The sequence below is a fragment of the Homo sapiens genome, chromosome 20 (assembly GCF_000001405.40).
Source record: "Homo sapiens chromosome 20, GRCh38.p14 Primary Assembly".
Lineage (NCBI taxonomy): Eukaryota > Metazoa > Chordata > Mammalia > Primates > Hominidae > Homo > Homo sapiens.
The window spans coordinates 31,960,279-32,186,273 of NC_000020.11; the positions used below are offsets into that span (position 1 = coordinate 31,960,279).

The 225,995-nt window shown below is 48.3% G+C and overlaps 4 protein-coding genes and 3 pseudogenes across 17 annotated transcripts, besides 47 other annotated features; 6 read left to right on the forward strand and 1 right to left on the reverse strand.

The window, feature by feature from the left end:
* The first annotated feature begins 7,872 nt into the window (after nucleotides 1-7,872).
* XKR7 (XK related 7) lies at nucleotides 7,873-43,109 on the forward strand. The gene is made up of 3 exons (NM_001011718.2): nucleotides 7,873-8,481; nucleotides 34,790-34,992; nucleotides 36,227-43,109. Exons 1-3 carry the CDS (start codon nucleotides 7,898-7,900, stop codon nucleotides 37,177-37,179), a joined length of 1,740 nt encoding a protein of 579 aa, NP_001011718.1. The 5' UTR covers nucleotides 7,873-7,897; the 3' UTR covers nucleotides 37,180-43,109.
* Nucleotides 8,146-8,323: a silencer, noted in NCBI's record as "fragment chr20:30556227-30556404 (GRCh37/hg19 assembly coordinates)". NCBI's record gives its function as "represses an EF-1alpha promoter that drives an FKBP-Casp9 reporter gene in an ReSE screen in both phorbol 12-myristate 13-acetate-treated (for megakaryocytic differentiation) and untreated K562 erythroleukemia cells {active_cell/tissue: K562 | K562(+PMA)}" and the evidence as "EXISTENCE:reporter gene assay evidence [ECO:0000049][PMID:32094911]".
* Nucleotides 11,798-12,299: an enhancer, noted in NCBI's record as "H3K27ac hESC enhancer chr20:30559879-30560380 (GRCh37/hg19 assembly coordinates)". NCBI's record gives its function as "activates a minimal SCP1, AML or CMV promoter by ChIP-STARR-seq in naive H9 embryonic stem cells {active_cell/tissue: H9 hESC(naive)}" and the evidence as "EXISTENCE:reporter gene assay evidence [ECO:0000049][PMID:30033119]".
* Nucleotides 11,888-12,182: a silencer, noted in NCBI's record as "tiled region #5767; HepG2 Repressive non-DNase unmatched - State 22:ReprW, and K562 Repressive DNase matched - State 19:H4K20". NCBI's record gives its function as "represses a minimal TATA promoter and a strong SV40 promoter by Sharpr-MPRA in HepG2 and K562 cells {active_cell/tissue: HepG2 | K562}" and the evidence as "EXISTENCE:reporter gene assay evidence [ECO:0000049][PMID:27701403]".
* Nucleotides 12,300-12,799: an enhancer, noted in NCBI's record as "H3K27ac hESC enhancer chr20:30560381-30560880 (GRCh37/hg19 assembly coordinates)". NCBI's record gives its function as "activates a minimal SCP1, AML or CMV promoter by ChIP-STARR-seq in naive H9 embryonic stem cells {active_cell/tissue: H9 hESC(naive)}" and the evidence as "EXISTENCE:reporter gene assay evidence [ECO:0000049][PMID:30033119]".
* Nucleotides 15,962-16,463: an enhancer, noted in NCBI's record as "H3K27ac hESC enhancer chr20:30564043-30564544 (GRCh37/hg19 assembly coordinates)". NCBI's record gives its function as "activates a minimal SCP1, AML or CMV promoter by ChIP-STARR-seq in primed H9 embryonic stem cells {active_cell/tissue: H9 hESC(primed)}" and the evidence as "EXISTENCE:reporter gene assay evidence [ECO:0000049][PMID:30033119]".
* Nucleotides 27,739-27,939: a silencer, noted in NCBI's record as "peak4187 fragment used in MPRA reporter construct". NCBI's record gives its function as "represses an SCP1 promoter by STARR-seq MPRAs in K562 erythroleukemia cells {active_cell/tissue: K562}" and the evidence as "EXISTENCE:reporter gene assay evidence [ECO:0000049][PMID:32103011]".
* Nucleotides 27,739-28,643: a biological region, named in NCBI's record as "H3K27ac hESC enhancer GRCh37_chr20:30575890-30576724".
* Nucleotides 27,809-28,643: an enhancer, noted in NCBI's record as "H3K27ac hESC enhancer chr20:30575890-30576724 (GRCh37/hg19 assembly coordinates)". NCBI's record gives its function as "activates a minimal SCP1, AML or CMV promoter by ChIP-STARR-seq in primed H9 embryonic stem cells {active_cell/tissue: H9 hESC(primed)}" and the evidence as "EXISTENCE:reporter gene assay evidence [ECO:0000049][PMID:30033119]".
* Nucleotides 28,644-29,477: an enhancer, noted in NCBI's record as "H3K27ac hESC enhancer chr20:30576725-30577558 (GRCh37/hg19 assembly coordinates)". NCBI's record gives its function as "activates a minimal SCP1, AML or CMV promoter by ChIP-STARR-seq in naive H9 embryonic stem cells {active_cell/tissue: H9 hESC(naive)}" and the evidence as "EXISTENCE:reporter gene assay evidence [ECO:0000049][PMID:30033119]".
* RNA5SP481 (RNA, 5S ribosomal pseudogene 481) lies at nucleotides 48,073-48,194 on the forward strand (annotated as a pseudogene).
* Nucleotides 49,982-50,509: an enhancer, noted in NCBI's record as "H3K27ac-H3K4me1 hESC enhancer chr20:30598063-30598590 (GRCh37/hg19 assembly coordinates)". NCBI's record gives its function as "activates a minimal SCP1, AML or CMV promoter by ChIP-STARR-seq in naive H9 embryonic stem cells {active_cell/tissue: H9 hESC(naive)}" and the evidence as "EXISTENCE:reporter gene assay evidence [ECO:0000049][PMID:30033119]".
* CCM2L (CCM2 like scaffold protein) lies at nucleotides 50,160-71,902 on the forward strand. Of its 5 annotated transcripts, XM_011528568.4 has the most exons (11): nucleotides 50,160-50,206; nucleotides 53,654-53,803; nucleotides 54,626-54,793; nucleotides 57,522-57,605; nucleotides 57,701-57,884; nucleotides 58,665-59,131; nucleotides 62,382-62,517; nucleotides 65,578-65,641; nucleotides 68,717-68,846; nucleotides 69,422-69,560; nucleotides 70,645-71,902. In XM_011528568.4, exons 2-11 carry the CDS (start codon nucleotides 53,798-53,800, stop codon nucleotides 71,034-71,036), a joined length of 1,770 nt encoding a protein of 589 aa, XP_011526870.1. In that variant the 5' UTR covers nucleotides 50,160-50,206; nucleotides 53,654-53,797; the 3' UTR covers nucleotides 71,037-71,902. The 5 variants fall into 5 exon arrangements, with proteins under 5 accessions (XP_011526870.1, XP_011526868.1, NP_001352621.1 ...); XM_011528566.3 differs by lacking the exon at nucleotides 53,654-53,803; NM_001365692.1 differs by lacking the exon at nucleotides 53,654-53,803 and having other exon boundaries at nucleotides 70,723-71,902.
* Nucleotides 51,420-52,011: an enhancer, noted in NCBI's record as "H3K4me1 hESC enhancer chr20:30599501-30600092 (GRCh37/hg19 assembly coordinates)". NCBI's record gives its function as "activates a minimal SCP1, AML or CMV promoter by ChIP-STARR-seq in naive H9 embryonic stem cells {active_cell/tissue: H9 hESC(naive)}" and the evidence as "EXISTENCE:reporter gene assay evidence [ECO:0000049][PMID:30033119]".
* Nucleotides 58,482-58,611: a silencer, noted in NCBI's record as "silent region_12771". NCBI's record gives its function as "represses an Ori minimal core promoter by ATAC-STARR-seq in GM12878 lymphoblastoid cells {active_cell/tissue: GM12878}" and the evidence as "EXISTENCE:reporter gene assay evidence [ECO:0000049][PMID:35858748]".
* Nucleotides 63,706-64,207: an enhancer, noted in NCBI's record as "NANOG hESC enhancer chr20:30611787-30612288 (GRCh37/hg19 assembly coordinates)". NCBI's record gives its function as "activates a minimal SCP1, AML or CMV promoter by ChIP-STARR-seq in naive H9 embryonic stem cells {active_cell/tissue: H9 hESC(naive)}" and the evidence as "EXISTENCE:reporter gene assay evidence [ECO:0000049][PMID:30033119]".
* Nucleotides 70,933-71,460: an enhancer, noted in NCBI's record as "H3K27ac-H3K4me1 hESC enhancer chr20:30619014-30619541 (GRCh37/hg19 assembly coordinates)". NCBI's record gives its function as "activates a minimal SCP1, AML or CMV promoter by ChIP-STARR-seq in naive H9 embryonic stem cells {active_cell/tissue: H9 hESC(naive)}" and the evidence as "EXISTENCE:reporter gene assay evidence [ECO:0000049][PMID:30033119]".
* Nucleotides 71,122-71,171: a silencer, noted in NCBI's record as "silent region_12772". NCBI's record gives its function as "represses an Ori minimal core promoter by ATAC-STARR-seq in GM12878 lymphoblastoid cells {active_cell/tissue: GM12878}" and the evidence as "EXISTENCE:reporter gene assay evidence [ECO:0000049][PMID:35858748]".
* Nucleotides 74,875-75,054: an enhancer, noted in NCBI's record as "active region_17705". NCBI's record gives its function as "activates an Ori minimal core promoter by ATAC-STARR-seq in GM12878 lymphoblastoid cells {active_cell/tissue: GM12878}" and the evidence as "EXISTENCE:reporter gene assay evidence [ECO:0000049][PMID:35858748]".
* Nucleotides 77,820-77,889: an enhancer, noted in NCBI's record as "active region_17706". NCBI's record gives its function as "activates an Ori minimal core promoter by ATAC-STARR-seq in GM12878 lymphoblastoid cells {active_cell/tissue: GM12878}" and the evidence as "EXISTENCE:reporter gene assay evidence [ECO:0000049][PMID:35858748]".
* Nucleotides 80,233-80,412: a silencer, noted in NCBI's record as "silent region_12773". NCBI's record gives its function as "represses an Ori minimal core promoter by ATAC-STARR-seq in GM12878 lymphoblastoid cells {active_cell/tissue: GM12878}" and the evidence as "EXISTENCE:reporter gene assay evidence [ECO:0000049][PMID:35858748]".
* RNA5SP482 (RNA, 5S ribosomal pseudogene 482) lies at nucleotides 90,310-90,427 on the forward strand (annotated as a pseudogene).
* Nucleotides 91,964-141,578, forward strand: HCK (HCK proto-oncogene, Src family tyrosine kinase). 6 transcript variants are annotated; one of them, NM_001172132.3, is made up of 14 exons: nucleotides 91,964-92,208; nucleotides 93,938-94,003; nucleotides 111,384-111,504; nucleotides 113,041-113,083; nucleotides 113,438-113,540; nucleotides 114,345-114,443; nucleotides 119,496-119,599; nucleotides 123,616-123,765; nucleotides 124,113-124,265; nucleotides 126,350-126,529; nucleotides 128,290-128,366; nucleotides 133,585-133,738; nucleotides 138,726-138,857; nucleotides 141,039-141,578. In NM_001172132.3, coding segments are annotated over exons 2-14 (1,521 nt in total). In that variant the 5' UTR covers nucleotides 91,964-92,208; nucleotides 93,938-94,001; the 3' UTR covers nucleotides 141,242-141,578. The 6 variants fall into 4 exon arrangements, with proteins under 6 accessions (NP_001165603.1, NP_001165604.1, NP_002101.2 ...); NM_001172133.3 differs by lacking the exon at nucleotides 93,938-94,003 and adding an exon at nucleotides 109,410-109,473; NM_002110.5 differs by lacking the exon at nucleotides 93,938-94,003.
* Nucleotides 92,324-92,383: a silencer, noted in NCBI's record as "silent region_12774". NCBI's record gives its function as "represses an Ori minimal core promoter by ATAC-STARR-seq in GM12878 lymphoblastoid cells {active_cell/tissue: GM12878}" and the evidence as "EXISTENCE:reporter gene assay evidence [ECO:0000049][PMID:35858748]".
* Nucleotides 93,437-93,636: a silencer, noted in NCBI's record as "fragment chr20:30641518-30641717 (GRCh37/hg19 assembly coordinates)". NCBI's record gives its function as "represses an EF-1alpha promoter that drives an FKBP-Casp9 reporter gene in an ReSE screen in phorbol 12-myristate 13-acetate-treated (for megakaryocytic differentiation) K562 erythroleukemia cells {active_cell/tissue: K562(+PMA)}" and the evidence as "EXISTENCE:reporter gene assay evidence [ECO:0000049][PMID:32094911]".
* Nucleotides 97,491-97,580: an enhancer, noted in NCBI's record as "active region_17707". NCBI's record gives its function as "activates an Ori minimal core promoter by ATAC-STARR-seq in GM12878 lymphoblastoid cells {active_cell/tissue: GM12878}" and the evidence as "EXISTENCE:reporter gene assay evidence [ECO:0000049][PMID:35858748]".
* Nucleotides 102,291-102,360: an enhancer, noted in NCBI's record as "active region_17708". NCBI's record gives its function as "activates an Ori minimal core promoter by ATAC-STARR-seq in GM12878 lymphoblastoid cells {active_cell/tissue: GM12878}" and the evidence as "EXISTENCE:reporter gene assay evidence [ECO:0000049][PMID:35858748]".
* Nucleotides 104,290-104,369: an enhancer, noted in NCBI's record as "active region_17709". NCBI's record gives its function as "activates an Ori minimal core promoter by ATAC-STARR-seq in GM12878 lymphoblastoid cells {active_cell/tissue: GM12878}" and the evidence as "EXISTENCE:reporter gene assay evidence [ECO:0000049][PMID:35858748]".
* Nucleotides 104,630-104,679: a silencer, noted in NCBI's record as "silent region_12775". NCBI's record gives its function as "represses an Ori minimal core promoter by ATAC-STARR-seq in GM12878 lymphoblastoid cells {active_cell/tissue: GM12878}" and the evidence as "EXISTENCE:reporter gene assay evidence [ECO:0000049][PMID:35858748]".
* Nucleotides 107,388-107,437: a silencer, noted in NCBI's record as "silent region_12776". NCBI's record gives its function as "represses an Ori minimal core promoter by ATAC-STARR-seq in GM12878 lymphoblastoid cells {active_cell/tissue: GM12878}" and the evidence as "EXISTENCE:reporter gene assay evidence [ECO:0000049][PMID:35858748]".
* Nucleotides 111,394-111,894: an enhancer, noted in NCBI's record as "H3K4me1 hESC enhancer chr20:30659475-30659975 (GRCh37/hg19 assembly coordinates)". NCBI's record gives its function as "activates a minimal SCP1, AML or CMV promoter by ChIP-STARR-seq in naive H9 embryonic stem cells {active_cell/tissue: H9 hESC(naive)}" and the evidence as "EXISTENCE:reporter gene assay evidence [ECO:0000049][PMID:30033119]".
* Nucleotides 117,024-117,224: a silencer, noted in NCBI's record as "peak4189 fragment used in MPRA reporter construct". NCBI's record gives its function as "represses an SCP1 promoter by STARR-seq MPRAs in K562 erythroleukemia cells {active_cell/tissue: K562}" and the evidence as "EXISTENCE:reporter gene assay evidence [ECO:0000049][PMID:32103011]".
* Nucleotides 124,130-124,629: an enhancer, noted in NCBI's record as "H3K4me1 hESC enhancer chr20:30672211-30672710 (GRCh37/hg19 assembly coordinates)". NCBI's record gives its function as "activates a minimal SCP1, AML or CMV promoter by ChIP-STARR-seq in primed H9 embryonic stem cells {active_cell/tissue: H9 hESC(primed)}" and the evidence as "EXISTENCE:reporter gene assay evidence [ECO:0000049][PMID:30033119]".
* Nucleotides 130,745-131,540: an enhancer, noted in NCBI's record as "H3K27ac-H3K4me1 hESC enhancer chr20:30678826-30679621 (GRCh37/hg19 assembly coordinates)". NCBI's record gives its function as "activates a minimal SCP1, AML or CMV promoter by ChIP-STARR-seq in naive H9 embryonic stem cells {active_cell/tissue: H9 hESC(naive)}" and the evidence as "EXISTENCE:reporter gene assay evidence [ECO:0000049][PMID:30033119]".
* Nucleotides 140,666-141,167: an enhancer, noted in NCBI's record as "H3K4me1 hESC enhancer chr20:30688747-30689248 (GRCh37/hg19 assembly coordinates)". NCBI's record gives its function as "activates a minimal SCP1, AML or CMV promoter by ChIP-STARR-seq in primed H9 embryonic stem cells {active_cell/tissue: H9 hESC(primed)}" and the evidence as "EXISTENCE:reporter gene assay evidence [ECO:0000049][PMID:30033119]".
* Nucleotides 148,753-149,952: an enhancer, noted in NCBI's record as "MED14-independent group 3 enhancer chr20:30696834-30698033 (GRCh37/hg19 assembly coordinates)". NCBI's record gives its function as "activates an origin of replication core promoter dependent on BRD2, BRD4, P300/CBP and CDK7 cofactors, and independent of MED14, by STARR-seq in HCT116 cells {active_cell/tissue: HCT116}" and the evidence as "EXISTENCE:reporter gene assay evidence [ECO:0000049][PMID:35650434]".
* Nucleotides 148,753-150,442: a biological region, named in NCBI's record as "MED14-independent group 3 enhancer GRCh37_chr20:30696834-30698033".
* Nucleotides 148,955-149,699: an enhancer, noted in NCBI's record as "NANOG-H3K27ac-H3K4me1 hESC enhancer chr20:30697036-30697780 (GRCh37/hg19 assembly coordinates)". NCBI's record gives its function as "activates a minimal SCP1, AML or CMV promoter by ChIP-STARR-seq in naive and primed H9 embryonic stem cells {active_cell/tissue: H9 hESC(naive and primed)}" and the evidence as "EXISTENCE:reporter gene assay evidence [ECO:0000049][PMID:30033119]".
* Nucleotides 149,357-149,536: an enhancer, noted in NCBI's record as "active region_17710". NCBI's record gives its function as "activates an Ori minimal core promoter by ATAC-STARR-seq in GM12878 lymphoblastoid cells {active_cell/tissue: GM12878}" and the evidence as "EXISTENCE:reporter gene assay evidence [ECO:0000049][PMID:35858748]".
* Nucleotides 149,436-206,978, forward strand: TM9SF4 (transmembrane 9 superfamily member 4). 5 transcript variants are annotated; one of them, NM_001363731.2, is made up of 18 exons: nucleotides 149,436-149,761; nucleotides 172,735-172,848; nucleotides 175,796-175,895; nucleotides 181,219-181,387; nucleotides 181,488-181,617; nucleotides 182,704-182,827; nucleotides 184,813-184,931; nucleotides 185,034-185,145; nucleotides 186,507-186,577; nucleotides 189,356-189,488; nucleotides 190,344-190,425; nucleotides 190,522-190,597; nucleotides 194,825-194,908; nucleotides 197,516-197,691; nucleotides 198,173-198,236; nucleotides 199,714-199,833; nucleotides 200,998-201,087; nucleotides 205,017-206,978. In NM_001363731.2, the coding sequence occupies exons 2-18, from the start codon at nucleotides 172,771-172,773 to the stop codon at nucleotides 205,164-205,166; spliced, it is 1,878 nt and encodes a 625-aa protein (NP_001350660.1). In that variant the 5' UTR covers nucleotides 149,436-149,761; nucleotides 172,735-172,770; the 3' UTR covers nucleotides 205,167-206,978. The 5 variants fall into 5 exon arrangements, with proteins under 5 accessions (NP_001350660.1, NP_055557.2, XP_016883644.1 ...); NM_014742.4 differs by having other exon boundaries at nucleotides 149,436-149,477; XM_017028155.2 differs by lacking the exon at nucleotides 194,825-194,908.
* Nucleotides 149,700-150,442: an enhancer, noted in NCBI's record as "NANOG-H3K27ac-H3K4me1 hESC enhancer chr20:30697781-30698523 (GRCh37/hg19 assembly coordinates)". NCBI's record gives its function as "activates a minimal SCP1, AML or CMV promoter by ChIP-STARR-seq in primed H9 embryonic stem cells {active_cell/tissue: H9 hESC(primed)}" and the evidence as "EXISTENCE:reporter gene assay evidence [ECO:0000049][PMID:30033119]".
* Nucleotides 160,860-161,753: an enhancer, noted in NCBI's record as "NANOG-H3K27ac hESC enhancer chr20:30708941-30709834 (GRCh37/hg19 assembly coordinates)". NCBI's record gives its function as "activates a minimal SCP1, AML or CMV promoter by ChIP-STARR-seq in naive H9 embryonic stem cells {active_cell/tissue: H9 hESC(naive)}" and the evidence as "EXISTENCE:reporter gene assay evidence [ECO:0000049][PMID:30033119]".
* Nucleotides 173,004-173,163: an enhancer, noted in NCBI's record as "active region_17711". NCBI's record gives its function as "activates an Ori minimal core promoter by ATAC-STARR-seq in GM12878 lymphoblastoid cells {active_cell/tissue: GM12878}" and the evidence as "EXISTENCE:reporter gene assay evidence [ECO:0000049][PMID:35858748]".
* Nucleotides 188,952-189,843: an enhancer, noted in NCBI's record as "H3K27ac-H3K4me1 hESC enhancer chr20:30737033-30737924 (GRCh37/hg19 assembly coordinates)". NCBI's record gives its function as "activates a minimal SCP1, AML or CMV promoter by ChIP-STARR-seq in naive H9 embryonic stem cells {active_cell/tissue: H9 hESC(naive)}" and the evidence as "EXISTENCE:reporter gene assay evidence [ECO:0000049][PMID:30033119]".
* Nucleotides 192,568-192,862: a silencer, noted in NCBI's record as "tiled region #10464; K562 Repressive non-DNase unmatched - State 17:Gen3'". NCBI's record gives its function as "represses a minimal TATA promoter and a strong SV40 promoter by Sharpr-MPRA in K562 cells {active_cell/tissue: K562}" and the evidence as "EXISTENCE:reporter gene assay evidence [ECO:0000049][PMID:27701403]".
* Nucleotides 192,568-192,862: an enhancer, noted in NCBI's record as "tiled region #10464; HepG2 Activating DNase matched - State 5:Enh". NCBI's record gives its function as "activates a minimal TATA promoter and a strong SV40 promoter by Sharpr-MPRA in HepG2 cells {active_cell/tissue: HepG2}" and the evidence as "EXISTENCE:reporter gene assay evidence [ECO:0000049][PMID:27701403]".
* Nucleotides 199,116-200,007: an enhancer, noted in NCBI's record as "H3K27ac-H3K4me1 hESC enhancer chr20:30747197-30748088 (GRCh37/hg19 assembly coordinates)". NCBI's record gives its function as "activates a minimal SCP1, AML or CMV promoter by ChIP-STARR-seq in naive and primed H9 embryonic stem cells {active_cell/tissue: H9 hESC(naive and primed)}" and the evidence as "EXISTENCE:reporter gene assay evidence [ECO:0000049][PMID:30033119]".
* Nucleotides 204,902-205,402: an enhancer, noted in NCBI's record as "H3K4me1 hESC enhancer chr20:30752983-30753483 (GRCh37/hg19 assembly coordinates)". NCBI's record gives its function as "activates a minimal SCP1, AML or CMV promoter by ChIP-STARR-seq in naive H9 embryonic stem cells {active_cell/tissue: H9 hESC(naive)}" and the evidence as "EXISTENCE:reporter gene assay evidence [ECO:0000049][PMID:30033119]".
* Nucleotides 208,268-208,562: an enhancer, noted in NCBI's record as "tiled region #8915; K562 Activating DNase unmatched - State 8:EnhW". NCBI's record gives its function as "activates a minimal TATA promoter and a strong SV40 promoter by Sharpr-MPRA in K562 cells {active_cell/tissue: K562}" and the evidence as "EXISTENCE:reporter gene assay evidence [ECO:0000049][PMID:27701403]".
* Nucleotides 210,020-210,500, reverse strand: RSL24D1P6 (ribosomal L24 domain containing 1 pseudogene 6; annotated as a pseudogene).
* Nucleotides 214,802-215,403: an enhancer, noted in NCBI's record as "H3K27ac-H3K4me1 hESC enhancer chr20:30762883-30763484 (GRCh37/hg19 assembly coordinates)". NCBI's record gives its function as "activates a minimal SCP1, AML or CMV promoter by ChIP-STARR-seq in primed H9 embryonic stem cells {active_cell/tissue: H9 hESC(primed)}" and the evidence as "EXISTENCE:reporter gene assay evidence [ECO:0000049][PMID:30033119]".
* Nucleotides 215,404-216,003: an enhancer, noted in NCBI's record as "H3K27ac-H3K4me1 hESC enhancer chr20:30763485-30764084 (GRCh37/hg19 assembly coordinates)". NCBI's record gives its function as "activates a minimal SCP1, AML or CMV promoter by ChIP-STARR-seq in primed H9 embryonic stem cells {active_cell/tissue: H9 hESC(primed)}" and the evidence as "EXISTENCE:reporter gene assay evidence [ECO:0000049][PMID:30033119]".
* Nucleotides 220,178-220,358: a silencer, noted in NCBI's record as "fragment chr20:30768259-30768439 (GRCh37/hg19 assembly coordinates)". NCBI's record gives its function as "represses an EF-1alpha promoter that drives an FKBP-Casp9 reporter gene in an ReSE screen in HepG2 liver carcinoma cells {active_cell/tissue: HepG2}" and the evidence as "EXISTENCE:reporter gene assay evidence [ECO:0000049][PMID:32094911]".
* Nucleotides 221,779-222,279: an enhancer, noted in NCBI's record as "H3K27ac hESC enhancer chr20:30769860-30770360 (GRCh37/hg19 assembly coordinates)". NCBI's record gives its function as "activates a minimal SCP1, AML or CMV promoter by ChIP-STARR-seq in naive H9 embryonic stem cells {active_cell/tissue: H9 hESC(naive)}" and the evidence as "EXISTENCE:reporter gene assay evidence [ECO:0000049][PMID:30033119]".

The window sequence follows — 225,995 nt, forward strand, 5'->3', positions numbered from 1 at the left end:
AGTCAAGACTCCCCCTCTCTTGGGTGGGCACAGGCAGCTCCACCCATCTGGAAAGTTAATGTGGGCCTCACTTATTCCCTCAGGTCAATGGCTATTAGTACCTGCACTCGGCCAGGCCCTGGGATCCAGTGGTACATAGGACAGGCCCAGTCCTGGACCTCACAGGCTTTCAGCCATGGGGACAAGATTGACACCATGCATGCACCCTCCTAATTGTGATAATGCTTGAATGAAAAGCTCAGAGTCCAGTGAAATTATATAGAGGGCGATCCTACCCTAAATCAGGGATGGAGATGGAGGAGGCTTTCTTGAGAAAGTGATATTTAAGCAAGATTTAAGGATGAGTAGAAATGAACTAAGCAAATGGAGAGGCTATGGGTGGTGGGGGGTTGGGGCGGGGGTAGAGAAAGTGCTTCTGCCAGAGGGAACTGCAAGTGCAAAGGCACTGTGGCAGGAGGGAGCCAGGGGAAGACCAGTGTGTCTGGAGTCCAAGGAGAACAGAAAAAAAGGGGAAGAGAGGCTGTAAAGATAGACAGAAAGCCCTGGTCAACAAAGTAAAACTGGAAAATGGACTCGTTCACTCAATAAATAATTATTGGATGCCCACTATTAGCCAGAAGCTGTGCTATAGCAGTGAACATGACAAAGTCCCTGTCCCCACGGAGCTCCCTGGGGACAGAGAAAGAATAGCTAACCTTTATAGAGGCCCTACTATGTGCCAGGAACTGTGCTGAGCACTTTGCATGCACTATTTGCATGCACTATTTCATTTCATCCTCACCACCACCCTATGAAGCAGGATACCCATTTTATTGAAGAGGAAACTGAGGCTTAGCAAGGTGTAGTGATTTACCCACCTTGAGGAGTCTTGAGGACTTATTGCAGGCCATTTAAAAAGGCCTTTTACAAGCACCCTCACTCAATGCTGGTGTATGGAGGATAACTTGGTACAGCCCCTATAGAGGGCAACTATCAAAATTATAAAACACACATGCTGTTCAATCAGCAAGTCTATCACTAGAAATTTCTTCTACAGATATCCAAAGTGGTGTGTCCACAAAGTCATTCACTGAAGTATTGTTGTAAAGGGCTGGAGAAAACCTAGCTGCCCGTGATTTAGGGGAATGATGAAGTGGATTGTGGTGTATGCATGCAATGGAATGTTGCCATACCATGAAAGAATAAGGGCCCCTCTATGCACTGATAGGAAGCAGTCTCCAAAAATGCTGTTATGTGGGGAAAACAAAGTATAGGACTGTATATAATTATGCTATCATTTGTTTTAAAATGGTGGTGGTAGGTATACAAATAGGAAGATGAGAGAGAGAAGAGACAGGCAGAGAGGGAGAGAGGGAGAGAGACAGACTCAAGAAACTAATAGCATTGATTGCCACTGGGAAGGGGAGCTGGTGGCTGGAGGATAGGGTAGGAGAGACACTTTTCAGTGTGTCCCTTTTGTACCTTTGAGTTTTTAAGCATGTGAATATATTGACCATTCACTAGATAAATAAATACAATTATGTTTATTGAAAGGACTTTCTGACTCTATGGGTAAGAAAGAGGCATTGGGATGAAGAAGACATCCCAGGCTTGTTGAGTTGAAGATGTCTTAGTGATTCCCTTTTTTCCGAATGAGGAAACTGAGGCCTACAGAGGCGAGGTGAATTGCTCAAGATCACCTGTGCAGGTAATGGCAGAACTAGGACTGGCTATTACCTGAATTGTAGTGCGGTGCCCTTTTCTGTCACACTGAGCATCTGCTATATGCTGGGCCCCACTAAGTGCTGAGGATACAGTGGTGAACAAGATAGGCATGACTGCTGCCTTCATGGAACTCACATTTTAGGCAAGAAACAAATAAATATGTATTATAATATCAGGTAGTGATCAATGCTATCAGTGAAAAATAAGGCAAGTGAAAGGATAGAGAATGTAGGGGAATGGGAGAAATGATCGAGAAAAATCCCTCTGAAGAGGCAACATTTTAGAAAGGAGAAAGATGGAGCCTTGTGAATACCTGGGAGCACAGCAGGAACAAAAGCCCCATGGAAGGAAGAAGGTTGGCTTGTTAAAGGAGACAGTGTGGCTGGAACAGAGTGAGCAAGGGAAAGACAGTGGGAGATGAGGTCAGAGAAAGGGCCAGGAGACAGAATGTACACAGGGCTGAGGACTTTGGCTCAAAGTGAGGCAGGAAGCAGTCGGAGGTTCTAAGCAGATGTGGGATCTGATGAGATTTCCCTTTTTAAAAGGCCCCTCTGGTTGAAGGTGGAGATTGAACATGAGGAGAGGAAAGAGGGGCTGCAGGGAACCCAGTGAGCAGGCAGGGGCAGTCCAGTTGTCCTGGAGAGAGGTGACAAGCCTGGGGCAGTGTGGTGGGGAGCAGAGATTGGTGTCCCCATCTGTCCAATATGGGAGTTGAACAAGATGTTCCTTTAGGGCCTTTGCAGCTTTGGGATTTGGTAATTTGGTGAACGACCTCAGAACATATCAACTAGGTGAGCCAGCCACACTGTTTTTCTTTTCTCACAATCTCCAGGTTTCTCCCCTTGGGTTCTGGGTCTGAACAGACCCAGTGATCTGAGGCTTAGATCGGGGACTCCTGCCCACCCCTCCCTGCCAGCCTGCTCCTGTCCCCACCTCCCAGGGACAGATGGGTGGGCGGCAGGAGCAGCTGGGCCTTGATGCCTGCAGGGCCCTGGGGGAGGGAATTATCTAAGAGTTCATAACCCTGCTCTGCCTTCCAGATCTTGAGTTAAAAGCCCCACATGTCACAGCTCCAAGGGGCATGGGTTGGAGGGTGGCAAAAGAGGGGTAGGGCAAGATGCTTTTCAGTCCTGTAGCTGCCCACAGGGGTTCAGTAACCTGGGGTGCTGAGGACTCCAGGAAGCTATTAGGGCTGAGGCTGAAAGCTGGTTACCCTCAGGCTGCGTCTAACCTGCTGGCTTTTTTATTTGGCCTGAAAAGTGTTTGAGAAAAGTTGGAGCCAATGCTTAAAAATCAAGGAACTTTACAGTAAAATCCAGATTTCTGACTTCTCTTGAATAATTAAAAAATCTGACCAGACTGACCACCCATTCCCAATTACAACACCCCACAGGAGCTGAGTAGCAGCTGTCCCTATTATTATTTTATTTTATTAATAAGTAAATACATGCACATGATTCCAAAAAGAAATCATAAATTGGCATGTATCATGAAGTCTCCCTCCCATCCTTGTCTGCCCTTCTCCCCAGTTCCCCATTCAGTAATCTCTTTATTTTCTCATGTAAATTTCCAAAGTTTCTTTATGCATATATAAACACATAAAAATATAGATTATTATTCCCCTTTTCACCTAGCTTCATTCCCTATTCTCTGCCTTGCTTTTCCCTGAGGAGGTCTTTCTGTATTAGGACATAGGGAGCTTGCTGCTACACGCCATCGCATTGTCAGAAGTCTCATGATTTATTTAGCTGGTCTCCCACTGATGGGCATTTGGGTCATTCCCACTATTTGCTTTTATAAACAATGCTGTATCAGTGTTCTCATGCATAGTTTGCACAGGTGCAAATATTTTAGTCGGAACTAAAGGAAGATTATTAGGAGCTGGTTCAAGCAGAGGGTGCAGTAGGCAAGAGCTGAACCCTCAGCAGGATCCCAAAGCAAGGCTAAGCAAGGAAACGTGATGAGGTCTGTTTGTAAAAGTGATTCCTGGCAAGGCACAGTGGTTCACGCTTGTAATCCCAGCACTTTGGGAGGCCAAGGCAGGAGGATTGCTTGAGCTCAGGAGTTTGAGACCAGACCGGGCAACAAAGCGAAATTCGTCTTTACAAAAAAATGTTAAAGACTAGCTGGACATGGTGGTATGTGCCTATAGTCCCAGCTACTCAGGAGGCTGAGGTGGGAGTCCAAGAGTTTGAGGCTACAGTGAGCTATGATTGCGCCACTGCACTCCAGCCTAGGCAACAATAAAGAGTGATTCCCAACAAAGGTCAGGGATGTGGGGGACTAGGGAAAGGCTCCCAGATTGGCTCCTGCCGCTTGCAAAAATATGGGACTTCTTTCTGGGCCTCAGAGTCCCTGCCTGTAAAATGAGAGAGGGGCTTGGAGAGCTGGATGAAATCCCAAAGGACTTTTCCAGTTCTGACCAGCTGTGGCCACCTTCTGTCTCCACACCAGACAGACTCAGCCTCTTCTCAGCCCTTGAACTTGCCTCGCTCCATCCTATTGCAGAGTGCTTGCCCAAACTGATCCCACCCTGGCCCCCACCACTGGAACATCACCTCTGTGCACTCCTATTGGTTTTTGTCTGAATTGCTGAACTGGCAGGCCACTCGGAACACACCAGCCCAAACCCCTTCAGGGTAGAGTCCCCTGTACAATACCCCAGACAGGTGGGTCACCCTCATACCTGATCCACACTTCAAATCCTTCTCCTTGTCACTCCCCTAAGTCACCTGAACTTTTAGCATAGAGTTCTTGAATGCCAACTCTGCTACTTCCTAACAAATGGCCTTGTGACAGTACCTCCCTGAATTTCAATTTCTACCTGAAAAATGGCTGGTTTGAGGATAACATGTGATGGTATTAGTAAAGTTCTTAGCACAGCTCCTGACACACAGAAAGGCTTAATAATTCCATAAGTCACTGCCCTTGTCTGAATAAGTTACCTTGTTTATAAAATGGAGAGAACTTATAGAACCTATTCTTTTTTTTTTTTTTTTTTTGCGATGGTATCTCACTCTGTCACCCATGCTGGAATGCAGAAACATGATCATGGCTCACTACAGCCTCAACTTCCTGGGCTCCAGTGATCCTCCCATCTCAGCCTCTCTGATAGCTGGGACTACAGGTGCATGCCACCACACTCGGCTAATTTTTGTATATTTTGTAAAGATGGGGCCATATTGCCCAGGCTGTTCTCAAACTCCTGGGCTTGAACAATCCATCCACCTCCGCTTCGTAAAGTGCTGGGCTACAGGCATGAGCCACCATGTCCAGCCTCAGAATTTATAGGGGTGATCACTCACTCACTTATTCATTCATTCATTCATTCACTTAATGATTTTTGTAGAATACCTACTGAGTGCCCAGCATAGCACTGGGCACAAGGAGATTTGGTGGTGAAGAAAATAGATGAATTGTTCCAACCCTCATGGAGCTCCCAGGCAATTCCGAACAGGCAAACATACAAAGATAAATTGCCAGTGTGCTGATATGAAGAAGGAAAAAACAAAGATATTATGGAAGCTCATAACAGGGTTGTGTCAGGGAAACTTCTCTGTGAGATAAGGATCAGGGCATGGCTGGGTGGGAAAGCCAGGAGGGTTTCCTGAAGGAGACATCACCCTAGTCTAATAATTAGCTTTAATTATCCTCACCACAGCCCTAGAAGGAAGGCACTGGTTATCTCTCATTTTACTTTTCTCTGAAGTTAAGAGAAATTAAGTGACTTGCCCAAGGTGATGGAGCTAGGAAGGGATGAATGGGTTTTTGTTTTGTTTTGTTTTGTTTTTGTTTTTGTTTTTTGAGATGGAGTATCACTCTGTTGCCCAGGCTGGAGTGCAGTGGTCTGATCTCGGCTCACTGCAACCTCCGCTTCCCAGGTTCAAGCAATTCTCCTGCCTCAGCCTCCCAAGTATCTGGGACTACAGGTGTGCACAACCATGACCGGCTAATTTTTGTATTTTTAGTAGAGACGGGGTTTCACTATGTTGGCCAGGCTGGTCTCGAACTCCTGACCTCGTGATCCACCCGCCTCGGCCTCCCAAAGTGCTGGGATTACAGGTGTGAGCCACCGTGCCTGGCTGATGCATGGGTTTTAAACCCAGATTTCCTGGCTGTGGAGTCTCCGACCTAAAAACCTGTCTTCTGCTGCCTCTTTGAATAGGCAAATCCTGGGATATAGAGCATCATGGGAAGTAGAGAGGCTGCCTTCACTTGGATGGGGCCCAGAAGTGGGACTCTAACTTTGCCGTATCCTATCCAGACACCAGTGAAAAGGAAGAGATCCAGACACATCCAAGAACTGACTGAGGACCCTCAGGGTGGCTGGGGCCAGAGTTTCTCTCCTGCCCGCTACCATCCAGGGCTCTGTGCACTTCATTAGTCTCCCTGCCTAGGGTTGTGGGAGAGAAAGAAAAATCAGAGATATTCCTTTCTAAATTACACTGGGATTCAGACCTTCCAGCCCGACCCACAAACACCCTTGCTCACTAAACATGCCTGTCAATAGGCAACTGTCAGCCTTGAATCCATCCTGGAAAACTCCCTTAATCCCTAACTCTTTCCCCTCTGTTTTCAGCCTTGGGCAACAGCTGGTACCCCAACCTCCTAAGCATGCTGAGACCAAAACAGTCCCTGGGCATGAAAAGGATGCCAGGCTGCAGGACTGCAGTTGGCTTCTCCTTCCTGACCCAGGGCAGCTCTCTCCTTTCATCCTCTCTTCCCTGCCACTCTGAGGCAGGTTGGTTCTCCCACTTCCCTTCCTCAGCTCCTCTTTCTTCAACCCCTACCCTTTGCCCCTCCTCTCTCCCTCCCCTTGAAGGGTAGCAAAGCCTATTCTGGAGCCAGATGATGGGCATGAATTTGGCTGTAGCTACTAATTGTGTCACCCTGAACAAATTAATTTCTCTGTGACTTAGTTTCTGCATCTGTAAAATGGGAGGAAAAAAGGAGCTACCTCACAAATTGTGAGGGTAGAATGAGTTAGTAATTGTAGTGTTTTGGACAGTGCCAGGCAAAGAGACACTACTATATGGATGTTTGTATAATAAATGCCTGGATACATCCAATCTGATCAAAGGCAGAGATGGGAAATGAGCTTGGGGTATCCAGGATGTGTGGGAACTCCACCCCCTCTCATAGGTTACTGCTATAATCTCCTTCTGGTCTCACCAGCCCCAGGCTGCTTCCTTGTGATCGCTTCTCTACTCTGGCTGCTGGGTCTTCTTTCTAAATCCTGATGTGACCACATAACTCCCCTGCTCAAATACTGCAGTGGTTCCCCATTGCCTGCTGGATAAAGGCCACCTTCTGGCCCCTTAGGATCTCATCCTCAGAACTCTGCAGCCCTATCTTCCCCATCTTTCTCCTCCCCTGGATCTGAGATCCAGACTTGCTTGAAGATATGCCCTCCAGTCTCAGGCCTCCAGGCCTTTGCACTTGCTCTTTCCTCCACCCGGTGTTTCCTCCCATCCCTTTCCTCTTGATGTTGGATGTTGTCCCCTTCCCTCCCCCTACTCTACTAGGGCTGTAGCCAGATGAAGGCAGTCCCCGAGAGAGGGAAAGCGGAGAGTAAGGAAGAGACAGCAACTCAGAGCTGCAGCTTTCTCAGCTTCAAAACGAAGACAATAAGAAAAGGGGACCCCTCAAGATCAAAGGAGGGGATGGAACAATATGTGAGCACTCAGGAAACTGGAAATGAGCGTTAGCATGGAGTGACTGCTAAAGGGTTACTGGGGGGCCCGCCCAAGTCCCCCAGCTCCTTTCTTCCAAGTCCCCCACCCACCCCCCCGTCAGACCCAGGCCACTGGAGGTGAACACAGGAGAAAAACGAAGTGGAGAGAATGGGAAGGGGGAGGCGATAAACAAAAAAGAAGGAAGTGCAGTCCGAGGGGAGATGAGAGACAGAAAGCATGGGGTTGGAGCCCCGCGCCTCCGAGGAAGGAGGGAGAGGGTGACCTGGGGTGCGCCCCGCCTCCCCTGCTTCCGCATTCCCGGGGGCTGCCCCCCCTTCGGCCGCAGCTCAGGCGGGTGGGGGCGGGGCGGGGCGGCGCCGAGGAGAATGAATAATTGAAGTGGAGGGGAGGAGGAAGAAGAGGAGAAGGAGGAAGAGGAGCCGCCCGCGCAGGGTCCTCCCCACGCCGCACCCCCCTCCGCCGCCCGGAAGTCGCTCCCCGCCTCCCTCTCCGCCAACATGGCCGCGAAGTCGGATGGAGCGGCGGCCTCGGCCAGCCCGGACCCGGAGGGGGCTGCCGGTGGAGCCCGGGGCAGTGCCGGCGGGCGCGGGGAGGCGGCGGCGGCGGCCGGGCCCCCGGGGGTCGTCGGGGCGGGCGGCCCGGGGCCGCGCTACGAGCTGCGGGACTGCTGCTGGGTGCTGTGCGCGCTGCTCGTGTTCTTCTCCGACGGTGCCACGGACCTGTGGCTGGCGGCCTCCTACTACCTGCAGAATCAACACACCTACTTCAGCCTCACCTTGCTGTTCGTGCTCCTGCCCTCGCTGGTCGTGCAGTTACTGAGCTTCCGCTGGTTCGTCTACGACTACTCGGAGCCCGCAGGGTCCCCGGGACCCGCCGTCAGCACCAAGGACAGCGTAGCCGGCGGAGCCGCCATCAGCACCAAGGACAGCGCCGGCGCCTTCCGGACCAAAGAAGGCAGCCCCGAGCCGGGTCCCCAGCCTGCGCCCTCCTCGGCCAGCGCCTACCGCCGCCGCTGCTGCCGCCTCTGCATCTGGCTGCTGCAGACCCTCGTCCACCTCCTGCAGCTCGGCCAGGTCTGGAGGTAGGAGAAGCGCAGGTGGAGGGACCTGAGCCCGAGGAGTGGGGGTGGCGAAGGGCTACCTGACGTCCCAGCCCTGATCTGACCTTTCCGGGCTACCCTCCTGTCCTGACCTCCCCCCCTCCCCACCCCATTGCAGCTCTAATTTCTTCTCAGTCGGCTTCTCCCTGACCTCTGCCCCCAAGCCCTGACCAACCCCAGTGCCATCCGGTCTGACCTGGCCTTCGAGAGGGGAGGGGATGGTTCAAGAAAGGAGAGAAAGAGATCCTCAGGGGTGTGCGTGAGTGGGGAGGACCCGGGGCTCATGAAGATAAATGTGAAGCTTAAAACAGGACCACAGGGCCCTATTCTGCCATAACCCACTCCTCTCTGCCTGAGTGCCAAGCCTGGGCTCAGGAAAGATCTCAGAAGTCCTTTCCTGCTCGCAAAGATCCTCAGTTCAGAATTGCAGCTCATTCACAACCTGCAAGGAGAGTCACAGAATTTGAGACAGCTAAATGAATATCCCGCCTAAACTTCTTGGACTTTTTGGAGAAAGATATGCTGGACCCAACTGGGGAGCCCTCAGGCTCCTTCTACTTCCTATGACCCCCTCTCCCCCAGCTAAGGGTCCTCCCCTTCCAACAGGGCCAAGGGGATTTGGAATCTTGAATCTGAGATTAGATGGCCACTGGCTGCCCTTTAATCCCGAACTGGTAAGGCAAAACTGAGGCTTTGTTCAAGCTGCCCACTTTCAGTCTTCTTCCTCTGCCAGAACTGAGGGTGCCTGCTGCACTGAGTTAAGTGGAGAGAGGAGGAATTCTAAACCTAGGGCTCCTCTTGAATCTGAATTGCTATTTAGTAGCTTAGGCCCTTCTGTGCTCTAACAGAATGAACTTGCTTACTATATGATCTTAGGCAAGCCGCCCTCCTCCTTCCAAGCCTCAGTTTCCTCTTCTGTGAAATGAGGGAGAATCCCTACTCCTCTTATCTCATTGTCTTATCATTGCATTATTCTTACCTGTTGGGATGGTCAGGTGAGAGGTCTGCATGAGGGCCCTGCAGACTGTAACATTTTAAGAGTGTGGGGAAAGCATGGAAAAAGTCACTCTAGAGATATAAAGGGTGATTACTGCTGTTGTTATATTTATTCTGCTACTTGTTAACACATTCTGCCTAACTCAGAAGATTCAGTTTGGGGCTGAGGGTTGAAAACAGGACTCCTAGGGTTTGTCCCAGCTGCTCACTTGCTGTGTCACTCTTGTTGTGTTGTCGAATCTCTCTGCCTTTGTTTCCCTATCTATTCCTGCCAAGATGATGTGTATATTCCACTTAGCTTATCCTGGAGGAAAAGGGGGCGGAGCTCTATCCACACAAGGTGGTGTTATTATTATTAGCGTGACACATAAAAATATTCATGTCTACATCCAGGAACTAATCTGCATTTATCATTCTGTGCCCGAGTGGACAGATGGTGAAAGATATTTTTAGATTCTGAAATGGTAACTTCCTATTCTTGGTAGGAAGCTTCATCCCCCTTTTCCTTCAGCCTAAAGTGGGCCAGATGCCCCTCGACTCACTGGCTATCCCCCCATTCAGAATCCACTTACAAGAAACTAATACTTCTCTTCTTTGTTAAGCATAAACTGAGTTTCCCTCAAATAGGGCAAAAATGGCCATGGGTGTGGGGTCCCAGGGGAGTAGCTAGAATTGCTAAGGATCCCCTCAGCTCTATGGTTTCTTGGATATGGATAAAAGGACTAGCTATTTCTACTATCTCCCATTTGCAAAATGAGGAGGCTGGGATGAGATAAGTTTGTAGGGATAACAATCTAATAGCTCTTAGGTTGAATGTGGCTTGTGGAAGTGTTTTGTGTGGCTTGCATAGTATTTTAAAAACCCAGAGTCGTAGCTTCCCTTTAAAAAAATTGGATCTAGCAGTATCAATCCTGTAACAATTTAGAAAGAGTCTATGTGCTCTAATTTGTCCATCTTTCCCTTTGATCATATCTGTACTATTTCACTTAGACATGAAAGCCCTAATTTACAGTTCTATAACAATTATTTTATTAAACACTGACTTTGTGCCAAGCCTACTGGTTGCCTTTTTACCTGCTTTATTTCCTGTACCCCTTCTAATCATCCTGTCATGTGGTTAGCATTATAATTTCTACTTGACAGATGAGGGAATGGAGGCTCAGAGAGGGGGCATCCTTGTCCAAGGTCACACAGCTAGGAACTTGAAGAGCTGAGACTCCAGGCTCTCTGCCTTTAAAGCCTGAGTTCAATTTATCCACCTTGTAATTCTGCCACTAAAGTGTCCCTCAAGCTTAAAGAAGTATGAATCTGAGATTCCAAGATTCCAGTATGATAGAAAGTCAGGGCTTCTGTTGCACTGAGATAAGAATGTGAAAAGAGGGGCAGGGAGTTGAACTATGTGGGTGAGGACGGGAACAGTGTGTATTGTGGGGAAAAGGCTGGATTCGGGGGTGGTCTGGTCAGGAGGCTGACATCTTTATCCTAGTTTGTAACTATAGTTTGCTGGGTGACCTTGGGCAAGGCTCTTTCCATCTTTGGGTCTCGGTTTCCCTGTGTGTGAAATGAGATTCAATGTGATGACCTTAAGAGTTTCCCATTCCTGAAATTCTGACTCTGGGTCTATTGCCAAAGCAAAAGCCTCTGGGCCCTTGCCCCCAAAATCTTTGGATTCTAAAATGGCTAAGGGCCTGGATAAATGGAGGGAAAACCCAGAGAAGGTATAGAGAAGCTGCAGGGGCTGGCATTCCTAGAAATTAAGCAATGTTGGCCCAGCACATTTGCTTACCACGTGAGATGTTCCCACAGATGTTCTGAGTGGTGGGGCCTGGGGTAATGAAGAGGGAGATGTGTGATTGAGTCCTCCAGAATCACACCTGGGAGGCTAGGCAGTCACTCACCTCCTGATCCCATTTCCTCAATTCTGAATAAAATAATTATAATCATGAAGATATTTTTCAACCTCTTAGACTTGTAAAATCCTGAATTAAAAATTCAAATGCTTTGAGGACCCAGGCAGGTAACAGACCATAAGACCATAAGATACAAGGGGTGTCAGACAAGAGGACATTCAGGGGCAAGTAGTGTCCGAGGAAAAGGGAAGCTCCAGCTGATCATGCCATGAGAAATCGTGGACCCAGTCTTGATTTCTCAAGAGAAATGGGAAATTGGGATTTTTCCGTGAACTCTCCAAAATTTAACTACTAATTAAAATGTTTAAAAATAGTGTCAACCAAAGGAAACATATTTATTAGCCTGTCTTCTTTGTAACCTCTGGTTTAGCTCTTCAAATTGATAAGGTCTTTTCACACAGAAGATTTTATTACTAATTTAAACATAAAATGAAGCTCTGAAGAGAGAGAGGAGGAGAAAGCATACACAGACACTGCACACCTACCGTGTCCCCACAGGCCCTGTGTGAGTGTTTCAGGCATGTGATCTCATGTTACTCTGAAACCCTCCCCCCTGGTGACTATTGATATACCCATTTATCAGATAAGGAACCTTGTCCAAAAGTCACCCACTGAGGAAGTGAGGAAAGGTGATCAGTCCCAAACCTAGCTCTATCTTTTACACCACACACTGGCTACTTTGGGACATGCCAGAACAATATCTTTGTGCACAGAGAGATTGAACTCTGAGGGAACAGCAAACAGATCCTCTGGCGGGGCACGAAGCTGGCTGTGGCCTGGACACCAACCTGCAACTTCATCCCTCCCTTCCCTTTAAACTCTCTGAGCTGTTAAACTGCCCAGGGTTCTTAAGCTAATTAAAGTCCTAACCCTGTCCCCTCTGACCCTGTAGGCAGCAGAGCAGTAAGCCATGAATCCTGCTTTTCCTAATCTTGAGCTCAGTGGGCCCCAGCTTCACCCAGATAAGCATGGTTTGCTAAGCCAATTAGTGGGAGACGATCTGACATGGGATTCCTGCCAGGCTTTCGGGATCTGGGAACCCCAAAATGGGGAGAAAATTAGGCAATTGGGATTTAGGGGCCCTCCCTCTAATGCCCTCTCTATGCATAGGCCCAGACACTGCACTCTATGTCACCTAAGAAGCCCTGCATGACAGAGAAGTTCTGGAATGAGTTAGTGACCTATTGGAAGGAAATGTCAGGCTCTGGATTTCCCCTCTGGGAAACTACATTCTTGGCATAACGGTTGAGAGGGTTGAGAGCACGGACTCTAGATTCAAGTGTCCTCAGTTTAAATCCAGACTTTACTACTTCTTATATGTGACCTTGACAAGGCAAATAATCTCTCATCCGTTGTAAACTAGGGACCAAAATTGTACCCACCCGCCTCTTAGGTTGTTTCAAGGTTTAATGAGATAATGTGTAAGGGTTCAGCAAAGGGCTCATTCCATCGTTAAATGCTCAGAAACTGCTGGCAATGATTAGTGCATTAGCTTGGGCTTTGCTCCCTGTGGAACAAAGCTTTGTTCACGGAGCACATGGCAGGACAGCAAGGGGGTCCTGAAGTCCCTTGAAGCCATAATGACATGGCAGTCATTCATTTAATCTGCAGTCATTCATTCAGCAGACATTTATTAAGCACCTGCTGTATACCAGGCACTGTTCTAAGTGCTGGGAATAGAGTGGTGAACAAGACAAAGTCCTTGCCCTCTTGGAGCTCAATAGCCTAATGAAGGAACCAATAAGAAAATAAACTATGATATATATTATATGGGATATATAATACCTGGGCCAGATCGTGATAAGTGCTATGGGGAAAAAAATGAAACAGGGCAGGGAGCTACTGGAGTGCCAGGGAGAGGTGTGGCTCTTTGAGATAGGGTGGTCAGGGTGGACCTCTCCAAGGAGGTGGCATGTGGGCAAAGGGCTGCACGAGGTGAGGACAAGCTGTGTAGAGGTCTTGGGGAGGGTTTTGCAGGCAAAGGAAAAGGGAAGGGCAAGGAGAAGGCCTGTGTGGCAGAAATAGAGTGAGGGGAGCATGTTTGGAGATGCTGGTGGACAGATTGGCAGGGGCGAGGTCATGCAGGGCCTCAGAGGCCATGGCAAGGACTAGGGCTTTTACTCTTCATGACACGGGGAGCCCAGGATAATTTGGCCAGAGAAGGAACATGATCTTGACTTGTGTTTTGCAATGTCCACTCTGGCTGCTGGGTGGGGAATAGACTGGAGGGGCCGGGCACAGTGGCTCACGCTTGTAATCCCAGCACTTTGGGAGGCCGAGGCAGGCGGATCACGAGGTCAAGAGATCGAGACCATCCTGGCCAACATGGTGAAAGCCGGTCTCTACTAAAAATACAAAAATTAGCTGGGCATGGTGGTGCGCACCTGTAATCCCAGCTACTCGGGAGGCGGAGGCAGGAGAATCGCTTGAACCTGGCAGGTGGAGGTTGCAGTGAGCCGAGAGTGAGCCACTGCACTCCAGCCTGGGTGACAGAGCAAGACTCCATCTCAAGAGAAAAAGCATAAAAAAGAGAGAGAATAGACTGGAGGGAGGCAGAGTAAGCCTGGAGATGCATGAGGAGGCTGCTACAAAGATGCAGGAGAGAGACAATGGAGACTGGATCAAACTGTAGCAACAGGGATGGGGGTCTGCTTCAGGCTGAGCTAATGCGACCTCTTTCCTTCTTTGGTCCTCAGTCTCTCCACTGGGGCCAGAGTTAATGGTTCAGCATCCACTCTCTGGAATCAGCCATATCCTGCACCTGCCACTTTCTGTGATTTGGGGCAAGTGGCATGACTTGTCTGTGCCTTGATTTTCTCATCTGCTAAATGGACACTCTAATAATAGCACCTATCGCATGGTGCTTGAGGTAGTAGAAAATTAAATAATGTTTAGTGTTCAGCACAGTGCCTGGAACATAGGAAGTTCTCAACAATGATAATTAGACATTGTTATTTGTAAAACAGGTCAGGGGTTGGATTCCATCATTTTCAAACTGTGTTTTATAGCCCTGTCTCCATCATTTTAACCCAAGTATCTCTGAATGTCTCTTTTATGACATGTCTAAGATTTTGTTTTGAATAATCTGTCCTACAGCTGACACTTGATTACAGTCCCCTGAACTCAGTGACCATCCATGAGGTTCCTCCCTGCTCTGCCTTTGTAGGGTTGTTCCAGTTTGGGCCTCACCACTCACCTCCTGGGAGACCCCTCTCCAGGAGGCTCTCCACCCCCACCCTGCCTCCTCCCCTTGCCCATCCAGCTGCCATGGACCATTAGAGCTGCTCCTAACAGACACAGCGGCGGCGGTTGGGCCCAGCGTCCCCTGTTTGATCTATAAAGACCACACAGGAGAAGCTCTGGGGAGTGGGAGGGCGGAGGGCTGCCAGGAAATGGCTTTGAACCCAGCATCTGGGGCGCAGGTCCCTGGGGAGAGGAGGGAGGATGGTTGGGATCTTCTCTGGCCTCTCTGTTCACCACCCTGCCTTTGTTAGGGCATCCAAATTCCTCCCCTGGGAAATCCTATCAGCCTCCGGTTATCACCCCCAACCCCCAATCCCGCCTCCACCTGCAGGCAGAGCGATGGCTCCCCTATGTCCCTAGAGCAAGTCCCTGTGCTTTAGCCTGGCTTTGAGGCCCTTTGCCCCCTGATCTTTTGTCTTTCCTCCCTGCTCTACCCACATGACAACCTGCTCCCCACCCCCTTGCTCTCCATTGCCTGCAGTCCTTCCTCCAGCAACACCCAACACCAGTTTCCAGTCTCCTCCCAGTGAAATTCTGCACGTCCTTCCAGGCTGAGCTCAAATGCCACCTCTTCTAAGAAGCTTTCTCTGAACAAATCCCACACATGCTACCCTCTGCCCCCCAGAAACCACCTCCCACTCACTCAACCAGGCAAAAGTCATTGTTCTAAAGTGGAAAATGTTTGGCTGTTTTGTCTGTTGATCAAAAAGCTATACATTCTTGTTGAAACCTCAGGCAATATAGAAAAGGCATAAAGAGATTCCCCTCTGCTCATTATCTCTTGGGGCGGGAGGGGTGGGGTCAGGGGAGATTTCCACTTATTAAGTAGATATTTCTTGCATTGCTTGAAGATTTTGCCTCTGGTTTTCAGTTAGCTAAAAAAATGCATGTATAGATTTGTCTATTTTTTAAAAATCAGTATAAAAATGAAATTTATTATACTTACTGTTTATTAAGACTTAGATTCGATCATTTCTCTTGACAATCCTGCCAGGTAGAGACTGCGAGGATGAAGAAGAGAACTGTAGACCCAAAACCCTGGCTCTGCCACATATGAGCTGTGTGGCTTTGAGCAAGTCACTTAACCTTTCTGGACCTCAGCTTTCTCATCTGTGAAATGGGCATCATAACAATCCCTACCCAGGTCTCCATTGTGAAGGCTGATTCAATTAATATATATGTGCTCTGCACAGTACTCAGCACATAGTGGTGCTCAGTTAGTGTTTGCTAGCATTATTGGCCCCATTTTACAGATGTGGAAATTGAGGCACAGAGAAGAGTGGCCTTCCAATTCATAAGGAGCAAAGCTAGGGTTTGAAGCCATGAGGTCAGGCTCCCAAACCCACATGTGGAACCACCAAACTATACTGTCTTCTGCTAGTTAAGTGTATTCTTACAAACAATCAATCATGTATTGTTTAGAGAAGCAGAAGAAAAAATATCAGAAAAGTATTTTTATTTTTTTTTATTTTTTTTGAGACAGAGTCTCGCTCTGTCTCCCAGGCTGGAGTGCAGTGGCTCGATCTCGGCTCACTGCAACCTCTGCCTCCCCGGTTCAAGCGATTCTCCTGCCTCAGCCTCCCGAGTAGCTGGGATTACATGTGCCCACCCCCACACCCAGCTAATTTTTGTATTTTTAGTAGAAACGGGGTTTCACCATATTGGCCAGACTGGTCTCGAACTTCTGACCTCAGGCGATCCACCTGCCTCGGCCTCCCAAAGTGCTGGGATTACAGGCGTGAGCCACCACACCAGGCCAGAAAAGTATTTTTAAATTTGTATTTTAATGTAAAGTCCCCACTGTTAACATTCTGGGTTCTTCCCCTCAGACTTCCTCCCCAGGCACAATTACTCATTCCTTTTTACCCCACAGCACTGATCACATTTTGTTGTGATCATCTACCCACCTGGCTGGCTTTCCCGCTGGATCACAAACCCCTGGGGAGTTGAGGCTTTGTTGCTTTTTCTTTCTGTCTCCCATGGTGACTAGCACAGATTAGATCCTCTGTTACTGTTGGTGGTCTTGCACCCAGCCAGCTCTAGTGAGGTCTATGGTGGGTTCTTGCAACATGAAGCCAGTTGAAGCTGGCATTTGGCAGGGTGCTGAATGTGCGAGCTTTCTGCAGTTGTGGACACAGCACTGAGGTCTGTTAGGCCTACATCCACAGCCTTTAAAACTGTCCACGGCCTAAGGCTAAGGAAAGAGGAGGTAGTAGGAACAACCCTGGGTTGGGTTCCCAGAATGATACAGTTGTGGCTGACTTAGGAGATGGAGGAAGTCAAGTTCCTTGTATGCAGTAGGTACTCAATAAATGTTGGTGTGAACTGGATTGAACCTTTGAGATCAGAATCTTGGACAAGTCACTTCGCACCTAGGGTTCAGTTACTCCATCTGTAAAGTAACTTCAGAATTCTGGTGAGTTTTCCTAGGACTTGGACAAGAAAGCAGAGTAGCTGAGAGCTTGGGGCACCAGCGCAGATCAAGGAGCCATGACATCCTAGTTGCGTGACCCTGGGGAAGTTGCTCCACCAGCCACAGCTCCTGTCTCATCTGTGAAATGGGGATAGTGATAGTATCCACATCTTAAGGTTTTTATAAGGATGTCTTGAGATAATGTAAATGCACAGGGCTTGTCACATAGTATATGCCCAGAAAACATCTACTACAATGACTATTATTATTGGCCCAAGTCACAGCCCATCCTACTTGCTTAGTAACAAGATGGGGTTAGGACAGGGGCATAAGGGGTCCTAACTCTCACCCACTGACCCCCTATCGAGGAAGGAGAGTTGTTCTATGGCTCCAGAGATACTGTGAGGGCAGATGCGAACTCAAAGTAAAGGGAGGCACAGTCTTTGGAATAGAAGCAAGAACACACTGTCAATCAGGCTGTTCCCGAGGGTGTGAACTCCACATCAGCAGAGGTGTCCAGATGGAAGTGGCTAACTTTGGCAGGGATGCTGTATCAGGGACTCTTGCTTCAGTCTGGAGGATAAACTAGATGATCTCTAAAGCCCCTTAGTTCTGTGTCTGTAGCTCTATCCTTGGGACTTTATGATACTCGCTTCCATGATGTTTAACCACCAGACCACAGGTTGCAAATCAGTGGCCTATGGGCAAATCCAGCCTCAAGAGTGTTGGTTTGGTCCGCAAAGGACTTTTTTCTCCTACTTTTTTTTTTTATTTTTTTTGCTTTTTGAGATGGTCACGCTCTGTTGCCTAGGCTGAAGTGCAGTGGCACGATCTCAGTTCACTCTAGCCTCCGCCTCCCAGACTCAAGCGATCCTCCTGCCTCAGCCTCCTGAGTAGCTAGGACTACAGGTACACACCACCATGCCCAGCTAATTTTAAGACAATTTTTTTGTAGGGGCAGGGTCTCACTATATTGCCCAGGCTGGTCTTGAACTCCTGGGCTCAAGTGTTCCTCCTGCCTTGGCCTCCCAAAGTGCTGGGATTGCAGGCGTGAGCCACTGTGCTGGTTCTTCTCTTACTTTTTATTAAAACCTTTTATTGCAGAAAAATTTAAACACTTGAAAAAGTTGAGGAAATGGGATAATGATCCCCTACCACCTCTCTTCAACAATTATTGATTCCTGGCCAACCTTGTTTTATCTAGGGCAGCACCATCCAGTAGAACTTTCTGCAGTCATGAAAATGTCCTATATCTGCACTATCCAATATAGTAGCCACTATAGAGCACTTGGCATGTGGCCGGTATGACTGAGGAACTAAATTTTAAACTCTTTACTTGTAATTATTTACTTGTAATTAATCAAAATCTAAATAATCATACATGGCAAGCATTGAACATGTAGGTGTTAGAGAGCATAGTTGCAGGCCCCACCCCATTTCCTTCCCTTCCGTGTTATTTTCAAGCAAATTTCAAACATCTCTAAAAAGATAGACTTCAAAAACATCGCTAAGTTGCTGGGCATGGTGGCTCATGCCTGTAATCCCAGCACTTTGGGAGGCCGAGGTGGGAAGATCACTTGAGGTCAGGAGTTCAAGACCAGCCTGGCCAACATGGTGAAACCCTGTCTCTACTAAAAATACAAAAATTAGCTGGGCATGGTGGCACACGCCTGTAGTCCCAGCTACTCAGGAGGCTGAGGCAGGAGAATTGCTTGAACCTGGGAGGCGGAGGTTGCAGTGAGCTGAGATCACACCACTGTACTCCAGCCTGGGCGACAGAGTGAGACTCTGTCTCAAAAAAAAAAAAAAATTGTTAAAATATGTAATACTGCTATCACACCTACAAAATGGAATTATGATTTCTTTTTTTCTTTTCTTTTTCTTTTTTTTTTAAAGAGAAGGTTTCACTCTGCCACCCAGGCAAGAATGCAGTGCCACAGTCATGGCTTACTGAAGCCTGGAACTCTTGGGCTCAAGAGATCCTCCCACCTTGGCCTCCCAAAGTGCTGGGATCACAGGCATAAGCCACTACACCAGCCTAATTTCTTAAAAATTCATATGGTATTTCTTTAATTTATTGTGAACATTTCCAAATTGAGATTTTCCCCTTGTTTTTCTTTTTGCATAAATATCCTAATATCCACCTATTCTTGAAAAATTGAAACTCCAGCCATGTTGGGCTCATATTCTCCCAGGGCATCAGTTGGCTGGAACTGACAGGTGGCTGCCTCTGTAGACAGGCCACATAGTTCCCCAGTCCCTCATAATGATAGCAGCTGAGCCCCTTTAAGCATTGGCATTTGAGACCCTGGCTACCATGTAGAATCTCACACCCAGACTAGGGGCAGATACAAGTGATGTTTTCTCCCTGCCTTGGTCCCGTGATACCTTCAGATGCCATCGGGAGGATGGAATCTAACCCCCTCCCCCACTGGCTTATGACATACCAAATCCACATGAGGATATCAAGCAAAGAGAGAAAGGGGGAACAAAAGGCCTTGGGCTAGAGTATGGGGTCCTGGGTTTTAGTCTCTTCTCTGCACCCATTTCACAGATGGGGAAACTGAGGTCCAGAGAGGAGAGGAGAGCTGGCTGCATTCATACAGTGAGGGATGTGGGAGGCCAGAACCTAGTCCCCAAATGCTTTGCTGAAGAGGGGCTGCCCATTCCTCTGCTGTGCAAAAGAGGGACGCTGGCTGGGAGCTGATGAGGGTGAGTGGGATGGGAGAGGGTCTCAGCTTCTCAGTTAGGGCCTAAAATTAGTGGCTGGGAAATGTTTGGCTTTAGCCCAGAAAAAAAAAAAAAAAAAAAAGAGGTGCTGTGACTCTGTAGGGGGCTGCTAAGGAGGAGGGAGACAGCCCAGCTCCAGCTCCCAGCACCACATGAAATGGGAGCCAAACGTGTAAAATCACATTCTTTACTGACATTTATGACTCATTTGGCTGACAACCCCAGGAAGGTCCTATTTTGTATTCTTGCAGGAGCACTCAACGTTAAGGGGTAGGCAGATGGGGAGGGGGCCTCAGGGCCATCCCCCCAACCCCCCGCAAAAGTTTCTGGGCTTCATTGCAGGTGAGGAGGCTATATAGCTGGGAACCCAATGTTTCCTAGAGAACCCATAGACCAGATTTGGGTTCCCATGCCCCACGGTGAAATGGGGGAGTTGGCCAGCCCTGGTTTGGGATGCAACTCTGATGCTTTCTGGCCATGTGACCTTGGGCAAGTCATTTCTCTAATGGCTCTAGACTCTATTCCCCTGTGTCCGGGCCATCCTTACCTCTCACCTGGCAACTGGTCTCCTGTCTTTCACTCTTGCCCTCCTGCAATCTGTTCCCCACAGCCAGGATGCTTCCTCTGACATGCAGAAGTGGTATCTAATCTTGTCACTTTCCTGTTTAAAACCTTCCTGTGGCTCTCCATCACTCTTAAGATAAAGACCAGGCCGGGCATGATGGTTCACACCTGTAATCCCAGCACTTTGGGAGGCCAAGGCAGGAGAATTGCCTGAGCTCAGGAGTTCGAGACCAGCCTGGGCAACGTAGAGAGACCTTATCTCTACTAAAAATTTAAAAAAATATATCCTGGCATGGTGGTATATGCCTATGTTCCCAGCTACTCAGGGGGCTGAGGTGGGAGGATTGCTTGAGCCCAGGAGGTCGAGGCCGCAATGAGCTGTGCTCTCATCACTGCACTCCAGCCTGGGTAACAGAGTGAGACCCTGTCTCAAAAAAAAAAAAAAAAAATGGCCAGGTGCTGTGGCTCATGCCTGTAATCCTAGCACTTTGGGAGGCACAGGGAGGTGATCACTTGAGGTCAGGAGTTTGAGAATAGCCCCATCAACATGGTGAAACCCTGTCTCTACAAAAAAAAAAAAAATACAAAAATCAGCTGGGTGCAGTTGCCCACGCCTGAAGTCCCAGCTACTTGGGATGCCCCTGAGGCAGAAGAATCACTTGAACCCAGAGGGCAGGGGTTGCGGCGAGCTGAGATGGCGCCACTGCACTCCAGCTTGGGCAACAGAGCAAGACCCTGTCTCAAAAACAACAACAACAATAAAAAAGATAAAGACCAGCCAGTCACAGTGGCTCACGCCTGTAATCCCAGCCCTTTGGGAGGCTGAGATGGGTGGATCACCTGAGGTCAGGATTTTGAGATCAGCCTGGCCAACATGGCAAAACCCCGTCTCTACTAAAAATACAAAAATTAGCCAGGTGTGGTGGCATGTATCTGTAATCCCAGCTACTCGGGAGGCTGAGGCAGGAGAATCGCCTGAACCTGGGAGGTAGAGGTTGCAGTGAGCCGAAATCGTGCCACTGCACTGCAGCCTGGGCAACAGAGTGAGACTCTGTCTAAAAACAAACAAACCAACAAACAAACAAAGAAAAAACAAAAGATAAAGGCCAAATACCATGGTTCACGTCTCCACTTCGTGTCGTGCTTTCTTCCCTTTCTTCTCCCTCCTTCTCTGACGGCAGCCATTCTGACCACTTACTGCTCCCTCCCACTTCAGGACTTTTGCCTATGTTGTTTCCTCAGCCAGAGGCTACCTTCCCTGCCTCCTTTACCTGGTTAACTCCTATGTCTGCTTCAGATCGTGGCTCAGTAGTCACCTCCTCTAGAAAGCCTTCCCTGACTGCCACACCCTTCCCAAGCTGGGCCTGGCTGTCCTCCAATAGCACTGCCATCCACAGTGCTGAAGCAGGGACCTCTGTTTGGAGCATTTCTGGAGCCCATGGAACATGCTTGTTGTTACATGTTTACTTGATGATTTAGTTAATCTTCAGGTCCCCATTAAACTGAGTTCCACCAGTGGGTTGGGTCTGTCTTGCACACCATTGTGTCCACGAGCCATTTTAGCACAGTTTGGGGTACATAGAAGGTACTCAAAAGTGCTTGGTGGACTGGGCATGGTGGCTCATGCATGTAATCCCAGTAGTTTGGGAGGCTGAGGTGGGTGGATCACCTGAGGTCAGGAGTTCGAGACCAGCCTGGCTGACATGGCGAAACCCTGTCTCTACTAAAAATACACAAATCAGCTGGGGTGTGGTGGCGCATGCCTGTAATCCCAGCTACTCGGGAGGCTGAGGCAAGAGAATCACTTGAATCCAGGAGGTGGAGGTTGCAGTGAGCTGAGATCGAGCCACTACACTCCAGCCCAGGCGACAGAGAGACTCTGTCTCAAAAAAAAAAAAAAAAAAGGCTTGGTGAATAAATGTCAAATGAACCTTCCCTTTTCTGACACTAAGTTTCCTCATCTGGAAAATGGAGATTATGTCCATGAACCTCACAGGACCACAGTGAAGATTTTAGCGAAGTACATATAAAAGGTATTTGATGAGTGGTAGTTATTTTCTGGGGGGCAGGCAGAGACCCCAAAGAATACTTGCCCTGTGAACCTGTCCCAAAGGTGCTTTCTGACCCAGTGTCCCTCGGGGACAGGTTCAACGAGCACCAGGGGAAAGCCAGCCTAGAAGTGGGTCTCAGCTGTGCCAGAAACCAAACTTCCTTCTTACTGATGGGGCCTCTGATTCAAAAAGCTCCTTGAAACCTTCCATTGATCAAGTGCCCAACACTGAGCTGGGCGTTTTACACACATTACTACTTTCTGATTTCACAGCCACCCTGTAAATGGGTATTGGGCTGATGGGTCCAGAGACGGGAGGCAACTTGTCTGGGGCTACATAGTCAGTAAGAGATGGAGCTAGGATCTGAGCCCAGGCCTGACTCTTTCACCTGGGTTCTTTCCCTCTGTTCTTGGCCACTTTTACTTAAGAAGTTTACAAAGCAGAGTTTATAAAGTATAATCACTCTCTTCATTCATTCACTCACTCAACAAATGACTGTACATTAACGATGTGCCAGGCACTGGGCATGTAGCAGAGGACACCATAAACATGGTCCCCACTCTCATGGAGCCTGCAGTGCTAGGGGAAAGACAGGCAATAAATATGTAAACAAGTAAATGAGATGGTTTCAGGTTGTGATGTGTGTTACTTAAAAAAACAGGGTAACATGACAGAAAGTGACCAGAGAGGCTGCAGAAGTGCTTTGCGGGGTTACAGGCAGTGGTGAGGGGGATGGCTGGGAAAGCTCTCTGAAGAGGTGACATTGAGCTGAGATGGGAGAATGAGAGTTTGACAGGCGTTAGTGAGGACCTTTCTAGGCAGAGGCCCTGGGGTTGGAGTGAGCTTGGTGTGTTCAGGAAGCAGGAGCTGGAGCATGGGAGAGAGGGAGGGTGGTGGGAGAGGGTCCCCGGGAGGGACAAAGGTTGTGTCCTCCTGGACCTCAAGGGTCATGGTGAAGAGTTAATTTTAAAAGTAGTGGGGGCCGGGCACGGTGGCTTATGCCTGTAATCCTAGCAGTTTGGGAGGCCGAGGCAGGCGGATCACCTGAGGTCAGGAGTTCGAGACCATCCTGGCCAATAGGGCAAAACCCTGTCTCTACTAAAAATACAAAAATTAGCCAGGCATGGTGGCAGGCACTTGTAATCCCAGCTACTTGGAAGGCTGAGGCAGGGAGAATTGCTTGAACCCAGGAGGCAGAGGTTGCAGTGAGCCAAGATCGTGCTATTGCACTCCAGCCTGGGTGACAGAGCAAGACTCTGTCTCAATAAATAAATAAATAAATAAATAAATAAATAGCGGGGAGTGGACAGGCACAGTGGTTCACTCCCAGCACTTGGGAGGCCGAGTCAAGTGGATCCCTTGAGGTCAAGAGTTTGAGACCAGCCTGACCAACATGGTGAAACCCTGTCTCTACTAAAAAACAAAAATTAGCCAGGCGTGGTGGCGCACACCCGTAATCCCATCTACTTGGGAGGCTGAGGCACGAAAATCACCTGAACCCGGGACGTGGAGGTTGCAGTGAGCCAAGATCATGCCACTGCATTCCAGCCTGGGTGACAAGAGTGAGACTCCATTTCAAAAAAAAAAACAAGTAGTGGGGAGTGGCCTGCCCTTACCTAGGAGTTTACAAGATCCCCCTGCTGTTGTGTGAAGACAAGGCTTGAAGAGGGCAAGGATGGAAGCAAGCACCCCAGGGAAGCTGCCGGAATGAGGTGGCTTGGACCAGGGTGTTGACACCAGGGTAGAGAGAAGGACTTGGGTTCAGGACATAGCTGTGGAACATTAATGTTATCAGAGTTGGATGGGTGGGGAGGGGCTTGATGAACATCCCTTGGTGTAGACAAGAATCAGTTACTTGGGCTTGGGCCCATTTTATAGAAGAAGATTGAGGCCCATCGAGGAGCTGGGCTTTCCTGGAATCACCTTGGTCTCCTGACTCTTCACTTACTATTGTTGCCTGTCTCCCAGTTTTCTCTAAACCCATATAATCCCAAGTGAAACCTGAGGTCCATTGTGTCTTACCGGGGTCCTATCAGGATCCTGCTGGGCAGCCGTACTGCACACCTTCCAGGCGAGGGAAGCTGCCACGTAGGCAGCCGAGGCAACAGGGGAATCCCGTGGGATGAGACTTGTCCTTCCTCATCCCTGCTCTGGCTCAGGAGGCCATGAAGAGCCAGGGCTGAGTCCTAGATCTGGCACTAACTTGCTGTGTGACTTGGGACGAGTCCTGGTCCCTTTCTAGGTCTGTTTCTCATCTGTGAAATAAGGATAATGGTAGTCCCTGCTTCGAAGATTTGTTAAGAGGGATGGATACGTTCATATGTATAAAAAGTCTCAGCACAGCCTGTCATCCAGCTGGGACTCAGTAAGTGTGAGCTGTTATCCTTATTAGTAACCACTGCACACTGTCCCCCTGCAGACCTACAGACTAACTATGGGCTCAGCTGGGGGGATGTCCTACCCCTGCCCATCAGTCCTGGCTCTCCCATCTGCCTCCCAGCCCCACCCTGTTCACTCTGTAGGGATCTGCAGACCCTGGCCCGCATTGAGACTAGGGAGCTAGCCAGCATGAGGGTGGTTCCTGGATGGAGAGGCAGCGGGGGAGCCACTGGAAGCTGCTGTGTGTTTGGCCCAGAACTGTGAGGGGGAGTGGGGAGGGGCGAGAACACACACTCGGAAATGCTGAGACCGACAGATGGAGGAGCTGAGGATGTGAGAGACACAGACAGACAGAGAGAGACCCAGAGTCAGGGAGAGGAGGAGCAGGCAGGGGAGGATGGCCAGAAAACTGGCAGTCACACCAAGCCACGAGCTGAGCAACAAATCAGCAGATGGACCAAGCAGTCGAGGGACTAAAAGACACAGACAGACAGACCACCAAGTGGACCTAGCATCCAAGACACAGACAGACCACCGAACAGATCCAGTATCCAAAGCACAGACAGACAGACCACCAAGCAGACCCAGCATCCAAGACACAGACAGACCACCAAGTGGACCCAGCATCCAAGACACAGACAGACAGACTACCAAGCAGACCCAGCATCCAAGACACAGACAGACAGGCAGACTACCAAGCAGACCCAGCATCCAAGACACAGACAGACAGACAGACAGACAGACAGACTACCAAGCAGACCCAGCATCCAAAACACAGACAGACCACCAAGCGGACCCAGCATCCAGACACAGACAGACAGACAGACAGACAGACTACCAAGCAGACCCAGCATCCAAAACACAGACAGACCACCAAGCGGACCCAGCATCCAGACACAGACAGACAGACAGACAGACAGACTACCAAGCAGACCCAGCATCCAAGACACAGACAGACAGACAGACAGACTACCAAGCAGACCCAGCATCCAAGACACAGACAGACAGACCACCAAGCAGACCAAGCATCCAAGACACAGACAGACCACCAAACAGATCCAGCATCCAAGGCACAGACAGACAGACAGACAGACCACCAAGCACACCCAGCATCCAAGACACAGACAGACAGACAGACCACTAAACAGATCCAGTATCCAAGGCACAGACAGACAGACCACCAAGCAGACCCAGCATCCAAGACACAGACAGACAGACCACCAAGCAGACCCAGCATCTGAGACACAGACAGACAGACCACCAAACAGATCCAACATCCAAGACACAGACAGACAGACCACCAAGCAGACCAAGCATCCAAGACACAGACAGACCACCAAACAGATCCAGCATCCAAGGCACAGACAGACAGACAGACCACCAAGCACACCCAGCATCCAAGACACAGACAGACAGACAGACCACTAAACAGATCCAGTATCCAAGGCACAGACAGACAGACCACCAAGCAGACCCAGCATCCAAGACACAGACAGACAGACCACCAAGCAGACCCAGCATCTGAGACACAGACAGACAGACCACCAAACAGATCCAACATCCAAGACACAGACAGACAGACCACCAAACAGACCAAGCATCCAAGACACAGACAGACAGACCACCAAACGGATCCAGTATCCAAGGCACAGACAGACCACCAAGTAGACCCAGCATCCAAGACACAGACAGACCACCAAGCAGACCCAGCATCCAAGACACAGACAGACAGACAGACAGAGAGACAACCAAGCAGACCCAGCATCCAAGACACAGACAGACAGACCACCAAACAGATCCAGTATCCAAGACACAGACAGACAGACAGACAGACCACCAAGCCGACCCAGCATCCAAGACACAGACAAACAGACGACCAAGCAGACCCAGCATCCAAGGCACAGCAGACAGACAGACCGCTAAACAGATCCAGTATCCAAGGCACAGACAGACAGACCACCAAGCAGACCCAGCATCCAAGACACAGACAGACAGACCACCAAACAGATCCAGTATCCAAGGCACAGACAGACCACCAAGTAGACCCAGCATCCAAGACACAGACAGACAGACCACCAAACAGACCCAGCATCCAAGACACAGACAACAGACCTCAAAGCGGGCCCAGTATCAAGACACAGACACACAGACCTCCAAGAGGACCCAGTATTAAGACACAGACAGACAAACAGACCACCAAGCAGACCCAGCATCCAAGACACAGACAGACAGACCACCAAACAGATCCAGTATCCAAGGCACAGACAGACCACCAAGCAGACCCAGCATCCAAGACACAGACAGACAGACCACCAAGCAGACCCAGTATCCAAGGCACAGACAGACCACCAAGTAGACCCAGCATCCAAGACACAGACAGACAGACCACCAAGCAGACCCAGTATCCAAGGCACAGACAGTCCACCAAGTAGACCCAGCATCCAAGACACAGACAGACAGACCACCAAACAGACCCAGCATCCAAGACACAGACAGACAGACCACAAAGCGGCCCCAGTATCAAGACACAGACACACAGACCTCCAAGAGGACCCAGTATTAAGACACAGACAGACAGACAGACCACCAAACAGATCCAGCATTCAAGACACAGAGAGACAGATCACCAAGTGGACCCAGTATCAAGACAGACAGAAAAGCAGACCTCGTATTCACAGGATAGACAGGCTGTCTGGCATCCAGGGGACAGAGACTGAAGCTCCTGGCCTCTAAGGGCAGGCAGACAGGCTGACCCAGGATCACAGGGTCAGACCAATAGGACATAGTATCTGAGAGACTATGTGACCCACAGTCCAAGGGACAGGATTCCAGGATTTTGGAACTGAGCCAGGGACTGAGCCAGGATTCCAGGGCGAGACTGACTGACTAACAGACTCCTGACAGAAATGCAGGAATGGTAAATAGGCTAGCCCTGCATTCAAGGGACAGACACAATAGACAGGCTGATCTGAGCCACAGACAGAGACAATGACTCAGGATCTGAGGTCAAAGGGATGGGTCCAGGCTTGGGCCCAGGTTTGACTGTCTGAATGGACTGAGGTGCAGGCCAGAAACTCTGACCTAGAACCAGAGACTTGGGGTGACTCAGGAACGAAGAACAGGAGAGAGATGGGGTGATGCAGACGTTGCCAGAAGCTTCCTGGCTTCTCAAGAACATGGGATCCCCTCGTCCTTTTCCCCTCCTGCCCATTAGAGAGCAGCCCCCAAACTCTGGGGGACTGGGGGACACTGGAAATTTCCCGTGAGGAGGGTAGGATGGGCCTGGGGAGAAGGGAATGAGCTCCTATTCATTTCTCGATCCTGCCACCTGTTCACAGAGGCAGTGGGGTTCAGAAGAGACAGGTTTTTGGGTCCCTGACAGGAGGGATTTCATACTCTAGCTTCTACTCTTCTCTCTAGGTGTGGCCTTTTTGCTCCCACTTGTACACTTTTGAGATGTACACTCATCTGCTCTTCCAGTTTCTTCCCGGACAAGCTTCTTCTCTGAGCACAAGACTGGGGGTCAGTAAGTTAGATTCCAAATAGACTGAGGGCCTCTGTTTCCTCATCTATGAAATGGGGACAGCAGAAGTTGCGTGTTAGGTTAACAGCATGGACTACAGTGTCTGGCTCACTTCAGGCTTCACGCAGTTCAAGCCTGAGAGCTGTTAGAGAAAGTGAGGCCTAACTGGGCTAGAGGGGCATCAGAGAGGGCTTCCTGTAGGAAGAAGGTCAAGAATGAGTCAGCGAGGGCAGGAGGAGCCTGTGAGGTGTCCTGGCTCTTTGCAACTTCAAGCAGAGAAACCCCAGAGCCCTGTAAGGTCAGGAGGGAGATGCACACAGATACTCACATGTATTCATTCAGCAAATAGTCAGTGCCTACTCAATAATGCATCAGTGCCTATTCTACAGGCACTGATGCTGGGGACACAGGGGTGATCAAGACAGACGAGATCCCTGCCCTCATGGATTCACAGTGGGAGAATGGAAAATAAATAAATAAACGGTGATTTCATAGTGTAGGTTAAGATGAAAATAAGACAGGGGGTGTGGTAGACTAGAGTGAGTTGGCAAGGGTGGCCTGGGAGGCCTCTCTGAGAAGGTGTGAGCTGATGAGGAGCCAGCCATGGGAGGATCTGGGAAAGGGGTATTCCAGGCAGAGCAAGTGCAGACGTCCTGAGCCAGGGACAAGTCTGGCTGAGTTTTAGGACACCCCCCCCCCAGCGCATCTGGAGTGTCAGGAACAAGTGGGACAGTGGTTTGAGATGAGGTGAGAGAAACAGGCAGGGCCAGATGGTTTAGGGCCTGCACGCCGAGGGGAGAAGCGTGGGTTTTATTCCAAGTGTGATGGGAGGCCCTTGGAAGGCTTTGAGAAGGGGAATGACATGATCTGACAGGTTTTAAAAATATCCTGCTGGTTGCCATGTGGAGAATGGACTGTAGGGAGGCAGGAGTGGATGCGGGCAGCCACACAGAAGGCTGACGTGGTCACCCAGGCAAGATGACTGTGGCCTGCACAGGTGGTAGCAGAGGAGACATGGACAGACTGGGGATTTTGTTGTTTTTTAGTGATGGACTCTCACCCTGTCACCCAGGCTGGAGTGCAGTGGTGCAGTCATGGCTGACTGCAGCCTCGAACTCCTGGACTCAAGTGATCTTCCCACCTCAGCCTCCTGAGTAGCTGGGACTACAGGCACACGCCACCACATCGGCCAATTTTTAAATGTTTTGTAGAGATGGGGTTTCTCTGTGATGCCCAGGCTGGTCTTGAACTCCTGGGCTCAAGTGATCCTCCCGCCTTGGCCTCCCAAAATGTTGGGATTCCAGGCATGAGCCGCCACACCTGGCCTGGGGATAATTTTGGAGAAGATCAGATGTACACCACCCCCAATCTGGATTCCCTTCCCTGAGGTGTGGTGTTCTTCCCTTGGGTGAAGATCAGCTTCTTTCAACTTCATTTCAAATAGAGTGGGATGTGGGATAGGGTGGACTTCCTAGAGGAGGTTTCAAGAGAGGTTGCCTGGTGGTGAGGAGGAGCCAGCGGCCCCTGCCCAGTGTATGCTACTCCCTCTATGGACACCCTTTATAGTTTATAAACTATTTTTAAATTCATTGCGTGTGTGTGTGTGTGTGTGTGTGTGTGTGTGTGTGGAAACAGGGACTCACTGTGTTGCCCAGACTGGTCTCAAACTCCCCGGTTCAAGAGATCCACCTACCTCGGCCTCCCAAAGTGTTGGGATTACAGGTGTGAGCCACTGCACCCTGCCCCATCACACTCATTTAATGCTCACAACAAGGAGGAAAATAAAGCTCAGAGAAGTGGAGAGACTACCCAAGGTCACACAGCAGGTCTGGGACAGGGCTGGGAATCAAACCCACATGCCAGCCATTGCTACCTTTCCTCCCTCATCCTTACCCCAGTGGCTATGTGTAAGCAGAATGGCAAGTGCCATTCCCATTTTAGAGAAGGGAAACTGAGGGCCAGGGAAATTAGGTTGCATGTCCTGGGCAGGACTGTTTTAAGACCTTTGTGGGCACCACATCTATCAAGCATATTAAAATGCAGCTACATCAAACATCCCATGTAAATTATATATGACTAGATAAAAGCCAAATTGTAGTTGACTGGCTGACATCATGTTCTGTTTTGCACACATTTAATTAAACATTTATTAATTTTGATTCTGTAGTTTTTCCCTGTGTTTTGGAGCCAATTTTTTTTTTTCAGGCTTCAAACATTTCCCTAGGCCCATGAAAATCTCACAGGCCCTTGGCAGAGAGCTTTTCGTGCTGGCTGGAAGGAACAGCCACAGTTTTGCTCCTGTTGCCAAAAGGGGCAGAGCGAGGCAGAACCCAGGCCTTTTATCCCCAGACCACAGTGTGGTCTTTCCACACTCCCCACTGACCCCACATTCCTGGTACTCAGAGCCCTCCTCTCTTCTCTTCCTCCATCCCTGCTCCTGCCCACTGTGGCCCTGGGCTGTGTGAGCCCTTTGTCTGTGGTTAGCTAGGAGCTGGCAGAGGAGGGGGCAGGAGTGGGCAGGGAGGTGGGCAGGTGGCCCGTCAGGTAGTGATGGATGCTGGCCAGGGGCCAGGGCCTCTCTCATGCTGACCCGGGCCCGGAAACAGATGGTCTTCCAGCCTGAGAGAAACTTCCAGGGTGTCACCTTCCCCCAACTCCCCAGGCCCCTTCACATTGGACCAGCTGGTCTCTCCTTCCTAGTCAAAGCCAGAGCCATGGGAAGGGGAAGGGAATGTGGCGGCAGTGGGGATGGAGGCTAGGAAAGACGGCCTGTGTTCTAGGCCCTCAGAAGTTCTAAGGGCCATCTTGGTTTCTCCCCCAGCCCCCACCTCTGGCCATCTCCAGATCTCTCTCTGCCCTTCCTGTATCCCATGCCTTAGCTCAGCCCTGTAATTTCAGACCTGGACCAAACCCCATCCTCTCCTGGCTTTCCTCCAAGCCAGCCTCCACAGCAAGCTTTCTAAGCCACTGAGCCAAGCTCATCACCCCTGATTCTGGGATGGCATTCAGATAGAGAATAAAATCTGAACTCTTCAGTCCAGAATTTCATGCCCTTCACAATTCTAGTCTCCTTATGTCCCTGCCCATTAAAACCCCTTGTCCAGGCCCAGCAAACCTCTGGCCATTCCCCTAAAATGCCAAATTCTTTCAGGCCTCTGAGCCTTTGCTTCAGCTGATTCTCCCACCTGGAATGACCTTCCATCTCTTGTGTGCCTTCAGATGCCAACCCATGCTTTAAAACTGAGATCAGGCCAGGCGTGGTGGCCCACACCTGTTATCCCAGCACTTTGGGAGGCTGAGGCGGGTGGATCACCTAAGGTCAGGAGTTTGAGACAAGCCTGACCAACATGGAGAAACCCCGTCTCTACTAAAAATACAAAATTAGCCAGGCATGATGGCGTATGCCTGTAATCCCAGCTACTCGGGAGGCTGAGGCAGGAGAATCGCTTGAACTCTGGAAGCGGAGGTTGTGGTGAGCCGAGATCACACCACTGCACTCCAGCCTGGGCAACAAGAGCGAAACTCTGTCTCAAAACAAAACAAAACAAAACAAAAACAAAAACAAACAAAAAAACTGAGATCAAATGTTTCTTCCTTCCAAGGCATCTTATAGCATTATTTCACTTCCTATCTTGTCTCTCTTCCATGGGACTGGGAGATACATATGGGCACACAGCCTGGCACAGAGCAGGTGGTCAGAATCCACCTGCTACATGAATGAATCATTCTGGCTGCAGGGATCCTTATGTGTGGGGTAAGCAGGAGTCCAGAAAATGGAAGATACAGGGAGACAAATTTCTGCTTATCAGAAGAAATACAATCCAGACCTGGAGCTGCTCAGAAGCTGAGGTCCCTGTCCTGGGGAGCGTGTGAGCAGTGAGTGTAGATGCAGCAGGCTGAGGTCCCTGTCCTGGGCAGCGTGTGAGCAGTGGGTATAGATACACCAGGCTGGAAATGACTGAAGGAATTCCAGCATGGCACAGGAGAGTTGGACAGAGGGGGCTTTGCATTTCCAGAGTCAGCTTCTGAGGGAACAGCCCCCTTACCCATCCTGGCTGCCAATCCTGTCATGTGTTATGTTGATGGTGTGTTTATGCCATAGACTGATGCCAGGATGACCCAGGGATGGGGAGGAGGGTCCTAAATGGGATGTTCCTGGCCTCATTTTGCAGAGAGAGTCCCAGAATATTCACTCTGAAAGGATCTCCAGAGTCATCAAACTCATCCCTTTCATTGGCAGATGGAGAAACTGAGGCTTTGAGAGGGCCACACAGCTGGTAAGACCAGTATACTCATTTGAGGAAATTTGGTATCAGCTGGCCCCACATCCAGGGAGAACTGTGACTTCCTCCCTTGGGCTGTGAATAGAGTGAGTCCCCTGGTTCCCAAACAACATCCTGGAAATGCCAGCGCTTCACCCTGGGAATAGACCCCAAATCTCTGGCTCCCCAGTTTCAGATCCAGGCAGCGGGGTCAGAGAATCTGTGTAAGGGTTCCCCCTCCACACACACACACACACACACACACACATACACATACACACACACACCACCCCCAGTTTCCTGGGAAAGCCACTTTTGGAAGAGTCCTCTGGTTTGCAGCAAAGAGTGTGCCTGCCCCGTGAATCAGAGAGTTTGGGGAGCCGGCGGGAGTAGGGGGCGCTGGGAAGGTGGCAGGGTCTGTAGCTGCAGGAGTAGAGCTTCTGGGCAAGGAACCAGGGCAGAAGGGAAATCAGACCCAGAGATCTGTGTGGAGAGTTCCCCTCTCACCCTACATGGGCACTGTACTTCATAGTGTGCAAAGTTTCTTTTCATTCATTTAATCCTCACCGCCACTTTGGGAGGGATTAACTAGGGCTCAGAGAGGGTCTTGCTCAAGATCACACAGTAAATTAGAAGCAAAGTGGGATTGATCTCAGGACTTCAGAGTCCCTTCTATACCCCCTATAGGGTTACTAGAGTTCCATTCAGTTCAACAAGCCTGCAGTCGTGTTTCATTCATTCAGCCCATATAGATTAAGCACACTTTCATTCATTCAGCCCATATAGATTAAGCACCTACTGTGTGCTAAGAACTGAGGATGCAGCACTTAGCAAGCCAGCCTAGTCATTCTCCAGGTACTCACAGCATGGGGGAGATGTGCACATAACCAGGCAGTTACAACCCACTGTGACAAGTGCTAGCTAGATTAGACGGAAGCCTGGGAGAGGCCCTTACCCTAGGTGGAAGGTGGTCAGCGGAAGCTTTATGGACAAAATTGTGTTCAAAAGCTGAGCCTTGGAAGAAAAGCAAGAGTCATCCCGGGTTGGGGCCGGGATGGGGTTAGGGGATAGGGCAGGGTGTTTTAGGGAGAGGAAACAATAGGTACAATTCCTCAGCAAGGAGGGAGAACATTGTGAGCTCTGGCTCTGTGACCTGTGCAGAGTGGCCAAGAAGAGCCGGAGTTTGTTGGGAGAAGTGGCATGAGAGGAAGCAGCAGTTTCAGATGCCAAGGAAAAGTGTCTGTGAGCACCTTCCTTGCACCCTGGGGTGAGAGCTGGGCACTGAGCTGTGAGGATCTCACCTCATCTGGGCACTGAGAAGGGAACAGGCCAGGGAGCTGCTGGTGGCAACAGAACCGGGGCTGGCACCAGGCAGTAGGGACTGTTCCTGGAAGGAACCTATGTGAGCAAAACTTTTTATGGTTTACAGTCAGAGGCAGTGTTGTCTAATGGTTAGAGTGCCGGCCCTGAGGCCAGAATGGCTGGGTTTGTGTCCTGGTTCTACTGCTTCCTAGCTGTGTGACCTTGGATAAATGACATATCTCTCTGGGTCTCAGTTTGCTCACCTACAAAATGGGAATTGGGCCGTGTGCGGTGGCTCATGCTTGTATTCCTAGCACCCTGGGAGGCCAAAGCAGGATGATCACTTGAGATGAGGCCAGGAGTTCAAGACCAGCCTGGGCAACATAGCCAGAAAAAAATTTAAAAATTAGCCTGGTGTAGTGGTACATGCCTGCAGTCCCAGCTACTTAGGAGGCTGAGTCGGGAAGATTCCTTGAGCCCAGGAGTTTGAAGTTGCTGTGAGCTAAGATCGCACCACTGCACTCCAGCCTGGGTGACAGAATGAGACCCCATCTCTAAAATAAAACAAAGTAAGGGTCGGGTAACAGGGCTATTGTAAGCTCAGCGCACTCCAAGGTGTCAGTAACCCTCCAAAGAAAGCACGCCCCAACCGTTATAGGAATAAGGGCGATACCGCTGTTGTATTAAAGGCTTTATTTACTTAGTGCCAGTCCTCTCTCTAAGCTAATGAGTCCATTCAGTGCTCCTCAACAGCAGCCTCATAAGGTGATCCTTTCGAAATGCCCATTTCACAGCTGAGGAAACAGGCTCAGCGTAGGGAGTGACTTGCCCCCTGCGCCTGTGGGCGGCTCGGGGCTGGTGCGACAGAGCGAGAGGAACCAGCGCGCGGGAGCCTGAGCACCGCGTCCTTCCCGCAGGTACCTGCGCGCCCTGTACCTGGGGCTGCAGAGCCGCTGGCGCGGGGAGCGGCTGCGGCGCCACTTCTACTGGCAGATGCTGTTCGAGAGCGCCGACGTGAGCATGCTGCGCTTGCTGGAGACCTTCCTGCGCAGCGCGCCGCAGCTAGTGCTGCAGCTCAGCCTGCTGGTGCACCGCGGTGGCGCGCCCGACCTGCTGCCGGGTGAGCCCGCCCCTTCACCCTCTGCGCCTGGGACCACCCCACCGGGCCTTTCTCCCTGCTTCAGGCTCCCTGGGGATGCCCTGTGGGCTTCCCCACCCCAGCTCAGGGCTCACTCAGTCAGGGTTTAGGGAGGCCTGCCCCTTCTACCCTCACCACCCTCCAGGCCTCTCGAGACCCCCGCGTCCCCTTCGATGGCCCACTTATACTCAGAGTGAGGAGGGACCTGGCCCCTCCACTCCCTCGACACCCATCAGCCCCCCTGGGCGCTCCTGCCCTCCTCCCTTCCCCGTTGCCAGAGCCAACCAAACCCCATCTCCCACCCAAACACCTTAGACCCTCTGGGGAATCCCCTGCCCACTTCCTTCCCCAACCTGATCCCAGCCTGCATCTCCTGGGGACCCCCTGCCTCATAGACCTGGCCAATCACCATCAGTTTCCAGAGAGCCTACCCCTTCACTGGGGGGCCCCGGGGGGCCCTCCCAGGCCTAGTCCTGGCACCCATCCCCTCCTCCTCCCTACAGGCCCTGTTAATTTCCCACCTTGCCCCTTCCATAATGACAGAGCCCCTCAATATCAGAGAAAAACCGCATCCCCCTGTCTCCCTGAAGCACTCCGTGCTCTCCCAACCTAGTCCCTGCCCAACCCATCCTCAGTGTCCCAAAAGACTATCACCACCCCTCATGGCCCTGGGGACCCCTTGCCCAGTTACGGGGTCCCAATCACAACGCTTCCCACCTTGGGTCTCCCCATCCCCGCCCCTCAGCTCTGCTCAGCTCAGCTCTAGATATTCCTCTCCATGCCCGGCCTCCTCCTGGTGGCCCACGACTTCTAATGGCCCCCTCCTGGCAGCTCCACACCCTAATCATGACCTCCTCTTCACCTCCTCTTCCACTCCCAGAGTCCCGGACCCTCATTTCCCACCCTCCCACCAAGACCCCTGAATCCTAACAGCCCCACACCAGAGTCCTAGATGGAGGCCAAACCCCCATCTTCGTCTCCCTTTATGCTCCCACCCTACAGAAGTACCCAGTCCCGTGCACCCTCACCACACCTCTTCATGGCTCTTGAAGCTCCCCACCTCCCAGACCTTCCCCACACCCCTGCTGATCCACAGCTCCTTTCCTCACGCCTCTTCAAAACCCAGCTCCTGACCCAGAACCCTCCGCCTCTCCCCAGACCCCAACCCGAGCCCGCCCCTAACCCAGCCCACCCCGCCCCTGCCCTGTCTCCACAGCCCTCTCCACCTCCGCCTCCCTCGTGTCTCTGGCCTGGACGCTGGCCTCCTACCAGAAGGTGCTGCGGGACTCGCGGGACGACAAGCGGCCGCTGTCCTACAAGGGCGCCGTGGCACAGGTGCTGTGGCACCTGTTCAGCATTGCCGCCCGCGGCCTGGCCTTCGCGCTCTTCGCCAGCGTCTACAAGCTCTATTTTGGCATCTTCATCGTGGCCCACTGGTGCGTCATGACCTTCTGGGTCATCCAAGGGGAGACGGACTTCTGCATGTCCAAGTGGGAGGAGATCATCTACAACATGGTCGTGGGCATCATCTACATCTTCTGCTGGTTCAACGTCAAGGAGGGCCGCAGCCGCCGCCGCATGACCCTCTACCACTGCATCGTCCTGCTGGAGAACGCCGCGCTCACCGGCTTCTGGTACTCCAGCCGCAACTTCTCAACCGACTTCTACTCGCTCATCATGGTCTGCGTAGTGGCCTCCAGCTTTGCGCTGGGCATATTCTTCATGTGTGTCTACTACTGTCTCCTGCACCCCAATGGGCCCATGCTGGGTCCCCAGGCACCTGGTTGCATCTTCCGTAAGGCCTCAGAGCCCTGTGGCCCACCCGCTGACGCCATCACGAGTCCCCCCAGGTCCCTGCCAAGGACTACAGGTGCTGAGCGGGATGGGGCCTCGGCGGGAGAGCGTGCAGGGACCCCCACCCCACCTGTCTTCCAGGTGCGGCCTGGCTTGCCTCCCACACCAGTGGCCCGCACCTTGCGGACAGAGGGGCCTGTCATCCGGATTGACTTGCCTCGCAAGAAGTACCCGGCCTGGGATGCTCATTTTATTGACCGCCGGCTCCGGAAGACCATCCTGGCACTGGAGTACTCCTCACCTGCCACGCCCCGGTTGCAGTACCGGAGTGTGGGGACTTCCCAGGAGCTGCTGGAGTATGAGACCACAGTGTAGGCTACAGTGTCCCAGCACAAAAGGGACAGGCTTGGCTGATCCCACATCCGCCGCAGTGTTGTGCCCCGAATTTCAGGGCCACCAGGCTAAGGGGGAGTGGATCTGTTGGTCCAAGGGTAGAGTGGCCCCACTCTTGGGTTCTTTCAGGGGAGGGGGCAGCCTTGCGGAGGCCCCAGCCCTGGGCCCCGTTTTCAGCCTTGTGGCCCATTCCCTAAATTCCCCTGACCCAGGGCCTGGGGAATCATCTGGTGCTACACTTTTCGAGCTGCCCTGCTTTCATGGGGCCTCCACACCTCTCCCCTGCCTGGCGTTGCCCATGTGTTGCCCCTGCTGGACTTGCCAGAGAAAGGGCACTGTCTGGGGTCCATGACCTAGACCCTGTGCTCCTCAGGGGTTGTGGAGAGTGGGCTGCCTCTATGGTGGGAAAAGATCTCTGAGAAGGATGGAGGTGGCCGTGGAAGGGATGGGGTGAGGTTGGAGCATTGTGTGGACAGGGATGGCGTGGCTCCTGTAGCATCTGAGGCCTGGAGCCAGGGCAAGAGGGAGCTGAAGAAGGGAGTTGGGGTGGGGCAGGGTGTTGGGGTGGGGGGCTGGCAGTGCTGGAGATGGATAGGAGAAAGAACTGGGGGGGGGGTCTAGGCTGGCAGAAGCATGGAGGGGTGGAAGACTTGGGGGAGGGGAACCTGCAATCCAGAGCATAGCGAACAAGAATGAACTCCTTAGGAGACGTCTCTTGTTGTGTTGTGGGCTCTGTGAAGGATGAAGTTCCACACACCTCAGGTGAAATGTTTGAAGGAGCCATTTTTTGTTCTAGATGTGCACCTGGAACGTGGCTTCTAGATACAGGTCTTCAACACAGCAGATAAGATGTCTGGAAAGATCTCTGGGCTCAAGTGCAGGTGAGGTTTTAGCACAGTTATCAGAGGAACTGATCCAGAAGCAGGCTTAGTTCTAGATTGAGTTCTAGAGTGCTAGGCTGATAAAATGTCCCAGGGAGCCACTCTGATCTGTGTATTCTGTTGTGAGGAGGAGGACACTGGAGGCCTGCTGCTCTGCTGTGGGGGATTCTAGCACCTGTCACAGTGGTGGGGGAGAAGAGGTTCTAGAGCCCAGCGTGAATGGAATTTTCTAGGAATGGGTGCTCTCATTCTAGACTTCTGGGGCTCATGGGAGCTCTAGGCCCCTGTTACCTTGGTCCATAGCCATCTTTCTAAAAGGAAATTGTCCTCAGAACCCCTGAGACATTTCAGCTGCCAACTGGTTCCCAGCTGGAAAAAAAAATAGCTCTGGGGACGTGACATGAATCCTGGCTCTCAGCCACTCTGCAAATGGGGCTCCCTGGAGCGGCATCTGGGAAACTGACTTGTTTTGCCTTAGATCTGATGACTCCCCAGGACCTGTGGTCTATTCCCATGGCCTGAACATCCTGGAGTGCCCAGGGGACTCACCCAGGGCCCCTCCTCCCACCTAGGACAGCCAGTGCTGGATTGAGGGGGCGTATGGGAGAGGGGAAGTAGGCAGTTCCATGGGGTGAGGAGACAGAGCCTCTAGCAGAGCTGGGAACCCAACCCACCCCCCACCCCCCCACACACACACTCCCACAGCAACTTAGGTGTGATTGGTGGGAGAGGACAGCAGCGGATGTTAAGGACAGATGCCAACCTGATCCTGGAGTGAGGTGGGCCATGAGAATCCTAGACTATGCAAATTAGAGGGATGCTTAGCCCTCCCTGGTTCAGCCTCTCTTGGGTTACAGATGGGAAACTGAGGCCCAGAGTGGCAGCCACTCTCTCAAGGTCCCAGACTCTGGGCTGCCCATCAAAAGGTGATGGGTAATGATGAATTGCTGGGGATGCAGGGTAACCCCAAAGGCAGGGAGGGCCAGACTGCCCACATACACACAAGCACAAGCACAACCATGATACGGGTCACCCTCCCCACCAGCACACAGGCCGAGATGGTGTACGCATCATCCCTCCTGCCAACACAGCAAGAGTGCTTTTCCTTCTTTCTGCTGCTAAGCACCCTCAGGAACGAGGCCTCGAGGGTGACGGGAGGTGGGAGAAGCCCAAGGCTGACCCAGGCCCACTCTGTTGGGTTCATCCATCCTCCAAATCCATCTTTGGAGGCTGAATTCACACACAAAGCCGTTGTGAGATGGGAGCTCTGAAGATGCGGACCCAGACCCAGAAACAGACTGTTTCTCCAGGGCCAACTTTGTGCCAGGAATTTTCACCCCATGTCGTTTCACTTACACTCTCCTCTGGTCACGACGTCCCTGCAAGAGAGGTATTATCAACCCATCTTACAGACGAGGAAACTGAGGCCCAGAGATGTAGCATGAGGGTCACCCTTGGCAAGTTATTCTCCTCCCCAGTATCCCAGAATGGCCCATCTGGCTGCTGCCTTCTAGAGGAAAAGTCCTAGCTGGGGTCCTTTACACTCCAGGAGACTCCCAAGGGGCAGGGATGTGCTGGCAGGGCTTGGCATGGTCTGAGGCTCGCAGGGAAGCCATGGCTACATTTTTGGATTTTACTCCACCCCCACTCCCCACCTCTTCTCAACCCCACACACCCTTCCCTCAGGGCTTCTGCCTGCAGGGACATCTGGGCACAGGAATGGCCACAGTCAAAGGGCCCAGGGAGAGGGCTGCAGGCACCTCCTCCTGCTTCTCACCCTCAGAAGAGTCTCAGCCCTTAAAGGACTCTCCACCCAGGAGCTCGGGACCAGGCCTGAGGCCCCCTGCTCCACTGGCTTGTCCCTTCATTTCACTGGGATAGAGGAGTCAGATGAGGGAGGGGTCCATCCCCTTGGAGCTGTTTTGTTTTTCTTTCTGTGACACAATCTACCTCAGCCAGTCTCTCCCCTAGCAGAACTGACCCCCCTGGTCCTCTGCCTCCTGTCCCCTGACCCCCACCCCAGTCTGGATGTTCAGTCCTTCCCTGTCCTTCCCACCCTGCCAGGGTCCTTGCAGCCCAGAGGGTCCCTGAGGGTTCCTTAAGCCACCTGCCCTCCACATCCATTAGACAGGAGAAAGTGAGACCCAGAGAGGACCAAGGACTCACCAAAGGCCACACAGGAAGTCAGTGGCAGTTAGGATTTCCCTGGGGATGAGAGGTAGTTGGGTGTGTCTTAATTTTGCCAGGAACAGAAGAGAACAGGATGCTTTGGGTACCAAATATGGCAGGCCCTGCCCTCAGTTACCTCTAACCCCAGGAGACCAGTGTCCCCATCTCCAGGGCAGACTTCTGTCTACCTGTTTTCTTAGAACTGACCCCCACGCTGTTGACTGTGTTCCCCAAACCTCTGCAGGCACCACACACACCCACATCACGGCGCCTCCTGGCACTGATGTGCCATGTGCCTTGTAACTGTCACCCCAGCTGAACAGCACAGACCTCCCCACTCCCCCACACAGGGCTCCCCAATGAGGGAGCCTTGCTTGATCCCCTCCTGTCATCTGCCTCATTCTTGTGTCTCCCCCAAATCTGCCTTACCCCCAGCCAGCTCCCTGCTACACCTGTGTCCCACAGAGGCATGTCACCCATGAGAGTCGGGAAAGACAGAGGGCAGGGAAGGTGAGGCCTGGGGAAAGTCCAGGCCTCTGGATAAGGGCTGAGGGAGCTGGGAATATCCAGGGAAGGTCTCGCTTGCAGTCAACACCCTCCTAAGTACTCGAGTTCTGCAGGTTCTTCCCTTGGAATTAATCTGGACCTGGAGTCCACAGAAGCCTCAGACAATAGGGAGAAGGTTTTCTGGGACGAAGGCTGCATGGGATGCAAACTCAAATGCCTCGAGATAATGAAACTAAGAGTAATGGAGACAATAGGGAGTGTTGGGGACTCTGGCAGACAGGAGAGTGAGTGTGTGCCCTGCCTGTAGGTACTAAAATTCAAATGTTTGGGAAACTGCTGGCCACTCATATTTGGCCCACGTGCCACCAGTTTGAGACTTACGGTTCAAAATGTTGAGAAGGTTCTGGAGTGTCCTGCCAAGTGGAAACCCCTCAGCGGAAGTCAGGGACAGAGGCTGTGGCTCCCTCTGAGACTTTGCTAGTCCAACCCTAAATCCCCATCACCTGGCTATCTGAGAACTGAGCCCACTGCCCTCTCAGCTGAAAAGGGAAATCTGGGGGGTCCACAGGGTCCCTGGTTTGGGAATCATCTGATAAGGGCTACAGGCCCCTCCAGTGCCTCATGGGGTTAGAGGCTGCTGGAGTCTTCTCCAGCTTGGGGGCCCCTGGTTAGGAGGAATCTACATTGGGTTGCAGGGGAGTCCAGGTGCAGGATGTGGACTGAAAGCCAGGACCCAAGAGTCCCATTCTGTGCTGGCCCCTGCCACCTTTGGCACCTGTCTCCCTCCCAGTTCAAGCTGTGGTGGGGCCTGCAGTAGAGGTTGGTAGGGGGAGCTGTAGTTTCTATATTAAAGTGCTTTGCAGTGTCTCAATGGAAGGGAACAAGTGGGTGTCAAGCCGCATGGGCAGTAGTAGGGTTGGGGTTTGAGCCCCCTTCCCAACCATAGAGGCTTCTGAGACCTGGGGCTGGGGAGGAAAGGAGCTTCAATGTGCCATTCTGGTTGGGGAGAGGATAGGACATTTCTGGGTCCTTGGCTGCTGCCGGTAGAGGTATGGGGAGGAAAAACTCTAGAGTGGGAGATGTGGAAGTGGAAAAGGAAGGCCCTGTCCAGGCCTGGCCTGGTTTCTGGAGACAGAAAACTCCCCAGGGGACAGAGAGGTTACCCCCTTGTGCTTAGCTTCTGCCACCCTTCCCTTCTCTGGAGGAGAAGGCTGCCCTCTCCTCAGCAACCCTGGCCTTTATTCTATGCATAACCACTGCAAGGGCACCCCTGGCCAGGCTGAATGGGTGGGGGTCCCAGGGCACCTGCAATAATCTCAGAATGGAGGGTATCCTGGGACAAAGAGGGGGTACAGAAGGTGCCAGGGGGGAAAAGGTGATTCCTCCATCTCTCTCTCACCCAAATCCCCCCAGATCGAATCTGACCCTTTTCCCTGGTCTCCATTGTGCTAAACCACCGAACTTGGAGGAGCCTCATATAAACATAGCCCCCAGCCCCACTGGCTTTCCGAACCCATCATGAAATAGCTGGAAGGTATCTGAACCGTTCCCATAGCTCCCTCATTATTTTCTTCCCTGAGGATCCTGTGGTTTAGGAGATTTTTCTCCCAAACCAGCCTCATTTCTTGAAGAAGAATTCATTTTCCCATATTAAATTAACTCAAGCTGAGCTTCTGATTGCAGATAAATGTTTCTAAGGCCTCAAGTCAACTTCTAGGGCTTGAAGGTGGGGGAATATATGTATTTTATTGAGTTGCTTAATACAAAATTCTCAAAAGCACTTGTGGGCACTCATTCCTGCCTTCACAGGCCCTCAGGGTCTGGGACCCCACGTTGGGAATCAATGGTTTAGACATCCAGCATCCTATTTTACTGAAGGGGCAAGCCCAGAGATGGGAGATGGCCAGCCCAAGGTCACACAGCAAGTTGGTGGCAGGGTGAGACCAGAACCCGGTTCTTTTGAGGGTCCCACCAGAATATCCCCAGCCCTGATCCTCCCCTCCATGCCCCTGGAACTCTAGGAATCACTAGCCATGCCTGAGGGGCTAATCTCCCTCTGTCAGCACAATTCCGAGTGATTCTTCCCCTCCCTGTCGTCTCTTCCTCCCTAACGGGCCCTCACCCCTGTCCTCTTCTGTTTCCTTTTCCTGGTCCCACCTCCTGGTATTTACTACATCTGTGCCATCCCTCATCCCCCTGACCCCCATTCACCCTCCGAGCTTCCCCCAGGAGGGGGAGGGGGAGGGGGCCCCGAGCTGGGGCCTCTTTACTGAGACTCTTTTGTACACCACAAACTTTTTGTATATTTTTAATTTTGCTGCGACATGAGATATTAAAAGTCATTTCAGTACGTGCTGCTTGTGTCCTATTGTTTTGGCTGTTCTGGGCCAGGGGAAGGAGATGAGGAAGGAGGGATAGGTAGGGTACCACTTGCCACAATCTCTGTGGCTCAAGAGAGAAAGGCCTTTGGCTGGGAGAGGGTGGGACATTACACAACATCTCCTGTTTATTGGGCAGCATTTCAATCAATCAACCAGAATCCTCAGGCCAAAAGTTCTACAGATTATCTCCAAACTCATTTTACAGATAAAGTGGGTGGGGGGAGATAAAGGGTGGGGATACTTGTCAGAGATCACAGAATGAGTCTATGACAAAATCAGGGCCCAGACTGAAGTTCCTAACTCCACTACAGCCAATACTTATTGAGAACCTACTGGGTGCCAGGCAGTTCTTGGCATAGTGAACAAGAAAGATATAAAACAGGCAAGGTCCCTGCCCTCAAGGAGCTTACATCCTATCCTAGGGGGTATTGCCTCTAAGAGGGCCTCTGTCTCCAGGGCTTCCATCCTAATCCAGTGGTTCTCAAACTTCAAAGTGCATGAGAATCACTTGGAGAAGAGGGGATATGTTTTAAATGCATATTTCTGCCTCCATAATCAGGGAATAGGTAGAACATGCCTGGAAATCTGCATTTTTAAAGTTCTTCAGGTGTGTTTAAAGAACATGCCTGGGAATCCTGCATTCTGGTGCAAGCGGATCTGAGGACCTGGACCTTGCAGATCTTTTCTTTTCTTTTTTTTTTTTTTCCAGAGACGAGTCTCACTCTGTCACCTAGGCTAGATTGCAGTGATGCAATCATAGCTCACTGCAGCCTTGTACTCCTGGGCTCAAGCAATCCTTTCGCCTAAGCCTCCAGAGTAGCTGGGACTGCAGGCACATGCCACCATGCCCAGCTAATTTTTAAAACATTGTTATAGAAATGAGGGTCTCCCTGTGTTGCCCAGGCTGGTCTCGAACTCGTAGTCTCAAGCAATCCTCCAGCCTTGGCCTCCCGAAGTGGTGGGATTACAGATGTGAGCCACTGCACCCAGCCAAGGACCACTACTTTAAAGTACCCTCCATAAACCTGATCATGGCATTTCCTTGCTTTAGAACCTCCCATGGTTCCCCAGTGCCTTCAGGATAAAGGTCAAACTCTTCTGCCAAACTCTGACTTTTGGAAACTGGGCCTAAAACCATCTTGAGTCTCATCTCTGACATAACCCACCTGGCCCCCATAGCCTCTCCATACCACCCATTTTCCTGTTTCCATAAGACTCTCCTGATTGCCATCCAACAGGCTTTCTCGGCCATGCTTTCATGCAGGTGGAGCCCCAGTTTTTCAAGGGTCCCCCTCCAAAGTGCCCAGGGAATGTAACCCTGACCTGGCCCCAGGAGACAAATCATGATTGACCAAAGACAGTGGTTTCCAAACTGTGGTCTCCAGAATAGTAGCACCAGGGAACTTGTTATAAATGCAGATTCTCAGGCCTCAGATCTATTAAATCAGCCACCATGTGAATGGGGCACAGCAATCTGTTTGACAGGCCTTCTGGGTGATTCTGATGCATGCCTACATTTGAGGACAATTGGTCTAAGATAATTCCCCTGACCAGGGATTGATGGGGGCAGGGGCATGTGACCCAATTCTGGTGAGGTAGGGACTGCTAAGTGTCCACCAGTATCCATGTTCCTCCTTTTCTATAAAGAGTTTTTAGCTAGGCACATAGCCACTCAGAATAAAAGACTACATTTCCCAGCCTCCTTTGCAGCTAGGCTCAGCTATGAACCAAGTTCTGGCCAAGAAGAAATTTGTGCTACTTACATCACTTTAAAGAGACAGATCATGTTCTCTGCTTTGTTAACCCTGCTGGCTGGACTGCAGCTGGGTGGAGAGAGCCATCTTGCAGTTGATAGCAGAACCACTGCTTGGTGGAACAAAATAGGAGACTTCAAGGTCCAGGACCCAGGGAGCTACCACACCCACCCTTGACTGTTACCTGAAGAAGAGAGAAACTCTCCTGTTTAGGTCCGTTATTCGGTCTTTGACACAGCCAAATATGTCCTGGCAAATGCATCTGGCCCCTGGCTTCTTAAGGGAAATCTTTTGAAGATTCCCGGGAAAGGTTTTTCTCCATGAAAGAAAGACACACAAGAAGGGGAAACCCTTGGCCTTATCTCGGGATGGTATCATGTGCCGCTCCCAAGGCCACTGCAGCCATCTTGCCAGGTTCGTGAGTCTGCTCAGGCTGCCATAACAAAATACCACAGACCGGGCAGCTTAAACAACAGAAATTTATTTCCTGACAGTTCTGGAGGCTGGAAGTCCAAGATCAAGGCATTGGCAGAGTTGGTTTTGTTACAGGAAAGGGCTCCCCATCCAGACCCCGAGAGACGGTTCTTGTATCTCACGCGAGAAGGAATTCAGGGCGGGTCCGTACAGTACAGGGAAAGCAAGTTTATTAAGAAAGTAGAGGAATAAAAGAACGGCTACTCCATATGCAGAGCAGCCCAAAGGCTGCTAGTTGCCCATTTTTATGGTTATTTCTTGATTATATGCTAAACAAGGGGTGGATTATTCATGCCTCCCCCTTTTAGACCATATAGGGTAACTTCCTGATGTTGCCATGGCATTTGTAAACTGTCATGGTGCTGGTGGGAGTGTAGCAGTGAGGATGACCAGAGGTCAGTCTCATGGCCATCTTGGTTTTGGTGGGATTTAGCCGGCTTCTTTACTGCAACTGTTTTATCAGCAAGGTCTTTATGACCTGTATCTTGTGCTGACCTCTGTCTCATCCTGCGACTTAGAATGCCTTAACTGTCTGGAAATGCAGCCCAGTAGGTCTCAGCCTCATTCTACCTAGCTTCTATTCAAGATGGAGTTGCTCTGGTTCAAACACTTCTGACAGTTTCTCCTGAGGCCTCTCTCCATGGCTTGCAGATGGCCGTCTTCCCACTGTGTTCTCACATGGCCTTTCCCTGTACACAAGTGACCCTGCTGTCTCGGTGTGTCCAAATTTCCTCTTTTCTTTCCTTTTTTTATTTTTATTGGAGTTGGAGTCTCACTCTGTCACTCAGTCTGGAGTGCAGTGGCGTGATCCCAGCTCACTGCAACCTCTGCCTCCCAGGTTCAAGTGATTCTCCTGCCTCAGCCTCCTGAGTAGCTGGGATTACAGGTGCGTGCCACCACACCCAGCTAATTTTGTATATTTAGTAGAGATGGGGTTTCACCATGTTAGCCAGGCTGATCTCGAACTCCAACCTCAGGTGATCTGCGTGCCTTGGTCTCCCAAAGTGCTGAGATTACAGGTGCAAATTTCCTCTTCATATAAGGACACCAGGGAGATTGGATTAAGGCCCACCCTAACTGCCTCATTTTAACTTCATCACCTCTTTAAAGACCCTATCTTCATATACTATTACATTCTGAGGTACTGGGGGTTAGGGCTTCAACAAATAAATTGGAGCGACACAATAACACCAGCAAAGTAAAAAATATAAAGGAATTTGATGCCAGTGTTGAGCTGCTCAAATAACCTGAAAACCCTCATTATTGGACTTGTTTTAAGAGAGAATAAATGTTCCTTCTTGTCTAAGCCACCTTTGGCGGGGTTGTCTGTTCCTTGCAGGCAGAACTCTGGCACTGTGTTTGCTCAAGCTGTTCCCTCTGCCCAGAGTAACTTTCCTTCCATTCACCCTTCAAGGTTTGGCTTGAATGCCACCGGCCTGGGGAATGGCTCCTGATTCTGCCTTTCCCAAACAAGTCGCTGGCCTGATACCAGAGTTCTTGGCTTGTGTGTCTTTGTCTCTAACCAGATCATGGTCAGCATGTGCACTGACCACCTGCTGCTAATATCCCCACTCCTGCCCATGGCAGGCATTGATAATCAATCCCTTCTTCCTGCTGGGAGTAGATCCGGTTTTTATAATCCTCTACGCAGCCCTCCAGGCAGCCCCTGCCAATCAACTGGAGGTGGTTCAAAAGAGATGAATCCTATCTGCCACAATTGTTAAGTCTTTGAGAGCAGGGACTTTGTTTTGCTCATCTCTTCTTTGATTCACAAGCTAATTTTAATAATATGTTATCATTGTGCACTTCTGTTCCCATTCAATCCCTGCAGCAGCCTTCCAAGGCAGGTACTGCCATTATCCTGCTTTTGACACGTGAGGGCTCTGAGGCGCTAAGAGATGAGGTAATGTGTTCAAGGTCATATACATTTGAGCCTATATCCACCATCTCCAACCACTTCCGCTGACATTTACTAAGCACTTCATCTGTTATGGCTCTGCAGGGAGCACTGCAGGGAATACAGAGATAGTTTTCTAATTTTAGTGGCATGCAAAACACTTATTGTCCTATTTGAGATTCCCAGCAGTTCAGTGATGTTTGGAGCTAGTCCAGGAATAATATAAGCTTCCATTTTATAGACAGGGAAATTGAGGCCCAGAGAGAGGAAAAGGCTTGCAAAAGCCAGTCATGGAGATGCCAGAGCAAGAGACCACATGTCTCATGCCCGGCTGCTGCTCCAAGGGTGGGAATTCTGGGCTGGCTCAAGGGGTTAAGTTGGAGCTTTCACATCCAGAGCAGAGTCAGGAATTGGCTAGCACACCCTGGCCTCTTCCTGTTCGCCTGGCAGGCTGAGTGGAGATCTCACTTCCTGAGCTGGGGGGTGACCCGGCAGGATGCAGGGGAGCAGGAGGGAGTGGCTGTGAGAGCCAGCACTAAGCAACCTGGGCCATTTCCCCTCCAAGGGAGGGGAAGGAAGAGGAAGGGCTAGTGGCTAGGAGTCTCCTGTAGCTCTCACACCCAGAAGCGCGTTGGGGAGCTCTGACCCTCCCTTCAGGGCACTGATCTTGAACACCAGGCTTTCAGAAAAAGCCTTTCAGTAGAATCCAGTGCATTGGTACTTTACAGTTTCTAACTGCTCTTCCATCCATGGCCTGTGTCTTTCTGGCCACAGCTCTGATGAGCAGAGCAGGGCTTTGGGAAATTATTATTCCCATTGGAAAGATAAGAAAGCTGACCGATCTCGTCTGATCTCGGAAGCTAAGCAGGGTCGGGCCTGGTTAGTACTTGGATGGGAGATAAGAAAGCTGACGCCAAGAGAGGTTACAATGAGCAACCTGGACCAGGTCATATACAGCAAATCAGTTCCAGAGCTTAGGTCTCCAGAACCCAGGTGTCTTGGCAAGGTGTGGATGGGCCACACAGAACCTTTCCATCTGTCCTGGGTGGGGCATGCAGAATGCATAGGTCCTAGAGGTAAGGAACGCTAGGCTCAGATCCAGACCAGCCAGAAATCCCAGGTCCTCCTCTTACTCACTGTGTGACCTCCTTGAACCAGGCTCTGAACTTCAGCCTCAGTTTCAAAAATCTGTATAATAGGTACTATCATGGTACTCAACACTGTGAGTAAGTTAAAATATGTAAAGTGTTCAGCACAGAGCCACAAAGGGGACCTTGCCTCCCTAATATACTCCCAAGAGAGCAAAACAGCTCAAGACCCTATGAACATGGTCAGAATAAAAATGGAGTCACTAATGTTAAGAAAACCTTGACAAATAGAGCTGGGGAAGGCCATAGAGGGTTTTCATGCTTGCATAACAAATAAGACTGATAACAAAACAGATAACAACAAGACTGATAACAAAAAAGACTACAAAAATCACAACCTTGCACAAAGGCCATTGAAACCTTGCACAAAAAATACTTCCGCAAGGACATCTGCCCAGCAACTGCCTGTCCAACTTTAGACTGGCATCACCCTTGCTATTGATCTTTGCAATCAAGAATAATTATTTCAGAAACAATAATGTAATCCTTATTTTTTTCCTTTAAAAATCTTTGTCTTCCCCCCACCTCCCTGAAAATGCACATCGCTTACTATGGCATATGGGTAATTCCCACTGCAATGCTTAATTCCTAAGTGAAACATCTTTTATTTTAGAGAGCCTCTGTTTGTTCTTTAATTTGACAACCACTAAGCAGGTAAACAGTTAATGTTTACTGAGCACTTATTTTTTTTCAGTTTTTTTTTTTTTTTTTTTTTTTTTTGAGATGGAGTCTCAGCCAGTCACCAAGGCTGGAGTGTAATGGCTGGATCTCAGCTCACTGCAACCTCCACCACCCAGGTTCAAGCGCTTCTCCTGCCTCAGCCTCCAGAGTAGCTGGGATTACAGGCATGTGCCACCGCACCCGGCTGATTTTTGTATTTTTAGTAGAGACAAGGTTTCACCATGTTGGCGAGGCTGGTCTCGAACTCCTCACCTCAGGTGATCTGCCTGCCTCAGCCTCTCAAAGTGCTGGGATTACAGGTGTGAGCCACCACGCCCAGCCTTACTGAGTACTTAATATGTGCCAGAAGTTCTTCTAGGTGCATTTAATCCCCGCAAGGTCACTATGAGGTTAAACTAGTATTATGCTCATTTTAAAGACGGGAAAACTGAGGCACTGGTGGTTAAGGGACTTCCCAAAGGTCATAACCCTAGTAAGTGCCAAAGCCAGGATTCGAATTCAAGCAGCCTATCTTCAAAGCCCACGCATACTGCCTCCCTTAATAGTAATGATTAATTTTTTAAAATCATAACTTGCTTGGCTACAATACTCTCTATAAGGCACTTTCCATCCACCTTTTCATTTCTCACCACAGCAGCCTAGGGAGGGAGGCAGTGTTGACTCCCAACTTATAGAGAGGAGGGGGAAACAGGCTGTGACAGGGGGAACTGACTTGCCTTGCCAAGGTCACACAACAAGGTCAGTGGCAGAAGTAGGGCTGGAACTTGGAATTTTCCAAACCAGGACTTCAAATGTGGGGGGCCCTTTCCCAGCCTTGGCCAATTCCCAAGCTCCCCCAATAACCCGCCTTCTGGCTAGAGGCCTTGAGCCTCCCTCCTCAGGTCAGCTCTGCCTGGGCTTCCACCCTTCAGCTGCAGGGTCCCAAGGCTGTGTCCTCCACACCCCCTGCCCTCCCCATCAGATGGGAGGGGCAGGAACTCCAGGGCTGGTGGAGTTTCCGACCAGGCAGGAAAAAGAACAAAGGAACTGGATGTGGGGGTGGAAGGGATGGCCAGGAGGGTGGCAGGAGTAGAGGGGACATTTCACCATGGAATATGAAGTCAAGAAAGGGAAGAAGGTAGGTGGGAGGTTGGGAGGGACGAAGGGAGAGGAATGTCCCCAAAGCTGGGGAAGGGGGCAAACTGGGGCGGGGTGGGGGGTCGGTAGCGAGGGGCATAAGTGGAGCCTTTCTTCTCATTTGGAAGTAACTTCCTTCCCACTCTTGGACAGCCAGACAGTCAGGCTCTAAACTCCCTGTTTCTCCACTCTCAGTGGCCTCTGGCATCCCTAACGTGGACAGACAGGGACCTTCTCAGGAAACCTGGCCAGACGGACTCAGTTTGGGAGATTCTCCACACCTGCTTCCCTGGTGTTCCCCGCAGCTCCCTCCTGCAGCCTCTCAGACAGACGGACAGACAGACACCCAGCAGATCCATTCTCCTGCTCGTCACTGCCCCAAACAGAAGGACTCAGCCAGGGCAATTCCGATAGGATGTTGCCTACACAGGCTTGAGTCTCCCACCTGCCCCCTGCCCCTCCCACCTTTCTACAAGGGCGTATGTAAGGCGTCAGCCAGAAGCCATTCCCCTCACCCCTTCTGACTCTGAAGTTTTCTAGTATGCTTCTCTGGGTGTCTCACCTGGTTGTCTTTGGAGTTCAGGGAGGCGCTCTGATTTTAACTTCCATCTTACCCCCATTTCCACCCTCCCCTCTACCCCACCCCCACCAGAAACATATGTCCGGGCTGTTCTAAAAGGTGCCCACATGAATCACAGAGGGCTCAGAAGGGAGCCAAGACATACGTGCATGTTTTCTCTTAGTTTGTTCTTTTAATAGACATTTATTGAGTGCCTATTATGCACCAGGTATTTCTTTTTTTAAAGCAATAAATAAGTTAATGTAAAATTGCATAGAAGGGCCGGGTGCAGTGGCTCACACCTGTAATTCTAGCACTTTGGGAGGCCGAGGCGGGTGGATCACCTGAGGTCAGGGGTTCGAGACCAGCCAGGCCAACATGGCGAAACCCTGTCTCTACTAAAAATACAAAAATTAACTGGGCATGGTGGCACATGCCTGTAATCCCAGCTACTAAGGAGGCTGAAGCTTGAACCTAGGAGGCAGAGGTTGCAGTGAGCCAAGATCGCGCCACTGCACTCCAGCCTGGGTGACAGAGTGAGACTCTGTCTAAAATAAATAAATAAATACATAAATAAAAATTTTTTAAAAATCATAGGAGGTCCCATACTCAGTGCTGGAGGAAACTGATCAGTTTGAGTCGAGAACTGACGGGTGGAAGGAAAGTGGGTAGGGAAGAGTGTTTGAGGCAGAGGAACAGCATGTGCAAAACCCCACAGTGGGAAGTCACATAGCAAGCCAGAGGGACTGAAGGAGGACTGTGTAGTGGGGGCCCAGGGGACAAGAATGAGGCAGATGGGGCTGGACAGGTGGGCAGAGCTGAGCCATTCAGGGCCACCAACAAAAATACTTACCCCTCCCCACCCCTAATACACACACATACGCAAGACAAAGTCCCAGCTCCATAGCCGGCATTCAAGATATGTTCGTCTCATAATCTAGCCACGGCAGACTGACTGCACACAGCTTCTCCAGGCTCACCCTCATCCAGCCTTTGAGGCATCCAGAATTTTGCACATGCTGTGCCCTCTGCTTGGCATGCTTTCTCCCAGATAGTTTCTTCTCATTCCTTAAAGTTGCTACATACCCCATCCTGGCTCCATGATATGGGTTCTAACATAAGCTGAGTACCCATAAGAATCACCTGAGGGCTCATTAAAACACAGATCACTGGGTCTTACCCCCAGTTTCTGGGCCAATAGGCCTGGGATGGGGTTCAAGAAATTGCATTTCTGGCCAGGCACAGTGACTCACGCCTGTAATCGCAACACTTTGGGAGGCTGAGGCAGGAGGATTGCATGAGCCTAGGAGTTCAAGACCAGACTGGGCAACATAGTAAGACCCCATCTCTTTAAAAAATATATATTAGCTAGGTGTGGTGGTGGTGCATGCCTGTGGTCCTAGCTACTGTGAGGCAGAGGTGGGAGGATCGCTGAGTCAGAAAGAATTTGCAATTCTAATAACCCACAGGTTATGCTGATGGCTGTGGGGCCACACTTTGAGAACCACCGGTTTAGATCCTGGCTACTCAAAGCGTGGTGCACAGACCAGTAGTATCAGCACCAGATGGGAGCTTGGTAGAAATGCACAGTCTCAAGCTCCAACCCAACTGTACTGAATCAAAACTCCAGGGCAGATAAAGTTGGAAACTCACTAGTCTAGGTCATTTATCACAAGCCCTGGAGGCAAGGATAGGATCCAGGTCTCCACTGAATCCTCAGCACCCAGCAGAGTCCAGCCATACAGGTGTAAATGTTTACTGAATGAATGAGTAAATGAACAGATGTATTTGTGGACTTGTGTTCTGTTTACCTGGAAAGAACGTGAGCTCCTTGCAGGCAGGGAGGTTGTCTTACTCACATTTGCCTTGTTACACAGTTAAGTAATCACACCACACATTCACTCAGTGGTTTTCAGCTGAGCTGCCTTTTGAAATTACCTAAGAAGGCTTAAAAAAATCTTAATGGACCGAGCTCATTAACCCCAATGGCTCACACCTGTAATCCCAGCACTTTGGGAGGCCAAGGCAGGAGAATCATTTGAGCTCAGGAGTTCAAGCCAGCCCAGGCAACGCAGTGAGACCTCATCTCTACTAAAAATTTAAAAAATTAGCAGGGCATGGTAGCACACACCTGTAGTCCCAATTACTTGGAAGGCTGAGGCAGAGGGATCGCTTGAACCTAAGAGATCAAGGCTGCAGTGAGCTATGATTGTGCCACTGCACTTCAATCTGGGCAACAGAGCAACATCCTATCTCAAAAAAATTAAAAAATAAAAAATTTTATGCCTGGGTCTCAGTCCCAGAATTTCTTATTCAGTTGGTTGGGAGTGTAACCTGAACATCTGAAGTTTTAAAAGCTCCCCCCGTAGTTCGTGTGTGTGTGGAGTGGGGGGGTGGGGGTTGTTTGTTTTGTTCCTTCGACAAGGTCTTACTCTGTCACCCAGGCTGGAGTACGGTGTTGCAATCGCAGCTCACAGCAGCCTCGACCTCCCAGGCTCAGGTGATCCTCCCACCTTGGCCTCCCAAGTAGCTGGGATTACAGGTACATACCACCACACCCGGCTAATTTTTTTTTTTTGGCATATTTTTTGTAGAGACAGTTTCACCATGTTGTCAAGGCTGGTCTCAAACTCCTGGGCTCCAGCTCTCCTCCTGCCTCAGCCTCCCAAAGTGCTAGGATTACAGGCGTAAACCACCACGCCTGGCCTTCCCCAGGTAGTACTAAAGGATAGCCAGGGCTGGGAGCGACTGCTCTAAATGCAGTCTCACACTTGAGCATGTATCAGAAGCACCTGGTGGGCTTGTTAAGCCCTAATTGCTGGGCCCTACTCCCAGAGTTTCTAATTTAGTGGGTCTGGGATGGGGCCTGATAATCTGCATTTCTCTCAGTTCCTAGGTGGTGCTGCTGGTCCAGGAATCTCATGTTGAGAAATGCTGTTCTAGATGGAACTCAAACTTTCTTTTGAGATTCAGATGGCTGGTCTGGGCTGAGCCCCAGAATTTACACCTTTAACCTTGATCCAGGCCATTTTTATGCAGGTGCCTCTGGATTCTACTTAAATGTACTTATTAATAATTTATAACTTTTAGGAAAGCACAGAGAATAGCCTAAGAAATAGCTATGCACCCACCACCACTCCACCACATTGAATCCTAATCTATATTATATATATTTATGTATATGATTTATATATATGTGTGTACATATATATATATATATTTTTTTTTTTTTTTTGAGACAGAGTCTTGTTCTGTTGCCCAGGCTGGAGTGCAATGGCTCCATCTTGGCTCACTGCAACCTCTGCCTCTGCCTCCTGGGTTCAAGTGATTCTCCTGACTCAGCCTCCCGAGTAGCTGGGATTACAGGCTCCTGGCACAACGCCTGACAAATTTTTGTAATTTTAGTAGAGTCAGGGTTTCACCATGTTGGCCAGGCTAGTCTCCAACTCCTGACCTCAAGTGATCCACCCGCCTTGGCCTCCCAAAGTGCTGGGATTACAGGTATGAGCCACCACGCCTGGCCTTGAATCCTAACATTTTTCTGTATTTGCCCCAGCCTAGACTCATTCCTCAAACCTGTTTGGCAGGAGCTACACTGTCACCTGGGTGTTTAGAAAGAAGGTCGTTGGATCCAGAATGCCCAAGGTGAACTACTGGTTCCACCACTACTAGCTGGTGACTTTATCAGTTAGTTCCTCTCTAGGGTTTACTTTCTCCATCTGTAAAATGGGACTTACAGAGGTACCCCTTCTGCAGAGTTTTGGTGAGAATTAAATTAGGTAATGTAAGTAAAAGTGAGCATAGTAAGAGTTCAATAAAAGCAGCCACTGTTATCACTCTCATTCCTCCTCTCCTCCCCAGGGCTTTGTATCCCCCATCCGAAGGCTGGTGTTCCCCAAGGCCGGGCGCCGGGCAGCCTGTAGGAGCAGCGTGAGCCGCCGGCCCCTGCACTCGATGCCCCTTTATCCCCCCGACTACCTCATCGACCCCCAGATTCTGCTGTGTGACTACCTGGAGAAAGAGGTCAAGGTGCGTGCAGGATGAGAAGGGGTGGGAAAACCTTGGGGTGAGGAGACCTTCACTTCTCCTTGACACCAAGTTCTGATCAGCCGTATCTCACACAGGGGAAGTTGTGGCTCATTGGAAAGAGGCCTGGGTTCATGTCAGCCTTGCCCCCACCTTCAGCAAGTGACCTCCATCTGCTGAGCCTCCTCAGTGTTCCCATCTCAACATGAGGCTCAAAACCTACCCCCAGTGGAGAGTGGATGGGAGAGTGTTCTGTGCGTGGAAAAGTCCTATCTTTTGTCAACTGACATAACAGAAAGGGAGACTCACTAAAAGAAAATGATGTTTACTCAGGAATAGGCATTGCAATGGGAATATGCGTGCCATAGTAAACTGTGTATTCAGGAGGTAAAGGAAGGCAAAGGTTTTTAAAGGAAAAGTGAGGAGGATTACATAATTGTTTTGAGATAATTATACCTGGCTGCAAGGATCAATAACAAGGATGGCACCATTTCCAAGTTGGATGAGCAGTTGCTGTCCTTGCAGGAATATGTGTGTGTGTGTAAGGTTGTGATGGCCTTTGTGCAAAGTTGTAGTTTTTACAGTCTTTTTGATAGTTCTTGTTATCAGGCGTTCATGCATGAGAATCCTCCCTCCTATTTGTCAGGGCTTTTAACACAAGTGACTCCATTCTGATTGACAACTTTGACATTTCCCATGAGATTTTACTGCAGTGACCTTGCTGTTACTCGGACAGCGTCCAGATTAACAGCAAAACACAAAGGACTTCCACCACTTAGGAGCTGTACTTCTTTTTTTTTTTTTTTGAGACAGAGTCTCATTCTGTCTCCCAGGCTGGAGTGCAGTGGCACGATCTTGGCTCACTGTAACCTCCGCCTCCCGGGCTCAAACAATTCTCCTGCCTCAGCCTCCTTAATAGCTGGGACTACCGGCACGCACCACCACACGCAGCTAATTTTTTTGTATTTTTAATGGAGCTGGGGTTTCACTATGTTGGTCAGGCTGGTCTCAAACCCCTGACCTCAGGTGATCCGCCCACCTTGGCCTCCCAAAGTGCTGGGATTACAGGTGTGAGCCACCACACCTGGCATGAACACCATGAAGAGGAAATGATGGATCTTCATTTAGCCTAAAAAGATTGATATGGGGGTAGGGTTGTCTGAACTGGCAAACAATAAGCCACCTAGTAAAATCTGAATTTCAGATAAGCAATGAATACTTTCTTAGCATAATTATGTCCCAAATATTGCAAGGGACTAAAAATACTAAACAACTTAAAAATTATTGTTGATCAACGGCCAGGCACGGTGGCTCACACCTGTAATCCCAGCACTTTAGGAGGCCGAGGCGGGTGAATCACGAGATCAGGAGTTCAAGACCAGCCTGGCCATCTTTTAGTAGAGATGGTGAAACCCGTCTCTACTAAAAATACAAAAAATTAGCTGGGTGTGGTGGTGGGTGCCTGTAATCCCAGCTACTGGGGAGGCTGAGGCAGGACAATCGCTTGAACCTGGGAGGCAGAGGCTGCGGTGAGCCGAGCTCACACTGCTGCACTCCAGCCCGGGCGACAGTGCGAGACTCCAGCCCCCCCACGCCCGCCAAAAATTGTTGTTTTCAAGTTCAAATTTAACTGGCATCCTATATTTTATCTGGCAACCCTATATGGAGGGAAAAACTAACAAATAAATCTGCTTAAAAATTGAGGGCTGAAATTTGATAAAGAATAAAAAGAAGAGAAAATGTTTGATTGGTGGATTCACCTAGAGGAATAGAACTAAAAATAATTTTTTAAAAGTTGGCCAGGCATGGTGGCTCACACCTGTAATCCCAGCACTTTGGGAGGCTGAGGCAGGCTGATTACTTGAGGTCAGGAGTTTGAGGGCAGCCTGGCCAACATGGTGAAACCCCGTCTCTACTAAAAATACAAAAATTAGCTGGACGTGGTGGCACGTGCCTGTAATCCCAGCTACTCAGGAGGCTGAGGCAGGAGAATCGCTTGAACCCGGGAGGCAGAGCTTGCAGTGAGCTGATATCTTGCCATTGAACCCCAGCCTGAGTGACACTGAGACTATCTCAAAAAAAAGTTAACTATTATATTGAGTAACATTTAAGTGCTAACATTAGGATATAAGAGTAAAGGAAAAATTTGTTGATTTAGTGCATCATTTTTCCTGACAAAATGGTATACTAATTTGATCCAACATTCTTCCCTTTCCATTTGACTTCTGCAACAAGACCATAAGGAAGGCAAGTGATTTGCAATTCCTTTGACAATGATGCTTGGGGTAGAGAGAGCCACTCAGGCCAGAGGAAATTTACAGGTGGTCAGTTCTTTCAAGCTGTTATAATAACTTTTGCTTCCCTATGGAATCTTATAGCTAGATGACTATGTGTTAAGGCAATATAAGCCAGCAGTTGAGAGTGTGGGCTCTGGCATGTGGATCCCAGTTTGATCCTCTCTAGCTATCTAATCCTGGGCAAGTTCTTTAGTTAGCCACACCCTGCCTTGGTTTTTCTCATCCTTAAAGCAAGGGTGAATGAGTGAATATATAGAGAGCGCTCAGAACTTTGCCTAGCTTCTATTAAGGGCTCAGTAAAAGTTATTATCAGGTATATTAATTCATGTATTTCTATCTCAATCTATCCGCACTGCATCAATGAGAAGGCCAGGGTTCTTCAAGGTTTCAGGGTGACATCTCTGTGTCCTTCTCTCACCCCGATTTCCATCCAGTTCCTGGGCCACCTTACCTGGGTGACTTCCTCACTGAACCCCTCCAGTCGGGACGAGCTCCTGCAGCTGCTAGACACCGCCAGGGTGAGACTCTGGGGAGGGAGGAGGGCAGGATCTCGCTCCCTTCTCCCTCTTCTACCTGCGGACCTCGGGAACTCGAGATCTGCCCCTCCCTGCAGCAGCTGAAGGAGCTGCCGCTGAAGACCACGGCGGAGCAGGACAGCATCCTGAGCCTGTCTGCCCGCTGCCTGCTGCTCACCTGGCGCGACAATGAAGAGCTCATTCTGCGAATCCCTACGCACGAGATCGCCGCCGCCTCCTACCTGCAGGACGACGCGCTGCACCTGCTAGTGCTCAAGACCGGTGCGGCGGGAGGGGGCGGGGGCGGGGGAGGGGCGGGGGCGGGGGCGGGGGAGGGGCGGGGGCGGGGGCGGGGCAGGGGCAGGGGCAGGGGCCGGAGGTGTGCGGATGGAGAAGGAGAGGGACCTGCGGCGGGGGCAGAGGAGATGGAAAAGGTCTGACCATACTACCCTGAGACTAGGGGCAGGCCGAAGAGGCTCTGGGAAAGCAGACAGGGCCTGAGGTTGAGGATGAAGGTGGGTGGCCTGAGCCACTACACTGAGGCCAGGTGGTGGAGCACTAAGAGGGTGGAGAAGCCCAAGACCTAGGCCAGGGCTGGATCCGCAGTTACCACCCGGCTCTGAGGCTAGAGTGGACCCTTGGGCTGGGGGCGGGGCCTGATTCCAGGGGCGGGGCTGAGGAGAGGCGGGAAGTCAGAATCCAAGGGGGCGGTCCCTGAAACCCGGGACTGGGTCCCCAGTTAAGGCTCCCTTGGGAGGGGACAGCCTGACCACCACCCTCTGTTCAGAGGGCAGGTCTGAGGCCAGGGGCGCAGGCGTCGTGGGGAGCGTGGAAGCCACCTGGCCAGACCACCGAGAGGCCAGGGGTGGAGACTGAGGCCGGGGGCGGGCCCGAAAGTGTGGAAGCGGAGTGGGCGGGGAACCGCCGCGCTACTTTAAAGCCGGGGGCGAGGCGGCGGTGGAACCCCAGAGCCGCGAGGTCAGGTGGCCAGCCGGCCTCGGCGGGGCGGGGGGGTCTCTGAGTCCCGATCCCCGCGGCTGACGGTCCCCCGGACTCTCCTAGGTCTGGGTGTGGACCCGGTGCCGGCCGGCGTGGATGCCAGCCCAGGCGGCGCAGGACGCGACCCCGGCCCGCCAGGCGGGGCGCCCGAGAAGCGGCGGGTGGGCACCGCGGAGCGGCGCCACACCATCTGCAGCCTGGACTGGCGGATGGGGTGGGGTGGGGGCGCCGCGGAGGCCCGGGCCGGGGGAGGCGGCGGCGGCAGCTTGGAGCGCCAGCGCGCCGGGGCGCGGGCGTCGGGCAGCTGGGAGCGACGGCAGACGTTCAGCGGCAGCTGGGAGCGGCGGCACGGAGGCGGCGGCGGCGGCGGCGGCGCGGGAAAGCCGGGCGGTAGCTGGGAGCGGAGGCAGGCGGGCAGCGGCGGGGGAGGCAGCTGGGAGCGGCGCCACCCCGGCCCCAACCCGCTCGACCCGCAGGACCCCAGCCCCGACGCCTACTGCAACCTGGTCATCCTGGCTGTAGCCAACAGGGTGAGCCCGAGGGCAGCCTGCTCCCAAAGCCCGGCTTCGGGAACGCTGCTTCCCCGCCCCCACCTTGCCCCCGCCCCACCCACCAGGTTCCTAGGATCTGCCCCTGCCTTCTCCCTGCACCTGCCCCACCTAATGGCTCCTAAACTCCGGACCTGGACACCTCCAGGGCATCTCCCCTTGACTCCCTCAATGGGATGAACTCTCAAAATGGCCAAAACAAACTAGATCTAACCTCCAGCCCGTTCCTTCTCCAACGTTGTCAGTGTTGGCCCCACCACAGTAACATTCACGAGGACACTAATCACCAGCGTGAATCTAGGGCCAGCTCATGCCAGACACAGGGCTGCATCAACTCATTTAATTCTCACAGCAACCTCTGGAGGCAAATATTACAACTACTGTATTCCCATTCTATAGAAAAGGAAACCGAGATCCATAGGTGAAGTAACATAGGCAAGGTCACACAGGAAGCACGTGGTGGTTTTAAGATTCAAATCCAGTAAGTTCAGAGCCAGTACTCTTGGTAACTAAGATGGCCACCCAAGAGAGAAGCCTTCCTGCCATTCTTCCTTCCCCCTCCGTCTTCCCCTCTGCCTCCCCCATCCTCTTCATTCACCCTTGCTTTTATTCACCCGACCATGTTTCTTGAGTGCCAGCTCTGGGCTAGGCAATGGGCTAGGTGCTATGGATACAGACGTGAAAAAGACATCTGGTGTCCACCCTTAGGGAGCTCACAGGCGAGCAGACACCTTCAAGTTCTGAGCATTCTAAGCTTTTCCTCTGATCTTGGACCACCAGATCCCTCCGTATAAAAACAGTGGTGAATGAAACAGACATAGTTCCTGTCTAGATGGTGAGGCAGATAATAACCAGTAAACTCAGACACCACAGCTGTCTCTCTCCCCTTGAAACACTTCCTCACTTGGCTTCCAGCTCTCCACCTTTTCCAGGCTTTTCTCCTACCAAGCTGGTTCCTCCTCTTCTTCAGAAGTTGGAGTGCCCCAGACTTTGTCCTTGATCTTCTTCTCTCCTCCATCTATCCTTCATCTACCCATTTCTAGGTGATCTGCATCTGAAGATCTAACGACTGTTTCAAACCCAACACATCCAAAACTGAGCTCCAACCTCCTCCCCCAAAACCTGCCACTCCCTTGGTTTCCCTGTCACAATTAATAGCAGCTGTGTCCTTACATTGGTCAGGCCAAAACCTTGCTGTGGGCCTTGGCTGGCTCTCACGCTCTCTCTTTCTCACACACACCCCATATCCACTCTGTCAATAAATCCTGTTGGCTCTTATTTTTAAAACATAACCAAGCCTGTAATCCCAGCACTTTGGGAGGCTGAGGCGGGTGGATCACCTGAGTTGAGGAGTTAAGACCAGCCTGGCCAACATGGTGAAACCCGTCTCTACGAAAAATACAAAAATTAGCCAGGCATAGCGGCGGGTGCCTGTAATCTCAGCTACTTGGGAGGCTGAAGCACGAGAATCCCTTGAACCCAGGAGGTAGACCGCACCACTGCACTCCAGCCTGAGCAATAGAGCAAGACTCCGTCTCAAAACAAAACAAAAAAACATCAAAATCCATTTACTTCTCCCCACCCTCCCCCTGTACCCACCCAGGTCCATGCCCCATTTTCTCTCACCTGAATCATGTGGTCATCCTCTGACTGGTTCAGCCCTTGCTGACAGTCTCTTTCCCCACACAGTCAGAGTGGTCCCGTTAACATGAAAGCCACATCATGTCACTACTCCACATCTTCCAGTGGCTTCCCATTTCACTCCAAGTAAAAGCTAACATCCTTACAATTGCTTACAAGGCCATTTGTACTCCAGCCACCATGCCCACTTCCTCTGTGGCTGGAAATAGGATTCCAGACAAAGCTAACAGTCATCCCACTGGACTGTGAGGGCTTTGCGGTACTGAACCTGGCCCAGTGTCGGCCACATAATAGGACTAAGTTGGAATTTGTGGAGTGAGTAAATAAGTGTAATCCCAACACTTTGGGAGGCTGAGGCAGGGAGATCACTAGAGCCCAGGAGTTCCAGACCAGCCTGGGCAACATGGCAAAACACCGTCTCTACTAAAAATACAAAAAATTATCTGGGCGTGGTGGTGTGTGCCTGTCATGCAGCTACTCAGGAGGCTGAGGTGGGAGGATCACCTGAGCTCAGGAGGTTGAGGCTGCAGTGAGCCATGATTGTGCCACTGGGCGACCGGAGTGTGACTCTATCTCAAAAAAAAAAAGTTGCTTTCCAGGGTTGTCTGAGCATCTGGCTTCTTATCTGAGTCATCCTGGTCCTAAGAAGGATATAGGAGTTAGAGTAAAAAACAACCTGGGTGCTGGTACTAATGCCATGAACCTGCTGTGTGAGCCTAGGCAAGGCACTTAACCACTCTAAGTCTCAGCATCTTTGTCTGTCCATTTTGTAGGTCTATGGTAAGGATCACCTGGTTTAATTATTAGGACACACCTACTATCCCCAAATGCCTATCCTGGGTTACGTTTTAATTTATTCTTTGGGCTTTTTTATTTTTATTTTTTGTATCCAACCATCCATTGTCTTGGGCCTTTTTACAGACACAACATAGAGAAAAGGTTCATGAAGACAGTGTCTTCATCAATTACTGGTTTTCTGTGTGTCTTGCTTAAGGCATAAAGAGGTAAATTCAAGAACTAAATACCTATTCACATTTGTAGTCTCAAAAAAGTTTTACCCAAGAACTTAAACTCCTTCCTTCTATCAGAGATTGAATTTTATTTATCCTGTTTCCATTTTCACACTGAATGCTAGGAAGCTCATATCTAAATATGGCTTCCAGTATTAGTAACTATATTGAGCCTAAAATTTTGATACATTTAATCATCCCTTCTCCTACTAGGTGTTAGGAGAACTGGATTCTAATCCTGACTAATCACTTCCCCTCACTGGGCCTCCGTTTCCATATCTATACATTAAACTAAATTAGGACTTATCTTAGAAGGGCATCAGGAAGGCTGATGAATCCTCCACAAATCTGGGGTACATTTTTCATGGCACAAGAGTTAGAGTTGTCACTGAATTCTATAAAGGGGTTCTAAGATCCAGAGAGTAGCCATCGAATTTTGATGGAAAAATTCTTGAAAGCCAATTTAAAGGGCTCTATAGGTGTGTATCTTTGTGCGCATCTTCACACACTGTTTTAGGAAGCAGGGTAACATCTTGGTCATTGGTGAGGACCTGAGCTCTCTCTCCTCCTCCCTGGGCCAGGACGCTGCAGAGGAGTCCTGCGCACTCATCTGTCAGGTCTTCCAGATCATCTACGGGGACCAGAGTATTGAGTGTGTGGACCGGGCTGGCTACCACTACACATCCACACCTGAACGGCCATGGCTCTGCAGCCGCAGTGAGTACCAGAACTCCTGGCCTCCCCTCCTGTGAAACATCCCAAAAAGGCCAGGGGAGGGAAGATGTCCCAGGACTTGGGCTGATGAAGGTATTTAGGGCTCCTGATCTCTGCCATAATTACAGTGTACCCCACAATTGTAGGTGAAATGTCAATTTTCTTTTTCTTTTTCTTTTCTTTTTTCTTTTTTGAGACAGAGTCTCCCTCTGTTCCCCAGGCTGGAGTACAGTGATGCCATCTCGGCTCACTGCAACCTCCACCTCCTGGGTTCAAGCAATTCTCTGCCTCAGTCTCCCGAGTAGCTGGGATTACAGGCATGTGCCACCACACCCAGCTAATTTTTTTTTTGTATTTTTATTAGAGACGGGGTTTCACCGTCTTGACCAGGCTGGTCTTGAACTCCTGACCTCATGATCCACCCGCCTCAGCCTCCCAAAGTGCCGGGATTACAGGCGTGAGCCACTGCACCCAGCCATCAGTTTTCATGATGATCTCAAACTTAGCTTCTTCAAAGATGTTTGGATTGTCAAATTCAGAACAAGCCCCCTAGAGCTGAACTCTTCTCTCTCCCTTTTGTTTTTGTGTCCCTATATTGCAGCAACCTAAGCACATGTATTGTCTGCTTACTGAGCCATTGGTCCCACTAGGACCCTAACACAAAACCAAGATTTCCAGATGGGTGCTTGGATGCACTCAAGGACTAGAAGGAGAATGAGACTAATAGAGACATTTGTTGAGCACCAGTTGTGTGCCAAGCACCGTACCAATGTGCCATGTCCTCATAGCAACCTTGCCTGTCCTCTTTGTCACTGTATCCCCTGTGCCTAGCACGAGACTGGGTACATCAGATACTCATGAAGTATTTTTCTGAATGGATGAAAGAACTCTCTGAGGCCTTAGGATTCCCATTTTTTCGTTTGGTTGGTTTTTGTTGTTGTTGTTGTTTGTTTGTTTGAGACGGAGTCTCACTCTGTCGCCTGAGCTGGAGTGCAGTGGCACGATCTCGGCTCATTGCAACCTCTGCCTCCCGGTTCAAGTGATTCTCCTGCTTCAGCCTCCTGAGTAGCTGGGACTACAGGCATGCGCCACTACGCCCAGCTAATTTTTGTATTTTTAGTAGAGACGGGGTTTCACCATGTTAGTTGGCCAGTGTGGTCTTGATCTCTTGACCTCGTGATCTGCCTGCCTCAGCCTCCCAAAGTGCTGGGATTACAGGTATGAGCCACCGCGCCTGGCCACGATTCCAGTTTTACAGATGAGGACATTAAGGCTCAGATTAGTCAATAAATTACTCAAGGTCACACAGCTGGTAAGTGGCAGAGTCAGGATTCAAATCCAGGTCTGTCTGATTCTGAAGCTTCTATCAGCAACAACCTTATTCCCCATGCTGCCTTCAGGCCAGTGGGTGAATTCCCCAGCCATTGTCTCCCACAGCATGGTACCAGCAGCAGAGTGCTCGTTCTTTTCTTCAGAAGACCCTCGCATCTGTGGGAGCTGTGCTTGTTGGGAGGCTGGGTTAGTTCAACTCTCACAAGGATGATAGGCAAATAAATGAGATAATTCAACAAATATTTCAACAAATTCATTCATTTAGCAAATATTTATTGAGCACCTAGTGGGTCAGATCCAGTGCTAATCAGTAGGTTATTCTGGTGAGCAAAACCAGAGGTGGCCTGTCTTCATGAAGTTTACTTAGTGGAGGCAGGCTGACAGTGATTAAATAAGTACACAAATAAATACACAACCACAGGTTGGGCACAGTGGCTCACACCTGTAATCCCAGCACTTTGGGAGGCCAAGGCAGGTGGATCACCTGAGGTCAGGAGTTCGAGACTAGCCTGGCCAACATGGTGAAAACCCATCTCTACTAAAAATACAAAAATTAGCTGGGCATGGTAGCAGGCACCTGTAATCCCAACTACTCGGGAGGCTGAGGCAGGAGAATCACTCGAACCTGGGAGGTGGAGGTTGTAGTGAGCAGAGATCACACCACTGCACTCCAGCCTGGGCGACAACAGCGAAACTCTGCCTCAAAATAAATAAATAACCACAGACTGTGCTGGGAGAATGTATAATGAGGAACTGGCCCCACCTGGAGGGTAAGGAAGCAACACTGATCAGAGATCAGAAATGGTAGGGCTAATAACCAGCTAAATGAGACAACAGGACTAGGAAGAGCGCAAGCTCTCCGTACTTGGTGTTTCTTTGCTCTGAAGGTTTTCAGATCCTTCCCCTTCACAAGTTTCTTCCTCTCTTTCTTCTTCTTTCTTTCTTTCTTTCTTTCTTTCTCTCTTTCTTTTCTTTTCTTTTCCTTCCCCTTCCCCTTTCTTTCTTTCTTTTCTTTTCCTTCCCCTTCCCCTTTCTTTCTTTCTTTCCTTTCTTTTTTCCTTTCCTTTCCTCTTTTTCTTTCTTTCTTTTTTCCTTTCCTTTCCTTTCCTCTTTCTTTCTTTCTTTTTCTTTTCTTTTCTTTTTCTTTTCTTTTATTTATTTTTTTTCAGGGTCTGGCTCTGTCACCCAGCCTGGACTGTAGTGGTACAATCACGGCTCTCTGCAGCCTCGACCTCCCAGGCCCAAGCAGTCCTTCTATGTCAGCCTCTCAAGTAGCCGGGACCACAGGCATGCACCACCGCACCCAGCTAATTTTTTTGTTATTGTAGAAATAAGGTCGCTCTATGTTGTCCAGGCTGGTCTTGAAGCCTGGGCTCAAGCAGTCCTCCTGCCTTGGCCTCCCAAAGTGCTGGGATTACAGGCGTGAGCCACAAATTTTTTTTTCTTTTTTTTTGTCTTGCCTGAAACACACAGTTTACAAAATATTCCCTCACATGTTTCCTCATCTGCTGTTCCCAAGGCTCCTATGAGGTAGGTGGGGGGTGGTATTGTCCCCACATCGGGGAAGTTGAGGATCAGGAGAGGGGAGGGGAGTTCCCCAGGGTCTGTTGTGTGTTGGTGTCAGAGGCAGGACTAGACTTCAGGCTGAGACTGAGGGTGGGGCCTCAGGGAGCAGGGGATGCTGATCCCTGCTTTGCTGCCTCTGACAGTCCCTCTGTCTGCTGGTCCCAGGTGAGAGCTGCCACACAGATGGGACGTATGCCTATGATGCCGACTTCAGCTGCTGCAGCTCCTTGTGAGTACAGCCCCTGTCAGGGACTCCACCCTGCTCCCCTACCCCTGCACAAACAGGGTGACTAGAGAGGGTAGGAGAAGGTGACCCAACCTTGATGTGTGCTGAGACACTGGGCACTAAGAGGGGGAGGTAAACTGAGCTCCCTGACTCTGGAAACCCACAGGATCCAGACCCTTGAGAGACCCAGGAGACACCAGAACTCAGATGTGGGTCCACACAGTCCTGTGGTTCTCTCCCAGTCATCCAGGCACAGTGGTCTGCAGAAACCAAAATCATAGCTACATGCCAAAAAAATTATCTTGGCTTAATTTTGGTTCCATGTAATAGAAAATCCCCAAAAAGAGTATCTTAAGCAAGATAGAACTTTTTTTTCTTATATTTGACATAAAATAGAGCAGCAATTCAACATTTCATGGTTGTTAGGAGCTCAGGCTTCTCTTTTCCTTCCCTACCCTCTTCAGGACTTGCAGCCATCCTCAAGGTCACCTCATGGACCGAGATGGTGGTTGTAGCTCCAGCCATCACAGTAGCATGCTAAGGGGCCTCTTTAAAGAGTTTTGCCAGATTCCCACCTGATGACTTCTGCTTATATCTCATAGGCCAGAACTTGGTCACATAGCCATCACTAGCTGCAAGCAAAGCTGGAAAATTTAGGATTAAAAAAATATATTTCAGGCTAGATGCGGTGGCTCGCACCTGTAATCCCAACAGTTTGGGAGGCTGAGGCAGGTGGATCGCTTGAGCCTGGGAGTTCCAAACCATCCTGGGCAACATGGCGAAACCCCATCTCCACCAAAAATACAAAAATTAGCCAGGTATGGTGGCGCACACCTGTGGTCCCAGCTACTTGGGAGGCTGAGGCAGGAGAATGGCGTGAACCCAGGAGGCGGAGCTTACAGTGAGCTGAGATTGCGCCACTGCACTCCAGCCTGGGCGACAGAGCGAGACTCTATCTCAAAAAAAAAAAAAAAGAAAAATTCAGGCCAGTCATGGTGGCTCACGCCTGTAATCCCAACACTTTGGGAGGGCAACGCAGGAGGATCACTTGAGCCCACAAGTTTGAGACCAGTCTGGGCAACATAGGGAGACCCTGTCTCTATTGAAATAAATAAATAAACAAATAAATAAATAAAATTTTAAACAATTCAGTTGGGAACATTACCCAGGGTTCTGTTTAGGGTGACCAGCCATCCCAGTTTGCTCAGGAATGAGGGGTTCCCCCGGATATGGGATTTTCAGTGCTAAAACCAAGAAAGTCCTGGGTTACTGGTTGATCACCTAGTTATATTACTAAGGGCTTCAGTTTGGCATGTAGCAGTCTCTGCCAGTGATATATGTCTTATTGTTTCTTTCCTTTTTAGTGGCAATAGATTTGCCTTCCTCATACTGTATGCCCTTAGGCTAGTCTTTAAACAACCAGATATCTACTGAAGAGATAAAATAGTGATAATAGCGTTTGAACATTGAACTTGCTATGTACTAAGTGCTGTTCTATAAAGCACTTTATTTTTTCATCAACATAGTAACATTACAGCAGCTACTGTTTATTGCTTATAGCCCATAATTCTAAGTGTTCTACAAATATTAACTCCTCTAATTCTCATGATGACACTAATTATTATTATCCCATTATACAGATGGAAAAATTGAGAAATAGAGAAATTAAGTTTAGTTTTCCCAAGGTCAAGCACCTAGTAAGTTGTAAGTATGGGATTTGAACAGAAGAAGGCTGGCTCCAGAATCCAGTCCTTTAACCACAAAGCTACACGGCTTCTTTGTAGGTAATAATGGAGGATGGTTCTGGAACAATTTAGAGACAAGGAGGCAGGAGCCTAAGGTTGAGTTTTTATTAAGCAATATTTCTTGAGTACCTCCTATGTGCCAGGCACTCTGCTGTGTGCTGGGGATACAGATGGACACAAGACAGAGGGCAAAACCTGGGCCTGGCACATAGTAGGTGTTCAACAAATGAAGAAAACCAAAGTCCCTGCTCTTGTCAAGTTTACAGTCTAGGATAGGAGGCAATGAAATCGCAATTTAACAGTAACAATCATTAATGGTAATAAGTACTAAAGGGAGGCTCAGGGTGCTATAAGAGAGGCAGAGGGGGACCGCAACTCAGCTGGAGAGTCAGGAGGGCCTCTCAGAGGTGATGGCACATGAACTGAGGCTTGGAGGATGAAAGGGGGAAGAGTGTTCCAGGTAGAGGGAACAGCAAATGTAAGAATCCTGAACTAACCAGGCGTGGTGGCTCACGCCTGTAATCCCAGCATTTTGGGAGGCTGAGGTGGGCAGATTGCTTGAGGTGAGGCATTTGAGAGCAGCCTGGACAAACATGGTGAAACCCTGTCTCTACTAAAAATACAAAAATTGGCTGGGTGGCACATGCTTGTAGTCCCAGCTACTCAGGAGGCTGAGGCATGAAAATTGCTTGAACCCGGGAGGCGGAGGCTGCAGTGAGCCAAGACCGCACCACTGCACTCCAGCCTCAGTGACAGAGCAAGAATCTGTCTCAAAAAAAAAAAAAAAAAATTTTGAACAGGATAGAGCTTAGTGGGTTTGAGGGGCAGCAGGTGGCCACTGTGGCTGTGGCAAATGGTGTGAGGGAGAGAGTGGTCAGAGAGGATGCTTGGGGGTACCTGGAAAGGCCATGCATGTCACAGGTAGGCCATGGACTGAGGGAGCATGTTCGACAGAGGTTCTAACCCAACCTAGGGGAATTAGGGAACACTCTCCTGAGGAGATGACATTTAAGATCACGGGATGAGTAAGAGTTAGCTGTGCAAAAGGGAGGGGAAAGGAGGCAATCCAGGCAGAGGGACCAGCAGGTGCAAACACCCAGAGGTGAGGAGATAGTAGAGGAAGAAGGAGAAGGGGGGTGGGGGGCGCGAAGCACAAAGAGCAAAGGCAAAGGCAAGCACAGTGACAGATGAGACTTGAGAGGTGCCAGGGGCCAGGGTATGCGAGGCCTTGGAGGCCAGCATGCAGTCTAGGATGAGGCCTCCTACCTTCAGCCTGCCTGAGGGCCAGGAGCTGGAGGGAGGCGAGTGAAGGCCCTTCTTCCCGTGCCTGCAGTAATGGCTCCCAGGACACCTTTGAAGCATGTTACAGCGGCACGTCCACACCTTCTTTCCATGGCTCCCACTGCAGCGGCAGCGACCACAGCAGTCTGGGCTTGGAGCAGTTACAGGATTACATGGTCACGGTGAGCTGGGGCCGGTGGTGGGAATGGCACAAGCAAAAGCCTGGAGGCTGGAGTAAACATTTTGGGAATGGCACATTGCCCTGGACATAACCTAAGCAGAAGACATCAGAGGTCAGAGCAGGAAATGAGGTTAGGAGAGTAAACTGAGGCCAGCTTGTGAAAGGCCTTAACTAATGTCAGCTGGCATTAATTGAGTGCCTGCTGTATACCAGGCACCATTCTAAGCACCTTTCATGCATTATTTCTTTTAATCTTTTCAACAACCCCAAGAAGAAAATACCATCATTATCCTCACTTTGCAGATGAGAAAAGCAAGCATCATGGAGGTTGTCACCTACCCAAGATCACAGAGCTGATCCAGTGAAGGGGTCAAGATTTGCACTCAGGCAGCTTGAGTCCACATCCTATTCTTAAATGCAGCCTAAGGGATCTAGATGTCCTCTGAATAGCCCATGGGAAGGTTTTCAGAGGAGAGCTGGACCAAACATGCCCTTAGGGAAGGCTCTGGGCCTTTCAGGCAGGGGTTGGGTGGCGCTGCTTCCTGGGATTGATCTCGAATGGTGTCCCCCACATAGTTGCGGAGTAAGCTGGGGCCCCTCGAGATCCAGCAGTTTGCGATGCTGCTGCGGGAGTACCGGCTGGGGCTGCCCATCCAGGACTATTGCACAGGCCTGCTGAAGCTCTACGGAGACCGGCGCAAGTTCCTCCTCCTTGGTGAGCCCCCGCTGTACCCCCAGAGGTCAGCTAGGGCCCCTGCTTGGTCCATGCCATCCCAGTCAGGCACCAGGCTGCAAATGTTTTCTCCTTATCTTTCAGCCTCTGATGAAACCCAGATCATGAGATTCACAGGGCAGATGAGGAGCCCAAAGTGCAGAGTAGGGAAAGGACTTGTCAGAGCTGGGAGACACTGTTGATAAGAAGAACTAAGCAGTGGTGTGGCCATTTCATCCTCACAGCAAAGCTGCGAGAGGGACTGATTCTTCCCATCTTACCCCACACGGAAGCTGAGGCTCAGAAAGGCTAAGGAACATGTCCAAGGTCACACAGCTAGTAAGGAGGGCTAATAATAACAGGAGGAATAATACGAATAAGCTGACATGTGCTTGGCAGTTACCCTGTGCCAAGCATCATCTCATTAAATGCCCCCAGTTCTGAGAAGTAGATACTATTAATGGTCCCCATTTTGCAGGTGAGGAAACTGAGACTCAGAGTTACAAAGTAAAGGACTGAGGTCACATAGCTAGTAAGTAGGAATGGAAATAAAACAAACTGTTTACAGAGTGCTCAGTATGTGCTGAGTACCTTGTTATTTAATCCTCACATCCCTACCCAGAGAACAGGTGCAATTATCTGTTTTACAGGTGAGGAAAATGAGGTTCAACATAATTAATCAATGGGAATATAATGATGGTACTAATAATAACAAAAATAGGCCTGGCGAGGTGGCTCACACCTGTAATCCCAGCACTTTGGGAGGCTGAAGCTGGCGGATCACCTGAGGTCAGGAGTTCAAGACCAGCCTGGCCAACATGAAACCCTGTCTCTACTAAAAATACAAAAATTAGCAGGGCGTGGTGGTGTGCGCCTGTAATCCCAGCTACTTGGGAGGCTGAGGCATGAGAATCTCTTGAACCCGGGAGGCAGAGGCTATAATAATAATAATAAAAGTACAGTAATCTAGTATGTAGTGAGCATTCACTGTGTGCTGAGCGCTGTGTCGTTATTCGCTGGCTCAGACAGTTAAGGACCTTGGGCAAGGCCACACAGCCAGTGAGTGACAGCAGGGATTTGCACCCAGATCTGCAGAGAGGACGCTTCCCCTGTGGAAGGGAAAGGGAACGTGTCCTGGGGACTCACCATGCCCCTCGGCTCGCAGGGATGCGGCCCTTCATCCCGGACCAGGACATCGGCTACTTCGAGGGCTTCCTGGAGGGCGTGGGCATCCGCGAGGGCGGCATCCTCACTGACAGCTTCGGCCGCATCAAGCGCAGCATGAGCTCCACGTCGGCCTCCGCAGTGCGCAGCTACGATGGCGCGGCGCAGCGGCCCGAGGCACAGGCCTTCCACCGGCTGCTGGCTGACATCACGCACGACATCGAGGCGCTGGCCCCCGATGACGACGACGACGACGAGGATGAGCCCCGGGGCTCCAGGGGCGGGAGCGACGCCGCAGAAGACAACTACCTGTAGCCACCGCCCCTGCGGACGGCGTGGCTCAGCAGCCCACCTCTGAGTCTCAGCTTTGCTTCGGGGACCCTATCCCCAGGGCCCCCCCATCACACCTGGCGGGGCCGGGGGGTCTTCACTCCAGGGTCTCGCTCCCTGCCCTTGGGGCCCGGGGCCATGCAGTACCTGGAGTGTCCTGCAGGGGGAAAGCGAAGCCGGGCCCTGAAGTCCGGGGCAGTCACCCGGGGCTCCTGGGCCGCTCTGCCGGGCTGGGGCTGAGCAGCGATCCTGCTTTGTCCCAGAAGTCCAGAGGGATCAGCCCCAGAACACACCCTCCTCCCCGGGACGCCGCAGCTTTCTGGAGGCTGAGGAAGGCATGAAGAGTGGGCTCCACCTGCTGGCCGACTGAGAAAAGAATTTCCAGAACTCGGTCCTATTTTACAGATTGAGAAACTATGGTTCAAGAAGAGAGGACGGGGCTTGAGGGAATCTCCTGATTCTCCTTATATGACCTCAAACTGACCATACTAAACAGTGTAGAAGGTCTTTTTAAGGCTCTAAATGTCAGGGTCTCCCATCCCCTGATGCCTGACTTGTACAGTCAGTGTGGAGTAGACGGTTTCCTCCACCCAGGGTTGACTCAGGGGGATGATCTGGGTCCCATTCTGGTCTTAAGACCCCAAACAAGGGTTTTTTCAGCTCCAGGATCTGGAGCCTCTATCTGGTTAGTGTCGTAACCTCTGTGTGCCTCCCGTTACCCCATCTGTCCAGTGAGCTCAGCCCCCATCCACCTAACAGGGTGGCCACAGGGATTACTGAGGGTTAAGACCTTAGAACTGGGTCTAGCACCCGATAAGAGCTCAATAAATGTTGTTCCTTTCCACATCAAACATTTTATGACTCAGTTTACCTTTCTTGCCTTGTAATAAGCAAAAGATGTCTGGGTGCATCCTACCCCAACTGAAGTGGTGGTGAGCTATTCAGAAGATCCTCAGGGGAGTTCACTGTTTGGGAAGAAGAAACAGTACTTGTTCCCTTGCAGCCTTGTTACAGCCTAGCTCTGTGCTCAAGTCACAAACAAGAAATAGCCAAGACTCCACAGGCAGCTATCTGGGAGTCTGGGGTAGTCAAAGAAATGGGAAGGAAAGGTTGGAGAGGTAGAGAAGTCAGGATAAGGACAGCATTCAGCACAGCCTGAGTAAAGGCTGGAAAGCTAAAAGGGATGAGGCCTGAGAGGAGGCCAGAGACTCACATAGGAGATCCAAAATGTGTTTGTAAAACCTTGCAAAGGCTTCCATGGCCAGACACATTGTACACACCATAAAATAGGCACTGTTAGCAATTTTCAAAAAAATGTTATTAGGACTCCAGGTCCAAAGAGTTCCATAATTCATACTTGGTTTGTGGTAAATGATCATCCCATCATCACTGGTCCATGTAGGGCCCTTCTGATGTTTTATTTTACCCTCTCCTGATCCACATGTTCCCCACACTCCTTTTCCCTCTTTACTATGAGCGCCTAACCCTATGTGCTGATATATGTCCCTGGACCTAAACTACACAGTGCTTTGTGTGTGTGTTTGTATAAATGATATTACATAAGAATTTCACTCTATTCCTTCTCTCACTCTGTAATGTTTTTCTATTTAAAAAGAAAACTAAGAAAATTTTTAGAGACAGGTTTTTGCTCTGTCACCCAGGCTGGACTGCAATGGTGCAGTGACAGCTCACTGCAAGAACTCCTGGGCTTAAGTGATCCTCCTGCCTCGCCCTCCCAAAGTGCTGGGATTAAAGGCATGAACCACCAAGCCCAGCCACCCTATAATGTTTTAAATACCTACATATGTGCTGTTGAAAAATCTCACTGTTGCATCCAACTGCTGCAAAATATTTCGAGTTGAGCATCCGCTGTTTTCTTTATCCATCTCCCCAGAGATGAACACCCAGGTTGCTTCCAACTCCCTCTTACCACAAACAACACTGTGATTGATGAACATTTTTGTACATGAAACTTATGGGCCTATGTGAGCATTTCTTTGGGCTCTAAATCCAAGAGTGGAATTACTAGATCACAGGGCAGGTTTTGAATTTCATTAACTTCTTCCAGAATGGCTTTCACCAACGGTGAGTGAAGGATGCTGTTTCCCGACATCTTCATCAGATTTTTCATCATCTGATTTTGTAACTTTGCATTCAGTGTGGGTGTAAGGTGGCAAGTTGTTTTAATTTGCATTTCTCTGTTAATCCTGAAATTTATAACTTCCTTCTATACTAGTCAGCCATTTGAGCTTTCCTTTCTGTGACTTCCTTGTTCATATCTTTTGTTCATTTCCTACTGGGCTTCCTGTCTTTTTCTCATTGATTTGCAAGAGTAGTTTATAAATTTTAGATATTAATCCCTTTTGGATGTTGATGTTCCAGGTATATTCACCTAATATATTTGCCTTCTGTCAAGTTTATCTGTGACAGTACTCAAACTTCAGCAGGCATCAGAATGTCCTGGAAGGCTTGCTAAAACACAGATGTCTGAGCCCCACTCCTAGAGATTCTCCATAAGAGAAGGGGAAGGGCCTGAAAATTTGCTTTTTCTTTTTTGGGGGGACAGAGTCTTGCTCTGTCACCCAGGCTGGTGTGCAGTGACGCAATCTCAGCTCACTGCAACCTCTGTGCCTCAGCCTGCTGAGTAGCTGGGATTACAGGCATGCGCCACCATGCCTGTCTAATTTTTGTATTTTTAGTAGAGATTGGGTTTCACCATGTTGGCCAGGCTGGTCTCAAACTCCTGACCTCAGGTATCTGCCCTCCTCGGCCATCCAAAGTGCTGGGATTACAGGCATGAGCCATCGTGCCTGGCCAATAATTTGCATTTCTAACAAGTACCCAGGTGATGCTGATGGTCCAGGGACCGCTCTGAGAACAACTGATTTGTGATGGCTTCCATTGGGCAAACTTGTTCTATTGAGCAAATTCCTTAATTTTGAGGTTGTCGATTTTATTTATTTTCATTTTCTGGATGAAGGAACTGGAGTTCAAGAGGTGAAGTGAATACCCCAAGGTCACACAGTGAGCTGGGCTTTGGACTCATGTCTGGCTAACCCAGAGCCCATGTCCCTAGCCTCTCTACTGTCCTGTCTCTGAGACTTTGGGATGTAGTGGCCGTAGCCTGAGGCATTCCGACCTGAGGCTACAGGGAGCCTTAGTAAGTTCCTGAGCAAGGCAGCCGGAGAGGGAACAGTTGGTTGGGTAGGGACAGGGGCCAAAGATATAGGAGTCTCTCTTAAAGGCCTTGGGGCTTTCCAAGAAAAGCTCAAAAACTGCCGAAAATCCTAGCCACAGCACAGTGACAGGGCTGCTGAGAGGCACTGGGACAGACAGTTCTTACCCCACAGCTCCAGGGATGGGGTAATTTCCCTCACACCCCAAGGAAGTCCCCACCCGCTCCGGAACTACCCTCTTACCAAAGCCATGTAACCCCTTAGTTCCTGGGGTCCAAAGGGCACTGTCTGGGGCAACCCAGGCACTGAGTCTGGAGACTCTGGCCACACTTCCTCCTGTAGCATCCAGAGACCCTGCCAGGAATTGCTTCCCTTGTTGGTTCAGTTCCTGACATCACAAGAGGGGAAAACCCCCTAGGGGTGGGATAGCTGGTTCCCAAGGACTTCTAGGGGTAGTGCAAGTATGGAACTTCCCCACCAGCTGGATCCCCTGGGGACGGTCTTGGCCCAAACGTGAGTGGTAAAATTGTCTCCAGCTGCCGTAGATGGACGCCTCTCCCAAGGTGGGGCCCTGAAACTTCCTACCCACTCCCCACTTCCACTGGCAGCTCCCAGCAGTCCTTCCCAACTATGTGCTCAGGAGCAGGAGTCCTGGGGCCACTGTCATTCAGCCGCCAAGCATTTAGAGGGCACTTGCTCTGTGCCAGGCATTGCACAAGACACTAGAGGGAGATACAGCACAGTCTGCCCACTGAGGGGCACACTGATGGGGAAAACAGTTCCCAGATAATCATAGCACAAAGTTCTCAATTGTAAAGTCAAAGAGTGAGACACCAGCTCTTTCTGGGGAAGCTGGAAAAGGTTTCACAGGGGAGGTGAGCCATGAGCGAGAGCTTGAAGGACAAGGTTTTTGGTGGGTGAACAATAGAAGAGAGAGCCCTCCAGATGGGGACCCAGCACAAGCAAAGGCAGGGGAGCTTGAAGGAGCATGGCGTGCTCTAGGACTGGCAACCGGTTAGCACTCGTGCAGCACTTAGGCTCCCTGGCCAGAGGGTCGGAGGGTTTTTAATCCGAGCTCTGCCATCTGCTTGTTCGGTGACCTTGGGAAAGCCCCTAAAATGTCCCTGGGTCTTGGTTTCCTCATCTGTAAAGTGGGGTTGATAATAGCCTCACCCTCGTAGATCCCATAGATTGTCATGAGTCTTAAGATATTTCACGTAAAAGTATATGTAGAAAGTGCTCAATTAGTGACCATTGTGATAGCTGGAGGAACACGGAGTGTGTGAGGTGGGGGACGAGGTGGGTGGGTAGGAGTTGCAGGAGAGGAAACCAGAGAAGTGGATAGATTAGAAGCCCTTGAAGGGCAGGCTAGGAAGCATAGGCAATGGGAGGCTATCTAATGTTTGTTGTTGTTATTGTTGTTTTTGTTATCGTTGTTTGAGGCGGGTTCTCACTCTGTCACCCAGCTGGAGTGCAGTGGAACAATCAAAGCTCACTGCAGCCTCCAGCTCCTGGGCTCAAGCCATTCTCAGCCTTCAAAGTAGCAGAATTACAGGTGTGCGCCACCAGGCCTGGCTATTTCTAAATTTTTTTTGTAGAGACGTGCTCTCTTTATGTTGCCCAGGATGGTCTTGAACTCCTGAGCTCAAGGGATCCACCCGCCTGAGCCTCCCAAAGTGCTGAGATTACAGGCGTGAACAAAGGTGCCCCACCTGGGAACAAGCCAGGGGACCTGCATTTTCTTGAAGCGAATCAAGCTGCTGGAGAGGAGGATCAATAGGAAAACAGAGGAGCGTCTGGAAGCAGGGAAGTGGGGAGGAGGCTGGAACCAGGACCACATGAGAGATGGTAAGACCTGACTGAGCTGGGGTAAGAGGAAGGAAGAGGAGAGAGTAGGTTCAAAGAGGAAAGAAGAGAAAGAGAACTCTGCCTACCCCCACCCCCACTCAGAAATAGTAGCCCCTCACATTCTTTGACCAAATTCATTCGTTCATTCATTCATTCATTCCACAACCATTTATTTAGCATTTAAACCCTGGCCTCTTGGAGTTTACATTCTAGGAGTTTATATTACTATTAAATGTTACTAGGAGCTTCCAGATGCAGTAACGACCCAATCAGGTCTAAATGGCCAGAAATTGATGGCCCTCTTGGTGGGTCCTCCCACTTGACTTGTTGCTTATCCTCAGGTATTTCAGAGCAGGGGCAGAGGGGTCTTAAAGCCAGGCCAGCCTGTTCTGCCCACTTCCTACCTTGGGGAGTTCACTGTCTCCTATGGCAGCCCCTTCTATCCAATGCAAGAGCTAACATCCACCTCCTTGTCCCCCCACTCCCTGCCCGCCGTCCCCAGGGCCCCCCACCTGGCTTCTAACATCACCTTTAAGAGCCCTACACGGTATCCCTGATGCCTCAGCCACTGGGCAGCCCTGCAGCAACGTGCAGAAAATGATGCAATCTGCAGAAACTTCTCAACTTCTCATTTATATCTAAAAGCAGACTGTTCTCAAAAAAAATATTTTCAAAGCCTATCATGCAGACAAAGGGGGAGTGCGTTTGATGTGTAAAGACCTACAAGTAAATAAGACCAACAGCCTAATAGAAAAATAGGCAAATTATTTATACAGACAGTTCACAGAAAATACAAACGACTCTAAAACGTGTGACAAGATGTTCAACCTCACTCATAAGATAAATGCAAATTAACACAACACCGAGCAACCATTTTTCAATTAAGAGATTGGCAAAGTTTGGAAAAGTGTGATCACTCACTATGTGGGTGTAGGTGTGAGGAAACAGACACTCTCACACATTCCTGGTGGGAGAGCAAGTTGGTATAAACCCTACTGAGCAATATCTACCAGGATGCAGGAGCCCTTTGATGCAACAATTCCACTGCCAAGAATTTCTCCGGCATTTATACCCACACGAGTGGAAACCAATGTGCAAGGAAAGTCATTGCAGCTTTGTCTCTAATAACAAGAGTTTGGAAATAAACCAAATGTTCAGTGATAGGGGTCTGGTTAAATGAACTGTGGCTCATGCAGGCAATAAAATACCATGCAGCCATAAATAAGAACTAGGTAGCTCTGTGCACCGATACAGAATTATTTCCAAGATAGAGTAAGTGAAAAAAAAAAAAAAAAGCAAAGTACAGAACAATGCACTTTGAATAGTGCTGTATTTTTGTTTAAGGAGGCGGGAAATGTCTTTTAAGTATAGAATAGTTCTGGAAGGTACACAAAACAAGTTATAGTTGTGCTTCTGAGCTGGAGGAGTGTGTGGCTATAGAATAAAGAGGGAAGGAGACTTTCTCTGCATGATGTGTCCTAAATGTTATGTCATGAATATGAATTACAGCAGAGCAATTTTTTCAAAAACCACTATTCCAGTATTGTGGTATTTACTGAACTCTATAGACACTATCTGTTTCCATATCTGTCTGACCCCTCCAACCCCACGCCTACTCTCAACACTCACGCTTACACACACACACACACATGCACACACACACACACACGCACACACACACACACACACAGAATCTTGGAAAGGGAGGCTGGTTCTGACTCATTCCTACATTCCCTGGAGCTCAGCACAGCACCAAGCACAGAGCCTCCTGCCAACAATCATATGAGTGAACTATCTTGGAAACAGATCCCCCAGCCCCAGTCCAGCCTTCAGATGACTTCTCATCAGGCGTTGACTGCAGCCTCATAAGAGATCCCAAGCCAAAACCACTAAGCTAAGTTAGTTCCACATTTCTGACCTACAGAAACTGTGTGAGATAATAAATGTTGGCCAGGTGCAGTGGCTCACACTTGTAATCCCAGCAGTTTGCGAGGCTAAGGTGGGAGGATTGCCTGAGGCCAGGAGTTCCCGACCAGCCTGGGCGACATAGTGAGACCCTGTCTTTATTTTTTTTAATAGTTACAATTTTTTAAATCTCAATCCTGCTTCTTCTGTATAATTACACAGTTTTAAGTTGCTAAATTTTGGGTAATCTGTTACACGGCAGTATATAACTAATACAATCACCAAAGGTTTGTTTTTGTTTTTGTTTGTTGTTGTTTTGTTTTTTTGTCATTGTTGTTGTTTTGTTTTTGTTTTTGAGACCATCTCGTGCTGTCATCCAGGCTGGAGTGCAATGGGGTGAACACAACTCACTGTTACCTCGACCTCCTGGGCTCAAGCAATCCTCCTGCCTTAGCCACCCATGTAGATGGGACAATAGGCATGCATCACCATGCTTGGCTAATTTTTAAATTATTATTATTATTTTTGTACAGATGGGGTCTCACTTTGTTGTGTAGGTCGGTCTCAAACTCCTGGGCTCAAGCAATCCTCCCACCTCAGACTCCCAAAGTGCTAGGATTACAGGTGTGAGCCACCCTGCCCAGGCACAATCAATAAGCCTTTATTAAGCATTTGATGTGTATCAATTCCATGGTGATTGCAAAAGAAGAAGACATGGTCCTGCCCTTAGGGGAGCAAGCCACCTGCACATTCATTCCTAGACTCATTCCTTACTTCAACCAACATTATTGAGCATTTACTATATACCTGGCTCTGTGCTTAGTGTTGACCCATAGGATGTCAGCAATTAAAATACACCATAGAGGCCTGTAGTCCCAGCTACTTGGGAGGCTGGGGTGGGAGGATCACCTGAAATCAGGAGTTCAAGGCCAGCCTGGGCAGCATAGCGAGACCTGCTCTCAAAAACAAAAATGTGTGTGTGTATATATATATATATATAGTAGGACAAGAGGGAACTTTCTAGAGTGATAAAAATGTATCTCCTAATGGGGTTTAAGTTACATAAATATATATGCATTTGTAAAAACTCAGCAAATGAACACGTAATCTTTTGCCCTTTGCCTGTAAATTTACATTAAAAGAAAATTACTGTAAACAAATATTGAAATTGAACTCCAGTTAATAATATGTGTGTTGAGGTAATTTCTTTAAAATGCATCTTAAAAGATGAATTGATAGACAGATAGATGAACAAACATGGTTAAAGCAAGTAAAATGTCAATGGTAGAATGTAAGTGGTGAGAGTAGGTATTTTGTCGCCAAAGTCTTTAAATTTTGCTGTGTATTTGGACATTTTCATAATAAAATGTTCAGAAGGAGCAACACTTGATAACCATATATTCCAATTCCCTCATTTATTATCATTATTTTAGTTCCATAAATAAAAACAATGCATTCTAGTTAAGAAAGAAAAAAACAGCGAGAGAAACATCACACACCAGGGCCTGTTGGGGGATGGGGGGAAAGGGGAGGGAGAGCATTAGGACAAATACCTAATGCATGTGGGGCTTAAAACCTAGATGACAGGTTGATGGGTGCAGCAAACCACCACGGCACATGTATACCTATGCAACAAACCTGCACGTTCTGCAAATGTATCCCAGAATTTAAAGTAAAAAGAAAGAAAGAAAAAAAAAAACATAGAAAAACACTTCCCCACCACCAATTCCAATGTTCCTTTCCTCTTCAGTGACAACCTCTGCTTCTTGTTGGCTGTTTAGCTTCCAGACTTTTATCTACGCATTTACATACATGTAGAGGTAAACACAAAACCATGTTATTATTTTAAAAAGGAATGTACTCTGCGATTCTGAAAGAATGTCTTGGGGATCTCTCCATGTTAATTCATGCACATCACCCCAGTTTCAAATTGCTGAGTAAGGATGTGTCTTCCTCTTTGAGATTCAGGCTCAGAGAAGAGTTTGTCAGACACACACAGCAAGTTAGAAGAGCTGGGACTCCAACCTACTCTCCTAGTCCCAGGCCTGGGCGCACCCTGCTTGAGCATGTCCACCACTGAATGAGGGGCAGGGCCACGCCCAGGCCCTTTTTTTCTGCAGAATACAGTGGGCAGGTCCAGCCCTGCCCCTGGGAGAAGACCAGCCTGGGCTTGGGTGCACCGGACCCAGGAGGAAGTCCACAAAGCGCTTCCTCTTTTCTTAGCCTCCAGAGACACTGGGGGAAGAGAAGGGGGTGTTGTGAAACTGAACAGTCCCCCAACCCCCCTGGGGGGACCCGTCAGCTGGGGGTGGCCATGCAGCTGGGGGCAGAAAAACAATTTCATGGACTCCCCCAGCACTGCCCCCGCCCCACCCCCGTCCCCACCCAGTCTCACCCCGCCCCTGAGCAGGAGGTCTGCTGCCTCTAGGATGGTACTTGGGGTAGGTAAGCTTGGAAGGCATCCATAGGCCAGCCTTGTACAGTCTTGCCCGAGTCCTACATGAGCTGGCCCCAGTGCCTATCAGCTGCTGCCGCCACTTCCAGCCTCCTCTTCCAAATATGGTATCTGCCTGGGGCTTCAGGCACCAACAACATGGAAATGTTTGCAGTTCCTCAAACAGGTCAGACTGTTTCCCTCTCAAGCCTTTGTCAGGTTGTCCCTTCTGTCTGGAACACCCTTTGCCCTGATCTTCCTCTGGCATCCATTAAGCCTCAACTCATGTCACTTTTTTTTTTTTTTAAGGCAGGTCTCACTCCATTGCCCAGTCTGGAGTGCAGTGGCGCGATCTCAGCTCACTGCAACCTCTGCCTGCAGGATTCAAGCAATTCTCCTGCCTCAGCTTCCCGAGTAACTGGGATTACAGGTGCCCGCCATCACGCCTGGCTAATTTTTAGTAGAGACAGGATTTCGCCATGTTGTCCAGGCTAGTCTCTAACTCCTGATGTCAGGTGATCCACCCACTTCGGCCTCCCAAAGTGCTGGGATTACAGGCATGAGCCACTGTGCCTGGCCCATATCACCTTTTTCAAGAAGTCCTTGCTGCACTCAGTGTCCTTCCTACTTGGTCCTACAATATCATGGGCCTATCTCTCTCTCTCTCTCTAGCAGCATTTTCCACTCTGTATCTAAGTTATTGGTTAAATGATTGTCTCCATAATTGGATTGAAAGTTGCTTGAGGGCCAAAACGCTCTCATCCATTTTTGTGCTCCCAGACCTTGGCAGAAATGCACATGGTAGGCCCTTAATCGTATTAATGGAATTAATCAAAGAACGAAGGGTTTAGATGCCAGCACTGTCACTATCACTCACTGGCTGTTCCTAAACTCTGAGCTTCAGTTTCTTCCTCTGTAAAATGGGCATGTGAATAGTATCTGCACGGAATTTGCAATATAGTAGAGGAGACAGAGAATCAACAGGTGAACATACAAATATGTAACATAGTGCCTGGTGGCGACAAATTCTCTGGAGAAAAATAAGGCCGAGTGGGAGTTAAAGAAGACTGGAGGAGGGAGGAGCTTTCTAAGGGGGTCAGGGACCCCCTAGGGGCTGTTGGGCGTTTCTCAAGGGTTAGTCTCCTCTGATTTTCATTTGACCTTTTTGGGAAAGGTGGGGAGCAGTGAGCTCCTGCCTGGGAGGGTGTAGCTATGAAATAAACGCTGGCTACTTTACAAATAAAAGGGGAAATGGTTGAGCTCTGAAATAATGATTGTGGCTCTCTTTCCCATCCTTCAACATGTTTTGAATATAGAACAATCAACAGTGATCCCAAAGAATTTGAAATATGAAATGCAAATGCCCTCTGGAAATAGGAAAATACATTTTTGAAAGAGCCAACCTCTGACCCACTGTAAAGCGAAGCTTACATTGTGTTCTAGCTCCTGCCCTCCTTCCAGGACAGAGCCCTGGGTCCCTTTCTGCATTCTGCATCTCTCTCTATACTCCTCAACTTCCTGGGCACGATTACTGCATTTTGTGTAACGGTTACAAACACAGCTGTCAGAGGCACACTGGAGGCATGTCCATGTGGGTTCTTCAAATCCCAGCTCTGGCACTTATTGGCTGTGTGACCTTGGGCAATTGCCTTTACCTGTCTGAGCAACCCTTTTATAGTCATCCCTATTTATAAGACAGAAAATGAGATAATGTAAGTGAGGGCAACCACCTGGTGCAGGAGGTACTCTTATTCTACTATGCAGGGGAGGAAACGGGCAGAGAGAACCTGCCCAAAGTCACAGCTAGCGAGAGGCGGTCAGTCCAGCCTCTGTGCCTTTGCTCCCACGCTCTTCCACCCCTGGCCCCAGAGTCAAGTGCACACTCAGAACACCTTTCTTGACTTTTCATCCTCTAAAAATCCCAGCCAGCATCAATTCTATCTCATCCATGAAGTCTCTGATTGTATTTTCAGTTGACTTTACTTGATTTTGTATAGCTAATACATTTAAATAGTTCAACATTCAAGAGTACAAAAGATACTATGCAGTTCCCCTCCCTGGAAGAAACCACTGGGGCTGTTTGCTATGTGTGCCCTTCTTCACTTGGCCCAGCCATATGCTAGTGTGTTTGTTCTATTATTCTGCACAAATAGTGAAATACAATAGAAGCTGTTGGACGCCTCAATTTCTTCCCTATTTACAGCTATATTTTTGCATTGTTCTCTATTAGTACATAAGGGGCTTCCTCCTTCTTTTGTAAAAAGCATTTTTATTGAATTATAAATTTACGTACTATACAATTCACCTGTTTAACTTTTACAATGCAATGGTTTTTAGTATGTTCAAATGTTGTGCAACTGTCACCACAATCAATTTTAGAACATTTTCATTACCCACCCACCAAAACCACCCTGTACCTATTAGCAGTCACTTCTTATTTCTCCTCAGCTCCCAGCCCAATGCAACCAATAATCTCCTTTCTTTTTCTTTTAAGTAGAGATGGAGGTCTCAGCATGATGCCCAAGCTGGTCTTGAACTCCTGGGTTCAAGTGATCCTCCTACCTCAGCCTCCAGAGTGGCTGGGACTACAGGCATATGCCACTGTGCCCAACCTCTTTTCTGTTTCTATAGATTTGCCTGTTCTGGACCTTTCATATAAATTGAATTTTATAATATGTGGTATTTTATGATCAGCTGTTTTCATTTAGCATAATGTTTTCAAGGTCCGTCCATATCATAGCCTGTATCAGTACTTCATACCTCTTTATTGCCAAATAATATTTCATTGGGTGGATATGCCACATTTATCCATTGAGGGACATTGAAGTTGTTTCCACTGTTTGGCTGTTATGAATAATGCTGGTATGAAGATTTTATGTACAGATCTTTGTGTAGACATATATTTTCAGATTTCTTGGGTATATACCTGGGCGTGGGATTGCTGGGTCATAAGGTAATTCTATGTGTAACTTTTTGATGAACTGCCAGACTGTTTCCCAAAGCAGCTGCTCCTTTTACATTTCCACCATCATTGTATGAGGTGGAATCTCTCCATATTCTCAGCAACAATTGTTATTATCTGTCTTTTTAAATTATAGCAGTTCTAATGGATGTGAAGTGGAATCTCATTGTGGAATTGATTTGCATTTCTCTAATAACTAATGATATTAAGCACCTTTCCATGTGCTTATTGGCCATTTGTATAGCTTCTTTGGAGAACTATCTATTCAGATCTCTTGCCCACTTTTAAGTTGTGGATTTTTAAATTATTGAGCCATCCTATGTATATATTCAGGACCCCAGTCCCTTTTCAGATCTGTGATTTGCAAATATTTCCTCCCATTCTGTGGGTTGTCTTTACATTTTCAGGATAGTATCACTTGCAGCACAAGTTTTCAATTTCAGTGAAGTCCAATTTATCTATTTTTTCCTTTTGTCACTTGTATCACATCTAAGAAGAATTTGCCTAGCCCAAGGTCATGAAAATTTACTTCTGTGTTTTCTTCTAAGAGTTTTACAGCATGGGTAACATAGCGAAACCCCTTCTCTACCAAAAATACAAAAAATTAGCCGGAGTGGTGGTGTGCGCCTGTGATCCCAACTGCTCAGGAGGCTGAGGTGGGAGGATCACTTGAGCCTGGGAAGTGGAGGTTGTAGTGGCCAAGATCGCGCCACTGCACTCCAACTGGGTGACAAAGTGAAACCCCATCACACACACACACACACACACACACACACACACACACACAAAGAGTTTTATAGTTTTTGTTCATACACTTAGATCTACGATCCATTTTGGGATCCAACTTCATTCTTTTGCACGTGAATATTGAGTTGTTCTAGCACCATTTGTTGAAAATACTGTTTTCTTCCATTATTGAATTGTTTTGGCACTCTTTTTGAAAATCAATTGGCCTTAAATGTGAGGGTTCATTTCTCAACTCTCAATTCTGTCCCATTGACCTATATTTCTATTCTTATGCCAATACCACACTGTCTTGATTACTGTAACTTTGTAGTAAGTTTTGGAAATCAGGAAGTGTTAGTTCTGCAACTTTGTTGTTCTTTTCAAGATTATTTTGGCTGTTCTAGGTCCCTTGCATTTCCATATGAATTTTAGGACCAACTTGTTTATTCCTGCCACCCCCCCCCAAAAAAAAGGCAACTGGGGTTTTGATAGGGATAGTATTGATCAGTTTGGGGAGTACTATCATCAACACTATTAAGTTTTCCAATCCATGAACATGAGATGTCTCTCTCAACCCATGGGATGATTTTATTTAGGTCTTAAGTTTCTTTCAAGGATGTTTTCTTGCTTTCAGAGTATATTGTACTACTTTTGTTAAATTTATTCCTAAGTATTTTATTCTTCTGGTGATATTATAAATAAAATTGTTTTCTTAATTTCATGTTCAGATTGTTTATTACTAGTGTATAGAGATACATTTTTTTTTAAATACAGTGTTTCGCTCTTGTGGCCCAGGCTGGAGTGCAATGGCGCAATCTCGGCTCACTGCAACCTCCACCTCCCGGGTTCAAGTGATTCTCCTGCCTCAGCCTCCTGAGTAGCTGGGATTACAGGCGCCCGCCACCACACCCAGCTAATTTTTGTACTTTTAGTAAAGACAGGGTTTCACCACCGTGCCCAGGTACAGTTGGTTGTTATATATCCTTATTATTTTTGACAACTGCTTAGTATTCAATTATTTTATTAAGATTTATTTTCCCACGTCCCAAATCATGGGCATTTAGGTTATTTTCTGTCTTTTCCTAGTAAAAGAAGTGCTGCGATGATTCTCCTGTACATACTATGAATTCTTTTAGGCATTCTGATGTTTTCTCTCTCTGAGCTCCTTTAGTCGTCAGCTGCTACCACTCTGACCCAAGCTCCCATCATCTTGCCCTTGGATGACTCTCTCCCTGCTCACTGGTTTCCCTCCTTTCCCTTTGCCCCTCCAATTCATTCTCTACCCAGCAGCCAGACAGATCCTGTGAAAAGATAAGCCAGTTTGGCTCACTCCTCTGTTCAAAACCCTCCAACAGGGCTGGGCACAGTGGTTCACACCTGTAATCCCAGCACTTTTGGGAGGCTGAGGCAGGTGGACCACCTGAGGTCAGGAGTTCGAGACCAGCCTGGCTAACATGGCAAAACCCCATCTCTAGTAAAAATACAAAAATTAGCCAAGCGTGGTGGCGGGCGCCTGTAGTCCCAGATACCTGGGAGGCTGAGGCAGGAGAATCACTTAAACCTAGGCGGTGGAGGTTGCAGTGAGCCGAGATCGTGCCACTGTACACCCTGGGCGACAGAGTGAGACTCTGTCTCAAAACAAACAAACAAAACCCTCCAACAGCTCCCATCTTGTGTCAATTAAAATTTAATATCGATACCAAGATGTCTGTGGCCTTCACAATATGACCCCACTTACTACCTCTCCAACACTGTCTCCACCACTCTTGTCTGCACCCTCTGTGTTCCAGCCACAATGGGCTCTTTGTATTCCCTAAACACACCACGTGCTGTTGCCTCTCAGGACCTTTGCTGTTACTGGTGCTTCTGCTTGGAACACAATTCCTCCAGATTATCACATGACTTATCTCTCCAATTCAAAAGGTCTTGCTCACATGCCACCTCCTCAGAGAAGCCTTCTCTGACCACCCTGTCTCAAGTTACACCATCGCTCCTCTCCATCCCACTACCTCTCCCCTTGACCTCCCTAGTTTTCTTATAACCCATATCATTCCCAAACATGGGATGAGTTTTCAGTATCTGTTTATTATCCATCTTCCCCTCAATAATGTAAATTCTAAGCACATAGGAAGGAATTAATTTTGTTTATTACTGTATCCTCAGCATCAATAATAGCACATGGCACATAGTAGGTGCTCCATAAATATTTGTTGAGTGAATGAATTATCATGCCACTCCCCTGTTTATAACCATCCAATAGCGTCCCATGTATGTTAGAATAAAACCTATGCTCCTCACAGAGGCCTGCAAGGTCCTGAGTGGCCTGGCCAATTTCATGGACCTCACCTTGGGTCTCCCTCCTCTGCTAGACACAATGGGGTTCTTCAGACACACAAAGCACCTACTTTCCTTGAGGCTTTTGTGTATTGTATTGGTTATCAAGATTGCATAATAAACTACCCCGAAGCTTAAAGGCTTGAAACAATAAGAATTTATTGGCAGGGCACGGTTTCTCATGCCTGTAATCCCAGCACTTTGGGAGGCTGAGGTCGGTGGATTACCTGAGGTCAGGAGTTCGAGACCAGTCTGGCCAACATGGTGAAACCCTGTCTCTACTAAAAATACAAAAACTAGCCAGGTGTGGTGTCAGGCACCTGTAATCCCAGCTACTCGGGAGGCTGAGGCAGGAGAATCACTTGAACCTGGGAGGCGGAGGTCACAGTGAGCTGAGATTGCGCCTCTGCACTCCAGCCTGGGCAACAGAGTGAGAATCTGTCTCCAAAAAAAAAAAAAAAAAAAAAAAAAGATATTACCTGTTCTGGGGAGGCTTCCCTACCTTCCCCTGTTAACCTGTCAAAGCCCCTGCATGGAGCCCCACCCCTTGATAGTGCTTGTTGCAAAATTCCAACCTGCCCTTATTGGTGCAACCATTTGTCCAATGCCCTCCAGTAAGTGGAAAATGCCATGAGGCCAGGGATTTCGGCTCCCTCATTCTCTGTTGTGTTCCCTAACACTCAAGACTCATTACCCAGTATGTGCCCATTATTATGTTTGTTGACCAAATGAGAGAATCAGAGACATCAAATGGCTTGCTCAAGGCTACACGTCTAGAGGTGGAAGGAGCACTAGAATCTGGGCCTTGTTACTCCTGATCTAGAATTGGCCTCCTGCCCCAGGACTCACTTGGTTCTCCAGACTTCAGTCACAGCAAAGTCCACCCTCATTTCAGAGTTCCTTTTATTCCATGTTGAAAAGGGTCCACTACCCACAGGGCAATGTCTCCTTTTTAAAGTCATATGCTCCTTCTTTTATCTTTGGAACAAGGCAGAGTGACAAAGGTGATTTCCAAATTATACTTGAATCAGTGCCTAAGCAGCAGTTTGAAATCTTAATGATTAGGCTGTACTAATGAAATTGACCATCTATATATAGCAAACCTAAGCACTTTACTTATATTTCATTCTCAAAATGACCCACTGAGGTAAGTAGTAGTATTATTCCGACTTGACAGATGAGGAAACTGAGACTCAAAGAGGTGACAATCAAGTCACCTCTTTGTACAACATTACCCAGTTGATAACAGCAGTGCCAGGTTTGAACTCTAGTTGGACTCCTACGATGGAGCATTTAGCACCAGTCTTTTGTTTTTGTTTTTGTTTTTGTTTTTGTTTTTTTTTGAGGAGTTTTGCTTTGTCCCCCAGGCTGGAGTACAGTGGTACGATCTCGGCTGTCTGCAGCCTCCGTCTCCCAGGTTCAAGCAATTCTCCTGCCTCAGCCTCCCAAGTAGCTGGGATTACAGGCACCCACTACCACACCCGGCTAATTTTTGTATTTTTAGTAGAGACGGAGTTTCACCATGTTGGCCAGGCTGGTCTCGAACTCCTGACCTCAGGTGATCTGCCCACCTTGGCCTCCCAATGTCCTGGGATTACAGGTGTAAGCCACCACACCTGGCCCTTAGCACCACTTTTGTGGTCAGCTATAGTCTCCATGACAATGAATGAATGAATAATTGAGTAGACAAAATGTTTGCCACCCCCAAAGACTGGTAAGGGGGTGTTTTAGAATACAATTTGTAATTGTATAAATGTTATTTGGTGCAAATATGGGTTAGATGGGAACTTTTTTTAATTGAAAAGAATGATAATGCCAAATGTTGGCAAGGATGTGGAGCAATTGGAAATCATAAATCACTGGAGGGAATGCAAAATGGTGTAACCACTTCAAAAACCAATTTAGACCAGGCACAAAGGCTCACACCTGTAATCCCAGCACTTTGGGAGGCTGAGGCAGGCAGATGGCTTGAGCACAGGAGTTCAAGACCAGCCTGGGCAACACGGTGAGACTGTATCTCTACAAAAAAAAAAAAAATAAGCTGGGCATGGTGGTGTACCTGTAGTCCCAGCTACTCAGAGGCTGAGGTGGGAGGATCACTTGAGCTCAGGAGACAGAGGTTAAAATGAGCCAAGATCTCGCCATTGCACTCCAGCCTGGGTGACAGAGCAAGACCCTGCCTCAAAAAAAAAAAAAAAAGAAAAACAATTCAGCAATTTATTGCAAGTTAGACACACACTTGCTATATGACCCAGCAATTCCAATCCTAAGTATTTACCCGAGAGAAATAAAAATATGCCTACACAAAAACTTGTACATAAATATTTATAGCAGCTTTATTTATATAGCCCCAAATTGAAAACAACCCAAATGTCTCTCAACAAATAAATGGATAAACAAATAGTGTTACATCTATACTATGGAATACTACTCAGCAGTAAAAATGAACGAACTACTGGAACATGCAACAACATGGAAAATCTCTGAGTAAAAGAAGACAAACACAAAAGAAACATACTGTATGACTGCATTTATGAGAAATTCTAGAAAAGACAAAGCTAATGTATAATGGCAAAAAGCCAATTGGTGCTTACCTAAGGCTACCTAAGTGTGGGAGGAGTTGACTGCAATAGGACATAAGGGAACTTTTTGGGGTGATAGAAATGTTCTATATCTTGATTGGGGTGGTGGTTACACAGGTATATATATTTGCCAAAACTCATCAAGCTGAATATTTATGATGGTAGATTTTATTCACGAAATTATGTCACGATAAAGTTGACAGAAGCTTTGGGAACATACACAAGGATTTCAATTACAGCATTACTGTCAGGACAAAACATTTGGGAAACTGTCCATGAACAGGAACATGTGTCAGCTCTCTGGCTCTTTACTATCAGAATGGCAAACTTTTGAAAGGAGATGTAGCTGATGCTAATGCGGACCCTCCGATGCCCCCTGGGCCTTAAGTAAGAGCTGCACTTCTCTTCCTGGAGACCCTCTGGTGGCTGAAGCATGCACCAGGGAGGCCAAAATGCTGGAAGGTCAGTACCCCTGGAGTACCCCTCATCCGGTGTCCAACAGGAGTTGGTGTGTAAATGCCCCAGCTCCCTCGCCTGACAGGTGGAGTAACCCTGAAGTGGGTATATCTCCAGAGATCCCTGCAGAATTGAACTCCAGTTGCCCACAATGGTAACTGGCTTCATGATATTCCTTTTTACTGGCTTCCCTCCCTTCCCTGTCTCATCCACCTACTCCCCTACCAGTGTCTTCTGCATCTCCTAAATAAACTATTTTCACTTGGATCCATGTCCAGGGTCTGCTTCTGGGGAACTCAAATTAAGACCAGTGGATAATACCAAGGGTTGGTAAAGATAAGGGGAAATGATGGGAGAAAGAGTGGGGCAGTGGCGATTCTGCAAACACCTGTCATTCTTGGCAAAGCAAGTACTTAACAAAATTCTAATGTAGGACGATAAGGGGACGTGTATGAGGATGTCCACTGTGGCACTATTTACACTAGTGGGAAATTGTGTGCAATCTAGGTGTCCATGACTAGGAGAATGGATAAATAAAATGTGAAGGATGTAAACAGTGACTACACGTACAGCCGCTACCTTTGGCAACATGGCTGGATATTAACAACAGTGATGGGGGTGGCGGGAGGGAATGTACAAAAGTGAATAAGTAACATTAAACATACATTCAGAACATTATCTGTTTTTATAAAAAGCACATACAGACTAGGTGCAATGACTCACACCTATAATCCCAGTACTTTGGGAGGCCAAGGCAGGAGGTTCAGTTGAGCCCCGGAGTTCAAGACTAGCCTGGGCAATACAGCAAGACCCCATCTCTATTTTTTTTTAAGTTGTCTATGCCATACCACACCGAACACATCTGATCTTGTCTGATCTTGGAAGCTAAGCAGGATCAAGCCTGGTTAGTACTTGGATGGGAGACCCCCTCAAAATAGTTAGCACTGTAGGCTAAAGAGAAGGAAAAAAGGCCCATACAGGTACATATACCAAAAACATAAGAGTAGGGTCATTGTCTTTCTCATTCATGGTTCTTCCCCCCTTCCCCACCAGGGGACATTTTACAAATGTCTGGAGACATTTTGTTGTCACAACTAGGGAGGAGGATGCTATAGACAACTAGTGGGTAGAGCCCAGGAATGCTGTTAAACATCCTATCATTCACAGGACAGTCCCCCGCAACAAAGAATTACCTGGCCCAAATGTCAATAGTGCCAAATTTAAGAACCCCTGCATTCCCCAGCCCCCAGGACAGCTTTGCTGAATGAATTATGAATGAATGAATGAAGAAATGACTGTGGTCCTGATCAGCTGGTAGCAACGGGAATAGAGAGACGCGGTAGAATTCTTGTAGTTTTGGAGATTTTGGAGGTGTGTTACACAGCATTTAGGGTGATAGCCCCTGTCTTTTCCAGGAGAGGGTGTGTTCTGCCCTTGCCTGGAGCTGGGCACAATCCCATCCACTTGGGGCCTCAGTCACCCTCCAGCCCGACTCCTCCCCTCCCCCGACCACCTCCCCCAGCTTGGGAGTCCTCTGAGCTGCCAGGAAGCCAGGGTGGTTCCTTCGGGCAGGGAACTTTGCATGGCCATGGTGGTTCCTTCGAGAGAGGAACTTTGCATGGTGTCTGAATGGAGCAGGCCTGCGGAAGAGAAACCGCTGACCACAGACCTGCCTGGAAGTCTCGGGCCGCGGAGTTGGGGAGGGCCGGGCCAGAAGGGAGGGGTCGGAGTGGTGGGGAAAAGAGATCACGATGCTTCCGGGGTAGGGTAAGGCCTTTCCAGGGTGGGTTGGAATCTTTGAAGACTGTGGCAGGAATCCCTTGATAGGTGGGGTTAGGATCTCTGAAGGGCAGGGTTGGAATCTTTGGACCGGCGGTATAGACCCCTGGGTATTAAAACTCTTAGGCGGCGGGAGGTTAGATCGCGCAGGAGCAGGAGCGGTATTGGAACCCTGGGGTTTGTGTTCTAAATCTTAGGGCAGGGTTAGAATCCACTGAAGTGAGAGTTCGGATCCTTCCACTGGGCAGATTAGAATCTTTGGGGGCAAGTTGAGTTTAAAAATCCTTCAGAGGTGGGATTAAAAATCCTTTGGCGGGGCGGGGTTAGTATCTTGGGAGCCTTGGAGCGGGTGCTGGGGTTCTTAGACGGGCGGGTTCGAATCCCTAGGAGTGGGATTTGGGATCCTTTGGAGACTGGGGTAGGACGCTGGGCGGTGGGATGGGGAGGTGTTAGGGAAAGTGGAGCGGAAGGGATGGGGGTTCGCATCCTTGGTGGACGCGTTAGAAGCCTCCTATGGATGGTGCTAATATTTTTTTTCTCTTCGTGGAGGGTTTGGGATCCTTCTTGCAGGAGACGGAGGTTATGACCCTCGGGGAGCCGGTTAGGATCCTGGGGTGGCGTCTGAATCTTCGGGGAGGTGTTAGGACACTTGGGGCGGAGTTAGCCTCGCTCAGGGCGCGGCTAAGGCGCCCAGATGGCCTGCGGGCGCCACCACGTCCCTGGTCCCAGCTCGGGAGCACATCAGAGGCTTAGAGGCGAGTGGGAAGGGACTCAGACAGTGCAGGACGAGAAACGCCCGCGGCACCAAAGCCCCTCAGAGCGTCGCCCCCGCCTCTAGTTCTAGAAAGTCAGTTTCCCGGCACTGGCACCCCGGAACCTCAGGGGCTGCCGAGCTGGGGGGGCGCTCAAGCTGCGAGGATCCGGGCTGCCCGCGAGACGAGGAGCGGGCGCCCAGGTGAGTGCCGCGCACAGGGGACCGGGAATACCCGGCCCGCGAGGGGTCCCAGGAGGCGGAGGGAGCCCAGGAGCCTGGGGAGGGCTGGCTACGGGTGCGGCTGGGGGCAGCGAGGGGAGACGGAACGTCGGGGGAGCCGCGGGTAGCCCGGGGGATGAGGGGTCGACAGCGAGTGGAGGGTGCCCTAGGGAGGGGCGGCACTGTTGCGGACTGCTGGATTCCCGGGGAAGGGGACGCTCGGGCCCGTGCAGTGACTTTATCCACCACTTCTCTGGGCCGTCCAGGTTCCCCTTCTTGGGGGGGGGCGGGGATTTTTTTTTTAATTTAAAAAAGAAAAAGAAGGAAGGGATGGGGCTTCACAGAACCCGGGAAGGGGAAGGCCCTTACGGTTCCCGGTGGGGGCCGGGTCACGCCGGGTTGGCAGCCAGCTTGGGGAAGGGGGTAGTTGGGCGGAGGCGTGACGTGCGAGCCACACCCAGGCCGGCTGCAGCTGGTCGGCTCTCTGCCCCTCCTCCCACAACAGGTCTAGGTCAAACCCCCAAACCTCCTGGCCCCAGACCACACTGCATGCATGCCCTGTCTCTTTCCTCCTTGGACGAATTCTCCGCCTCCGAATTCGTTTCCTCATCTGTAAAACGGGGCTATGAAGTCTTTCTTGCAAGGATGCAGGAAATTGGAGTATGCGAGAGGTGGTGCGTGTGAGAGACAGGCTAGTGGGTAGCGGAGGGGGCTTCTAGGGGCAAACTGCCTGTTGGGGCTGGGGTAGAGGATTTGGCCTTTCTTTGCCTCTGTTTTCACAACTGCAGGATGGGGAGAGTAATAGTACCTCCTTCACAGGGTTGTTTAGAGGATTAATTGGGTACTGAAGGGGCCGGGCAGGGTGGCACACGCCTGTAATCTCAGCTTTTTGGGAGGCCGAGGCAGGTGGATCTCTTGAGGTCTAGAGTTTGAGACCAGCCTGGCCAACATGGTGAAACCCCGTCTCTACTAAAAGTACAAAAATTAGCCGGGCGTAGTAGCACACACCTTTAATCCCAGCTACTCGGGAGGCTGAGGCACGAGAATCACTTGAACCTGGGAGGTGGAGGTTGCGGTGAGCCGAGATCGCGCCACTGCACTCCAGCCTGGGCGACAGAGAGAGACTCTGTCTCAAAAAAAAAAAAAAAAAAAAAAAAGTTACTGAAGGAAAGCTTTGAGAATGCTGTCTGACAGTACACAGGCTTAATGTATGTTAACATTGCCCTAGCTAGACATATGGCCCCGTGTTCTCAGACTTTAGCCTACATCAGCATCACCTGGACTGCTTGTGAAAACAGATTGCTGGGCCGAATCCTAGAGTTTCTGATTCAGTAGCTCTGTGCAGGACAATGAGAACTTCCATCCCCGGTGATGCTGCTGCTGCTGATCCAAGGAGGACACTTTGAGAACCACTGGGGTAGCCTATGCCTGGCACAGAGAAAGGCCTCAATGCCTATCAGTTGCCTTATCCCATGGTTTTCTCTTTATGGTCCTTTTTTTTTTAGGGGAGGGGGTGACAGGTTAAAATACAGAAAAGTGAAGATAATAATATATTAGATGTCCCGAGAATCCACCATCCAGAATTAACAAATAATAGCATTTTGTTGTGTTTGTTTTGAGATTTTAAAAAATTAATTTACTAAAAGTAACAGAAAAAATTGAAGTCTCCCCACCTTGTATCACTCTCAGTCCTGTTTCTCTCCCTCCCCAGGGGCAACCGCTGTCATGAGTTACAGTCCTTCCAGGATGTGCCTCTGAAAATGGATTGCATATAAATGTACGCATAAACAACACGTAGGATTGTTTTGTGTGCTTTAAAAATGCTATCTATGCAGTGGTTCATGCCTGTAATCCCAGCTACTCGGGAGGCTGAGGCAGGAGAATCGCTTGAACCCGGGGAAGCAGAAGTCGCAGTGAGCCGAGATCGCGCCATTGCACTCCAGCCTGGACAACAAAAGCGAAACTCCACCTAAAAAAAAAAAAAAAAAAAAAAAAAAAAAAAAAAAAAAAAAAAAAAAAAGCCCGGACGCGGGGGCTCACGCCTGTAATCCCAGCACTTTGGGAGGCTGAGCCGGGCGGATCACGAGGTCAGGAGATCGAGACCATCCTGGCTAACACGGGGAAACCCCGTCTCTACTAAAAATACAAAAAATTAGCCGGGCATGGTGGCGGGCGCCTGTAGTCCCAGCTACTGGGGAGGCTGAGGCAGGAGAATGGCGTGAACCCTGGAGGTGGAGCTTGCAGTGAGCCGAGATCGTGCCACTGCACTCTAGCCTGGGCCACAGAGCGAGACTCCGTCTCAAAACAAAACAAAACAAAAAACTATCTAATTGTGAGACTTTTCTGCAATTCTGACAATGGGGATAGCAGAGGAGCATATTTGCCCCATCTTATCATTAAGTTGTCAAAATCTACCCAGGATGAGAAATAGAAAATAGAGGCCTCATTCATTCCTTCCAGCTGCTGTGGAGTATCCCAGCAGGTAACGACTCTACAGTATTTCTCTTTCCCCTGTGGATAAATACTCAAGTTGTTCCTAGGCGTTCACTACAACGAACAATATTGACAGGAGCATCCTGGATGTGTAGCTTTCGGCCCATGTACAGGTGGTTCTTGAGGAAAACACCAAAAGGCTGGATGGCTCCCCAGAGAGGGCACCTGTCACACTCCCCTTTGTGTGAGAGGAGTACTGTAGCCCAGAAGGGTCACCAGGGACTCTGGGGCAGAGAAGAGAGAAGAATGTTGCTCTGCTGATCTCCCAGCCGTCTCTGGATCAATGGCCTTTCTTTCAGGCCTCATGTTCTCTGCTGTAAGGCACTTCACTTGCCTTACTCACTATGCCTGGCACTTAATAAGTGTTCAAGAAAATGGAAGCATGAACCTTTTGAGGGAACAATAACCAATATTTTCATGTATCTTTATGTAGTCTTTTCTATGCACTTTTAAATTAACATAATTAGTATAATGCTACACATAGATTATTTTTATCCTATTTATTTGCTTAGTATTACATTGTAGCATTTTCCAGGTCATTAAAATGTTCTTAAATTTTTAGTGGCTGCATAATATTCCACTGTTTGCCTGTATTATAATTTGCTTAACCTTTCTAGCAGAGCAATCTTTTATATAGTTCAAAATTTTTAGAAATATTTTAATCGAGGTGAAATTCACATAACTTTATAAAATTAACTATATGATTTTTAAAGCGAACAATTCAGTGGTATTTGGTATATTCACAATGTTGTACAAACACTACCTGTCAGTAGCTCCTAAACATTTCCATCACCCCTGAAAAAGGAAACTTTGTACCCATTAAGCAATTACCCCCCATTCCCCCGGCCCCTGGCAACCACCAATCTGCTTTTTGCCTCTACGGACTAATTTATTCAGGATATTTAACATAAATAGAAGCATACTATGTGACTTTCTGTGTCTAGCTTCTTCCACTTAACATAATGTTTTCCAAGGTTCATCCACATGGTGGCAACTATTAGTACTTTATTCCCTTTGTGGCCAAATAATATTCCATTGTATGGATATTCCACAGTTTATTTACCCATTTATCCACAGATGGAAATTCAGGTTGTTTCCACATTTTGACCATTGAAAATAATACTGCTATGAGCATGCATGTGCATACATGTATTTGTTTGAGCACCTGTTTTCAATTCCTTTGGGTATATACCTGAAGTAGAGTTACTGGGTCATATAAAAGTTCTATCTCTGTGGCCGGGTGCGGTGGCTCACGCCTGTAATCCCAGCACTCTGGGAGGCTGAGGCGGGCGGATCACGAGGTCAGGAGATGGAGATCATCCCGGTTAACACGGTGAAACCTCGTCTCTACTAAAAAAATACAAAAAAATTAGCCGGGCATTGTGGTGGGCGCCTGTAGTCCCAGCTACTCGGGAGGCTGAGGCAGGAGAATGGCATGAACCCGGGAGGCGGAGCTTGCAGTGAGCCGAGATCGAGCCACTGCACTCTAGCCTGGGCGACAGAGCGAGACTCCTTCTCAGAAAAAAAAAAAACAGTAGTTCTATCTTTAACTTTTTGAGGAACTGCTATGCTGTTTTCCACCATTTTACATTCCCACCGTAATATACAAGGGTTTCAATTGGCTTCACATCCTTGCCAATGCCTACTATGTTTATATTTTATTAGTATTATTATTACCATTCTAATGGGTACAGAAAGCACGAATCTTAATCTCATTCAAACCAGGCTGCCCTCTGAGGGCTCTTACCTCAGAAAGTAAGGAGAAAGTTGTCTACATTCTAAGGACTAGCCAGGGCTTGGACTTTAAACTCTTCTAGAAAGTAAATTCTACAAGAGCACAAACATGTTTGTCCTATAAACCACTGTATCTTCTAACACCTGGCACCTGGCACATAGTAGGGCCTCAAAAAAACACTGATGGGACAAACGCAATGAATGTTGGACAACCTCCTCCCTCCCTTGCCTGAGATATTTCAGCTGCCCTCCCCGAACACCCCTCCACCCGCAGCGATTATTTTTAATTAGTTGCTAACATTTAAACTCAGGAGAGCTCACATAATCTGGATTTCTGTCTCCTAAAACATTAGAAGAGTTAGCAGCCCTGAGACTAGAACCCACGACTCCAGTGCTCTTCAGACAACCTCAGTGGAGCTGGGGGCTGCCCTGGGGGCTACACCTGGGCTGTCCAGCTTGCACAGCCCTTGCCAGGCCCACTTTCCTCATCCGCAGAACCCTCCACATCCCTATAGTCATTTGAGTTTTCAAACCCCACCCTTCGGGTCATGACAAGGCTTCCTTTTTTATAGAAAAGGAACATGAAGGGCTGGGTGCGGTGGCTCACCCTGTAATCCCAGCACTTTGGGAGGCCGAGACAGGCAGATCATCTGAGCTCAGGAGTTCGAGACCAGCCTGGGTAACATGGCAAAACCCTGTCTCTACAAAAAGTACAAAAATTAGCTGGGTGTGGTGGCACATGGCTGTAGTACCAGCTACTCAGGAGGCTGAGGTGGGAGGATCGTCTGAGCACAGAAGGTGAAGGTTGCAGTGATCTGAGACTGCACCACTGTACTCCAGCCTGGGTGACAGAGCAAGACCCTGTCTCATAAAAAGAAAAGAAAAGGAATGTGAAGCCTAGAGAGGGTAATTGACTTTCCCAAAGTCACACAGCAAGTTAGTAGCACAATCTCTCTCAGCCTCTTTCTTTCTTACATCTTTTTGTTGTTGTTTATTTTTCTTTTTTTATACCACAAGTCATCAAGCAATCACTTCTGCCTTTCTAAACAAACCCCACCACATGCACCAACCACATGTTGGTCCCCACCCCATTTCTCCAGTTTCCTCCCCCACAGGACTGGGAGTTTGAAGGTACTTTCAGAGGCGTGGGTAATGATGCAGAAGCAGCCTGTGCTTAAGTGTAAATGTGCCCTGGTCTTGGCCCCGGCTGTGGTCCCACATGCTGCATCCTCTGGATGGCACTGCGCTAGGACGTGCGCTCCTGACTCTCCCTTCGAGTCACCTCCCTGAGTTCCAGGCATCACCCTGAAATCCTTTGGCCCAGGAGATGTAAGTGCAGCCAAGAGAACAGGAATCCCAGCCTCATCTCTACCATAGAAATGAAGAACAGTGGGTACAGTACAGTAGACGACCCCGAGTCTGAGTGCCAGCTCTGCCAAAGACAGGTTGTGATGCACTAGGCAAATCTCTTCCCTTTCTGAGCCTCAGTTCCCAAATCCAAAAAAAAAATGGAACTGAGGCTGGGCACGGTGGCTCACACCTGTAATCCCAGCACTTTGGGAGGACAAAGCAGGTGGATCACCTGAGGTCAGGAGTTCAAGACCAGCCTGGCCAACATGGTGAAACCCCGTCTCTACTAAAAATGCAAAAATTAGCCGGGCGTGGTGGCGGGCGCCTGTAATTTCAGCTACTTGGGAAGCCGAGGCAGGAGAATTGCTGGAACCCGGGAGGCACGGTTGCAGTGAGCCAAGGTCTTGCCACTGCACTCCAGCCTGGGCTGACAACAGCAAGACTCTGTCAAAAAAAAAAAAAAGGGGGAGAACTGAGGAGGATACTACTCATGATTCCTGCAGCACAATTCCTTTTATGTCAAAACACACACACACACACACACACACACACACACACATACACACACTAGTCCATCATGGCGTATATGTCTTAGTTTGAGTTTCTCCAGAAGCAGACCCTAGGCAAGGTTTCAAATGCAAATAGTTTGAGAGCTGATTCCAGAGACCCTCCTAGGGGAGTAAGGAAGTGAGGCAGGGAACAGGAGGTAGTCATTAAAGGTGTCTTCTAAGCCCAGTTACCACTGCGGGCACCTGGAGCTCAATCCCACTGAGGAGCTCTGGGAGCCAGGGTAGAACAGGCTTGAGAGGTGAGGGAACCGGGGTATTTGTCCACCCTGTTCTCGCTCCTGTCTTTTGTTGAAAACTACTCCTGGGGATGTGATAATTCTCTAGCACTTTCGGCTTGCCAAGCCCATGGGCAGAGCAGGCACCAATAGCCACAGAGAAATCTCTCAGACAAAGAGATGAAGGTGCCGGCAGCTGGAAGTCCAGCCAGAATGTGCAGAAATGGTAAAGGGCAGAGTGATAGAGGCAGGGCACTGACAGCCTCTGCTTCAACATACATGTGTGTAAATGCAGAGGCAGAGGCTGAGGCCAAATGCTGGCAGAGGATATCTGGGTGGGGAAAGAGGTGGCCATGGAGGGCTTATAGAATGAGTAATCCAAGAGTGTCTTAAATGTATCTGTAATGTTTTAATCTTCCTTCCTTCCTTCCCTCCCTCCCTCCTTTCTTTTCTTTTCTTTCTTCTTTCCCTTCTTTCCTTCCCCCCTTCTCCTCCTCCTCTTCCTCCTCCTCCACTTTCTTCTTCTCTTCCTTCCTTTCTTCTTTCTCTCTCTCTCTTTCTTTCTTTTTTCTTTCTTTCTTTCTTTCTTCTTTCCCTTCCTCCTCCTCCTCCTTCTTCTTCTTTCTTGCTTCTCTCTCTCTCTCTCTTTTTTTTTTCTTTTTCTTTTTGAGACAGGGTCTCGCTCTGTCTCCCAGGCTGGAGTGCAGTGATGCTATCATGGCTCATGCAGCCCCAACCTCCTGCGCTCAAGCGATCCTCCCACCTCAGCCTCCTGAGTAGCTGGGATCACAGGCACATGCCACCACACCCAGCTAATAAAAAAAAATTCTGGTAGAAATGGGGTCTTGCCATGTTGCCCAGGCTGGTCTTAAATTCCTCGGCTCAAACGATCCTCCTGTCTTGACCTCTCAAAGTGCTGGTATTACAGATGTGAGCCACCATACCTGGCCTCTAATGGTTTAATTTTTAACAAGAAGGATGCACTAATGTTTTACTAGGTGGTAAAAGGTCATTTTAAAAATAAAATACATACCCTTCAAAAAATAAAAGAAACTGAGACCTGGAGCTTTGTCAATTATAAAAAAAATGTAAAAGGATCAGCGCCTGTGTTACTGAGGCTTTGAGGATTCCATTTGTGGAGGACAGGTTTGGGGGCAGCTGATCTCTCAGTACCACGGCAGGTTAAAGTGAAAAGTGGCCCTGGTGGTGAACTGGCCACCATGTCCTGTCTGGAGGGGGAAACTTCCACTCAGCGGCAGCCAAGGAAAGACTGCTCCTCTCCCAGCAGAAGCGAGCAAATGTGCATCACCCTTCTCAGTTTAAACATATATTTATAGCTATTGGTTTTCTTTTTGTTTGTTTGTTTTTGTTTTGAGACAGGATCTCACTCTGTTGCCCAGGCTGGAGTGCAGTGGGGCAATCTTGGCTCACTGCAACCTCTGCCTCTTGAGTTCAAGCAATTCTCCTGCCTTAGCCTCCCAAGTAGCTGGGATTACAGGCACCCACTACCACGCCCAGCTAATTTTTGTATTTTTGGTTGAGACAGGGTTTCACCATGTTGGCCAGGCTTGTCTCAAACTCCTGACATCAGGTGATCCGCCTGCTGACCTCAGGTGATCCGCCTGCCTCAGCTTCCCAAAGTGCTGGGATTGCAGGCATGAGCCATTGCACCTGGCCTATTTATAGCTATTGTTTAGACGGGAAATCTGGGGGCATCCAGCAGACTAAATGGGGACCTTACTGTCATATCTCATATCCTATTGGTCAGATGGATAATAAACAAATCAACAGGTAATACATTAGGTGCATTAGTCCAGGTCCTTTTTTATTTTTTCTTTTCTTTTTCATACTTAACTTCAGCATACCCTGAGATAGTTCAAGTCCTTTGAGAAGCAGACTCCCATAGCATTAAATGTGCAAGAAATTTATTGGAGGAAATGGCTATGAGAGAAAATGGGAAGAAACCAGGAGAGGACAGGAGAGCCATCAGATAGTGGGGTACCTCTGTCCACTAATGAAAAAGAAAAGGAAGGAAGAAAGGAAGGAAGAAGAAAGGAATAAAAGGAGGACGTGTCTTGGACTGCCATGCCGTATTTTTTTTTTGTAGTTGTTGTTCTGTTTTATTTTGTTTTTTTTGAGACAGAGTCTTGCTCTGTTGCCCAGGCTGGAGTGCAGTGGCGCAGTCTTGGCTCACTGCAACCTCCGCCTCCCGGGTTCAAGCAATTCTCCTTCCTCAGCCTCCTGAGTAGCTAGGATTACAAGCATGCGCCACCACGCCCAGCTAATTTTTGTATTTTTAGTAGAGACGGGGTTTCACCATGTTGGCCAGGCTGGTCTTGAACTCCTGACCTTGTGATTCGCCCGCCTTGGCCTCCCAAAGTGCTGGGATTACAGGCGTGAGCCACTGCGCCCAGCTGCCGTGCCATTCTAAGGAAAGTTTGTCAAGGCTGTTAAGGAGCCCTTGGCCAAAGTCTCTTGACAGAGGTCCCCCAGACATGGGTGGGCTTCGGTCTCCCTGCCACACTCAGTCATTGGCTGGGAGCAGCCCATGAGAGCAGTGATGGACTTCAGAGCACAGCAGCTGAGCCGCTGATCAATTTCTCCAGTCGTACTCCTGCAGTTGGAGATCTGAGAGGTGCATCCTCATGGCCACCACGTTTAAGAGGTGGTTAGGGGCATGAAGACTAGCTGGGAACAGGCTAGACAGTGATGGGAGTTGGGGGGCAGAGGATCCTGTCTTTGCCAGGGTGATGAGGGAAGGTTGCTCTGAGAAGGTACAATCATTAGAGAGACTGAAGGAAGTGATGGAGCCTTTCTGGGTGAAGAATATTCCAGAAACAGAACATGCAATGCCCCAGAGGTATAAGCACAGTTGGTGAGTTGAAGAAGAGCAAGGAGGGCTCCAGTGGAATGATCAAGGGAGAGTTAGAAGGAGACAGATCTGAGAGGCTGAGGAGGGGATCAGATTGTGGAGGTCTTACCCACCTTGGAGAGGACTTGGGCTTTTACTCCAAGTGAGACGGAAACCCTGGGTGGGGGTTGAGCAGAGAAGGAATGCGATCTGACTTACCTTTTTTTTTTTTTTTTTTTTTGAGACGGACTCTCACTCTGTTGCCCAGGCTGGACTGCAGTGGTGCGACCTCGGCTCCCTGCAACCTCTGACTCTGGGGTTCAAGCGATTCTCCTGCCTCAGCCTCCTAAGTAGCTGGGATTACAGGCATGCGCCACCATGCCCGCCTAATTTTTGTATTTTTAGTAGAGATGGGGTTTCACCATGTTGGTCAGGCTGGTCTCCAACTCCTGACCTCAGGTGATCTGCCCGCTTCAGCCTCCCAAAGTGCTGGGATTACAGGTGTGAGCCACCATGCCCAGGATGACTTACATTTTTAAAGGCTCACTTATTTGTAAGAGGCAGAATGCAGATTCAAACCCAGCTCTATCTGACTTCAAATCTCATGCTCTATTTTCAAACTGCCCTGCCTCCTGCCTGCCTTAGAGATAAAATCATTCCAAGAAGGTTCACAGTTGCTCTGGAATTCTGAAATTGACCAAGTGTCCCAAGAGTAACATTGAACATGCTATGAGTTTTATATGTGGTTGAATAAGTGTTTGGAACACAGGCATCTCAGAGCCAGCCCTATGGCTCAGCCAGGCAAATGATCAAAGCCCTGAGTTCTCCTTTAGTGTGTTGCTCTGTCGCTCGCCATCGTGTGAGCCAGGGCCCACGCAGCCTCTTGGGGTTGTTACTCCACCTGTCCAATGAAGATTTTGATCTCCCAAGTTTCCTCCTGTTTGCAAAATCAAAGTTTTGAGCTCTATGAGAAAGAAGCTGAGGCTCAGTAAAGGGAAGACGTGAGAAGTCAGGAGTGACCCCTAACTGTCTATTAGGGACAGTAGTCACTCGGGGATAAAGACAGTTCATTCAGAAGACAGTCAGGGAACCCGAGGAGAGGGAGCTGCTGGGCTCTGCACCCCCAAGGCACTGCTCAGGGAATTGGCTCCTGTTGAGGAAATACTTTTTCCCCACCCCCATTGCTGAGCTGTTCTGAGAAGGGAAAGTTCCTGTAACTGAACAGCCTTAAGCCCTGGGCCCCCAGCGGTCTGCCTTCTTGAGAGTTCTGTTTGGGTTCCTCATTCTCCCCTTCCCCTTCATCGCCCACAGCCTCTGGGGCTGACCTCAGTGGATGATGACAGGCAGGAGAGCTGAGTGCCAGTTTGACCTACCACTGACTAGCCGGGGGACCCACTCTCCCATGGGCTTCCATTTCCCTATCTGAAAAATAACTTCATAATTCTGGTCTGTTGACTTCAGCCAAGTATGATGAGGTCCATAGAGAGTAGAACATAATATATCCATTACACGAATGTGTATGGGGGGCCTATTAGATACCAGGTGCTTCTTTTTTTGAAACATTCTTGCTCTGTAACCCAGGCTGGAGTGCAGTGGCATGACTACAACTCATTGTAGCCTCAACCTCCCAGGCTCAAGTGATCCTCCCACCTCAGCCTCCCAAGTAGCTGGGAATACAGGCACATGCCGCCATGCCTGGCTAATTTTTTTGGGTAGAGACAGGGTCTCGATATGTTGTCAGGACCAGCCTTGTACTCCTGGGCTCAAAGCAATCCTCCCACCTCAGCCTCCAAAAGTGCTGGGATTACAGGCATGAGCCCCTGCACCCAGTCTCTATAACCAGGTCCTTTTAAGGCATGGCTTCAGTGCCATCAGCTTAATGAGGTCCATATTCCTCCCATCCTCACCTACTCTAATAGGTCTAGTACCATCTTACCTTCTCTTCTACCAAAACCTGGTATCAGGGAGGTCTTTGCCATCAGCCATTTGCACTTGAGTGCAAATCACAATCCCTTATAAGAATTCCCTCTGCACTGGGCAAGACTCTTTGATGTTTAAAGGGAAATAAATCCAACTCAAAACTGGCTCAAGCAGAAGAAGGAGGTTACTGGAAAATCCCTGAGATATCAGCTTCAGGCGAGGCTTAATCCAAGGCTGAGAGTCTGCATTTCTCTATTTCTTGGGTTTGCCTTGCTGCTGCAGGCCTTTTTTTCCAGCTAGAAACCAAGGGCTGGCTCTCGTTGGCCAGAATTGAATCACATGCCCATCTCTACTTCTTTTTTTTTTTTTTTTTTTTTTTTTTTTTGAGATAGAGTCTCTCTCTGTCACCCAGGCTGGAGTGCAATGGCGCAATCTCGGCTCACTGCAACCTCCACCTCCCAGGTTCAAGCAATTCTCCAGCCTCAGCCTCCCAAGTAGCTGGGATTACAGATGCCTGCCACCAAGCCCGGCTAATTTTTTGTATTTTTAATAGAGATGGGGTTTCACCATGTTGGACAAACTCCTGACCTCTGGTGATCCACCTGCCTCTGCCTCCCAAAGTGCTGGGATTACAGGCATGAGCCACCGCGCCCATCCACCCATCTCTGCTTCTATTACTGCAACTCTCATTGGCTTGATTTGGTCACAGATCCACCTCTACAGCCAGGGGTTGGAGTCAACTCTATCCCAATCCATAAACTGAGACTAGGGGCGGAGTAATTCCCAAAGGAAAATTGGAGAACTGTTGTTAGAAGAAGGGGGGAATGGATTCTATGCAGGAAAGAGCTGCAGCTTCTTCTTTCAGAGAACTTCTAATCCAACATCTCATTTCACATTTGGAGAAACTGAGGCTCAGAGACAAGTTGAGACTTGCCTAACATCACACAATGAGCTTATAGCAGAGATGGGACCACAATCCAGGGCTTCACACCCTCAGCCCTTGCAGGTTTCTGCTTAAGCATAGAAGCTCCCAGAAAACCATCTCCAGCCCACTGGATGGATGCTCAGGCAGGCCCCGGCCTCTCCCCCTTGAGCTTGACTCTGAGAGCACAGGCCGAGTCTCTGAGTTTTCCACAGCCAGCATGGTAACCCTGGGAAGCAGCCAGGCACAAGCAAGCTGACCTCTCTCATTTCACTCAGCAGAGGCTGAGGCGGTGAGGAGCAGGTTTCAGGTTCCCAGGGACGGCAGTGGCCCGAGGAAGTATCTTTACCAGGGATCAGCAGTTTTGAGTGGGTGTGCAACCAGGCAGACTGCTTCTGCTCTCAGAGCGTGCTTTTGAAGCACATTAGATGAGAAATGCGTATGCAGAAGTTTTATACAGTCCTTCACATCCCTAGTCACATAGGACCTCAGGCCAAGCCTGAGAAGCAAGGCCTCCTATTTAGCAGGAAAGAAAAATAAGGCTCAGAGAGGGCAAATGACTTGCTCAAGGTCACATACCCAGTCAGTGGCAGAACTGCTATCCAAACTCAAGTATTCTGACTCCCAAGTTCAGCCTTCATTCTGCTACATTGGTGGATCTCAAATTTTAGTGTATATACTAATTTCCTGTAGAATTGTTAGAACTACAGATTCCAGGACCTCACTCCCAGATACTGGTTCATTCAATCCAGAGTGTGACCCAAGAATATGCAAGAATCAGTGGAGACTTTTTGAGTTCAAATGGCAGAAACCCAACTCAAATTGGCTTAAGCAAAATTGATAATTTATTTGCTCGTGGACTGGAAAAATCCTGAGGTGTATAGGCCTCAGGCATAGCTGGATCCAGGTGCTCAATTTATCTTCAGGAATTACTTTATCTCCATACCTCAGCTCTGTTGTCCTCTCTGGTGGCTTCACTCTAAAGCAGCTTTTACCTTGATGATGTTGAGGTGGCCTCCAAGAACTCCAGGTTCCTACATCTCAACAATCCTTATAGAAAGAGGGTGCTTTTTCCCTAATTTTTGCAGCAAAATCCCAGGGCAGACTGCCTCAGTGAGGAGGACGTATATGCCTACAACTGAACCAATCTCTGTAGCCAGGGGGCCAGAGGATATGGGATTCTCTGATTGGCCAGGCCTGTGTCAAGTTGCCAATTCCTGAAGGCAAGGGTGGGATCGGCCCCACCAAACTTCATGCACTAAGTGGGAGAAAGCTGGTTCTCCAAAGGAAAATCCAGGTACTGTTATCTGAAGAGGGACAGATGCTGAGGAGGCAGGAGCAAAAGAGGTTCTCTAGCCTTCTTGGCTAGAATGTTCACATGAATCGCCTGGGAACCTTGTTAAAATGCACATTCTGATTTGGGAAGTGGGGACTGAGATTCTGCATTTCTTACAGCTCCCCTGTGAGGTTGAGGCTGCTGGTTCTCACGCTAGCCACACTCTGAGCACCATATTGCATTTCTAAACTCACTCAAACCACTTTGTCACAAGGCACTCTGCAGAGAGGCCCTGGGCTACATAAACCTCTTTCTTCCACCATTCTCTCCCCACCTTCACCCCATCCCCTGTTCCCAAACTCACCCGAATAATATCAGCACCATCTGTTTGGGAACCACTCACCAACATACTATAGATTCTGCTGACAAATCACAGTTGAAGAAATTGTCCATTGTGCCCTCCAGTGACTTTTTTTTTTTTTTTTTTTTTTTTTTTTGACAGAGTCTTGCTCTGTTTCCCAGGCTGGAGTGCAGTGGCACGATCTTGGCTCACTGCAACCTCTGCTTCCCGGGTTCAAGCGATTCTCCTACCTCAGCCTCCCAAGTAGCTGGGATTACAGGTGTGCGCCGCCACACCTGGCTAATTTTTTCTGTTTTCGGTAGAGTCAGGGTTTCATCATATTGGCCAGGCTTGTCTCGAACTCCTGACCTCAAGTGATCCACCCACATCAGCCTCCTAAAGTGCTAGGATTACAGGCATGAGCCACTGCACCCAGCCCCAGTGACCTTTTTATGAGGAGCCACAGAACAAATTCTCTTTTGAATTTATACTCAAAAAATATTTGTTTCTGTCAACAGACAATTTGTTGTGCTTCCTGGGATCTTATGGTGATGTTGTACAAGTTTCCATTTTTATCTTGGCTACTAGGAAGCTCAGAGATAAATCTAGTACTCAATGGTAGTAGCAGTCCCACCCTGGGCTTCTGGTTCAATAATCTTTCCCTTCTATATGGTGTAGAGTAACCCTTTTTGAGTCTTGCAGTGCTCTGTGTATGGTTTAATATTATAAGCTCCTTCAAATCCTTTTTGGAAGTCGGTTCTTCTTTGGAGTATTCTTGACTTTCCCCCAATCTTTATCTATTCAGATCCTCCCTGTTCTTCAAAACCCAACTCATTATCTTGCTGCTCAATTATTATTGTAAACAGGTTGCTTTTTATACGAACTTACTAACATACACGTAGGCACATAAATTCATTTTAGAAGAGTGGTTTGATGTACATGTTTGCAGTTTGCATTTTTCACCCAATAAGTATTTTAGCAATCTTTGCATGGCCCCTCCTATGTTTACCACTCCCTAGTAGCTTATTTTTCTTTCATTCTTAAAACTGTGGTAAAATATGCATAACAAATTTTCCATCCTAATCATTTGCAAGTGTACACTTCAGTGGTATTCAATCCATTCAGCATGTTGTGCAACCCTCACCACCATCCATCTCCATAACTCATTTCATCTGAAACTCTACACCCATTGAACACCACTAACTCCTCACTTCCCCTTCCCCCAGCCCCTGGCAACCACCATTCTACTTTTTGTATCTCCTAATAGCTTCTTAGTATGTGGCTTCGGAATGTAATTGTGTGTCCAGTCTCCCCTTCTCAACTCGGTCATAGAGCAGGAATGTCCTGATGCTTTTACTTTTTTTTTTTTTTTTTTTTTGCCCCGTCTTATGGTGCTCAGACACTTTTACTTCCTACTACATAAAGTATGGCACGCCAGGCATGCAGCCATTCACTCACTGTGCATGACACTCCTACTGTGTGCCAGGAGACACTGGGCTAAGCACTGAGGAACGCAGGTGTGAGCACCAGCCTTTCCTGTGCTGCAGTGATGGGAGCATTCTGTCTCTGCATGTTTGCATATGGTGGCTCTGAGCCACAGACGGCTGTTGAGCACAGATGGAGTCATAGCTGAGATGTGCTCTAACAGTAAAATCCACACTGAGATGTGAAGGCTTAGTACAAAAAAAAATGTAAAGTATCTCATTCATAATTTTTATATTTATTATATGTTAATAATTTTGATATATTGGGTAAAATAAATACATCTTAAAATTAATTCACTTGTTTCTTTTTACTTTAAGAAACCTGGATGTAAAAATTTTTTTAAAAATGAAAAATAGGCCAGGCGCAGTGGCTCACACCTGAAATCCCAGTACTTTGGGAGGCCAAGGAGGACGGATCACCTGAGGTTGGGAGTTCAAGACCAGCCTGACCAACGTGGTGAAACCCTGTCTCTACTAAAAAATACAAAAATTAGCCAGGCGTAGTGGCACATGCCTGTAATCCCAGCTACTCAGGAGGCTGAGACAGGAGAATCACTTGAACCCTGGAGGCAGAGGTTGCGGTGAGTGGAGATGGCACCACCGTACTCCAGCCTGGGCAACAAGAGCAAAACTCCATCTCAAAAAAATAAATAAGTAAATGAAAATTAAAAAAAAATAAAAACTAAAAATAAATTTAAAAGGAAAATAAAAATAAAGTAAAATGAAAATAATTTTTTTTTAAAAAAGGAAAAAATAAAATAAAATAAAATTTCAATTTTAATTTTTAAAAACCTGGCTGTAGAAAACTTTAACTTATATTTGTGGCTCACATGACATTTCTGGGCCTAGTGACCATGAACATGGACATTTCTGATGCCCAGTCCACACCAGGCAGCAGACATGGTTCTCTCATTTAGGGAGACAATCACATTTTACACAAATTTGACTCCTGCCAGTGTATCACTTTCAGAAAAATCACACTTTCAGCTGGGCATGGTGGCTCATATCCCAGCACTTTGGGAGGCCAAGGTAGCAGGATCACTTGAGGTCAGGAGTTCAAGACCAGCCTGAGCAACATTGTGAGACCTGCCCCCCCTCTCTGCCCCCTGTCTCTACAGAATATAAATTTTAAAAGATTAGCCAGGCATGGTAGTTTGTAACTGTAGTCCCAGCTACTAAGGAGGCTGAGGTGGGAGGATCACTTGATCCTGGGAGGTCGAGGTTGCAGTAAGCTATGATTACACCACTGCACTCCAGCCTGGGTGACAGAGCGAGACTGTCTCTGAGAAAACAAATCACACTTTATTGTGCAAAAATGGAACTCATGGGAATTCCCTATTTTAAAAAAAGCGAACTTCTCCAGTGTTGCAGTATCTCTAGGCTTGTGGGCCAGAGGAATTGCAAACTGTGCTTGCTTCATGATCCGGGGCAGTGTCACGTCTGCCAGTAAACAGAAATAGTTGTGGTTAATGTTTCTGCAGCGCTTACTGCATGCTGGGCACTTTTACACTCATCAACTTGCTCAGTGCTCACCACCACCCTATGAGGTAGAACCCTTGCCACCCTTTCTCAGAGATGGCCTTGGATTGTGAATGAACACAGGTCTTCTGAGACCCCTCCCTCGGGACCCTGTGGCCATCTTGAATATGTACATTGATCACGTAAGTGAAGCATACAAGGTGCTCAACGCGCATGGATTGGAAATCACAAGACTCACAGCTGCAGATCAGTGGGTGCCCAGAGAGGTAGAGTGAGCTGCCCTACCTCACACAGTGCTGCTCTTCCCAGAACATCTTTATGCTGACCAAAACACACGAAATGTGATATAATTTTATGTCATATATGTCACACAAGATGCCCGTTTAATTTCCCAGAACTGTAATACACATTTATCTCAAAGAGAGATGCTGGTTTCAGTTTTAAATGCATGCAAGTACATTATAAATCTGTGCTTAATTATGATAATTTTTCAAATTAATGATCCAGCACTCCAAGAGTCTGAATGTGTTCCTTATTTTATTTCCAAAAGACAAACAAAGCAAAACCGCTCAAGTCTTGAGGTGGCAAATCTTTCCCAGTTCCCACCAGAAGAGGTAAATCCTTGTAAATAAAAGGAATCTTTTTTCATTTTTAAAAGTAACTCATCTAAGCCTAGGAGTTTGGGGTTTTTTTCCTTAAACCACAAATACATGTTTATTTTAACAAGATAAGTATAACTGAGTTCTAACTGCTTTAGAAGAAAATGGCAATTGTGCAGAGATGAGAAAAGCAAGCACTTCCTTATGTGGTTGTCACAGCCTGCCTTCTCAGCAAATGTGTGTGCACATTTTGAGAAAAGAAATGAAACATTTCTTCCACTTTTACAATTATGTTTTGACTCTACTTGGAGTAAATGTGTTTTGTTTAAGCATCCTTAAATTAATTCAATACAGCAGCAAAGTCTGCAAGCTCTACCTCCAAAATGTCCCCCAAACCTGTCCAATGCTTACCTCCTCTCTGCCCCCACACTACCCTGGGCCACCATCATCTCATACCTGAACAATTTTGGCAGATTTCTCACAGGGTTCCCTCCCCTGCTCCCCACTGTCCACGCCTCACTCAGCCACCGGTGGGATTATTTAAAGTGCAAATTGAATCCCATCATTCTCCTGCCAGAAACTTTCCATCATCCTTAGAATAAAATCCAAAGTCCTTACTGGCCCTACAGGATATGGTGGCCTTGTCACAACCACCCTCTTCCCTGCCCATGAGCTTCAGCTACACTCTCCTGCTTTCAGTGCCTCCAACTTCTCTCTAAGCACATGCCAGCCTCAGGGCCTTTGCATTTGCTGTTCCCTCTGCCTGGAACACTCTTCCCTCAGAGTGTCCCCTCACTGGCTCCTTTGTGTCATTTAGACCGCAGGTTCTGTATCCCTTTCTCTGACAGGCCTTCCCCAAATGCCCTGCCTAAAAGAGCCAGACCTGTTGTTCCCCACAGCATCCTCTCTTATTGTCCTCACACTTTTCATTAACTCAATTTGCCCTGTTATTTATTTGTTGGCCTGTTTATTGTCTCTGTCTCCCATTCGGCTGCAGTTGAGGTCCTGAGGGCGTGAACTTGCTTCTCTTCTTCACAGTTTAGAAAAGTGCCCAGTAAATCTTGGCTGTGTAAATGGATGAATGAATTACCAAACAACTCAGAGAGAGACAGAGAGAAAGAGAGGAGGAAGAGGAAGAGGAAGAAGACGAAGAAAGAGGAGGAGGAGGGAGGACAGAGGAGGGGGAAGGAGGAGGAGGGGAAGGAGGAGGAGGGGGAAGGAAGAGGAGGGGGAGCAGGAAGGAAGGGAGGGAGGGAGGGAGGGAAGGAGTTATAAGCAATTTATAAATTGATACCAGTAATACGGTGCCTTGACAAACTAGATTGTTTGAGCCATGTTATGTGACCTCATCTTGTTATTTAATATAAAAATGGCAATTTATCATCTGATAATACTGCAGTTTTTCTGTAGTGTTTGCTCTGAGCCTGACACTGCACTGAGTATTTCCCCACTGTAGGTCATATTATTGTCCCCATTTTGCCGATGAAGACCTGAGAGGTGGGTAGGGGCAGGAAAGTGGTCAGTGAGGTGCTGGTGGGGTGGAGGGGCCAAGGATCAGCTGAGGCTTTCTGACCTGAGAGCTGGCAGTGCCCACCCAACAGCTCTACCTGTTACATTTCTGTTATCCTCATGCCATCCTCTGAATAAACATCCATCACGCTGGTCCTTGGTACCCACGACAATGACAGCTTGTCAGCCCTGGGCCAGTGCTGTGGCACGTGGACATGGGGAAGCCCAGAGGTGGCAAGGATGGAGTGGGTTCCATGTGGGGAGGATAAGGGTGCATGGAGCTGGCAGGGGAGTTAAGACCGGGAAGGCCAGTGGGAGCCAGCCCGGGGGCAGGGGACCTGGAATGCCAGCATCAGAAGACTTCCCCGCATGAGGCTCTTGGTAACTGGGGCTCACCTCCCTTCTGTCTGCTGCAGGATGGGGTGCATGAAGTCCAAGTTCCTCCAGGTCGGAGGCAATACATTCTCAAAAACTGAAACCAGCGCCAGCCCACACTGTCCTGTGTACGTGCCGGATCCCACATCCACCATCAAGCCGGTGAGTAGGGGAGGTCCCAGTTTCCCTGGGGGCTGACGGATGCTGCCCCAACATTGCCCTAACAGCCTCCTGTCTTCCCAAGGTTGGGCAGGGTGAGCTTGGGGTGAAAGGGAGCTGACTGGCCACCAACAGTGTCCTGACTCGACTCTCCGGGACGCAGCGCCAGCCAGCATGCATAGGGGCAAAGAAGTCATCTCTCTTTCCTGCAGCCCAGGCTTGGCCCCTCAGCCTGAGCTCCACCAAACAGGTGTGAGTGAGCATCTCAGGCCTCCGGCCTGGGCAGAAGCAAAAGCAGTGCTGAGAAACGAGTGAACAGTAATGATAGCAGCTGAAGTGACAATGTAATGGTAGTATCAGCAGCATTGCAAAAATACAGTAACAATTGTCATACTAATAGTACCAACCATAATTGCGTGAGTATAAGACCAAGAGTAGCAGCAGGAACAACAGCAAGAGTTGTAAAAAGAGAAGCAGTCATGCTAGGAGAGGTATTTACCAACTTCTTTTATGTTTATACAAAGCTGACTATGAACCCAGCACTGTTGTAAGCCTTTACGGTTATTAACACCCTAATCCTCACAATAATCCTATTGTGTGACACACAAATACATTCTTCTTGAAAATAAAAACACAGGCCAGGTGCAGTGGCTCACACTTGTACTCCCAGCATTTTGGGAGGCTGAGGCAGGAGGATTACTTGAGCCCAGGAGTTCGAACTGCATGAGCTATGATCACGCCACTGCACTCCAGCCTGGGCAATACAGGGAGACCCTGTCTCTTTAAAAAAAAAAAAAAAAAAAAAAAAAAAGAGCTGCTTAGAATGCCATAGTTTAGGTGTCACTTCCCCCTTGCATGGACACTTAGATTGTTTCACATACATAACAGAGCCTTTATTTATGGAATATAAATCACTGGTGGGCCTGTGATTTCTCCAAACTTAGTCGGAAAACACTGATCTGGACCGACCCCTTCACTGTGTGTTGAGGGGAGGGGTCAAGCAGCATCCCCCGGTACATCCAAGACCGAAGGCCGAGGTCACAGCTCAAGAAACCTGGATCCTGGCTGGGCACAGTGGCTCACTCCTGTAATCCCAGCACTTTGGGAGGTCAGGAGTTCTAGACCAGCCGGGCCAACATGGTGAAACCCCATCTCTACTAAAAATACAAAATTAGCCAGGCATGGTGGCATGCGCCTGTAATCCCAGCTACTTGGGAGGCTGAGGCAGGAGAATCACTTGAACCCGAGAGGTGGAGGTTTCGGTGAGCTGAGATCACGCCACTGCACTCCAGCCTGGGTGACAGAGTGAGATTCCATCTCAAACAACAGCAACAACAAAAAATCTGGACCATTTTGTTTGCTGGCTCTGCCCCTAATGTGCCGTGTGGTGCCAGGCATGTCCCCTGCCGTATGTGGGCCTCCTCCCACGACATGCAGGGCTAGGGTAAGATGCTCTTGGGTGTCCTTCTCAACACAGACCTTCCACGGGTCCCCACACATTGGTCAGATTCATTCTCTTCTCTCATTTCTTCCCCACAGGGGCCTAATAGCCACAACAGCAACACACCAGGAATCAGGGAGGGTAAGTATCTACGAGCAGATGCAGTGGAGTCATGTGTCCTGCAGAGGACTCCGCTAGGTTCTCCCTTAGCTTGAGGCATAAATCCCAAACAGTCAAACCCCTGTCGAGAATCCCCAAAATTTCCTCTGAAGTGCTTTGCGCAGGCTATTGTGTTTCTAGAACGCTGTTTAGTAACATGAACAAAACATATTTAGCTTTAAACTTGAGAATCACACCCAGCATGGTGAGACGCCTACTTATACTTGGAACCACATATCGATGGGTGCGGAGCTGTTCCAGGTGCCGGGTGAGGGTCACCAAGGGCTGTGGATGCACTTAGACGAAACCTCACCCTCTGTGTGTCTCCCTTCCCAGCAGGCTCTGAGGACATCATCGTGGTTGCCCTGTATGATTACGAGGCCATTCACCACGAAGACCTCAGCTTCCAGAAGGGGGACCAGATGGTGGTCCTAGAGGAGTGAGTCCCCATCCCACTCCCCCTAAGACAGACCTGCCTCCTCTACTCAACTATGTGCTCTTTTGTGCTTCCATAAAGAACCTGATAGATGGGCTATCTTATCCTGGGTATAAATGTCTAATGAGAAGCTAATCACAATAGTGGAGGAAGGGTTTGCTGTCAACCTGGATGAAGGGGATTGTGCACTTACTGAGAGTGCACGTCCAGCCTGAGATGAACAGGTGACGCTTTCTCAGGGAAGCCTTTCTAGGGCTCCTGCGATTAAGCCACCGGCTTTACCTGTGGACCAGGCCCCATCGAGTCGACCTTGCATTTGGAAATCCTTGGATCTCTGAGTTTGCCACCTCGGATCTCCTACAGCCTTCACCATCATGGGTATAGTGTCCAGGATGTGCTGAAGCCCGAGAACGGGAGTGGTCATGCCTGGTCGGACTCCCAAGCCCACTCTCCCCTATTCTCAGCCCCAGCTGAACCATTCTGAGTCTCTATAGGCACAGGACCCTGCCATGGGTATAGCTAATAAGACCAAAGCTGCAAGTCCAGGGAAAAGGAGTGGAGCCAGAGACCCAGGGCTCTGGGCTGTGGACAGGGAGATTCCAGACCCTCAGATGCACAGCAGGAACTGTTGTAAGGATCCCTACCCTAATCATGGCCACATGCTGGGGCTGACATAGTCACAGCCCTGTCCTTCACCCTACTGGCTTTCTGGAGGCAGGGAGTTTTCTAGGTCAAGGCTGGGGAGCTTGAGGAGACTGGAGAATGATCCTTCTGTCCCTAACACCTTTACTCCCTCATGTCCCTCAGATCCGGGGAGTGGTGGAAGGCTCGATCCCTGGCCACCCGGAAGGAGGGCTACATCCCAAGCAACTATGTCGCCCGCGTTGACTCTCTGGAGACAGAGGAGTAAGTATCCTATTTCCTACCTTCCAGAAAGAGGCATGAGCAAAGCCAGCCTTGTTTGCAACTCAGGACGTCTGCACACACTGTACCACTGCCTGGCACATACTCTTCCCAGGGCTCTGGGCTTGGCTGGCTCCTTCTCTTCCTTCAGGTTTCATCCTTCCAGTCAGGGAAGAGAGGCTAAAGTGGGTCCCAGCTGTGACTCTGTCTTGTGGAAACCTGTTTTAATCCCTTCTGAACATGTTTTACTAGCAAAACGACCTGGTTTCTTTGGTTGGTTACACGTGCATTCTCTGCCTGCCCTGCAAGGAAGAGAGCTGGTGAGAGCGGGGACTTTGTCTGCTTCTGCATCCTCGGCACAGGCTGGCATGCAGTCAGTGCTCAATAAATATTGTTGAATGAAGCACACGGTCTTGCCAAGGAGGGTTTCTGGAGAGGTGAGACAGCTCACACCTGGCCAGTCGTCCCTCATTTGTTGTTTTGTTTTGTTTTGAGACAGGGTCTCACTCTGTTGCCCAGGCTGGAATGCAGTAGCACCATCACAGCTCACTTCAGCCTCAGCCTCCCTGGGCTCAGTTGATCCTCCCACCTCAGCCTCCCAAGTAGCTGGGACTACAAGTGCGCATCACCATGCCCAGCTAATTTTTTTCTTTTTTGTATTTTTGGTAGAGAGGGGGTCTCTCTGTGTTGCCCAGGCTGGTCTCAAACTCCTGGGCTCAAGTGATCTTCTCGCCTCAGCCTCCCAAAATGCTGGGATTATAGGCCTGAACCACTGCACCTGGCCCATCCCTCATTTGATTCATTCGACAAGCACATGCTCATGACTCTTCAAGCCCTGTGCCAGCCTAAGGGGCTGTGGAAACAAATAAGATATATCCCTACCCTCAAGGAGCTCTCCATAACCCATCGTTCTTGGCTGTGGGTTCTTCTTGTGTCTAGCTTGACTCTAAAAATATACTTCAGTCATCCATCCATCCATCCATCCATTCATCCATCCATCCATCCATCCATCCATCCATCCATCATCCAACAGATACCTGTTGATTCCCTATTCCAGGGTTAGAAGATGACTTAGATGGGGCTCCCTGCTGGAGATGTTCTCTGTATGGTGGATGAGGTTGATGAGTAAAAAGATGACTACATTGTGGGGTGGCAATACATCCCATTAAAAACCAGCCAATCAAAAGTTGACAAATGACAGTCCCCATTGTTTTGTCTCTTCTGCCTCCTCTTTCTAGCTAGATGGTATTATGGGTTTGGGATGCTTGCCTGTTAAAAATGAAAACGCTTAGGCTTTTCCCATTATAAAGCCACCTCCTTCTGGCTGGGCATGGTGGCTCACACCTGTAATCCCAGCACTTCGGGAGGCCAAGGCACGCAGATCACCTGAGGTCAGGAGTTCGAGACCAGCCTGACCAACAAGGTGTAACCCCATCTCTACTAAAAATACAAAAAAAATTAGCTGGGTGTGGTGGTGCGTGCCTGTAGTCCCAGCTACTCGGGAGGCTGAGGCAGGAGAATCACTTGACTCCAGGGGGCAGAGGTTGCAGTGAGCTGAAATATCATGCCACTGCACTCCAGCCTGGGGGACAAGAGCGATACTCTGTCAAAAAAAAACAATTATGTCACCCCTTCTTAGTGATCATGGAACTGGGGGCTCTTAGCTGTTTCTCTCTCCTTCTTCCAGGCTTTGCCCTGGGTCATCCCATGCTCTGTTTCTCCACTCCAGGGTCTGAACACTTACAGAATCCCTGGGTCACCTCATGTAGTCCTTGCAGCAACCATGGAGGAGGCGTGGCTGGCATTATTTCTCAAAGGCAACATAATTGCTAAGTGGAAAACGCAGGGTGTAGACAACATGAATGGGGGGTTATCATTTGCAGACAAAGGCAAAATAACCTAGATGGGGGGTTCTCAGACATGAGCAGCAACAGCATCACCTGGATTGCCGGCTAACAAGTGCTTTCTGGGCTCCACTGTCAGATTCCGAATGTGCATTTCTAACAGGTTCTTGGGTGAGGCAGCTGCTGCTGCTGCTGCTCCAGGGACCCAGCTTGGGAACCACTGATCTAAATACGCATATCTGGCCAGGTGTGGTGGCTCACACCTGTAATCCCAGCACTTTGGGAAGCCGAGGGAGGTGGAACACTTGAGGTCAGGAGTTCAAGACCAGCCTGGCCTACATGGTGATACCCTGCCTCTACTAAAAATACAAAAATTAGCCAGGTGTGATGGCGGGCTCCTGTAATCCCAGCTACTCAGAGGCTGAGGCACGAGATTTGCTTGATCTGGGAGGCAGAGGTTGCAGTGAGCCGAGATCACGCCACTGCACTCCAGCCTGGACAACAGAGCGAGACTCTATCTCAAAAAATAATAATAAAAATAACAAATGAATACACATATGTGTCCTTTCAGGGCACTCAGGGGTCCTTGTGTCTGAATCAAGAAACTGCTAACAGAGGTTGCCTCTGGGGAGCACAACTGGGACCTTGGGAATCAGGGCGGGATGGAATCTTGGTTTCTCTCATTCTCCCTTGAAATAGGCAATACTTTCAAATGTTTCAAAATGCAAATGTGGGGAAGCATGCAGAAGAGTGAAAAGTCTTCTTCCCACCCTGTCCCCAACCAGCCACTTCCCCTCCCCAGAAGCAACCAGTTTCTCGTGAGTCCTCCCAGATGCTTCCTCCTTATATAAGAAAAGACATCTCTTCCCGCTTATCTCACACAAGTGGTAGATACCACACACACTGTTCCATGCCTCTCGTTCAGACCTTCCATGCAGCACCTTGTTCCTGTTTTGTTTTGTTTTGTTTTGTTTTGTTTTTTAGGTGGAGTTTCTCTCTTGTTGCCCAGGCTGGAGTGCAATGGTGTGATCTCGGCTCACTGCAACCTCCGCCTCCCGGGTTCAAGCGATTCTCCTGCCTCAGCCTCCCAAGTAGCTGGGATTACAGGCATGCGCCACCATACCTAGCTAATTTTGTATTTTTAATAGAGACAGGGTTTCTCCATGTTGGTCAGGCTGGTCTCGAACTCCTGAACTCGTGATCCTCCTGCCTTGGCCTCCCAAAGTGCTGGGATTACAGGCGTGAGCCACTGCTCCCGGACACCTCCTTCCTTTTTATACCACAGGGCGTCTGTCCTGTAGATGTCCTACCGTCCATTTAACCTCTGCCCTATACAGTGGTCACTTAAGTTGTTTCCAGTCATGTACTGAAGCGAATCTCCTGGTGTATATGTCATTTCTCCCTTGTGCAAGGTCTATGGGATAACTTCCTAGGACCAGAATTGTCAGGGAGACAGTTGGTTTTTTTTGTTTGTTTGTTTGTTTGTTTTTGAGACAGAGTCTCGCTCTGTTGCCCAGGCTGGAGTGCAGTGGCGTGATCTCGGCTCACTGCAAGCTCCACCTCCCAGGTTCACACCATTCTCCTGCCTCAGCCTCCCGAGTAGCTGGGACTACAGGCTCCTGCCACCATGCTCGGCTAATTTTTTTTTTTTTTTTTGTATTTTTAGTCGAGACGGGGTTTCACCATGTTAGCCAGGATGGTCTCGAACTCCTGACCTCGTGATCCACCCGCCTCGGCCTCCCAAAGTGCTGGGATTACAGGTGTGAGCCACCGCGCCCAGCCGGGGGAGACAGTTCTTAGTCTTACATAGTTGAATATTTTACCATGGCACAAGTCACTTTACAACATGAAAGCAAAGAAGGTAGATGAGCAACATAGCATGGTGATTCAGAGCTTGGGTTCTGGAGTTAGACTGCCTAGCTTCAAATCCTGCCTCTACAACTTCCCAGCTGTGTGACTCTAGGCAAGTCACTTGCCCTCTCTGTTCCTCAATTTCATCATCCATAAAATGGGGCCAGGAGCAGTGGCTCATACCTGTAATCCCATCACTTTGGGAGGCCAAGGTGGATGGATCACCTGAGTTCAGGAGTTCGAGACCAGCCTGGCCAACATGGTAAAACCCCGTCTCTACTAAAAATACAAAAATTAGCTAGGTGTAGTGGTGGGTGCCTGTAATCCCAGCTGCTTGGGAGGCTGAGGCAAAATAATTGCTTGAACCCGAGAAGCAGAGGTTTCAGTGAGCCCAGATCACACCACTGCACTCCAGCCTGGGTGACAGAGCAAGACTCAGTCTCAAAAAAAAAAAAAAAAAAAAAAAGGGGGGGAATGATAAAGGTGACAACTCCATAGAGCTGTTGGGTGGATAGCAAGATAGATGTTAACTTCCTCCCCAGTTGATAACAGAGGAACCAAAGGCCCAAAGAGGAAGGCAACTTGCTCAAAGTCACACTGCAGGTTTGTGGCAGAGCCAAGGCAGGCTGAGGTCAGGTCTGGGGCTTTTTTCCAACTGCTCCTCACCCCAGTGAAGGTGGGAATGGATTCCACTGCTGCTGCTTGAACTTTTCCACCCAAATATCTCAATATTCAGGAAGAATGAAGAAAATGTCCCAGGATATAATCCTAAGTATAAAATTCTTTCCAATCTCACATTGTAGCTTAGAAGTTCAGGCCAACTTTATATTCAACTCCATATATGCGGAGGAGGATTGGTTGTAAAGCTAACAAAACTCAGGCCCTTCACAGGCTTCCAAGGTCCCAAGAAGGATCTTCCCCGTGGTCTTGTATGCTTGTGAAACCTGCAAAAGTAAGACTTTGACCACAGCTGGTTAAGACTGCTGTCTGTTTCCACTCTGTCTTCCTGTCCATCTCCCTGTCCCTCACAGCGAGCAGCACTGAAATGACCTATCAGCTTTTTGCACTTGTTAATGCTGTATTATTTTTCTTAAAGGAAGTTCCCCCACTCCAAATTGCATAGGCTTCAGTCTCAGCAAACAGGATTCACTTCGGGTAAAATGTCTATTTTGATATCAAAAGAATGGCTCCTTTACCTTCTCTCCCCCAAAAAATCTTTGAGTAAAACTGATGCTGCAGGAAGCCAGACCCTCTGTATCCTGACATTCCCCTGGGACCTGCATGGCCACAGGCATCCTGTGTAGGCCGGACAGGACTGCATGACCCCAGGTTCACATTTGTCCCCTCCCTTTTCCATCAGGTGGTTTTTCAAGGGCATCAGCCGGAAGGACGCAGAGCGCCAACTGCTGGCTCCCGGCAACATGCTGGGCTCCTTCATGATCCGGGATAGCGAGACCACTAAAGGTGACACCAGCCCTCCCCACCTTGTCCTCCCTGCCGAGGTGCCCCAGCTGGGGCTGGCCACCACCCTTTCCTTGGAAAATGCCCTGGGAAAGGCTGAAAAACCCAACCAGGTGCTGTGGCTGCCAGGTTTCTCCTGCTCTTGGCCACCTGAGCTGGGGAGGGTTGAGGCTCTGTGCCTGGCTCTGCCCTTCTTATCCACCATAGCTGCCAGCTTAGGTCAGTGGAACTAGTGCCAGGTGGCTTAGGCCCTGAAAACAAAGAAACATCCAGCTGAAGCTTGATCTTCACTGACTTGTTTTTTCATTTGTTTTGGTTCTTGTTTTGTTTTGTTCTGTTTTTTGAGATGGAGTCTCACTCTGTCGCCAGGCTGGAGTGCAGTGGTGCGATCTCGGCTCACTGCAACCTCCACCTCCCAGGTTTGAGCGATTCTCCTGCCTCAGCCTTCCAAGTAGCTGGGATTACAAGTGCTCGCCACCATGCCCAGCTAATTTTTGTATTTTTAGTAGAGACAGGGTTTCACCATGTTGGCCAGTATGGTCTCGATCTCCTGACCTTGCGATCCACCCCTCTTGCCCTCCCAAAGTGCTGAGATTACAGGCGTGAGCCACTGCGCCTGGCCTGTTTTGTTTTGTTTGAGACAGGGTCTCACTCTGTTGCCCAGGCTGGTATGCAGTGGCACAATCTCAGCTCACTGCAACTTCTGCCTCCTGGGCTCAAATGATTCTCCCATCTCAGTCTCCCGAGTAGCTGGGACTACAGGTACGTGCCACCATGCTGACTAATCTTTTCTTTCTGTTTTTCTTTCTTTCTTTTTAGTAGAGATGGGGTTTTGCCATGTTGCCTAGGCTGGCCTCGAACTTCTGGACTCAAGCAATCTGCCTACCTCAGCCTTCCAAAGTGTCAGGACTACAAAGTGTCAGGATTGTTTTTGTTTTGGTTTTTTTAAATACCCGTAACAGACCAAGTAGGGGAGGCCAACACAGGAGGATCACTTAAGCCCAAAAGTTCGAGACCAGCCTGGGCAACATAGTGAGACCCCATCTGTATGAAAAATTTTAAAAATTAGCCAAGCATGGTGGTGCACATCTGTACTCCCTGATACTCAGAAGGGTGAGGCCAGATGATCTCTTGAGTCCAGGAGTTCAAGGCTGCAGCGAGCCATAATGGAGCCACTAGACTCCAGCCTGGGCAACAGAGCAAGACCCCATCTCTAAAAAAATAAAACAAAATACCCATTACAATAGATCTTATCCACAAGCCTCATTCCTCCTTTCCTCCCTCCATAAGGAAATGAGGTAGGATGAGGTCGCCAGAAGAGACTCAAGCCAGCCTTCTCTGGGACTCTGCTGAAAATGCTCCTTGGAAGCTTTTGGAAGTTTTAATGTCAGGTGACCAGCTTCCTGGAATTTCTGTGCTGCAAGGGTGGATTCATGCTGATTGGGTGCATGGATGGCAAGAACAGGCCTGGAAAACATCGCGTAGCTCAAACTGGCATCGATTGAGGCTCATTGCCTCAAAGGAATGAACATCAGTAGGATTCTTATGATTTCAGATTTCATGTGCTAAGTGCACCTTTACTAATACATTTAGGTTCACAACTGCTTGACTCAAATAAGCCAAGTATATTGTATAATATGTGACCTCACGGTACCCTGAAGCAAACAGATTTGGGGACATTGATTAAAGGCATGTTCCTCATGTGGCCTTCTACTTGACCCTCAGCTATCTGAATTGGCGAAGCTTTCATGTGGCTAGGATAATGCTACCCACAATCAGTGTGGCAGCTCAGTGAATGCCTGGGCTTTGTCTCTTCCCACCCAACGAGCCCCATTCAAGCCCCCAGGGGGAAGAAAAGGAGATAAAAAGACAAAGCTGTGCACAGCCCAGCGCTTCTCCTCTCTAGCTGTGCCCAGGACAGCTTTTGGCTTGGGCTGGTCCATCCTGCAGACAAGGGCAGAGAAATCAAAGAAACCATCACAGATCTGTGGGGCAGGAAAATGAGCCTGGTCCAGCTTTCACAGCTCTCTGAGATGGGGCATGTTGGGAATTTTAGCCGATTTAATAAAAGTTGCAGCATGAGACCTGTGAATCCCACCCTGCTGCTTCCTGGATCCTGCCACACCCCATCCAGCAGCAACCAAGCCAGTCTCGCCCCTGACTGGGACAGAGTGGCTGAGAGGGGCTCTGGAGCCAGCTGCCTGGATTTGAATCCCAGCTGTGCCACTTACCAGCTGTGTGACTGTAGGTGAGTTATTTCACCTCTCTGGGCTTCAGTTTCCTCATCCGTAAATGAGGATGATGATATTATAAAACCCTTACCCCATGAGGTTATTCATTCATTAAATAAATAATATTATAATTTATATAGTTATAATTCATTATAATGAATATTATTCTTATTCATTCATTGTTCATCTACGCAGAGTGCTTTGAACTTGCCTGGCATGTACGGTAAGCTATTATTCATTCAACAGTATAAACTGGCCAGGTGAGGTGACTCAAGCCTGTAATCCCAGCAGTTTGGGAGGCTGAGGCATGTGGATCACCTGAGCTCAGGAGTTGGAGACCAGCCTGGCCAGCATGGTGAAACTCCATCTCTACTAAAAATACAAAAATTAGCCGGGCGTAGTGGCGGGCGTCTGTAATCCCAGCTACTCAGGAGGCTGAGGTAGGAGAATTGCTTGAACCTGGGAGGCAGAGATTGCAGTGAGCCAAGATTGCGCCACTGCACTCCAGCCTGGATGACACAGCGAGACTCTGACACACACACACAAAAAATAAAGTTTAAACTTCCCAAATCCTATGACATTGTACTATTATCATGGTAAAGAACACTGAGACAGAGGGACTAATAACTTGCCCAAGGGCACACAGCTCACAAATAGCAAAACGGTGGTCATGAGCTGAAAGACTTATGTGTTTCTGCTCTATGTGATAATATAGGGTGGTGCAAAAGTAATTTCAGTTTTTTCCACTACTTTTGAAGGCAAAAACTGCAATTACTTTTGCACCAGCCTAATATGTATGTTAGGTTCCCATTGCTGCTGTAACAAATTAATACAAACTTAGTGGCTTAAAACAACACCCGTCTATTCTCTAACAGTTCTGGGGATCAGTAGTCTGACCTCACTGGGCTCAAGATGTCAGCAGGGCTGGTTCCTTCTGGAGGCTTCAGGGGAGAATTCATTTTCTTGCCTTTTTTAGTTTCCAGAGGCTACAGCATTCCTTGGCTCATAGTCCCTTCCTGACATCTGTCCAAGCTCTTGTTTCCATCTTCACCTCTTCCACTTTGACCTTCCTACCTCCTTCTAACAAGAACTCAAGGGATTACACTGGGGCTACCTGGATCATCTGGAATAATCTCCCCGTCTCCAGATCCTTAACTTAATCACATCTCTAAAGTACCTTTTACCATGTAAGGTAACATATTCCCAGGTTCCAGGGTTTAGGGCATGACTATCTTGAGGGACCACTATTCAGCCTACCACAGCATGTTCACATTTCAATAACTGGACTGGATTTCTGGGTTTTTTTCCAGAAAAGTCATAGCCTGAGTTTTTATGAAAAAGTAAAAAGTATACTATGGTCTCTTGGCTTTTTGTAGGGTAGATGATAGAAAGATGGAACAATAGATCAGAAATAATGAAGATGATGATGATGATAGCCAACATTTGCAGAGTGTTCAGCTTCCAAGTAGTTTACAGGCATTACTTCTTTTAGCCGTCAGGCAATAGGATCAGGTAGGGAGGCGTGAGAACTATTCCCATTTTACAGATGAGAAAACTGAGGCATAGAGAGGTGACATAGTCACATGGCCAAGGTCTCACGGGTGGATGTGGTAGAGCCTGGATGAGAGCCCAGGATGCCTGGCTCCCACAGCCCACTCAGACCCTCGGGCACTTCTGCCCAGGTGTCAGGACGGTGCCAGCGGTAGCCTTACAGGGTGTCAGAGTGCTAATGCAAGGTGGCAGGCCTCCAAGATGCCATTCTGAGGGGTTTCTCTTTGGTCAATTCAGGAAGCTACTCTTTGTCCGTGCGAGACTACGACCCTCGGCAGGGAGATACCGTGAAACATTACAAGATCCGGACCCTGGACAACGGGGGCTTCTACATATCCCCCCGAAGCACCTTCAGCACTCTGCAGGAGCTGGTGGACCACTACAAGAGTGAGTCCCACCCCAGGGGTGACATCCCCACCACGATGGGCCCACAGACTCCTAGTCACGGATGCACTGTGGCCCCTGAGACCTGCTGTGTCCTTCTTGGCCATCCCCTAGACAGATAGTTGCTTTGGATGCTTCTGAAGGCTTAGGACTGTTGAGCAGGAGGGTGAGGTGGCCAAGATGTAGAGGTGGCACCCCGTCACACTCTGCTTGCTTGGGAATGTCTCTGATGGTGGCAACCAGGTGGAACACTGGAGAGATCCAGTGGACCAGGTAGGGCGGCCTCCAAGGAGCAACCTCTGGCTGGCTCGGTGCTTGTTGCTCTCAATTGACCAGGGACTCTGTTCCAGAGGGGAACGACGGGCTCTGCCAGAAACTGTCGGTGCCCTGCATGTCTTCCAAGCCCCAGAAGCCTTGGGAGAAAGATGCCTGGGAGATCCCTCGGGAATCCCTCAAGCTGGAGAAGAAACTTGGAGCTGGGCAGTTTGGGGAAGTCTGGATGGGTAAGGACCCAGGGCCACAGCCCACAGGGCCAGAGGGTGGAGGGGAGAGGGAGGCCACTTGCTTCCAGGAACACCTTATGGCAAAGCGGGAATGCTACCCAAGGCAGAGGGGGAGATTTAAATAATAGCCATAAAGAAGCAGTTCCCTGATAGCAAACCAAATTGTCTTGCTGTGCAAACACTGATTTGCCTTTGAGACCAGTCCTGTAGTGGTCAAAAACTTCCTTCTGGGAAGCAGGTGTCATGGATGAGGAATCCCTCCCTCATACGGAGTGGGGACTGCCTAACAGTTTGGGATTGAGATAACCAGAGACCTTTTCAGATGATGAAAATTAAGAATGGGGAAATGCAGCTTGGAGATTTCCAGGCAACTGATGAACAGGTTATTCTGAGCACCTGCTGTGTGCCCAGCACTGTTAGGGTCTTGTGGGAAAATCAGAAAGGCACATCTCACACCTGCTGATTTTCCCCAAGAACTTAAGAACAACACTGCCTGCTTTGCAGGGCTGTGGGGTAGATGCAGTGCCAGCCCAGTGTGGGGCAGCCTGCTGTGTTAATACGTTCCAAATGGGAGCGTTCCAAATGGGAGCGAAGACAACTTACAGGGATGCAAACAACTCAGCCAGATAAAATAAGTTTAAAATCCATGTATTTCGACTGTATTTATTGCGATTCTGCTGCATGCAAGGCCGGGCACAGTGGCTCACGCCTGTAATCCCAGCACTTTGGGAGGCCGAGGCAAGTGGATCAATCAAGGTCAGCAGTTCGAGAAAAACCTGGATAGTATAGTGAAATCCCGTCTCTACGAAAAAATACAACAATTAGCCAGGCGTGGTGGTGGGAGCCTGTAATCCCACCTACTCGGGAGGCTAAGGCAGGAGAATCGTTTGAACCCAGGAGGTGGAAGTTGCAGGGAACCGAGATCGCACCACTGCACTCCAGCCTGGGAGACAGAGTGAGACTCTGTCTAAAAAATAATAATAAAATTAAAAAGAATTTGACAAAAAAGAAAATATGGAGAGGAAGGTAAGACAGATCTGAGTGGTGAGATTTGAAAGCCAAAAATATCATATAAGACGCTAGACTCCTACTACAGGAAGCCCACGGTTCTGGATTGGAGCTTCCTGGAAGCCAAGGCAAAATGGAAACCCAAGCAATTATAAAATTGACAAGACCCACCAAATGAAGCAGGGTGGGGTGAGGGGAGGGAACAGCATGTGCCAAATCCCTGTGGTGGGAGGTGAGTTGGGTGCTTGAGGGACTGAGTGACCTGCAGGGTGACTGGCACATAAAAGGCAAGGGGAGTTTAGTGGCTGATGAGGCTAGAGGGGTGGACGAGGCTGGGTCATGTAGGGCCTGGGGGTCATAGTAAGTCTGGCATTTATTTAAGAGCAGTGTTAAGATTAAAGTGGGCGGTGTATGTGTGTGACATAACCTGAGTAGTGTTTTAAAGCTATTTTTATTTGTTTGGGTTTTTTGTTTGTTTGTTTGTTTGAGACAGAGTCTCGCTCTGTCACCCAGGCTGGAGTGCAGTGGCTCAATCTTGGCTCACTGCAAGCTCCGTCTCCTGGGTTCACACCATTCTCCTGCCTCAGCCTCCCCAGTAGCTGGGACTACAGGCGCCCACAACTGCGCCTGGCTAATTTTTTGTATTTTTAGTAGAGACGGGGTTTCACCGTGTTAGCCAGGATGGTCTCGATCTCCTGACCTTGTGATCCGCCCACCTCGGCCCCCCAAAGTGCTGAGATTACAGGCGTGAGCCACTTAGAGCTATTTTTAAATCCTTGCAACAGCACTTCAAAGGCAAAGCTTACCATTTCCACTTTACAGATGAGGAAGCTGAGGAAGCCACGGCTCAGAGACGTTAAGCCACTTGCCCTAGTGTGCACAGCTGGGAAGTGGTGAACCCGCCTTTCAACCCACAGTTGTCTGAGGCCTAAGCCCATGATTTCGCTTCCCTCTCTGAGAGTTGAGATGAGCAGGAAAGACTTTCTGGAGGAGGCGGGTCTGCAGCTGGGCCTTCTAGGGTGGTACGGGAGACCAGTGGGCTCTGACCACCTTCCCTGCTCTCTATCCCCCTCCAGCCACCTACAACAAGCACACCAAGGTGGCAGTGAAGACGATGAAGCCAGGGAGCATGTCGGTGGAGGCCTTCCTGGCAGAGGCCAACGTGATGAAAACTCTGCAGCATGACAAGCTGGTCAAACTTCATGCGGTGGTCACCAAGGAGCCCATCTACATCATCACGGAGTTCATGGCCAAAGGTGCTGCGTGCTGGGGCTGGGGGTGCAGGCTGTGGCCTATACTGGTCAATTGCGGGCCCAAGGGTGGCTTGGACATGGTTCTTGCCCTTGAGATGGCCCCAATCTGGCCAGGAGCTCTTCCAACAAGTACTCATTGAGAATCTAATGTGGAACAATCCAGCCCTCCTGGTTAGTGGGGTGAAATCATGTTAAGGGGTCACCAAGGGGAAGGGAGAACAAGGGGCTACCAGGAGAAGGGAATGGGGCCAGAATACTCCTGGGCAATGGGAGAAGGGGCTTATGGTTCACAGTGAGCCTTAGAGGCCAGGGTGTGGCATGGGTGGTGGGGGTGCCACTCTCCCGCATCAGCCACCTTCCCTGTACTTGCCAAAGCCCTGGGAGAGGGAGCTGGCAAAGCAGCAGTTCTGCCCCCACCCCCGCCCTGCCACAACTCAGGATTTCTTGGGGAATTTTTTTAGGCCACTGTTTCACAACCATTTTCAACCCCTGCCATTTTTTGTTTGTTTGTTTTTTAGGGACAGGAACTTGCTCTGTTACTCAGGCTGGAGTGCAGAGGTGCAATCATAACTCCTGGGCTCAAGTGATCCTCCCACCCCAGCCCCCCGAGTGGCTGGGACCACAGGCCCATGCCACCACACTCAGCTAATTTTATTTATTTATTTACATATTTATTTTTAGAGACAGGGTTGCCCTCTGCCTACCCAGGCTGGAGTGCAGTGGCGTGATCATAGTTCACTGTAGCCTCAAACTCTCAGGCTCCAGGATCCTCCCGACTTAGTCTCCCCAGTAGCTGGCACTACAGGCATGCACTACCACACCCAGCTAATTTCTAAAAAAATTTTTTTTTTTTTTGAGACAGAGTCTCACTCTGTTTCCCAGGCTGGAGTGCAGTGGCACAATCTCGGCTCAATGCAAGCTCCACCTACCAGGTTCACGCCATTCTCCTGCCTCAGCCTCCCAAGTAGCTGGGACTACAGGTGCCTGCCACCATGCCTGGCCAATTTTTTTGTATTTTTAGTAGAGACGGTGTTTCACCGTGTTAGCCAGGATGGTCTCAATCTCCTGACCTTGTGATCCGCCCGCCTCAGCCTCCCACCATGCTGGAATTACAGGCGTGAGCAACTGCGCCCAGCTTCTAAAATTTTTTTCTAGAGACAAGGTCTCGCCATCTTGCCCCAGCTGGTCTCAAACTCCTGGGTTCAACTGATCCTCCCAAAGCTTTGGGATTATAGGCATGAACCACTGAGCCTGGCCTAACATATATATTTGTAAATTTCTTCTATAGATGGGGTCTTGCGATGTTGCCCAGGCTGGTCTCAAACTCTTGGCCTCAGGTGATCCTCTCACCTCGGTCTCCTAAAGTGTTGGAATTACAGGAGTGAGCCTCGTGCCTAGCCACTCTGCCCATTTTTTGATAAACAGAATCATCTCATGCAATCCCATTTAGTGCGATTTGAAACCTCAAGCCTTTTTCATTTTAACTATGCAATTATGCCAGTCCTGTGAAGGCATGATCCCAGCCATCCAGGCTCAGGGGCTGTCTCAGTCACAGAATCCATCTAGCAATCAAAAAGTCACTTCACTAAAACTCAATTCTCTTTCTCAAACACTAGGAATTGCAAACAAATATTCGTATTTAAATCTACTACTATGAAAAATCTTCACCACACACTAAAGTACTAGATTGGTGCAAAAGTAATTGTGGTTTTTGCCATTAAATAGTAAAAGTAGTAAATGTTCCTCCCCTCTCCCCCATATAGGAAGCTTGCTGGACTTTCTGAAAAGTGATGAGGGCAGCAAGCAGCCATTGCCAAAACTCATTGACTTCTCAGCCCAGGTGAGAGCCTAACGAGGAAACGGGGAAGGGAAACAGGAATTCGATTTTTTTACTTGCCAAATATTTACTGACCACATACTATGATGATAGCAGTAATAATAATGGGTAAAATGTATTGAGAGCTCAGTATAAAACTATGTTTTTTGCATATATTTTATTATACATGTACTCATTCATTTAATCATCCTATAAGCTTTATAGGCTGGGATTTTTGTTATCTATTTTGGTATAACAAACCATCCAAGTCCTAGTAGCTTGAAACAACAGCAATTGTTATTTCTCATGATCCTGTGGGTTGCCTGGGTTCAGCTGGGTGGTTCTTCTGCTCGTCATGGTAAAGTGAGGTGCAGATGTTGGCACTTGCCCAGGCTAGAATGTCCAAGACATGGCTCAGCCTCCAGGGTCTCTCCACATAGCCCCTCACCACCCAATCACCCAGCCTGAGCTTCTTCACGGCGCAGCAGCTGGGTTCCAAGACAGAGCTGGACCAGGGGCCAAGCCTTCATGAGCAGGCTCTCATTAAGCCTCTGCCTGCATCAGGCTTGCTAATGGCCCATTGGCCAAGTCACATAGCCATGCCCAGAATCAGTGTGGGAGGGGACTGACCAAGGACACAAATCCCAGGGACCCCCTCAATGTAACAGTCTGGCCACAGAGTAGGTAATTATCATCCCATTTTACAGAATAGGAAATTGAAGCATAGAGCAGAAGTAAAGTACAGATGTGGAAACTGAGCCCCAGTGTGGTTAAGTGGCTTGCACAAGTTACTGTGCTAATTATGGGGGATATAGCAGTGAACAAAATGAAAATGTTCCTGTCCTAATAGAGTTCACAATCCAGGTGGGAAGATGAGTATTAAATAACCAAATCTCTTAGAGACCATGACCCAAGTGGTCCTGGCTGAGTCAAAAGAGCACAGTATCTAACAAAGTAAATAATGTTCACAAATCGCAAAAACACTGCTGAAAACCTAATTTTCTTTCTCATGTTCCCCACGCCCCTTGCAGCTCCTCTCACCCCCAGCCTAAGCAGTTTTTTCACTTCTGTCCTCTCTCATGCTCTCTCTGATGTCTGGGAAAACAGAGTGTAAGGACGGGGTGGTATTAGAGTGCATAGCTAGAGCATTTAGCCTGGTCCAGGAGCAATCAGAGAATGCTTCCTGGAGGAAGTGGCCTCTAGGCCGAGCCTGAAGGATGAATAGAAGTTCAGTAGATGAAGAGAAAAGGTAAAGGTCTTTTAGACAAAAGAAACAGCCTGTGCAAAAGTAGGTGAAGGAGTTCAGCCTACTCAGCAGGAGCCCAGGGATAGTGGGAGTTGAGTGAGACCCTGCCTGGGCCTCAGCTGGGCCTGCTGGAGATGCCAAGGGCAGGGCTCATTTGAGTATGCAAATTCAGGGGCCCAGAGGACACCACAAAGTGTAACAAAAGACTCTACTTTCAGAGCCTGGAATGCCAGAGGCATATGGAAATGTGTTTTCACTCCTATGGGCCAGGTCCTCTGGGAGACAATAGACTGGTCTGTTGCTAAATTATCATCTTCAAACTAGCAGAAGCCCTGCTGGGCAGCAGTCACCGACCAGGGCAAGAGCCACTCTGCCCGTTTCACAGAGGGGAAAACAAACCAAGGGAGGAAAAGAGGTTCTGGGCCTTCATCTGTCCAGAAGCAGAGGTAGATTCAGAGCCCAGGGACAGAAAGGAGCCCACCTGGGGCTTTGGTCTTCACCTCCAGACTCAGAGAGGCAGCTTGGAGCAGCAGGTGGAGAACTGGACCACACATGTGGGGTTTCTGTAGTCACAGCTTTGTGGGTGACATGAAATGTTATTCAGTAGCTGCATATATACAAACAGGTCAAAACAGAGCTGCTCTGACTGAAGCAGGGTGGGGGGCTTATCTGTGGCCTTTCTTTTGTCTCCCCCACCCCCATATAACCTTGAGGCATCCATAGGATTCAGTTGGAAGAGCTCTACAGGTCCTTCCAGCTCTGATGCTGTGACTCCCTGATACTCTTTGGAAGCAAACCCAAGGGTGCCCAACCTCATGGCACCCTATCTGGGGGTCATGAAATCTCACCGCCTTTATCAACCCGCAGTGCTTACACCTGGGCCCAATAAACCTACTCGTTATTCATTCAGTCAGCAGACCCTGGAGAAGCAACACTATTAGCATCTGGGCTTAGGAGTCACACAGAGTTTTGTTTTGATCTCAGCTCTGCCTGTGTAGCCTCAAGCAAGTTGCTTAACCTCTCTGAGTGCCACTTTCCCCCACTGGGAGCACTGGGAGCCACTCTTTAAATAAATACTTAACTATGTGCCAAACACTCTACTAAGCCCTTGATGTAGGCTTAGGGGATTCATCTTCACATGACCCCTTGGAACCAGGTGCTATTACAGAGAAGAAAAGTGAGGTACAGAGAGATGACACAACTTGCTTGACATCACAGAGCTGCAGCGCTCAAGCTGAGTTGGTCCAGCTCCAGAGCCATTTAGCTATTACCCTCTGCTGTCTCCTAAGTGGGGTGTCATCCCTGCCCCATCGAGCTCCTGTGAAAATCAGTAGCATATGAGCATCTGCCAGTGAGCATCAAACAGTGGTAACTACCAGCATTAGTCCTTGCTCCAGAAGAAAAGCAAGGCAAAAAAGCTGGGCCAAGTAACAGGTAAGTGCGTGGACCCCAAGCAGCGCTTTTGGAGCTCCAGCCCTGGCTCCGCAACTTGCAAGCTGTGTAAGCTGGGGCCACTTACCTATTTCTCTGGGCTTCAGTTTTCTTATCTGTGGAAATGGGGCTGATAACAAAAGTGCCTCCTCCAAAGCACATGGTAAATGTCACATAAGTGTTTAAGTATCATCTTATAAATAAGCTATGATGCCTTCCATTAGCATCATAACTTTTGTTAACTGTTCATCTAAGGACTCATAAATTTCCCACACTCCCAGGGCCAAGATGCTGTCTCACTCCACCCTGGCAACCTCATCCCCATTTCGTCCCCACCCCCCACTATTCTAAACAAAATCAGAGTCTCTTCCAAGTTTTTACTGAAAAATTTGGGTCTCTGGGTCTCCCTTGGGCATGACAGCTCAGGCCTGTAATCCCAGCACTTTGGGAAGCTGAAGCAGGAGGATCCTTTAAGCCCAGCCTGGGCCACATAGTGGGACCTCTTCTCTATTAAAAAAAAAAAAAATTCTTTTTAAATTTAATCTGGCATAGTGGCATGCACCTATAGTACCAGCTGCTTGGGAAGCTGAGGTGGGAAGACTGCTTGAGCCCAGGAGGCACAGGTTGCAGTAAGCTGTGATCCCACCACTGTACTCCGTGACAGAGCAAGGCCCTGTCTCAAAAGAAAAAAAAAAAGAAGAAAGAAAAGAAAAAAGCAAAGCATGGGTCTCCATTCTAACTGCCTCGGGTGCCCCCTGCTGTCCACCCCTTGCAAGTGCGCCACCCACTTGCCTCAGACCTTGAGAAGCCGGCCGGTGGTGCTTTGATTGTTCTGTCTAGTCAGACGCCCTCACTTCCAGAATAATTTCATCAGACTGCACCCAGCTGCAGTCTGCCGGAGCACTGGAGTGCTGGGTTATTTAGAGGCAGCAGGATGCACTGGATTGGGAGTCCTCAGACTGGTTTGAGCCTGACATTCAGAATTTTCCTGGTGGTGTGATCTGGAACAAGTGGTTCCATGTCTGTAAAACAGAGATTATGATCATTCCTGCCTCAAAGAGCTCAAGCCCAGTTTGTAAACCAAAAGTGCTGCTTTCTGGGCATCTGAGGGTTCATCTTCAACCGCTTTTGTCCAAACCCTTGTAAGTAAAAATGTCTGCAAGATATAATCCCTGTGTTTTCATCAGAGGCTTCTAGGGCTCCTGGTGTGAATAAGAATCCTCCACGCAGTCTGTTAGTCACTCAGCAGCCATGGTGATCTTTAAATGTACATCAGAACATGTCACGCTCCTGCTCGAAGGCCTCTAATATCTCCCCAACACGCTCAGAATAAAATCCACCCTCCTCTCCTGACCTACAAGGCAGTTCATGATTGGCGGCCTCCCTCTCAACTTCAACTCTCCCCACTCTCTCTGTGGCATCTTCTGCTGGCCACACTGACCTCTGTGCTGTTCCATGAACACCCAAGCTCTTACCTACCTCCACGCCTTTGCATCTCATGTTCTCTCTGCCTAGAATATTCTTATGCGACACACTTATTATTATCATCATTCAGATCTTTGCTAAAATCTCACCCCCTCAAAGCAGGTTTCCCTGAACGCCCAATCCAAAAAAGCTCTCTACAGGTCATATTTTGTTACTTTGTTTTATCTTTTTTTTCTTTTTGAGACAGAGTCTTGCTCTGTCGCCCAGGCTGGAGGACAGTGGCACGATCTCGGCTCACTGCAGCCTCTGCCTCCTGGGTCCAAGCAATTCTCGTGCCTCAACCTCCTGAGCAGATGGGATTACAGGCGTGCACCACCATGCTCATCTTCTTTTTGTATTTTTAGTAGAGACGGGGTTTCGCCATGTTGGCCAGGCTGGTCTCGAACTCCTGGCCTCAAGTGATCCGCCCACCTCGGCCTCCCAAAGTGCTGGGATTACAAGTGTAAGCCACCATGCCCGGCCTGTTTTATCTTTTCTTTATGGTACTTACCACCTGCAGGGGCTTTGCCGGGCTCATCACCTGTTCAAGCAACATGTCTGGCACCCACAAGACACTCAGTGGATTTCTGTTGAGTAAATAAGTGAATTTTCCCTACCCAGGCTGGGGCATGAGGAAGATATGAGAGGTATAGCAGAATATGACATGAACCTGGGTTGTCCCCAGAAAGAGAGTTGAAGGTGAAAGCTCTTCATAGTATCCTAGGGTTCGTGTGTGTGTGTGTGTGTGTGTGTGTGTGTGTGCATGTGCACGTGTGTGTGTATGTGTGTTCCTGGAAGAATAGGTCCTGGAGAAATAGTCCCATTGCTTTTTCCCTGAGAACATTTCAAAGTGCTCTCTGGAAGTCTTGGAATTCTAGAGAATCCCCCAAACTGGCCCAGGCCTCCTTAGGGATCCCCCTAACCTGAATGGGTTGATGGAGGAATGCCACCCTGAGCCCTGGGGCCCTCCCGACACAAAAGGGAGGGCTGGTGCAGACATTTCGCATTTTCTTCACTTGAACACCTCTCTGCTGCTTTTGGGTGGGGCCATCTTGGCGTAGGCCAGGTCTGAGGACAAAGGTGTCTCTGTTTGGGGTGCAGATTGCAGAAGGCATGGCCTTCATCGAGCAGAGGAACTACATCCACCGAGACCTCCGAGCTGCCAACATCTTGGTCTCTGCATCCCTGGTGTGTAAGATTGCTGACTTTGGCCTGGCCCGGGTCATTGAGGACAACGAGTACACGGCTCGGGAAGGTAGGGAACGCTGCCAAGCAGCCCCACGTTGCCCATTTGGATGCTTGTGAGTGTTGAGAGTTGATACTTGTGAGAGCGATTGGTAAAATGCAAGGGACTGCCCCAGTACTAGCTGTGCATTCTTGAGCTTGGTGGATCCTTCTGGATAATGTCCTGAACTTCAGAGTCTCACTCAGAGATTTTGAGGAGATTTTAGATCAGATTGAGAAGTACTGATAGATTTTAGAGGGAGTGGGCAAATATATGTCGAAATTAAGGGTAAGAGCAGCTTTGTGCATAACAGACAAAAATGGGGAGGGTATCCAAATGTCCATAGCAGGAGGATGGATTGTGGTATATTCACACAATATAATACCACGCAGTGATGAAAAAGCACAAACTGGCCAGGCTCAGTGGCTCACGCCTGTAATCCCAGCACTTTAGGAGGCCAAGACTGGAGGACTGCTTGAGCCCAGAAGCTCAAGACCAGCCTGGGCAACACAGGAAGACCTAGTCTCTACAAAAATTTAAGAAATTAGCCAGGCATGGTGGCACATGCCTGTATGCCTGTAGTTGTGGCTACTCAGGAGGTTAGGGTGAGAGGATCACTTGAGTCTAGGAAGCTGAAGCTGCAGTAAGCCATGATCATGCCACTGCACCCAGCCTGGTGGACAGAGCAAGATCTTGTCAAAAGAAAAGAAAAGAAAAGAAAAGAAAGAAAGAAAGAAAGAAAGAAAGAAAGAAAGAAAGAAAGAAAGAAAGAAAGAAGGAAAGAAAGAAAGAGAGAGAAAGAGAAAGAAAGAAAGAAAGAAAGAAAGAAAGAAAGAAAGAAAGAAAGAAAGAAAGAAAGAAAGAAAAGAAAGAAAGAGGCACAAGCCAATGCTAAATGCACCAAAATGGGTAACTCTCACAGGTATAATATCAAAATGAAAGAAATTAGACCAAAAAAAAAGAGTAGATGCCACTTGGTTTCGTTTTTGTGAAATTCTAAAAGAGACAAAACATGTAATTGGACATTCATGGCAGCATTCTTCCTAATAGCCAAAAAATGGAAACAACACTCTTTAATGTCCATCAATTGATGAACAGACGAACAAAATGTGATATATCCATACAATGGAATATTATTTGGCCATAAAATGGAATGAAGTACTACGCCAGGCTAGAACACAGATGACCCTTAAAAACATTTTGTTAAAGGAAAGCCAACATGAAGACCACATGTTGTATAATTCCCCTTCTATGAAATGTCCAGAAGAGGCAATCTTTTTTTTTTCTTTGAGATGGAGTCTTGCTGTCACCCAGGCTAGAGTGCAGTGGCTCAATCTCAGCTCACTGCAACCTCTGCCTCCCAGGTTCAAGCGATTCTTGTGCCTCAGCCTTCTGAGTAGCTGGGATTACAGGCGCACACCACCATACCCAGCTAATTTTTGTATTTTTAGTAGATAACAGGGTTTCACCATGTTGGCCAGGCTGAACTCAAACTCCTGACCTCAAGTGATCCGCCCGCCTTGGCCTCCCAAACTGCTGGGATTACAGGTGTGAGCCACCATGCCCGGCCCAGAACAGACAAATCTAAAGAGACAGAAAGTAGATTATTGGTGCCTACAGCTGGTGGTGGGGAGTTGGGAGAAATGAGGAGTGACTTCTGTGGGTTTTTTGCAGGGAAATGTGATGAAAGTATTCTAAAATCCACAACTTTGTAAATATTCTGAAAGCCACGGAATTATACACTTTAAATGGGTGAAATGTATGGTCTGTGAATTCTATCTCGATAAAGCTGTTAAAGAAAGAAACAGGCAAAATTTATTTATAGCACTAGAGGTCAGAATTGCAGTCACCTTTAGTTTCTGTTAGCCTAATATTTATTTATTTATTTATTTATTTATTTATTTATTTATTTATTTATTTTGAGACGGAGTCTCGCTCTGCTGCCCAGGCTGGAGTGCATTGGCGCCATCTCAGCTCACTGCAAACTCCACCTCCTGGGTTTAAGTGATTGTCCTGCCTCAGCCTCCCAAGCAGCTGGGATTACAAGCATGTGCCATCATGCCCAGCTAGTTTTTGTATTTTTAGTAGAGACAGGGTTTCACCATGTTGGCCAGGCTGGTCTCGAACTGATGACCTCAAGTGATTCACCCACCTGGGCCTCCCGAAGTGCTGGGATTACAGATGCGAGCCACTGTGCCAGTCCTATTTATTTTTTTAAAGAGACGGGTGCGGCCGGGCACAGTGGCTCACACCTGTAATACCAGCACTTTGGGAGGCCAAGGCAGGCGGATCACAAGGTCAGGAGTTTGAGACCAGCCTGGCCAATATGGTGAAACCCTGTCTCTACTAAAGATACAAAAATTAGCTGGGCGTGGTGGCAGGTGCCTGTAGTCCCAGCTACTCGGGAGGCTGAGGCAGGAGAATCATTTGAACCCGGGAGGCAGAGGTTGCAGCAATGAGCCGAGATTGTGCCATTGCACTCCAGCCTGGGTGATAGAGCGAGACTCCGTCTCAAAAAAAAAAAAAAAAAAAAAAGATAGGTGCTTGCTCTGTTGCCCAGGCTGTAGTGGAGGGGTGAGATCATAGCTCACTGTAGCCTCCAACTCTTGGGCTCAAGCAATCTTCCAGCCTCAGCCTCCTGAGTACCTGAAACTACAGATACGTGCTACCATGCCCAGCTAATTTTTTAATTATTTGTAGAGATAGTGTCTCACTGTGTTGCCCAGGCTGGTCTCAAACTCCTGGACTTACGTGATCCTCCTGCCTCAGGCTCTGAAAGTGCTAGGATTACAGGCATGAGCCACTATGCACAGGCTGCAGTCACCTTAAGTAAGGGGGTATTAACTGGAAGGACGCAGAAAGGAGCGTTCTGAAATGCTGAAAATGTTCTACAGCCCAATCTGATGGTGATTACAAGGGTATATATATATATATAAAGCTGCAGCAAAATGGATATTAAAGATTTGTGCATATTATTTCATGTACGTTATAACTCGATTAAAAAAAATTTAGACCGGGCACAGTGGCTCATGACTATAATCCTAGCACTTTGGGAGGCCAAAATGGGCAGATTGCTTGAGCCCAGGAGTTCAAGACCAGCCTGGGCAATATAGCAAGACCCCATCTCTACAAAAAATTTAAAAATAAGTCAGGCGTGGTGGTGTGAGCCTGTGGTCCCTGCTACTCAGGAGGCTGAGGCGGGAGAATCGCTTGAGCCCAGGAGGTTGAGGCTGCAGTGAGCCAAGATCATGTCACTGCACTCCAGCCTGTGTAACAGAGCAAGACTTTGTCTCAAAAAAGTAAATAAATAGGGCCGGGCACGTTGGCTCATGCCTGTAATTCCAGCACTTTGGGAGGCTGAGGTGGGAGGATCACGAGGTCAGGAGATCGAGACCATCCTGGCTAACACGGTGAAACCCCATCTCTACTAAAAATACAAAAAATTAGCCAGGCGTGGTGGCGGGCACCTGTAGTCCCAGCTACTTGGGAGACTGAGGCAGGAGAATGGCGTGAAAGCCGGGAGGCGGAACTTGCAGTGAGCTGAGATGACACCACTGCACTCCAGCCTGGGCAAACAGAGCGAGACCCTGTCTCAAAACATAAATAAATAAATAAATAAATAAATGTAATGACTAAAGGAATAAAAGTAGAATGTATAATTTCTAAACCAGAAGAAGATAAGCAGGAAATCAAGAAAAGTCTGTAGATCCAAAGGAGGAAGGGAGAAAACATATACACACACACACACTCTCACACACACAAACACACACATAGAACATTTTCAAAACTTGACCATGTACTCAGTCATAAAGCAGGTCTCAACAAATTCCAAAGAACATATATTCTATAGACCATGTTCACCAACCATGATATAATTAAACTAAACACTTTTTAAAAAAGGATAACTATGCCAGGTGCGGTGGCTCACACCTATAATCCCAGTGCTTTAGGAGGCCAAGATGGGAGGATCACTTGAGCCCAGGAGTTTTGAGAACAGGCTGGGTAACATAATAAAACACTGTCTCTACAAATTTTTCTATTTTTTTATATTTTATTTTATTTTATTTTATTTTATTTTTGAGACGGAGTCTGACTCTATCATCCAGGCTGGAGTGCAGTGGTGTGATCTCGGTTCACTGCAACCTCCATCCCCTGGGTTCAAGTGATTCTCCTGTCTCAGCCTGTAGCTGGAACTACAGGCACCTGCCACCATGCCCAGCTAATTTTGTATTTTTAGTAGAGATGGAGTTGGCCAGGCTGGTCTCGAATTCCTGACCTCAGGTGATCCTCCTCCTTGGTCTCCCAAAGTGCTGGGATTACAGGCACAAGCCACCATACCTGGCCAAAAAAATTTTTTTAATTAGCTTGGCATAATGGGGCACACCTGTAACCCCAGGGGCTTGAGAGGCTGAGGCAGGAGGATAGCTTGAGGTCAGGAGTTCGAGGCTTCAGTGAACTATGATTGTGCCACTGCGCTCCAGCCTGGGCACTCTGTCTCTAAAAGAAAAAAAAAATGAAAAGGCTAACTAAACCCATGTCAGACTAGGTGGGAGGAAGGGCGGGTAAAGGGAGAGACACATAGTGACTGGTGGGAACCTCATGGGCTGAGAGCCAGAATCCTCCCTTTTCCCATCGCCCAGGATGAGAGGACTGAGGCATCAGCTGCAACCTGGACTCAAGGCCCCCTGAAGTCCTTCTGTCCCCAAAGACCTGTGACCTCTGGGATTCCACTCTTCGGAGTTGCAGTTAACTGGGGTATCAGCTGAATCAACGAGGAGGATTCTAGAGTGAACTTCCACACCATACCCCAGGCCCCTAAGCCCACTCCTCCTTGTTTAGCCATCTGTCCTCAGGATGGATGTCCCTTGCTTCCACAGGGAGGCCACGTATCAGGGAAATTGCAGGTCTGCAGGGGCAGATGTTGGCAGCTCTTGCCCTTGCCTGTTCCCCCACCTTAGCAGAGCCAACCCTCACTACTCCCCAGCCTTCCCCGACTCTGCTCTGTTCAACCCTGCAGGGGCCAAGTTCCCCATCAAGTGGACAGCTCCTGAAGCCATCAACTTTGGCTCCTTCACCATCAAGTCAGACGTCTGGTCCTTTGGTATCCTGCTGATGGAGATCGTCACCTACGGCCGGATCCCTTACCCAGGTAGGGAAGGGGCATCAGCTCAGGGCTGCTACCAGGGCCCAGTCTGGCAATGGGCTCATCTCAACAACATGTCCATTCAAACTGAGTTCTTGATCCTCACCCCCAACCTTCCCTCACCTTTCCTGTCTTAGTTAAAGGCACCTCCATCCATCTAATGTCTTAAGCCTGAAATCTGGGGGCTTCCTTGGCCCTTCCTTCTCTCTCACTCCTATGACTTTTTTTTTTTTTTTTTTTTTTTTTGAGACGGAGTCTCCCTCTGTCACCCAGGCTGGAGTGCAGTGACGTGATCTCGGCTCACTGCAACCTCCGCCTCCCAGGTTCAAGCGATTCTCCTGCCTCAGCCTCCTGAGTAACTGGGATTACAAGCATCCACCACCATGCCTGGCTAATTTTTGTATTTTTAGTAGAGACGGGGTTTCACCATGTTGGCCAGGCTGGTCTCGAACTGCTGACCTTAGGTGATGCGCCTGCCTCGGCCTCCCAAAGTGCTGGGATTACAGGCGTGAGCCACTGTGCCTGGCCTCACCCCTATGACATCTGAGCAGTCACAGGGTTTTGGCCACTCGACTCCAAAACATATCCCAAGTCTCACCACTTTGAACCCCACAGTCTCCACTGCATCCAGGCCAGCGTCATCTCCCATAGATGGTGCAGCGGCATCCTCATCAGTCTTACTGCTTTCTCCCTCCTCGTCCTACAGCCTATTCTCCACTTGCAGCCAGAAGGATAATTCTAAACTTTAAATCAGATCTTGTCCTTTCTCCACCTTTTTTTTTTTTTTTAAGACAAGGTCTCACTCTGTCACTGAGGCTGTAGTGCAGTGGTGTAATCATAGCTCATGGCAGCCTCGACTTCCTAGGCTCAAATGATCCTCCCGCTTCAGCCTCCCGAGTATCTGGGACCATAGGCACATGCCACCATGTCTGGCTATTTTTTATTTTTTTAATTTTTTTGTAGAGACTTGGTCTCACTACGTTGTGCAGCCTGGTCTCTAACTTCCAGGCTCAAACGATCCTCCAGCCTTGGCCTCCCAAAATGCTGGGATTACAGACACACACCACCATGCCCAGCTAATTCTTTAAATTTTTTGAGAGACAAGGTATTGCTATGTTGCCGGGCTGGTGATTTCCATTTTTAAGCGATGCTTTCAGCATGGAGAGTGAATGGGAGGGAAAGGGAACAGGGTGGCAGCCAGTGAGGAGGCCACAGCAGTGGCCCAGGCAGAGGTGATGATGGTCTGGACAGGGTGGTGGCATTCGTGACTGGCATACGTTGATGAACTGGTGCTACGTTTCAAAAGGAGAAAAGATCTGACTTGCTGACTTAGGAGGTGAGAGAGAGAGAATAAAGGATGATTACCCTGGCTTTGCACCACAGGGTGGGTAATGGTCTAGGGATAGAAATTGGAGAGCTCTGTTTTAGCTCTGCTAAATTTGAGTTGACTTAAATATAGAGACATCCAAGTAAAGGAAGCACTTGAGTTCATGAGTTTGGAGTTTGAGACTAATAATATAAAATTGGGGATCACAGACATTGAATGGCTATTCTTATGAATAGCTAATAGAAACTTGAACTGAACAAAAAAATGGTCCCACCCATAGGTTAACATTGAATCTGGCCACCTGAATGTTTTGTCTTGAGGGTGCACTAGTCAAAACCAGGCAACACACAATAGACGCTGAATCCATTAGGATGTGTTCCACAGCAAGCAACAAAATAACAGACAAAGAGTAACTGAAATAGAAGCAATCTATTACTCCCAATCTTCCATTGGTGACTGGTTAGTTCAGCAACTCAGCAGCTGTCAGGACTCTGGGTTCCTGTCTCTATGATGGTCTTCTCCATGTTGTCAGCTCCAAGTATCATAAGTATCTCACAGTGTTCAAAGGAAGAGATGAAGGGTGCGTTCTCCAAAGACTCTCCTCTAAGCGGGAGGAAAAACCTTTCCATCACTTTCCCAGCAGACCTCCCCATCAGCTCCCATTGGCCCAAACTGGGTCCCAGGCCCATGTCCTAGCTGCAAGTGAAGCTGAGGGTGGAAGTCTGTCTTTCACAGTGGAAGGGGCTCAGCTTGCAAGGTGAGGTGGGGAGTGATGCCTGCTGGGGAGGCCACAGGGCCTGCCACCCCTGGGCTCTCATTTCCCAACTGCTTCCGTTTCTAATTCCACGGCTCCTTTTCAGGGATGTCAAACCCTGAAGTGATCCGAGCTCTGGAGCGTGGATACCGGATGCCTCGCCCAGAGAACTGCCCAGAGGAGCTCTACAACATCATGATGCGCTGCTGGAAAAACCGTCCGGAGGAGCGGCCGACCTTCGAATACATCCAGAGTGTGCTGGATGACTTCTACACGGCCACAGAGAGCCAGTACCAACAGCAGCCATGATAGGGAGGACCAGGGCAGGGCCAGGGGGTGCCCAGGTGGTGGCTGCAAGGTGGCTCCAGCACCATCCGCCAGGGCCCACACCCCCTTCCTACTCCCAGACACCCACCCTCGCTTCAGCCACAGTTTCCTCATCTGTCCAGTGGGTAGGTTGGACTGGAAAATCTCTTTTTGACTCTTGCAATCCACAATCTGACATTCTCAGGAAGCCCCCAAGTTGATATTTCTATTTCCTGGAATGGTTGGATTTTAGTTACAGCTGTGATTTGGAAGGGAAACTTTCAAAATAGTGAAATGAATATTTAAATAAAAGATATAAATGCCAAAGTCTTTACCAAAACGTTGGTTTTCCTGTCCTTCCAATTCCTGAATATCTATTTGCCTTCTTGCTGTATGACAAGTCAGAAATGGTGAAGGACTCTCCCGGGGACCAGAAATACAAAGACAAGTGGGGTTCAGACTGGGTGCTGTGGCTCCCACCTATAATACCAGTGCTTTGGGAGACCGAGGAGCGGGGGATTGCTTGAGCCCAGGAGGTCGAGGCCACAGTGAGCTATGATCGTGCCACTGCACTCTAGCCTGAGCGACACAGTGAGACCCTGTTTAAAAAAAAAAAAAAAAGATGAAGAAGAAGAAAGAAAGGAAAGGAAAGAAAATTGGGGTTCAATGCTTGAGGTTTTCTAACTGCCCTAAAATAGTTACTGGCTATATTAGTTTCCTCTTGCTCCTGTAACAAATTACCACATATCTGGTAGCTTAAGACAACAAAACTGCATAACATTACTTGGCCGGGCATAATGGCTCATGCCTATAGTTCCAGCATTTTGGGAGACTGAGGTGGGTGATCACTTGAGATCAGGAGTTCGAGACCAGCCTGGCCAACATGGTGAAACCCCGTCTCTACTAAAAATACAAAAATTAGCCAGGCATGGTGGTGGGCGCCTGTAATCCTAGCTACTGGAGAGGATGAGGCAGGAGAATTGCTTGAACCCGGGAGGTGGAGGTTGCAGTGAGCCGAGATTGTACCACTGCACTCCAGCCTGGGCAAGACAGCGAGACCCTGTCTCAATACATACATACATACATACATACATGTATAACCTTACTGTTCCAGAAAAGCAAGACCCTGTCTCAATCAATCAATCAATCAATCAGTCAATACATGTATAACCTTACTGTTCCAGAAGTCAGAGGGACTGAAATGGGTTGGCAGGGCTGCATTCTTTTTGGAGGCTCTAGGGGATAATTTGTTTCCTTGCCTTTCCCAGTTTCTAGAGGCTGCTCCTATTCCTTCACTCATCAGCCCCTTTCGTTCATTACTCCAAACTTTGCTTTCATCTTCATATCTCCTCTGAGTCTTCTTCCCCTCTTTTATTTGTAAGAACTCCTTGGACCCACCTGGATAATTCAGAATAATCTTCTCATCTCAGGATTCTTAATCACCTTTGCAAAGTCCCTTTTGCCATGTGAGGTAACATTTTCACACGCTCTGAGGGTTAGGACATGAACATCTTTCGACGGGGGGCACTTTTCTGCCTTCTCCACTGGTATCCAGATGCTGGATGGGTTTTGCCTCCAAGGAGATGGGTCTTCCAGGATGACAGGAATGGTTTCTCATGATCTGGGACCCTGACTTTCCTGTTAGGCCACATTGCTATAAGAGCTGGTCAGTTTACAGCTCCCCAGAGCTGGGGGCTGCCTGCAGACCTGACGTTTCCCATGGGTCAAGCAGCCATCATACTTGTCGAAGTGGTATTTGCCATTGCAGGAATCCTGGTCTGGAGATATGGCTGCTGAGAGGTGTCTAGTACCCTACAGGGGAAGCTCTCAGTGGAGGGGTGGGAGACCTGCGTAGGAAGCAGAGAAGACGAAGCAGTGCGGGCTTCCTGAATGTTGCCTCAGCTGAAAGACCCTGGCAGCTAGTTTTTATCATAGAGAGAAAGACAAAAGAGGTGGACAATGGGTGAAAACGAAACACCACCTTTCTATATTATTGCATCCCCTGAAGGTTGTACATCACATCACCCCCCAGGGTCCCATGGAATCCTATACTAACTTGATTCTGTACTTCTGAGTAGGGTGGGGTTCTAACCTTAGGAACTGAATATAAGAACAGTGGAAAATAAAGCTAGCAGTGTTTCAATTTACCTAGTTGGTAATTTCTTTCTTGCTTTCTAGTTTGGGGTATGGCTTGGGTACATGAAAGCAGAGCCCAGGGTCTTCTGATGGAAATGTTCCCTTATGATTTGTGATAATAATCCAATGGGAGGAGTACATTTCCCTGCTCCATCAGTGTTGAGCTTGACCGTGAGACTTGCTTTAGCCAATGGGATGTTAGCAGATGTGATGCAAGCAGAGGCTTGAAACGTGCTTGTGGGGCTGGGCTTGCCTTCCAGTCTTTTGCCCTGAAAAGAACATGGTCCGAGGAAGATGAGTGACAGATGGAGCAGACCTAGACCAACCTGCAGGCCTGAGCCCAGCCTAGATCAACTGAGCTCCATCTGACCTGTGGACATGTGAGAGAGAAATAGATGCTTTTGTGTTCTGGGGTTGTTTTGTTACATAAAAGTATGACAGCCACAGCAACTGAGGCACGATCTCAGGAGTTGGAGCCTATTGCTTATGAACAAGGTTAAGAGATCAATTTCTGCTTCTTACTCTTTCAATTTATACCGCCCAAACCAACACTGATTTGTCTCTCTGGTCACCGAAAAGACAGGTAAAAACATGGGGATAGATACAACACCAAAAGCATGATCCACAAAAGAAAAAAAAGATAAACTGTACCTCTTTAAAATTAAAAACTCTGCTCTGCCAAAGACACTATTAAGAAAATAGAAACATGGCCAAGCGTGGTGGCTCACGCCTGCAATCCCAGAACTTTGGGAGGTCGAGGTGGGTGAATCACCAGAGGTCAGGAATTCGAGACCAGCCTGGCCAACATGGTAAAACCCTGTCTCAACTAAAAATACAAAAATTAGCCAGGCATGGTGGCGGGCGCCTGTAATCCCAGCTACTCGGGAGGCTGAGGCAGGAGAATTGCTTGAACCCAGGAGGCGGAGGTTGCAATGAGCCAAGATCACACCATTGCACTCCAGTCTGGGTGACAAGAGCAAACCTCTGTCTTAAAAAAAAAAAAAAAGAAAAAGAAAAAAGAAAAGAAAAGAAAAGAAAAATGTGATTCCCAAGCTTGTAGAAAATATTTGCAAAAGATATCTCTGATGAAGGACTGGTATCTGCAATATATAAAGAACTCTTAAAACCCAACAATTAAAAAAAACCGTATCTGCTAAAATAGCTGAGATTCAAAACACTGATGACACCAGATGCTGAGGAGGATGTGGAGCAACAGGAACTCTCATTCATTGCTGGTGGGAATGCACAACGGTACAGCCACTTTGGAAGGCATCTGGCAGTTTATTACCAAACTAAGCATAACCTACTACACAATCCAGCAATTGTGCTCCCATATGAGTTGAAAACTTACGTCTACACACACTCACAAAAATGGCACATGGATATTTACAGCAGCTTTATTCATAAATGCCAAAACTTGGAAACAATTAAGATGTCCTTCAATAGGTGAATGGATAAACAACTTGTGGTATATTCACATAATGGGATATTATTCAGCACTAAGAAAAAAGAGTTGACCAGGTGCAGGTGCAGTGGCTCACACCTATAATCCCAGCACTTTGGGAGGCTAAGGTGGGAGGATTGTTTGAGCCCAGAAGTTTGAGACCAGCTTGGGCAACAAGTGGGACCCCCCCCCCCACCATATCTACAAAGAGTTAAACATTTAGCTGGTTGTGGTGGCATGCAACTGTGGTCCCAGCTACACAGGAGGCTGAGGCAGGAGAAACACTTGAGCCCAGGAGATTGAGGTTGCAGTGAGCCGTGATTGTACCACTGCACTCCAGCCTGGGCAAGAGAGTGAGACCCTGTCTCAAAAAATAAATAAATAAATAATATTGGCCAGGCACGGTGGTTCACGTCTGCAATCCCAACACTCTGGGAGGCCAAGGCAGGTGGATCACTTGAGCCCAAGAGTTTGAGACCAGCCTGGGCAAGATGGTGAAACCCCATCTCTACAAAAAATACAAATATTGGCCGGGCATGGTGGCAGGTGCCTGCAGTCCTAGCTACTCAGGAGGCTGAGGTAGGAGACCTACCCAGGAGGTCTAGGCTGCAGTGAGCCGTGATTGTGCCACTGCACTCCAGCCTGGGTGATAGAATGAGACCCTGTCTCAAAATAAATAAATAGCGGGGCACAGTGGCTCACGCTTATAATCCCAGCACTTTTGGAGGCTGAGATGGGTGGCTCACTTGAGGCCAGGAATTTGATAACAGCCTGGCCATCATGGCGAAACCCTTTCTCTACTAAAAATACAAAAAGATTAGCCGGGCTTGGTGGCAAACACCTGTAGCCCCAGCTACTGGGGAGGCTGAGGCAAAAGAATCACTTGAACCTGGGAGGCAGAGGTTGCAGTGAGCTGAGATTGCACCACTGCGCTCCAGCCTGGGCGACAGAGTGAAACTCTGTCTCAAAAAGAAAATTCAAAAATAAATAAATAGGCCGGGAGTGGTGGCTCACGCCCGTAATCCCAGCACTTCGGGAAGCCGAAGCGGGTGGATCACCTGAGGTCAACAGTTGCAGACCAGCCTGGCCAACATGGTGAAACCCCGTCTCTACTAAAAACACAAAAATTAGCCTGGCTTGGTGGCGGGCACCTGTAATCCCAGCTACTCGGGAGACTGAGACAGGAGAATCGCTTGAACCTGGAAGGCGGAGGTTGCTGTGAGCCAAGATCATGCCACTGCACTCCAGCCTGGACAACAAAAAGCAAAACTCCATCTCAAATAAATAATAAATAGATAAATAAACCTTTTAAAAAGTTATATATAATATTATATATATTTTATATTTATAAATATATAGTTATATACTTATATTAAACATAGATTATAGTTTACAGCTGCTGTGTTTCTATATCTTAGCTATTATGAATAGTGCTGCAATAAATACGGGGGTGCAGACATTGATTTCATTTCCTTTTGGATATATACTCAGAAGTGGGATTGCTGCATTATATGGTAGTTCCATTTTTAATTTTAATTTTGATGAACATTCATACTGTTTTCCATAGTGACCGTACCAATTTATGCAAGAGTTCCCTTTTCTCCACATCCTTGCCAATACTTATTATGTGTCGTTTTGATAATAATGGTTCTAAGAGGTGTGAAATGATTGCTCATTGTGGTTTCGATTTACATTTCCCTGATGATTAAGGATGTTGAGCACCTTTCCATTTACCTGCTGGCCATTTGTCTGTTTCCTGAGAAATGTCTGCTTAGATCTCTTGCCCATTTTTAAACCAGGTTATTTGGGATTTTTTGCTATTGAGTTATTTAAGCTCCTTATATATTTTGGATATTAACCCCTTATCAGATCGTTTTTGATTTGTAAATATTTTCCTCAGCTCTGGAGGTCACCTTTTTACTCTGTTGTTTCTTTTGCTGTGCAGAGCTTTTTAGTTTGATGCAATCCCACCTGTCTATTTTTGCTTTCGTTTCCTGTGCTTTTGGTGTCATATCCAAAAAATCATTGCCCAAGCCAATGTCAAGTTTTCCCTATGTCTTCATCTAGTAGCTTTACAGTTTCTGGCCCTATAAGTCTTTAATCCATTTTGAATTGATTTTGTATATAGTGTGAGATAAAGGTCCAATTTCATTCTTTTGCATGTGGATATTCATTTTTAGGGATGACGAAAATGTTCTGGAGACGGATGACGGTAATGATTGACAACTTTGTGAATGTAGTTGATTTCACTGATTTGTGCACTTAAAAATGATTAAAATAGTCAATATTTAGTTATGCATATTTTACAACAATGAAAAATATTTAGGCCGGGTCCAGTGGCTCACACCTGTAATCCCAGCCCTTTGGGAGGCCAAGGCAGGCAGATCACTCGAGGTCAGGAGTTCTAGACCAACCTGGCCAACATGGCGAAACCCCATCTCTACTAAAAATACAAAAACTCAGCCGGGCTTGGTGGCATGCACCTGTAATCCCAGCTACTCAGGAGGCTGAGGCAAGATAATTGTTCGAATCCGGGAGTCAGAGGTTACAGTGAACTGAGATTGCGCCACTGCACTCCAGCCTCGGCAACAGAGTGAGACTCCATCTCAAAAAAAATTTTTTTCAGAAAAAAAAGAGAAACTTGCCCATGTTATGGAGCTAATGAGTGGTGGAAATGCGTTCTGAACCCAGGCAGTCTAGTTCTAGGATTCTGGCATATGTCACCAAAAGAGATTGGGATATGAAAGGCCTTTAGGGAAAAATACAAAGCATGAGAAAAAAAATGGAAATACTAAAAAATAATAGGCCATTTATGGAGCTTTGCTCCTTATCAGTTATCTTTCTTCAGGCAGCTAGAAATGGTGGGAAACACTCAGGATCGAAGCTCTAGGAAAACTGGTTCCAAGTCTGGAAACTATGAGACTGCAGCAAATTCCCCCTAGTCTCTCAAGCTTCCTCCTCCTTGGGGTTAATAGCCAATCTGCCAATCTTCAGGATGGTTGTGCAGGTCACAAGAGTTAATGGGTGTGTGTTTCAATGATCTATTACTGAAATGATCTATAATAAACCACCCCACTCTAAAGCTGGGCTTAGCTGGGCAGTTCTTTTGGTCCACATGGTGTTCATGAGGTTATTCATGTAGCTGCATTCAGCTAGTAGCTCAGTGGGGGTTGGAATGTCCAAGATGACTTCAGTTACATATTATAGTGCTTAGCTGTAGTTTCTAGAATGTCTTGAGGAGTTGGCTGGGCCTCCCTCTCTCTCCAGGTGCCTTTCCAGCAGAGTAGCTACACTTCTTTATAACCAAGAAGGTAGAATCAGACGTTTTCAATCCTCTTAAGGCCTAGGCTCAGTACTGGCAGAATCACTTGTAGCACATCCTATTGGTCAAAGCAACCAACATGACCAGCCAGATTCAACAGGAGGTAAAACAGAGTCTATCTCTTGAGGAGAGAAACCGTATGCTCATCATGCAAGGACGGACAGAACTACGTGGCAGCCATCTTTGCAGAAAATCCACCACAGTGGTGCCCATAGGTGGGGATCAGAGTTCAACTGTCCCTTGCCCCCTAGAATTAGATAAAAAGAGTCTAATGAACTGTTAGCATAATGCTAAGTGCTGCAGCACACAAAATGCTCGGCAAGTGCTGATGATTATTATTAATCATTATTATTCTTTTAATAGCTTTTTTAAAACAGTCTAAGATAGCACTGGTACTGTATTCAGTTTAAAGTGATATACATGGGTCAAATGAACTTTGAGTTCTTTCCCAACCTTAATACCATGATTCTTTGAGTCTCTTTTTCACAGATTTGGAAACTGAGGCTTAGGAAGATTGCGTGACTTGTCTGGAGTCACACACTAAGCTAGTGCATGACGTCCACATTCAGAGATATCTCCCTCCACTGAATATGCTGGTTTTCACTCGTTCATTTAAAAAATAATGTATTGGGCATCTACCACAAGCCCAAAGGAGTATACATAAACATATACTGACAATTATTTATTGAATACATCCTATGTAATACTGTGTCACTGAATCCTCATCACAAGCCTATGATGAACCAACCCCCTTCCCATTTCACAGATGGGAATGAGGAAGAGCAAGGTAAAAAACGAACAAACAAAAAAACAGGGTCCACCCTCATGGGGATTACAGTCTACTAAAGAGGATATAGGATAGTCAAACAAATACTTAAAATCAAACAAATACTTAAATATATAATTACAAATTATTCTTGGAGTCGTACTGCTCTTGGAGCCCCAGTGCCCACCCTTTCCCTCAAATCAAGGTCTCAGGTAACCCTGGCAATGGGTCTTCCTGCCAGTAGTAAAGATGGCGCTGAGAGCACGAGCGCACTTTCGCACACCCCCATTACCCACAATGCAGCGGGAATAAGGGAGGCTCAGTTTCTGCCAGGAGCTAATATGGCTTCCTTAGTTACACCGTTCTCTCTCTTCACCTAATCAGCGACCTTACTTTCCCAGACCAGACTGTCGAGCAGGAGCTAAGACTCCTTTTCCCCTCTGCTGACCGCCACTACAGGAGCGGTTGAAGCCAGACGACCACCTTGTGGAGTTAAACTCCGTAACCAGGGAGCACCACTTCCGCTGACGTCATTACGGCGACACGTGGATCCAAGATGGCGACGGCGATGGTGAGTGAAGGAGACTCCGGGAGCGGGAGCTGGAGCGGGGCCCTCCGGGGTATCCCAGGATCTTCCAGCACCCCATGCCTGGCCCTGAGCCACCTCCGGGACCCCTGACTCAGGCCTGAGGGCTACCTCTGACTGGGCTTGTCTTCCCCGAAATCCACCTCCCTGGCCCTGCCCCTGCACTCAGGCTTGTGAAGGCCCCGAGTTTTGGGGGAGGCGCCGTTTCGGAGGAAGACCTCGGCTGCTGCCTTCGCCGGTTCCCATTCTACTTTTGGTCTCCGCCCACTGTGAGCCCCATTTTCCATTTCTCACCTCCCTGTCCTGACCCCTCTGAAGACCCCCTCCCGTTATTCTCATCCTTGCTCCTCCCCGTCACGTCCAGACCCTGCTCTCCCCGCCTCCCCACCATCATAACCAGTCCGCAGATGTGACCTCTCCTCTGACCACCCTCCCAGCCCAAGCGCTGCCTCAGATCCTTTTCAGAGCCCTGTCCTCACTTACACTCATAGCTGTCCCCATCGCGCACCCCCTTGACTGCCGCTACCCCAGAGCTTGCCTTCACCTACCCCACCCCCATCTTTCATCCCTAGAGGCTTCCCTGCCCTTCCTGTCTTCTCTCAGTCAACTCCCTGCCCCTCTCTTAGGGACCTTTTACCCTGTTGGTTCTCAAACTTTACTGTGCATAAGAATCTCGAGGTGTGTAGGGGGAGGCATGCTAAAAATGCAGTTTCCTGAGCAGCCCCACTCCCAGAGATTCTAATTCCATAGGGCTAGGTGATGCCCAGGAATCTGCCCTTTTATAAGCACTCTAGTGATTATATAGTGGAGGTGGTCTGTGAACTACGTTTTGAAAAACACTAATAGCCCCACCTCACTGCTCTCCTTCCCATTCCCCAACATGGCCACACAGCTCGTTAGGGATGAAGGCTCTTTATTATGAAGCTATATGTTGGGATGAAGTCTGTGTGTGGATGAGGGTGGAGGTAAAATAGCCATGCTTGGAAGTTGGGTCAGAGCTTGCGGGCTCCTGGTGCAGAACCTTGGAAGTAAATCTTTGAAGGACTGGCCCTTTTTCTAAAAGTTTAGTTCAAATTCTGCTTGTCAAGAGACCAGAACTAAAATTGAAGTCACTTAGTCCAGAATGATTTCCTGGGTCTTCCTGCATACTGCCTCCTCAGCAGATAATTTCGTCCGGGGAGTGAATGACAAGGAAGACTCAGAGAAAAGGAAATGACATTTGACTTTAGCAAAGGAAGATTCTGGCTTAAATAATTTGGTGTTGGTTTTCTCCAAACAGGGATATATTATTGACTGGTAGCAATTTTCCCTCCTTCTCTTAGCTGACTGAGAACTTACCTTTGTTTAATGAGGGATTCCTTATTTAGAACTTCAGAGGTCAGGTAAAAAGATTTCATGGCCTTACCTGGTTTCTGTGGTTTCAGACTTCAGGCTGAACCACGAGTGGGGCAAATCCTCAAAGTAGTATGTTGAAACCTACATATATGTATATATATTCTGGTACCACATTCAGAACAGAGATAGTGTAAGAACTTAAAAGGAAATCACACCCTCTCTTGCTATAAGGAAAACATTGAGTAAAGTGGTATTTACGGCACTGCACTGGGAAATCCCTGCCTTGTTCAGAGATTTTTAAGAGGTTATAAGCTAGCAATACATATATGTGGTACACATCTATTTAGTCAACAAATATTTGAGTACCAATTCTGTTCCAGGAACTAGGGATGTAGTTGTGAATTACAGGGTCAAGGTCCCTACACTTGTGGAGCCTTTCTGGTTTGAGGAGACAGGCAGTGAACAAGTAAATACGTGAACAAAATAATGTCACCAGTAGATGCTGTGAGGACAGCAAAATGAAGTGATAGTGATTAGGGGTGACTGGGTGACACAACTACTTTGGATTGAGTGGTCAGAAAGAAGTCTTCTCAGAGGAGGTGACTTGAGTTAAAACATAATTAACAAGAAGGAACCAGCCATGCAAAGAATGTTCCAAGCAAAGGAAATGGCAAGTGTAAGGGGCCGATGTGGAAGGGAGCTTGGTGTTTTTGAGGAACACACAGAAGGCTGGAGGGGCCGAAGCATGATGAGGGTTGGGGTAGGAGAGAATGATACAAGATGAAACTGGAGGGAAGCAAGAGCAACTGTTTTGAGAAGCATGCCTGGAAATGGGAAGGACTGCGGTCTACATTTTGTTGTCTGTGGATTGCATTTTGAAATAGTGTTGTATTAGGCTGCTTCCCCTTCCCATCCCCTTCAGGACAGTACTTGAAGGGAGCCAGCTTGTTCTCAGTTGGCACAGAGGCTGTGGAAAGGAGTTTGGATTTTAGTCTAAGCACAGTGGAAGGGACAGTGATTTTTGCCCAGCACAGTGACTCACACCTGTAATCCCAGCACTCTGGGAGACCAAAGCTGGGAGATCGCTTGAGCTCAGGAGTTTGAGACCAGCTTGGACAACATGGCAAACCCCTCTACAAAAAAAATACAAAAAGAAAAAATTAGCTGGGCTTGGTGGTGTGCACCTGTAGTACCAGCTACTTGCGGGGCTGAGGTGGGAGGATCACTTGAACCTCAGTGAGCCCTGATCACTGCACTGCACTCCAGCTTTGGCAACAGAGCGAGACCCTGTCTTAAGAAACAACAACAGGCCGGGAGCAGTGGCTCATGCCTGTAATCTCAGAATTTTGGGAGGCTGAAGCAGGCAAATCACTTGAGGCCAGGAGTTCAACACCAGCCTGGCCAACATGGCGAAACCCTGTCTTCTAAAAATACAAAAATTAGCAGGGTGTGGTGGCACACACCTGTAATCCCAGCTACTCGGGAGGCTGAGGCACAAGAATCGCTTGAACCCGGGAGGCGGAGGCTACAGTGAGCCAAGATCGTGTCACTGCACTGCAGCCTGGGTGACAGAGTGAGACCCTATCTCAAAAAAAAAAAAAAAACAAAAAACAAAACACACCACCACCAACAAAACCCTGCAAGTACGGTGATTTAGTGTTTGTTGTGCCACCTGGGAGTGTTGTACTGAAAACAGTAACTGATTTAAAGAAACTGAGTATGTAACATATGCAGTGACCCACAGAGGCCAGTTTAAAGGGTGCATATGGAGAAACTTCATATCTGGTGCAATAGTGAAAAGGTGTGGAAGCAAATTTATTACAGGGGTATGTGATGAAGGGGCAAAGTGGAGTCACAGGCTTGAGTTTGGTCTGTGTCAGCACTTCATTACACGGAAGTCAGAATAGTCCCCACACCCTCATACACACCCTCATTTCATAACCATTGGGGCGAGGGGGTGCGGTAGACCTACTTTGGAGTGTATGGGTCTCTGAGGTGAGTCATACAGCCAAAGAGGAACTGAACTAGTGGATCCAGTGGCCGTGGGAATAGCTGGGTTGCTGGTTTGTCCTTTGTTTTGAAAGTTAGGGTTGTGGGTGCAAGTGCGGTGGCATGTGAGCTTTTCCCTTTCTCTCTTTCCTTGGTGAATGGCTCTTCTTCCCCAAGGGTTGAGCCGCCAGCTCCCAGAACAATGTCAGTATGGAGGGTGTTTCCTGAACCCGCAGGGCAAGACTTCTCCCTCCATAGAAGATAGCTGGTGTAAACTGAAGTTCTCTTTGATTTTCCTGTCTTCTTCCATCCTTAGATTTAGACTACTCTGTAAAGTTACAGGATACAGTGTTGATCTAGCTAGGTCTGAATTGAGATGCGGGCTCATGTCTCACTCTTTATGGAAAACGGTTCTTGGGAATATTATTTCATTGAAACTTGGGAAATGTCCATTGAGTACATTTCTAGATGTGTCAGGAGTCTAGAAACTTCAGTTTGGAGAATAAAACTCTACTTCCCTCACATCATTGTTCATACTGTTTTGGTTTTTATTATAATCTTCTTTATGGATATAATTCATATGCCATAAAATTCACCCCTTTAAAGTATATAATTTAGTGGGTTTTAGTGTTTTTATAGGTTGTGCATACACTAAATGTGATGGTTATCACCATTGTGTAATTCGGAACATTTCATCACCCCAAAAAGAGAGTCACTCCCTACTCTTCCCTCCCCACAGCCCTAGGCAACTACTAATTTACCTTCTGTCCCTATAGATTTGCCTATTCTGGACATTTTATACAAAGATAATTATATAATATGTGATCTTTTGTGTCTGGCTTCTTAGCATAATGTTTTCAAAGTTTGTTTATGTTGTATCATGTATCAGTAGTGCCGCATCCCTTTTTATGGCTGAATCTTCCCTTGTATGGATGTACCACAGCTTGTTTATCACTCATCAGTTGATGGATATTGGGATTGTTTTCACTTTTTGGTTGTTAGGTATAATGCTGCTGTGAACATTCAGGTGTAAGTTCTTGTGTGAACATACATTCAGTTTCCATGGGTGTATGGAAGTGTATTCCTGCATCAGTTCACACTGTTTTGAGGTTACTTGGGTTTGAGCCACTCCAGAAACAGGAATGGAATAAATGACATCAAGATTCCTTTGTGCTAATGGAGCCAATGCCAGTAGTCCCTCCAGCCCCAGTCAAAGGCACAGAAACTGGTTTTGTTTGTTTGTTATTATTATTTGAGACAGGGTCTCACTCTGTCATCCAGGCTGGAGTGCAGTGGCACGATCATAGTTCACTGCAGCCTCCACCTCCCGGGCTCAGGCGATCATCTTGCCTTAGCCTTCTGAGTAGCTGGGACTACAGGCACGCACCACATCCACCTAATTTTTTAATTATATTTTTCTTAGAGACAGGGTCTTGCTATGTTGCCCAGGCTAGCCTTGAACTCCTGGCCTCAAGCAATCCTCCCGTCTTGACCTCCCAAAGTGCTGGGATTACAGGTGTGAGTCACTGTGCCCAGCAAAAACTGTTTTTAATGGTGAAATAGCGTGCTAATCAGGTTGGATGATAGAGTCCTGGAACAGAAGGCCAGAGGCCTGAACTGTGCCATCAGTCTTGTGTGCAGGAAGTTGCTGTCTCCTCTGGACCCCATGTACAGGAGGACATGAGCTGACTGAAGAAGGAACGCTGGAGCAGGAGCCAGCAGCCTGGGCTTGGTCCCAGCGCTGCCACTGATGCATTGTGTGGCCTGGGGCAAATTACTTTGGCTTCATTAGTCTGTTTTCCACATATGTCATGTGTGAAATTAAGGTTTGTACTTGATGATTTCCAAATTCTGAGTTGAAAATTTTGTAGTTTGGAATACTTTAAGGTGAGTTTTGCTAATATGCCTATAAAATCAGACTTATTTTGTTTTTTCCATGATGATGGTCACTGTGATCTTTCCAAGCTGTTGTGTTGGTTGTATTGTCTGTCTGATCACCCAGGTTTCCCCACCTGGCTCATGTTCTGCAGGAGCTACTGTGTCCTTGGAGCTGAGGTGCTGACATCGGGCCTTGGTTAAATGTGTTTCTCTGAGGGGTCCCTTTAAAGGAATGCCCTTAATCCCCCTCAGGAAGTACAGAGGAGGTTGGGATCACATTAAGTTGCCTCTTAGTTTCTGTTTTACAACTTGGACAAACGTCTCCCTTTGATCTTGGCATTAAAGAAGCACGTCAGAGAATGTTGGAGAAGGCTGAGTTTTGATCTCTGGGCACTGGCAAAAAGGTGGGAAGGACCCAGGATGAGAAGAGCCATCTGGCCACGGATGAATAATAGGAGCCACTACCACCTTCAAGCCTGCTTTGATCCCTGAACCATTTGCTGACACTAGAGTTTCCCAAATGGGGCATGGATGGGGACACCCAGGACTTCTCAGTTCCATCTCATTCCTTTTCATTGCTTCCTTCTCTCCCTTCCTAACATGGTTTCTCACCTATGCCTGATGCTTTAAACCAACAGACCTCCCAGGGTTTGAAATCCTCTTATGCTTGGTCTGAGAATCTGGGCTAGACTCCCAGCTCTGACACTGTGATTACTTTTGTGACTTTGGACTGATTGGTTATGTGATTTTGGGAAAACCGTTTGCGCTTTTAAGCCTCAATTACCTTATATTAAAATTTTTTATTGTGGTAATAACAAAACCTACCACTTTAAGCTTTTTTTTTTTTTTTTTTTTTTTTGAGACAGAGTCTCACTCTGTCGCCCAGGGTGGAGTGCAATGGTGCGATCTCAGCTCAGTGCATTACTGCAACCTCTGTCTCCTGGGTTCGAGCGATTCTCCTGCCTCATCTTCCCAAGTAGCTGGGACTACAGGCATGTGCCACCACGCCTGGCTAATTTTTGTATTTTTAGTAAGGATAGGGTTTCGCCATGTTGGCCAGGCTGGTCTCGAACTCCTGACCTTGGGTGATCCACCTGCCTCAGCCTCCCAAAGTGCTGGTATTACAGGCATGAGCCACCATGCCTGGCCCACTTTAAGCATTTTTAAGTGTGCAGTTCAGTGGCATTAAGTACGTTTACACATATGCAGCTGTTAGCACTATCCGTCTCCAGAACTTTTTCATCATCTCATTTTTGAAACAAGGATGATATTCTCAAGGGATTGTTGTGATGATTAAATGAAATATGAGATGAAAGTGCTAGCACAGAGAGGGCACTCTGTAACTTTACTCCAAGGTTTGAAGTCTTCCCGTGGTGAGCTATCTAAGCCTGCTGCTTGGGCTAGCTGAGAGTTCTTTTATAAATACCCAAGGTGGAGACAGGAGAGCAGTACGTTTCTGCACTTGGTGGTGTCAGGGTTGAAGTCTGGTTGCCTGTTGCTTCGTGAGGGTGGTTATTAGTTTCACCTGGACTTCCGCAGTGCAGCCTGCTGTGCGTTTTTCCCTACCCCCAAATTACAGCTTTGAGTCTTTCATGTGTCTCTGTTCAACAGCTACTCTGTGTCTGTGGGCTCTGAAATAAAGGCTACATTTTCAGTTTCCTGTGGCTAATTTGTTTTTTGTTTGTTTGTTTGTTTGTTTCTTGCTCTGTGAGTTCTTTAGTTCCATGGGCCTGCTTGGTAAGTTGTCTCTAGCTGTCATTAGCCTTCATTCACATGCGGCTGGATTCTTGGTAAGCTTTAACTGACTGGATAATTGACTTCAGTTAACTGTTGGCAAACTGTGCCCAAAGCCTTTTTCTTTTTTTTTTTTTTCCTCCTTTTTCCTTTTTCTTTTTTTTTTTTTTTTTTTTTTTTTTGCTTAATCTGAGGGAGCAGTTACTGACATGGTCTCAAAATGGTGACTGTCGCCAGGCACAGTGGCTTACACCTGTAATCCCAGCACTTTGGGAAATGCCGAGGTCGGAGTGGGTCATTTGAGGTCAGGAGCTCAAGACCAGCCTGGCCAACATGGCGAAACCCTGTCTCTACAAAAATACAAAAAAATTGCCGGGTCTGGTGGCAGGCACCTGTCATCCCAGCCACTCAGGAGGCTGAGGCAGGAGAATCACTTGAACCCAGGAGGCGGAGGTTGCAGTGAGCCAAGATCATATCACTGCACTCTAGCCTGGGCAACAGAGCTAGACTCTGTCTCAAAAAAAAAAAAAAAAAAAAAAAGTGACTGTCTTTTAGAAAGAAAAAGAAGAATCTAGTCTATTGCTAAGGAAAATGCTGCTTTTGCAGTAGGAAAGGCATGGAACAGGAACCAAAAAGGCCGTTCAGATTGGCCAGATGTATTGCTGCTAGTTGATGCTATTTATGGGAAAGGAGATTGCAAGGCAGAGGGCTCCAGAAAAAGTTAACTTCTGGTTACAGAGAAATGCAAGTGAATGAAATAATTTTTCGTTCTCAGGGAAACTTCCTGTTTTCTTTGGAAGATGTTAATTGTTCACACCTTTCAAACTGGGTGGGGTGAATTTGGAGTGGCTGGGGGTACTTTTGAGTCCTAGCAGCCCTTCATTAGACAGCTGTTTGGGGGAGATATTTCTGAGTGCCCAACCCACCCCCGCCCCCCCAAGAATAAAACAGATGGGGAGGGAAAGACCTTGATTCTTGGTTCTCTTGAGCTTTATAACATTCCAGGTCACCTGTATCTTTGCCAGTGATGGCGTGTTAGATTACAGCACAAAAGGCTTCTAGATTGCCATCACCTTGTTCCTTGATATGCTGCCTTTGAGGTCTCTTTTGCTACTTGGAAACCAAGTAGCAAAAGCAAAATGACGTTGAATGGGCTGGTTCACATCTCTTAGGACTCTTTGCATGGCTCTGAACATGCAGAAGATGATTACTAAATATTTAATTGACTTTTCAGACTGAACCTCTCATGGGAGTTAATGAGGCAATCAATTAAAAATTAAAAGAAAATTTAAAGGAATTTCCTAAGAAGCAGGTACTTTGCTTTTTCCTTACAGAAAAGAACTGCAGGCCAAACATCCTCTATCAGGCTATCAGGAATATAGAAGGTGATGAAGTCATAGAATCATAAAAAGTTGGAACAGTGTCCAGGGGTTTTACCAGAAACCCATGAACTTCTAGTCCTTGATTCTCTGTGTATTGGAATATTTTTTCCGAGATCAGTATCTGTAGCTTTGATAAGTTTCTCAGAGGGATTTGTGACACCCTCCCCAAGATTAAAAATTGCTGATCTGTCTGCTTACCCACATACCTGGTGCCAGAATCCGCTCTGCATAATTCTTACCTTAGCCCACTTTCTGCACATCTTCTGTGGAACTCATCCCAGTATTTTCAGAGGCAACCCATTTCCTTCACTTCTTAAAATATAAATGAATATATGTCTTTAATTTTTTAATTTTTTTAGAGACAGGGTCTCACCCTGTCACCCAGGTTGGAGTGCAGTGGTGGAATCATAGCTCACTCTAACTGCAGCCGTCGGACTCCTGGGCTCAGGTGATCCTCCCACGTAATTATAGGTATTAGCTACTATGCCCAGCCTAAATGTATTTATTTTGTTGTATTTATTTATTTATTTATTTATTTATTTATTTATTTATTTATTTTTATTTTGAGACAAGGTCTCACTCTGTTGCCCAAGCTGGAGTGCAGTGGCGTGATTTCTGCTCACTGCAACCTCCACCTCCCAGGCTCAAGTGATCCTCCCACCTCAGCCTCCAGAGTAGCTGTGACTACAGGCAAGCACCACCATTCCTCATTAATTTTTTGTATTCTTTGTAGAGACGAGGTTTTGCTCAGGCTGGTCTCAAACTCTTGGGCTCAAGCGATCCACCTGCCTCGGCCTTACAAAGTGCTGGGATTATAGTCCTGAGCTACTCTGCCCGTAAATGTATTTATTTTTAATAAGGGTGATCCATGTATGTGGAAAAGAGTATTAAAAAGCTATAAAAGTATCAAAACATTATGTTGTGTGCCTACCATAAATATATTCAATTTTTACTTGTCAGTCTTTAAAAAGCTATAAAATGGATCAGGCGCAGTGGCTCACACCTGTAATCCCAGCATTTTGGGAGACTGTGTTGCTCATAAAGGAATACCTGAGGCTGAGTAATTTATAAAGAAAAGAGGTTTATTTGGCCAGATTTGGTGGCTCATGCTTGTAATGTCAGCACTTTGGGAAGCTGAGGCAGGTGGATCGCTTGAGCCCAGGAGTTCAAGACCATCCTGGGCAACATGATGAAACCCAGTCTCTATTAAAAATACAAAAATTAGGGCTGGGCACCGTGGCTCATGCCTGTAATCCCAGCACTTTGGGAGGCCGAGGCAAGCAGATTCTAGTGGGTGTGTGGTGGTACCTCACTGTGGTTTTGGTTTGCGTTTTCCTATTGACAAATGATATTAAATATATTTTATGCTTATTAGTCATTCATATATCTTCTTTGGTGAATTTCTGTACAAATCTCTTGTCCATTTTTAAATCGGATTGTCATTTTCTTATTAAGTGTTCTTTGTATATTCTGGATATAAGTTCCTTATCAGGTATGTGATTTGCAAAGAATTTTCCACTAGTCTTTGGCCCATCTTTTCATTTTCTTAGTGGTATCTTTGGAAGTGTAAAAGTTTTTAAATTTTTATGAAATTTAATTTATTATAATTTTTTTAATGGATTCTGGTTTTGGTGTTGTATCTAAGACATTTTTGCCTAACCCAAGATCACAATGATTTCTTATTTTTTCCGTATAGAGGTTTTTGAGTTTTAGCTTTTTTGTTTAGTTCTGTGATCCATTTTGACTTAATTTTTGTGTGTATGTTCTGAGGTTCCATGTGCATATGGCTACCCAGTGGTCCAAGCACTATGTTTTGAAAAGACTTATGTTTCTCTATTGAATTTGCCTTGTCAGCTTTGTTGAAAATCAATTTAGTATAAATGTAAAGATTTATTTATAGACTTTTAATTATTTTCCACTGATCTTTATGCATATTCTTACCACACTGTCTTGATATTGTAGCTTTATAATATGTTTAGAAATTATGTAGTATAAGTCCTCCAATTACGTTTTTAAGGTTGTCTTAGATGTTCTGGGTCCTTTGTATTTCCATATAAATGCTAGAATCAGCTTGTCAGTTTCTACAGAAAAACCTGCTGGAATTTTGATAAGGATTGCATTGAATCTATAGATCAATTTGGAGAGAACTGACATCCTGACAATATTGAGTCTTCTAGTCCATGAACATGGAATATCTCCGCAATTACCTTTGTTCATTTCTCAGCAATTTCAGAATTTTCAATATACAAGTCCTTTTAAAAATATATATTCCTAAATATTTTATTCTTTTTGATACTAAGTGGTGCGTTTTTTTTTTTTTTTTTTAGTTTTAGTTTTGGATTGTTGTTGCTAGTATGTGGAAATACAATTAATTTTTCTATATTGATCTTATAGTCTGACCTTGGTTAACTTGTTTATTAGTTCTAGTAGTTGTTTTGTGTATTCCTTAGGATTTTCTAGATACACAATCATGTGATCCGCAACTAAAAGCACTTTTTGCTTATTTCTTTTAATTTTTTCCCCTATGCTTCTTCAGGGATGCCCTTAATTATTAATGTGTTTGCTTTAGTGCAGTGACTTATAGTATAGTGTTGAATGGAAATGGCAAGAGTAGGCATCCTTGCCTTGTTCCTGATCTTAGGGGAAATAATTCAGTTTTTCACTACTGAGTATGATGTTGGCTGTGGATTTTTCATAGCTGCCCTTTATCTGATTAAGTTCCCTTCTAGTCCTAAATTGTTGAGAGTTTTAATGATGAATATGTTGGATTTTGTCAACAGCTTTTTCTACATCTATTATGATGATCATATGATTTTTGTCCTTTATTCTGTTTATCTGGTGTATTATATTAATTGATTTTCAAATATTAAGCCAACCTGGGATAAACACCACTTGGTCATGATGTATAAACCTAGATTCAATTTTCTAATATTTTGTTAAGAATTTTTTCATCTGTTCATCATCATCATGAACACACAGGATAGTTGTCCGTAGTTTCCATTTCTTGTGATGTCTTTGCCTGGCTTTGGCACGTGGTTTTTAAAAATTTATTTAGACAAGTGAAAAAAGGCTATACATAAACTACATAAACCCGCTGTGCCTCTTTTTTTTTTTATTTTTCTTTTTTTTTTTTATTGATCATTCTTGGGTGTTTCTCACAGAGGGGGATTTGGCAGGGTCATAGGACAATAGTGGAGGGAAGGTCAGCAGATAAACAAGTGAACAAAGGTCTCTGGTTTTCCTAGGCAGAGGACCCTGCGGCCTTCTGCAGCGTTTGTGTCCCTGGGTACTTGAGATTAGGGAGTGGTGATGACTCTTAATGAGCATGCTGCCTTCAAGCATCTGTTTAACAAAGCACATCTTGCACCGCCCTTAATCCATTTAACTCTGAGTGGACACAGCACATGTTTCAGAGAGCACAGGGTTGGGGGTAAGGTCACAGATCAACAGGATCCCAAGGCAGAAGAATTTTTCTTAGTACAGAACAAAATGAAAAGTCTCCCATGTCTACTTCTTTCTACACAGACAAGGCAACCATCCGATTTCTCGATCCCTTCCCCACCCCTCCCGCCTCTCCATTCCACAAAGCCGCCACTGTCATCCTGGCCCGCTCTCAATGAGCTGTTGGGCACACCTCCCAGACGGGGTGGTGGCCGGGCAGAGGGGCTCCTCACTTCCCAGTAGGGGCGGCCGGGCAGAGGCGCCCCTCACCTCCTGGACGGGGCGGCTGGCCGGGCGGGGGGCTGAACCCCCCACCTCCCTCCCGGACGGGGCGGCTGGCCGGGCGGGGGGCTGACCCCCCCACCTCCCTCCCGGACGGGGCGGCTGGCCGGGCGGGGGGCTGACCCCCCCCAGCTCCCTCCCGGACGGGGCGGCTGGCAGGGCGGGGGGCTGACCCCCCCACCTCCCTCCCGGACAGGGTGGCTGGCCGGGCGGGGGGCTGACCCCCCCACCTCCCTCCGGGACGGGGCAGCTGGCCAGGCAGAGGGGCTCCTCACTTCCCAGTAGGGGCGGCCGGGCAGAGGCGCCCCTCACCTCCCAGACGGGGCAGCTGGCCGGGCGGGGGGGGTGACCCCCCCACCTCCCTCCCGGACGGGGCGGCTGGCCGGGCCGGGGGCTGATGCCCCCACCTCCCTCCCGGACGGGGCGGCTGGCCTGGCGGGGGGCTGACCCCCCACCTCCCTCCCGGACGGGGCGGCTGGCCTGGCGGGGGGCTGACCCCCCCCACCTCCCTCCCGGACGGGGTGGCTGCCGGGCGGAGATGCTCCTCACTTCCCAGACGGGGTGGCTGCCGGGCGGAGAGGCTCCTCACTTCTCAGACGGGGGTGCTGCCGGGCGGAGAGGCTCCTCACTTCTCATACGGGGCGGCTGCCGGGCGGAGGGTCTCCTCACTTCTCAGACGGGGCGGCCGGGCAGAGACGCTCCTCACCTCCCAGACGGGGTGGCGGCCGGGCAGAGGCGCTCCTCACATCCCAGACGATGGGCGGCTGGGCAGAGACGCTCCTCACTTCCTAGATGTGATGGCGTCCGGGAAGAGGCGCTCCTCACTTCCCAGATGGGATGGCGGCCGGGCAGAGACGCTCCTCACTTTCCAGACTGGGCAGCCAGGCAGAGGGGCTCCTCACATCCCAGACGATGGGTGGCCAGGCAAAGATGCTCCTCACTTCCCAGACGGGGTGGCGGCTGGGCAGAGGCTGCAATCTCGGCACTTTGGGAGGCCAAGACAGGCGGCTGGGAGGTGGAGGTTGTAGCGAGCCGAGATCACGCCACTTCACTCCAGCCTGGGCGCCATTGAGCACTGAGTGAACCAGACTCCGTCTGCAATCCCGGCACCTCGGGAGGCCGAGGCTGGTAGATCACTCGCGGTTAGGAGCTGGAGACCAGCCCGGCCAACACAGCGAAACCCCGTCTCCACCAAAAAAATACGAAAACCAGTCAGGCGTGGCGGCGTGCGCCTGCAATTGCAGGCACTCCGCAGGCTGAGGCAGGAGAATCAGGCAGGGAGGTTGCAGTGAGCCGAGATGGCAGCAGTATAGTCCAGCTTCGGCTCGGCATGAGAGGGAGACCATGAGGAGAGGGAGAGGGGGAGGGGGGGAGGGGGAGAGGGGGAGGGGGGAGGGGGAGGGGGGAGGGGGAGAGGGAGAGGGAGAGGCTTTTTTTTTTCTACGTAATAGCTTATGTTGGCAGTACTTCAGTAACAGTTCTACCTTCTATGTAAGTATATATCACTAAATTACCCTCCCTAAAGACTGTACCAGTTTACCTACATCTAGGCTAATCATACTTTTTAAAGCTTTATAACTCTGTTAAGCAAAAAATGAGATATTATTTTGACCTACAGTTTTTAAATTATGAATGATGCTGAGCATCTTTTTGTGTTTGGCCATTTGAGCTTTTTTTTTTAACTGCCCATTCGTATTTCTTTTGGATTATTTGTCCTTTATCAGTTTCTAAGTGTCCTTGTATATTGAAGAAAGTAGTTCTTGGTCAAGTATGTTAAATGTTTTTACCTAAACTCTTTTTCTTTCTCTTTGGTGTATTTTTTCATTTTTTTCCCTTATACATTTATATATACATTTTCTTTATACCTTCTGGATTTTGCTTTATTCTTAGGAAACTTTCCATGAAGATTATTTAAAAGCATATCCATATTTTCTTCTAATACTTCTATTTTAATTATACTTGTAAGTCTTTTATGTTCTTTTCACCAGTATCAAACACTTTGGATAGCTCTCTAGCTCACGTGTTCTCTCTCTCATATATATATATATATATATATTTTTTTTTTTAAAGAGATAGGGTCTCCCTCTGTCATCTGTGCTAGAGTGCAGTGGCACAATCATAGCTCGCTGCAACCTCAAACTCCTGAACTCAAGTGATCCTCCTGCCTCAGCCTCCCAAGTAGCTAGGTCTGCAAGCCCACTTCACCATACCCAACTAATTTTTAAATAATTTTGTAGAGACAAGGTCTCACTATTTTGTCCAGGCTGTTCTCAAACTCCCATCTGTCCTCAAGTGATTCTCCTGCCGAAGTGCTGGGATTGCAGGTGTGAGCCTCCATGCCTGGCCTGGGTAGGTCTACATTTTAATGTTTAGTAAAACTAGCCTGCCTTCATTATTTCTCTTTTCAAAATCATCCCGAAGTAACGGACAAATACCAAATTGACTACAATGGTTTGTTAAAAGAAAGGCTTTGAATTGGGGGAGAGACAAGTGAGACAAACAATCAGAGGAAAATAATTGGAAAGGGATGGTCAAAGGAGAAAAATAAGCAGTTCATCTGTGGCAGTACAGTTCTTCTTGAACACCTCTAATCGTGACCTCAAACTGTCCCTAAGCATGGTTCCCAGCCTGGTGATAGACCTCTGTTCACTTGGCTGTGCCAGTCTGGGTGGAACTGGACTTACTTCACTTTGCAGATAACTTGCTGTGTGACCGTGGGTCTTTCAGTTTCCCTCTCTGACCCCCTGGATTATATGACCTCTGAAGTTCTTTTAAAAACTTTTTTTTTTTTTTTAGATGAAGTCTCATTCCATCACCCAAACTGGAGTGCAATGGCACAATCTTGGCTCACTGCAACCTCTGCCTCCCAGGTTCAAGCAATTCTCCTGCCTCAGCCTCCCAAGTAGCTGGGATTACAGGCGTGTGCCACCACGCCTGGCTAATTTTTGTATTTTTAGTAGAGACAGGGTTTCACCATCTTGGTCAGGCTGGTCTCAAACTCCTGACCTCAGGTGATCCACCCTCCTTGGCTTCTCAAAGTGCTTGGATTACGGGTGTGAGCCACCGCACCCAGCCCTACAAATTGTCTTTTTAACCCCATCAAACCCAACTTGGAATGGAACTTTGCCTTGTTTTGTTTTGTTTTACTTTTACGTTACTTTGGTTGATAAAATGTCAAATATTCTCAAGGGAATTATGAACTTCTTGAGCTTCAAGGGAGGTCATGAGACCTCTGATTCAACCTGTTCATCAGGGCAGAGACCTCCTCTGCCACCTCCTCCCATGGTCACTCAGCTCACGGTGACGGTTGCATAGCTTTCCTGTTAGAAGAGCCCTTAGAGTGGGCCCACTGCATCTCCCTTGCAGTGTCCTCCTTGGTTCTGCTTTCTTGTGCAACCCAAAACAAGTCCACCCCGCCTTATCAAGCACCTACTATGTGCCAAGTGCTCTGTGAACTTTATTTAATCTTTACCACCATCACCCTACCATGAGGTTAGTAGTATTTTCCTAGTTTACAGATAAGAACCCAAGACTCAAAAGAGTTATACAAATTTACCCAAAGTCACACAGCTAGGAAGTGGTAGGTTTGGGATTTGAATTCATGTCTGTATGGCCCTCAAAGCCTGTGCTTTTTCCAGTACACCAGTGGTTTTCAAAGTGTGATTTCAAGAGCAGCAGCATCTTCTGGGAACTTGCTAGAAGTGCACATTCTCAGGCCCTGCCCCAGACCCAGGTGTTTTAGTAAGCCCTCCTGGTAATTTCCATGCATGCTCAAGTTTCACCACTGCATGTCATGTGCTCCGCTTCGGTACCTGGCTGCTGCTTCTCTTCACATTTGACCAAGAATTTATAAGTGATTTCTCTTTTTTCTTTTTTTTTTTTTTTTTTTTTGAGACATAGTCTCGCTTTGTCACCCAGGCTGGAGTGCAGTGGTGTGATCATGGCTCACTGACTCAGGTGATCCCTCCCACCTCAGCCTCCCCAGTAGCTGGGGCTACAGGCACGTGCCATCACGCCCAGCTAACTTTTTGTATTTTGGGTAGAGATGGGGTTTTAGCATGTTGCCAAGGCTGGTCTCAAACTCCTGGGCTCAAGCAATCCACCCACCTCTGCCTCCCAAAGTGCTGGGATTATAGGCATGAACCACCGCACCGGGCTAGATTATTTCATTTATCGTTATTAGATGTCAAATCTAGGACTGGATATTACTGCGTCTCCAGAGCAGAAATGTGCTGCACACAGCCCTCTTTCCCGTAAACACACACACACACACACACACACACACACACACACACAGTAGCCAGAGTAACCTTTAAAACTGCAGATATGATTTATTCCTTTTCTACTTAAAATTCCTGAGTCTCCTCACTGCACTGAGAACAAAGCCCAACACTTGCTACTCATAGGATGGTCCATGAACCAAAAGTGTCGTCATTACCTAGGAGCTTGTTAGAAATGCAGAGTCTCAGGCCCTACCCAGACCTTCTGAATCAGAATCTGCATTTTAACAATGTCACCAAGTGATTTAAATGCACATTAAACTTTAAGAAGCACCAGCCTATATATTACCTGCCAAAAACTCATAGTTGCCACCAGGCCTTTGCGTCTGTGTTTTGCTCTTTCTGGAACCCTTCTCTTTTTCCTCTCGCCTCCCTTCAGGTTTCAGGGTAGACTTAAGTTCTTAGATTTGCACTCCTTCCCTGCCCCAAGACTGGGTATATTGCTGCTCCCATGTACTCCCCAACATATTGTTCTTAGCCTCTTAACTTGCTGAGAGCATCTGGGACCTAGTGTTGTGATGGGCTGATGGCTCATCTGTGTCTCCCCACCCGCCTGAAAGCTCCTTGTGGGCATGTATTCTTGAGGCTGGCACAGTGCCTGACACACAGTAGGTGCTCAATAAGTAGTTGGTGAACTAATTTCTTTTTTTTTTTTTTTCCTGAGACGAAGTCTCGCTCTTGTCCCCCAGGCTGGAGTGCAATGGCACTATCTTGGCTCACTGCAACCTGCGCCTCCTGGGTTCAAGCAATTCTCCTGCCTCAGCCTCCCAGGTGGCTGGGATTACAGGCGCCTGCCACCACGCCGGCTAATTTTTGTATTTTTAGTAGAGACGGGGTTCACCATGTTAGCCAGGCTGGTCTCAAACTCCTGACCTCAGGTGAACCGCCCGCCTCGGCCTGCCAAAGTGCTAGGATTACAGGCACGAGCCACCGCACCCAGCCTGTTGAACTAATTTCTGTCCTGGTTTGAACATGGGCTTTGGGCTCAACCAGGCTAAATCCTGTTTAATCCTAATATTGTTCACTGCTAATCCTGAGAGCCTGTCTGACTCTCAGTTTCCTCATCTGTGAAATGGGAATAATAAGAGTCCCTACCTCATAGGATTGTTTTCATTGAGTTATTCCATGGACAGAACCTAGAATTGTGCTTAGCACGTAATTAGCATTCAATACATGTTAGCTGCCATTGTTATGAACATCATCGTTACAGTCTCCTCATTTGTAATGCAATTCATCTGCTTGAAAAGAGCATCCTTGTTCCTCCACTTTCTGGCTGGATGGGCAAGTTACTTAACTTCTGGGTCTCTGGGTCTCAGATTAACACCATCTGCGAAATGGTGACCAAAATCTCCAGGTACCTGTAGTTGTGAGGATACCACAAATCAATGTTTGTCAGTGCCTAGCAGGGCGCAGGGACTTGGTAAGTGGAAAGAAGGAACCCGGTCTGTCACTGTGCCTTGTGCTTAGGAGGTGCTCAGTGACTCTGGCTTCTTGTTGTTTTTTGGTGTTGTTTTCCTGTTCGGGCATTCTTGTTGTGTCTTTTTGTTTTTGTTTTTTTATGTGTATACTTGCTCCATTGGTTTGAGACTGGAACAAAAGTGTATTGAAGTCTTTCAGGATTTGCTTTTCATTCCTCTGCAACCTGAGCTTCGCAGAGAGCCCTTGAGTTCCCTAGGGTGGTGTCTCTCAACTAAATCTGGAGGATTCTGTTTCAAAAGAAGGTAGAACTGCAGTAACTGCTTAGACTTAATTGGCTTGATAACCAGAGGAGATTGTGATCCCCTGCACTGGTTTCAAATCACCTATCAGATGAGACAAAAAGGTCTGGTGTCCAGCTTCTTAGGAGACATTCAGAACACAGGTTATTGATGAGCAAGAAATAATGATAATCATACTTACATATAAGGGTTGTGGCTAACTGCTTATTAATGCTTTCAAATTCATGTTCTTTTTTGAGTTCCACTTCTACCACATGAATCCATCCTAGTAAATGAGGACACAGCCCAGCAAAGTTGAAGTTGATTGCCCAGTGCTGCACAGCTGAGGGGAGGGTATAACTCCCTGGCCTTATTTTGGGGCCCCAGGCTCAGTGCTTTCCCTAGCATATGATAGCCACCCCATTATTGGTTGTCAAGATGCAGTTTTAAATCTAGTCAAAGAGAAATACAGACCACTACATCCCTTCTGAGAGGTTTGTATCATCTGGGATAGACACTTCTACCTAAGCAGTGGTTTTTGACCCTGACTGCACTTTAGGATGACCTAGAGCAGTGCTGCTTAAACTTTAACTCAGGGAACTTGCTGAAATGCAGGTTCTAGGGTAGGGCCCGTGATTCTGCATTTCTTTTCTTTTTTAAAATAAAATTTAGGAGGTACCAAGTGCAGCTTTGTTACATGGGTAGATTGGGTAGTGGGGAAGTCTGGGCTTTTAATGTAACCATCCCCCGAATAATGTACATTGTATGCAGTAAGTAATTTCTCATCCGTCACCACCCCTACCCTTCAGAGCCTCCAATGTTATTATTCCACACTGTGTGTCCATGTGTACACATTATTTAGCTCCCACTTATAAGCAAGGACATGCAGTATTTGACGTTGTTTCTGAGTTGTTTCACGTAAGATAATAGTCTCCAGTTTCATCCATGTTGCTGCAAAAGACATGATTTTATTCTTTTTTATGGCTGAAGAGTATTCCATTCTGTGTGTGTGTGTGTGTGTGTGTGTGTGTGTGTGTGTATACATTTATACAGTGTCCCAAGTCCTAGGTCTCCCTGAAGGCTTAGAAAGAAAAGGTGGGAGGTGCTGCTGGAAAGGCACTGGGGCCGGTGGGTGGAAGTTCCTCCATACCAAGCTAGGATTACTCTAACCTCAGTGTTCAGAACAGTGATGTTTTCTTTTGCCTCATTTATTATTTAAGTGGCATACATACTATATAATCATCTAAGAAAATTAGAAAATATAGATACACAAAAAAGGAAAAAAGCTCATCACTAAGACATTTTGCCTCCTAAATATTTTTCCAAAGATAAAAAAAAAAAGGAATCCTGCCACACAGTGTTCTAGCTCCTGCTTTTACTATGTAAATCTAAAGCTTGAACATTCCTACTCAAGAAATGTATCGGCCAGGTGCAGTGACTCACACTTATATCTCAGCACTTTGGGAGGCTGAGGCGGGAGGATTGCTTGAGCCCAGAAGTTTGGGACCAGCCTGGGTAATATAGGGAGACACTATATTTACAAAAAATCAAAAAAATTGCGGTGCATGGTGGCGTGTGCCTGTGGTCCCAGCTACTTGGCAAGTTGAGGTGGGAGGATCTCTTGAGCCCAAGAGGTTGAGGCTGCAATGAACTGTGATTGCACCACTGCACTCCACCCTGGACAACAGAGTGAGACCCTGTCTCAAAAAAAGAAAAACATGTCATCACTTTCAATGACCATTTAAATGGACATATAATAATTTAACCCATTCCATTAACATTTGACATTTTACTATTGTAAGTAGTGAATTTTTTTTTTTTTTTTTTTGAAATAGAGTCTCCCTTTGTCGCCCAGGATGGAGTACAGCTCACTGCAACTTCCGCCTCCCGGGTTCAAGCAATTCTCCTGCCTCTGCCTCCCAAGTAGCTGGGATTACAGGCATCTGCCACCACACCTGGCTAATTTTTGTTCTTTTAGTAGAGATGGGGTTTCACCATGTAGTCCAGGCTGGTCTCGAACTCCTGACCTCAGGTGATTTGCCCCCAACTTGGCCTCCCAAAGTGCTAGGATTATAGGCATGAGCTACTGCGCCTGGCCAGTAGTGAACTATTTTAAATAATGTTATTGGTGAACACCCTTTCATGTATACATTTTGGCATACCTGACGTATTTTTCTTAACATGCCTAGAAGCAGAATTACAGAGTCAAAGAGTATGTACTTTTGGGGGACTTTTGGATACAGAGTGCCAGATAAACCCGCAGTAGTGTTCCAGTTTATAATGCCTATAGCCATGTGAAAATACCAAGATGGTGACATTTTAATATCTAAAATAGACAGTGCCATCGGATACAGCCATTAGTTCTAAGTTGAACTTCTGAATTGCTTTTGGTTGCCAACTTCAGTATTATATTCAAAGATTCTAGCATATTACGAAAATATCCTTTGCTGTTTTTCATCTCTTGATCCTTCTAAGATAAATTGGTGTGTGATTTGTTGATAGTATCTTTGTGTGAGGATTGTTTTTCAAAAATTTAAGCTTGAGGTGTTTTGTTTTGTTTTTTAACAACTTTTGGGTGGCTGTTTTTGCCAACAGTACAGGATTTGCCTTCTTTATATTTTGGTTAACTGGAATTCAGGAACAGAGGGGAATTAGAGGAAAAAAGAGGGCAGGGTTTATTTCTCTCACATGACACACTTGCGTTCTAACCAATGACACATGAGGGTTGGCAAAAGCTTCCAATGAGGAAGGGCCAGAATCTTCAGATGCCTAGTCAGGTGGAGGAGGTCCTCTGACGCAGAGGAAATCAGATGCTGTACCCAGCCTGCAGTTGGTAGGCTTTCCATCACTACTCAGAGAGAAAGAAGAAAAATCTATTTGTTTTTGTATTCAAGCCAACCCATACTATGAAACCCTCCCCTTTGTACCAGCATAGAATGTCTCTAGAGAGATTTTCAAGGAACTGGTGATAGCAGTTGTCCATGGGGACCTGGAGTGGGAGGATTTGTTTTTCATGGCATACCCATTTGTACTGTTTGAATTATTTACTGTAGTTTGCTTTTTCAAAAAATGTTCACGCTAGTTGCTTTTAAAAAGCCTTACTCGCTTATGGTTATGCAGGATGTTAGCATTAGGGGAAACTGGGTGAAGAATGTATGGGAACCCTCTGTAGTGTCTGTGTAACTCTTCTGCAAATCTAAATTTACTTAAAAATAAAAAGTTCTTTTAAAAAAAAATGACAGAGGGAAAAAAATACTGTCTTCCTATCCTTCCTATCCAAATTGCCCCATGAGGCAATTTACCTACTAGTCTTGTCATTTCTTTTAAAGATTTTCCTGCTCTCCTGATTCATCTGGCCTCCTGATTGCCAAATACAATACACCTGTCTTAGCCATGGCACTGTGTTTACTGGAGTCAGGCTTTCCTAATGAACATCAGCTGGCAGATACTTGTAAACGTTCACAACAAATCGGAGGAAAAACTCCATGAAAATATTGCTTAAAAGACTTTGACCAAGCTATGTGTCTGCAAAAAGTGTACTGAATTCAGAACCTTTTACAAATTCAGAAACTTGTAAAGCCATTTTTCCCTCAACTTGTAGTCCAGGTAAAAGTACAGGTCAGTCTACATTTTTGGCAAGCCTCCTCAGTGATCCTGATTTCCTATAAAACTGAGTTTCACAGAGTCATCAGAGTGTGTGTGTGTGTGTGTGTGTGTGTGTTGGTTAGTTGGTTGCTTGGTTGGTTGGATGGGGTGTAACTTGATGGATGGGAGGGCTGTGGAGACAGGTGATCAGGAGGCTGTGGCCAATGTCCAGGTGGGAGGAAATAAGCATCTGAAATGCAACAGCAGTGAAAGGTTAGGGAGAGTAGTCAGATACAGAAACTGACTTGAGTTGGTGATTTAGGCGTGTGGAAGACAAAAGTTCGTTGTTCAGACTGCGTAGAAAGAAGAGAATCCGGCAGCTTTTCTAGTTCCTTGCAGGGGTGAAGCACTATTATTAAGGGAAAGAGATGCAATGGACCTTTCTTGCCTTTGATTCCCAGGTGCCTATGCTGCATGCAGATATTTCCTGAGTCCCCATGCTGTGCCAGGCACTGTTCGTGGTGCTGCTTTCCTAGAGATCACATTCAAGGGTAGGGGGACATGCAATACGCAAATAAACATATACATATAGTACATGTCAATTAGATAAGTCCATGAGGAGAAATAGATAAGGGACTAGAGAAATGGGTAATGGGAGCCCTGAGGTTGTTTTTTAGATAGAATGGTCAGTGCAGACTTCTCTGAGGAAGTGATATTTGAGAGACCTGAATGAAATAAGGAGATGTGCCATTGGGCGTGGTAGCTCACACTTGTAATCTCGGCACTTTGGGAGGCCGAGGTGGGCAGATCACCTGAGGTCAGGAGTTGAAGACCAGCCCGGGCAATGTGGTGAAACCCCGTCTGATCTAAAAATAGAAAAATTAGCCAGGTGAGGTGGTGGATGCCTGTAGTCCCAGCTACTCGGTAGGCTGAGGCAGGAGACTCACTTGAACTTGGGAGGCAGAGGTTGCAGTGACCTGAGATCATGCCATTGTACTCCAACCTGGGTAACTCCGTCTCAAAAAAAAAAAAGAAGAGAGATGTGCCGTGCAGGTGCCTGTGGGAAGGGCATTCCACCAGAAGGCACAGTAAAGACGAAGGCCCTGAGGGGTGCAGAAAGGTTTGTTGTCAGGACAACAAGGAGGCCCGTGTGGCTGAGCTGAGCGAGGAGGAGAGTGGGAGGTGAGAGAGGCCAGCACGGTTTTGGAGAAACTTGTAGGAACATCTCTTGGTAACATAGGAGCTTTTGACAGCGTGAACTAGTTGCTATACAGAGAAATGGGAATTAATTAAATGTCCTGGAGCTTTATTTCCTGCCAGCTATCCTGGGAGTTACACACTATAAATGGTTAAAAGAACATTGATCCAGAAGTGGGGAGACATGGCTCCTGTGTGATAGTCTTCCCTTTTGCCCAGATGTTAATTACTTTGTGGCTAACTCCTGGAAGTGCAGAATTGTCCTGTGGCACTCTTGGGAGCATTTGGGAGAGAACATTTATGAGGTCTTCAGGCTTCATGGGTCAGAGGGTGGCTACACTGGGTCAATTAAAGCAACATGAAGGTGGTATGACTTGATCTGCCTCAGAGGATCTTCTTCACTTCTTCTCCCCAATCCAACCCTGGCCTCTCTTCTGAGCAGGATTGGTTGCCGTGGTCTTTACTGCTTTTCTCCCTGATGTGTGAAACAAGCGCCTTCTATGTGCCTGGGGTCGCGCCTATCAACTTCCACCAGAACGATCCCGTAGAAATCAAGGTAAGTGTGTTCCTGGATTTTTGGAGCCTCTGTGCTAGGCAGTGTGTCTGGAGCACCATGGTGAGCTGTTCGTGTCCATCCTGTGGTTGCAGAGAAGAAAGAATAGTGCCAGTTACCCCGGAACTCTGCCTCTCCCTCTCCCTGTGCCTCTGGTTCTCGGTCCCCTCTCTGTTTCTGGTTCTTTCTGTGTCTCTGTCCCTGTGTATGCTTGTGTATATTTGCATCTCGGTCTCTTTCTCACTCTCACTTTTGCTTTCAAGTATTCTGTCTCTGTCATGTATGTGTCCATCTCTTTTTGTGCCTTTGTCTTACTCCACCTGCCTCTTCTTTAGCATCTCTGCCTCCCTTTCTCACCTGCTCCATCTTCTCTGTTACCAGCTTTGTCAGCATAACTCCTAGTGTCTGCTCATATTGTTCATACATTGTGAACGTCTCTTTTCCTTGGCAGTCAGACTTGTAACTTGCAGGAACAGTCATTAAAATAACTTTTACTGAGGGTTATTTACATGCCAGGCATTGTGCATGGCTTAGCTCAGGTTGCCCCCCAAGAACCCACTGGGGCCAATTCCATATGTTACACAGATTTCCTATTCATTTTACAGATGGGGAAACCGAGGCCTGGGAAGGAAAATTAACATGTTCAAGGTCACATAGTGAGGAAGACATAGGGTTAGTTCAAACCCCATCTCTATTTAGAGGAGACGTGGTCTTTCTCTGTTGCCTAAGCTGGAGTGCAGTGGCGTGAGCATAGCTCACTGCAGCTTTGACCTCCCAGGCTAAAGTGATCCTTCTGCCTCAGCCTCCCAAGTAGCTGGGACTACAGGTGTGCACCACCATGCCTGGCTAATTTTTTTTTTTTTTTTTTTAAGTAGAGATGAGGTCTCACTATGTTGCACAGGCTGGTCTTGAACTCTTGGGCTCAAACAGTTCTCATGCTTCAGCCTCCCAGAGTGCTGGGATTATCGGGCATGAGCCACCACACCCAGCCCAAGACCCCATCTCTTAACCACTGCAGTACCTTCTTCCCACTACCTCTGTCAAAAGCTCCCTCCAGAGCAGAGGAGTGGCCTGGAGGTACCAGAGCTGCTCTGGCTTCCAGTCCCACATAGCTAAGTATGTGAGGGTGGACGCCTTGGGTGGGAAGAGAGGGAGTGGGAGGCAACGTAAAGGTGGGACGCATCTCTCTGTAACGTGCATTCTTTTCTCATTGTCCTGAGTGAGAATGCTAAGAAACACAAAATTGTTAAAACAGACTTTTTGGCCATTTTTCCTCAAGCAATTCATGAAATGTTTAATAGAGGTCCTTAATCCCTGCAGTTTCACACCCGGAAAGCTCTGGAACTCAGTTTTTCCAAGCTCACTGAAGGCAAGAACTGACCAGAACTGAACATGAAGCTGTTTATTGACTTTTTCTATTCCACTTAATATGAATATCTTTGCATTTCTCTGCACAAATAGTTATCGAATATGAGGTACTGTCCAGACCCAGCTTGGCTATGGTTTGTATACCACATTGCCTTCTAAAATCTGGAAATTTTCTTTTTCTTTTCTTTTTTTTTTTTGTGAGATGGAATCTTGCTCTGTCACCCAGGCTGGAGTGCAGTGGCATGATCTCTGCTTACTGCAACCTCTGCCTCCCAGGTTCAAGCAATTCTCCTGCCTCAGCCTCCTGAGTAGCTGGGATTATAGGTGCACACCACCATGCCCAGCCGATTTTTGCATTTTTAGTAGAGACGGGGTTTCACCATGTTGGCCAGGCTGGTCTCAAACTCCTGACCTCAAGTGATCTGCCCGCCTCACCCTCCCAAAATGCTGGGATTACAGGGAATCCAGAAAATTTCTAATCCCAAAAAAGAGTTGAAAAAAGATTGTAGACCTGTATTCCAAAAATCTTTTTTACTTTTAGGTGGTGTATGAGGAATGGTCAATAGTTCCTAAATAGTAAAGGTAGTTTTACTTACATTTGGATTAAAATTTTATTTTTTGTAACATTTCGATGGGTTCTATTTTGTCTGTGGTTTCCAGAGCTATATTCTGTGTGCTTGTAGCATTTCCTAAACATTCTTCTTCATTGTCTTAAACCTTATTTTTTTATGGCTTTACCATATTTAATTGAAAGAATATATCATAGTTTATTGATAAATTTCCCATTGCAGGAGCTTTGAGTTGAAGTTATTTTTCATTTTTCCTCTCTTCTCTCATTCAGCAAACATTTAATGAGTACCTACTTTGTGCCTAGCTCTAAAGCACTGGAGTTACAGAGGTGACCAAGGCACACGTGGTCCTTGTCCTTATAGAGCTTAAATCTTAGATGCTAATGGGAGAAACTGATTTTTTAAAAAACAGGGAAACTAATTAACATTTTATCAGATATGCTATGAAGTAAACAGTTGAAGACTGACAGTCCAGTGGATACCGGGGAGTTCCTTTAGATACCCTGGTGAGGTAAGGACACAGGCAAGGGGAGAGCTGAGACCTGAATATGAGGAGAAGCCAGGCGAGCACACAATAGGGCAGAAAGGAGCAGTAGGTCAAAGCCTGAGGCAGGAGAGAGCTTGACTGACTCGAGGAGCTGAAGGAAGAAGATCACTATGGTTATGAATAAGGAGTGAACTTCGTTGCTCCTAAAATGCTTTTTTTCCTTATTTGGAGTTATTTCCTTAGGAAAGATGCCCAAAAGTGAAATTGCTGTGTCAAGGGATAGTAGCATGTTCAAGACTCTCACAATGTATTGAATTTGGTTGTGATTCTCAACTATATCTGTAGTGTAGTCTAAAATGAATGAAATGTGAAATAATTCAGAATTGTGGGCAGTACATTATATAGTGTACTGCTGTCATTTCTGCTAATTCGTTTGCCTATTAGTTAATATTACCAAGTGTACTAAAGATGTGTGGGTACCAGGGAGGATTATTGGTCATCTTGGTTTCTGCTGGATTCCCATCAGGCTGTGAAGCTCACCAGCTCTCGAACCCAGCTACCTTATGAATACTATTCACTGCCCTTCTGCCAGCCCAGCAAGATAACCTACAAGGCAGAGAATCTGGGTAAGTTCTTCTCCCACACTGCTGTCAACTTGTCCCCAGGGGGAACCCAGCATGATTTTTATAATGATAACAACAGTTAACTTTGCTATATTCTAGACACTGGTCTACATTGTTTGCATACCTGTTAGCTTATTTAAACCTCATAACAGCCCCGGGGAGACAGTTGCTGTGTTTATTCCCATTTTGCAGGTTAAGTGACTTGTCTTTGTTTATACTGTGGGCAAAGGCATCCTCTGTTTTCTTCACAAAACAGCCAGAGTGATCTTTGTTTTGGATCCACAGTCAGTCTTCAGACTTGGAGCACTTGGCTTCTATTTACACCGCCTCTTCTTGATTTCTAGATAGCTCCTCTCTTGCGGCTTCATCACCTCCTCTGCTTTAAATGGAAAGAGAGAGCGAGTGCCTCTGCCCTGAATGCAAGCAGAGATGCCACCACAGTTCTTGCTGAGCTCTGCAGGACTCATGTCAAATAATGTGTGAGGCACCCAGTGCAGTGTCTGACACAAGTATTCCATAACTAGTAGCCATTTTATTCTAATTTAAATAATTCTCCATTTGACAGAATTTCAGGTGTAGAGGTGTCTAGTCGTACACAGTTATTAGTGCCTCCTCTGTGACTGTGTTAGGTCCTGGAGATAAAAGCATGGAAAGGTGTCTCCCTGACCTCAGGGAACTTAAGAGACTTTCTTTTCTTACACCTTAGGAAGGAGAAAGGAGAGAACTGGTTCTTGAGCAAGCCCCTGAAAGGGCTGCCTTCTCCGTCAGGGCTACGCATGGCTCAGATGTTTCTGGAACCTCTAGCTGACAAATTTATCTACTGCCAGGTATTGGGGGTCCTGGACCAGTTGGAGGCAGGCCTTGGAGCCAGTTTAACCAAAATTGGGTAGGACCATCTCCCCCTAATACCAACTGTGCCGAAGTCTTGCCTTGTAGCGTTGAACAGAGATTGGCCTCAGAGCCTGGGCTGGCCTCTACCAACTGTCTGCAGTGGTGCAGCTTGTGGCCCTGCCACTTACCATCTGTGGACCAGTGCCTGCCTGCCATTGCCCTCCTTTCCTCACCACACCATGCTATCCTCCAGCCACCTTGCCTCTCCCCGGGAAGCCTGACCCACTTGGTGCCCCAGGGTCCTGATATCAGGCCCCTCACAAATGTACCTCCCTTCTCCTGGGAGCTGCTGTGGACCCTTTGGCAACCCAAGGCTCTATAGTTAGGCACTCTTAGTATGATCCTGGGTGACCTTAACCTCTCTGAACCCCTGCCAAATCTTCGTGAAGCTGGGGAAAGTTCCTGCCTCATAGAAATGGAGATTTCTGTATACAAATGTTATCCTGCCATATTGCATCTCATTCTGTCTTTGTAGTGCCTGCCTTCATGGCCTAAGGGCTCTTTGACTGGAGGGATTGTGTCTCACATTCCCCTCTCTTCTCAGCTTCTAGCCCAGTGCCTGACACATAGTAGGCATTCGATAATTGTTAGTGTTCTACCTGAGTGGAGCAAAACCATCCTTGATTGCGTGACTGTTGGATTGTAAGCCATTTACATCATCATCCTCATCATCATCATTAATACCTAGAGGGCTCATCCTATGAGCTGGGCACTGTTCTAAGCATTCCTGTGCCTTAACTTACTTAATTCTCACAACTCTAACTTAGTAATTCTCACAATAGCATGTAGATTCTCTTACTCTCCTTATTATAAATAAGGGAAGTGAGGCACAAGGAGGTGAAGTCACTCACCTAGTAAGTGACGGAACTCCAGGAACTCTGGCTCCAGAATCCATGCCCAAGCACCACACTGTACAGCAGCTTCTGTGACTCTGATAGTAACTCTGTAAGCTGAGTATTTCATAGTAGAGGGAACAGCAGCCTCAAGGGTTTGAAAGACTTAGTCAGGGTCACATGGCCAATAGGTGGAGAAATTGAGATTTTTAACTCAGGTTCTTTTACCCTAAAGCCAGAGTTCTTTCTGTTGTCGCAGGCTGCCTTCTCCAGAAAGGCCCATAGGGCTGTCTGAGGGCTGTGCTAATGGTTGTCACATTGATGGAGATCCATGGCATGGTGTATGTATTGGAGCAGCTTTGGCAGGTGTTCCGGATAGAACCCTGGACTCTTTGGGAGGCTCCACATTCATGGCTTACTGCTCATTGTTAAAAGGAGTACTTCCATGTATAAAATGAGCCATTTCGCTCATGCCTGTAATCCCAGCACTTTGGGAGGCCAGAGTAGGCGGATCACCTGAGGTCAAGAGTTCAAGACCAGCCTGGCCAACATACTAAAATACAAAATTTAAAAAAATTTGTAAATTTGTAAATCTCTACTAAAAATACAAAAATTAGCCAGGCATGGTGGTGCACGCCTGTTATCCCAGCTACTTGGGAGGCTAAGGCAGGAGGATCGCTTCAACCCAGGAGGCAGAGGTTGCAGTGAGCTGAGATTGCGCCATTGCGCTCCAGCCTGAGCAACAGAGCAAGACTCTATCTCAAAAACAAAACAAAAACAAGAAATAGAAATGAGCCATTTCCTGACCATTATGTCCCCTTTCTTGGCTAAACTTAATTTTTAAATATCAAGAAGCGATTCCACTGTACTTGGTCTGCAGCCCTGTTCCTCTCTGTAGCTCTTTCTCTCCTCAAGCAAGATCCTCATTGACAGGAGATGAAATAGGCAGTAGGAAATGGTATAGAGGAAAGAGGCCAGGGATTTAGCATTACCACCACCCCCTCATATCACCACGAGCAGGTCTCTGATCCTCAGCTTGTCATCTATAAAATGCCATTTCAGCAGTGGGCTCTGCAGATATCTTACTGTGTCCTCGCTCTTCACTGGCCAATCCATCCCTGGGTTTTGCAGACTCACCTGCATTGCCAGCCTTCCAAAACAGGGTGGAGGGGTGAGGCCTTCATCCATGCCCTTCCTCAATCTCTCCCTCTCCTGAGTGCCTCCTCCACACTGAAAGCATTGCTTGCCAGGGCCGCTACTTTGCACAGCAGAGTGCTGGCGCCTACAGCGGTGTAGCTCGCGGCCCTGCCATTTACCATCTGTGGGCCGATAACCCCCAACTTCCATCTGTGCCCTGACCTCTCCTCTGCGCCTCAGATCTTGATATCTAAGTGCCCACTTGATATATCCAAACTGAAAATGCCTTCGATGTAAATTTGCTGTTCTTCCTATTTTCCCACCTAGAACCTGGTTGTAGAAACCTCAGAGTCTTCCTAATATGCACCATCCCTCACTCATGCCTTGTTTACAGTCAGCACTGCTTCCCCTGGATTTCACCTCCTTGGAGCTCCTGAATCTGTGTACTCTTCTCTACCCTCACCAGCACCTGTTCCAGTCACCGGTGTCACTCATGCATGACTGACTGCCATCACTGCCCCCCACCACCACCACTGCTCACCGCCAGTTCCTTGCATCCTCTGTTTTCTTCACAAAACAGCCAGAATGATCTTTCTGGAACCAGACTCAGATAACGTCTTTCTCTACCCCTGTTAGAAACCTTCATTGGATTTTGTTGCTTTCTAGGTCAAACTGGTCAAGATCAAACTGTGTGTCCCACAGGCCCCCTGAGTACTGGCCCATCTCTGCAGCTCATCTGAGCCTTCTGCACTGTAGCCACACAGGCCTTTCAGGTTCAGTGCCTCCCCCACCCCAAAGGGGCCTTTGCACATGCTGTCCTGTCTGGAATATTCTCCTATTTCTTTGCTCAGTTAACATCTCTCTTCCTTTCAAGTACCCCTTCCTCAGGGAAGCTGTCCTAGACCCACTCCCCTGTGTCTGCAGCAAGTTATATATTCTCATTTTGCTGATTATTCAGCAAAGTCTATCTTCCTGCTAGGCCATGCACTCTATGAGTACATCTATTCAACTTTGCATCTTTAGGGCTTGGCATGTAGCCAGTACCCAGTACATGTTCACGGATGAATGAATGAATGACTAGATGACTAGGGAGAGTGCCCTGTCGAGCAGATCCACACTGGAGGAAAAGTGCGAGACCAAGTGCATGTGGAGGTGTTAATTAGTCTTCATCTTGTCCATCAATTGTTGAACAGCTCAGAATGAAAGCACCATGGGGTTTGCTTGATAGTCCCTAACTGCTCAGTGCCTGTTAGGGTGACATCTGGCAGCAGTTACTCTGAGGCAAAAGGCACACAAGGGGTGCCACTTCATTGAGTCAAAAGACGTTTTGCCTGAAAATCTCAGGTGCTGGATTTCACCCCACTCCCCTCCCTGCTGGAACCAGGATCTGAAGACACAGAGATAAATAGGAAACAGTCTTAACAGTAACGAGCTCATAGTCAGGTAGGGGAGCCAGAAACATGACTGTATCAGCACATTGTGCAAAGTAAATCCTTGACATAGGAACGGATGCTGATGATAAAAGAGCGTTTGATGCCTGCCTACTCTGTGCCTGCTACTTTATTGGATTGACTTCCTTTATTTCTCACTGTAACCCTGTGAGGTGGATACTGTTATTATCCCATTTTATGGATGAGGACATTGAGGCTCAGTGAGATGGAGTGACTTACCAAGACTGCTAAGGCAGGCAGCCGAGAGTCAGAGTCATCCCTCCACTGCATAATGCTGCCCTCACACAGGGCAGTCAGGGGAGGGAGTGATGGGCTTGTCCTGAAGGGGTTAGGGAGGGCTTCCCAGAGAGAGTGAAATGGAAACTGGGCTTCTGGGGAGGCCAGGAGCATGGGGCAGGGAACTCTAGGAGAAGGAAGCGACTGAGGCCCAGAGGCATAGAAGGATGTGATGCTTGGCTGGGCGCGGTGGCTCACACCTGTAATCTAGCACTTTGGGAGGCTGAGATGGGCAGATCATGAGGTCAGGATATCGAGACCATCCTGGCTAACAGGGTGAAACCCCGTCTCTACTAAAAATACAAAAAATTAGCCGGGCGTGGTGGCATGCACCTGTAGTCCCAACTACTCGGGAGGCTGAGGCAGGAGAATGGCCTGAACCCAGGAGGCAGAGTTCACAGTGAGCTGAGATCGTGCCACTGCACTCCAGCCTGGGTGACAGAGCGAGACTCCATCTCAAAAAAAAAAAAAAAAAAAAAAAAAGGATGTGATGCTTGATGAGTGCTGAGTGCTAAGGGGTCTGGTAGCACTAGAGCCCAAAGGAGGAGGGTGGCAGGTCGAGGTTAGCTGGGACCGTTGGGCGTGAAGCAATGGGAAGGGCATTGGCTGCCAGGCTGAGGCACTGCTGAAGTCCTTGAAAGCCCATGTTTGCCCCGCAGTCCTGTGTCTCTGTGACTCTGCTGACCTCAGCAACCTCAGGGCTGAAGCTCTGAGCTTGATCTGTCTCTCTTACGGCAGGAGAGGTGCTGAGAGGGGACCGGATTGTCAACACCCCTTTCCAGGTTCTCATGAACAGCGAGAAGAAGTGTGAAGTTCTGTGCAGCCAGTCCAACAAGCCAGTGACCCTGACAGTGGAGCAGAGCCGACTCGTGGCCGAGCGGATCACAGAAGACTACTACGTCCACCTGTAAGTCGCCCTGTGCTCCTTGCTGCCTCAGGCTCACACAGGGGAGGACACTGACGGGAGAGGCGGTCGAGAGGGACTGAGTGGGGCCTTCACTTTCCAGCATTGCTGACAACCTGCCTGTGGCCACCCGGCTGGAGCTCTACTCCAACCGAGACAGCGATGACAAGAAGAAGGAAAAAGATGTGCAGTTTGAACACGGCTACCGGCTCGGCTTCACAGATGTCAACAAGGTAGAGTGTCTTTGGCGTGCTCACAGGACCGGGAGCCACACCTCACGAGTCCTGAGCACTTGGGGCCACAGAAAAGGTGGGGCTCGGCCACAGCAAGTTTCTCCAGGTGCCCTGGGCATGATGGTCTGTCAGAGGTCCGAGTGCTCCGGGCAAGTCCCTGGGAGGTGCTACAGGGAGGTGAAGCCACAATTCTTAGGAAGTTAGGTTCCATTTTTGTAAGATTAAAACAACATAAAAAAAAAAACCGTGGAACTTCATCAGTATGTAGGAGAGAGGGCTAAGTAGTGGTCAAGAGCGTGCAGGCTCCCTGGGTTTGAATCCTTCCTCTCCCAGTTACTAGTTGTCTAAGTGACCCTGAGCCTGTGGTTCCTTAGCTGTAAAATGTATGCAGCAGCAGTGGCGGGGTAAATTAGCACATTCGTGTGAGCCCTTCCCAGCACAGCCCTGGAGAATCAGCTAATAATGTGATGATTATAGCCCTGATTCTCTTATCTTTCTTTCTAAACTGAAAGATATTAGTTAGGGAATAAATTACAAAAGTATGTGTTTTGAGGTGCAGCCCCTGTCCCCAAAGGGCGTCTGTCCTAACTGGGAAGAGAACCGACAGTGGGAGGCTCTAAGTCTCCAGTCCCAGCTGCCTTTCACTGGCCATTAATTGCAGGCGAGGTCAGAGGGAGCTCCTTTTACACTCAGGTTGTCACAGAGGAGGTGGGCCATGAGAAGTTGGTGGGCTTTTGCTGAGTGGAGTTGGGGGTGGCATTCTAGTTGGAGTGATTGCAGGGTAGAGACTGGTTCATGGGGCGGTGGGCACAGGGGAGTCTAGGTGAACTCATGTGACTTAGATGATTACACCCAGTTGTATCAGGGTCAGATGATAGAAGGCCTTGAATGCCAGACTTTGAGAAATGGGCTTTTGTCTGATAAGCTGCAGGGAGCCCTTGAAGAGCTTCTGAGTAGGGGAGTGATGAGAACAGTGTTTTAGGAAGGTTGGTACAACCAGGCATGCTGGGTGAGGCAAGGGCCCTAATACCTGGAGAGTATCCCTAAGTGATGTTCTGTTGTGCTTTCTCTGTTGCTGTGTTTCAGATCTACCTGCACAACCACCTCTCATTCATCCTTTACTATCATCGGGAGGACATGGAAGAGGACCAGGAGCACACGTACCGTGTCGTCCGCTTCGAGGTGATTCCCCAGAGCATCAGGCTGGAGGGTGAGTGGGGAGGTGTGGCCGGAGGGGCAGGGCTGGATGGGCCTGGGCTTCTCCACGCAGGGTCTTCGCACTCTTCTCCCTCCTGAGCTGGCCGATGGGCTCGGGTGTGGCGTGTGGGCCCAGCCAAGGTAGGATCATGGTATTCTCATTAGAGAAGACGGGGTGTGGGGGCAGCTGACAGCTGCAGTGTCACGGGCTAGACACCTTACTAGTTTACCCCTTCCCAGCAACCCCAGGAGGTACGTGATGATTACAAAGGAAGAACTAGAGGCTCAAAAGGAGCTAGTGACTTGGCCAAGACCAAACAGCAAGTTGGGGCTTTGTTGGGCCTCCTCACAAGAACCAGCCAGCTCACCCTGGGTTGAGAACAAGGGGCCAGGGTACAGACAAAGCCTGTAGGCAGCAGGTTTCTTCGTTCCTCTCCCGCTGTGTGAGTGATTGGCATAAACTAAAATTTGCCCAGGGTCAACAGGTGTGCGGGAGTTTGAGAGTCCAGCACAGTCCTGATGGGCCTCACAGGAGCTGGTCCGGCTTTGCCTCACCTCTTGGCCCTTGATCATCACAGTGTGCTTTTTAATTAAGCAGCATGCCCAGGATTTTGACCATGTTGGTGGTATTTGGACTTTTTTTTTTTTTCCACTGTGGAACTTAGTGTTCAAACAAAATTAGACACAGAAGTCCCAAACATAGATCCTGCCCTTCAAGAGCTCCATAGCACATCTCCCCTGGGAGCTTCCCGAGCGCAGTTCTACGTTTGCATGTGTGACGCTTTTGAGGCCACCTGCTCCCCCACTGGCTCTTCAAGCTTAGAGTCTCCCTGTCTCCTTTTCTTACCATTTTATCTTTTTTTTTCCCCCCAAGACAGAGTCTTGCTCTGTCACCCAGGCTGGAGTGCAGTGGCGCGATCTCCGCTCACTGCAACCTGCGTCTCCTGGGTTCAAGCAATTCTCCTGCCTCAGCCTCCTAAGTAGCTAGGATTATAGGCGCCCACTACCGCACCTGGCTAATTTTTGTATTTTTAGTAGAGACGGGGTTTCACCATGTTGGCCAGGCTGGTCTCAAACTCCGGACCTCGTGATCTGCCTGCCTTGGCCTCCCAAAGTGCTTGGATTACAGGCGTGAGCCACCGCGCCCAGCTCACCATTTTATCTTAAGCACCTAGCACAGTACCTGGCCCATAGTTGGTGCTTATTATATGTTGTTGGTTGAATGAGTAGATGGATAACAGGATGAACAGATGAGCAAATGAATGGAGAAAACATCTGAATGATTGATCACGAAAGTGCCAGGGCTTTAGAGATAGACTAAATGAATGAGTAGGCATGATGGAATGGATCAAGGTTTTATGTTGAATGGGACTGGCTGGATGGTAGGTGAACGTTTGAATTGAGTGAAGGAACACTGACTCAGGGAGGAACTCCGACTCAGGCCCCTCCCTTCCCCCATGCACAGGCCTCTCTGCAGCCCCTAAGGACCTTCAGAAAGTCAGGGCTCTGAGGAATAATTTTCAAAAACCATTGTTGGCCAGGCATGGTGGCTCACACCTGTGATCCCAGCGCTTTGGGAGGCCAACACAGAAGGATTGCATCAGGCCAGGAGTTCAAGACCAGCCTGGGAAACATAAAAGGACCTTGTCCCTACAAAAAAATGTCTTAAAATTAGCCAGGTGTGGTGACACACACCTGTAGTCCCAGCTACTCCGGAAGCTGAAGCAGAAGGATGACTTGAGCCTAGGAGGTTGAGGCTGCAGTGAGCTATGATTGTGCCATTGTCTGCGTGACAGGGCAAAACTCTATCTCTAAAAAAATAAGGTTTAAAAATAAAAAATGAAAAAAAACCATTGTTGCCCATTGTGCTCCCAGTCTCCACTCCCACCCTAGAGGCTGGGTCTCCGCGACAGGCAGCCTTGAGGGCAGCCCCTGGAATAGCCCCTGGGCAGTGGCACTGGCCACCACAGGAACAGACTGAGTCTGTGTCTCTCTCAGACCTCAAAGCAGATGAGAAGAGTTCGTGCACTCTGCCTGAGGGTACCAACTCCTCGCCCCAAGAAATTGACCCCACCAAGGAGAATCAGCTGTACTTCACCTACTCTGTCCACTGGGAGGTGAGAAGGGGCTGGAGCTCATGGGCAGGGGAGGAGGGCTCTGGTCTGTGTCAGGTTCTCCAGCAGGATGCCTGACTCTAAGTGCTTCCTCCCACCTGCCAGGAAAGTGATATCAAATGGGCCTCTCGCTGGGACACTTACCTGACCATGAGTGACGTCCAGATCCACTGGTTTTCTATCATTAACTCCGTTGTTGTGGTCTTCTTCCTGTCAGGTGAGAGATCTGTGGGTTGAGGGAAAGGGGATGGGGGTTGGGGTTGAGGGACTGAGACATCACATCATGTATGGGGGACTTCCAGGGTGTTCTGAGGGTCAGGCGTAGGTCAAAAACAGACATCAGGGCTCTGCTAAGCATCAGGTGTACATAGGTAAACAAGACTCATCTCTAGAGAGCTCTAGAACTCTGGAGAGCTCATTCATGGAGGACAGACACACCTGAGCCTGCACACATTCTTGATTCATTCAACAAGATGTTGTTGTTGCTCATTCTGTGCCAGGCACTTTGCCAGATGCTGGGAATATGGTATGAACAAGCCCGACCCAGTCTCTGCTCCCATAGAGCCTATATTCTAGTGGTGGGAGAGAAACAAAAAAGCAAATAAGTAGTGGAGTTCCAGATAGTGATACATTCTATGAAGCAGATCAACAGGGTGGCCAAATACACAATAGCTGAGGAAAGTGTGAAGGCTCTTTGGGGAAGACCTTTCTTTACGATAAGGAGCCACCATCCAGAGACCTGGGAAAAGTCTGTGCCAGTGAGGATCATGGTCCTGCAGCGAGATAAGCTCAGCAAGAAACCGGGTGGTGAGAGGGTGGTAGGCAGGGGTAGAATGACACTGATGGTTTCACTATCATATGAGAAGCACAGATAATGCTAAATACTGTTTATTAAACATTTACCAAAGGGCCAGCTGCTGAACTAAGCACTTTACAAACATTTCAATCCCTGAAGCCCTGTGAACTAGGCCCGAAAATGTTAAGTGAACTCAAGGTCATATGGCCCATTCTCTTAACCACTACAGTGCTGCCTAGAGAGGGAAACAGGAAAGTACAAATGGGGGTGGGAGTGGCTCTGTACTGTTCAGGGTGCTGGGACGTGAAGATGCCCAGAGTGAGCCTCGAAGCACGCGTAGGAGTCAGTCAGGATATGGCGGGGCATTCTGGGCAAAAAGGATAGCTTGAAGAAAGGCGTGCTGATGAGAACATAGTGAGGCCAGGAGCCAACTGAAGCAGCAGATAGCCAGAGGTGGAGCCACAGGCAGCCCTTGGACACATGAGCTGAGAAGTCAGTAGGACCAAGCGATGGAACAGCTGGGATGCTCCTCTCCCCAGGATACCCCTACCCATCCCAGCAACCCTTTCCTCCCCACCTCCATGCTCTGTGCTCTCCTCCCCTGGTAGCTGGAGTGGAGCTCCCCCGAGAAGAGGCCTTGAGGTGGCTGCATAGCCAGTTCATAATGGAGCAAGCCGTGCATGCCAGCTGTCGCACAGTAAAACATCATGTCTAGGAGGGCATGGAGCATGGGCTTGCTGGCAGCGCCAACTTCTCCTCATCCTCACCGCCATCTATTTCAGGTATCCTGAGCATGATTATCATTCGGACCCTCCGGAAGGACATTGCCAACTACAACAAGGAGGATGACATTGTACGAGGTCTTGGCTGGGGAGGGATGAAGTTGGATGGGGAGGGGAGGAGGACCGTGTGTGTGCATATGTTTGTGTATATTATCATTCAAAGAGGAAACCTCAAAATACTAAAACAGTTTAGTATACTTTTTTTTTTTTTTTTTGAGACGGAGTCTCGCTCTGTCACCAGGCTGGAGTGCAGTGGTGTGATCTCGGCTCATTGCAATCTCCACCTCCCGGGTTCAAGCAATTCCCCACCTCAACCTCCCGAATAGCTGAGACTACAGGCACGCACCACCACACCTTGCTAACTTTTTGTATTTTTTAGTAGAAACGGGGTTTGCCATGTTAGCCAGGATGGTCTCAGTCTCCTGACCTCATGATCATCTGCCTCGGCCTCCGAAAGTACTGGGATTACAGGCATGAGCCACCACGCCTGGCCTAGTATACTTTTAATACTAAAAATGTAATACCAAAAAAGTAAGGAAAAAAGTTTTATTCACCCAAAGTGATAGGGATGGCCTTTCTAATTTTAAAGCATAAAAACCGTGGAAGAAATCACAAAAAATAGTTGATTGATTTGACATTAAAAATTGTAAAACTATTCTGCATGCCAAATACATAAACAAAACAGAAGGCCACAATGGCAAACAATATCTGCAACAAACTTGAAAAAAATGGCACAGTTTAAAGAATTCATGCAAAATCTCTTTGTTTTAAAAAAAACTAGGTCGGGGCTGGGCACGGTGGCTCACACCTGTTATCTCAGCACTTTGGGAGGCCAAGGCAGGTGGATCACTTGAGATCAGGAGTTCAAGACCAGCCTGACCAACATGTGAAAACTTCGTCTCTAATAAAAATACAAAAATTAGCTGGGTGTGGTGGCATGCACCTGCAATCCCAGCTACTCAGGAGGCTGAGGCAGGAGAATCACTTGAACCCAGAAGGCGGAGGTTGTAGTGAGCCAAGAACGTGCCACTGCACTCCAGCCTGGGCAACAAAGTAAGACTCTGTCTCCAAAGGAAAAAAAAAAAAAAAAACTAGAGGACAGTAGATAACTTGAGGTTAGGAGTTCAAGACCAGCCTGACCAACATGGTGAAAACCTGTCTCTACTAAAATACAAAAATTAGCTGAGCCTGGTGGCAGGTGCCTGTAGTTCCAGCTACTCGGGATGCTGAGGCCGGAGATCACTTGAACCTGGGAGGTAGAGGTTGCAGTGAGCCGAGATCACACCACTGTACTACAGCCTGGGCAACAGAGCAAGACTCCGTCTCATAAATAAATAAATAAAACCAAAAAATCTAAAATTTCGAATGTAATGATGAACAGGAAATTTACAGGCAAGACACTGCAATATGCCCAGTAAGCAAGAGAAAACTGTTTTTACCTCAGGAAGAACCCCACAAAATGCAGGTTCAAACAATCTTGAGAAGACCGTTTTGGACCATCATATTAGCACAGACTTTTTTTCTTTTTTTAACAGTACTAATTGTTGGTAAGGTTAATGTGAACTAAGCATCTTTCCATACCACCCATGGAAGTATAAATTGGTAGCTTTCTGAAAAGTGATTGGCAGTGGATATCAAGAACTGTAAAACAGGCTGAGCATGGTGGCTCGTGCCTGTAATCCCAGCACTTTGGGAGGCCAAAGCAGGAGGATCACTTGAGCCCAGGAGTTCAAGACCAGCCAGGGCAGCATAGGGAGATCCTACCTCAACAAAAACAAAAAAGAACTAAAACAGGCAACTTGTTTTGCACAGCAATTCTTCTATTATTTTTCTAAGGCAAGATTCAAAACACCAAGACTTGGTATAGAAATATTACAGCTTTTTTTTTTTTTTTTTTTTTTTAAGAGACGGAGTCTTGCTCTGTTGCCCAGGCTGGAGTGCAGTGACACAATCTTGGCTCACTGCAAGCTCCGCCTTCCAGGTTCATGCCATTCTCCTGCCTCAGCCTCCCGAGTAGCTGGGACTACAGGCGCCTACCACCATGCCCAGCTAATTTTTTGTATTTTTAGTAGAGACGGGGTTTCACCCTGTTAGCCAGGATGGTCTCGATCTCCTGACCTCATGATCCGCCCGCCTCGGCCTCCCAAAGTGCTGGGATTACAGGCGTGAGCCACCGCGCCCAGCCAGAAATATTACAGCTTTGAAATACAATGTCAAGCTTTTATTGACCTGAAGAAATGTTCACAAATACCAACTGAAAATAACAAAGTACATAGTGTGATCCCAATGTTATTGTTTAAAGCATACATATACACATATATACATAAAAGGTTAAAGGAATTATATCAAAACAGTGTTATTAAGTGGGAGTATCAAATCATTTTATTTTTATATCGTTCTGTTTAAATTTTTCTGTAATAAACATGTATTACTTTTTGTTCATTTGAATTTCATGCTACATACCAAATTATTTTTACTTTTTTTATTACACAAGTAAGAATGCATATTTCTTTCATAATCAGAAAAAATAAATAAATTGACTCCAAATCTCACCACCCAAGAACTCTTACAGTTGACATTTTAGTGAGTTGAGGTATTTACATTATTTTCCCACAAACGAGGTTTGTGGAATTTAAAGAGATTTTCCTTTTACGCATCTACAGGCATCAGGTTTGTGGCCTCCTTTTCTTGTGACAGTTTCAGATAAGCACTTTCTCCTATCACTTACACTCCTGTGTCAGAGCAGCGCTGGTTGGCACCTGAGGGTGTCAGCTGTCACCTTGGGGGTGGTCCCTGCAAGAGCTGCCTCCATCTTCAACAACCAGCCTCACTCTGGCCCTTCGCTGCAGGAAGACACCATGGAGGAGTCTGGGTGGAAGTTGGTGCACGGCGACGTCTTCAGGCCCCCCCAGTACCCCATGATCCTCAGCTCCCTGCTGGGCTCAGGCATTCAGCTGTTCTGTATGATCCTCATCGTCATCTGTGAGTGTGCCCAGCGGGGCCGGGCATGGGGGCATGGCTTCCTCTTCCAGGTGCCTCAAGGAGAGAAGGGTGGGCTTCCCTCCCTGGAGAAAGGGAACCAAGCTCCTGGCACCAAGTGGGCATGTCAGTATCTCTGGGCCAGACAGGCCGTCTATCTCAGCAACAGCCCCAGCCCCAGCCCAGGACTGGTGATTCACCTCACAGCCATTTACAGAGCCCACCATGTCTCCTCCATCAATGAGGCAACACATCATTGCTGTGAGCTTGGCCTCCTTTTGTAGTCAGAGGCCAAGTGACCTGCCCAAAGTCAGTACCAGGATTAGGATTGAAATCAAATATTTTTTTCTTTAACAAAAACCCCACTAATATATAGTAATTTTAGACAGCTTTGGAGTCAGTCTGCCTAGATTTACATCTCAGCCTCATGCCTCCAAGCTTTGTGACCTTGGACAGGCCACTTGACCTCTGTGAGCCTCCGTTTCCTTATCTGAAAAATAGGGAAAGTAATCACCCTGCAGAGTTGGTAAGGTGGATTCAGAGACCTGGCATTTGTGGTGCCCTCAGCCCAGCACCTGACTCACTGCAAGTGCTCTGTGGACCGAAAGCTGCGGTTGAGATTTGGCCAGCCAAGGCCCAGCAGCTGCTGCACCCCTCCGAACCCCAACTAAGACCCAGTCTTCCCCTGTAGAGGGTAGGGGACTATGCTGTTGAGAAGACAAGGGAGGGGGAGCCTCATCTGCCCAGAGTCCTCCTGTCAGCCTGTCCAAGGTGGGCCTGGGGCTGGGGCTGGGGCTAGAGGCCTGGTGATCAGCCACCCTGCCTTTCTCTGCCCTTCCTCCCTCCCTCCCTCCACAGTTGTAGCCATGCTTGGGATGCTGTCGCCCTCCAGCCGGGGAGCTCTCATGACCACAGCCTGCTTCCTCTTCATGTTCATGGGGTAGGTGTGTCTGAGTGGGCTCCCGGGGGCGGCACAGGCCTCCTCCACACCAGCTAATGGGTCCCCTTGGTGTGGATCCCTGCCATTTTCCCACAGGGTGTTTGGCGGATTTTCTGCTGGCCGTCTGTACCGCACTTTAAAAGGCCATCGGTGGAAGAAAGGAGCCTTCTGTGTGAGTGTCCTAAACCTTCTCTTGTTTGGTGGGAAGCAGAGAAGCTTCTTCCTGGGCTCCTCAGGAGAAGGTAGGCAGGTCCTGGTGGGGATTTTTGGGCCAGAAGCTGAGCAGCAGCAAGACATAGCAGGAGCAGCACAGGTCCAAGGGCAGGAATCCCAGGCTGTTACCCACAGGCTCGCAGCAGAACCTCCCAGGGCCTCCACTGCCCCATTTGTAAAATGAGGGATTTGAACTTAGGTCATTTTTAGCTGACATTGTCTGATGGCTCAAGCAAGAGAAGAAATAGGGGATTCAGAATAACAAGATTTAGAATAGCAGGGCAGCTGAGAGAACACCCTGAGTAAAGAGGGAATTGCCTGCCTAAGCCTGAAGAGGCCAGACCCAAGTTCCTGTCAGCCCATTTTCCAGGCTGGTGCCTGCATTTCTCTTTGGTGAGGATTGCTGCCCTTCTCTGGCCTCCTGGAGGTAAGGAGAGTTCTTGGCAGCAGAAAAGCGCGTAGCAACCAGAGGGGGTCTCGAGATTGACCTCACCTCCCAGGGATCCCCGAGCCCCTTCTCCTAGAGCGAGTGAGTCTCTTAGAGGACTAGGAAGACTCTTGGGTGCCCACACTCAGAGAAGTCTCTGGGCCCAGGATTCTGAAGCCATTCTCACCGCTGTCAAAAGCTCAAGGAGAGCTCAGGCTGTATCAGTTCTGGCTGCGACGCTTCTGGCACAAAGTAAGCCCTCGGTAAAGAAAAGTTGTGACCGTGACTATTTTGGGAGGATCAAAGAAAGGTTCCTGAATTGTTTTTTGTTTTTTTATTGTTGTTGTTTGTTTTTGAGATGGAGTTTTGCTCTTGTTGCCCAGGCTGGAGTACAATGGCGCGATCTCGGATCACTGCAACCTCCACCTCCTGGGTTCAAGTTATTCTCCTGCCTCAGCCTCCCGAGTAGCTGGGATTACAGGCATGTGCCACCATGCCTGGCTAATTTTGTTTTTTTGTTTTTTTGTTTTTTTTTTTAGACGGAGTCTCGCTCTGTTGCCCAGGCTGGAGTGCAGTGGTGTGATCTTGGCTCACTGCAAGCTCTGCCTCCTGGGTTCACACTATTCTCCTGCCTCCACCTCCCGAGTAGCTGGGACTACAGGTGCCCACCACCACACCTGGCTAATTTTTTTTTTTTTTTGTATTTTTAGTAGAGATGGGGTTTCACCATGTTAGCCAGGATGGTCTCGATCTCCTGACCTCATGATCCGCCCGCCTCGGCCTCCCAAAGTGCTGGGATTATAGGCGTGAGCCACCACGCCCAGCCAACTTCCTGAATTCTTGATGATTTGAGCATTTTTCTCTGGCCACCATATGCCAAGAGCCAGGGATCTAGAGAGGAGTAAAACTCACCACTCCCTCCTGGCAAGATTCTTCCCTGGAGAGGTCACCAGATACCCTCCAGGATTTCCCTCGATGGATCCTACATCAAACCCAGTCTTTTTCCCCCAAACCACCCCTTGCATCTAGTGAGCCCATCATTGATCCAGGCCCCCCAAGCCAGAAACCTGAAGCTGCCTATCCTCCTCCTTCCTCATGCCTCATTCCTTCTCAGACATCAAGTGCTAAGGATCTTCCTACCAAATGTTCTGTGAATGTTCCGTGAATTCCACCCCCTCCCACCCCCATCTCTGCATCTTCAAGGATTCAGACATCTTTGCCTCTCACTTGGCCCTCTGTGGTCTCCCTACAAGATTCTGACCCTTCCCTGGTGCCTTTCCACAGGGGGTCATCTCCAACAGCCTGCAGCAGTGTGGGTGTACTCTCCTACGGCCTTGCCTGTGCCATCCCCTCTGCCTGGGCCACACCACCCTTTCTTCTCACCTGGCTGGTGTCACCTCATCCTTTAAGTCTTAGCTCCTGCATCAGTCCTCCAGAGGCTGCCGCCTCCCCCACCTCCTACCCCGAGCCTGGCAGAGCCCTCATGAGACCTAAGTAGCACTTGGCAGAGCTAAGTAGGGGCAGGTGTGTTGTTCTCTACATAGGGGTCTGCCTTTCTCCCTGGAGCTTTTTTTCCTACCTAGCACAGTGCCCAGTTAGTAAATTTCAGCCAGGAAGGCAGATGAGGAATTCTGTGCTACACAACAGAGTCATGCAGGAACACAAAGGAAGGGAGGAAGTGACCTTTGAGCCGGGCCTTGAGGAGGATTTCAGATGAAGGGACGCAGCCAGCAGTGGGGCCTAAGGTTCTGGAATGGCCTAGATCCCAGTCTGGCTCTGCATTGGTTGATAACTTTCAACAGCCCTCTGAGCTTCAGTTTCCCCATCTCTCCAATGAAGATAGCTAGGGTTAACTGCACATAAGGACCTTGGTATAGCATTAGCCCTCAGGAAATGGATCCTCTGAGGTGTTGATGACCTATGCAAAAAGGCCCAGAGACAGGAATGTGCAGGAACAGTGACCAGTTGTTGGGTGCAGGGCTGTGAGCCAAAGATGAAACTGGCAATGGAGGTTTGAGCATCAGGTTCCGGAGGGCCTTCGTCATTGTGGTTAGTGACCCACCTGGATGCTCAGGCTGCCACAGCAGTCCCTGGCCTGGTGATCAGTGTGGCAAGAAGGTTCATGCCGGTTGTGGTGGCTTGTGCCTCTAATCCCAGTCCTTTGGGAGGCCGAGGCAGGAGGATCACTTGAGCCCAGGAGTTTGAGATCAGCCTGGGCAACACAGTGAGACCCTGTCTCTACAAAAAATAAATTACTTGGATGTGGTGGCATGTGCCTGTAGTCCTCCTAATCAGGCAGGTGAGGTGGGAGGATCACTTGAGCCCAGGAGTTTGAGGCTGCGGTGAGCTATGATTGCACCACTGCACTCCAGCCTGAGTGACAGAGTGAGACCCTGTCTCTGAAGAAAATAGAAGAAAAAGTCTCAACTGTAACTCTGGTGCATTGACTAGACTAGAATCCCTGTGCCTATACCCCACCCAAGAGATTCTGACTGGCAAGAATACACTGCAGTAGGTCAGGAGCATGGGCTCTGGGGTCAGACTGCCTGCGTTTATACCTCTGCTGTACCTTCAGGAGGCTGGGTGACGTGGAGGTGGTGAGGGGTTGTCTTTAACATCGCCAGGCCTCAGTGTCCTCATTAAAAGGAATAATGGTAGACTTTCCTTCCAGACTTGCGTGAGGATTAGGTGAGACAAGGTACATAGGAACCCAGCATCTGCCACCCCAAGACTCAGAGCTTCACCATCCTTCTAGGCAGTTTGGGTTGGGGCCCAGACATACGTGTTTTGTTAAAGTTGTTTTTTAGGGTTTTTGTGTGTGTGTGAGACAGAGTCTTGCTCTATTACCCAGGCTGGAGTGCAGTGGCATGACTCGGCTCACTGCAACCTCTGCCTCCCGGGCTCAAGCAATCCATCTGTTTCAGCCTCCCAAGTAGCTGGGACCACAGGTGCGTACTACCACGCCTGGCTAATTTTTTGTAAAGACAGGGTTTCACCATGTTGCCCAGGCTGGTCTCAAACACCTGAGCTCAAGCGATTCTGGAGGTAATTTTTCTCCCCCTCAAAAAAAAAATTTTTTTACATATGTATATATTGGGTAGTTAACGTGTTCTTTTTTTCTTTTTTTTGAGACGGAATCTCGCTCTGTCGCGCAGGCTGGAGTGCAGTGGCACGATCTCTGCTCACTGCAACCTTTGCCTCCCGGGTTCAAGCAATTCTCCAGCCTCAGCCTCCCGAGTAGCTGAGACTACAGGCATGAGCCACCACACCGGCTATTTTTTGTATTTTTAGTAGAGACGGAGTTTCGCCATGTGGGCCAGGCTGGTCTCAAACTCCTGACCTCAGGTGATCCACCTACCTCGGCCTCCCAAAGTGCTGGGATTGCAGGCATGAGCCACCACGCCTGGCCAGAGTAGTTACCGTGTTCTCAGTGATGAGAGTACATCAGAGAACAAGGTAGACACACTCCTCCCAAGGAGCTCACAGTCTTTTGGGGATAGGCGGATATTGATCAGGTAGCCAAAATATGTAATTACGAACTGGGATGAGAGCAAGAAGGGGCAGTATTAGGGACCTGAGAGGGCATAGAACAGAGTCCTGCTCAGTCTGAGGGTCAGGGAATACTTTCTGGAAGGAATGATGCTTGAGCAGAGTCTGAAAGACAAGGAGGGCTTAAGAGCTTCTGGTCTGGGGGCCCCACCGGGACAGGTAGGGGAGGTCCCTGGATGCTGCTCCTCAACCCGGCCCCTCTTGCTCCAGACGGCAACTCTGTACCCTGGTGTGGTTTTTGGCATCTGCTTCGTATTGAATTGCTTCATTTGGGGAAAGCACTCATCAGGAGCGGTAAGTGCCTCCCCTACCCTTCCAGCCCCTCCCCAGCAAGCGAGGACCAGTTGCACTCAGCCCTACTCCCAAAAGCCACTTCCTGCCATTCCCTTCCCTTTTCTGAGTCCCCAGAGTTACGTTCCCAGCCATGAGGGCAGAGGGCCAGCTGGGGTTTCCCCAGCCCTGCCCTTGGTGTGTCATGCCCTGGCCCTGGCCTTCCTGTGAGATCTTTCAGTCAACTGACCCAAGCCCACTTCTCTAAAGGGAGGTTTCCACAGTCCAGCGGCCAACTGGGGAATTTCCCTTTGTCTTAACCAAGAGTGAGCTGCCCAGTGTGAGTTTATTAGGTCATTATCCCAAAGCAAGCCTGTCCTCCTCAGTGTCCCTGCCCCTCAGCACCAGCCCCTGCAGGTGGAGGAGAGAGGAAAGGAAGGATCAGGTTGTATTACCCTTAGAGCTGGGAATCCTGCCAGCCCCAGTCCAGTGTGTTACTAGCAGCTGTCCAAGACTCACTGAGGAGGATTTTGAACTCAGTTGTGGGGAGGGGGAGTGGGGTCTTGGTCAATTAGCAGGACTGCAGTTGAGATGTGGCAGGCATTTTGCTATCCTAGCCTTAGCACGTAGAGCCCTCTGCCCTCCACCTGGGGGTGGCGGTAAAGGTCCTTGCATGAGGCTTCACGTCCAGGCTTACAGAGGAGGGGTTTCTTTCCCAGCAACTTAGGAAGCCACCCTCAAGACACAGTCATGCCCTTCCTCTCACTTCACCTTTTTTATCCCTGTGTTCCTTCTCCCTTTGAGCATTTTCCTCCCAGTTACCAGCTGCTCATTATAAACATTCACTGTAGAAATTTTGGAAAGTGCAGAGAAGTTAAAGAAGAAATTTAAAATAACCCCAAATCTGCTCACCCAGAGATAAATACAATGTAGGTCTTTAATATATGTTGTCTTTTTTCCTTTTTATAGATATACTTACAAAAGAATTACATAATTTAAAATTTATAAAATAACAGCAAACATTTATATGATGCTTGCTTTGTAGTAATACTGTTCTAAACACTTTATATATATATTTCTTTTTATGTGATTCTTGTAAAAAGTAAGTGTAGAGAAGAGGATAAAGAAGAAAATGAAAAATCAGTTCTAATCCCCCATATCCCATCTAAGGAAGTATTGTTAGCTCTTTGGTATAGGCCTTTCCAGGCACAAATATAAATAGATACAGTTGTCCCTTGGTATTCATAGGGGATTGGTTCCAGGACCCCTGAAGATACCAAAATTCAAGGATGCTCGAGTCCCATATATAAAGTGGCATAGTGTTTACGTACACACATCCTGTATATTCTGACTCTTCTCTAGATTACTTAAAATACCTAATACAATGTAAATGCTATGTAAATAGTTGTTATACTATATTGTTTTTTAATTTGTATTGTTGTATTTTTTGTTTGTTTGTTTTGAGACAGGGTCTCACTCTGTTGCTCAGGCTGGAGTGCAGTGCTGTGGTCTCAGCTCACTGCAACCTCTGCCTCCCGGGCTCAAGTGGTCCTCCCACCTCAGCCCCACTGAGTAGCTGGGACTACAGGTGTCACCACCACACTCGGCAATTAAAAAAAAAAATTGTAGAGATACAGTCTCACTGTGTTGCCTAGGCTGGTCTCAAACTCCTGGGCTCAAGTGATCTGCCCACCTAGGCCTCCCAAAGTGCTGGGATTACAGGCGTGAGCCACTGTACCCAGCTTATTTTATTGTATTTTTTTTTTTCCTGGACATTTTCTTTTTTTTTTTTTTTGAGACGAAGTCTCACTCTCTCACTCTGTCACCCAGGCTGGAGTGGAGTGGCAAGGTCTCAGTTCACTGCAACCTCCACCTCCCAGGTTCAAATGATTCTCCTGCCTCAGCCTCCCAAGTAACTGGGATTACAGGTGCCCCCCACAGTGCCCGGCTAATTTTTTTTTTGTAATTTTAGTAGAGACTGGGTTTTACCATGTTGGCCAGGCTGATCTTGAACTCCTGACCTCAAGTGATCTGCCCACCTCAGCCTCCCAAACTGCTGGTATTACAGGCATGAGCCACTGCTCCCGGCCTTCCTGAACATTTTCTGTTTGCAGTTGATTAAATCCACAGATGCAGAACCCATGGATACAGAGGACCGACTATGTTGTGTTTTTATTAAAATGGAATCCTTCTATACACATAGTTTATAGCCTCCTTTTTACACTTAATAGTATATCATGTAGTTTTATTCTGACAAGATTGGGAGCACTTTGTACAGTGTTGTTTTTTCCCTTCTTTTCTTCACATAATGTGCCACATGTAATCTCTTCATTTTGACCTCTTCATCTCTTCACGTTCTCAGTCCACTCCTTCCTGTTCCTCCCCTACTTCCTCCCTGGATGGTGAGCTCCTCTGGGATGCTGAGGTGCCTTCTTCACTGGGAGTCCAGATCAGGGCTGGGGTCAGCCTCAAGAGATTCTGGCCAGGAGCCCTGTGGTGGGGGCAGGGAGTGTGCTTCTGCTGCACAAGTCGCCTCTCCTTCTGTGGAGCCCAGAAGGTCCCCTCCCCCTTGCGCAGCCCCCATCCCGGGCATCAGGGCCTCGTGGGGGCCTCATGGTGCCATGTCTACAGGTGCCCTTTCCCACCATGGTGGCTCTGCTGTGCATGTGGTTCGGGATCTCCCTGCCCCTCGTCTACTTGGGCTACTACTTCGGCTTCCGAAAGCAGCCATATGACAACCCTGTGCGCACCAACCAGATTCCCCGGCAGATCCCCGAGCAGCGGTGGTACATGAACCGATTTGTGGGGTGAGTCCTCCAGCAGAGGCAAGAGCAGGGGAACGTGGAAGAGGGTACGCCCCCCTCCGCCACCAGAAGGGTGCGGCAACCAGAGTTCCTGCCGCTTCAGCCGGCTCTAATAGAGTTTATGAAAGCTTAACTTCACTCCAAGATCAAGGTGACCAGGTTGTAGGCAGACTTGGTGTCATCCTAGGAACCAGGACAAGGAAGGGGAAGGATGGAAGGGTATAGTGAGACAGGTTAAGACCATCACTTGGACCTTGGGCAAGTCACCCCACCTCTCTGCACCCCAGTTGCCCATCTATAAAATGAGGAGAATAATGCCCACCCTGCCTACCTCTCAAGAGATTATAATAGTACAGAAATATGCCAGAAGAATTAGCACCACCACACTCGTGTAGGTGCTCTCTCTTCATGCCAGCTTGGGAAGGAGCTTGGGGCTTCCTGGTGGCCTGGTCTCTAACAATGTCAACCTCTCGTTCTGTGGCAGCATCCTCATGGCTGGGATCTTGCCCTTCGGCGCCATGTTCATCGAGCTCTTCTTCATCTTCAGTGTGAGTACTGGTGCCTCCCCCACCCCTCCACCCATGCTAGCCGGGTCACTCCCACTCCACTCGGGTGCTCTGCTGCCTACTGCCTGAGAAAGTTCAGATGGGCCACTTCACCTCTCGGAGCCCCATTCTTCACCCTGAAATTGGACAACAGCCTTCCCTCTCAGGGCAGCATTGAAAGTGAAATGAGGCTGGGCGCGGTGGCTCACACCTGTAATTTCAGCACTTTGGGAGGCCGAGGTGGGTGGATCACAAGGTCAGGAGTTCGAGACCAGCCTGTCCAATATGGTGAAACCCTGTCTCTACTAGAAAATACAAAAATTAGCCGGGCATGGTGGCACACGCCTGTAGTCCCAGCTACATGGGAGGCTGAGGCAGGAGAATCACTTGAACCTGGGAGGTGGAGGTTGCAGTGAGCCAAGATCGCGCCACTGCACTCCAGCCTGGGTGACAGAGAGAGACTCCATCTAAAAAAAAAAAAAAAAATTTAAATGAGATATGTGGTGTGTGGGGAGCCTGGTGTGTGGAAAGGGGGACTTGGTAAATAGAAGCTGCCTCAGTGATACTTCAGTCATTCCCCACCATGACTAATAGCATCGTTGCACCTGGTTTCATTTCTGGGTCCTTGCACATCTTTACCTCTCTGTGTTACTCACAGCTCCTGGGAGGGTGGACAGAATGATTCCTGCTTGTCAGGGTCATTGTGAAGTTGGAATAAGTCATTGTAAAAATGCTTGACTTCAGGAAATGCTGTTGTAATGGTGATGATGACTCCTCCCAAAGAGTGCCAAGATGAAAGTTGGTAGGAAGGCCCTTCAGAGGCATGTAAGTGTGGCTGACCCAGCTCGGGGCCCAGCACAGATGGTACCTTGTACCAAGTCAGTACCGGACATGTATCTGCTATTCCAGAGTAGTGGCCCAGCCCCTCCCTGCTGAGACCACCTCACCCACACAGGTTTGCCTGGGAGAAGGGTCAGAGGAGGTGTTGGCTGCCCATGGTACCAAAGCCCATGTGCACTTCCCAGGGAAGCCCCCTCTGTTTCATCTGTGTGACTCTGGGCCAGTCACCAGCGTCTCTGATCCTTGACTTTCTTAGCTCTACCAGGCCAAGCTTTCATAGACACACACATGTAGCAATTGTATATGAGGCATGTGGCATAAGGCCTAGCGCTTGGTAAGCTGCTCAAGTGGTGGTGGCTGCTCTATAATTTTGATTTGGATAAGAATCATTATTTTCTACAAGCTGCTGAGTTCAGGCTGGGGTCTACCCAGAGCAGGTCAGTCAACCCCTGGCCCCTCCCTAAGGACAGTGTGGCTCACCCCCTGCTCTGGGGAAGAGGGGCCAGAGCCACATGCCAGGCCCACGGGCCCTGATGGTGTCATGATGATGTGTCCACTCCTGCCCTTGTGACAGGTTGGTGTGCCAGGGGAAGGGGAGCAGGGTGGTCAAGCCAGCTGAAGCCCCACTGTGTGTCCACAGGCTATCTGGGAGAATCAGTTCTATTACCTCTTTGGCTTCCTGTTCCTTGTTTTCATCATCCTGGTGGTATCCTGTTCACAAATCAGCATCGTCATGGTGTACTTCCAGCTGTGTGCAGAGGTGAGGAGAGCAGGGCCAGGAGGCGGGGGAGGGAGAACTGGATCCAGCATTGAACGGGTTGATGAGGCTCTGCGGAGAGGCTGGGTCTGGGCTCTTCATGTGGCCCCTGCTTCTGGCTCTGAGCTCTTGGGCCAGTACGTTGCTGTGCCTCTCCCAGCCTCCATGTATTCAGCTGTACCCTGGGCCTAATGAGATACCTTCCAGCTTAGTTGTGTGGGGTACTCACCACAGCTAGATGAAAGGACAGTAGATTTGCCAGTGCCAAGTCCACTCCAGTAGTAGTTTCTTCAACAGGCTGATGCACACTGGGTGGCCTGCCCTCCCTCTGGGAACTGGCCATTGGCAGAGTGGGTGAAGCCAGGGTTTGGGATGAACAGTCCCTCTGGGCTGGGACCCTGGCTCCTCCATGAGTAGCTCTGGGTCTTGGGCGGGTTGCTTAACTTCATGCCATCCGTTCCTCCTCCACATGATGGGGTGAGTGAGAGGACCTAACTTGGAGGGCTGCTCTCAGGATTAAATGAGTGGATTCATCTATAGCACTTAGAGTGGTGTTTGCCAGCCAGGCACGGTAGCTCACGCCTGTAATCCCAGCATTTTGAGAGGCTGAGGCGGGCAGATCACAAGGTCAGAAGATCGAGACCATCCTGGCTAACATGGTGAAACCCCATCGCTACTAAAAATACAAAAAGTTAGCCGGGTGTGGTGGCACGTGCCTGTAGTCCCAGCTACTTGGGAGGCCGAGGCAGGAGAATCACTTGAACCCAGGAGGCGGAGGTTGCAGTGAGCCGAGATCGCACCACTGCACTCCATCCTGGGCGACAGAGTGAGACTCCATCTCAAAAAAAAAAAAAAAAAAAAAAAAAAAAGAATAGTGCCTGCCACATGCTAAGCATTTGCTCGAGAAATGTTAATTATTTTTTTGTTGTTGATTTTTTTTTTAATGAGGTATAAACTGTAAAGTTCACCCTTCTTTGTCCACAGTTCTGTGGTTTTTAGAAATGCATACAGTTCTGGAACCACCATCACAGTCAAGCTGTGAAACATTTCCATCACCCCATATGTTACTGCTCTTACCAGAGTCTTCAGCCCCTCAAGCAACTGTGAAATTGGTAGGAAGGGGTTCTGCCCCAGGACAACACTGACCTTCCTCTGTTTCCTCCTCAGGATTACCGCTGGTGGTGGAGAAATTTCCTAGTCTCCGGGGGCTCTGCATTCTACGTCCTGGTTTATGCCATCTTTTATTTCGTTAACAAGGTACTGCCCTCCTTGAGGAGGTCCTCTTAGTCCTCATAGGGTAGGAAGGTCAGGAGGAGGATGCTGGGAGAAAAACCCAAGTGCCTGAATCTTCCTTTTCCACCCAGAATGGGGAGGACCAAAGCCACCTAGAACTGTTCCTGCTCTAGAAGATGGATCTTTTTAGGAAAGAAAGAATCTGTATTCTGTATGTTTGGGAGACAAAGGCCATCAGGATACGTGACAATGTGAATAATGCTTGTAAAACTTACGAGGTATAGCCATAGCCAAAGCAGGACTTGAAAGCAATATGTCACCTGCAGTGCTCTTCACAGGAAATAAGAGGGACTAATAACACCTTGAGAAAAAGGAAAAGATAAGAGTAACATGAAAGAAGAAAAGTAGAAAGGAGTTAATAAAGATAAAAGCACAAAATGCTGAAATAGTCTAAATAGTAGAACCCAAATTTAGGGCTGCAGGTATCCTGTCTCTGCAGGTGTTCTCTTCTTCACGCAAGTACTGTTCAATCCTGCAGAGTAAGGAGAGGATGGGAAAGTTTTTCACAGGCACCTCGGAGCCCTCCTAACTCTGTGACCCCACATAGGTAAAGTGTGGCCCAATAATAAGAGGGAGCCAGGCTTACCTGACTAGGGCAACTCACAGAGCTCATTGTCCCGAGAGAGAGACGTGGGCAAGAATACAGATGTCCCCACGACAGTTTTACTAGATTCATTCATGATACACAAACCAGATGAGCCATTGAGAGGAATTTGGAGGAGCCCTGTTGGGCCCCTCACCTCCAAAACTAATACTCAAGACTTACTCTGACCTGCTGTACTTTGGGTCTCCAGAGCCCAGAAGCAAGCAGTCCTCTGTGGCAGTCAGGCGTATTTGCAAAATAGAGTTGTAGGTCAGTTGATCGAAGCTGGGAATGCCGTTTCCCAAAAACAGTCAAGTTGGAAAAGACTGGAAGGATCATTTAGTGTAGTGCTGTACCCCTACCTCCAGTCTGGTGACTGTGCCCCTCTTCTCTAACAGTCTCAACAGATGATTCTCTAGCTCAGGGGTCAGCAAACTGCAGCCCGCGTGGGCCAGCAGGCCTGTTTCTATAAATTTTTATTGGAACACAGCCATGGTCATTCATTAACATATCTGTCCATGGCTGCTTTCACACTACAATGGCAGAGTTGAGTAGTTGCGACAGGGACCATATGGCCTGCAGAAACTAAAATATTTACAATCTGGCCCTCTAAGTAAAAGATTGCAGACCCCTGCTCTACTACATCCAGCAACAGAGAAGACACTCCCTCCTAACATTCCCATTCTTTCTGGACAGCTCCTGTCATTATCAAGGTCTTGATTCACACTGCAGTCTCCCTTGCTGTGACTTCCATCTTTAGACCTTAGTCTTAATTCTGGGATCATCTAGAACAAATCTAATCTCCCTCCTCTATAGCCCATATTAATCATAACTCTCATAAGTGGCAAGTGACTAAAACTCTATCAAAGTAGCTTAAGCAAAAAAAAAGGGAAAAAAAGTAGCTTAAGCAAAAAGAATGTATTTGCTTATATAACTGGAAAGACTAAGAAATTGGAGTTCTAGCCTCAACCATGCTTAGATCCAGAGTCTCAAAAATATCAGGGCTCAATCCCAGCACTTCGGGAGGCCGAGGAGGGTGGATCACAGGGTCAAGAGATCGAGTCCATCCTGGCCAACATGGTGAAACCCTGTCTCTACTGAGATACAAAAAATTAGCCGGGCGTGGTGGTGCACGTCTGTAGTCCCAGCTACTCAGGAGGCTGAGGCAAGGGAATCGCTTGAACCCTGGAGGCAGAGGTTGCAGTGAGCCAAGATCGTGCCACTGCACTCTAGCCTGGGTGACAGAGCAAGACTCCATCTCAAAAAAAAAAAAAAAAAAAAAAAATATATATATATATATATATATATATATGTATGTATGTATGTATGTACACATACATACCAGGGCTCTGTGCCCACGCCTTAGCCCTGTGTATCTTTTTTTGGCCTCAGTCTGCAGGCAAGATCTTTTCACAAAGTAGAAAGATGGCCAGTGGCAGCCCTAGAGTCTACTCTTTCCAGCTTTGCAGCCCTAGAGCTAAAAGACTGTCTTTCGTCTACCATGATACGTCAGCCAGTGAAGACACGCTGCTCTGCTCGGGTGACATGCCCAGTGCTCACTGTTTTCCAGGTCCAATAGCATCACATATTCAGACAGACTGGCTTAGGTCTTGTGCTAGGAATTTTTTTTTTTTTTTTTTTTTTTGAGATGGAGACTCGCTCTGTTGCCCAGGCTGGAGTGCAGTGGTGCGATCTTGGCTCGCTGCAGCCTCTGCCTCCCGGGTTCCAGCGATTCTCCTGCCTCTGCCTCCTGAGTAGCTGGGGTTACAGGTGCACACCACCACGCCCGGCTAATTTTGTGTTTTTAGCAGAGACAGGGTTTCTCCATGTTGGCCAGGCTGGTCTTGAACTCCTGACCTCATGTGATCCGTCTGCCTCAGCCTCCCAAAGTGCTGGGATTACAGGCGTGAGCCACCGCACCTGGCCTATTTTGTGCTAGGATTGATGGCCCCAACAGGACCAGGTGTTTTGAGTGTTCCTCAAAACATCTGGAATATGGAAGACAAGGAACACGGTTAAACAAAACTAGAGATCACATCACAGCCTCTTGTCCTTCCTCCCTTCTGCTCCAGTCTTCTTGCTCTGCTCAAAAAATCTCTTCCTCCAGCCCCAATGCCTTATGTATAAAATGAGGAACTTTCTGGCTCTGCCTCTTTGCCTCGTCCCTTGCCTCCTTTTACCACGGTTCTGCTCCTTGTCCCTCCCCCACCCCTCCCCCGACCACCAGCCACAAGAATGCATATAACAAGAGATGGAGGCTGGGTGCATATGGTTCACACCTATAATCCTAGCGTTTTCAGAGGTGGGAGGATAACTTAAGTCCAAGTGTCTGAGACCAGCCTGGGCAATAGAGCAAGACACCATTGCTAGAAAAAATATTAGCTGGGTGTGGTGGCACACACCTATAGTCTGAGCTACTTGGGAGGCTGAGGCAGGAGGATCCCTTGAGCCCAGGAGGGTGAGGCTGTAGTGAGCTGTGATCATGCCACTGTGCTCTAGTCTGGGTAATAGAGGGAGACCCTGTCCCTTTAAAGAAAAGGGGTTAGGGGAGAGATGCGGGGCTGAGCCTGAAAACATGGCCTTCACCCCTTAGGCTTAGGAGAGGGCTTCAAATGGTGACCTATTTTGTTTTCTTTGTTTCTTTACTGTTTTCTTCTGGGCTACTGGCATTCTGTGACCATGTGTCTGCCTGTGAGTCCTGGGACAGGCCCTACTCAGGCCCTGGGCATATCTTGATACCAAGGTTCCACATTAGTTCCCTTTGTAAATAACACAGATCCCCAGCATCTCTGCCCAGCCTCTAAACTCTACCCCAGTTAAAAAGGAGTCCAAAATGCTCCAAGATCAAAATCTCTGTGAGATGCTAACAAAAGTGACAAGCATTCTGGGGAAGAGAGGAATGAATGGAGGCTGAGGCGGGCTGATGGGGCTCCTGGTCCTGAAGCTGGGCATCCTGGACACCCCTCCCCTCCCCCACCCACTCCGACTGCTTCTCCAGCCATGCGGGAGTGTTGCCATACTGATCTGGGGTCTGTGGGGGACCAGGAAGGGCACAGCTGTGGCCATTCCTTTTGTGGCATTCTGGGCCTGGCCCCTGAGGCTATGAGCATTAGGGCAATACACAGGCCTGGTCCAGATGAAGCAGAGCTGTGCCCATGAACCCTGCCTGCCGCTTGCCACCCACTGGAGCACGCCCCTTCCCCTGGCCAGGCCTCAGTTTCCCCATGATATCAGTGAGAGTGGGGCCCCAGTTCGCCATGCAGCCTGGCACTAAGCATGCACCCTGTCTTCTTTCTGCTCGTGGCCGCAGCTGGACATCGTGGAGTTCATCCCCTCTCTCCTCTACTTTGGCTACACGGCCCTCATGGTCTTGTCCTTCTGGCTGCTAACGGGTACCATCGGCTTCTATGCAGCCTACATGTTTGTTCGCAAGATCTATGCTGCTGTGAAGATAGACTGATTGGAGTGGACCACGGCCAAGCTTGCTCCGTCCTCGGACAGGAAGCCACCCTGCGTGGGGGACTGCAGGCACGCAAAATAAAATAACTCCTGCTCGTTTGGAATGTAACTCCTGGCACAGTGTTCCTGGATCCTGGGGCTGCGTGGGGGGCGGGAGGGCCTGTAGATAATCTTGCGTTTTTCGTCATCTTATTCCAGTTCTGTGGGGGATGAGTTTTTTTGTGGGTTGCTTTTTCTTCAGTGCTAAGAAAGTTCCCTCCAACAGGAACTCTCTGACCTGTTTATTCAGGTGTATTTCTGGTTTGGATTTTTTTTTCCTTCTTTGTTTTAACAAATGGATCCAGGATGGATAAATCCACCGAGATAAGGGTTTTGGTCACTGTCTCCACCTCAGTTCCTCAGGGCTGTTGGCCACCCTATGACTAACTGGAAGAGGACACGCCAGAGCTTCAGTGAGGTTTCCGAGCCTCTCCCTGCCCATCCTCACCACTGAGGCCACGACAAAGCACAGCTCCAGCTCGGACAGCACCCTCAGTGCCAGCCAGCCTCTGCCAGACCTCTCTTTCCCTCTTCTCCCCAGCCTCCTCCAGGGCTGCCCAAGGCAGGGTTTCCAGCCAGGCCTCGGGGTCATCTTTTCACCAGGAGCAAACCCAAGTCTTAGTTGCTACAAGAAAATCCCCTGGAAGTACTGGGGGCCAGGTTCCCCAGACAGCAGGAATTGCCCCTGTTCAGAGCAGCCGGAGTTTGCTGGACCACAAGGAAGAAGAGAAGAGACTTGCAGTGAACTGTTTTTGTGCCAAGAAACCCTGGACCTGGGGCCAAGTATTTCCCAAGCCAAGCATCCACTTGTCTGTGTCTGGGAAGGGATGGCCAAGGCCGCTAGGGTCCTTACCCCTCAGGATCACTCCCCAGCCCTTTCCTCAGGAGGTACCGCTCTCCAAGGTGTGCTAGCAGTGGGCCCTGCCCAACTTCAGGCAGAACAGGGAGGCCCAGAGATTACAGATCCCCTCCTGTAAGTGGCCAGGCATTCTCTCCCTGCCCTCTCTGGCCTCTGGGGTCATACTCACTTCTTTAGCCAGCCCCATCCCCTCCACCCCACACCTGAGTTCTTGCCTCCTCCTTTTGGGGACACCCAAAACACTGCTTGTGAGAAGGAAGATGGAAGGTAAGTTCTGTCGTTCTTTCCCCAATCCCCAGGAATGGACAAGAAGCCAACTTAGAAAGAAGGGTCTCACGTGGCTGGCCTGGCTCCTCCGTAGACCCCTGTTCTTTTCAACCTCTGCCCACCCGTGCATGTCATCACAAACATTTGCTCTTAAGTTACAAGAGACCACATCCACCCAGGGATTAGGGTTCAAGTAGCAGCTGCTAACCCTTGCACCAGCCCTTGTGGGACTCCCAACACAAGACAAAGCTCAGGATGCTGGTGATGCTAGGAAGATGTCCCTCCCCTCACTGCCCCACATTCTCCCAGTGGCTCTACCAGCCTCACCCATCAAACCAGTGAATTTCTCAATCTTGCCTCACAGTGACTGCAGCGCCAAGCGGCATCCACCAAGCATCAAGTTGGAGAAAAGGGAACCCAAGCAGTAGAGAGCGATATTGGAGTCTTTTGTTCATTCAAATCTTGGATTTTTTTTTTTCCCTAAGAGATTCTCTTTTTAGGGGGAATGGGAAACGGACACCTCATAAAGGGTTCAAAGATCATCAATTTTTCTGACTTTTTAAATCATTATCATTATTATTTTTAATTAAAAAAATGCCTGTATGCCTTTTTTTGGTCGGATTGTAAATAAATATACCATTGTCCTACTGTTTTGTCTTGAATCTCATGCAGGGGTTGGAGGTCTGAGGTGAGACACCTTCCCCGAGTGGGTTGAGTTGCACAGTTTCCCCCGAAGCTCATTCTCGTGTCACACTTCAGGGCTCAAGCCACTGTTGTTCCCTGCCTGGTACAAGTCCATTGCCTAGCCCCTCCATACTAAATTGCAGTCATTTGCTCTTCTGATCCCACAAGCAGGAAATGACAATCAAGTGTGTTTTGGTAGCAGCAAGATCTGGTTTTGGATTCCCAGCTTCAGTCTTTTACTGTCAGCTCATCTCACTCTATGAAACCCAGTTCTTCAATTGTAAGCAACAGAAACATCGGTCAAACTGGTTTTAGCCCAAAAATGAATTGATTGGTTCTTAAGTCATCAAGGATTTTGTTTATTTTGCTTCAGGTCTGGCTGGATCCAGGGGCTCAAAGGATAGCCTTAGGGCTCTTTCCCCTTTTCCACTGTGCTCCTCTCCGGCGTCACTCTGTCCTGTTATCCACAGTCTTCCTCCTGATGGGTGAGGCAGGGAGGGCAGGATGCCAATCACTCCAGACTTACATGATCCACTTGGGTATGCCGGGGGGCTGGGGTAGGGGAAGATGTCCCTTCCCACTTCAGTTTATTCAATATAGAGGAATTTCAGGAAACATTTCTGATTGGCCCAGCTTGGATTATTATTTGAACATCTTGCACCAATCACTATATCCAGGGGGTTGGAGTATGATTTGGGGCCACTTTCCCTGAAGGTGTTGGATACTGTGAATTTCAGCCCTACCAGAATTACTTAGAATGGTTGATGAGGAAAGAACCATTTCCCATGGTAAGGGATGCGAAACAGACCAAAACAGTGGCCTGTTACCCACCACCCCGCCACCCCAACCCCAAGCCTCAGTTCCTCATCTGCAATGGGAAAGGTGCTTGTTACTATTTATGGAGTACTTCCTGTGTTCTGATGTTCCAAACACTTTCCATGGGTTAGCCCATTTAATCTTGGATATGATACAAGATAACAACGTGCCCCTGAGACAGCTTCTGTTATTAGCCCCCTTTTACAGAGGTGGTCACTGAGGCACCAAGCAGTTGAGGTAACCTGCTGGGGCAGGATGGGGGGTGATGTCCCATGATGGGTGGAGTAGTGTTCACCTGGGACAGCCAGACTTCTGAATCTGTCCTTCCAACCTCTCTAGCCGCCTTTTTAAAGGGCTGTGTGTGTGTGTGTGTGTGTAAAATTATATGTAATTGATGTAAAATGAACTGCAGTTTGATAAGTCTTGATACACACACCCATGAAATTATCACCACAATCTCAATTGTGAGCATACCCAGGTTTCCTCATGCCTTTCTTTATAATCCTGCCCTCTAGCCTCTCAACATCATGCTTGTCCCCTCCAAACCTCATGTGGAAATTTGATCCCCAGTGTTGGAGGTGGAGCCTAATGGGAAGTGTTTGGGTCATGGGAGCAGATTCCTCATGAATAGATTAGTGCACTGGGGGAGGTGGGAGCAGAGGAGGTGAGTGAGTTCTCTCTTAGCTCCTAAGAAAGCTGGTTGTTAAAAAGAGCCTGGCACCTCCCTGCAACCCCCACTTCTCTCCCCATGTAATCTCTGCACATGCCAGCTCTCCACCTTCCACCATGAGCAGAAGGAACTCACCAGAAGCAAATGCCCAATCTTGAACTTTCCAGCTGTCAGAATCATGAGCCAGACTGGGCACGGTGGCTCAGGCCTGTAAGCCCAACACTCTGGGAGGCTGAAACAGGAGGATCACTTGAGGCCAGGAGAAAGTCAGCCTGGGCAACAAAGCAAGACCTCATCTCTAAAAACAAATTTTAAAAATTTGTTAAAAACTCGTGAGCTGGCCGGGTGCGGTGGCTCATGCCTGTAATCCCAGCATTTTGGGAGGCCGAGGCGGGCAGATTACCTGAGGTCAGGAGTTCGAGACCAGCCTGTACAACATTGTAAAACCCTGTCTCTACTAAAAATACAAAAATTAGCCAGGCGTGGTGGCCCACGCATGTAATCCTAGCTACTCAGGAGGCTGAGCCCAGGAGATGGAGGTTGCAGTAAGCCAAGATTGTACCACTGCACTCCAGCCTAGCCAACAGAGCAAGACTCTGAAAAGAAAAAAAAAAAAAAATTCATGAGCCAAGTAAACCTTTTTTTCTTTATAAATTACCCAGCCTCAGGTATTCCTTATAGCAACACAAAACAGACTAAGACACCATCCCCAATAAGCCACTGATCTTTCTTTCTGTCGCTATAGATTAATTTGCATCTCCCAGAGCTTTATATAAGGAGAATCATACGCTACATATTACGCTATGTATGTATACATTGCTAGGCTAGAAAAATAAAGTTTGTTCTACCAGGAATCACAAGTTAGAACTGAGTATTCTCCAAAGTGGAAATTACAGAGTGTAAGGTCATTCCAGGCAAAGATTATTCATTCAGTCCTCATACCCAACATTCACAACTCCCTATCAGAAGGGTTAAACCAGGTCAAAACAGTCCGGCATAATTAGGCTTCATCAAACAATGCCATTATGTTCTTCTAAGATGCAAATAAACCAAAACAGGAAATACTAAAATCAAAATAATACTTGATGCTGTCATACAAATTGTTAGTTCCTTGCTGTATTCCCCCTTCTATAACATTAATAAAGGGAATATCTTACTGCAAAGAATATTTTATTTTATACATCACTAGCCATGAATTTTTGCCATTAGTTATTATACAAATGCTGCCTAATGCCATTAGCCAAATGGCATAACCATTTTATGTCCACCATTCACTTCTATAGTTATAAGTAGAATTTTCATGATTTACATATGTACATCTATCAGTGAGGATTTAACACTGAGATACAATCTAACATCTGTAATATCTGATGTTTTAAAGTAGATAGCAATGTAGGAAAGATATATTTTAATCACTTTTCATTTAAGTGACCTTATGTAAAACATTAACCAATAGTTTAGCAGTTCCACGTCTCCAAGGGACATTTTCAAATGTATGTAAAGAAATGGTTACAGATTTTTAAGAAGCATCTTCCATGTCCACATCCTGTTGTAATCTCTGTGCCATTTTCTCTTCCAGCTGCTTCCCTTTGCCTACAAGAGGGGCTCGGAAAGATGGATGTTTTTCTTGACTTCTTTGATATCCTGAACTTCTCTACGTAGCCCTTTATGTTTCTTCAGTCTGTTCATTATAAATTTAGCTTGGCATTTCTGTTTGATCTCTTCAACTCTCTTCATTGCATCAATAGTTTTATTCCATAGCTCTCACTGATATTTGATAAGTGCATTTCTATGTTTTTCCAATTCAAATGAATTATCCACTGTAAGCCCTTTACCAGCTGTTTTCCAGAATGCTTTGGTCCACCTACCTTTGTGAGGATTGTGCTTCTTTTTAAAGTTTTTATGACATTTAGATTTACAAAATCTGAACACCTTGCAATCATTGCGGACAGACATCATGCCATGGCCAGGGTAGATGGGCCCCGAACAGAAATAACACTCTTGAGACACATGTTGAACCCACGTGGGTCCCCACCGACCAAACGCCAGGCTTGAGAGGAAGTCAGGTGTATGTTTAACCTAAACTGCCACACTCTTTTCTAAGGTGGTGTATCATTTTATGTTACCATCAGCAGTATACAAGAGTGCCAGTTCCTTTACATCCTAATAACACTTGGTATGGTTAATATTTTTAATTTTAGCCATTCTTACAGGTATATAACATCTTGTGATTTTAATTTCTATTTCCCTAATGACATGTTGCACATCTTTTCATGTGCTTATTTGTTATTGTTGGTGACAAATGTATCTTCTTTGGTGAAGTAGATGTTCAAATTTATGTTCATTTGTATTGGGTTTGGAGTTATTGTCAAGTTTTGAGAGTTATTTATGTATTCTGCAGACAAGTCCTTTATCGGTAAATGCTTTGCAAAGATTTTCTTAGTCTGTGTATGGCTTGTGTTTTCATTGAAAACTATGTCTTTTGAAGAGCACAGGTTTTTTATTTTGATGAAGTCTAATTTATAAACAAATAATTTGTTTAAGCAATTTAATTTGTTCTTTTTTGAATTTTTGGTTTGTTTGATTTTTGAAACAGGGGTTTCACTATGTTACCCAGGCTAGTCTCAAACTCCTGGCCTCAAGCGATCCTCTGGCCTCAGCCTCCTAGGTAGCTGGGATTACAGACACATGTCACCGTGCCCAGCTCCTTTCATGGATTTTGCTTTTTGGTGTTAGACATCTTTGCTTAACTCAAGGTCACAGTGAATTTCTCCTGGGTTTTCTTTTTTTCTTTTTTGTTGTGGCAGAGTCTTGCTCTGTGACACAGGCTGGAGCACAGTGGCATGATGATAGCTCACTGCAATCATGATCAAGCATCAAGTGATCCTCCCACCTCAGCCTCCCAAATAGCTGGAACCACAGGTGTGCACCACCACGCCTGGCGAATTTTTTTTTTTCTATTTTTGTAGAGACAGTGTCTCACCTTGTTGCCCGGGCTGATCTCAAATCCCTGGGCTCAAGCAATCCTTTTGCTCAGCCTCCCAAGTAGCTGGGATTATAGGCTTGAGCCAAAATGCACCTGGCTCGAATGTCTCTCTTTATTTTATTTTTATTTATTTATTTGAGACAGGATCTCACTCTGTCACTCAGGCTGGAGCGCAGTGGCAGTGGCATAATCACAGCTCACTGCTGCCTTGACCTCCTGGGCTCAAATAGTCCTCTCCCCTCAGCCTCCCAGGTAGCTGGGACTATAGGCATGCACTGCCATGCCCAGCTAGTTATTTTTTGTCAAGACAGGTCTTCCTATGTTGCCTAGGCTGGCCTCAAACTTCGGGGCTCAAGCAGTCCTCCTGCCTTGGCCTCCCAAATTGCTGGAATTACAGGCATGAGCCTCTGTGCCCAGCTGTGGAGTTGATATCTTAACAATATTAAGTCTTCCAACCCATGAACAAATTATACCTCTCAATTTAGGTCATCTTTAATTTCTCTCAGCAGTGTTTTGTATCTTCAGCATCTAGGTCTTCCACTTCTTTTGTCAGATTTATTCCTCAGTGTTTCATATTTTTGATGCTATTGTAAATGGTAGTTTTTTATTTTTATTTTTTGAGACAGAGTTTTGCTCTTGCTGCCCAGGCTGGAGTGCAATGGTGTGATCTCGGCTCACTGCAACCTCCGCCTCCTGGGTTCAAGCGATTCTCCTGCCTCAGCTGGGATTACAGGCATGTGCCACCACGCCCGGCTAATTTTGTATTTTTAGTAGAGACGTGGTTTCTCCATGTTGGTCAGGCTGGTCTTGAACTCCAACCTCAGGTGATCTGCCTGCCTCGGCCTCCCAAAGTGCTGGGATTACAGGCATGAGCCACTACGCCTGGTGTAAATGGTATGTTTTTAAATTTTTATTTATTTATTTAGAGATGGAGTCTTGCTCTGTCACCCAGTCTGGGGTGCAGTGGCGGGATCTTGGCTCACTGCAACCTCTGCCTCCTGGGTTCAAGCAATTCTTGTGCCTCAGCCTCCCAAGCAGCTGGGACCACAGGTGCATGCCACCACACCCGGCTAATTTTTACATTTTTCAGTAGAGATTAGATTTCTCCATGTTAGCCAGGCTGGTCTCAAACTCCTGACCTCAAGTGTTCTGCCTGCCTCAACTTCCAAAAGTGCTGGGATTACAGGTGTGAGTCGCTGTGCCTGGCCTGTAAATGGTATGTTTGTATTTCTGATTTTTCATTGCTACTGTTGTACAGAAATAACAGTTGATTTTTAAAATACTGATCTTATACCCTAAAACCTTGCTAACTTATTAGTTCTAGTAGCTTTTTTAGATCTCATTGGATTTTCTCCATAGATGATCATGTTGTCTGTGAATAAAGACAGTTTTACTTCTTTCTTTCCAATCTGGATGCCTTTCATTTCTGTTTCTTGCCTGATTGCACTGGCTACAATATCCAATACAATACCTGAATGGTGAAAGTAGACATACCTGTCTTTATTTTTTGGGTTTTTTTGTTTGTTTGTTTGTTTGTTTGTTTGTTTGTTTGAGAGAGAGTCTCTGTCGCCCAGGCTGGAGTGCAGTGGTGTGATCTCGGCTCACTGCAAGCTCCGCCTCCTGGGTTCAAGTGATTCTCCTGCCTCAGCCTCCCGAATAGCTGGGATTATAGGTGCCTGCCACTGGACTTGGCTAATTTTTGTATTTTTAGTAGAGACAGGGTTTTGCCATGTTGGCCATGCTGGTCTCGAACTCCTGACCTCAGGTGATCCACCTGCTGATTCAGCCTCCCAAAGTGTGGGATTACAGGCATAAGCCACCACAGCCAGCCCATCCCTGTCTTTAATTTGCTCTTTTCTAGTGTTTTAAAGTGGAAGCTAGGGCATTTATTTGAGGGCTTTCTTTTCTAATGTAGGTGTTTAGTGCTATAAACTTCTTTTAAAGTCTCACTGTAATGGCATCCCAGAAATTCTGCTATATTGTGTTTTCATTGTCATTCCATTCAAAATACTTTCTAATTTTCATTTGATTTCTTTTTTTGAGTCATGTGTTATTTAGAAGTGTGTTATTTAGTTCCCAAATATTGGGGGATTTTTTTCAAGGATCCTTAGGTTACTTATGTCTAATTTCTAATTCTATTGTGGACAGAGACTTTGTATGACTTGGGTCCTTTTGACTTTATTAAGACTTGTTTTATGGCTCAAAATATGGTCTATCTTGATAAAGGTTCACGCACAATTGAAAAGAATGGTATTCTGTGTTCTTGGGTACAGGGTTCTATAAATATCAGTCAGGTCAAGTTGATTGATAATGGTGTTCAAGTATATGATATCTTTACTGATTTTCTGCCTGCTTATTCTATCAATGATTGAGAAAGGGGTACTAAAATCTCTGGCGGTAATTATAGATTTTTATATTTCTCTTTGCAGTTCTATTTTTTGCTATAGGTATTTTGTTAGGTACATACTATCTTTTGGATTAATTTATCCCTAGTAATTTATGTAATTTATCTATTTTGTCACATATTGATATAGCCAATCCCACTTGCTTCTTACTGTTAGTGTGGTATATCTTTTCCATCCTTTTACTTTTAACCTATTTCCATTTGTATAGTTAAAATGTGTTTCTTATAGGCAGCATATAGTTTGGTCTTTCTTTCTTTTTTCCAATCATACAATCTCTGCTTTTTAATTGGTATGTTTAGACCACTTAATTTTTTTTTTTTTTTTTGAGACAGAGTCTCACTGTTGCCCAGGCTGGAGTGCAGTGTTGCAATCTCAGTTCACTGCAACCCCTGCCTCCCGGGTTCAAGTGATTCTCCTGCCTCAGCCTCCGTAATAGCTGGGACTACAGGCACGTGCCACCACACCTGGCTAATTTTTGTATTTTTAGTAGAGGTGTGGTTTCACCATGTTGACCAGGCTGGTCTCGAACTCCTGACCTCAGGTGATCCGTCCACCTCAGCCTCCCAAAGTGCTGGGATTACAGGCGTGAGCCACCGCACCCGGCCTCCAGTGTATTTTTCATCTCAGACATTGTCTTTTTTTTTAATGTCTACGTATTTCATTTGGATCTTTTTTCATATTGTTCATGTCTCTATTTTATTATGGTAAAATACACAACATAAAATTAACTGTTTTAATATTTGTAAGTATACAATTCAGTGGCATCAGGTACAGTCTCAATGTTGTGCAACCATCACCACTATCTATCTACAGAATATTTTCATCATCTCAAATTGAAACTGGGCTGGGCGTGGTGGCTCACACCTGTAATCCCAGCACTTCAGGAGGCCAAGGCAGGCAGGTCAGCTGAGGTCAGGGGTTTGAGACCAGCCTGGCAAACATGGTGAAACCCCATCTCTACTAAAAATACAAAAATTAGCTGGGTGTTGTGGCACGTGCCTATAATCCCAGCTCCTCGGGAGGCTGAGGCAGGAGAATTGCTTGAACCCCTGGGAGGTGGAGGTTGCAAGTGAGCCGAGATCACACCACTGCACTCCAGCCTGGGCAACAAAGCAAGACTGTCTTAAAAAAAAAAAAAAAAAAGCCCTCTCCCCCTCCCCCTCCCCCTCCCCCTCCCCCTCCCCCTCCCTCTCCCTCTCCCCACGGTCTCCCTCTCATGCGGAGCCGAAGCTGGACTGTACTGCTGCCATCTCGGCTCACTGCAACCTCCCTGCCTGATTCTCCTGCCTCAGCCTGCCGAGTGCCTGCGATTGCAGGCACGCGCCGCCACGCCTGACTGGTTTTGGTGGAGACGGGGTTTCGCTGTGTTGGCCGGGCCGGTCTCCAGCCCCTAACCGCGAGTGATCCGCCAGCCTTGGCCTCCCGAGGTGCCGGGATTGCAGACGGAGTCTCGTTCACTCAGTGCTCAATGGTGCCCAGGCTGGAGTGCAGTGGCGTGATCTCGGCTCACTACAACCTACACCTCCCAGCCGCCTGCCTTGGCCTCCCAAAGTGCCGAGATTGCAGCCTCTGCCCGGCCGCCACCCCGTCTGGGAAGTGAGGAGTGTCTCTGCCTGGCCGCCCATCGTCTGGGATGTGAGGAGCCCCTCTGCCTGGCTGCCCAGTCTGGAAAGTGAGGAGCGTCTGCGCCCGGCCGCCATCCCATCTAGGAAGTGAGGAGCGCCTCTTCCCAGCCGCCATCACATCTAGGAAGTGAGGAGCGTCTCTGCCCGGCTGCCCATCGTCTGAGATGTGGGGAGCGCCTCTGCCCCGCCGCCCCATCTGGGTTGTGAGGAGCGCCTCTGCCCGGCCGAGACCCCATCTGGGAGGTGAGGAGCATCTCTGCCCGGCCGCCCTGTCTGAGAAGTGAGGAGACCCTCTGCCTGGCAACCACCCCGTATGAGAAGTGAGGAGCCCCTCCGCCCGGCAGCTGCCCCGTCTGAGAAGTGAGGAGCCTCTCCGCCCGGCAGCCACCCCATCTGGGAAGTGAGGAGCGTCTCCGCCCGGCAGCCGCCCCATCCGGGAGGGAGGTGGGGGGGCCAGCCCCCCGCCCGGCCAGCCGTGCCGTCCGGGAGGGAGGTGGGGGGGTCAGCCCCCTGCCCGGCCAGCCGCCCCGTCCGGGAGGTGAGGGGCGCCTCTGCCCGGCCGCCCCTACTGGGAAGTGAGGAACCCCTCAGCCTGGCCAGCCACCCCGTCCGGGAGGGAGATGGGGGGGTCAGCCCCCCCACCCGGCCAGCCGCCCCGTCCGGGAGGGAGGTGGGGGGGTCAGCCCTCCGCCCGGCCAGCCGCCCCGTCTGGGAGGTGAGGGGCACCTCTGCCCGGCCGCCCCTACTGGGAAGTGAGGAGCCCCTCTGCCCGGCCAGCCGCCGGGTCTGGGAGGGAGGTGGGGGGGTCAGCCCCCCGCCCGGCCAGCCGCCCTGTCCGGGAGGGAGGTGGGGGGGTCAGCCCTCCGCCCGGCCAGCCGCCCCGTCTGGGAGGTGAGGGGCGCCTCTGCCCGGCCGCCCCTACTGGGAAGTGAGGAGCCCCTCTGCCCGGCCAGCCGCCCGGTCCGGGAGGGAGGTGGGGGGGTCAGCCCCCCGCCCGGCCAGCCGCCCCGTCCGGGAGGGAGGTGGGGGGGTCAGCCCTCCGCCCGGCCAGCCGCCCCGTCTGGGAGGTGAGGGGTGCCTCTGCCCGGCCGCCCCTACTGGGAAGTGAGGAGCCCCTCTGCCCGGCCAGCCGCCCGGTCCGGGAGGGAGGTGGGGGGGTCAGCCCCCCGCCCGGCCAGCCGCCCCGTCCGGGAGGGAGGTGGGGGGGTCAGCCCCCTGCCCGGCCAGCCGCCCCGTCCGGGAGGTGAGGGGCGCCTCTGCCCGGCCGCCCCTACTGGGAAGTGAGGAGCCCCTCTGCCCGGCCAGCCGCCCGGTCCGGGAGGGAGGTGGGGGGGTCAGCCCCCCGCCCGGCCAGCCGCCCCGTCCGGGAGGGAGGTGGGGGGGTCAGCCCTCCGCCCGGCCAGCCGCCCCGTCTGGGAGGTGAGGGGCGCCTCTGCCCGGCCGCCCCTACTGGGAAGTGAGGAGCCCCTCTGCCCGGCCAGCCGCCGGGTCTGGGAGGGAGGTGGGGGGGTCAGCCCCCCGCCCGGCCAGCCGCCCCGTCCGGGAGGTGAGGGGCGCCTCTGCCCGGCCGCCCCTACTGGGAAGTGAGGAGCCCCTCTGCCCGGCCACCACCCCGTCTGGGAGGTGTGCCCAACAGCTCATTGAGAACGGGCCAGGATGACAATGGCGGCTTTGTGGAATAGAAAGGCGGGAAAGGTGGGGAAAAGATTGAGAAATCGGATGGTTGCCGTGTCTGTGTAGAAAGAAGTAGACATGGGAGACTTTTCATTTTGTTCTGCACTAAGAAAAATTCTTCTGCCTTGGGGAAAAAAAAAAAAACAAAACAAAACAAACAAAAAAAAAGTGAAACTGTATACTCATTACACATTAACTCTCCATTCTCCGCTCCCCCAACCCCTGGTAACCACCATTCTACTTTTTGTCTCTGAATTTCACTACTCTAAGTGCCTCATATAAGTGGAATCCTACAATATTTGCCCTTTTTGCCTGCCTTATTATACTTAACATAACGTCTTCCAGGTTGACCCATGTTGTAGCTGTGTCAGAATCTCACTCCAGCCAGGCATGGTGGCTCACACCTGTAATCCCAGCATTCTGGAGGCCAAGGCAGCTGGATCACCTGAGGTCAGGGGTTCGAAACCAGCCTGGCCAACGTGGCGGAGACCACCCGGTCTCAACCAAAAATACAAAAATTAGCCAGGTGTGGTGGCATGTGCCTGTAATCCCAGCTACTCGGGAGGCTGAGGCACAAGAATCACTTGAACCCAGGAAGCAGAGGTTGCAGTGAGCCAAGATCGAGCCACTGCACTCCAGCCTGGCCGACAGAGGACAGAGCAAGACTCCATCTCAATTAAAAAAAAAAAAACAAACTCCTTTTGTAAGGCTATATTATAGTCTGTCATATTTTGTTTATTCATCCATCAATGGACATTTGGGTTGCTTTCACCTTTTTGCTATTGTGAATAATGCTGCACTGGTATAAAAATATCTATTTCAGCCCCTGATTTCAGTTCTTCTGGGTACATACCCAGGTGTAGAATTGTTGAATCATATGGTGATTCTTTAATTTTTTGAGGAACTGCCATATTGTTTTCTACAGTGGCTGTGCCATTTTATACTCCCATCAGCAATGCACAAAGACTCCGATTTCTCCAAGGCCTTGCCAATACTTATTTTCTGTTTTGTTTTTTTTAATAATACCTATCCTAGTGTAGATGAAGTGGTATCTCACTGTGATTTTGATTTGCATTTATCTACTTATTAGTGATGTTGAGCATCTTTTCGTATGCTTATTGACTGTTTGTATATCTTCTTTGAATAAATGTCTAATCAAGTTCTTTTAATCAAGTTGTTTTCTTGTTGCACTATAGAAGCTATTTGTATACTGTGTATATTAAACCCATATCAGGTATCTGATTTGCAAATATTTTCTCCCATTTTGTGGGTTGCCTTTTTACTCTCTTGATAGTGTCCTATTTTGAACAAAAGTTTAATTAATGTATTTAGAGACAGAGTCTTGCTATGTTGCCCAGACTGGAGTACAGTGGCTGTTCACAGATGCAGTGATTGCACACTGCAGCCTCAAACTCCCGAGCTCAAGCGAACCTCCCACTTCAGCCTCCCAAGTAGTTGAAACTATAGACATGGGCCACCAAGCCTAGCCAAAAGTTTAATTTTGATGAATTCCAATTTATCTATTTTTTTCTTCTGTTGCCTGTGCTGTTGGTGTCATATCCAAAAGATCATCACCAAACCCACTGTTATGAAACTTTTCTCCTATGTCTTCTAAGAATATTATAGTTTTAGCCCTTACACTTAGGTCTTTGATCCATTTTGAGTTCATGTTTGTATGTGGTATGTGGTCCAAATTCATTCTTTTGCATGTGGATATTCAGTTCTCCCAACACCATTTGTTAAAAAGACTGTCCTTTTTCCATTGAATGGTTTTGGCACTCCTGTCAAAAATCTTTTAACCATATATATGAGGGTCTATTTAATTTGTTGAACATGTGGAATAAAATTAGAGTAACTTGTACTTACCTGCCCGTTTTAACATCGGTTTCAGTTGTGGGTTATGCTTGCTTATTTCCCTCATTATGGATTGCATTGCCTGCTACTTTGTAGAACTGATACTCTTTGATTGGGTGCCAGACATTGTGAGTTTCACCTTGTTGGGTGCTGGATATATTTGTAATCTGTAAATCCTCTTGAGCTTTCTTCTGGGACATTTGAGTTACTTGGAAACGGTTTAATCCTTTTGGGTCTTGCTCACACAAGATTTTTTTTAGGCAAATCCAACCAGTGCTCATTCAAAAGCTAATTATTTGCCCTTAGTGAGGCAAGGCCTCCCTGAGTCCTCTCAACACCCCATGACACTCAGCATGGCTGGTGGGAACAGACACAGTCCCCACCCAGTGAGCAGCGGGCACTGTTCCCTAAATCCTTCCTGATGGGCCTTTCCTTGGCCTGGGGTCCTTCCCTCTCACACATGTGCTCATCAGTATCCTTCTGGGTTTCAGGGATGCCTCCACAGCTCTCCAGGGGTCTCTCTCTAGGCAGCTGTCTCCTCTCTGGCACTCTGTCCTACACACTTCTGTCCTACACACTTTGGTTACCTTGCCCTGACATTTAGTGCCATCTCCTCAACTCATGGTGTTCCCTGGCTCCACTTTAATTCCCCCTCCCTGTGTTGCAGCCTGAAAACTCTCTCAAGGCTGGGGGCAATCACAGGGCTCACCTTTGTTTCCCATCTGTCTGGAATCTCTGTCCTTTATTGTTCAACGCCCAGAGCCTTGAAAACCACTATTTCATGTATTTTGTCTAGTTTTACTTTTGTTTCAGGCGGACGAATATATCTGATCTCTGTTACTCCACCTTGCCTAGAAACAGAAGTCTCTGCACTGCTTTTTTTATTTTTATTTTTAGAGACAGAGTTTCACTCTTGTTGCCCAGGCTGGAGTGCAATGGCATCATCTCAGCTCACTGCAACCTCCACCTTCTGGGTTCAAGCGATTCTCCTGCTTCAGCCTCACAAGTAGCTGGGATTACAGGCGCCTGCCACCACGCCCAGCTAATTTTTTTTTGTATTTTTAGTAAAGACAGGGTTTCGCCAAGTTGGCCAGGCTGGTCTCAAACTCCTGACTTCAGGTGATCCTCCCACCTTGGCCTCCCAAAGTGCTGGGATTACAGGTGTGGCCACTGCGCCCGGTCTGCACCGCCTTTTTTTACCTGTAAGATCACAGGGCCTCTGCGAAGCACTGTATGAGTGATTTTTTGTTTTGTTTTGTTTTGAGACAGGGTCTTGCTCTGTTGCCCAGGTCAGAGTGCAGTGGCACAATCTCAGCTCACTTCAACCTCCACCTCCCAGGTTCAAGCAATCTTCCCACCTCAGCCTCCGAATAGCTGGGACTACAGGCGCCCACAACCACACTCAGCTAATTTTTTTTTTTTTTTTTTTTGAGATGGAGTCTCACTCTGTCGCCCAGGCTGGAGTGCAGAGGCGCGATCTCGGCTCACTGCAAGCTCCGCTTCCCAGGTTCACGCCATTCTCCTGCCTCAGCCTCCTGAGTAGCTGGGACTACAGACGCCCGCCACCATGCCCAGCTAATTTTTTTTTTTTTTTTTGTATTTTCAGTAGAGACGGGGTTTCACCATGTTAGCCAGGATGGTCTCGATCTCCTGACCTTGTAATCCGCCCGCCTCGGCCTCCCAAAGTGCTGGGATTACAGGCGTGAGCCACCACACCTGGCCCCACTCAGCTAATTTTTATATGTTTTTTGTAGAGACAGGGTTTCACAATGTTGCCCAGGCTGGTCTCGAACTCCTAGACTCAAGTGATGTGCCCACCTTGGCCTCCCAAAGTGCTGGGATTACAGGTGTGAGCCACCACACCCAGCCAAGTTCTTTGAAGTGAAAGAGACACTCACACAATTGATGCTCAATCTCTCCTCACTCACCAAAGGAGAGTCTAAAGGGCCTGCCTCCTAGGAATCTTAGTTTGGCAGTGACTTGGCTCAACTTAAGGAACTTTCTAGGTCCAGAACCCTTGCAACTGGACCTGTGCTAGCCTAGAAGTCAGCACCCTCTAACCCTGAGGGCCATCATGGGGTGAAAGTGCCAGCTGTGAGGTCTCACAGAAAAGCCAAAGTGTGACTGTGAGCGCCTAGAGGCAGTGGTCTTAGCTTGCCTCTAGGCACTGGACATTATGAGCAGACATCCATTCCGCGTCAATGCTTGGTCTACCACTACCCTGCTCCCCCTTGCCAATAACTAATTCAAGACTGGGCATGTGACCCAGTTCTAGTCAGTAAGGTATAGGACCAGGAAAATCTACAGTGGCTTCTGGGAAAGGCTTCCTCCATTTTAAGAGGAGCCATGGTAAGACATAGTCTCCCCTCTCTGGAATTGCCATATTCCAGTGTGGACACTTGGGGCTGCTGCCACCATCTTGGCACCAACCTGAGGATGGAACTAACAAGAAGGATGGCAGATCAGAGAAGGCCCGAGCCTGGACGCATCATTGAGGTGATGGATCAAATAGCCCCACTGCCTCAATTCCCCTCTGAATATTCATATAAGGAAAAAAGACTTAGTGGTTCAGTTAGATGCCACCAAAAGCAAAAGCATTGTCACTGAGCCAGCCACCTGGAGGGCTGGAGGTGCATGGAGGGGAGCACCTTAAAGGTACTTTTACCTCCTGCTAAGGAGTTTTGACTTTCTCCTTTGGATGAGAAAAGGGCCAATAGCTGTGAAAAGACATGCCTAAGGCCATGTAGGGGGAAGTGGCAAGAGCAGCCCTGCACAGGCCTATCAGCCTTCCAGCGGGTGCCTGATGCACTACAGCCCTGTGCCCCAGGATCCTGAGTCAGCTTTGATGGTGGGGCCTGTGGGTGGAGGCCTCAAAGTTCACCGACTCCAGTCAACGTTTAGTTCTCCTGCTGAGCAAGAGCAAGCAAGCACTGGGGACTTCCTTGAATTTTTGTGCTGAAATGGTATCCTTGGAGGAAAATATCAAAGTCCCCCGAGCTGTAATCAAGGCAGTTGCAGATTACAAGTAATTGCCATAGTTTCGGGACAGGTTTTTCTTGGATTTAAAAGAGCCTGTCCAAAGTTCCTTCCCGGGCCAACAGAACAGAACAGGGCAGGCACCTGAGACAGAGGGGAGCAGAACCCTGGGATCCAAGGCTTGTGTTTGCTCTCCACGCCAGAGCAGGAAGCCCCCTCTGTACCCTGGCCTCCTTCCTCCACGCTTGGAGCATGTGTAGGCCACGTGGCCATGTCTCTGTAGTAGGAGTCGGGAATGGGCTCCGGGACATTTATTGCCTCAATTCCAAGACTGCCTGGAAAAGGGCGGTACTGCCTTGGGCAGTAGAGAGTTCCTATCGCTAGAGATACAAACCCCAGAAGGGCCTTCAGCAGGCATCTGATGCCTTCATACATGCTGTCGCCTCGCCCACCAGGAAGACCCTCCTGAACCTCAAAGATGTGACACATGCATTCATTCATTTCACAAAGAACTACTTGTGCCAGGTGCTGCTCTAGGTAAGGGGGATTTAGCAATGAATAAAACAAAGTGCCTCTGGGTGTGGCGGCTCACGCCTGTAATCCCAGCACTTTGGCCAAGGTTGGCAGATCACCTGAGGTCAGGAGTTCGAGACCAGCCTGGCCAACATGGGGAAACCCCATCTCTACTAAAAATACGAAAATTAGCCAGGTATGGTGGTGCATGCCTGTAATCCCAGCTACACAGGAGGCCGAGGCACAAGAATTGCTTGAACCCAGGAGGAGGGGGTTGCAGTGAGCTGAGATTATGCCACTGCACTCCAACCTGGGTGACAGATCCAGACTCCGTCTCAAAAAAAAAAAAAAAAAAATTCCCGAAGAGTGTAGAGAAAAAAAACAGATAAAATGAATATACAATGTGATATCAGGTGGTTGTTAAGTGCTATAACAGAAAGGGGACAGAGAGTGACAGGGTGAGTTTTAGAAAGGGTGGTCGGGGAAGGCTTCCCTGGAAGAGGTGTAACTAATGTTTGAACTGATAAACTTTAATGAAGGCAGGAGCCGGCCATGCAAACATCTGGAGAAGCAGCGTCTAGGCAGAGGGAAGAGGAAGCAAGGTCTTCAGCCAGGTTTGAAGACTAGCAAGAGGCTGGTGTAGACTGGGCATGGTGGCTCACACCTGAAATCCTAGCACTTTGGGAGGCCAAGGTGGGCAAATTGCCTGAGCCCAGGAGTTCAAGACCAACCTGGACAACATGGTGAAACCCCATCTCTACAAAAAATACAAAAATTGGTTGGGCATGGTGGCACACACCTGTAGTTCCAGCTACTCAGGAGGCTGAGGTGGGAGGATCACCTGAGCCCTGGGAGGTTGAGGCTGCAGTGAACCTTGATCGTGCCACTGCACTCCAGCTTGGGCAACAGAGTGAGACTCCATCTCAAAAAAAAAAATGGCTGCTGGAGCTCGAAAGTGGTCTGGCGGCGGAGAAGCATAGGAGATGAAGTTGGATTGGTGACTGGAAGTCAGATCAGGAGGGTCTTGCAGGCCAGGCAGAGCATGTTGGCTTTTCCTCTGTATATTGCAGCCATTGGGTTTGGAGCAGAAGGGCATGGTCTGACTCAGGCTTAGACAGCCACACTCTGCCTGCTGCACCCATATAAAGCCCTGGCACATGGTAGGTGGTTAATAAACTTTGGTGATTATTATCAATGTTCTTCAGCTGCACCATTGGACCCCGGAGCTCACTGAGGGCAGGGACCAGAATGGTCATCCATGCCTATTATAGCTGGTGCTAAGATGTGTGGATATATCAGTGACTCAGGGCATGAATGAGTGAGCAAGCTTGGAGTGGGTTCTGAGGAGGAGACTCATGCCCCCAGGGCAGGTGGGACATGCCGTTGGTGCCATGTAAAGGAAGCAAGCCACTGGCTATGCCACAGAGAGAACAGGTAGGCAGGTAAGTGCCCATTTTAGAAAAGAACCATTGCCTGGGCCCTAGGGGAATGCAGGATGCAGCTGGGCCCAAGTATGGCTGCAGGAGCCAACGCAGCCTGCAAACCAGCAGGCAAGAGTCAGGCAAACCACATGGGGCACCACCTCCTAGAATCACCAGGATGCTTACAGGCTCACCCTGATCCCCCCGGGAACATTAGAGGCAGTCATCTGGCACAAAACAGCACCCAGAGGGTGCAGCCTAGACAGGCACTGGTGCCCAGATTCTGGTTTTAGGCTGTACATGGGAGGTGGCAGACACTGTTGTGGGCTGGGGAAATCATGGAGGGCTTCCTAGAAGAGCTATAGCCTAGATGGACAGATAAGGTTCAAACTGAAGACACTAGGGGTCTATAACTGCAGACACTCCTCCAGACATGCCCTGTGAGATCACTCCACCTCTGAACCATGCCTGATACCCCTCCTCACTATCCACAGGATAATGCCTTGGCTTGGCATTCAAGAGTTCCTATCTTCAGAAAGTGGCCTCTTCAGGTATTGCTCTTGAAAAAAAAAATAATAAAAGATAAGTAAAAGAAAAAAGTGGCCTCAATCTACCCATTCAGCTTTGCCTCTCCCAAGCAGCCAAACCCACAGCACATGCTATACGTTAACCACGCCGCACATTTTCCCATCCAGTGCCTTCGCTCATGTTGTTCGCTCTGCCAGGAATTCCCTTCTCTGGCTCCACTTTCCAAACTACTGCCTATTCTTTAACACCCAGCTCGTGACCCAACTTCAGAGAAGTCTCCGCCCTCTGGTCCCACATCATCACATACCTGGTGAACTATAAGCCACGTTGAACACAGTTGGGTTTTGTCTCCTTGGATGACCGTTGGATACCAGTTACACCTCTTGCCCCGGTGTAATTATTAGTCGTGACCCTTTCATTCCCAGATATGTTCCAGCTGGATGGCAAATTAAACAGTCACCCTTCATCACCCACACCGTTCTCCACCCAACTCAAATCCTTTGGGCAGGAACTATGCCTTTGTCAGAGCCCAGCACAGTACTCTGTATGCTGGAATAAAGTCAGTCACTCATACCAGTAATCTTTGAGACACTGGACACTAAACTATGGGGAAGCAAAGCAGCAGAAACATGTGTCCCTGTTCTCCTGCCACATGTGAAAGGAGGTGGAAGAAGGTAAGAAAAGATCATTTCAGAGAGGCCACGTGCAGTGGCTCACGCCTGTAATACCAGCACTTTGGGAGGTGGAGGCAGGTGGATCACTTGAGGTCAGGAGTTTGAGACCAGCCTGGCCAACGTGGTGAAACCCTGTTTCTACTAAAAATACAAAAATTAGCTGGGTGTGGTGGCGGGCACCTGCAGTCCCAGCTACTAGGGAGGCTAAGGCAGGAGAATCGCTTGAACCCGGGAGGCGGAGGCTGCAGTGAGCCAAGATAGCACCACTGCACTCCAGCCTGGGTGACAGAGTGAGACCCTGTCTCAAAAACGAAAAAAAAAAATCATTTCAGAGAGTTACAAGTGACATGGAAAAAATCATGAAGGGAGGGGTAGAGGCTAATTTTGGACAGGCTGGGCAGGGAAGGCCTCTGAAGTGGCGTTTGAGGACTGAATGAATTGAGGGAGCCATGAGATGAGAATATCTGCAGGAGGAAAATCCTAGCTAGGAGAGGGAAAAAAGCAAGTGCTAAAATCCTGAGGCTGGAACATGCTTAGTGTGTTTAAAGAACAGGAGAGAGGCCAGTGTTGGGGGCACAGAGAGAGCAAAGCAGAAGTGGATGGGAGATGTTGGGAGGGACCAGCAAATGCAGGGCTTTGTCGCCTGCAATAAGGAATTTTATATATATATATATATAAATTTTTTTTTTGAGACGGAGTCTTACTCTGTCACCCAGGCTGGAGCGCAATGGCGAATGGCATGGTCTCAGCTTACTGCAACCTCCGCCTCCCAGGTTCAAGCGATTCTCCTGCCTCAGCCTCCTGAGTAGCTGGGACTACAGGCACCCGCCACCATATCC

Excerpts from the sequence above, each read along its gene's own strand:
- CCM2L (XM_011528566.3), top strand. The coding sequence starts at position 50,177 with ATGGAATATGAAGTCAAGAAAGGGAAGAAG. Across the intron at positions 57,606-57,700 it reads AGCTGCTAGACACCGCCAGG|CAGCTGAAGGAGCTGCCGCT; the intron begins GTGAGACTCTGG and ends CCCTCCCTGCAG. Across the intron at positions 68,847-69,421 it reads TACAGGATTACATGGTCACG|TTGCGGAGTAAGCTGGGGCC; the intron begins GTGAGCTGGGGC and ends TCCCCCACATAG.
- TM9SF4 (NM_014742.4), top strand. Across the intron at positions 182,828-184,812 it reads CCAGAGCATCAGGCTGGAGG|ACCTCAAAGCAGATGAGAAG; the intron begins GTGAGTGGGGAG and ends TGTCTCTCTCAG. Across the intron at positions 201,088-205,016 it reads TCTTTTATTTCGTTAACAAG|CTGGACATCGTGGAGTTCAT; the intron begins GTACTGCCCTCC and ends TCGTGGCCGCAG.
- XKR7 (NM_001011718.2), top strand. The coding sequence starts at position 7,898 with ATGGCCGCGAAGTCGGATGGAGCGGCGGCCTCGGCCAGCCCGGACCCG. Across the intron at positions 8,482-34,789 it reads CAGCTCGGCCAGGTCTGGAG|GTACCTGCGCGCCCTGTACC; the intron begins GTAGGAGAAGCG and ends TCCTTCCCGCAG. Across the intron at positions 34,993-36,226 it reads CGCGCCCGACCTGCTGCCGG|CCCTCTCCACCTCCGCCTCC; the intron begins GTGAGCCCGCCC and ends CTGTCTCCACAG.